Source organism: Polypterus senegalus, chromosome 1 (assembly GCF_016835505.1).
Source record: "Polypterus senegalus isolate Bchr_013 chromosome 1, ASM1683550v1, whole genome shotgun sequence".
NCBI lineage: Eukaryota > Metazoa > Chordata > Cladistia > Polypteriformes > Polypteridae > Polypterus > Polypterus senegalus.
The window spans coordinates 101,969,661-102,214,703 of NC_053154.1; the positions used below are offsets into that span (position 1 = coordinate 101,969,661).

A 245,043-nucleotide genomic window follows, 5' to 3' on the forward strand; every position below is an offset into this window, starting at 1 on the left:
TACTGTACCAGGTAATATTACACAAGTTGGCACAAAACTTATTTGGGTAATTTCTGCCAAAGAACTGTCATAGATATTGGAAAGAGTAATGCTGAGCAGAACCAATTCATTACACTCCAATGCTGCCTTCACATCATATCTTCTTGAGCACAGTCATATTATCAGTTAATCCATCTTTAGATTAAGTTGCTAGATTTATTTTAATTGAGGGTTTAAGGAAGGGTCGGCATCAAACGTAATGAATGCTACTGACCTGAATGGATTGGCCAGTATCTAATACACAGGAAGAAAGCTGCAGAACCAATAGAAACAATCACGTAGCTCCATGGAGAAGGTGCACAGAGCACACAGGCTAGGAACTGAGCGGTAGCAGCGTTAACCACAGCCTCACCGATCATTGCAGATCATAAAAAAGTCTCCTAAAAATAATAATTGCATTCAATGCTCAATAGGATTCAAAAATGCTCAGAATACATTAAAATAATATTTGTTATATTATTAAAGCCACGCCTTTCCTTTGATTGTTGGCCATTAACGTTAATTAAAACCTAAATACCGCCGCCGCTTTTCGCCGATTGTAATGAACAGCGCCTTGGGCTTACTGAAGGAGGAGGCTTGATTCTGAGTCTAACGTGTGTTGTGTCGCCTTTTGCACCCCCCTCCTCTTTCTTGTGTGTATTGTGCCTATAATTCAAGAGGATCTGTATCTTTCCAGGTGCAGTGTAGCCATGATTATGGCTTCAAGGTATCAAACCAGAGTGCTGTCTTGATGAACTATCGTCACTCGACACAAGTGTGAATGACAGTGCGTATGTGTGTGTGAGAGAGAAGCAGACACACAAAGAGCCGGTTAATTAGAGGTGAGAGATGAAGAGAGAAAGAAGGAAAGAAAGAAAGAGAGCCCTGGCCATTCAATGACAGTGGGCAGCCGCTGCGGAGGAGGTGTGGCGTGAGGGGGCCGGTCGAAGGGCGTGGTCTTGAATACGGCTACCCAATGAAGTGCGCGCCTCCTGCAGCTCGCAGTTCCACTTGGCTGGGTTAGTCCGATCCCGCAGGTGTGCATGAGGATCCGACGGTCTTTGCTCGCGCTATGATCGCCTCTGCCCCTCTGCTCGTCCTCGGGGCAACCCTTGGCACTGCCTCGGGCATCCTCGCCTTGTGCGGACTCTCTCTGCTCTGCAAGTCTTTCCGAAAAACGGAGGCTGTGGAAGGGAGCACCGGTGTGTTTCAGCCGAGCCAGCAGGTAACGTCGACGGTGGGCAAAGGGCTTGTTGTTCGCGTTGGGGAGAGAGGCTGGGGGTTATGTTGTCAGGTTAAAGTGGGCCTACCTAGGGTTTTGTGTTCAACACGAGCGACAAAATGTGGACGATTACCCCAGGGGTATTCTTAAGACAACGGTTAGGGTGGCTTGAACAGTGAAATCACAGAATGGCCAAACACCTGTCATTCATTTTTTAAGTGCTGCAGTTCATCCCTGCTATTTTGATGCCAGTAAACTTCTTTATCTTCCTGTGGGATGCTGATTGCTGACAGGCAAACTAGTTTGTCTTCTTGGATGTTCAAAATTGTCAGTTATCTCATTCCCTATCCTGTAATCCTTTGTGCCTGTTTGGGTAAGTGCAACCTGGAAACTTTGATTTTCTTATCTGGTGTCATCACACCTTGCTGTAAGTCTGAGATATGAAGGAATGTGTACCCTCGTCTTTTCACTTTTCCAACATCTTGAAGCCTCTCGGCATCCACTTTATTTCCTCGTATACCTTTTGCTTCTTTTTGTTACTTTGGGTCACTGATATGTGTTAGCATGATCTTTTCTTTTTTTGAGATCTGCAAACCTGCCAGTATTCTTTCCACTCCCTAACAAGTTCTCAGATCGTAGGTCCTGTATGCATATTTGTCTCCACACTTGGAATCATTACATCATGTCTGTTAAACATTGCCATCTTTTTCATCACAGTTCCAGGCACGACTTTGTGTATTGCTTATGAGATATTGTCTCTTTCTGATTCTACTGCCCCTCCTGTAGTCCTTAACCAGTACCAGACTGCTATATCTTGACAGCTGTCAGCACTATCTCCCATTATTGGAGCCTCTGCATTCATTAGCAGGTCTTCTGGGAGGTTGGCATCTTTTTTTTCTGGTTGTAGATAAGTAAAATTTAGTTGCTTTCTGTTCTTGCCTTCGGGGTCACTCAAAGGTCATCGTGGATGACCAGTATGCCATTCAATTCGGCATCAGCTGCCGTCACAGTTCCAGCAGGCAGCCACTCGTTTAGCTCAGTAGACGTCTATAAATATCTTTGTGAGGGAGGGAGAGAAAGTAATGTAGAGAGCGATTATTACATAAATGTAGATGCTCTGGATTTTGACAAAAGATGTGCTTCAGACAAACGGCACTCCATATCACATCAGATACTGGATTAAAGTAACCATATACAATCTGCATCTGTAGCTTAGGAGTTCATTAGTAATAATTATCATTACTAGGTGAACCTGTACAAACAGCCATTCATTACCAATTCAACCGTCAAGTAAGCCAAATGTCTGGGATGCCAAGGCCATCTTTTGCACACCCCTGAGTAGATGCTATCAAATGCAGAATGGTGGGTGGACCTTCAGCTTCCCAAACTGCACCAAATCACCCTCGCCCCTTTATATGTGCTGTGAATCGTTTGAGTCCTCCCCTTTGACCCTTCAGAATGAATTTCTATACTCCTAATTTCCAAGAGGGTTGCTCACATGCTGACACCAGATTTATGTGGAAACGTTTGAAGAACATGGATCACATTGCAGAAGGAATGAATGTTTAGAAAGGCTGAAATGAGGGTAAAATCAGATGGATAAGGAGAGAAGGGAACGTTTTCAAAAAGAAGAAAAAAGGGAAGGTGGGGGGATGAGTTAAAAGCAGGTGATTAATGTGAAAGTAATTTAAGAGGAGGATATTTTTATCTCTTTAAGCCTGAAACCTGCAGAAACATAAAAAGAAGGTGGAACAAGAGCTCAGACTGAGCCTGTAGAGCTTGTTCTAGTTAAAACCTGCTAAATAAACTGAAAATGAGGCTGACGTTTATGTGATTTCTATGTTCTAATTTTATCTTTGTGGGATTCAGTTTGCATTTCTGTATAGTGTGTTTTACACATTTGCCCACTGTAGAATGTGAAAGAGAAGCTTCACCACAGCCCATGAGCATCACATCTGCAGAGAGCTGTGTAGTGTGTCTGAACTAGCAGAGATTTAGACTTTGTCACCTTTCATCATCAAGTTTTGTTTTTTTTTTCTTTTCAGTTCAGCATCCAAAAATCCACAGAGCCTGTCCAGCCTAGATCTCTCTTGATCTTCCCTCGATTGTATCGAGCCAAAGCTGTTGGGATATGTCCTGAGATGGTTAATTATACACAGCAGGATGAAAGCCCATCAGCTGAGGGACCCGAGGATGCTCTGACAACCCCTACCTCACCCACCCAAGGTAAGCAAGGAAATGTTTGTGTCCCTGCTAGTAACTGCACTGGTAACTGCCACATGACTCTCATATGCTAGCTTGCAGCTTCTTTTTTTCTGTGTGTGTGCACACTCCCTCAGAGTGATCACTCTCCAGTTACACCTACGTCCATACAGCAAGGCCTTAACACACATTTAGGGTCTTCAAACTGTCTTAGACAGATAAGCATGCACAGATCATACTTGTCAACCTCATCATACATCACAGCTTCCCATGAAATAGTCACCGACCTCTTCTTTCCACACAGATGGCTCATCTTCTTCAGCCAGTACCTGCTCTCGAGCTTCAGGTATCAGCCACTCTGACATACAGTATCAATATTCCCCTTCATTCTCAGTTTCTTAGTCCAATGAGTCCTGCAGCCGGTCTAGCTGAAGGAAAAGACAAAATAGCACATTAGTGAGCATGTGTGTATCTGCTTATTCTGTAGGCCTGCCAGGGATGGATCAGCCAGATTGCATGTCCCCCAGTGACTCACCTGAGACTCCTAAACTGCACTTCAGCCTGCAGTACAATACACAGAGCCGGGAGCTTCAAGTCACCATCATCGAGGGTGAGTGAATATGAGCCCAGTATTGCGGGAGGCTGCCAGGCATTACAATACTGCACTGTGCTTGTCCCATAAGCCTCGGCTTCCTTTGCAATGCAGCATGCACTGGTGTGAAGGTGACATTTTAATAAGAAGTCAAACACCCAAGCTGCAAATTTTAACAATGGAGCAACTATGGTGGGTTGTAAGTAACTCCCAGAGCGCTTGCGTCATTTACGTTTTTTTCTTTTTACAGCGGAGAAAGTGAGCACAGCACAAGGAAGTGACTGCTATGTAATCGGCAATTTGACTACCCTGTCCACCAGGAAGGAGGCTAAAACGACAGTGAAGCGTGCTCTCCCCCAGGTGGTGTGGCAAGAAACTTTGGCGTTTCCTCTACCGGAGGGCTGCGAGATAGAAGGCGAGATGGCACTGTCACTCTACAGTTGTGACACATTCTCACAGCATGCCCACATGGGTGTCGTCAGGTTCAAGCTGGCTGATGTGCCAATGCTGTCAAATGCAGACTGCTGGGTGGATCTTCAGCTTCCCAAACTGGTAAAGTAATTAATTCCAATCCAGTCAAAGGGCTAATGGTGGACAGGGCAGAGGTTGCCGCTCGGGCTGGAGCAGCTCACAAATCTCAGTTTCGGAGCCAAGAGATTTTCTCTGATATTGTGGGAGACAGTGTTGTGGTGTGATGTTGACACATTCTACACTCCCCTACCCCCCCTCCCCCCTACTCCCCACCGGACCCGCTTAGTCTCATCTACTTCACCAGGGTTGTGTCTAGCTGGGCTTCTGCTCCAAGGCATACTAACACAGTTCGCTTCTCGCCTTGTGGAAAACAATAAGATGTGGAAACGTGCGTCACGACAAAGCCCAGGAGAAGGTGGGGGAGGTGCCGGATGAAAGAAGGATGAGCTGCGGGGGAGGACGAGGAGGATGAGATGCTCCGGTCTGATGCATGCTGATGCAGATCATACTGCAGTACTGACTGATGGGAAGGGGGGGTTGTGAAGAATAAATAATTTATTTCAGCTCCTAGAAAATCATAATCCCTCTTCATAGCTTAATGCAGAAAGTGCCATAGTAGGAGGTTGTGTATGATTGAGTGGGAGCTGTAAAGTGGTGAATAAGATATAATTAGGGCCACCTCTTCCCACGAAGTATACAGGCAGCATCATTCTAGCAGTACCTCTTCCATATGTGACGTAGGCAAAGTCAGACCCCCACCAGTTGGCAGTGAATTGAAATATGCTAAGCCAACTAATCTGAGAGGAGGCCATCGATTGAGGGCCATAAAATGAAATTATGAGGATGTTTAGTGTCCATTAGAGTCTGATTTGTGTCTCCGGAAGTGAGTACAAAGTCCTCCAGGCTGGAAAGGGAGGAAGGTTTATTTACGTTATAAGGATCTGTGCTCGAATAATGTGAACAGTGGAGCAGGTGGCTCTTGTTCTGCTGAAAATGAAATAACTGTTTGGGAGGGGTAAGGATGCAGCTGCGGAGTATTGTACATGCATCCTGCTTCTGACTTTGGTGCTTTTAATATAAGGGAGTAGTGCTGCTGTATTTTGTTTTCAGAAGGGGGTACTGAAGAGCTTATGTTCACCCTGCAATCCATACTATCTGTAGGTATTTGCTAAAATATATCTTCCACTTTTTGCAGGATCGGAGCATCTCTGCCGGTGAAATCCTGCTTTCAATAAGCTACTTACCTGCTGCTAACCGACTAGGAGTGGTTGTCATGAAGGCCCGTGGCCTCCAGTCGGATAGAATGAAGGATATCATAGGTGAGTTCTCATGCTTCAGGAAGTGTCCATTAGACATGCACTGATCTGTTTTGCACTCTAGAAACAAAATGTTGAGTTGTACTTTGGTTACAAACTTGTTATACATTAGGCACTTTCTCTCTATTATATAAAAAAATCTCAGGAGGAGACAAGACTTTTTCAGAGAGACGAGACGAGGCATTTTCAGAGAGATACTTTCACGTCCCACAAGACGAGACTTTGTGCCAAGAGGTGAATTGAAAACCTAACAGGTCCAAGTGAGGGTGGAAATAAAATATAAACAGTAGAAGAAGAAAAGACAAAGAGTAGAAGACAAAGTAGAACAACGTAAGGAGGTTCAAAAACGGTGCGATGCACATGCAGAGCAGGTTAGAGATTATGAAAGTACAAAAATTCAAAAGTCTCAAAAAACTGATATTAAAGATCGCTTTAGCGCTAACAAATGGAAATTATTACTCGGTGAAATAACAGCGAAAAGAGATTGAATATATGGACATAGGTGATATGACAGGGCTACTACAAGTTTAATTTCAAAGAAACCACAGTTCGGTCAGGTTTGTATTTATGATCATGGAGAAGCGATGTGACATAGAATCGAGTTAAATGATCGGACGTATTACAAATTCTACAGCCAATTATGAATACAAATTCATACATCCAAAAGTATCGCCCTTTACACAAAATTTATATGAAAAAGACGAACAAAGAAGTTTTCTTGGATTTCTATATGAATCCAAAATATACGCTTGCATATATAATAAACCAACATGTGACGAATTGTCAGCAATAATAGTTTCGAAAGACGGAGATATCAAAGACAGAGTTGATATTCGTGTCCATGCAAAAGCACAGCATGATTTGGTGCAAGCGGCAGATCCAGGAAATGAGTAGCGCATAGGGCCGGCATGGGGGTTAGCAAGCAAAGCGAGCAGGGGGCAGAGCCCCCTAGTTATTACAGTAAAACCTGGACAAAGGGATTCCATTTGAGTGTAATCTGAATTTGCCACATACTGTTTGAGAGGTTTGTTTGCTCCCTTATCTGTGTTGTTGATGCACTTTACAATTGCAAATGATTAGTTGCTATCAATATATATTTTGAGACATAAGCTGCAGCATTTATTCAGTATTGGGATGTAGGATACAGTGGCCTACCGCCAAAGCACTGAGCAAAGACAAAAACAAACCCTGGATGGGGCACCAGTCCATTACAAGGTACACACTTAGTCATGCCAGTCAATCTACACTACACATAATTTGGGATGTAGCAGGAAAATGGAGGACCTGAAGAAAATATGGCGCATGGGAATGAGTGCATGCTTCACAAAAACAGAGAAAGACGAGACTGCAACTTGACTCCAAAGTTATTGCAGCCTCCGTGGCTGTTATTCACTCTCTGTCGCCTTTAGACATTGCAGAAATCAAGATTCGAGTATAAAGAGTAGAACAGTTCCCCATTGTGCTCAGGTGGCAAGCCACATGTGCATGTAGATGAAAGACTAATGAGAGAAAAGAATTGGTCCTCCCTGTAAATTTATACTATTGCAAAATGTATCTGATCAATATCAAGACAAACAAAAATCCTGTTGTTTAGTTCTCACATTGATGGAGACTTTAGAGTTAGCAAATAATATCTGAACCTGTTTCTTGAAGTGGATCAACATCTTTAAAGTTGAGCAGCATGAGTACACATAGGGAAAGCTGTTTTAACATTTAACATCTTATGCTAATTCCTATTTTATTTATGCCAGTTTATGTTGTTGAGATCTACAGTTGCATTATGACTAGTCAATATTCTAATTAGAGGTATCACTAATTATATTTATCTTGGTGACAATGGAAGACTTCTTTTGTTGACTTTCAGTTGGAGATAGCAGTGTTTAAATTAAAGAAATCAAAAGCTGAATTAAACATGGAAATTACTAGTCAAAATGTAACTAGGGTTCTCTCTAAATGAAAGTCCCACAAACGTGAATGGAAAAAGTTTGTCTATATCCCCAAGTCAAAATGGAATTACATTTATCTCTATTCAAATAGTCATAATATAACTGTAGATATATACAATAGGAATTGGCCATACAAGACAAAACAGTTAAGTTTCACAGCTGCCAAATGAATCTACAGAAACTGAAACAGAGAGGTGCTGCCATTGCAGTTTAATTAAATGACAGGAACCAATAAAAAATGTAAAAACTAATGCAATTAGTTTGAAAAATCAACATGCATCAAGCAGTAATTTTAAACATTCCGTAGATGCTTGTTGCCTAATTACTTTAAACTTACTTGCCATGATATGATTTGAAGATGAAAAGTCAACTTTAAAGAAATGTAAAATTAGATTGCAGTGTCTGTGCCAAAGCACAGGCTTATTTAAAGACAAAGCTGTATGGACGCTTTGCTAAAATGGATGCTTTCATAGAAGAGAAATACAATTAAGGGCTTACAAGAAAAAGAAAAGAGCTTGGCTCACCTGCACGAGGAAAAATCAAGTCTTGGCTTCTGTCCTGCATGCTTGTATTATTGTACATTTATCCCTCATACTTTTTATTTTAACACCTATCCAACTGATTTACCCCTCTAAGAAGAATTCCATAAAGCATAGGTATAGATGTATTTGCAAAACTTTGTAAGTTGTTACATTGAAAAAATGTAGTAGCTTATTAAGCTATTAATGCTATCAAAAATACTAGTCTTGAACAAGCAGACTGCCACCAATTTCTTACCCTGTGAGGTCTCCATATTCTATTGAGAGCACTAAAATGAAGGTCAAATTTTTGCACGTTCCCCCATGTTAGACTCCTTCCCAGGTTTTTTTTACTTGCCAGTCTGTCAACACGTCTGATAGACTGTGTGTTTACTAACCTTTCCATTGAATCGATTCCTTCAGTTTGTCAATCTACTGTATTTTCACTAACTCTGTGTATTCTGATAAGACGCATGACAAAATCATTAAAGGAGTGCTCCATCCAAAAATGATCATCTGTTAGTTATCCTGTGTTGTTTGTCACATGGCTGAGGAAAACGTTCATGTTTTTGTGAAGAATGGAGATAGCAAAATTACAGATATAATGGGCTTCAATGGCATCAAACATCATACAATACCAAAATGAAAAAAATCTCAATTTACTCGTATTGCAAAATCCACTTGCATCTCCAGTCTCCAAGAAAAAAATGAGATAAAAAGTTTTGCTAAGCCATTGTTACAAAATGTGAGGCAAGTATAATAACAAATTATTTTTAGTAAAGTATTCCTTCAAGTGAAGTTTTGTGGCAAGTGAAATGTCTGCCTAACAACACAACGTAGTTTGTCTTTAAATGAGTGTAACTTAAAGAGGAGTTTCTCTGCAGCTGCTGATGATGATGTCTTTTATTGGCAGACCTTTCTGTGAAACTGGCATTGAAACACCAGAACACCAAGCTCAAGAAGAAGCAGACCCGCAGGGTCAAGCACAAAATAAACCCAGTCTGGAATGAGATGATGATGTTTGAAGTTCCTCATGAGCTCTTGTCTCAGTCAAGTCTGGAACTTGAAGTTCTAAACCAGAATCAGGGTAGTGAAGCCCTCTCCTTGGGACAGTGCTCCCTGGGCTTACAATCCGTGGGAAGTGGACTCCAGCACTGGCAGCAGATGCTGAGTAATCCCCGAAGACAGATTGCCATGTGGCACCCTCTGTATGCATGAAGCTCACTGAAAGAAGCAGTCAGGCACCCTCCTGTAGCTTCCTTTTCAATCTGGAACCCCACAACACTGAGCAGAACTGCCCAGGAAACCAAAAGAAATTCACCAAGAAAGACTCACAATCTTCCGTACCATCTCATTGATCCAGATGCTCAGAAATGCACCATATTTTTTGAGCAGACGTTTCTTAAACAATGTATGTGGAAATTTGGTGGCATGTAGAGGTGGACCAATGGAAAAGCATAATTTATGGACACCGGGAACCTCCTGTGAAATGACAGCAAGCTGAACAGACAGAGGAAGGAGAACGGTGGCGAGAAATGTGTCATCATAAGTTCACCATTTCACGGGTAAAGATCTGTGCCTCAAAACAGAGAATGTGGCATCACATTTGCTGCAGGGGAAAGCTTTGCCTTTTGGGAAGAAATGTTACAGGCTTGCTTTTTTTCTACAGATGGACAAGGACCTGGATTACCTCATCTGGGATACAAAATGGAGAGATTGTATATATTTTAGTACAGCTTCTGGTGTTGACAGTTGGTAGGTCATCACTGCTAATGGCCAGTAACAAACATTACAGTACAGTGTTTGCAAAGTGCAGTCTTGAAAGACCCAGACTATCAGTACCCATTTTCTCTGTGATAAGGTGAAAGGCCTTAGTAGGCCACTCCAGCTAAACATTTAGTGTAGTAATTCTTCCTGTACATTAGAAAAATGCATCTCTTTTGGCAGCCATCAGTATTCTTTTTTGCTTTATTTTGAGGACCACCCCCCACCATGGACTGGAGTTCCATCTGTACCACAAACACGATGATCCTTTTACACATTTTATTTGCCAAGTTCTGTAGTTCCTGCCAAGTTGGCAGCTTTCCCAACAAAAACTCAGAGGGTGGAGACTCTAGTGATTTTTTTTTCACAGGCTGGCAACATACAGGGAGTAGGAAGATGGAAGAGAGCTGAGAATCCCACCCAGACATGCTGTTAAGAATTTTGTAACATCAACAGGGGGTCAGATTGTACAGTCACGTTTCAAAAGTCTTTGATGCCATCCACTAAATGCAGTAATTTATTGAACCAACATACATTACCGACAAACCTGCCCTTTTCCCAATGGATGTATGTCTGTGCAAAGTCCCAGAGTGCCATGCTTGGAGAGCAGGAGTCCTTTAGACACCACAATGTCAAAATCTATCATCGTGTTCCTGCAGCTCCCAATATCTTGTTGCCTCACAATGATTTCTTCCTATTGACTCGGTGTCACATCTCCTAATTATGTGTTCCTTGAAGTGCAATAAATTTGTCTCTAAGTCTGGTCTTTCAATTTGCTCTCATTAATAATTATGATAAGTATGGAGTCTTAGGTTGTTAATTCTTTGCATCCTGCTTTGTTTCCCTCTAAGACTGTAACCTCTCAGAACAATGAAGCAATAAAGCCTGTGTCCAATTCAGCTACAGTTCTACATCCTGCAAGTCTAATTCTGTCACATTTAAGTGCCCTATGATGTTATAACCCACCAATGGACTTGATAATATTGGATATAGGGTCCTGTGCCGGCATCTCTTTGAAGTCTACCTCTGTCAGATCTTACTGGTATGTAGTATACCTAGTCTACACTTATCAGAAATTAGGATTAGGATTGTCACACTTTACCTCCAAATTAGAAACCTTTGTCCAGTGGTCATATTGTTTCACTTATCAATGCTCGGCACTATTACAGTTTCGCAGTCTAAGCCCATCAGACTTTAGGATAGTGTAGTGTACTACACTCCCTTGCAAAAAGTGAGATGCTTTTAAATTTGCAAAAAAAAATCTTTAGTGTTGTCCAGTAGCTTTTGTAGTCTCATTCTCCCCTAATAAACTGAGGCTGTTAGATGCCAGCAGTGTTATCTCATTGAAGTTCTACCCGTTACCTGCATTCTTCCTGTAGCTTTAGCTCCTTACAGACTAACCCTGTAAAATCTTTGTATAATGTAATGTACAAATCCCCAGTTTAGGCAGCAGTAGCATCTGCTTGCATGATCATAACATTACCTCACCGGAAGAATTTGAAATGATCATAGGGTCCTGCAGTACTACCTGATGTCCTTTCCTATCACATCAATTGAGTTAATTTTTGAATAGCATTCATTGTACTCATGTACAGGTTCAGCATGCATGTAAAAGTCCATAACTACAGTACAATGTGTTAACAGCAAATTAATAAACCACACATCAGTTACACACATGAATTCACAAGTTATGTTAAACACATAGATAAACAGAACAGCTTCAAAGTAATCAATAGACACCAAGTAGCTGGCTTATTACCTCCTCAAAGTCTTCCTTTGTAGAATTTTAATATTATGCAGTGTCTGTCCCTCAATTGCACATCTGAGGCTGTCTCATTTTGGCCTTCTGCAGTATTTCCTCGTTGGCATCTGAAACTTCTTGGGCATTACCTTTAATCATGTATTAATTACCTGCAGTTTTAGCCTGGTAGAAATGGTTCTTTAGCTGTCCATTCTTTTATGTCACAGAATACACAGCTAATGCAAAAAAGATCAACTAATGTACCTCTGCTTTTCTGATAGACTCACAAGCATAAAAAACAGCCTCTTGACAAAAGAATGGTAAAAACACCTTTTTATTTCGGTTGTGGAACTTCGTATTTGATATAATAAACAATGTGTACATGTCTTATACATATTCATATAAATCCCAATATATGTCTGTAGGTCTCCAGTGTTAAATGTTGCTACCAACACCTCCGGTACTGACGTGGCCTGTCCTGTCATTACTCCTACCTGACATCCTCCATGAAAGCAGAAGCCATAGAGAGTTCTGAGTGTTGACACTAACTTCTTCAGAACTGTTTGGCCAGCTGTCAGTCAGAAGACATGTCTCTAGGTTTGCATGCTTTTTTTTAAGTGCTAATTTCTCACAATTGCTTTCTACTCACAACCATTTAGCAGCACTGCTCAAACCATCAGGATCTGATATAAAGAGCAGAGTTCTGCAGCTCAATCCTAGAAGGGCTGTACATTTGCATTGTAACAAATTTCTTAATCAGAGGATTATTTCAGTCTCTCGTCTAATCTGATTCACTGGTTCACTTATTATGTACTTGGTGATGAATCAAAATCACCCTACAGTTTTTTGTTTTACTTTGAATTTAAGAAATGTCACAATAATGAAGAGCTTTACGTCACACAAGTGTATTTCAACTCTTTGGTGTTACTGTTAAAAGTTATCATTTTGTGTAAAAAGATTTTGAAAAGGTTATTCATATACAGGTGTGAGCAATAAGTGCCCATTCTTTGTTCATTGCAAAATGGCTGCTGTATGAAAGGGCATTTGAAATTAAGAAACTGGTTTGAGAATGAATGGATCACTTTAGAACCCCAGTCCTGAATTAGAAACCCATAGAAGAACCTGCTGTCCTGCAAATCTAATTTTCATTACTAGGCTGACAAACAAATGGGAGGTTTTACCCTTAGAGAAATAAGGCTTCTGTGACGTCTCGTGAACTGTTTTATAACACAGCACTAAATGACTCTCATTCACACTACCAAGCAGACCGTCACACCGACCTGGAGATTTACAAATGACACCGGCTTTTATGGAACAGAGAATGATCTCCACTGCTTTAAAAAGGATAAAAATGCAATATTATAGGAAAATGTACTAATGTGAATGAATGCTGCATTTATGGCAGCTAAAGCAGAAACAAAAATTATCAGTCAACACACTGATGGCCAAAAAGCAATGCCTCCGAGCTCTTAAAATGAGTTTATTTGACCAAGTGTACACTTTTGCAATCAAGTGGATGGGTTTGGCTAGTGCTAGTGATTACTAGTACTGATCCTTGAAGGACCCTGATTGTCTTATTGATGCTTTGTGCATTTTAGATGTGCAAAAAAAGACCCCTTTTTCTAGATATCAGTTATCCAATAGAGAAGCCTACAGTCTCTTTTAGCAGCATACTGGGTTGACTGCTGTGAAAATTCATTTGTGCATTCATTATTGAACATGCATAATCTAATTTAGCATTTCTGAACTGGCAGAACCAAGTGGGAGGAAGGTGCCAACTCTGGACAGGGGCGTGGGATTTGTAACAAGGCCATTGCAGGGCACAGTCATCCACAAATACCTATACTCCCTCATATGGGGCATGTTGAAAGTAACCTATTAACTTAACATGCATTTCTTTGGGGATGTAGCTTAAAAAAATGGAATTACTAGGAGAGAAACAGAAAATGACATTGGGTGGAACATCTGTGAAAAGAGCAGGTACCAGAATGTCCATTAACCCCATTTACACAAAATTGTATATTCAGGTTTGGTGGTTGCTGTGACATGAAAGGGGATTCTGCAGAGGCAGCACTGAGGATAACACAGGGATTTATGTCATCAAGGAAAGTAAAGACAAAGCAGACCTGTCAAAAATGCAAAACACTACTAAAAATGCCACAGGATAACATGCAAGAAGGGGTCCTGTTCAACCCTGATGCTTGTTTTGCATTCACACCAATGTCTTAATTAGTTGGTATCTTTTGTTTTTAGTTAAAATACTTGTGCCACTGAGTCCTGTTTCAGAAATAAAAGCCAGCCCCCTCTGAGTAGTAGCAGCGTGGTGGTCTGGTAGAAAACCATATACTGGCTATTCAAGGTAGATGTGCCTCCTTGTATTAGACAATGCCAAGTTAATGTCAGCAGGAAGGCCCCTGGAGAAATGGAATCCTGGCTAGTTTGTTTAAAAGTTAGCAGCTCAGAGGAAAGTATGGATGTGCATTTTTTTAATATGTTAGCTCAAGATCTGGTTTGTGGTATGTTCAAATGTCAGCAGAAGGCACAATCCTCCACCACTTAAAATGGGTTCTGTAAGACTTTAAGCCGGGAAGTGACCCCATGGTACAGTTTGCTAGGAGCCTGGGTTTCAAGGGTAAAAAACAACAGCTTTCTAAAAGTTCCAAGACAGTATTGACAATATTAAGACACTCTGAAAAAGAAAATGTAGTGACAGTTTTGAGAGAGTCGGAGGTGAGCAGGCCAGCTGCTCCTTCCAAACACTAACTAGGTATTTCAGTGCATGCTTAGACTGCCCTATACATGATAAAAATACACACTGCATAATTAAACTGGTTTAACTGTTGAAACTAACAACTATGCAAAACTGTTAGTGGTGCATAGTAGAATATCCCTCCTGAATATAAGTTATTTGTTTATTCATTTTCTATATGTAGTTCATTTATGAAGCTTTAGGAATGAAGGTTTCAATAAGGTTCAGCAATCCTGAACTAGATGTGTGGGTTAAAAAGTAAATGGATGGAAGTTTATTGTACTGCTAAGGTGACCCACTACGGTATTTTCCATATTTTCAGTTAAGAGTGAGGATAAAGAACATTTATTTCATAAAGTGTGACAGGCATTTTACAAGAACAGAGATATTTTACAATTGGTTACACAGCTATTACTATATATTTGGATGACACCTTTACCCAAGACAACTTACTGGGCCAGAAAACATTGCAACTCTCTACAGATATTTTTACAGTTGAAGCACAGGCATGCTAAGTGACTTGTTTAGTTTCACACAAGTTGACTGTGGTCGGGAATTAAAAAGCATCCTTGGGGTTTTAAGGGCCACTGCTTTAGGCACTACACCAAAATGCCTATATATGATGGAACCTCATCCAGGTTTGGCTCCTGCCTTACACTCAATGCTGGTGGAATAAGCTCCAGTACACCATGTTCCTTAATTTGGATTAAGAAAGTTCAGGAAATGGATGAATGGAAATCTAGAGGTAAAGACACCATCTCATTATCATACAAGATCTGCTAAAGTCACTAAAATAAATCAAGACATATTCAAGAAATTAATATAATTAATGTAAAGTATGCCAAGATTCCTTTTTTCTTTCCATATAAATAACTATTCCATCTACTGTATATTTATAAATGTTAAGTAGAAGCTTGTTGAAAAGATATACTGTAGAACTAAAATAGTCCCTCATTCTACTTGCCTGGTCAAGACACAATAACTGTTAAAGCAACTAAAAAACACTTTTAAGAGTTACATGAACATAATATTTTCAATGCCCTTGATTCAATTCCAGGCCATAGGGGGCCATGGTCTATCTTGACAGAACAGCTCTGAACATGATGCTAGTCTTTCACTGAGCCCTCTCATACACACACTCGCTTATACTAGGCCAATCTGAGATCGCCAGCTAACCTAACATGAACACTTTTGTTTGAGACAGGAGGAAAACCATATTACCTGGAGGAAATCACCACACACACAAAGATAATATACAAACTCCACACAGACAAAGAGTTTGTCTATTATTGTCTGGAGGGGGAAATCACAGCCAAGATGCAGCAGAATGTGAAGCGACAGAGCAAATCACTGTACCACCCAATCACTCAAGAGTTTGTTGGGATAAATCCTTGAGCCATGTGCTAACACCTGATGGGAATAAATGGTAGGGTGTGCCAGAACTAATAAGATTACAAATTCCAGTACATCTGAAGTTTATATAATCTGTTTTCTTGAAGGTACCTACATGTACTTTACCTCATTCTACTAGGCTTTTGTGTTCTTTTTGGGGGGACTAAGCTGTTTTGTTAACAAAGGCTTTTGTGTGGTTTGTAACTTTATTAATCTGTGTATTTTCATTGGCCAAGGATACTAATGCTTCATCATTTTACTTAAAATATCCAGTCTGGTGTTTAGCAGGGAGCTTTCAAAGGGAAGGATGACTCCACAAAGATATACGTGTTCACTACTGCAATACGCATATGTTTTAGACTTTTCAAGTTACAAATATTAAGAATCAGAGAAAGAAGTAATACCCAAAACAGTATTTTAAAGTGATAAAGTATTGATGAAAATAACCAGTGTATCAATATCCATGTTTTACAATTTTTTGCTTTGGGAAATATACACTGCGTAGTATTTTTAAACAAGGAACTGAAAACTAGAATACCCAGTCGAATCAAGAGCTTGCTGAATTAACCTTTGATGAAAAGAAAAACAAAATGTCTTGAACAAAAATCTGGAGGCACATGGGTCTCTCAGTGCCAGATTTGGGAATTTTTGGTCAGTACAATATATATTATTTAATTATCTAGCAAAGTGGTGTCTTTATGACAAAAACAGCCTTGACATCCCTTTCTGAGCCCACAAATATATCAATCCATCCATTTTCTAGCCTGCTTATCCATTTCACGGTTGCAGGGTGTAATTACCTATTCCTGCAGCATTGGACACAAGGCAGAAACCAACCATAGAAGGGGTGCCTAATGCAGTGGCGTAGCATGGGTTTTAGCCGCCCGGGGCAGAGGAAAATTTCGCCGCCCCCTTATTTAGGTATTTAAATTTAAAAGACTAAAATATACAGTAATTCTTTGCCGCCCCCTAAAAGTGCCGCCCGGGGCGGACCGCCCCTGCCGCCCACTATGCTACGCCACTGGCCTAATGAAATACACTGGTTGAGAAAACAGTTATAGAAAGTTATACTGCTAATCCAGTCCTGCCTATGACGACTTTAATAAATCCATTCACCCATTTTCTTAGCTCTTTTAATCCAGTACAGAATAATGGTGCCTGTGCCTGCTACATAAGCATGCGGCACAATGTAGGAAAATAACCCTTTGCAGTATACCAGTCCTTTATAGGTCTCTACCACTTCCTTCTATTAAACTGTATTCTATGAATAAAAGCTTCTATAAGATATATTATTATGACTTTTCTAGTGACATGAAGGTGTAGGAAAGCAAGTAAGATATAGTGTTGTAGATATGACTGGCCTGTAATTCTAATGTTATTTATAAAAGCAATATCATTTAAACACCCAATAAAAAGGGCAAAGGAAAATCAACATTTTTGAACATATAGTCTTAAAATGAAGGGGTGACTCCATAAATATTAGAGTAGTATAGCAAATCTAAAAAAAGGTATCAATCCATCCATTTACATATCCATTTAAGTAGCTAATCTAATAAAAGGTATCCATCCATCCATCCATTTACATATCCATTTACCCAATTCAGGGTTGCAGGTAGTGAGGTACAGTACTAACCCAGCAGCATAGGGCTCAAGGTGGGAACCAGTCCTGGACATGGTGCAATGAAATGTAATGAAACAGATAGCTTTCTGTAACTGGCTGGAACCTATGCTATGAGATGTCTGAGAATAAGCAGTTTGGACAACAAAGTGTTAAAGTTATATTGAGTACATTGGCTGAGTTATTACTGTACTATTAAAACTAGAGCACCTGCTGAACTTGGCAAAGTTGGGCTTACACAGGGTGGCGTAGGGAAACGGGATATTTTGGAACTAGGTTGTTGGCGACCCTGCAATGTCAGCAGTTGTTTGGAACCAATGCAACCTTGTTTAGTTATAATGGAGCAATGGAGTGGTGTGCAACGAGCGTTCATTGTGAAAGCTTTTATAAGAATGGTGATAGTGTGACTGCTGAGCAAAGGGAATTTTAGCATCATTATCAGTTAGGATGTCATGATTGTGTCCCATCTGCTCATGCAATTACAAAATGAATGTGTAATTTCAGCTATTCACCGATTGTTTGGAAGGTGCATCATTTCACGCAATAGTGACATTCCATGGCCTCCAAGATCCCAAGACCTCACTGTTTGTGATTTTTTTCTCTGGGGACATCTTAAAAGCCAAGTGTACCGCACACATCTTGCAACCATTGCTGAAATAAAAAGTAGGATTGAAGAGGAAATCGCTGGCATTCCTCTTAAAATGTTACGTCAAGCAATGCAGAATTTCCACAAGAGGCTGTCAGAGTGTGCACAGAGAAATGGACAACACCTTCATAATGTTGTCTTCGAAACACAAAATGAATATTGATTATTGCCATCATTAATTGCATATCCTGTACAATACATTTCATCATTAAATATATTTTGTAATGCGTTTATTTATGCATTGAATGTCAATTGAAAATTTCCCGTTTTCCTGCGCCACCCTGTATGTCCCCCCTTAACACTGCCTGCAATATTAGATATCCCACTGCTGATAGAACAGTATGCGCCTCTCCACTTCAGAAGCCTCAGTTGGTAACATTATTGTGAACAAAAGCCTGACAGCAGTGCATTGAGCCTTTGCCTTTCTGTTCTTTTCTCCTATGGATGACCAGCGTCATGAACTTTTGTCTAGTGCACAAAGGCTTAGTTTGAGAAACATTGTTTCTGGAAACAACATAGCTGGAGAACAACAAAAACAGCTATTAATTAGTGCAAAATATCACATAAAATATAAATTACATTTGTGCAAAATTTAAAACTGATGTTTAGCCTGCTTACAGGTTCTCTGATAACATGTGGGTCAAAACGTCAACAGCATTTTTGAAAAAAAAAAACAAAAGAAGAGGAACGCAGCAAATGGTGAGAAAAGTGCACCACTTGTGCAGGCTACAGCACGTGGCAGTTTCATCTGAAAAACGTAATTAAAAAGTCAGACATAATCGCACAGATGTTGTCATTTATCGTAACCTTGCCCAACATAAGTATAGAATACAAAAAGAGAAGAAGTCACTATAATGGCCTACATTGATAGCAGCACCAAGAAAACCAAGAAATGAAGGCTTGGGCATGAGTACTCTCAGTATCATAGAACATATGGAGCTATGGTGATAAAATCTTATAGTTCAGCTTGACAGGCAGAGTGGCAGACCAACAACGAATGCAGCATGCCAAGCTCTCACACTTAAAGAAGGGATGCAGATGCGTGTATCAAACAGGTATACCATAGACTTCTGTTTTGCAGGGTATAACTTCCACGGAATAAAAAAATGACTTTGTATAGCTGTTTAATCATGTTAAGATGCCACATGCTACCTATTTTTGGTACTGTAGCCATTGCACACAAACTAAAGGACTCAATACAAAATGCAGGGGAGAAGCTGAAAGCGTGCAGGTAGAAGGCCACAATTATTCCAGATGGCCAAAATCAGATCTGACATCAGGAAAAGGGAAACAATACCTGCTTCAATAGGTGAAAAGAGCATAAAGGTGGCCCTGAGTCAACAAGGGATATGTTTTTATGTATTACTCCTCTTACAAGTAGGGAAAGGGGGGTTTCCAGAAACCACTGGGCCACTTCAGTCACTTTACTTTGCACACTATTCTTTGACACAGTCTAGAACAATAGGATAGCCACAGCATACTGGTTTGCTGAAAGACAGTTTGACATATTTGAGAGTTTATCATTTCTGGTACCGGAGGTAACTAAAACCTCATGACAATTCAAACTCACATCACCTGTGAAGCCTGTTGACCAGGGAAGTGGGACATGCAGCATTTTATGTCATGTCCAGACAGCTGGAGATTCCTGAGGGGATGGAAGGCATCCCCCGTCTGAGTATTAAGTAAGTGCTTGATTGGATTACAGGATACTACAAGATCCTTGTATGTCTGAATTAAACTATATCATCAGTATTATGATGTCCTGTTAGATTTGTCAGCATTGTCACACTAAATGTCAGGATAAAATTCAGCACTGAGGTCTACCCCATGCACTGCTTGCTTCGAGTCACCTGAAGACATTCTACTTAGCAGTTCCGAAGACAAAGAGTAACTGGTCCCAGACTTCTCCTCAAACCAGCTGTCCAGTGGCCTTTTCCCATCAAAGTTTGCAATTGGAGGACCATTGACAGAAAGCATAAGCAGGTCATTCATTTGTTCCAGGGTGAGTCGAGATCGGTGGTTCCGTCGGATTTTCTGCAAAGCCAGGCGGCCTTTATCGCAGCATGCTGTAGAGGTGGGGAGAACTTTAATAATCTGTGCCATTCTGTTGAGCAGGGGAAAGCGCTGCTTATATTTACAGACATGACCAATCACCTCTTTGAAGCCAGTCATGCTATAGTAGTCTGATTTCAGATCCCTCCATTCCACTACTAAGCTTCCCCTAGCATCTTTTCCGTCTCGGGTCATCTCCCGTGACACACAAGGGAGAGTTTCCAAATGCTCAAAGATGAGCTGGATGTCTTCCTCACCATAGCCCACCAGAGCTTCAGCACTGCGTGGCCACATTCCAAGATCCAACACTTGACAAGCTTTCACAACCAAACGACTTTGTGAGTCAAATCGCTGAAGCAGGATTACTTGAGTCTTCTGGCAGATCTTTTCTCTAATAGACTGAAATTTTGCTTCAGCCACTCTGAGGTTTTTCAGCTCAATTCCATTGAAGCTCTCCCTGAAGTTTTCTTCAAACTCTTGTAGATATTCACCAGGGGAGTCTGCCAGTCTTCCAATTTCATGGACAGCCTCTTCAATTTTTGTATCCACTTGAGAAACTAACAGGTACTCCCCTTGGAAGATAAAAGCCAAGCGGGAGAGCACTGCAATAATGTCAAGGAGAAAGTAGATAAGCTTCACAGACTGGTAGTCCAGGAGAAACTGCAGCAAAGTAAGTGCAATAGCTGCTGCATCTCCTCTCTGTGTCTGACCACTGACTTCTTTAAGGTGAGATACCACCTCTAAATAATCCTTAATTAAAGCATTCAAGACGTTTGGTTCTCCAATTATCCATCTGACTGCTCGGATGTCACCTAAAAACTCAGTTTCCTCACAAAGGGTGGGGGCAGCCACCCTCAGCTCTGCTAGCATCCTAGGGGAGTAGCGGTAAAAGCTGAGTAGTTGTTTCAAGTTGTTCTCTAGCTCCTCCAAGCAAGGGAGCTCTTTTCCACTTATGGCATCCAGAACTTCTAAATGAGGCCGATGAACCATGACAGGTAGACACAGAATCCAGGGCAAGGTCTTCCTGACAGCAACATATAGATTAGCCCTTACCCCAGCAGAGATGGAGGAACCATCAAAGCCCAAGCCCACAACCAGTTCATTCTGCAGTCTCATACCAAGAATGCTAAAAGCCCTATCAACTGCATGAATGTATCCATCAGCATTTGTAGAGTTCAGTTCCTGAAGAGACAAAAACTCAGTAGCTGGAGGTCCATCAGTGGTGGTATACTGTACATACACAGCCACAGTGTCTGAAAGAAGCTCTTCAGTTTGTCCGTCCATGATCACACTGAGGAAAGGAGACTGCTTGATCCTCTCAGTGAGGTCTTCTTTAAGAGCTCTTGCAATGTGATGGATTAGTATCTGACAGTCTCCCTCGTTCATATACTGGTCCACCACTTTGAGCTCACACTTCTTTAGAAGCTCAGCAAGAGAGCGGAAGTCTGAAAATGGCCTCCCTTCCAAGGCAAGGTGATAGGCTGTGTTAAAAAGCAATGCCATGTTCCGGCACATCTCTTCAGTCTTCTCTGGGTGCATACGAAGTTTGTACAGCTGCAGACATTTTTTGTGGAGGTTGCTCTGACTGTGCAGCTTGATAGTGTGAATTTTAAATTGCTTCGATCCAATGATAAAAGCAGAAGTCCTGGAGGACTGAACAGTGTACTGACGGCAGACATGGCACCACATCTCATTGAGAGTTGGAGAGTAGCGGAGGAACCAGAACTTCTTCAGCCATTCTTGTTTAAATCGTCGGATTCTTCTCCCTGGACCACTGGATGTCTTAGTGGCTTCATCTGCCATAACCATCAGGTCTGTTGCAATTGACTCATCAGCAGAGTCAACATCCTGATCATCTTCATCCAGGATGCCTGGCACTGGAGTCACTGCTTCTGAAGCTGAAAAATAAGGAGAGATGCTTTGAGTTATATGGAGAAATAGATACCAAGCCAGCCTACCAGAAATACAGTCATATGAAAAAGTTTGGAAACCCCTCTCAATTCTTTGGATTTGTTTATCATTGGCTGAGCTTTCAAAGTAGTAACTTCCTTTTAATATATAACATTCCTTATGGAAACAGTAGTATTTCAGCAGTGGCATTAAGATTATTGGATTAACAGAAAATATGCAATATGCATCATAACACAATTAGGCAGGTGCATAACTTTGGGCACCCCAATACTAAATACTTAGTTGAGCCTCCTTTTGCAAATATAACAGCCTCTAGACACCTCCCTATAGCCTTTGATGAGTGTCTGGATGGAGGTATTTTTGACCATTCTTCCATACAAAATCTCTCCAGTTCAGTTAAATTTGATGTCTGCCGAGCATGAACAGCCTGCTTCAAATCATCCCATAGTATTTCGATGATATTCAAGTCAGGGAGCTGTGAAGGCCATTCCGGAACATTGTACTTCTCCCTTTGCATGAATGCCTTTGTAGATTTTGAACTGTGTTTTGAGTCATTGTCTTGTTGGAATATCCAACCCCTGCATAACTTCAACTTTGTGACTGATGCTTGAACATTATCGTGAAGAATTTGTTGATGTTGGGTTGAATTCACCCGACCCTCGACTTTAACAAGGGCCCCAGTCCCTGAACTAGCCACACAGCCCCACAGCATGATGGAACCTCCACCAAATTTGACAGTAGGTAGCAAGTGTTTTTCTTGGAATGCAGTGTTCTTCTTCCGCCATGCAAAACGCTTGTTGTTATGACCAAATAACTATATGTTTGTCTCATCAGTCCAAAGCACTTTGTTCCAAAATGAATCTGAGCATTTGTATACAAAAAACGACTCTGTTTGTAGCGTGAGTGCAGAAAGGGGTTCTTTCTCATCACCCTGCCATACAAGATGTTCTTTGTGCAAATTGCACTGAATTGTAGAACGATGTACAGATACACCATCTATAGCAAGATGTTCTTGCAGGTCTTTGGAGGTGATCTGTGAGTTGTCTGTAACCATTCTCACAATCCTGCGCATATGCCACTCCTGTATTTTTCTTGGCCTGCAAGACCTGCTGGGTTTAACAGCAACGGTGCCTGTGGCCTTCCATTTCCTGATTACAATCCTTACAGTTGAAACTGACAGTTTAAACCTCTGAGATAGCATTTTGTTGCCTTCCCCTAAACCATGATACTAAATAATCTTTGTTTTCAGATATTTTTAGAGTTGCTTTGAGGATCCCATGCTGTCACTCTTCAGAGGAAAGTCAAAGGGAAGCACAACTTGCAATTGACCACCTTAAATACCTTTTCTCATGATTGGACACACCTGCCTATGAGGTTCAAGGCTTAACGAGCTAATCCAACAAATTTGGTGTTGCAAGTAATCAGAATTGAGCAGTTACATGCATTCAAATCAGCAAAATTACAAGGGGACCCAAATTTCTGCACAGCCAGTTTTTCACATTTAATTTAATTTCATACAACTAAATACTGCTTCACTAAAAATCTAGTTCGGAAAACACCCCAGTACTCAGATGTTCCTAGGAAATGAAAGACATACAGCTGTTATCTTTTTTGTTGAAAGTAAATTATTATGCAGGCTGAGAGAGGTTCCCAAACTTTTTCATATGACTGTAAATATACATTCTAATAACAGTGACATACAGTCTTCAAAGACCCTTATCTTTTCAAGCATTGGCAGTATTAAAGTGAATTTGATCTAAGCAACACCATATTCAGAAGACATGCAAATTCTTTGCTCCACAACTGGAGTATCCTGAAACTAAGAAAGGTTCATCTTTCAGTGAACAAAGAAAGCTACACTCAGTGCACCTTGTATCATCTATAGACCTTAACATGATGGAGGACAAGTAATATGCAGCAACAAAAAAGCTTCTATTTTTTGGTCCTGTATCCCAATGCATTTTAAGGCAATTCATACTTTATTCAGGTCATGAATTTCCTTTTTGACAGAGCTGTCAAAAGGGGGAGGATTTACAGACATAGTTGGTTTTTCAGGATGGGTTTTAGAATGATATTTTGTATAATTATCATAGGCTACTAAATATATCTTAATATGTAGCATAACATAACCTTATATTCTCAAACCTGTTTAACCCAATTCATGGATGTGGATAGCCAAGAAGGAAGGTTACAAGCCAGGACATGCTCCTGGAAAGAGAGCCAGTTAATCACATGGCCCACTAAAACGCCTAAACCAGACTCACACTACAGCAGATTTTGAGTAGACCATTAATCTAACTGGCATGTCTTTGAAGACGTGTGTGGAAAACTGAAGTACTCGGAGGAAAAGGTACGCAGACAAGAGGAGAGCCTGCAAACTCCACACAGACAATGGACCAGAAACAGGACTCAAACTGAGGACACTGGATCTATGAGGTGGCAGTGCGACCCACAGTGCATATATTAAATATATATCCTGACATCTTCATTACAGTAAGTGAAAAATAAATAATGCTTAATAAATACTACTAAATTTAAAAAGTGCCACATAAACCTGTAAACACAAAGCTTATTCAGGATACTTACATTAACTGACTTAGCCCTGTAAGTCCAACTATCAGGCTAACCATAACTGTAGACTGCACCATAGCTGAGTTTGTACTATTCATATTTTTGCTATGTGTTTTTTCAATGCTTTTATCACATATCTGTTGTAGTTCAAATACCTGCCGGAGACCCACAAATGTAAAGAATCTAATTTGTTTTTGTAGAAAGTAGACTTTTCTGAGTAGCCCCACTGATTGAATGTTTCTATGAGACTGAGCTGCTACTAGCATATTAAGTACTGTAAGTACAGTACCCTTTGTCCTGCCTATCTTTTAGTCCTATAAGTGATATCCTATCACTACTCCATTTTTTCAGGGTACACTCCTGTTTACTTATTGTCTAAATCCTTTGTCTCCTTTTGTTGCCAATGTACCTGTATTTAATTCTCACCTCTGTCAGTCAGCTGTCTAATTAGGAGTCTCATGCCCGAACAACTGCAGTTTTCATCCTGAGCTCCACCCTAGCTTTATCTAAAACTCTCCACAGCTCCACGTGTGGCTGCATGTCACCTTATCATCCAACAAAAATTTAGTTTATTTCATCAGGCACATACTAATTAACCACTGCCTTCTATGAAATTGGCCACAAATCAGAAATGGCCCATTTTGTTTCTGTTAGAAAGCACCCACATGAACTGAACTACTCAAATGCCTGGTTAATGTGGATGTTTTGAAATGCTTTCTAGTAAATATTACTTTTACATGGATATAGTATATAGAACAACCTATTCTTACACAGGTTGTACTTAGATACAGGTACATATACTTCCAATTATTTGAAGTCTACTTTTATTATTTTATTCATACTGTTTCATAAGCTAGTTATCTGTCTTGCTATCATGTATTATTTCCTTTTTCAACCTTGACTCATTAGCTTTGACAATCATAAAATGCTAAAAAAGTTAAAAAGTGTGTTACTCACAGCTGACTGACTGGTGACATCATTATTGTCTCCAACAATGCATAAATTGTATAATTTTATTTATTATCTTGCACCATAATCATACAGACTTTTGCAGCTTTTCATTTGAAAAAAACTATAACATCCCACCTCATTCAAGTAAAATATGTTAAATAAAATGTCTAATTCTGTACGACTAAATATGGATGAAATGGTACCAAAGTAAAAAAAGATGAGCACATCAAAAACTCTTTTCATTTAATCACTTGCACACAATTTCAGATGGATTTGCATGCATACTGTTATGCCTTCATGTTTGAGCATAGAGCTGGAGTTTTTACAAAAAAAAAGAACATTATCATTGTCAGGAGAGAACAAATTTCAAGGGCACACAGGAAGAAGAAGATCAGCAAACCATTAGCAGCGTACCTGTTTGCTCTCTCCACAACAAAGAACTCTTAATCTGAGAATGTAATGAAGTCTGGTGTAACCCTCAGTTAAGGTACAAAAGGTATTAAAATCAACATCATTATAATCTAACAGAATGGAAGTGGGCAATAGAGTCCTTAAAACAGAAAAAAAAGAAATGAGAGAGAAAGAGAGACAGCATCTATCTGCCTGAGGGAATGGCAGTAAGAATGCAATAATGGCACTGGACACTGTGCTGGCACTACTAACCTGTTCAATATTTTATGTAATATACTAGGGAAATCATGCTGGAGCACCTAATGCATGGAAGTTCTATGGATTACAACTTTAAAAATTAAGGTTTAAGCCATCATAAGTAAAAATGTACAACCTTAATTTAAGATTATAAAATTACAACAAAAGTTCAGAAGAAATGTCTCTATGACCAAACAGTGAACTTTGTGAGCTGGAATGTCAAAGGATCTTAATCACAAATTAAAGAGGAAGAAAGTATTATCTCACCTAACAGGTATAAACACAAAGATGGTATTTTTCCTTGAGACTCACTTGATCAGCAAGGATCAGTTTCGGCTGAAAAGAGACTGGACTGGCCAAGCACTCCACTCCAGCTATACAAATAAAACTAGAGGTGTGGGAATCTTAATTCATAGACCAATTTCATTTACAGTATCAGATGTAGTATCTGATCTTGAAGGGTGAAATGTGATGATGATGGGTAATTTATTTAATTGTAAAATGATTTTGATAAATATCTACACACCCAATGTGGATGCTAGAGAGACTTCAACCAAAATGTATTTGCATCAAATCCTAATTCGAACACTCACAAAATTATAATGGCCGGAGACTTTAATTGTGTTTTAAATCCAGACCTACACAGGTCTTCAGCTACAGGGGAAATAACATGTAATACTGCTATAAATGATCATACAGTTTTTAATTGATAACTTATCAGACCCATGAAGATTTCTAAATCCATACTTAAGCGTATATTCCATCTTCTTACCAGTAAATCATTACTAAAGAATTGATAATTTCTTTATAGATAACAATTTCTTGATCATGACCAAATCTTGCAAATACGATGCTATTGTTATCTCCGACCGTGCCCCTCTGATCATGGAGTTCATTTCATTATGCCTCACATACTCATCTCGCAGATGGCCTCTTAACCCTAGCTGACGAGAACTATACAGAATTTATATCCAAGCAAGTTGATTTTTTTTTGATACAGGAAATACTCTTGGAAACTCTGAAGGCATTTTTTAAGTGGCAGATTATCTTATATCTCTCCCACAAAAATAAATTGGAAATCAAGAAGGCCTCAGACTTAATCAGAGAAATTACCAGAAAAGATCAAGAACATGACAGGTCTCCAAATGAGGCACTTTTTAGAAAAGGACAGAACTCAACCTTTTGACAACAAAAGAAACAGAACAACTCATTTTTAAATTGCAACATCATTACTATAAAAACGGAGAGAAGGCTAATAAGTTCTTATCTTAGTTCGCAATGCAATATCAGTAATCACCAACAAAGATGGAGATAGAATAATTGGCTGTAAAAATATAATGCACACATTTAGAGACTAATATAAGTCCTTATATTCTTCTCAGTTTAAAGAATACAAGACAAAATCTAATGTGTTTTTATACATTACAGATACCACATCTAGATACTCTCAGTGCAGAGGAATTGGATAAACTTCTGACACTTATCAGAATTATTAGATACTATAAACTCACTTCAGAGATGGAAAGCACTAGGTCCCGATGGCTACCTTGCTGAATTTTATACAAAAATTTAAATCAGGTTAGTTTCCCTTTTATTAGGAACAATTTCAGAAGCCAGAGACAATAAAATTCTACCTCAAACTTTCTGCCAAGCATTACCATTTTTCCAAAGACAAATAACAATTTTTATTACAATTTGCATCATACAGACCAATCTCACTTCTGATTAATGATGTTAAAATACTCTCCAAAGTCCCAGACATTTGGCTTCCAATCTTCAATGCCTATTTAATGTAATATATTCACCTATAAAGTCTAACACTCCAGCAATCTTATTATCTTTGGATGAAGAAAAAGCATTTGATACAGTTGAAAGAGATTACATATTCACCACTTTGCATAAATTTGGGTTTGACCCTAACATATGTGCATGGATCAAACTACTGTATACCAGTAGAGAAGCTTCAGTTTGTATTAACAACATTATTTCAGACTAGACAAGGATACCTTTTGTCACCACTGCTATTTGCAATTGCCATTGAGCCATTGGCTGTTCATGTTCGAAATGCATCAGAAATAAAGAGGATTTTCAGATAAGGATTTGAAAAGAAAATATCACTGTATGCTATGGTATTGTATATATCAGACCCACAAAATTCAGTGTCTGCAGCCCTAACTGTACTACAGAATTTCAAAAGATTATCTGTGTGCTTTTCCCAGTGAATTCTCTAGAAAACAGAATTAGATTGGACACATTCCATTTTATCATTGCAGATCAGTTTAAATATCTAGGGGTAAACATCACAAGTAAATATAAAGCTCTTTTTCAACAAAATTTTGATGTTTGCATGGACAAAATTAAATAAGACGTATATAAATGGTCTACCCTCAATCTTACTTTAGCAGGGAGAATTAACACTATAAAGATGAATATCCTTCCTAGGCTTCTTTTTCTATTTCAAAACATCCCCATATACATTAACAAATATTTTTTTAAGAAATTAGATTCAATCATAACCTTGTTTATTTGGAATTCAAAATATCCATACATCCAAAGGGCAACCCTACAGCAACCTAAATCAGAAGGTGACATGGCTCTACCTAATTTTCAATTTTGTTACTGGGTGGCAAACATACAAGCTATAAAAACCTGGACACTAACACAAATAGATGAAGACACACTAGCTTGGTCTGCAATAGAAATGAAATCAGGCAGTACTTCTTTATATCCCTTGCTTTGTACACCAGTAAATACAAGGTATCGTCAATATACTAAAAACCCAATTGTCCTTCATTCACTCAGAATAGGTAACGCATGTAGGAAGTACTTCCAGTTAGAGAATATTTTATCTGTGGCATCCCTGATAACCACCTTTTTTCACCCTCTCAAACTTACACAGTTTTTAATGTTTGGAAAATGTATGGGATTAAAACATTTAGAGATTCTTATATAAATAATGTATTTGCATCCTATGAACAATTATACTCTAAATTTATTTTCCCATCAACACAATTTTTCCACAATCTCCAAATTAGAAACCTTGGTAAACAAAATCTGCCCAATTTTCCTCACCTCCCACATACTGTATTTCTATTCCAGAAGAGGTATTGATCACTCTTGAAGATTCATACAGCATTTCTATAACATAAAAAACATTTTAAAGTCCTTTCCTTTTAAATATCCCAGAGTACAGTGGGAAAAGGATCTCTTACACAACATTTCAGAAAAGGAGTGGACGTCAGCCATGCACAGAATTCACTCTAGCTCCATATGTGCAGTTATTCAACTTAAAATCTTTTATCGATCACATCAACTCGTTTAAAATTTTTCAAAATGTTTCCAGGTTAAGATTCAACCTGAAAACGCTGCAATCAAGCTCAAGCTCCACCAGGCCACATGTTTTGGGCGTATACCAAATTAACATCATTCTGAACAAAATTTTTTAAATGCCTTTCAGACAGCCTTGGTGTCACAATCTTCCCCTAATCCATAAATAGCCTTGTTTGGTGAACTCCCAGATGGACTTAAAGTGAAGAAGGACAAACAAACTGTAATTGTCTTTACTTCACTATTAGCATGTGGACTTCTCTTGCTCAAATGTAGGAATCCTAACCCACCTCTTTTAAGTCAGTGGGTAACTGATGTTACATACTATTTGAAATAAGAAAAAATCTGATTTTGTGTTAGATGATTTGTTCAAAACTTTTTAAAAACCTGGCAGGATCTAATCAGTAATATTTTAAAATAAGCACTTATGTTGTGGAGAAACACTTCCTTCTTTCTTTACTACTCTCAATTACTCTGGCTGTTGGCCTTCCTCTCTTTCTCATGGGTGGGAGTTGAATTGAATTTAGTTTTTTTTAAGTTTCAATTGAATGTATGGAATGTTACATGCTTTTAATAAATTCAATATAAGAAAATTTTTTTTAAATTAAATAAACAGTTACTGTTAATCCACTCACAGTTCAGGTTTATAAAGTTAATCTTTTTATTAATGTTAGCAGCAAAGGAAGTTGCCACAGTTCTGAACTATTGTTTTGGGATAATAATACCCTCTAAGAATTGGATCTCGTGGGATGGAATGTGAAGTGGTGTTGGAAGTACACCAGATCCCTCCAGCAGATTGCCCCAGCTGCAATCAAAGAATTAGGTTCATCTGTCAGCAGATAGCAAGTTTCAGTTCACCACCAACTAATAATATGATGTTTGATAATCATATAATAATATGATGTACAAGGGAAGAGCACAAAATGTACAGAATATGACTACTTTAATAGACCAGCCATTGACATTAACATTATGGTGCCCTGAGATGGGGAACCATGGATGAAAAAATTTAATTTCCTCATAGTGTGACTGAAATGTTTGCAAATCCCTGTAAATGAAAGTCTGCAATGTGCACTTTAATCACATATGAAGTATATGATTAGTACTACTGTCAGATATTTATATATGTAATTTCAAATATAAGACATATGTTAACGGTAGGATCCATTAACCTGAAGGGTATGAAAACAAAGATGTACTGAGAGTATGCAAGAGCTCATTGAGGTGTGATTCAGGACAGCATTAACAATTACAAACTAAACGTTATTGCATCTACTGACACATATGTGTTATATTGCAAAGGAACGTTAGATCTAGATTATGCATGTTTACACCACTGTCCTATTGGTATCAAATTCTGTTTATGTCATTTGATCTAGGTCAACATCTGGTGTGTAAATGCAACTAATGAGGAGACCTCCATACATGTCTCTCAGTGTACAAATGAAAAGACTTTCATATTTTGCTTTGAAGAGTTGTAAAAAAATCTAATCATATCTACCTAGATTTGATCAGATGTGAGTTGCTTGGTTTATTTATCAGTAATGCACACTGCTTTCATCTCTAAAGTGTTTTTGATTGATCATGTACCAAACCCATGTGAATGAGACAGATGAAGCCAGTGCAAAGTATTTTTTCCAGGATCACTAAGGTGAATTCTACAGGATTACATATCTTGCCCTTCTGGCCATCACTGGACCTACCTCGCATGTCGTCAAGCTGCGATGGCTCAGGAAGAGAGGGCAAGTTCAATGGTTCGGGCTGCTGTCCTGACCGTAGTCTATCCAGCTCAGCTTGCAGCTGTCTAATTTTCTTCTTCAGTTTAACACAATTAGGGCAAAATGATGTGGAAGGACTCTCCTCCAAAAATTCTTCACAAGATGTCCCAAGATCATCCTCCTGATTCTCTACCTTGACACAGCTCAAGTCAAGTCCAATTTCAGCCTGGATAATGTCACCTTTCACGGCAAAGCCAGATACCTTATTGGAATTTTCAGAGTTTAGGTCTGCTCTGCTTATTGCTGAACTGATACTGGGCTTATCAAAGACACTGTTAATCCTAGGAGGCACTCTGCCCCTTATCTGAGGCCTTGAGGCTTCCAAAGAGGCTTCCAAAACATCTTTGAAAATTAGGTCAATTTTCTTTTTCTTTGCCTGCTGTGTATCTCCATCTTCACTGGCCCGCTTACTGGACAGTCTTGTTGTTCTAAGGGCTGGCAAGACAGCTCCCTTGGACTCTTCCTGATGTTCAGGGAGGTCTTCTACCTTTCCAGCAATCAATCTCCCTGAAATGGAAAGGGGCAAACATTAAAATCCATGTGCTGTTGCACAAGCATTGGAATGTTGCAACATTCTCCAAATATGTGAACAGCTTCCAGGCTCAAAGGGATGAGTGACAGAACACTGCACATCCCTGAAGAAGGTGCTTCTGCAAAGTCTGTAGTTGGTGATTTCCAAAGGCTGTGCTGACATGGAAGTAATGTTATAAAGAGAAATGAATGCCAAAGTTTAGTATGATGATTCAAAGTGGACTATAAAAATAAAGACAACGAAGGATTAAAAAGCAAATAAAATACTTCCTGGATTCATGTTTAAAGCCAGTATGGGCCAGTTTTTCAGTGATGTCTAGAGTTTGAAGATCCTAGAATCTTAATTGGACACCTGCCTATAGGAGGAAAGAATGACTAAGTTTAAGTTTTCCTAATTAGATACTTCAAGGTCATTTTTACAACAACAGACCAAAGAGAAATTTTACTGAAGCAGAACGACAGGGGTCACCAGATTGCAAATTTGACCGAGTTCATACTAACGCTACATTGCTTTGGCAATATATGACTCACTGCTAATGTCTAAAAAACATCTGATCGTTTGCTGTTTAGCACTACTGGACAGATGATAACAGTGTGGAATATAGATGAGGCTTGAGAAAAGGGGAAAATAACTGAAATTTGAAACAAACAAACAAACAAACAAAAAATCTCAAAATCTGAAAAGATGAAAGTGTCTCTGGGTCTAGATTAGACTGCACTGTAGCTACAGTGTGGTTCCAAGATAATTTATGGAAAGTTACTTCATGATCAGTACAGAAAAGTTTGAAACGGTATCTTTGCTCTGCTATTCATCTCTTCTTAAATTGAAACTCAAGATTCTCCTTTTATACTACACAAAAACCTCTCTAAAAACAACTCAAAGAGATCATTTTCAGATATTTTTAGAAACACGTAGCACAGTTGTAAAGTTACGCAAGTGGCTGTGGTAGAAGCAGGTTTTAAAATACTTTAAAATGGGCTTTCACTATGCTAATCTCTTGTGGATTAGACTACATGTCACTAGCAGCTTCAGTCAGATGTCAAGTCACTTTCCTGCAGAATGAGAACTTTGGCTTGCTAATTTGTGCATTTACATTCATTGATTTTAACTGTTATTCCAAAACTCTGTGAACTTGAAGATAATATGTTCTGTTTAGACTATTTAAGAACATACTGCTCCTTTGGTACCAATTCCCTAACAAAATGCTTGTTGTTTTACATCCAGTGGAATAGTACTTTCTGTCATATAGCTTAGATTTTATACTTTACTAGCCAAATACCCGCGCTTCGCAGTGGAGAAGTAGTGTGTTAAAGAAGTTACGAAAAAGAAAAGGAAACATTTTAAAAATAACGTAACATGATTGACAATGTAATTGTTTTGTCATTGTCATGAGTGTTGCTGGCATATATATATATATATACAGACACACATTTACATACAATTATATCTATCTACATATACTGTATATATCTATCTATATATGTATATCTATATATATATATATATATATATATATATATATATATATATATATATATATATATATATATATATATCTATATATCTATACCCTTTGGGGTGTGAGCAGCTGTTGCTGGGGGTGCCAGAATCCATCGAGGAAGAAAACTTAAAAACATTATTTGTACAAAATCTTAATTTATCTATCCATTCCTAAATAATTAAATGGGCAGGCTATTTCGTATCAGTGCAATACACTGCTTGTTAAAACGGATGACTCCTAATCTTATGTGCACTTAGTGCTGCGTGGGTATTATGAACTATCGTATTTGTTCAAGTTCTATTTAAATTGTAAATATAAGTAATTTTTATTTGGTCGACAGAAATATGTTTAGTAGGAATGAAAGTTAAATATAATCATCATTGCATAAATTTTTCTTCACCATAGAAATTTAAAGACTAAATCCAACTGCCTGATGGGCTTGCGCTAGGGTGTGTGGTTCGTTTATTTGACGGTATGTAGATCGGGGTGTGTATATAGGCCTATATTACTTTTGAGAATGCAACATATAGTTTTGTCCAGGAGGAAAGGAATGTTGCCTCAAATCAATGGCAACCTTTTGTAGGGTCTGTCCCTGAGACTTATTAATTGTCATCGCGAAGCAGAGCCTTACTGGAAATTTGAGGCATTTCAATTGAAATGGGAGATCAGGGGGTATAACAGTGATGCCAGGAATACATTCAGAGTGTGGCGCTCTGCTGTTTTTTTGTGTAGTTGCCTTCACACAGCCTCTTCGCTGCTTTATAAACGAACGCCATATAAAGCCATCACCTTGTCAATTGTGTAATGCGTTTTTTGAACAGGTATGATGCATGGAAGTGATCACTTGTACTGCGTTCAGTAAGTTCATGTGAGCTGCTCTCTTGTGTGATGTTGTGATGTCCACGGCTTAATTTAATGTTAAGTAAGACCCGGCACTTAAAAGTTTCTGGCTGCACTCCGGTTGTAATATGACGAAGCTGCGCGAGGTCACTTTTGAGAATGCAACGTATAGTTGTCCAGGAGAAAAGCAATCTTGCCTGAAATCAATGGCATCGTTTTGTAGGGTCTGTCCCTGAGACTTTTTACTTGTCATCGCGCAGAGCCTTACTGGAAATTGGAGGCATCTGAATTGAAATGGGAGATCAGAGGGTATAAAGGGGACGCGAGGAATACATTGAGTGTGGAGAAACTCTAGAGACAGCGTGTATATTAACTTGTGGGTTTTTCTGTGAGTATTGGGTGGCAGCGTGACGAAGTTGCTTCGAAAGACGGCGTTAGCCGTGGAGCTCAGCTCAGAGCGAAATGAGGTGAATGGGAGGGGAGTTGATGACGTCACTCCCCCACCCGCCTTAACTGTCAATCCCCCACAAACACAGTCTCTCGGAATTTGCATAAGCACACCCCTTCACCTGCAATTTTAACTTAGTTAAAGTGATCAAAACTCGTTTATATCCTGCGTCCTCTGATTAAACTTGTATCCCGCATTACCGTGGGCATGACAAACACCAGCGGCAGCCTGTCTATGAACTTAATTTAAACTTTAAGTTTACATCGTGCTTTGTTTCCGAAGTAGCAGCACTCATGAATATGGTTGTAAATGTCAGTCACTCGCTTCTTATTGTTTCGCTGCCTTCTCAATTATATAATGCATGTTTTCTTTAGCGCTTTTTGGAGCACTTCCTGGTTTTCTACGTACTGCGTTGATAGTCAGTTCACGTGATTACGTGGGAGGCGTGATGATGTCACACGAAACTCCGCCCCACGCCATCCAGCTCAACTCCATTACAGTAAATGGAGAAAAATAGCTTCCAGTTATGACCATAACGTGTAGAATTTCGAAATGAAACCTGCCCAACTTTTGTAAGTAAGCTGTAAGGAATGAGCCTGCCAAATTTCAGCCTTCTACCCACACGGGAACTCGGAGAATTAGTGATGAGTCAGTGAGTCAGTCAGTCAGTCAGTGAGTCAGTGAGGGCTTTGCCTTTTATTAGTATAGATTAGATTAGGTGAAAACTGTCAATCATAGTATAATGCATATCACAGTTATAAAAGGGCAAAGTTAGAATTGCCTGAAAGAGTTTACATTTTATTATCTTACTCTACCTGTTAAAAAATGATGAATCAGATTGTTTCCCAATTCACCTGCTAACTTGGGAATGAAGCTTGTTCCTTCCATACAATTCATGAGGCTCTACAGGTGCCAGTCATAAAATTAGAACATCATGACAAAGTTGATTTATTTCAGTAATTCCATTCAAAAAGTGAAACTTGTATATTAGATTCATTCATTACACACAGACTGATGTATTTCAAATGTTTATTTCTTTTAATTTTGATGATTATAACTGACAACTAATGAAAGTCCCAAATTCAGTATCTTGGAAAATTAGAATATTGTGAAAAGGTTCAATATTGAAGACACCTGGTGCCACACTCTAATCAGCTAATTAACTCAAAACACCTGCAAAAGCCTTTAAATGGTCTCTCAGTCTAGTTCTGTAGGCTACACAATCATGGGGAAGACTGCTGACTTGACAGTTGTCCAAAACACGACCATTGACACCTTGCATAAGGAGGGCAAGACCCAAAAGTTCATTGCTAAAGAGGCTGGCTGTTCACAGAGCTCTGTGTCCAAGCACGTTAATAGAGAGGCGAAGGAAGGACAAGATGTGGTAGAAAAAAGTGTACAAGTAATAGGGATAACCGCACCCTGGAGAGGATTGTGAAACAAAACCCATTCAAAACTGTGGGGGAGATTCACAAAGAGTGGACTGCAGCTGGAGTCAGTGCTTCAAGAACCACCACGCACAGACGTATGCAAGACATGGGTTTCAGCTGTCGCATTCCATGTGTCAAGCCACTCTTGAACAAGAGACAGCGTCAGAAGCGTCTCACCTGGGCTAAAGACAAAATTGCTGCTGAGTGGGCCAAAGTTATGTTCTCTGATGAAAGTAAATTTTGCATTTCCTTTGGAAATCAAGGTCCCAGAGTCTGAAGGAAGAGAGGAGAGGCACAGAATCCACGTTATTTGAGGTCCAGGGTAAAGTTTCCACAGTCAGTGATGGTTTGGGGTGCCATGTCATCTGCTGGTGTTGGTCCATTGTGTTTTCTGAGGTCCAAGGTCAATGCAGCCATCTACCAGGAAGTTTTAGAGCACTTCATGCTTCCTGCTGCTGACGAACTTTATGGAGATGCAGATTTCATTTTCCAACAGGACCTGGCACCTGCACAAAGTGCCAAAACTACCAGTACCTGGTTTAAGGACCATGGTATCCCTGTTCTTGATTGGCCAGCAAACCCGCCTGACCTTAACCCCATAGAAAATCTATGGGGTATTGTGAAGAGGAAAATACAATACGCCAGACCCAACAATTCAGAAGAGCTGAAGGCCACTATCAGAGCAACATGGGATCTCATAACACCTGAGCAGTGCCACAGACTGATCGACTCCATGCCACGCCGCACTGCTGCAGAAATCCAGGCCAAAGGAGCCCCAACTAAATATTGAGTGCTGTACGTGCTCACACTTTCATATTCATACCTTTCAGCTGGCCAACATTGCTAAAAATCCTTTTTTTGCATTGGTCTTAATTGAATTTAATACTGAATTTGGGACTTTCATTAGTTGTCAGTTATAATCATCAAAATTAAAAGAAATAAACATTTGAAATACATCAGTCTGTGTGTAATGAATGAATCTAATATACAAGTTTCACTTTTTGAATGGAATTACTGAAATAAATTAACTTTGTCATGATATTCTAATTTTATGACCGGACCCTGTACAATGATGCATTTCAAAACAAGGAGCACTGATTAAACCACCACAGAATATTACGTTCACAGACAGGTCTGAGAGTCTCAAGTCACACAACACATTATGTCTACTATTAAAGTGAAACTAATTCCTTAATTTAAAACATTTCTTTGAATAAGCCACAATAGGCTAAAATAGAAGCAATGGTCTCAGTGGAATTGCCAGTCATGAATGTTAAACTATTATGTTCAGCTGCACTAGAAAAATGGCAATCAATGCACATTCTATTCCAAGATAAATTAGCCTGTTCCTGTCCATTTAAAGTGATGCAGATATTCACCTTGAAGGTCACTGGAGTGAAGAAACACTCCTAATGCAGTCAAAATTTCAGGCAGACTGAAACATATTGGTTATGTCCTTGTTTAAACTGGAGGCACAATCCTATCATACTGGAGAAAAGATAAACCTTTCTGCACGATATGGCAACTGAAGGACTGTCCACCTGAAAGTTACTAATGCTTTCCCATTGATTCCAGCAGGATGTAACAAGCCCTGTTGATGACATACAGTATGTGCATCTTCTCTAGAGGTATAGTAGACAACAAATTGTTGTACAGATTTGTGAAGGTTTTAGTGGAAAAAACAGGGAATACATAGCTCCCATAACCATATCCATCATATAATACACAACCAAAAAAGATTAATATCTTCAAGAGCACAATCTATGATTCATCCAATCTCATATGATATCTGGCAGGCGATTCCTGTTTCACACAAATGAAGGAACCAACTACCAGACTACCCAAATGCCAGAGTAGATCGACACTAACAGACTCATAAAGGCCTTTTGTTGAAAGTTGTAATTTTGTTGCAAAATTAAAAATCAAGCAGAATGGCACTCACCTGTGGCCAGGTTACGGTCAATGCTCTCCTGAGACATACTGTGCAAACGGCTCATGTATTCCGCACTATACCACACACGTAAACGCTCTCCTGGCTGGATGTCCCGGCATGCCTGAAAGTAAATCTGTTCTCCATGCTGGAAGGCCATCAGATTCTGCTCATTCTCCTCTCGAGAGATCATAACATATCTGAAGTCAAAGTAAAAGACAATCAACTTATTCAGATACCAGAAGGAACACTGCCTCACCTGTCATGTTCATGTCTTGATAACTCAAATTGTCCATCTTACACCCTGTGTGCATAAGCCTTACTCATAAGCAAACCAGAAATTATTAGAAATAGGGGTGAAATGAATATTGTGGAAGGATACTGAGTTAGCATTAGTCTTTTAAGCATCTCTCATTTATTCCCATTGTTAGGAAGAACTAGAAAAACAGACCATCCATTAGGCTGCCTTTATCTCTGCCCCTTCTGCAGGCAAGACTATAAAAAAAGAATTGAAACCAAGTTGGCTGTCAGTTATAATCAGACATGTATAAGGGACATCAACCTGGCCATTGTCTTGTATATAAACGTCTATGAGTGGAAGTGTGTGTGTCTGTCCAGCCCAGAAGTGAGAAATCATCTGAATTTTTTTTCAGATGATTTCAATAGTTTCTAGGACCCCGGGCTTACACAGCTAGTGTTTATATAGAAAGATTTATCTTTTAGTCTGACAAATAATACATGGCGAGGCCATCTAGTGTACCAAGCTCCTTCTGTTTTCTGTTTCACAAGATGGAAAGCTTTTTCTGTGTAAAATTCATAGCTGTGCTGGAGTTTTTTGTCTTGATGTATAAGTAATTTAGTAAGTTTTAGGTTTGTAGTAATTCAAATAATGATCACTAGGCTCTAGATACCTTCTCAGTCTCTCCAAATATATGATCAGGGCAGAATAAATAATGAGGTGGAACTTACATGTATAAATGTTTCCTGCATTGCTTTGAAGAGCTATCAATGAAGCACAGAAAGATGTTGACAAAAGTACCTTAAATATTTAATGTATAAAGGTCAGTACCGGTCATGTCGTAGCTATTTCTCTCACTATTATAGTATACACTCCACTCAGCCACAACATTAAACCACCTGCCTAATATTATGTAGATCCCCTCATGCTGTCATAACAGCTCTGAGCCATCAACGCATGAACTTCACAGACTTCTGAAGGCTTCATGGGGTATCTGACACTGAGATGTTACCAGCAGATCCTCTATTTTCCTACAAGTTATTAGGTGGGAACTCCATGGATCTGACTTGTTTATCTAGCACATTCCAAAGATGTTTGATTGAATTGAGATCTTGAAATTGGAGGCTAAGTCAATACCTTGAACTCTTTGTTATTTTCCTTAAACCACTCCTGAAGATTTTTGCAGCATGGCTGGGTGGATGATTCTTTTGAAAAAGGCCAGTGCCACCAAGGAATACCATTGCAGTGAAGGGGTGTACCTGTTCTGCCACAATCTTAAGCAAGGTGGTATATGTCAAAGTAACATCCACATGAATGCCAGAACTCAATGTTTCCCAAAAGAACACTGCCCAGGGCAACATACTACCATGGCCAGTTTGCCTTCCTCCCATAGTGCAACCTGCTTCAGTCTCTTCTCCAGCTAAATGATGCACATGCATGTAAAAGAAGATGTAATTCACCATGCCAGGCCAGTACTTCCATTGCTCCATGGTCCAGTTCTGACATTCTCATACCGATTGTAGGGAGCTTTCAGCAGTGAACAGGGATCAGCATGGGCACTCTGAAGCAACACATCCCATATGCAACAAGCTGTGATGCACTGTGTGACACTTTTCTCTCATGGCCAGTATTAAGTTTTTCAGCAACTTATGCTACAGTAGCTCTTCTATTGGATTGGACCAGATGGGCTAGCCTTTGCTCTCACTGCATATCACTGAGCCTTAGGCACCCATGACCATGTCACTGGTTCACAATTAAACTGAATCAAGAGATCAATCATGCAGGGCAAACGAAAACACGTAGCTGCTTTTTTGCACCAGACCATGTCACACTTATCAGAGCAACATCATATGCCACATTGAGAAGACCTGGGTATAAATGATGGCTGGAAAGAGATTCTCTTGATGAGTGACTTTGCCAAGTACTATTTATGTAATTTCCTGCAGGTCATTGGTTTAGATTGCATATTCTGAAGAACCAAAGCTGTGGACAGAAATAAACGTTTTATAAAAAAAAACTTTGTTGTATCAGTTTAGGTAATTTTTCATAACAGCATTAGTTATGCGATATAGTAAATATTCATACGCATGTTTTTTGTGCAATATACAGAAATGTAGTGCTAGTACTGGTGCTCAGAAATTATTGTTTTTTAGAACTTGTTACTCACACAAAAAAAAATTTGCACACGCCAGGCCACTGGGTCTTGGCAATATACCAAGGCAGGTGGATGAGAGCTTGCATCACAGCTGCATCACCTTATTCTGTTGAATTGGAATAAGGCACAAGTTCCAGGAGGCTTCAAGGATGCTATCAATAACACCATCTTTAAGAAAGGTGACTGCTCTCTCTGTTGAAACTGCAGGGGAATATACCTAATTTCAATAGTTGGGACAATCTTTGAGTGAATAATCTTAAACTGTTGAGCACCAGTTGGTGAGGAATCATTCCCATAGTCACAGTACAGGTTCTGGCTGGCTTGGGACACACACAACATGATTTGTATCACCCATCAGATCCAGGGGATATCAAAACAGCACAACTAACATTTCTCTTGATCTTCTTTGACCCTAGTACAGCATTTAACAGGATTTATGGCAAGATTGTTTGGAAGAGCCTTTGCAAATCTGGTGCTTCAACAAAACTGATTGGAATTATTCAAGCATTAAACAAAGGCATGAAAGGCTAAGTCCTGTTCCAGGGAAGACTGGTCTCTACTTTTCCGGTTGGGACTGGTGTCAAACGAGTCTATGTCCTCATTCCTATTTTATTTCCTTTCTGTCTGGCAGTGGTCCATTACTGGGAGTCCAAGGAAAACATTTCTCCACTCTCCTTGTGAACTGAAATGGATGGCAGTCTTTTCAACAGTGCCCGCCTAATGGTGAAGAAAAACACTTCTGTGGGGTTAGTCACTGAAATGCAGTATGCAGATAATAATGTAGTTGTTGGCAGTGGTGTAATTTCCTCTAATAAGTGATAAAGCTAGCGACACCCCTGGTTGCTGGTCATTCGAGAGCTCGTCTTCAGCAGGCAACAAATGCCTGTGTATCAGATCTACACTATGCATGGTCTTGAAGTGAAAATGTCCAAGACAATAATCCTCTTCCAGCCTGTGCCATTTAAAGAAGCTCACGTGCATCTAATCATAATCCAGGTTACCCCCTTGGTGCAAGTCTTATACGTACCTTTCCTTTGTGGCATCCTTTCATCGGCCGATACCATTAACGAAGAGTTCACAACCCGGATATTTGCTGACCACCATGCTTTCAGGAAATGAATCGAGACTTCAGGACCCATGCATTACAGATGTGGTTTATCGTGGGGTGGTCATTACCATACTTCTTTATGCTTCTGAAACCTGGACTCCCTAAAAGCAGCACCTCAGGGTATTGAAGAAATTTCATCAGAGCAAGCTCTGCTCTACCCTTGAGATAAAGTGAGAGGATAAGGTTACTAACGGCAAGATTCTATGGTAAAAAAGCATTCCCAGTACTGAGATCACAATTGTTCAGTACCAGTTACAGAGGGTTGGCCATATTATCAGAATGTTTAATATGCAACTTCCAAAACGTTTGCTCTTCTTTGAACTGCCAGGGGGAAGTAGACCATGAGGAAGACCTATGAAAACATACAAAGAGCATCTGAAAGCAAATCTTGTTGCATGTGACATCCATCCCAGGACCTGGAATGCCTAGTCAGGGACTGGACGTACTGGAGCAGAATCTCGGAGCACAGGCAGAAATCCCTCAAGGTAAAGAGAACAGAACTTGAGGAACGGTAGAGACAAAGGAGATAAGCACATCTTGCTGGATTTGCAGATATCACAGTGGATACAGTCACAATCCAGTGCCCTAAATGCCTGAGGAAGTTTTGCTCACACCTTGGCCTTCATAATCATCTCAGATCCCATGAGAGGAGAGGACAATTACAAAAGTTTGTCAGTTTACTTCTCAAATCAAGAAAGGCCACTAATAATACTCTCACTTATGATCTTTTCATCAATAAGATGTCTTATGCAAAAATAAATGAATAAAATGATGGGCAGAGAACAGGTATAAGCAAGCATCCTTGATTCATAGACCTTCTCAGTTTCATGTGTTTTTAAATTAAAAAAAATATAAATACCATGCTGTTTTTGATGTGCTTAATCTTCTGCCACTTCTGTTTTTAATTTACTGTTTATTTTTGCTTTAAATGTACAGAATATGCAACAAAGTATTACATTTACTTCACATTCTATGGCTATCCATTAAATTGCTTTGAAAAGGGTATGGCTCTGCAACGTGTCTGTGCTCTTTAAGTCAACCCTGAAATTACATTTCTCTTGCAGAGATTATCAAAATTGCTTCAGATGACTTTGAAGCTCTTGGCTTTGCAGCTTCAAAAGTAAGTGTCTAATGTAGCCATTTTTAGCTCTTGCTTGTTTCGGGGGAATGTCCCCTTAGGTTTTCTCTTAAGCATATGCAAGCCATGCTCAGTTGGATTTAAGTCAGGTGACTACCCTTCAAGCATTTTTCATTTTTTAGCTATGGAGCACTCCTGTGTCGAATTAGCAGTATGTTTGGGAGTATTATCTTTTTGTTGGATGAAGAACTGTCCAATGAGTTTGGAGGTATTTACTTACTTCTCACTACATCCATAATTGCTAACACGGTACAACACCCTAGTACTAGAGGTATTTTCTGAAACATGAGCAGATAAGATGTTTCTATACACCTTAGAGTTCATTGTGCAACTGCTGTCTGCAGTTACATCATCAGTGAAGGTAAATGTGACAATATCTGTGGTGGCCATACATGCCCAAGCCACCACCACCATGTTTAACAGATGAGGTTTTATACTTTGTATCTTGAGAAGTTCTTTTTCGTCTTCACATTTTGCCTTTGCCATCACTGTTTACAGGTTAATCTTTGTCTAGTCTGTCCACAAGACCTGTTACCAGAATCCTACAGGCTCTTTAAGTACTTTTTCAGAAACTGAAGTCTGGGCATCCTGTATTTATGGTTAACTAGTAGTTTGCATCTTGCAGTGTGGCCTCAGTATTTCTGTTCTTGTTCATGAAGTATTCTGCAGATAGTAGTCTCTGACACATACACCTCTTCCACCTGAAGACTGTTTTGATCTGTCAGAGAGGTGTTTGGGTTTTTTTCTTTACCATAGTGAGGATATTCTGTCATCAGGAGTGGAGGTTTTCCTTGGCCTACCAGTCCCTTTGTGATTACTGAGATCATCAGTACATTCTTTTTTCTTAATGACATTACATACAGTTGGTTTAGGTAATCCTAATGTTTTACCAATGTCTCCAATGGTTTTACTTGTGTTTTTCAGCTGCAAAATGTTTTTTTTTTTACTTTCATTGACACAGTTGAACAATGGCAATTACAGACTCTCCAAAAGTACTCTGTAAGTAGAAGCAAGCCTAGGTATCGTATGGCTGCACTAATAAAGCAATGAAACAAACCTGTGTAATCAAAAAAACCTGTGACACCAACTGTTGCAAACATTATGGTGCCCTGAAATTGGGGAACCATGTAAAAAAGTCCTATAATTTCTACATGGTGTGACCATAATATATGGAAATACCCTAAATTAAACTCTGCAATGTGTACTTTAATCACGTCAGAATTGTTGGATTTGCCATTTTAAAACTCTGGAGCTGAGGGGTAAATCAGGGAAAAATGTGTCTATATATCCTACTATTTCAAAAGAACTAACAAAAGAGTTATGCAAATTAAAGAATTTTTAAATTAAGAGTGTTAATGTCAGAGGAAGCATTTTTAACATAACATTAAATTAATCAAGGTGAATTTTATATAAAAAACAGACTCAGGAAAAACACAACATTGAGGTGCATTAACATCTTGAATGAGTCTTTTTCATTTAAGCATAATGTGCAATAATTAAATGTGCCCAACAAACACACCATGTCAGCCACTGCTTCTTATTAATCTAAAAGTCCTAACTTGCTTTACACAACACAGAAAAAATACTCTGAAATTGGTGGTCTCATTCATATTATGTACATTTGTTTATTTTGGCCTATTCTGGTGCTGAGCCTAAATGCCAACAAAGAATGATGATGATCGCTGAGAAGGTGAAACTTCTGGATATGTTGAAGGAAGGGAGAACGTTCGCGGCTGTGGCTGCAGACTGGCTAAGGATCTGCAAGAGCGGTCACAGGAATGGGACGACGATATGGTTTGATCGGTCCAATTTTGCAACAAGGTCGACGACGTCATGACCGCCTACAAGCTGCTCTTCGACCGAAAAAAGAAGCAGCGGCAGCAGCTGCTGATCACAATGTTTTTGCAGCCTCTCAAAAAAGAGCCAGCTCTTACTACTACTACGGATACACCTTCGGAAACCGTGGAGGTGCCCCAGGAAATGGCACCGCCGTCTGAAGAGACGTAAAATACAGTCATCGGCTGTGCAGTAAAAGTCATAATCACCTTTATCGTCATCATTTTTACTGCACAGCATATTCATCACCATCATCACGTCATATATAGGTATGTGTACTTTGCTATACAGTAACTATAAACTTATCTACCGATTTCATATTGCTTAACAGTTGTCCCTGTTATTAATAGAGTAAAGGGTGGGTTGTAAACAGTACAGGGAGGGTTTAAAAACATCCAAATACACGTTAAATTGTTAAATAAATATGGTGTCCCTACTTCGCGGAAATTCAGTTATTGCGGCCGGCCTTGGAACCTATCTCCCGCGATAAAAGAGAGATTACTGTATTGTGTTTTGGAACATGTAATGCTTCTCTTACTCAGAACAGAGTTTTAGATCAAAAGAGTGATAGTCAGAGAAATACAGTATAACAATGGGCAGTGGGCTGTAAGTTGCCTGTCACATCATATGAGAATTACAGGACAAGGGAAAGAAGGTGATTCCTACATCTTAAATTTTATTCAGAAAATCCTATAATAGTATTTTAAAACTAAATCTCTCTGCTCAACTGTTATTTTCAAATTATCTTCTTATATAATACTAGTGGACACCCGCTGTAGCATACGCCGGTGTAAGAATAGAAACGGAAAACGGTGAGAAAGGAATTCTGAAATCAAGAAGAAAGAAATACTTCTTGAAAGACATAGTTGTGAATAGGTGTTTTGCTGGAGATGACAGATAATGAGTCGAAAGTTCTAATCTCGGAAAGAACTTGAATTTCAGCTTCACCACCATAAACTGTAGATGTTGCCATGTATTGATAGTACTTGTGACTTGTGATAACTCGACTTGCGTTGGAAAGAATAACAGGAAGAATGTCTCCAAATCTGTCCCAGTGTGATGCAACGAAATCTACTGTCTTATGTCGTAGTAAGAGTGCATTGCCTTCGTCAACCGTTTGTGTCAAGAAATAACCCACTAATAGGAACAGGCAGTTGCCGGATCCCGGAATACAGATGATGTTGTACAAAAACCCGTCGACAGAGAAGATGCTGTCGTTTATTTTATAACAAAGGCTTAGGAAACAACCGTCGCAGTATAACGAAAATAGCAAGGAGCGAAACCAATAGCAAGGAGTGAAACCAATGGCAATGGTCGAGAGAGTACCTTCCTGTAGCAGGCTATGGAAAAGACAGGCGCAAACATGGCCGAAGTGAAAGGTCATGCGGTCAGGCTAGATATCGGCCGGTGACATGACACCAATGGGGTCATGAGAGAGGAGCGGGGAACGCGGTAGTCCAAAGGAGGAACAGGACTCGAGAAAAGCGGCGTGGGGGTGTATGGGAGGCCGCAGGCAGCATGGGGAAGGGTTTGGATGAGGACGAATAGGAATCGAGAAATGCCGTGTGAGCTGCGTGTAGGAGGGACCAGGTTTAAAGAGGAAGCAGGATGAACCAGAGGAGAAATAAATATATAAGAGATGGTACCGTGGCTGTCCGTTTGTCCGTACAGGATTTTAAATCACCTGTAGCTCAGAAACCGTTTGACCTATTGATGTGAAATTTGGTACATATATACTACATGACCTGTACTGTTCGCTTTCAGGGTGATGATTGACCTCCAAGGTCAAAGATCAAACCAGGAAGGTCAAGATCAAAAATCAAATAACCTGTAGCCTGAAATTTGGTACACATATATTATGTTGAAAATCTGCACAACAGCTTTATATTAAAAGCGAAGAGTTTTGTAATTATTACTTATTTTTAGTTTATTTCATTGTAGAATCAACTCTTGGCAGCAGGCAGCACGGTGGCCATGCAGCAGATGTGTACGGGCGTGGAGTATGGTCAAGTCAAGTGTACTCGCTGCACATTAACGTGAGGTATGCCATTACTGGTTTGCTAAAAAACCTGAAACATCACATTTTATATTATTTGTCTTGTCTTCTCTGTTCTTTACCTGGACTTTTCAGGATAGACAGAACTATGACAATGGGATGTGATTCTACTTTATAACTAAACTATCATATTTTCTTAAAAAAAACATGTTCCACATATTTTGCAAGAACTTAAAGACCCATGATTCTGATTCCTAAGAGGCTAATAAGGCTTAATATATACTGTGGGAGCTTTCACATAGTTTTTGAAAATTGTTCACTTTTCCAAAATGGAAGTTCATAATTAAAAGAAATCAAATTCTCATGCATTACAAGTAATAAGATGCTTCTTATCTGTTTAACACTGCCATGAATCTTCTTTAGCTCTATTTTTAATTTCTTTCATCTAATTTTCCACACAGTGATTGACATACCTCATCCAGTTAGCTTTAGTCTCATCAGTACCATTGATGGATTTATAATGGTTATGTTTATCCACAATCTGAAAAATAATCAAAAGAACCATGAAAGAAGTTGACAAGTCATATTTCAGCAGCAAGTAACACATGAGTCTGACAATTAATAAGTATTTCTTGGAATTCCTTCTTTAATGGAGCATTTACAAAATATTAAAACTAATCATATTGAGCAAAAGTCTTCAATGTCATGTTGTCTATTGGAATTAGTGGGATATATACTGTGCATACCATTCAAACCTTACAGTTAGGTACTGAAACAGGACAGACCAAAATTACAGCATGAGACAACATTGAGGTACTGAAACAGGACAGACCAAAATTACAGCATGAGACAACATTGCTATTGTGGAAAGTGTTCTTGTTGCAACAGATGGCCTGGGTAAAAGGTGGTATCAAAATGGGAAAGGACAGGGTAAGATTTCAGGAATGGGCCCAAGGAGGGAGAGGAACATTGATTGTTACAATGCTAGGATTGTTTAGGAAATTTTTCCCGCAGGAATCTAGTGGGATTGGACCCACTGAATCCTTTATTCAGGAAAGGAGTGTGGCCACAGAAAGTGGTTGTTGAGAGACAAGAATACCAGCACATTGTCATCCATTAGGACTAGTGGAACCATAATGTAATTTTATTACAGGCTGCCTGGCAGACCTGAAATTTTAAGAACTACATAGACATCAGAGTGTACTAGGGGGAGATCTAGTATGGTTTCACTGAATTAAAAGTAAAGTACACCTGGCTGCAAAAACGATTTTAGGATTTGACTAGAATTAACTTCAGTAGATGGGTGCCAGGAGGAATCACTGAATCTAGATTTAGAAGGAGAGCTATACAGAAGGCTCACTTGTGACAGGAATAAGCCATGGTTGAAAAAGCAATAGCAACAGAGATATACCGAGAGAAAAGAAGGGCTTTGTGGTATTTGAGATGTGGTTAAGTGGATGATCCACGCCACCTGAGAAACAGGGGTTCAAAACCTAGGAAGATAAGCCCAGAGTGACAGTAGGAATTTTTTTGTTGTTTTCTTATAATTTTTAATAATTTTGATTACCAAAGGTTTCCTCCCATCACTTTAATGCTATGGCCTGATCCAGTTAGAGAACTAGAGACATGCAAGTCACTTTTTTTCAATACCTAATTAAAAAGGTTACATAAATCACAAAGAAAACACTCCCAAAGCACATTATTCAGAAGAATTTTTTCTTACTCACCATCCAAGAAAAAAATCCTGTGGACTTATCTTGCGAGACAACCTCTCCCTCATATGGGCCAAACAAGACACCTTTTTTGATGACCTTGCTAATGCAGCATGTGTCAGTTTCCACTCCAGGCTCACGGATAATCTCAATTACAGAGGGTGCCGTAAGGAATGCACGATCAGGGACACCAGCTGGTACAGTAGTGTCTGGGATAAACACAGGAGGGCCATGATTTGGGCACTCCTCTACAAAATACTCCTCACATTGCTCACAGACTGCAGGCAGAAACAAAAGGTAAAGAATAAGATCATGCATTGGAGATAAAAAGTAAACCTTATAAAAAACACAAGACACAGCATATTTGTTAATAACTAAAGTCAATCTGTGTGCAGTCATGATTAAAGGCAAATCAGATGTTTGATTTCATATTTCTGTGCTTTATTTTTTTTTTGCCTAGAAAGGTTATACCATACTTTACTTAATGAGGCCGCATTTGTGGGCCTACGTTTGCAATACTTTGTTAAGTAAAGTTCTCCATGATACAAAAAAAGAAAAATTAAAGGAAAAGCTTATTCTAAGACTGATTATGGAAAAGGAAATTATTTTCACCCTAAATAACAAACACTTGGAGAAGGCGCGAGGCAGGAACAACACCAGGGTGCGGTGCCAGCTCATCGCTACCACTGTGCCACCGTGACCACACGTTTAATTATTAACAGTGTACATTATTTAAATAAAGTCAAAAATGTATCTGTATAATGTAATATACATACTTTAATTTATTTAATCTTAAAAAATGATATCAAGAATTCTAAGAAGATAGCTTTTGGAAATCTAAATCTAAATTTAAAGCCAGTCTTTATCATCTGTAAATATGCACCCTCTTCTATTGAATTGAATTCCTTTATTGTTATTGTATGGTAATGTGAGATGCATTATATGCAAATCCTCCATAAACTTATTTTCCTTTAAAATAATAATAAGAAGAACAAGATAAAAAACAATGAAAAATATACAATATGAAAGCATAAGTACAATATACATGTACATATTGTCCAGATAGTGCAAATGGTTCATTAAGTGGCATAGGCTGTGCAATATTACAACTGTAGTGAAAGTTTACAGTGAGGTAATTGTACTTATAAGTAAAAACAGTTCTACTGGAGTACTTGATGGACCGATTGAGTGTGTTAGCTCTTGGTGATGAAACTGGTTCTGAACCTTGAGGTTCCCACAGGAAAGGCTCTGAAGCGTTTGCTGAATGGGAGAAGTTCAAATATTCTGTGTACATGGCAGAGGCAGCGTATGCTATAAATATTCTCCAGGGTAGAAGCTGCATTCCGATAATCCTCTGCACTCACAACCCGCCGTAGAGCTTTCCAATCAGCTACTGTACAGCTATGATTCCACACTCAGATACAATGGGTTAAAATACTCTGAGGGGTGCAATGAGAGTAACAACGCTAAAGCAGCTATGGCATTTGGAAGAGTTTGGCCATTCTGTTGACCAATTATATTGTTACAGGTCGATTACAATCAGATGCCTTAAAATTTATAAATGATATGTGGTTAATTTCAATTTATTTGATAAAGCCGTGTCAGGGATGTGAATCTAAAAAAGAAAGGGAAACTACACAGTAATAGTAGCACTGCTTTGACGCTGTATGTCGCCAGTTTGCAAAAAGAAACAGAAAATGTGCGTACGCAAGGCAGGGAGCTGGAGTGAGAATGTGCGTGGCTTCATGACAAGTTTAGTTTTTATACATCGCAATATGAGCGTGGAAACAGGTGTACACAACATTTTTGTGCATACGCAGCATTTATACATGAGGCAATAGGACTCTCATTTATAAAACTTTGTGTGGAGTGAATGGTGAAAATATGATTATTCCAAAAAACAAAAATGTGTACGTCAAATTTATAAAACCTACTGTATTCACATTTTAACACAATTTACCTTTATAGATCACAATCATCTTGTAAATGTGCATACATGAACTCCCGTCAAACTCCACTCATGTGCCACCCCAAATCAATCATGGACTATGCTAATGAACCTCCTACATATGCAATCACAATGCAACAGACTTTCATTGACTGGTACAGCAGTGTGACGCTTCATGCTGTGTTGTACAACGGAGTGTGCCCAGAGCATGTGCAGCACTGTTGCACATCTCCTCTGTACTCTGGGGTTCTGAAAGGTTTAAGGTGCCAATGTCTGTGCAGGTACCCACTATTACTTGGCACATGTAATGAAATTGTTGCTATTACAATGAATAGTAAAGGCCATATTGAAAACAAAGATTCAGCCAGTTACCTTACCAACAAGCTACTTTGCCTTAAAATAAAAGAATCAAAGATTGGCCCAGGCCACCTAACCACGTTTGTCAGTCTCATCATGGCATCACAGATGACTTATGTATTAACGGAATGTAACTGGTATGGTTAATAAAAGCATCTCCGTTCCCATTAGGTGCCTTTATTGCAATATGAGTGCAGTAAAGCACTCCGATTACACTAGTAAAATCAGACACTGCTAAAATTTACATTTTAATGTTAGCAAAAACCTGTTATCTTTTATTTATGTACACCCAAACCAAACAAAAACTCAATGTAGTGCCTCGTCGGTCACTTAATGACTTATAGCACAGTGGGTATGATAGAGTGATGGTTGGCTGAGATATTCCTGAACTGTTGACACCAGGTAGACTATATAAACTGATGAATAGACAAAAAAGTTCTTCAGTGCAAACACACAGTATTGGACAGCTTAAAAGGGAACCTGTATATCATATTCCTCACTTTCACAGTTTAATATGTTTGTCAGATCAATGCACATTATAATTGTGGCTCAGTGATATGAGTTATTATATGCATGGGTCATCAGTTTCCTTGTTTGGTTGCATTTCCCAGTCTCTCCAAAATGAAGCATACCGATGTTGCTGTAAATGTACTGTGGCGGACAGCCAGGGTCCATGCCCAGCTGGGATGCCCCTTCGTTGTATATTCAGGGGGAACAGCCCTGGACTGTGCAATACCTCCCCCTGGATGCTAGATGGCTGCCCCCCTGGGTTGGAGCGGTGCCTCGGTTTCCCGTAGGGCCCCATGGGAATTGCAGTTGGGTACAGCCCTGTTGGGTCTCGCAGGCACCACCAGCGGGTGCTGCAGCTGGGGCTCCTGAGTCCGTATGGGCAATGTATTCGCCACACCCGGGTGGACTATAAAAGGGGTCAGCAGCCACCGCTCAATAGCCAGAGTCGAGAGGAGGAGGAAGAAGCTTGGAGGAGGAGTGGTGGTACAAAGGAGTGTGGTGTGCTTTATTTTGTGTGTTTTGGGACTGTGTTGTGCCTGTGGGACATGGGGAAGATGTGCCCCACAGGTGAAGCAAAATAAAAAGTTCCTTGTTTTTATTCGTGCCTCCGGTGTGAGTCTGTGTCTGGTCAGGCACCTATATAGTGCCTTTTTGTCCAATCTGGGATGCCAGTGTAACAAAAAGGCACTATATTGGAGAATACACTGTATGGGCTCAGGCATCCCAGCTGCAGCACCCCCTGGCGTGCAGGACCCAATAGGGCTGTACCCAACTCCAATTCCCATGGGGCCCTGCGGGAAACCGAGGCACCACTCCAACCCAGGGGGGCAGCCATCTAGTGTCCAGGGGGAGTTATTGCACATTCCAGGGCTGCTCCCCCTGAATATACAGCGAAGGGGCGTCCTGGCCAGGCATGGACTCCGGCCATCCGCCACAATACGTTAGTTCTCCAGTCATATTTTTTTGTTTTTTTTTAAAATAGCATTTGCCTAGAAAGCTGTATATTCAAGTTTTAATAAATCTGACTCCAGTAGATGATTAGAATATGAAAAAAGGAAAGCAAGAATATCAGGAGTCAAAATTAAACTAGGTGAAGAGAAATGAAAGGGCAGAACAGAGTCATAAACTAAAGTGATCAAAAATCAGGAAACCAAATCTAACACTAGGGCCTAACTCAGAAGGAAGCTATCAACCACTATTATGAACAATAGTATTTTACATCTACTGAGGGATAAATTTAAAGTATAAATGCCACTGTAATTATGTTGTGACCAGTAGCGGCGCACTGCATACACTTGACTTGAGCATTCATAGTTTTCATACTTTCTCTGTATGTTTAGCATTTGTTTTCTCAGAAGTTGATGTGCATGCTGCTTCCTGAGCAGCTCTTCTTTTCTCCACCCTAGTGGCCCGCTTTTTCTTTTCTTTTGTTGGCATCTTTTCATGTTAAAACTGCTTAAGTCAGTGTTTGTGTTGCAATTACTTAGTACGTTTTCCTTACTTTTCACTTAAGCTGGCACTTAAACCTTCAATCTGCCTCAAGAATGATTTAAGATATGAATAGGTAGGGGAAGTGATGGTGAAGATGGTAGGGATGAGAACGGAGCCTGTACACATGCGCCGCATTCTGCTTGATTCTGCAATAAAATAAAATAAAAATAAAAATAGGAATAACCTTGGAGGTCAATCATCAATGGGAGAGCGGATAGTAAACGTCATGTAGTATATGTGTACCAAATTTGAGGTCAATAGTTCAAACGGTTTGTGAGCTACAGGTGATTCAAAATCCTGGACAGACAAACGAACAGCCACAGTAGCGTATTATACATAAAGATTGCACAGTCAAGTGATCAACTCTGGGAATGTTACATAAACAATGAAAATCAAGACAACAAAAAAATATAACTTCTGGGATTCAACTTAAAATGTGAAACAGTCATCAGAATAAGATTCTATGAATAAAAAACTTAAATAACACAAAAGTATATGCCTAAACGTGAATTTATAAATCATGAAAAAGTAGTGAGAAAAGCGCTATATAATGTAAAGAATAATAATTCTTTAATAATATTTCTTTGTGAATTTTTCCTTAAATTATTAAAGCACTCTGCTGACAGTATTGACTGGCATGTGGCATCTTCAGCCTTAAGTGACGTGGCATTTGTCAACTCATCAGTTGATGCATATGCCGTGGCATGCTGTAACAAGAAAACGTCCCTGAATGTCAAAGAAGACATTAAATAGAGTAATGCTATCAACATGGAGATTAAAGAGGACAAAGTCAATAAATAAAGCTTTCAATTACGTAAAACTTGGACAAATTTCCCAGAAAGAATTGATATAAATTTAAACTGTGGAAGATCCTGACTGACAGAGGTATGCAATTAAAACCTAACATGTCATTATAAAACCCACTCAACCTAATTAAGGGTCATAGAGAGCATGGACCCATCCCTAGTAGCATTCGGTGCAAGACAATATGTCTCTCAATACTGTATAATTCAATATAAGACCTGTGAATCCTTAGCTAAATAAGACCAAATAAAGTTTTCATATTCACAAGTCATTTTACCAACAAACCATAAGCTTTTTATATACCACGCTCAAGACTCAAAGAAGCTTTTGTTAAGATCTTATCACATAATAGTATGTGACTAATAGATACCTATTTTGTTAATGATTTTTTATTCCTCCTCCGAGGCAAATGCCCTTACTATTATGCACTTAGAAACTGAAATACAGAATTAAGTCAAAACAGTTGTTACAGACACCTTCACAAGTGTAAGTAGAGTTTAATACTACACATCTCAAACAGGTCAAAAGATTATCACCAAGTTTCATAACACTCTGTGTTAAGTACTTGCAAATAGTAATGGAAAGTTTTTGTTGGGATAACAAATATACACAGAAAAGATCTTACACCAAAAGTCAACTTGTTGGTAGGTGTTCAGTGGTTTTGGTTTCACCTTCAGCTTCTTCCTAGGCTCCTCAAATTGCTGCTTCTCCTCTTGTTTGATTCTGCAGTCAAAAAATTCAACATTCAGAATTAGTCATGTCACACAACCATTTCTTTAAAAGACCCTGTTAGTTAGTATGAATTTATACACATCTTGCTAGATTATTCTTAATGTCTCTCTATTATAAAAAAAAAAAATCCTGTGGAATGAATGACTAGGAGACTATACGTGATCTTCACGTTAAGATCACGAAAGACACATAAAAGAACCGCGAGACAAAAGAGAATGGGCAAAAAAAATAATCAGTAGTGTAAAGGGAAGAAGCACACACAGATACAGGTGTCTCAGTGCATATAAAGCATATAAAGGACAATACGTTATAAATGAAACGTCGACGAATAAAAGATTGCATTAGCGCCAAAAAAAGGAAATCATCAGGACCAGGTGTAATTGAAAAAAGTAGCAGGACAAAGCGAGGTCAGAAATAAAAGGAAAAGAGCAGAAAAAGTCTTCTCGCAATTGCAACATTCAATGCACAAAACGTAGATTTACACAATAATGGAACATACGCAATAAGAATCTGTGGACCTGCAACAGTTAAAGCAATGACAAGTTTAATTTCAAAGAAAACACAATTCGGTCAGGTGTATATTTATGATCACAGAGAAGCGATCACAACGCGAGCAGCAGAGACAGAAAGTAGCAAAAAGGACAGCGTCTGTACAGGCTTTAAAAACATCGAAGGGCAGCACAACAGCAGCCCCTCCCCGACAACGCGAGCAGCGTTATACGTCCTGCAACTTCACGCGAGACCAGGCAGTGAGCCATCATTTATAACAAGTCCACAGACACCTAACCTAGCAGTTGTTGGATTGCTTGTGGCAGACAAGCATCATGTGCTCCCAACTGTTAAAACTAAGACATGCGACAAGCAGAAGAGGCAGCTCACAAGCAGCAAAAAGACAGCAAATGATCCAAAGGCATATCCTTAGCATGCGCTCAACCGCACCCTCGACGAACCCCCCCCGAACACGAGCAGCATTATACGTCTGGCAAGAAAGAGATGTAACCACGCACAGGGCCGAAAATAAAGGACAAGTATTGTTTTTACAAAAGTTTTTAAAGTAAAAGTGAAAATAATGCATATGTAACAATTCCCAAGAAAATAACAATTTCTTTAAATTGTTTATTGCCTGCCTAAGGTAAAGTCATCCCTGATGGAGGATCGCAGGAATCGTGGGAAAGAGGGGTCCTTTAATCGTATTAGCGCTATTTCAGATGTGGAATAGCAAAATGGGGGAGGCAGCTTGATGAATGAGGTCTCCAGGACTTAAAACAAATCCAAATCATATTATGTGATATCATCTAATGTGAAATTCTACTCCATACTTCTAGAATTTCTATTTTGATACTGTATTGAGGATTTTTTTTGGAGTTTTTTCTGGTATTCTTAGAGGGTCAATAATGGGGGGCTGTCAGGAGACAGGGCCTGTTAAAGCCCATTGCGGCAGTTCTTGTGTGATTTTGGGCTATACAAAAAATACATTGTATTGTATTGTATATCCGGTAAACCAAACACGGGGGTGGGCGAAGTGAGCAGGGGGCAGAGTCCCCTAGTAAAATAAAAAAAACAAAAAACCTAGTATAGCTGATATAGAGCAGAATAATCTCAGGTTCTATCTCATTCATTTATATCAATGATATGATTGTAACAACCTTAGCCCAGAACAAAGAAAATCAAAAAGACAACCCTTTATGAAAAATATGGTTTTATTATCAGAAATGATACAGGAGGGATTATCACGGAAACATCACAAATGAATCAAACAGAGAAGAAGAAAAAAATATCTGCCCCCTATACCAACACCTAATAAGATAATGTCCTTTTCTATTAAGTTCAGTGGCTCATCCACCTTTCAACCAGCCAAAATAAGTACATTGAGTACCAAATACTGTTCCTTGATAGCCCCGCAATCCCTCACTCTATAAATCAGGGTTCAGCAAACTATAGCCCTTGGATCATGTCCCGCCTAAGACACAGGTACAAATGGTTTGCTCTCAGTAATATATAATATTCTGGCACTCTTAACAATATTATGCTATAGCAGGCTGGAGCAAGTGTAATAAGTTACCATTTGGCGCAATCCAAAAATAGTTAAACCAAACCTTTTCCATAAGAATAGTCATAGTCTGCAGCACTGTAAATTTGCATGGTTTATTTGCTTGCTTGCAAGGGTCTTGCTAATGCATTTTTAAAGATATGCAGATTTTATCACTGACCAGCAGCAGCATCTCAATCGTGCCTTCAGGCAATTTGTGCATTTTTCAGACGATTCAAACGAGGAAGATAGTTAATAGCTTTCTGGGTGATCTCACTTCAGTTTTGGAACAGCACTGTTATTTTATCTGTTTCTACATGCTTCAAAGTTTCCAATGATCTGAGTTAACTGCATGAAACAAAGCCTGTTCATTTTCCTAATTTTAAGAATCAATGTTAAGACAGTAGTAAGGACTTATGCACCTTAGGTTGCCATTTTATTTTGTGAATTTGACTCTCACTTTCAAGATTTTAGTGCCAGGCAGATTTTCCTGTCTTTTCATCTCTTTTATCAAGTTCGTGATGAAAACAATGTCATAGAAAAATCACTGTCTATTAAATTTAAAAGCTTATTGGCATTCGTTAATCAATCTTTTATTTGTTAATGTGGAAAATGTTTCAGATGTATTGCAACTAAAAGTGAACTGAACTCTAGAACAAAGTGAACTTAATAATAAGTTTACCAAAGTTTCTATGCTTGATTTCTATGAACTGCACATTACTCAGGATTTGTTCCTAAAGCTTTACAAGTGTACTGTATACATTTGGTTATACTTACAATTTTGATCAGGTCTTTTAAAAAAAATGAGAATTACAGAAAGCAAGTATAAAAGTGAATTAACAGATATAAATCTTTGCAATTATTGAATTGGATTGTTTTTTGATATTAACAGTTTGAGTAGTTTCATGGCCGTGACTAGAACAATGTCATAGCAAAAACACTGTCTTTTAAAATGAATAAATTATTGGCATTTGATAATGGCTTTCTCAATAGCTTCTAATTAAAAAGGGGGTTTTATAATTAAACTACATCCAGGAGCACCTATTTTGAAAACTAATATCGGTGAGTAGCATGTGCTGCATTATCCAGGTTCACAGTCTCACATAAATTTTATATACTGTACATCCTGCTGTAGGAGCTATTTTTGACAATTTGGCCCCTTCACTAAAAAAAAAGTTTGCTGACCCCTTCCCTATATAGTGAAGTGCAAATCATCAAGTGCAAATGCTCTTCACTGGGCTGTTTTCCATGACGAATAAATCAACATTGTACAAGGTTTTAACAACAAAGTAAGAACAGAATCCAGAATAATTAACTCATCAACCAATACCTTTTGCTGTAAATGGTCTCCAGTTCTCTTTTTGAAGCAGTCGGCTCTTCCATAGCTTGCTTTTGTATCACCTACGGGTTCAGGTGCCTCTGCTCTTGGCCTTTAGCTGGAAAGAAAAGTAAGATTATCCAAAATATTCATACCATACTTGTATTTTCAGCTATACCCTTCTGTTTCTTAAAAATGACAAAAATGGTACATGAACGTAAGTTTGTGCATGTCTATTATAAAACTTTTTCCCACTGCATCGCCTATTCTGGCAACAATGTACTGTATATAAAGAATCAGTCTTTGATTGGGTACCTATTCCTTACATTAGCAATTAATTTCAGTTATCAAAAAAATCATTAATAATTACAAAACAATATTGAACATAACAGTTACACCAATTAACCATTGATTTTGCACCACAGTGAGAACCACAATAAGGAGAAAGCCGAGTAGAGAATATTCCATTTCTCTATCCATAGGAAAAGACACAAGAGCTACCCAGGTAGTTACTTTTAGACCGCTTGGGCTGTTGTCAGTATGTCTCCTGGACCCTAAGCTTTATCAGAGGATATTCTTCAACTGTTGATCTTCTCATATCCTACAACAGGATAATGACCAATTTGATGATTGCTGTGTTATAATGGGCTTTCATGGCCTTCAAAACTGTAAATCTATAATGTTGGCAATAGTATGTTCATGGAAGGATCAATCATACCAGACCAAACTTAAAAGAATCAGGTCTGGGATGGTGTGGTCATACATGTGCACCTGCAGATCAAGCTCTGTCAAGGTAAGCAATACCACTCTGGGTGACAGAGGTTGCTGTTGCTAACAATGTCGTTTTTTTCACCTGCAGTTTCGAAAGCAGCCCCAGGAAGATGCCTAGTGCTGCCTTCAGCCCAGAATGGCCCTGCCCCTTCTGGTAGGGATGCAAAAAAAAAGACATGACAGTCCCCAGAAGACGGCAGCTCATACTGGAAACTTTGTCAACGGATACAGAGCTCCTGATGATGAGACCTTTGTTCCCTTGTGCTTTGATAATTGCAAGACTGGCAAAGATTTGTGTTCAATAGTACTCAGACACTGAGCAACTTTATTTTATTAGTTTACTTTTGTTGACTAGACTAAGTTTGGGATGCTGTGTAAAATGTAAATAAAAACAGAATGCAACGATTTGTAAATCTCATAAACCCATATTTTATTCACAATAGAACATAGAAAACTTTATCAAATGTCGAAAGTGAGACATTTTACTATTTAATGAAAAATATTAGCTCATTTTAAATATAATGGCAGCAACAAGTCTCAAAAAAGTTGGGACGGGAACAACAAAGGCTGGAAAAGTAAGTGGTACTAAAAAGAAACAGCTGGTGGAACATTCATCCATCCATTATCCAACCCGCTATATCCTAACTACAGGGTCACGGGGGTCTGCTGGAGCCAATCCCAGCCAACACAGGATGCAAGGCAGGAATCAAACCCTGGGCAGGGTGCCAGCCCACCACAGGGCACACACAGACACACCCACACACTAGGGACAATTCAGGATCGCCAATGCACCTAACCTGCATGTCTTTGGACTGTGGGAGGAAACCGGAGCACCCGGAGGAAACCCACGCAGACACGGGGAGAACATGCAAACTCCATGCAGGGAGGACCCGGGAAGCGAACTCGGGTCTCCTAACTGCGAGGCAGCAGCACTACCACTGCACCGCTGGTGGAACATTTTCCAGTTAATTAGGTTAATTGGCAAACAGGTCAGTAACATGATTGAGGGTACAAATAGCAGTTTACAGAGGCAGAGTCTCTCAGAAGTAAAGATGAGGAGAGGTTCACCAATCTGTAAAAGACTGTCTACAAATTGTGGAAGAATATCAGAATAATGTTCCTCAAGATAAAATTACAAAGACTGAATATCTTATCATCTACAGTACATAATATCATCAAAAGATTCCAAGAATCTGGAGAAATCTCTGTGCTCAAAGGACCAGGCCGAAAATCAATATTGGATGCCTATGATCCTCGGATCCTCAGGTGGCACAGCATTAAAACAGGCATGAAAAGCACTACACAGGCTCAGGAACACTTCCAGAAATTTGTCTGTGAACACAGCTTGCCATGACATCCAAAAATGCAGATTAAAGCTCTGTCATGCAAAGAAGAAGCCATATGTGAACATGATCCAGAAATGCCCTCATCTTCTCTGGGTCAAAGCTCCTTTAAAATTGACTTATGCAAAGTAAAAAACTGTTCTGTGGCCAGACAAATCAAAATTTGAAATTCCTTTTGGAAAACATGGATGCTCTGCTAAAGAGGAGAGGAAGGATCTGGCTTGTTATCAGTGCTCAGTTCAAAAGCTTGCATCTCTGATGGTATGGGGGTGCATTAGTGCCTTTGGAATTGGCAGATTAAACATCTGGAAAGGCACCTTTCAACGCTGTCACATATATACAGGTTTTAGAGCAACTTATGCTCCCATCCAGAAAATTTCTTTTTCAGGGAAGGCCTTGCATATTTCAGCAAGACAATGCTAAGCTGCATACTGCATCTATTACAACAGCATGGCTTCATAGTAGAAGAGTCTGGGTGCTGAACTGGCCTGCCTACAGTCCAAACCTTTCACCAGCAGAAAGCATAGGGCATCATGAAATGAAAAACACAACAAAGAAGACCCTGGACTGTTGAGCAGGTAGAATCACATATCAGACAAGAATAGGACAACTTTCTTCTTCCAAAAGTCCAGAAATTGGTTCCCCCCAAATCCCAGACATTTATGGACTGTTGTTAAAAGAAGTGGGGGTGCTACACAGTGGTAAACTGTCCCAACTTTCTGAGACATAATGCTGTTATTAAATTCAAAATGACCTTATTATTTTCTTAAAATGGCATATTTTCTCAGTGTAAGCATTTGATATGTTTTCTGTGTTCTGCTGTGAATAAAATATGGGTTTATGAGATTTGTAAATCATTAAGTTCTGTTTTCATTTACATTTTACAGAGTGTCCCAACTTTTTTGGAATTGGGGCTGTGCCCCAACCCCTATTTCTCCTGACTCCCTCACAATCTGTCCACCATTCAAAGTGTTCATTGTTGTTCTGTCTAGCTTATACTCTACAATATTAATTTTCTAAAGTACACTGAAGATGTAGGTAGCATGGCATGGTGGTGTAGCGAGTATTTCAAAGCTCAAGAGTCGGCTTCAAATCATGACCCAGTCAGTGTCAGTGTGGAGACTCCACATTCACCCAGTGACTATTTGGGCTTTTAACTTCACAACTGTTCTCTTCTACCCGACTCTCCCAAAGATATGGCAATGAGGTTAATTGTCATCACTAAAATGGATCTAATAGGCATCACTTTGGATTTGTGCATGTTTGGCTGGTACCCTTGTCAATTTCACAAGTAGAACTGGCTCATATGTGAAGTCTGCCATGTTTTTGGTTTTTTTCTCCAAAAACTGTTTGTGGTTGCCACCTTGAGACTGCTCTGCAATCTGCATGGAGGGGTCTTACACCTGAAACCAACTACTGTCCTATACTATAGACCTGCATTGAATAATTGTGTGCCGTATGTTATAACGCTTAAAATGGCCAGTGAAGCAATGAAACTCAATAAATTGATCATAGATTCAGTGAGACAAGTAATTTCTCAGACAGGACATCCTTGTGAATAGATCACCAAGGGTAGACATGAGTGGTTTAATCATTAAAGTTAGATGTCTTCATTTCTGAAACTGTGAATGAATATATTAAAGAAATACAATCTTATTCTTGTATAAAAAAGAAATGACATTACTGTAGACATTTCAGATATATATATTTATTTCATATTTATATATTTTTCCAAATATTATATACTATAGTTCAGCAAGAAAAAAATATTGCATAAATATACAAATTATACAAAATTGTTCTTATTTTCTTGCCTCACACGAATACTTCAAGATTTTATTTTTTTACTTTTTCGCCTATTATAACTGTACTGTTACATCTAATTATTTCAAGCAGCAAATCTGTTACAAGTATGTTATGTCTTACTGCATCTTTAAAAATTATTTTTCACTGTTCTGCTGTATATGTGGCTTATCTGCATGCACTTGAAGGAGCTTCTGTATATAATGTTAAACAGGAGATCAAGGCAATGTAATAATGCTTCAACTGCCGAGATAGCCACCAGAGAAGTGGCTTAAAAAATAAATGGATTGATGGACAGAACATTGTTAAACGTTTCTCGGATTTATAGCTGTCTTTTGGACCGGATATTACCTTCAACGTGAATGACTAAGGTGGCGTGGGAGGACATTCAAGACCAGACAGGTAGAGATAGGTGGATCACAGTCACAAGACATAAGGTAAAGGGTGCACACTGTCCAGGGGCATCAATCCCAGAATTAGAAGTGTCAAACAGTGCTGAACAGCCCTTGCAGGGCTGGATGGTATCTCTGATGATTCTGAGGTAGTAGGCAGGAATATGGATCCGCAACAGGCCACCTCAAAACCAGTTCCTGGAAAGAGAGAGGTAGGGATAGTTGTGGACTCAATCATTAGGGGGATTGAAATGCAGGTTTGCTGTAGAGACAGAGAGTCTCACATGGTGTGTTGCCTTCCAGGTGCACAGGTGGGGGACCTCCCTGGAAAGGTGGATAGGCTCTTGGCCAGAGCAGGGGTGGATTCAGTTGTCATTGTTCATGTTAGAACAAATGACATACATAAGGGTAGTTTGTCAGTTCTGCAAACATAATTTAAAGAGTTACGTGCCAGGCTGAGGAGCAGAACTGGCAAGGTAGTCTTCACTGAAGTTCTGTTTGTGTCAGGCACCAGTCCAGGAAAGACTTATGAAATTAAAAGGCTTAATGTGTGGGTCAAATCTTGGTGCAGGGTAGAAGGGTATAGCTTTATGGGGCACTGGGACTCCCTTTGGAACAGATGGGACCTGTTCTGCACCGGTGGGACACCAATGTATTGGGGAGGCTTATGAGCAGGCTAGTCAAGGAATGTTTAAAGTAGGGAATGGGGGTTGGGGGCTGGGCAGGAAGTTTAGGACAGACCAGGTTTAGAACTATACAAGGAGGAACAATCAACAGAGTAGAAATAAAACGCACCATTTAAATATAGGAGTAACACATTATAAATACCTTGCCTAAATGCTGGAAGTATCAGAAATAAGGCAAGTAAGTTGGAGTTGCATGTAACAGAGCTTAATTATGATATTATAGAAATAATGAAAACCTTGCTAAAAACAAAGATGGGGATGAGTATAACATAGAGGGATACACATGTTTAGGAAGGATACAGAAAACTGAAAATGAGGTGGGGATGCTGTTTAAGTCAAACAGAATTTAAATGTAAATCCTCTTCAGTTGGACGAAGAGCCCCATCATAGTGAGGATATGTGGCTTCGCCTGGAAAACATTAGGGAAAGAGGCCTTATTTTAGGAGTGTGTTATAGATTGCCCAATGCAGACAGTAATTTTAACACACATCTTTATGTTAATATTAAAAAATCTCTATCTGCCGCAGCCAGGTGTTACATGGGCGAAACTTTGGCCTGGTCCAGCCACTCGGGTCCCCAACAGCGAGGATCACCTCGGGGAAACGCGCCACATGGCCGCAGTGCTGTAACTGACGCTCAATCACAATGCAGGTAATGTGCCTCATTCGCGACTCCATGAGCAACCACTCATTCGACACAAAGTCAGACTAACGGTACCCAAGGATTTTGCAGAGAGACACAGTACCAAAGGAGTCCATTCTTCATCTCAGGTCACTGGATAGCGTCCATGTCTCGCAAACGATATAGCAAGACAGGAAGAACCAGGACTCCAAAGGCTTGGACCTTCGTCCTTTTGCATAGATATCGGGAGCACCACACACCCTTTTCCAGCAACCTCATGACCCCCCCATGCTCTCCCAATCAGTCTACTGACTTCATAGGAAGAGTCACCAGAGACATGAATGTCACTGCCAAAGTAAGTAAATCTCTCAACAAGGTCAACACTCTCTCTGCAACAGACACACTGCTGATGGCTGTGCCCAAGAGGTCATTAAAGGCCTGGATGTTGGTTTTTAACCAGGACCCTCGCAAGCCCAGACACTCAGACTACTCACTCAGTCTCTCGAGCGCCCCGATCAGAGCCTCCACTGACTCCGCGAAGATCACAGCATCGTCAGCAAAGTCAAGATCTGTGAATCTTTCTTCACCAACAGATGTCCCACGGCCGTTGGACCCCACGACCTTGCCCAACACCCAGTCCATACAAGCATTGAACAGAGTAGGAGCAAGAACACACCCCTGACGAACCCCAGAATCAACTGGGAAAAATGCAGTGGTCCTGCCTCCACTCTGCACAGCCCTCACAGCACCAGTGTACAGGCCGGCCATGATATCCAGCAACCTTGAGGGGATCCCTCGAACCCTCAGGATGTCCCACTGGGTAGCTCGATCAGCTGAGTCGAACACTTTGCAAAAATCGTCAAAGGCTGAAAAAAAAACTCTACTGATATTCGCGTTTGCGTTCCATGAGGACCCTCAGTGTCAGGATGCGGTCAATGGTAGACTTCTTAGGTGTAAAACCAGAGTGTTCCTATAGCTGGTAGGTGAGCAAGTGATCACGGATCCTATTGAGGACGACCCTAGCAAGGCCCTTACCCAGCACCGAGAGCAGTGTTATCCCCCTGTAGTTGCTGCAATCCAGGCGATCACCCTTCCCTTTCCAGATAGGAATGACAAGTCCCGTTTTCCAGTCAGTTGGGATGATGCCAGTCTCCCAAATGGAAGCAAAGATTGCTTGCAATGCCAGGAGGACAGCCTTACCACCAGCCTGGAAAAGTTCACCCCGGATACCACAGATCCCTGCAGCCTTCCCCCCCCCCTCAACTGGTTCACCATCTGTGCAATCTCAGTGAGATTGGGTGGTTCACAGCTAATCGGAGGACCAGCCTCAAGTATCGTGGACCCAGAGATATCCAATGTCCTAGCCGGAGGATCAGCTTTGAACAACTGCTCAAAGTAGCCAGCCCAGCGGGTCACAACTGCAGTGTCATCCGTAAGGACCGTTCCATCAGCCGCCCTGACTGCGACTCTCTGAGGAACAGATTCGGATGTGTGTAATGCTTCGATTCCTCTGTAAGCAGGACGTGGGTCGCTAGACCACAGATGGTGTGTCATTTGCTCACAGATTCCTCTAACAAACGCCTCTTTATCTGCCCTCATAGCCCTCGCAGCCATGCTTCTCAGTTCCCGGTACAGACCAGAGTTGCCATTGAGTCGTGCACTGCGACTCCTCTCAATGATATCCAGGGTGCCCTGTGAGATGAAACACCTCCTTCTGGGAACACCAGTAACACCAACACAACCCTGAGCAACCTTCAGGGTCTTGTCACAGAAGGTCTCCCACATCACATTAGGATCGGCAGTCGTATCCAAATCTGAACGTTCCTCACACAAACTGCGTGCAAACTCATTAGAAACAGCCTGGTCTTGGAGTCAGGCCAAGTCCAGGCTCATATTCCTAGTAGGTGGTAACCTACTGGACCTAAGCTGGATCCTAAGAGTAGCAACAACAAGTCTGTGGTCAGAATTCACAAACTGGGCACTTCTGTAGACTCTGCAGTTTTGCAAGAGCCTCCAGCGTCTGTCCACGAGGATGTGATCGATCAACTTCACCGCACCACCAGTATTGGAGTACCAAGTCCAATGATGCGGTTCAGGGCACTGGAACCAGGGTCCAGCAATTCGAAGCTCCTGACCTTTTGCAAAGTCAAGGAACATGGAGCCACTTTCACCACGGTCACCAGACCCATGGGGGTCTCATTGCCAGCCCTGTCAGTGCCAATGGTTGCATTGTAGTCACCCATGACCAGAGGAGTGTCACCTCGTGGGCACCCATCTACCACCGAGCGAAGCTGTGAATAAAATGTCTCCCTCGCCGAGACATCACTGACCGTGGTCGGAGCACACACTGAGACAACAGACAAAGCACCCAGGGAGTGCCGTAATCTGAGTCACATAATACGCTTGTTGAAAGGAGTGACATCGGACACCATCGGAAGAAGCCAATCCACTACAGCAACAGCTACTCCCTGAGTATGACAGCCATTAGACCAACCAGACCAATAAAAGGTGTATCCACCTACAGAGATCTGGCCAGTCCCCGGTCTGCGCACCACAGAGGGTGCCGGCACTGAAATGCAGAGTTTACGCAGCTCCTCCGACAGCAGAGGAAGATGATCATCTTGCTGGAGAAACAAGACGTTCCATGCGCTCACCCGTATGAGCCGCCTCAAATTGAGACCCGTGTGCTGCCGTGCAGTGGGCAACGCCTCAGCACCACACCAGTTCTGATCCCCAACAGATCCGACCCTGTTGGCTCTCCAATGGTTGTTCAACTCCTCCAGGGATAGGGCTCCCAAGGGCTTTCCCCCATCCCCTTCATGATGCAAGCAGCCTTCCTTTGGGCGGCTGCAGCAGAGCGATTCCTGCAGAGAGCAAAAAGGAGTCCTTTCTGTAGTCTCTGAACTTTGTGAAGTTTTTTTTAATACGACCAGGTGCCAATCCTGCCACCAACCCCCATGATTTCCCAGCAAGTTGGAGGACCGCTTGCAGGGACAGATGCGGTTTAAGGTCATACCCAAGACAGATTAATTAAAAGAATTAAACTTACAGAATTAATAGAAACAGAGAGTTAAATAGCAGACATTTTTCTAAGGTCTTCATAAGTGAGGAAGTGGATAACCTTTAAGTGGTAAATGGGACTACTAATGAGGTACTAAGTGATTTGCAAATTGCAGAGGGAGAAATACTGCTCAGATTAAATAGGCTGAAATCAAACAAAATCACCAGGACCAAATAATATTTACCCTCAAGTTGTTAAGGAGGGTAGCGAGTACATACAGTATATAAACCATTGACACATATTTGTAGGAACTCACTGCGCATTGGGGAGATTCTAAAGGACTGGAAGATGGCAAATATCATCCCATTATATAAAAAGAGTGACTAGGGAGGTCCATGCAACTACAGGCCAGTAAGCTTAACATGCATCACAGGAAAATTAATGGAAGGAAATTATTAAGGATAAGATTGAGCAGCACATGGCAAGTACAGGGGTTTTTCTGAACAGTCAGCATGGGTTCAGAAGAGGGAGGTCGTGTTTTACTAACATGTTGGAATTCTGGATATGATCAAAGTGGAGCTTATGGTATTATTTATCTTGACTTTCAGAAAACATTTGATAAGCTGCCACAATAGAGCATAGGCATCAAACTAAAAGAAGTGGGAGTTCAGTGTGATGTTTGCAGATGGGTACAGAATTGGCTGATGTTAAGTGTGGTGTTCCACAGGGTCAGTGCTAGGGTCCTGCTATTTTTAATATTTATAAAATTATTTAGATATGAATATAAGTAACAAGCTGTTAAGTTTGCAAATAATACCAAGATAGGTGGATTGGCAGATAATTTGGAATCTGTTAAATCATTAAAGAAGGACTTCGACAGCATACAGGTTTGGGCAGATTTGTTCCAGGTGAAATTTAATGTGAGTAAATGTAAAGTATTACAAATTAGAAGTAAAAATGTTAGGTTTGAATACACAATGGGAAGTCTGAAAATCAAGAGTACACCTTATGAGAAGGATTTAGGAGTCTTCGTGGACTCTACGCTTTGAACTTCACAACAATGCTCAGAAGCAATTAGGAAGGCAAAAAGTTGTTAGGTTATATAGCACGATGTGTGGAGTACAAATCCAAGGAGGTTATGCTCAAGCTTTATAATGCACTGGTGAGGCTTCATCTGGAGTACTGTGTGCGCTTTTGGTCTCCAGGCTATAAAAAGGACATAGGTAAGGTCTAAAGACGAGCAACTAGGCTGATTCCAGGGCTACAGCGGATGAATTATGAAGAAAGATTAACAGAGCTGAGCCTTTTCAGTTTAAGAAAAAGAAGATTAAGTGGTAACATGATTTAAGTGTTTAAAATTCTGAAGGGAATTAGTACAGTGGATTGAATGGGTCTATTAAGAACACAGGGACACAGCTGGAAACTTGTTGAGGATACATTTTGCACAAGCATTAGGAAGTTTTTCTTTACACAGAGAACAATGGACATTTGGAATAAGCTACCAAGTAGTGTGGTAGACAAAAGTCTACAGGTGCATGTATTCAAAATTCTATCCCTACCATTTGTTTGCCTTGGTAGAAACTGAGATTCAGCAGACCACACATTTTCCAGTCTTCAGCTGTCCAGTTTTGCTACTGCCTCACCTTTCTGTTTTTGGCTGACAGGAGTGGAACCTAATGTGGTCTTCTGCTGTTGTAGCCCATCCACCTCACAATTTCATTTGTTGTTTATTCTGTGATATTTTTCTTCTCACCATAGTTTTACAGAGTGGTAATTCGAGTTGCTGTAGCATTTCTGTCTGCTTGAACCAGTCTGTTCTCATCCAACCTCTCTCATCAGCAAGGCGTTTCTATCCCACAGAACTGCCATTCACTGGTGTCCATGAGTGTTTAGAAAGGTGCCTTGTATAAATAAAATGTATTATATTATTATTATTGGATGGGTTTTGTTTTTTGCACTGTTCTGAGTAAATTCTATAGACTGCTGTCATGAAAATACCAGGAAATCAGCATTTACAGAAATACTCAAAAAAAGCCCGTTCGGCACCAACAATCATGCCATGGTCGGCTTTAGGGACTTTCAAAACTAAACTAGATGTTTTTAGAAGAATTAAGCGGATAGGGCTGGTGAGCTTTGTTGGGCTGAATGGCCTGTTCTCATCTAGATTGATCTAATGTTCTAATGAACATTTTTGGACATTATTCTGGCTTAATCTGAACACTTGCCAACATTATGATTTGTTGAATGTATGAAAACTTTATTTATAACACATAAGCAAAACTACTTTTTTCTAAAACTTCCCACTTCTATCCCCAGCTCCTTAAGTGCCACCTGAATAACTGAATTATGGCATTTACAATAATTCTCACAATAAACATAAACACTATTGCAACTCATAAAAACTGCCCAGTTGATAAGCAATGCTCAAAGAACTGTTCCACCTATTGCTTCTAACATGTACTTGTACAAATGGCATTTGCTTTACATATAGGACATTTAACTTCAGGACGGTACAGCATAATAGCAGGTAGCACTGCCAACTCAGAGTCCAGTTGGAATATATTTTTAATGAGTTTTGAAGTACAAGCTATGTTAGCTTATTCTTCTTCTGTAAAAAACTGCACTCACATACATGGTATTGAATTGATTATTAATAGGTAATTCTAAATGTGTTAAGTGATAGACTGAAATTACATCTTAAAACTCCATTTTACCAACACAGGCTCTGATTCCATGTGACTGGTGAAGGATTGGCTGTAGAAAAAAGAATGAATAGGTAACACCAGTTACTTAAATACATCTGCAATGTATAAAGAATCAGAACCACTTAATGAAGGTCAGCAGACTAAAGCTTTCACATATGTGACTCATCCATTCCTTATATAACCATGTATAATCAGTTTAATAAATAATTAATTGTACTAATTATGTTTGCATTACCTTGACAATTCCAAATGCTGACTTATAATGAAAAATTAAATGACTAATTTATCCTGGCACCAGGAGCATGCTCTGGATTGCTTTTCATACATGCAGTGGCTGCCAATGTAAAGTACAAGCTGTACATTCCTACAGTACTCAAGGGCCCAGTCGCTTGAAAGGTATCACATGACGAGTTTAATAAACTGCAATGGAACTGGTCTTTCCAGGATTGTAGCATTTTACCTTAGAGATTAATGAGTGATGGATTAAATACAAAATAAAGCATTACTATGAATAGTGATCATTCAGCCCATAGCAGAGTTTTTCTTTATGTAGCATTCTTTGGAAAAAGTACTTATTATTTGAATTCCTGAAATTACAAAAGCTGTGAGCATCACTGTGATGTGATTAATGCCCATAATAATCTGCAACTCTCCATTCTGGATAAAAGTATCTTCTGCAATTTCTGCATGCTCTCCAAATGTTTGTGTGTATCGAATGTCCTTGGATGCTAATGTCAATGACCTGATTACCTGGGCAACATCCCCTTTAAAGACGTTTGTGGTTGAAGGAAGAGATGGAGCCAGTAGGAGGTTGCATCATCTCAGCTGTATAGAAACATTTGTTGATAGGCAAATGAGAGTGGCAGCTTAGTGGAGTTCAAACAAACTGAAGGTTTAAGTTATAGACGGAAACTAGGCTAAATGGGCAATCTGTGGCAGGGTGATGAACTGGTTTACACCACATACCTACCTTAATCCAAGAGATAAAATAACCATTTTAGCATATGAAAAATTGTTCTGTTTGATGGCGCTCATAAGTACAAGACAGAATGGCTTTTGTTTTTAGATACCTTATCTGTGTATCATGTAATTTGCCTATTTCAGATATGCATATTCTAACTGAAAGCTTTTGTCATAGCCCAGTACTTCCTAAACTCGGTCCTGTGGACCCATTGTGGCTGCAGGTTTTTGTTCCAACCAGATTCATAATCAGTAACAACACCTGGTAACACTGATGTCATTTAATTAGCTGGTATTTTTTTTCCCTTATTCTACATTCAGAAAAGCACAGCAGCATGATTTTTACATTTATAAGACATTCAGAAATATTTCTGCTTTTGCTATAGATTTATTGATTTCATTATATGTTGCCCTTTTCTGTGCAGTTTTCCCCATTCATTGTACCTTATTAATGACTATTAAAAATGAGCAGAGGAGACACCCAGGCAAACAACAGTGAATAATCAAAGGCTGCAACTACTTTAGCGTAATACCCATTAATTAGTAAATAGTAGATTAAACAATTAGAACAACTGGAAAAGTAGAATGAAAATCAAGATGAAAAAAATTTTAAAAAAGAAAAAAAATAAATTATTCACATATAACTGCTTGGTACTCTCTCTCTCTCTCTCTCTCTATATATATATATATATATATATATATATATATATATATCTATATATATATATATATCTATATATATATATATATATATATATATATATATATATATATATATATATATATATATGTGTGTGTGTGTGTGTGTGTGTGTTTTTACCAAACTTAGTTTTCTAATTTCTAGATTGTTCTCAAAACATAGAAATTGGGAAATAACTGTTCACCTAATTAGCCCAGGAGTCCAATTAAAAACAGAAGCTGGCTGGAACAAAAACCTGCAGCCACAGTGGGTCCCCAGGACCGAGTTTGGGAAGCACTGTCATAGCCAATTTGCTGAATAACCCAAAGAACCATTATAGCTGCGTGCATCACATGTTATATTTTAGCTATAGTATATGGCTGACAAAACAGAAATCAGCTCCGGAGAGGATGCGGTTTCATCACAGGACCCATTTGCAAAACATGATAGCACGTGCATAAGATCTGAATGACACGAAAAGCTAAAGTTGGAGACAAAAAAAAAACTTGATCATTTAAAAATATGACAGCACCTATAAGTCTTTATAGTTTCCTTCTAAATCATACACGTTTTAATAAATTCAATCAAACAGAGATTGTGTTCTCCGTAAATTGACACTGTATTAACTTTTTTTACAGTTCTGAGATCAGAACAAAATATAACAAAATCAAGACAATAAATATATACAGCATATAAACAATAATTCAAACATTTAGCTTTACTTGCACTGTTTCATAAACTATTATAAAAATAATTTTGTGCATTTCACTTTGCACTTTCATTTTTTTTTAGTAGCCTCAGTGTGTGCCCCTTTAAATCTGACAGTGAAAAGTACGGCGTCATGTTTTTAATTAAAGGCACTCCCCTCCACAATTAAGAACGTCATACTATAAGCCTTAAGAGAACATACAATGTTTTAATTAAGCTTATCACTTTGAAAGATCAATTGATCAGTAAAATTGAATTAAAAGTTGAGGGTAATTGCGTTATCACTGTATATATCACTAGCTACATTTGTCTCAGTGCCTACCGATTCTTTATACAGTATGTCGAATAGTGTTTTTTTTTTTTTTGCCCCTCCGCGGATTTAACGGGTTTGAGAATGTCGTTATCATCTTTTTCGCGAAGTCTTGTTCCCGCCCACTCTTTTCTCTGTGCGGGCCACTAACGTCACTTAACACCTCCACCTTTTTCAGAGAATACCAACTCTAAAACCCTCCCCTTTACGTCACCAAGCCCGCTTCCTAAAATGCTTCAAGTACGATTCCTGGGCGTTGATTGGTTGACGGTGACGTCAGTTAAAGAGACGGGGCTATATTTTTAACAAAAGCAGCAACAACAAGAACAGGGGTGAACTCGGTCGTTTAAAAAGTGGCGTACCTGCGAAGTTTCGACTGTTGCGAGCCTGGGGCACATCGATAGCTGCCCTGTCGATCGTTGCCGTCTTGTGTGGCCGTTTTTTTCCTCAGGATGTCGGCCTCAAGCTGTCCCAACTGCTGTCCACAAGCTCCTGGCGAGCTGCCCGCTTCTTTCAGGAGCCATTTGCATTGGCCAAATTGGCTACTAGTCTGAGTGACTCACCTTCCCTTTTGTGCAGCGTTCCGCTACGGAGACGTGGTCCCCGAGCCCTGCTGCACAGCTGCTGGCCTCCCCGCGCGCCTCAGTGAGTCGCCGCTAGTCCTGGGCGAGGTAAAGTTTTCATTGGGAACAATTCCGCGAGTCAGCCGCTTCTCGCAGCTTTGACCACCATCTTTTTATTACAGGAAATGACATGGAAAACGGAAGAAAGACGCTCGAGTCCAGGCACGGACCCCCAAATGAGGCGAGCTGGGCGCGTGGCTTTAAAAGTTTGGCGACATCGGCCCTTCACTTTCACCCCGAGGGAGGGGGGTTCTCTGCGTTGCATGGCAGGTCGAAAGCCGCTGGGCTGTGTGGGTGAAGCACGCGCGTGCGTGGGATCGAAAGGGGCGGCAGAGTGCATTGCCTGGGTGGCATGTAGTGTGGCCCCTGGGGCCATTGCTGAAAATTGCTTTTAAAGGGGTGAAGAAAATTTGCACAGTTAACTCCTTATTCTGATCGTGTAACGTCAGAACTCGAAGATGATGGTTTGATATTACATGACTAGTTATATACACTCAAGCAGCAAATTATTAGGAACACTACTAATACTGGAAGGGGGTTCATTTTGCTCCCAAAACAGCCCTCCATTCTTTGTGGCTTGAATTTCGCAAGATGTTTGTAACATTCTTTAGAGATTCTGGTCCATGTTGACATGATTGCATCATGCAGATTTGGTCTATCACATTCCAAAGCTGTTCAATTGGATTCAGATCCAGTGACTGAATCCAGGGAAGGCCACTGAAGAACACTGAATTCATTGTCATGTTTATGAAACTAGTTTGAGATGGCTTTTTGCTGTGTGACATTTTGCATTATCATAGCAGCCGAAAGAAGAAGATGATACACGAAGTAGCTTTAAGAAGATGGGTCAGTAGTGACCAAGAAGGGATGCACATAGTTTGCAACAATATTCAAATAGGCTGTGGTTTTCAAGAGATGATTGATTGGTATTAATGGCCCTAAAGTGTGCCAAGAAACATTCCCACACCATTACACCAACACCACTAGCCTGGATTGTCGACACAAGACAGGTTTGGGTGCATATATTCAAAATTCTGTCCCTACCATTTGTTTGCCTTGGTAGAAACTGAGATTCAGCAGACCACACATTTTCAAGTCTTCAGCTGTCCAGTTATGCTAGTACCTCACCTATCTGTTTTTGGCTGACAGGAGTGGAACCTAATGTGGTCTTCTGCTGTTGTAGCCCATCCACCTCACAATTTCATGTGTTGTACATTCTGTGATATTTTTCTTCTTGCCATAGTTTTACAGAGTGGTGATTCGAGTTGCTGTAGCATTACTGTCTGCTTGAACCAGTCTGTTCTCATCCAACCTCTCTCATCAGCAAGGTGTTTCTATCCCACAGAACTGCCATTCACTGGTGTCCTTGAGTGCTTAGAAAGGTGCCATGTATAAATAAAATGTATTATTATTACTGGATGGGTTTTGTTTTTTGCACTGTTCTGAGTAAATTTCTATAGACTGCTGTCATGAAAATACCAGGAGATCAGCATTTACAGAAATACTCAAAAAAAAAGCCAGTTTGGCACCAACAATCATGCCATGGTCGAAATCTTTGATCACATTTTTTTCCATTCTGGTGTTTGATGTGAACATCCACTGAAGCTCCTGCCCTGCATGTACACTCCTGCCACATGACCGGCTGAGAAGAGCATTGCATGGATATCTGGTCTATAAGTGTTTTTAATAATTTTCTCAGTGAGTATGTATAAGTAGAGAAAGAAAACAGGAGGACAGAGCATCCGTACCATTCATTGGTAATTTGTGAAAAGTTAAACTGAACATTTGTTTGTATTTTTTCATGTTGTTAATCCACAGCTGATTATTTTAACACACAAGTACAATTGTCTAGTAGGTCTTCTAAACCGTGTCATTGCTTTCCTCTTGTTAATCATATCTTCATTCTCATTGATATGCATTACTGCCCTCATAGCCTTCGTTTCCCATTGAAGTAAGTGGCCTGGTCATGGTCTTCTTACTGTTCATTTGTTACACTTGCTTTTGCCAGCCCATTACTGCATAATACATATTATCATTTTATTAAATCTGCTAGGTGTGATGGTAGACTTGTGTTGAGTACTGTTTCCTTTCTGGTCATCACCCTCGTAATTGCATATTCCAATAGTGATAGTAGCCAAGCCAGCCACTGCAAATCTTTGTGTTCGTTCTGCTGGTTTGTAAATCCCCTCACACCTGCAGCATACAATGTTTCTTATCACAATATTGAACTCTGTGCTACACACGGTCATTTTACTCTGTATTTACTCAACTACACTTCACTTTGCTAAACGCTGATTCTATGGCTGGTCACAATTTAGCCCAGTGTAATATATTACTTGTGTTGGTCAAGAAACTACATTTGGCAGTGTTCTTTCATTTTAAAAAATTTCATATTTAGAAGATTTTTTTATTTTAATGGAAAATGATCTTTTGCTTGCATTCTGCTGCTCAGAAATATGTCAGTCCTATTTTCTCTCAGTACTGTTTACAGACTCTTAACTGTCCGTCTATTAATTGACTGTATTGTGTATCTGCACTTGATTGCAGAATGGCTAGAGTAACAGTTGTAACTTAGTGGTAATTCCCCAGACCACCAGCAACACAAGTTCACTTACATACTACAGAAATCATACATTGTTTTTTTTTACCTTGGTGTTCTCCTATATGAAAAAGTGATTTGAGATTAATTGTAGACACTTAACAAGTAATTATTGGGTTTTACAAGTGATACACTAGTGTCCCATCCAGGGCCGATTCCTGAATTGTGCTTGATACTGCAGAAATAGGCTCCAACCACCCTTGAATCGGTGGAAAGTGGATGATAGTTAAAAAAAAAAAGTTGAAAATCTTAAAAGGCAAGTAAACAAAAAGAAGGAAAAATGTGGAAACCAAATGGACCAATTTAGAGTAAAGGATATGACTACTGTAAGTCCGTTTTTAAGAAAGCCCACTACTTTAGAGGTTTTAAGTTTTCCAAGTGTAGTCCCCAAGGTGAGCAAAAACGGAAACAAAACCAACTTAAAAGTTTTTAAAAAGATTTCTGATTTTTAATTATCTGGCCCTATTCCTCCCTATGCAATTCTGCAGGTCACACAAGTGTAGCAGTTTGAGATTTTACAATTATAAGAAATTTAGAAATATTTAAACATTTTTGCTATAGCTTTAATAGCTCAACTTTTTAATTCAGATTTCAGTGGAGTTTTCTCCCTTAATCATATCTAAATACTAACCATTAAATACAAGCACAGTAGATGCAGGGGTGAATGATATTGAATCCTAAATAACATTAGCTATGGCTGGGTTTCACCAGGACTAAATATCAGAAGCAATTCTCTAAATATTTAGACCATTGGCTGCAGCACTCAAATAGTGGTTGGATGCATCCTACTTTAATTATCCTTGGGATGTGTCAAGAACTTCAGTGGAGTTCATCTGTGGCAAACTGAATTGATTGGATATTGTTTAGCAAGGCACACACTTGTGTATATAAGGTCCCACAATTCGCACACCATGTCAGGACAAAAACGAAGACATGAAGTTCAAGGAACTCTCTGTTGACTTCTGTGATCAAATTGTTCTAAGCCATATATTGGGGCAAGGGTTTAAAACTATTTGTAAAGCAACGAGTATTCCCAGGAGCACAGTGGCCTCAATAATTGTGAAATGGAAGTTTGAAACCACCATACTGAGTAACTGGACAAGAAGGGCATTGGTCAGGGAGGTGACAAAGAACCCAATAGTCACTCTAACAAAGTGTCATAAGTCCTCTGCTGAGATGGAAGAAAATGTCGGAAGGACAGCCATCTCAGCAGAACTCCATCAATCAGCTGTTTGAGTGGCAAGACAGAAGACACTCTTGAGTAAAAGGCATATGAATACATTTCAAGGACTCCAAGAGCATGATGAAAATTCCCTTATCCAATGAGACAAAAATTAGACAGAACTCCAAGCAGCATGTCTGACAAAGATCAGTGAAGCATGGTGCTGGCAACATCATACTGTGGGGGTGCTTCTAAGTGGCAGAGACAAGGCAGCTGGTCTCAACTGAGACATGGGTTAATCCAACCAAGTACAGGGGGAGTCCTTCACAAAAACCTGTTCTGGAGTGTACTCAATGTCAGACTGGGGCAATGGTTCACCTTTCAGCATGACAGTAACCTGAAGCATTCCCAGGTAGGCTCCCTTCCCATCACACACACCCTGTAGTGTTTCTAATGGCAATTACTTACTGAAATGGCTGATTTTTGATTTATTCGTCACATTCGACTGGAAAGCCCTCTTTTTAGCAGTCATTCTTTCAGTGTCTTGTCAACCCCCTTAGCTTATCCTTAAATAGTACTGTGTAAATGCTAATTGGTCGGCACATCTCCTGGTATCTCCTCAATGCTCTTAAGACTATGCCGGGTGACACATCAAACCTTCTTGTGGCAGCACATATGGATGTGCCATCCTGGGGGAGCTGGACTACCTGTGCAACCTGAATCGGCTGTAAGTACCACTTCATGCTACCAGTAGTGACAAGGACACTAGCAAAAAGCAAAATTACAGAAGAACCAGGCAGGCAGGAAGGATAAAGAGAGAGCAGTTGTCTGGTGACCACCTGCAAAACCATTCCCTTTTTGGGGGCTGTCTTGCTGTTGCTTTCCCAGTGCACCTGTTGTCACCGTCGTTTGCACCAAAGCAGGTGAAGTTAATTCACAATCGCTAATGCTTCCAAACTGGACAGATTGATTTTCCTGAAGCTTAAATGACTTGGGGTTAGGCTGTGATGAGTGTTACCTTAATTTTTTTTAAGCAGTGTATAGAACTTGCCAAATTTGTTAATATTATATTTATAAGTCTACTTAAAACAGTGGATATAGGCAGAATAGGGAGCAAGGCAGGAACCAAACCTGGGCTGACTAATAATTCAAGTTGTGGTGCCCACTCATCTATACACACACACAGGGTGTGGAACTGTCAATAGTTTAATATGCATACAGATTTAAATAATATGCAACCTGACATTGACAACATCTACGCGTGAAAAATCAAAACGACAATGATGGAACTGCACGGCAGCAGAATTCATCCCTGAGGCATTACGTATCATTTTCTTTTTTTTAAATATACTGTAATTGCTTTGAAGCCGGGCGGCAATTGTTGGGTAAAGTATAAATCGGACACATCCCAGTATTATCTAACACAAAATAGGTTTCACCCTGAAAGGGACACCAGAAAACAGTAAAACTGGAGAACAGGTAACTATGCTGCACATCCAACAACCATTACTTCATCTTCTAACCCTCTTAGCTAACTGCCCATATTTTATGGGCTTGTCGATGTTTCTCCTTACAATCAGAATACATGAATTTTGAGACACCATTTACCACTGACTCTGTGGAAACAAAAACACATAAGAAAAATGTCACCAGTACCACTAAAGCTTTGTCTAGGAAAGAAGTGGAACAGAGGACTCTGGAGATGTGAGCAGCGTTACTAACGTCTATGCCTCTGTGGCGTACGCATTCCCTGTGATCTCTTCAAAGCTTCGACACTAATCATGAAACTCCACACTTCTCTGAAACTGATTAATAAATTCATCTATCAAACCGATTTATCCGCAGCCACCACGAAGTTTCTAATAGTGACAATTTGCTGCTGTACTCAGTTAAAAAATCTCACTGTGTTTTTTTTTTTTTTTTTGGACACGAATAACTCGGCGTTTATTTGCGAGTTCCAGACACTACAGAGACGGAACAGGACAGGGGGAAATGTTTCAATGGTGCTCTTCATGCGGCGTTTACACGCCTCAACATATGTGCTGTGCGGGTTAAGCAAAAAAAAAAAACCCTATATCTTTTTGATGGTAGTTATGCTATGCTTTTGTTTGAACGTTAAAGAAAAATCAACAGTAACATGAAAGATTTTATGTTATGTACCTTACTGAGCACGAGTTTGTTTCCCATCGGAAGTTAAAGTAAGTAACCATCATCTCCATTTTGGCTGGAGAGGGATGATTTTCCCGGAGTTGAGATGCTCAGGGAAACACAGATATGCAAATATTGTCTAGAAATTATTAAAGAAAGAGTTGAAGTGTTTGACAACTATTATCAGTTATTGTAGAATATCTGTTTCTGTAAAATAAAAAAAAATCAATTGTTTTTCATTCTTTAATGGAGCGCAAGAGGGAAGATGTAACTAGTGGAGTGCGCTGTGGTCCAGGGGAGCTCTGCTGGCCCCACTCCTCCCACACGCAGCAATGTGAGTATTGGAGGTGGGGGCACGCAGGGCAAGCACTGGGCATAGCGGGCGGGTGATGGGTGGATGTGCGAGAGTAACAGCCGTGGGAAAAGGTTAGGGATTGTTGTTTCTGCTTGATGAATTGAATATTTAAAGTTACTAATGAGTGTGTTTATTTAATAATATTGGTTGAAAAATGTTGTGTCTTTGTTTACCTATTGAATCTCTGTAACAGTGTCTTCTGTTTTTGGACTTTCCTGTTGCAAACAAATTTCTCTCTGGAGTTATTAAAGTCTACCTAACAAACATAACCTACACAAGTGTTGAAGTGGTTAGCTCATTGCATAGACTGTCAATAATAAAGGTGAAATGAGCGTATACAAACAAGGGTACTTCAAATGGGAACAGTTTTGATTTTCTCCATAGTCTAGAACCATAACTTATAATTTAAAATTCCAAGACGATAAAATGTTATGCTACTGTTAGTCAATCTTTTTGTGCGTTACTACAATCAAATGGTAAACAAAAAGTTTTTACTTTCTCCAAGTCTAGAAAAGGGGTTCCCAGGTTCAGGCATGGTGTACCATTCATTATGTCTACTTGCTTCCATTCCAATCATTTTTAGTGGGTTACCTTTCTGTCTTATCCATGTAATTGTTTAGCTGGATTTTTTTTTTCTTATTCTGCCCTCAAAAAGGTGTTCTAGTATGATATTTGCATTTAGAAGAAATTAAAAAAATGTGCTTTGTCATAGCTTTAAAAACTTAACTTTCTGTGACCATTTTTATTTCAATTCATCTTACTTCTGTGAAGTTTCCTACTTAAATTGTATCCAAATACTGACAGTTAATGAGGAGCAATGCAGACAAAGGTGCAACTGACACAGAATGTTAAAGCAGTGTTAGCATTCATTTGTGTGTTAATTTGTAATAAAATGCATAACGAAGTTGTTCTCAAAAGTGGATGTATTAAATGTTTAGGGGGAATTTAGCAAGTATTTGTGTGTGTGACATTAATTATTGTTCTTTTTAACTGTTTTTAAGATTTTACTCTTTTTATGTTCTGGTCAATTGATGATTTTAACTTACTAGCTATGTAAGGCTCCTAGAAACTATTGAAATCATCAGAAAAAAAATTGAAATGCAGAGTTAGAGGTTTCCGTGGTTCTCTTGTTTGTCTTTCCTCGGCGGTTTCATTTTGGCGACAGAGTCACTTTCTTTCAGCTTCTTGCTGTAGCCTCATACTTCTTTCTTCTTCTGACTTGTTAACTTTGAGGTTCATGCTGTAGCCTTGCATTTCCGGGCTTGAGATACATACACGCGCTTAGACATTTATATATAAGATTGCCTCACAAAGGATTTTTATTCAGAGGTAGCTGCTTCCCTTTAGTATTCAGTGTCATTTACAATTGTGTCTGTATTGCTCATTGACAGTATCTGGATACAATCAAGCTAGTAAACTCCACAGGAAAAGTATTTTGTAAAAGAAAGTAAACATTAAAAGGTATGGCAAAAATGCAAATTCCTGCATTATGTTTAAATGTAAATACAGTTGAATACTGAAGTTTTCATACAATTAGGGTGAATTCTTTAAAACTCACTTAATAACCTCTCCACAGATTTATACTAATAAACTGTAAATTTGTCATATTATTTAAGTCAACTGTTTTGTGTGGGGGGGAAAAGAAATTTATACTAACAAACTGTAAATTTGGAATATCGTTTAAGACATCTGCTTTGTGCGGGGCAAAAGTAAATTTTCTGAGCAATGTTCACAGAGAGATTGTTTCATTTTTATTGACTATGTCACAATTCTAGTGGGTCACAAATTTACATACACTTTGTTAACTGTGCCATTAAACACCTTGGAAATTTTCAGAAAATGATGCCAAGTCATTAGGCAATTAGACAATTAACTTCTGAGAGCTAATTAACCTAATTGGAGTCAACATATGGATGTAATGCTTACCTTCAAACTCACTGCCTCATTGCTTGGCCTAATGGGAAAATCAAAAGAAATCAGCCAAGACCTCAAAAAGAAATTGTGGGCCTCCACAAATCAGGTTCATCCTTCTGAACAATTTCCAAATGCCTGAATGTTCAGAGTTCATCCGTACAAACAATAATACAGAAGTATAAATATTGTGGGACCTCATAGCTGCCATACCACTCAAGAAAGAGACACATTCTGGCTCCTAGAGACCTTGTGACGATGCTCTAGGAAACAGACAAATATCTACAAGTATATTCACAATAAAATGAGCCCTATATTAACATAACCTGAAAGACCGCTCAGCAGAGAAGAAGCCACATCTCCAAAGCCGGCCGCCATAAAAAATGCAGACTACAGTTTACAATGGTACATGGGGACAAAGATTGTAACTTCTGGAGACATTACCTCTGGTCTGATGAATCCAAGATTGAACTGTTTGGACATAATGACTATCATTATATTTAGAGGAAAAAAGGTGAGGCTTGCAAGCCAAAGAACATCATCCCAACCGTCTAGCATGATGGTTGAAACATCATTGTCGGGGTGCTTTGCTGCAGGAGGGACAGGTGCACTTCACAAAATAGATGGCATCAGTAGGTAGGAAAATTATGTAGATATGCTGCAGCAACATCTCAAGAGCTGAGCAAGGAAGTTGAAGGTCATTTGCAAATGGGTATTCAAAGCTGTAGCAAAATGGCTTAAGGACAACAAGGTCAAGGTATTGAAGTGGTCATCACAAAGCCCTACCCTCAGTCAGATTAAAAATGTGTGAGCAGAACTAAAAAAGCGTGTTCATGCAAGGAGTCCTATGAACCTGAGCCAAAGTGTAACTGGTACAAGTTAAACAGTATAAAGGGAATGCTACTAAATATTAATAAATTGTATGTAAACATCTGACCCACTGGAATTGTGATATACAGTGCATCCGAAAAGTATTCACAGCGCATCACTTTTTGCACATTTTGTTGTTACAGCCTTATTCCAAAATGGATTAAATTAATTTTTTTTCCTCAGAATTCTACACACAACACCCCATAATGACAATGTGAAAAAAGTTTACTTTGAAATTTTTGCAAATTTATTAAAAATAAAAAAATTGAGAAAGCACATGTACATAAGTATTCACAGCCTTTGCCATGAAGCTCAAAATTGAGCTCAGGTGCATCCTGTTTCCCCTGATCATCCTTGAGATGTTTCTGCAGCTTAATTGGAGTCCACCTGTGGTAAATTCAGTTGATTGGACATGATTTGGAAAGGCACACACCAGTCTATAGAAGGTCCCACAGTTGACAGTTCATGTCAGAGCACAAACCAAGCATGAAGTCAAAGGAATTGTCTGTAGACCTCCGAGACAGGATTGTCTCGAGGCACAAATCTGGGGAAGGTTACAGAAAAATTTCTGCTGCTTTGAAGGTCCCAATAAGCACAGTGACCTCCATCATCCGTAAGTGGAAGAAGTTCGAAACCACCAGGACTCTTCCTAGAGCTGGCCGGCTATCTAAACTGAGCGATCAGGGGAGAAGAGCCTTAGTCAGGGAGGTGACCAAGAACCGAATGGTCACTCTGTCAGAGCACCAGAGGTCCTCTGTGGAGAGAGGAGAACCTTCCAGAAGGACAACCATCTCTGCAGCAATCCACCAATCAGGCCTGTATGGTAGAGTGACCAGACGGAAGACACTCCTTAGTAAAAGGCACATGGCAGCCCGCCTGGAGTTTGCCAAAAACCACCTGAAGGACTCTCAGACAATGAGAAACAAAATTCTCTGGTCTGATGAGACAAAGGTTGAACTCTTTGGTGTGAATGCCAGGCGTCACGTTTGGAGGAAACCAGGCACCGCTCATCACCAGGCCAATACCATCCCTACAGTGAAGCATGGTGGTGGCAGCATCATGCTGTGGGGATGTTTTTCAGTGGCAGGAACTGGGAGACTAGTCAGGATAAAGGGAAAGATGACTGCAGCAATGTACAGAGACATCCTGGATGAAAACCTGCTCCAGAGCGCTCTTGACCTCAGACTGGGGCGATGGTTCATCTTTCAGCGTGACAACGACCCTAAACACACAGCCAAGATATCAAAGGAGTGGCTTCAGGACAACTCTGTGAATGTCATCGAGTGGCCCAGCCAGAGCTCAGACTTGAATCCGATTGAACATCTCTGGAGAGATCTTAAAATGGCTGTGCACCGACGCTTCCCATCCAACCTGATGGAGCTTGAGAGGTGGTGCAAAGAGGATTGGGTGAAACTGGCCAAGGATAGGTGTGCCAAGCTTGTGACATCATACTCAAAAAGACTTGAGGCTGTAATTGCTGCCAGAGATGCATCGACAAAGTATTGAGCAAAGGCTGTGAATACTTATGTACAAGTGATTTCTCAGTTTTTTTGTTTTTTTTTTAAATTTGCAAAAACCTCAAGTAAACTTTTTTCACATTGTCATTATGGGGTGTTGTGTGTAGAATTCTGAGGAAAAAATGAATTTAATCCATTTTGGAATAAGGCTGTAACATAACAAAATGTGGAAAAAGTGATGTGCTGTGAATACTTTCTGGATGCACTGTAGTAAATAAAAAGTGATTTAATTGTCTGTGAACATTGTTGGAAAAAATTACTTTTCCCCTACACAAAATAGATGTATTAAATGATATGCCATATATATAATTTGTTAGTATAAAATCTGTGGAGGAGTTATAAAATGAGTTTTAAAGATTTCACCCTAAGTGTATGTAAACCTCTGATGTCAACACTATACTGCCACATATTTCTGAATGCAAAATAAGACAACAAAAGGCTAATTAAACAATTAGATCATTTAGAAATAAGACTGAACCATTTAATTGAATGAAACCTCCCAGCCACAGTGGGTCCCTTTTGGAAACCCAGTCTAGAATCATAATTTATAGTAAAAATTCCAAACTTATAAAATTACAAGTTACAATTAGTCAATATCATGTACTTTACTGAAATCAAATGGAAAACAAAGCGTTTTTACTTTCCCCAAAGTCTCGAATAATCAAAATTCCGTATAGATAAGGCTACATGTTACAATTGCTCAATATTTTGTTTTTTTTTTCCTTTTTATTAATTTTATTGCAATCCATACAAAGAAATCAAGTTTTTACAAAAAGAAAAATTGAGTTAAAAACAGATCGATCCCCACCCCTGTACAATTGCTCGATATTTTGTTTTTTACAATTGTCAAAAAGCTTAAGAAAATTAAGTTCTCTATAGTTTAAAGCAAATTTTAGGACATTTGAACAAGGAAGCTTTTTATTTATAAAAAAAGCACTATATCTTCATTGAAACATTTTATATTTGTAAAGAACATAACAGACTACCTATTTAGCCATCTTGTTTATCTCATTATAAGTCATGGCAGTGGCAGAAATAAGAATGTTGAGGTGGATGTGTGGAGTTATAAAGAAGGACAGAATAAGAAATGAGACCATCAGAGGTACAACAAAAGTGGAAGAGATATCTAAGAAAATACAGGAAAGTAGGTTGAAGTAGTGTGGATCTGTGATAAGGACAGAAAGGGACTATGTGGGAAAAAGAGTGATGGTAATGGAAGTGCATGGCAAGAGAAAGTAGAATATCCTGAAGTGGAGGAATATGGATAAAGTAAAAGATCTAAAATAAAAGAGTGTGAGTAGGGAGGAGGTTTATCAGGCACATTGACCGCAAATAGAAGTGGGAAAAATGAAGCAGAAGAGAAAACTCTTTTAATACTGCAAATAAGGAAAAAAATGTGTTACTACAACAGCAAAATGTCATATTAACTGTCATTTGTTGCCCCGTTAAATCGATTTGTGTGACTCAAACAATTCATTTAAACTGATACTCACATGAAATGGCCTAATCATATAGCATTTTAAGCCAGTATTGTGTTGAGTCCATAACTCACAGATATGGGGAAAAATTTTAAATCTATATGAAATTTGTGAAAAGGAGTAGTAGCTTGAAGAAACTTTATTACCTAACTGGTAGTATAAAGACAGTTCTTGAATTAGAAGTGTACATAAAAAAGTTAATTCAGTCAAGGCTGATGAGAATGATCAAAGTTTGAAAACAGAATGTGTTCTGTGATGTTGCAATTGTGAGTTATTCACTTTTTAGATTGAGTAAAAAATACAAAACATTTTCTTTAGAAACTCTAATATCTAATGGATATCCAAAATAATAAACTGATATATAAAAGTATATATTTCTAAAATAAAATAATTATTTAAAATAAAGTCGAACAATATTATCAAAGAAAGTAAGCGTTTTAATTTAGTAAACAGTGGTACATCCCATAGTAGCTACGACAAGATCCAAACATTTCCTAAAGCTAGTAATTGGTCCATCATTTGCTTTAGATGATTACTCCTCCAAAAATTATATATTTTATATGTTATTAGCCCTATGTAGTTTGTAACGGTGGATGAGAAAAAAAATGGAATCTCATTTAGGACATAACGTTTCTGACAGAACAGAACCAAATGGTGACCAGAATATCAAAAGCTGCCATGAAAAAGCTCATGTTATGTCACATAATCCACACTTCAAGTCACCCAGTCATACCATTTGTATACTCACAACATCCGCAATGCATGTATTGTTTGCTAAAATATTGTTAAATAAATATCTCCAGAAAATGAAAGTCATCCAAAAACAGGAAGCCCCTTAATATGTGGTTGCATTTTTGAATTGAACACCAACTTCTCGCCTTCAGTTCAAAAGCACATCCTCATGTGAATGGGTTTCCTGTTTGAGGATGACTTACATTTTTTCAGAGCGATTTATGTTACAATGTTTTAGCAAAAAATACTTGCGCTACTTCATGACCAAAAATACTTTTTTATACATCTTTTCAGGTGGTCATGGTTGCAATGAAGAATTCTTTTTCAAGTCTCTACCCACTGGGCTTGCAATTGGACCTTCAATGGCACAGAATGACCAAATAGGCATTTGGTGTGTGGGACAGCCTTTGCAATATGGAGGATTTTTTGGACAAGTGAATGAGCAGGAAATGCAGGAACTGGTAGGGTTGTTTTACTTAAGTTAAACTATTGCCTTCGTGTAGGCCGTAGATGCAGACGGCATCTGGAGATTGACTAATTGTGCTGTTCTTTTTGCAGGTGAAAAATGAAAATAAGATAGTCATACAGGAGCCCAAATCTGCACTCCAGGCAACAGGTTGGATGAGGTAAATTATGACTTTTATATTATAATAATCAGTCATTTAAGATTGCTGTGCAGCTAAAGAAACTAACTTGACTCTAAATTATTTCACTAGATTTGCCTGCCCAGCAAAAAAGGAAGAGGATCACAATGTGGATATGTACTGTTTCCGTGGAAAGTTTTACTTTAGAATTTGCAAACCTGTTGATCCTGGAGTGGAGCTCCTCCTCAGACCCAGGACGAACTCAATGCCACAGCAAGAGGAAGATGTTAACCTAAGTGAGAGAGACAACATAGTACATGGCCAACAAAGAGAAGAAGACACCACTGCATGCGTGAACGCAGATGATAAAGAAGGCAATGTGTTCAAATTCACAAGTACCAAAGAAAGAAGGAAAAACAGCATGTCAGAGGGGAATGTTAGTCAGAGAGGTGAAGACCCAGAGAGACAGAGAAGAAAGTGTAGAGTAAGTGGTGTAGACAGATCAGTGCTGTCTGATGTGGGGCAGAGAGAAAAAGAATGTGTAATGACAGCAGAAACCACTGAAACAACAGAAAGTGGCATGACTAGGGAAGACAGCATTCAAGAAAAAGAAAACAAAATAATAGGACTAGGCATGAGGTGTGAAGACATGAACATTGTTGGAAGGGGCGAAAATGTCCAGAAAGGAGAGAGCAGCATGGCAGATGTGCATATTGGACAGGGAATACAGGAAAATGTGGAGCAGGAGTACTCTGGACATAGAAGTGGAGATAGCATTCCAATAGGAAACACCCAGCACGGAAAGGATTACAGCACAGAAGAGAACAACAATGGCCAAAAAAAACCAAATACAAATGTAGGGCTAGACAATAAACAAACTAGCAAAGACAGAACTTTAGGGAATGTTATGGGGCAAGAAATAGAGAAATGTATGACTGGGTCAGATGAATGGCAAAGTGGATTAGACAGGATTGATGGATTAAAGACCACAGAAACAGACAAAATAAATACTGTACATCAAGAGGACAAAGAGGTGTGTGAAAAACACCAAGAATGCACACTGGGTGATCTATGCCACAAAGCAGAGAATCACATAGATCATTTTAAGAAACAAGATACAGTGGAGGATGTCACTGCTGCAATGAACCAGAACAGTTGCACTGAGAGTGTCCAGAGTTTTGAAGTGGCTATAGAACATGGTGAGTGACATGACATTTGGAAACACCTTTACCAACATACTGTTTTTCTTTTTTCTTTTTTTGCTCTGCAGGATATTATACCTGATGGCTTTGAATATCTTAATAGAGAATGAGTAATACTTATTCTGCTGGAAGATGACTTTGCAGAAAGAGAAATGAGACCATCATATAGGATATTTGGAATCACAAACCATACATTAAGTCTAGAATTTATACAGACCTCTTTCTGGAAATAGTTATGACTTGTGTTAGTTATTGCTAGTTCACAATATACTGCAGCATTGTTTTTTTCTAAAGTTTCCAAAAGGCATACTTAGGCATTATGATCATGGCTCAGTGTTTGGTATCCTTATGTCTTCAAGGCTTCTCTCAAGATGTGGTAGAATCTGACACATTCAAAGTCTAATGGAAGGATTGAGATATCCTTTCAGATGCACCTGTTTTATCTAGTCAGTGTAGTATTCTAAAATTATTAGCCCAGGCAGTCACTGTGTTTTTTTTCTTTTTTTTGGAGTCTACATGCTTCAGGGTTTTACTTCCAAATCCCAACAGTGTGTGTCCTTAGTTAAGGAGTTACTTTAAACTGGTGCAGTAGCTGTGAGTATAGGTCTTTGCATAAGTGTGCTCCATCCTGGACTGATTCCTGCCTTTTGGCCAGTGATTCCAGTTTGTGCTAAAGCCTCTCCATGATGCAACATTTGGTTGAAGTATGTTTGGGGGAAGGATGGTTGAATGAATATCTTAAAATACTTACATTTCCATTGCATGTTATATAATACTAAGTCTGAAAAAAACAGACAATCATAGGCGTGTTTGCTCCATAAGTAATTTGGACAATAGTTAATAATATTTGTAGGCATATTATTATGACTTTGTGTTTGTTGGCAGTGTATATTCTCAAATCAACTATAACTTTGTTTATTTCACATCCTATTAAGATCCTCCTGTTGTTATAAAATAGTGTCATATAAAATAAACATACAAAATATCACAAAATGATTGAATACAAACAAGTAAACAGTTACTTAAAAATTGTTAAAGAAAAATGTATTTAGCCTGATCCTTTGCACTTTGCACCATCCCACATTAGATATTTTATAAATAGCAGACCAGACAACATAAATGAATCCATTACAGGGTTACTTTTGCAAAAAATAGTTTACACATAGATTTGCATTGTACAGTATATGAGAGTGCAGCTCTTGATTAAAAATATTCTGGATTTGATTTTTTTCTTTGTCACAAAACAGCCACACATCTGGTCTTGCCCAAGGTTTAGCTTATGTAAACTAGTAATCTGTATACCTAGATGATTTTTCTTAAAATTTTTAGATCCTATTTACTAGCTGAAGCCATCCTTGTAGATGCCCACAACCTCCACCCCCAAGTTTAAATCACTGGTAATACCTACACAAAAATTGCACCACATGCATTTCAAATGAATAACATTCAAACATACAGTGGTGTGAAAAACTATTTGCCCCCTTCCTGATTTCTTATTCTTTTGCATGTTCGTCACACAAAATGTTTCTGATCATCAAACACATTTAACCATTAGTCAAATATAACACAAGTAAACACAAAATGCAGTGTTTAAATTGTGGTTTTTATTATTTAGGGAGAAAAAAAAATCCAAACCTACATGGCCCTGTGTGAAAAAGTAATTGCCCCCTTGTTAAAAAATAACCTAACTGTGGTGTATCACACCTGAGTTCAATTTCCGTTGCCACACCCAGGCCTGATTACTGCCACACCTGTTTCAATCAAGAAATCACTTAAATGGGAGCTGCCTGACACAGAGAAGTAGACCAAAAGCACCTCAAAAGCTAGACATCATGCCAAGATCCAAAGAAATTCAGGAACAAATGAGAACAGAAGTAATTGAGATCTATCAGTCTGGTAAAGGTTATAAAGCCATTTCTAAAGCTTTGGGACTCCAGCGAACCACAGTGAGAGCCATTATCCACAAATGGCAAAAGCATGGAACAGTGGTGAACCTTCCCAGAAGTGGCCGGCCGACCAAAATTACCCTAAGAGCGCAGAGACGACTCATCCGAGAGGTCACAAAAGACCCCAGGACAACGTCTAAAGAACTGCAGGCCTCACTTGCCTCAATTAAGGTCAGTGTTCACGACTCCACCATAAGAAAGAGACTGGGCAAAACGGCCTGCATGGCAGATTTCCAAGACGCAAACCACTGTTAAGCAAAAAGAACATTAGGGCTTGTCTCAATTTTGCTAAGAAACATCTCAATGATTGCCAAGACTTTTGGGAAAATACCTTGTGGAATGATGAGACAAAAGTTGAACTTTTTGGAAAGCAAATATCCCGTTACATCTGGCGTAAAAGGAACACAGCATTTTAGAAAACGAACATAATACCAACAGTAAAATATGGTGGTGGTAGTGTGATGGTCTGGGGTTGTTTTGCTGCTTCAGGACCTGGAAGGCTTGCTGTGATAGATGGAACCATGAATTCTACTGTCTACCAAAAAATCCTGAAGGAGAATGTCCGGCCATCTGTTCGTCAACTCAAGCTGAAGTGATCTTGGGTGCTGCAACAGGACAATGACCCAAAACACACCAGCAAATCCACCTCTGAATGGCTGAAGAAAAACAAAATGAAGACTTTGGAGTGGCCTAGTCAAAGTCCTGACCTGAATCCAATTGAGATGCTATGGCATGACCTTAAAAAGGCGGTTCATGCTAGAAAACCCTCAAATAAAGCTGAATTACAACAATTCTGCAAAGATGAGTGGGACAAAATTCCTCCAGAGCGCTGTAAAAGACTCATTGCAAGTTATCGCAAACGCTTGATTGCAGTTATTGCTGCTAAGGTTGGCCCAACCAGTTATTAGGTTCAGGGGGCAATTACTTTTTCACACAGGTTTGGATTTTTTTTTCTCCCTAAATAATAAAAACCATCATTTAAAAACTACATTTTGTGTTTACTTTTGTTATATTTGACTAATGGTTAAATGTGTTTGATGATCAGAAACATTTTGTGTGACAAACATGCAAAAGAATAAGAAATCAGAAAGGGGGCAAATAGTTTTTCACACCACTGTATATTCAAACTCATACCAACAAGATAAAGATGCCTGCATGTGACTCTTGATACTTAAAATGCCGTGCAATTTCATTTTTCCTCCCAACTTTTTATCCAGAGGTGGAGTGGTGGCTCTGAGGCTTGGGATCTGCACTGGCAGTCGAAAGGTTGCCAGTTGGGATCCCATAAATGCCAAAAGTGACTCCACTCCATTGGGCCCTTGAGCAAGACCCTTAACCTGTAATTGCTCCGTCCTGGGTATTAGGTTAATCTGCATCCAGTCCTGCATGTAGGGCCTCCAACCTGCAGGGAAAAAACTGGGGGTTGGTGGCAGAATTGGCACTCCAGCCACCATAAAAACCTCACACTGTTCCATTCCATCGGAACTAGTGTGGTGCTGAGGTATCACCCACTGCATGGTCCTCAGGTCCTAATATGGGATCCTGAGTTAGTTTGCCATTGCGGTGAGTGCGGCAATGCGCTGCATCAGTGTGTGCTCCTAACCTCTCCTCTCTCTCTCTCTTTTTATCCAGGAGGTAGCATGAGCAGAGTCTGTGGTAAAACATGACTTACATGTAGTACTTATTTTTAAATAAACTGTAAACAATAGGTGCTACTACCACCTGGGCAAAGTACCCTTCTGCATTTTTTATGCTGGAAAGGTTAAAGGATACTGCTACTATGATGGTACTTCCAACATTGAATCCTTTAGAACTTTTTTTTTATACATTTTATACATTGCTGTAGAATGACCAGGTGGTGCTGGGAAGTCTTTTGGCTTTAAAAACCCCAGAAGTTTATTTTCTCCAGTATATCTTCACAAGCTGTAGTTTTAATTGTATTTTCTTCTATGGCCATCAGGCCATAGCAAATGTTATCCCATTGGGCATTCATTTTTACCATTTCAATCATTAGGGACTTAAAACGATGTTTTTTTTCCATTTTACCTTTTATAATTTTAATTTTTATTTTACTCCTTGCAAAGCACTTCAGGCTATACTTGAGTGTGAAAACATGCAATATAAATAAATGTAGTCTTGTTTACTATTGTTATAAACAATGTGCTTAAGGCAACAACCTGTGTTGGGAGTTATCTAAGAACTGTCTACACTACACAAACCATTTTGATAAAATCTAAATTTATACTTAAAATACCATATTTTTCAGCCCAGTGTGTTGTGTTTTCATTTATAGGACACAATGACAACTGTTAAATGAAGAGATTCTTCTGTGTTATATTTGTATGTATCTTTGTGTTTTTATATCAATGTTTTTCCAAAGGGAAACAAACCTTTGTCACCATGAAATGCAGAAAGCATATTTTTTTCTTTTGAACCCAAAAGATGGCAGTAGAGCAATAGTTGTGGTTTTCTCAGTGCTCTGTGTGGTTTTGACCAGAAACCTATAATTAGCTGTGACCACTGGGAATTCTTGTTTTTAATTTTCTACCTGTGAATTTTCTAAGAGTGTTTTTGTGCTTTAAGAATAATTGACATATATGAGAGAATGGAGAGGTCAGCAGAATCATTAATGTTATCTGAATATTCTATACACGCAATATTTTATTTCTTTAACGTGGTGAGGTGACTTTTATCATAGAAAGATCCATCACAGTTTTGCTACAAAGTTGTATATCAAATCAGACTTCATAATTTTGCTTATTTAAGTGTGGCTCAGTAATAAACATGCAAACTAATTTGACCAGTGTAATTAAAGCTCCTTTTTGATAAATACATTTCTGCATTCTTTTTAGGTGTGTTAGCATATAATGTAAAAAAGCACTTACTGCAATAGTCGTGTCTGTCTGTCAGTACACATAAATCAAAATATCTCCCAGTGGACCAATTTTGTTGAAGTATGGAGCACAAATTCTTTGAGGAAATTTGTTAGCAGAGTTCCACAGAACATTTCAAAATCTCCCATTGAAAAGTATTGGCGCATTTGCAAGCTCATCCTTTTTCAAACAGAAACATTTTGAGAAAATTCAGTTAATGGTTAGTTTATGGTCTCAATTGTATTCTGAGGGAGGATACTTCTTTTGTATATTTTCCTTTTTTACATTCCGACAGCCACTCAGAACCCCAGTACATGTTAGCTAAAGCTCTAGGTGAGGCATGTGCATGTGTATATGCCGCTTGTACACCAGTTTATGTCTCCTGCTGTTTGAGGTAAGTTAAACAGAAATGTGAAATAAAAAAGTCTCTTATCTGGAAATGAGTGGAAAAGGAAAGGAATTATTTAAAGGTCACTTTATAAGTACAGAGTAAACAAATATGTAGTCCATATTTATATTAGACTAAAACAGCCTCAAGGCTGTATTATCTGAACATTATTACTGTAAAGAACAGACTTTATCAACCTGCAGATAAAAGTTGTTTGAACTGATTAATTACATGGAAAAGGCACAGCTCCCATAATTAATAAAAACCTAGAATGGGTTTAGAAAGTGAACTGCAGTTAATATGTGGGCAAATGCAACAAGCACTGTACTGTGGTTTAAAATTTCTGAGGTGCACAAAGAGACTGATTGTGCCACATATAGCAAGGACGGATCAGTTCTACAGCTTGTGTCATGCTGAAAAAGTTGCTTAGTGGTAAAATGTATGACAAAGACTGAATTTGGGGTTATGGTTTATCCATTTCTGAGCAGCTTTTGCTTCTGTTTTTCTTGAGAGTGGAATTAGAATTTTTAATACTAGTGTTAACTTTGGTGTTCCCATTATACAAGAAATAATTTCCTTTCCAAATTGTTAGTCCATCCATTCATTATCCAACCCGCTATATCCTAACTACAGCGTCACGGGGCAAACTGTTAGTTATTTGGATAATTTTAATGAAGTATTGAGGTTTTACTTCTCAGAGTAATATTGATTGTAATTTTATGCTATTATCGGATGCATTTATCATTGAATTTCTTTTGATAATTTCACATTATTGTTGATATGTTAACATTTAGTGGGTAACTGGGTAGTGTGGTATTTTGACTATAGTTGAGAAAAAGGGTATTGTATTTATATCACTAAATACTTGTTGGTAATATTATTGAGGTTTTATTTTATAGAATCCCTTTTTGTTATTAAAAATATATTTTAATTGAAAATACAAAAAATGTTAACATTACATAATAATTCAATATTTCTCAGACACTCCAATTTAACTGCAAAGCTCCAGACCTGCTTTCCATCCTGGTCTAAAGCAGCCGACAATTTTACCATGAGACAAAGATTTTAATGCTTGATTGGGTACTTCTTTTAAGATTTTTATGTTTAAGAAATTTGAACAACAGTTAGTCATAGACCCTCCACAACTAACAACAGCATAGCTGTTGTGAAAGGATCAGACTCGACACACTTAAAAAGGTTTAGGGCAGCCACCCGTATATTATCCCTGGCTGCAATGGGTTTGTTTTTTAGAGATGTGTCTATGTTGGAGTCCAGACATGAACTGATGAAGGTTTGGAAAGATGGCGGTTTCAATGATCAGACCAGAAGTGGCGTAGGGGAACCGGAAGTGACCTTCTTCTGACGTCAGTCTAGGCACCGGAACCGTAAGTGACATCTCCAATGCTGAGTCAGACTGGTTTTCCCACAGCTGGTCTGCAGAGATAACAGGAGAAGGTTTAGGGCACCCCGCCACCCCCTGGCCTGGCGTGGAATTATCTTTGCTTGGTCCATACAACGTCCTCCTACTCACATGTGCTTGACACTGTCAATGTCACTTTTACAACCCTTGATTTGGAGTCAGCTGTCTGAGCCACCACAAGCCCATTTGAGCTACATTTTAATTCATTTTGTAAAGTGCCTTTAAAAACATGTATTTAGTGTAGTATATTAATTAATGTTATTTCACATGGAATATAAATATGATTTATTGCTTCCAAAAGTATTTAATAAACAAAAACTTGATAACTAACTCTTTGGTAAGGTAACTGAAAAATGTAAAATGCACCACCATTCAAATCAGTTAACTAAGTCCCTGAACACACCTGAATATTACAGCATGTGTACATTTTCTAACTTATTGTAAACTGCAGTTTAGCTTTGTAGTGCCAACTTACACTCAGGTGACTTTATCATAGTGGCAGCTACTTTTTAAATATAGTGAAAGTTTGAGTCTTCTTAACAGTCTTAATGAATTTTATTCTCATACAGCTTTTTCTTAAAATAATTCTCTATTCTCTTCTTTGTGGTATCATAGGAGGATCTTTATCTCAACAAACAACACAAACTTCAGTACATTCCATAGAAAAGTGTAAGCCTCCGGCCCGGAAAAGCAGAAAACTCTCAGGGGCTGAAAGAAAAGTAAAGGAAAGCAACTTGACACTGAGTAAAAACGAAACAACTGAACAGTCTGCAGAAAAGCAGACATTTTTTAAGACAGAAGAACCTAAGAGTTCTAAAGTGCAGAATATCAGTGCCATCACTGCATCTCAGTCTGATCCAGGTACTGTACTTTTGCAAAGTGAAATTAATGCCAAAGGACCAACAGTGTTACCTTCCAGAACAAGTTCTCGATTGGCCGCTAAACCACGGAAGATGCACTCATTGGTCAGCAGAATTCAGAAACGTCTTCAGGAGAGAAAGATGAGAATTCTGGCACAACAAGTAAGAGAGCAGGAAAAGGAGGATTGTAGGATGGAGGCTGCTTCGTCTGTTATCAACCAAACAGAGCAACAGGAGCCAGCGGAAGAGCTAAACGATGAAGTAGTTACACCTGGAAAAATGGAGACAACATCTTTGCCACATTCTGAAATAAAACATTTGGTTAAGAGTGTGACATCACTTTCTGAAGTTCGTGAAAGAAAGTACAAATGTGAAGAGTGTGGCAAGTGTTTCCTGCAGCTGTGCCATCTGAAGAAGCACAGGCTAACTCACCTGGAATATAAACCCTTCCTGTGTACAGAGTGTGGCAAGGCCTATAGTTCCCAAGAAAGCTTCAGGGCTCATCTACTCCTGCACAAAGGTGAAAGGCCTTTCAAATGTCAGCAGTGTGACAAGGCCTATGGCACAAAGCGGGATCTAAAGGACCATGAGATCCTCCACACTGGTGAGCGACCATTTATCTGTGACCAGTGTGGCAAAGCTTTTGCACGTCGACCTTCTCTTCGTATCCATATGCAGATTCATTTGATGAAAGAAATGAATTTGGAGAACACCAAGCACTGCAGATGTCCTGTCTGTGACAAAGATCTTGCTAATGGTGGATCACTGAGGAATCACATGAGACTGCACACTGGGGAGAAGCCATATAATTGCTCTTACTGTGGAAAGTCTTTCCGGCAGAAGGGCAACCTGCGTGGTCACCTCCGCATTCATACTGGAGAAAAGCCCTACAAGTGCAACCACTGTGAAGAGCTATTCTCACAGCTGCCAGAACTGAGGAGGCATCTTATCTCTCATACAGGAGAGGTGTACCTCTGCCCCATATGTGGGAAAGCCCTTAGGGACCCTCATACACTCCGAGCACATGAACGTCTCCATTCAGGAGATCGGCCATATAAATGTGACCAGTGTGATAAATCTTATATCTTGGCCTCTAAGTTGCGTCGGCATCAGAAGAGTCACTTGGAAGATAAACCCTACAAATGCTCAATATGTGGGTCAGGTTACAGCTCAAAACAAAGCTTGGTCCGCCACCAGCTGTCACACAAACGAAAAGAGGAGAAGCTGGCTGGGGAGTTGGCAGAAGCATTGGCAGCACTGGAATCTGATGTTCCTCCAGTTGATCAGAGCAAGAAAGGAGCACAAAAAGCAACAAAAAAGCACTCGGTAGAAAAAAAGGATTGTGAAAGCAATCTAGGGGAAGCATCAGTACTCTATGTGCATGCTTTTGAGACAATGGAGCTGAGCTCTGATACAGCACATGGAACAGTAATGATTAGGCAAGAAGTGCCTAATGAAAACACTGTCCAATTTGCCGAACCACATGTGATGCACAGAATAGTGGAGTCATCTCCTGAGTTAACCGAGTCAATGGTGTCTGAAACTGGAAGCCACATCCAGATCAGTGAAGACTTTATAGAAATTATCATATCTGACACAGACAGTAAATGCATTATAGTGGAAGGGGAGAAGTCCCACAGTAATGTTGTCATCCTTCAAGAAGAGGAAGGTCTGGATGCTGTGGCTGAAACAATAGAAATAGAAACAGGTACTTGAGGTGAAGCAAGCTAATTATAAATTAGGAATTAAATGATACAGCACATATTTGACTTACTTGGAGTCTTTTTTTATTTTTTTGTTCCTCAAATAAATTTCACGATCGGGTTTCAGTTGGTTGAGTATGTACATATTTAGATGTACCTGCCTTGATTTACTGCTTCAAATGCCAAAATAAATCAGAATAATACTTGTTTTATGGGCTTTTTGAAGAAAGTAAGTAACGTGCATTACACCCTCAATAAAAAATTATGTGTTGTCAGAGGCATGGACCTTGAATTTCTTTTCTGTTAAAGAATTGCTGTGCTCTTGTTGTTTTGATTTTTGTTTGGACTCTGGGTCATATCCTTAGTTATGAACCATTTCTTCAATTAATCCTATTTGATTTCATTAACTCAATATTTTCCTTACAACACTGTATGCTTCATTTCAGGAGTCAACATTCTGGGTTCCCAATATTTACAGGCATTATATATGTTTTTATTGTACACTAGCAAAATACCCGCGCTTCGCAGCGGAGAAGTAGTGTGTTAAAGAAGCAATGAAAAGAAAAGGAAACATTTTGAAAATAACGTAACATGATTGTCAATGTAATTGTTTTGTCACTGTTGTGAGTGATGAGTGTTGCTGTCATATATATATATATATATATATATATATATATATATATATATATATATATATATATTTACACACACACAAATATATATATATATATACATATCTACATATATAAACATATATATACATATACATACATATCTACATATATACACACACAGCTATTTCGTATCAGTGCAATACGCTGCTTGTTAAAACGGATGACTCCCGCTCTTACGTGCAAGTCTGTGTGGATATTATGAACTATATTATTTGTTCAAGTTCTATTTAAATTTTAAATAGAAGGAATTTTTATTTAGTCGACAGAAATATCTTTGGTAGGAATGGTAAAACAGACAGGAATATTATTCCTGAATAAATCAACTCAAACCTTAAACAACTTATAATATTTTGCTCTCCATAAAAATATATCCTGTCTAAATTATACAAGTTAGAAATAAAGTAAACGTTAAAAGAACAAACATTCAAATTTCTTTACTCTTATGTAATTTTATATAAAAAATAAACTTAGATTTTAAATATCCCAAAAGATTTTGCTCTCCATAAAAATATATCCTGTCAAAATTATACAAATTCAAATATGAACATGCTGCATAACAAAACCTGGAAATATAAATAAAATGTGTTCCTTTCAGCAATAACAAATCAAATCATTCAGTTGTCTTTGCTCATATGTCATTTTAGAGCTGGACGCCTGGCATCTTTTTGGCCACAGGTTCGTTTCTGTTTGGTGTGAGGTTCTGTGTTGTGGAGATTCTCAGGATGGATTGCAGGTGCTCATCAGTGAGGCGACTCCTGTGTGCTGTTTTGTTAGTCTTTATCACTGAGAAGAGCTTCTCACACAGATATGTGCTACCAAACATGCACAAGGTTCGAGCCGCATGTAGACGGACTTTTTGTTCTTCAAAGTCACCAAAGCGCCGTGCAAACTCAGTGCGCCAGTTTATCAGCAAAGTGCGATTTGGGAACACCGTAGTGACGACTTGGTTTAACATTACTTGGCAACAGGGAAAGTGGGGCAAGGTGCACTGGTGCATTTGTGTCTCCCATAAAAGCAGCTTCACTTGAAATCACTTTGTGATTGTGCACGTTAAAACGTCCGCTGAAGTGTCAGATTCTTATTTAATTCTTCTGCTTTCTGTATCTTCTGCATTGCATTCAGGTTACCCTGATGTTTTGTCTCATAGTGCCGTCTTAGATTAAATTCTGTAATTACAGCCACATTAGCTCCACAAATGAGACACACGGGTTCAGTAAACATATACTCAGCCTCCCATCGGTTTTTAAAGGCTCTATTTTCAGAATCAACTTTTCTCTTCAGCATCGTGTGAGCTAGCTTCGCAATAACTTGCAGCATCATAAGGTAGACTTGATTAACGCGTAAGTGTTGCAAGGCAGCTGAAGCGCTGCATTATGGGATCTGTAGTTTATTGTGTTACCAGCGCTTCATATACCCGGCTTTAATAACAATAATACAGTATATAAAATGATCTCGGGCGGATATAATTACACGCCGGGCGGATGTGGCCCGCTGCCCTTGAGTTTGACACATATGGACTAAATAGAACTTGAAAAGATATATTTTTCAAATGTGATCGCGCAATTCAGATAGAGTTGACGCACTACAGCCTGCATGCCTCAATAAGTCATCCTCCCTCGCTCTTACTTTTTACCGCTCATCTAATGAATACACTGAGTATGGCTTTACCAAAACAATCATTGATGGCTAATAAAGTATCCATTATTCGAGTATGTAGATCGGGTTATATATATATATATATATATATATACCCGCGTCGCAGCGAGAAGTAGTGTGTTAAAAAGCTAGAAAAGAAAAGGGAACATTTTAAAAATAACGTAACATGACTGTCAATATACAGTATTTGTTTTGTGAGTGTTACTGAGTGTTGCTGTCATCAAGGATTTGATTATCATTATTTCTTTCAATCAGGTTCGTATTTGTAGGATGTGTTGTGTTCAAGTTACATTCCGTGTTTGTCAATCGCTGTAAAGATGACAGGTTTCATTCATCGATTCGTTTCTTACTGCATCAATAAACAGCTCGTCTTCTTCTTTATCTGAGACCTGACACACTGCATGCACGGGTTTTTTACACTGTCTTCCTTTAGCGGACATTGACTTTTTCCAACGTGTGCTTTGTTTCCGCAGTAGTTGGATTTATGAATATGCTTGTATGTATCAGACGCTTCATATTTTTGCTGCCTTTTCAATTGTGTAATTCGGTTTTGTTCAGCTCTTTGGAACTGTTGCTTTTATCTGTGCACTGCGCCAGTTCACGTGAGCCACTCGGTGTACATGCATCGAAGGTTCCCAGCTGTGCTGGTGCCATCTCGTGCTAAGTCCATGGCTGTATTTAATGTTACCTTAGTCCTGGCACTTAAAACTTTCTCTCGCAGTTTCGCTGAGTTTGTGTCAAACACCACCCTGACCATCTCATCTTCCTCTCCATAAGCACAGTCCTTCACCCGTGAATATTTAGTGGCAGTTTGCTATTGGATTGCCGCTGACGGACGGCCTTATATGGGCAGGCACTAAATTACAAACGCCAGCGCAGCCTGTCTATGAACTTAATTTAAAGTGTAGGTTTACATCGTGCTTTGTTTCCAGTAGCAGAACTCATGAATATGGTTGTATATGTCACTCGCTCGCTTCTTATTGTTTCGCTGCCTTCTCAATTATATAATGCATGTTTTCTTCAGCGCTTTTTTGAGGTCTTCCTGGTTTTCTATGTACTGCGTGATTACGTGGGAGGCGTGATGATGTCACACGAAACTCCGCCCCGGCGTTGAAGCTCATCTCCATTACAGTAAATGGAGAAAAACTGCTTCCAGTTATGACCATTACGCGTAGAATTTCGATATAAAACCTGCCCAACTTTTGTAAGGAAGCTGTAAGGAATGAACCTGCCAAATTTCAGCCTTCCACCCACACGGGAAGTTGGAGAATTAGTGATGAGTCAGTGAGTGAGTGAGTGAGTGAGTGAGGGCTTTGCCTTTTATTAGTATAGATAAAAAATGGATTAATTTGAAACATAACTAATCTTTTTCTAACTCACACACCATCGCTCATTGATTTGTCAATTACATTTCAACAACATTGTCCTTTTTTTGATGTTTAAGACCTGCTAGATCTTAGGTCATCAAGTAGATATCCTGCAATGATGGAATACAGCAGCCCATTTCTTAACCCTAGTATATTAAAGGGACTGGTCATGTTACACATTGACTTATCTGTTATAGATAATTTCGAGCAACAAGATATAGCCATGCACTCCTGTTATAAAAGACAAATAGCTAATATAAGGTTATTGAGTGATTTTGATGTAAATTTTCTAATTCATTTGATAACTGGGGTACAAAATGGATGGATGGATTTGTAGAATTTGTGGGGAGAGTTGGTGTTATTTTCCTTTTTTTGTTGGCATTGTTGGTTTGTCTATAGTGTACTATTAAAGAAGCCTGTATGATTTGAGGGATTTTGCAGGGCATTTTAGTTCTGTAGCCTTATTGTACGTTGGAGCAGTGTTAACATGTGTGAAACATTTGCATATGCATTCTAATAAATACTTTAGCACCCCGCTTCGTGTTCCACACCAAGGTACTAGTGACTAATCCCAGGGCCCAGATACTGTAAACTAATTAGCTAAATAATGGCACACCCTGTATTGTGATCCTTTTTACAGAAATGGTCTGTAGCCACTAGCACCTCATGATCCTGAACTGGATATGTGTGTTATGAAATAAATTTTGTTTTACAGGAATACCGTACAGAGAAACAGACCCAAGATAATTGCTGGACCATTCAAAAAATAATAATAATTCTTTGCATTTATATAGCGCTTTTCTCACTACTCAAAGTGCTCAGCAATTGCAGGTTACGGGCCTTGCTCAAGAGGCCCAACAGAGCACAGTCCCTTTTGGCATTTATGGGATTCGAACCGGCAACCTTCCGATTGCCAGTGCAGATCATTAGCCTCAGATGAAGTGACATGAGATGCCTGGTCAGAATGTAGAAGTTTGTTTTGGTCTTCTGGCTATACTGGTTTTAAAATCTGTTTTAAATAGAGATTTACTGTTCAGGGGATATTCCTGCCTTGTAACCGATGGAACCTAGACTGAATAGAACCCCTAAACCCTGAATTTGTTTAAGTGTATTCAAAAATGAATGATTGATAGGCAAGAATATAAATATATATCTGTGCCATTTTATTCTTTCAGAATTTTGCAGATGGTGATGAATAAAATAATCATTGTTGGTTCATTAATATTTCTGATAAATATTAGACAATGAAACCCACATATATACACCTAGATGTTGCAATACATCAGTCATATCTGTAAAAAAATACAGAATTAAATAAGTTCTATAAACAGATGGAGGAATGATGATCTTTAGGCCAGGTTTATACTTCACGCGACGCATGCTGCAGCGGACGCTCCTGCTACCCAAGCGTTTTACAGTTTATACTTGCGCACGTACTTTGCATAAATCTGGAGGAATCCAGCAGGTGGCAGTGCGAGATATTATCACGGTGAGAACAGGTTCAGCTTCTCTGTATTGTGAATTGCCTGGAACACCCATTAAATTCCGATGACACCTTACCGCAATAACTCTGAAAAGGATGTTTAATGATTAAATCCATCAATCCATGGATGTGTCTATTCCAGCAAGCATTGGGCACAAGGCAGAAACAATCCTTAGACGAGGTATCAGCTCATGGCAAGGTGAACACAAGTACTCACATACACTGGAGTCATTCTAGTGGCACCAAATCCCCAAATCTGCATATCTTCGGAAGAAAAACGGAGCACACTGTGGAAACCCAGCAGGAAAACATACAAACTCCAGGAAGGGAATACCAGCGACGTGACTCCCTGCGAGACAGCAGTGCTACCGCTCTGCCACCGTGTCACCCCAATGTGTGTAATTATTAACAGTATTCATTATTTAAATTAAATTAACAATTTATCTGTAAAATGTAACATACATACCTTAATACATTTCATCATAAAAGTGATATCAAGTATAAATAAGGATTCCAAATGTGCAGAGAGTTGGAATATCATACATTTAATGTGTTCTGCGTGGTGATCTTTTGCTGTTTGTTGCTGCTGTCAGGTCAGGAGGAAGCCCGAGAAAAAAAGATGGCACAAAAGATGGTATGTGAGACTTTTAAAATATATTGTGTCATTACGATTGGGAATATGCGACTCTTAAATATAAAAGCACCAAGTATGCATCTGTATGTCAGCATTTTGCTTCACTACATTGAACCCATTTGTTTTATCTTGGTAGAGTAATATATATTAACAGTATTGAACAAACCTTTCCTTTTAAACTATAGCTATTGTGACTAGTCCTATTATTATTGCATGACTTGTGGACTTGTTACTCACTTAAACCCCAGTAAGTGTCTTTTCCTTGCTGTCTCTTCAGTTCTTCTTCATGTCTTTGTCTTTAGTCTTTGCTTTTTGTCTTTGTCGTCTTTTCCTCTTTCTTTTTTTCATTCTGCTATGTAGGCAGGTCTGCAAAATGGAAGGTGACAAAGCAGTTTCTGTCCATCTCATTTTCGTAGTTGTCGACCTGGTGCCAAAACTCAAACTTTGCTTCCAGGCATTCATTGGAACAGCTTGGCACTAGTGCCACGTCACTCCAATGTGCCAATGGTAACCCGATCTCCTGCATGGATTTTACTCTGCTAATTGCCTTCACTATTTATTACCTGCACCAAACCAAAGTCCATAAAAACCTTACTATAGAAGTAGCACTATTGCAAAAGGCCAGAAAATTGAAACAGAAATAACTGTTTTCCCTTTCCTGTCTTCCTGCGCCCTTCTATTTTTTTTTCATTGCCTGTGTGTCTTTTTTTTTGTATGGTAACTGCTACCAGAAAGTGTGGGCTAAAACCTGTCCAGAATCCAAGTGCTAAATCCAGCATCGCTCCTAAAACTGACCTGTGCTCTTTACTAAAGACCAGCTCACTTTTCTCCATTTTATTGCATGGAGATTCATAGGCTGTCTTTTTAAACAACTGGTCAGTCAGGTTTTGAATCACTGAACCTAGGTGTGTGTGTGCTTTTTAATTACTGCTGGCCCCAGCACAACTGTTAGGACCTTCACACCCTGTGCATTCCTGACTTGCTAGCTGAGCTTCCTGCTGCACCATCCCCATCCTTTGTTCTTTGGCTTGTCCTGTTTCATTCAAACCAACTCCTAAACTGGTGCACTTTCTTTCCAACTCAGCCATTCTTGCACTAGCACATTCAGACCTTTCACACACAAGCACTTGAATTCCTTTCATTTCCATTGTTCTTTGTTTAAATCCACACTTTCTTTACTCAGTATCCTTAAGCCAATATCCAGTTCATGCCCTCTAGTCAACAATTGCCATTCACACTCACCAGCTCCTCTGCCTTCTATCTGATTTCCTTTGTCCTAAATCAAATTTCAGTGCAGCACTGGTTACCTTTCCTAACAGTGGTGAAATATCTATCAGTGTAGCATGCTCTTTAAATACTGGACAGGCCTCAGAATTACATGGAGATTGTGGTGCAGTGGAGAATAAAGGAGGAAAACACCCTTGCTGTTTTCCCTTCCTTTCATCTCTCTCCTTTTCCTCACACTCACATTCCCACTCTTTATCTGAGCACACATCTGTCTCATGTAAGTCACCCACCCATGTTTTAGGGTTCCAGTCCGATCTGGTTACTATTGCCCTAACTTTCACCATGGGCGGTTTACATTTCTTTTTTCCACTTCTTTCACTGCTTTCTACTTTAGCAGTGGATGTTCTACATGCTAACACTTCACAATTATCACACCAACTGTTAAATCTTTCAAAACTCTGACATTCCATAACTTTCACTTTTATTCACTTTGCTATTTTCTTCCTTATTGTGATCTTCCTTATTACCAATAATACAAGATAGTAAGCCTCTTATAACAGCAGCTGTCTTCTTTAAACCTGATCTCTGTTTTCTTGCTTTTAATCCTTCCAGCCCCCTTCCATTTTGTGGCACACTCAGCTCAGCTTCTGCTTTCTCTACCTGAACTACAGGTTTCCTAGCTTTAGCCTGCTTCCCTCTGCCACTCCACTGGAAGATGGCTGACTTTAAAATGAACTTAGGCATTTCTAAGTCTACAATTTACTCTAATACAATTTGCCAAATTCGTTATGGGTTGGCCTACTTTTGCCCCTGTAAGTAAACATACACATACAGTACATACACAAAGATCCTAAACGAATAAGTACCGTATGAATAATGAATGCATGTCCCATCACTCCCTAGCACTTTAACCACTTAAATGCCGTATGAATGACGCATGCATCTTTCACCACTCCCTAGCACTTTAATTAGGGACTCACTACCACCAGCACTAACAAACATGCAGGTGTCCTTGTGACACACGTGAAGTCTCTACACTTTGTTGGTTATATTCCATTCAACAACCAAACAATGTTTTACTTCCACCGCATTTGTACACTGGGTGCCCTAAAATTCACATGCATAAACAAACACATACATCAAAACAGTATTTGCAAACAGGGTGCAAAACTTGGTTACCCCAAAATCCTGCCGACTACGCCAATTGTTTTATCTTGGTAGAGTAATATATATTGCTCTACTGTCCCCTATTGTATTATTAATATGTAGCCTTAGAATACCTAATCTCACAGACTTACCACTGTATATAACTTCTCCCCACCTTCCCTTCTATATCTATAACCTCAGGCAATTAGATGTAGTAAAAGACAAGCAGGAGTTAAGTTACACATAAAATAATGTATTACTGATAATATTCATAAATAATAACAAAATGCAAAGTACATTTGAATATTGGCAACCATACAACCTGATAAAATGGTGGTGTGTAATTCAGGTGGCACACAGACTTGCAGTTACTTAAAATGTCTCTAGTTAAGGCATCGTTGGTGCTCAGCTTTCAGCCACATGTCTGTTCAATATGGCTGCTGAGCTGTGCTCTTCATTGTGTTGTCTTCATCATCACAGGTTAGCAAGAGAGATGCTTCTTCATCATATGTTGGTTAGAGAGAGAGAATGTGGTTGAGCAAGCAAATTTATAGGTTCTCTCCAATTCCTAGAACCAATAGGACATCATGGTACTTAAAGGCCTCTGAGACAAGCCAATTCCAAACAGCCATATCTCAGACAAATGGGGGAAATAATACATTTTAACACCTCAACCCCCCAAGACCATATGTTAAGCTAACCTGGCTTTGTGGGGATGAGACAAAGACTTTAGCAGAGAAATATTCATCAAACTGGTTTAAGACACATCCCCCCAAATCCTGTCGTAAAATGACAAAGAGACAGTCGTAAAAAATGGGGGTGGGGACAAACACGAATACCTCTCACCACTTGGTTTGCCTAAATTATAAAAGACATACAAAACATTTATCAAGTTATATGCAAAATCCCACATCACAACACTCCACCCGATGAATGTTTTGTACAATGTCTTTATAACCAATGTCTTTAAATTGATTAAAGAGTCTGATGCATAACTTGTGCATTGATTGGCAGTATTTGCTCTCCCAGTGTTAAAAGTTGTCCATGACCATTTGTCCATTACATATCTTCTTTATTTCAAAGACAATCTGAAGAACTTGGAAGCGCTCCTGATGACTTGTATCTGCTCCAGCTTGCTTCAACTGTTTCTTTAGCTTTCTGCAGTCTTCATATGTCATCAGATCTGGTGGTTCAAAATGAGACAAGTCCACACCTTCCACTAAACTAGCCCACTACAATTTAGTCTATTGTGTGAATTTTTAATCTATTTTGTGTCTAACTGCTAATTAGACCCCTGTCCCAAACTATCTGTTTAAGCATATGCAACTGTATAATTAACATCAAAATTTGAAAGGTAACATGCCACAGGTGCCAGTACAACCACTTCTGCCCAAGTGACAGCACATGTGCCACTGCATAAACTGTTCACAAACCAACATTTGTGGCCCCTCTGCACACATTTGGGGTTGACTTAGTTGCCTCTTGTGCTTTCCTACCCATGGTGCAACTCTTGACTGCCATCAGCCTTTACCAGTATAGGCTGGCATCACCACCATGAGACATCACAGGTATGCAACTCTCATCATTCCCCCCGTAGGCCACCCCTAGAGTTGTTTGCTCACCATATGCATACTCGTTGTGCTAAACACCTCAGTTCAGAATTGGCCCACTGGTCCTGTGCCTGTACCACAGCCGACAATCTCAGCAGGGCTTCCATATTTTCCCAATTAGACTATACCTAAACATCGGAGCCCATATGTCTTGCAAATGTATCAGCTGCACCTGCTTTCCTGAAAAGTTCACCAATTTTCTTAGTATACATTTTCCTTAATAGTATTAATTATATAATTATCCCACTTAATTAATTAATACCCAGAATGTATACTTTATGAGCACAAAATTAATCCCCTTATTTTGGCATTCCTAACTGGTTTGTTCAGTTTCCACCCCTTGGAATATAAATTTGCTGCAGTAATGAACAAACCTTTCCTTTTAAACTATAGCTATTGTGACTAGTCCTATTATTATTGCATGACTTGTGGACTTGTTACTCACTTAAACCCCAGTAAGTGTCTTTTTCTTGCTGTCTCTTCAGTTCTTCTTCATGTCTTTGTCTTTAGTCTTTGCTTTTGTCTTTGTCTTTTCCTCTTTCTTTTTCATTCTGCTATGTAGGCAGGTCTGCAAAATGGAAGGTGACAAAGCAGTTTCTGTCCATCTCATTTTCTTGGTTGTCGACCTGGTGCCAAAACTCAAACTTTGCTTCCAGGCATTCATTGGAACAGCTTGGCACTAGTGCCACGCCACTCCAATGTGCCAATGGTAACCGATCTCCTGCATGGATTTTACTCTGCTAATTGCCTTCACTATTTATTACCTGCACCAAACCAAAGTCTATAAAAACCTTACTATAGAAGTAGCACTATTGCAAACGGCCAGAAAATCGAAACAGAAATAACTGTTTCCTTTCCTGTCTTCCTGCGCTACCCTTCTATTTTTTTTCATTGCCTGTGTGTCCTTTTTTTTTTTGTATGGTAAATGCTACCGGAAAGTGTGGGCTAAAACCTTTCCAAAATCCAAGTGCTAAATCCAGCATCGCTCCTAAAACTGACCTGTGCTCTTTACTAAAGACCAGCTCACTTTTCTCCATTTTATTGCATGGAGATTCATAGGCTGTCTTTTTAAACAACTGGTCAGTCAGGTTTTGAATCACTGAACCTAAGTGTGTGTGCTTTTTAATTACTGCTGGCCCCAGCACAGCTGTTAGGACCTTCACACCCCTGTGCATTCCTGACTTGCTAGCTGAGCTTCCTGCTGCACCATCCCCCATCCTTTGTTCTTTGGCTTGTCCTGTTTCATTCAAACCAACTCCTAAACTGGTGCACTTTCTTTCCAACTCAGCCATTCTTGCACTAGCACATTCAGACCTTTCACACACAAGCACTTGAATTCCTTTCATTTCTATTGTTCTTTGTTTAAATCCCACACTTTCTTTACTCAGTATCCTTAAGCCAATATCCATTTCATGCCCTCTAGTCAAAAATTGCCATTCACACTCACCATCTCCTCTGCCTTCTATCTGATTTCCTTGTCCTAAATCAAATTTCAATGCAGCACTGGTTACCTTTCCTAACAGTGGTGAAATATCTATCAGTGTAGCATGCTCTTTAAATACTGGACAGGCCTCAGAATTACATGGAGATTGTGGTGCAGTGGAGAATAAAGGAAGAAAACACCCTGACTGATTTCTGAATTACTGATTTCAAAATTGATTTAATGGATCACAACTTGTGGGTCTTTTTCCATTTTACCTGAAACACATGTACTTTAAAACTCAAGTCTTACTCTCCGAGTCATAACCAGAAGTTTCATTTAAATTTTTTCCCAATTTTTGAACAGATGTTCCACTAAGAACTTGGATTCCAAAGATTATTTTTCTTGAAAATTCTTGATAATTATGAATAAGTAATGCAATTACTAATGCTTTACATAGTTCTTTAAAACTTTACACAGTTCAGGCCAACACTAATAAGTAATAATATGTTTTATCAATACGCTGATCAACTGAAATTGGTAAGTTACGACCCCAAAGCATTAACATTAATGGACCAATTTTGGAACATATTCTAACCCCTGTGGGACTCCCACTGGTAGATCATTACTATCCAACCCTCCAAGCTCTCAATCATTGATTGTGTGTCTATTCCCCCTCGGCGGTTAAAGCTTCAGGGGTTACCCAAACCCCAGGATTGTCAACTGAGTGTGTAAGCTTCATGGTTACACAAGATTACTGAGATTTATAAAGGTAAATTTCTCAACTTATATTTACCTTAAAAGTTTATTTTTAGTTCAATCTGTTTATGTGCAATACTTTATATGTTTCAATTAGCTGTTCAAAATGAGAAATTTGACTTTTCTTCGTCATCAAATGTGATATTACTTTCTTTGGGGGTTTGAACATAAATCAAACATTTTCCAGGGGTGCAGGGCATAGAAAAGGTTGGAAACCACCGCATTAAACTGACTGAAGAATAAAACCTATCTGGCTTGTCTTCAAAACATCTAAGCTGTTTTGAGGTAAACTAAATTCTTATTAGCAGTGACAATCATGGATGTCTGTTCTGTGACTGCAACCTCATGCCTACATTCATACAACAATAACTTGTTGCCAAATAATTTATGATTTTAACAGCAGATTACAATTTCTCAGAAGAACATGTACACAAATGCAGTTTTCCAGTGCATTAAAAGCATTGTGCCATTATTACCCTTAGCTCTACGCTGAAAACATCTATGTCAAGTTCAAAAACAATTCAGTTATGTGAGTGTTATCAATAACTGCAGAAGTAAATAATCCCTTGAGTATATCAGGCATCTCTAAGGAGGTTACCTTCACTTTTTAGTGTTGTTAGTAATTTTCAAGAATATACTGATGCTTGTTTCAATAAAGTCACAATAAGTTTGTGAAACCCCAAAACCTTCTTCACTGAGTTAGCCAATTGCCTAAACTTTAGCTTGTTCCATGTTCAACCCTGTAAACCACAGTGACTTGATTACAAAGAAATAAAACTGAACACCAATGGCATTCACATTTTTCCAATTTGAACAATATAAACATTTTTTCTTAATAAAGCAAAAGCTTTGTTAACATTGGTAATCTGTGTTGTAAAGAAGATGTTTTTGTATTTTTTAAGTCAAAGGCATTTCTTCATAAACAAGGCATATATTAATTTGCCCCACAAAACTGTGTTCTAAAGTTAAGCACTTTGTATAAAATAAAAAATATATATCTTTTCTGCATTTGCAGTTTATATTGGAGGCTATGGGACACAGAGGAAAAGCTTAAACACTTACTAAATATGGCCATTTTTCAAGCCAACACAGTTGTCCATTAAGTCAAGTAAAACCTAGAGCTATGTAAGGAACTGAGGAGTTGGTGCCTGTCATCGGTGGGAAATCACTCAGGGTGACAATCACCCTCTGTCTAGCCATCTCCCTTCTGGGACAGCAGAGGTGAGACTCCAGTTCTGCCAGTCCTCTAAAGAAGATCTCCATCAGCCATATACTGTATATATATTCTAGATTATTTTTTTAATTTTATTAATTTTATTGCAATCATTCCATACAAATCAATCAATTTTTACAAAAGTAGGATTGAGAACAAGTCGACTCCCACCCCGAGAGAGAGCAAGGCCAACGGAAAAAAATTTAAGGCTTGTAAACATACCGACATTGATAAGTTTGATAAGCCAATAGAGATGAATGGAGAAAAAAATGAAATACAGAAATAATTGCCTCCTCTGTGCTTTAAGAGCTTATTATAAAATATTACTGATTAGATCCTGCCATGTTTTGAAAAAAATCTGTACAGATCCTCTAACTGAGTATTTGATTTTTTCCAATTTCAAATAGTATAAAACATCAGTTTCCCACTGACTTAAAAGAGGAGAGTTTGGATTCTTCCAGTTTAGCAGAATAAGTCTGCGTGCCAACAGTGTAGTGAATGCAATAACAATTTGTTTGTCTTTCTCCACCTTAAGACCCTCTGGAAGAACCCCAAACACAGCTGTTAATGGGTTAGGAGGGATTGTGAGTCCAAGGCTGTCTGAGAGGTAATTAAAAATTTTGGTCCAGAATGATGTTAGTTTGGAGCAGGCCCAGAACATGTGACCTAGTGAGGCTGGGGCTTGATTGCAGCGTTCGCAGGTTGGATCATGCACTGGAAACATTTTGGAGAGTTTTAGTCGAGACAGATGTGCTCGATATATAATTTTGAGTTGAATAATTGTATGCTTTGCGCATATGGAGCTTGAGTGAATTCTCTGCATTGCTACTTTCCACTCCTTTTCTGATATATTAATTGAGAAATCTTTTTCCCAGTGTCCTCTTGGATCTTTGAAAGGGAGGGACTGTAAAATAATTTTATATATTGCAGAGAGGGTGTCTTGAGTCCTTGAAATTAAACAAGATTTTTTCCAGCATGGATGAGGGTGCAAGATGAGGAAAATCGGACAGGTTCTGTTTTACAAAGTTCCTAATTTGAAGATAGTGAAAGAAATGTGTAGCTGGAATGTTAAATTTGGAATGTAATTGTTCATAGGATGCAAAGACGTTGTCTATATAAAGATCTCTAAGCAAGTTAATCCCAATTTTTTTCCAGATATTAAAAACTGCATATGTTTGCGTGGGTTGAAAGAGGTGGTTCTCTTGCAGGGGTGCCACAGATAAAAGCTTCTCCATCTTAAAATGCTTTCTACATTGGTTCCAGATTCTGAATGAGTGAAGCACAATTGGGTTATCAGTATATTACCGATAACGTGTGTTTATTGGGGCACAGAGCAGGGAATATAAAGAAGTACTGCAGGATTTTGTTGCACAGTGGCCCATTCCAAATAGACCCATGTGATGCTGTCATGCATAAAAAGCCCACAGGGCTGCTATTCCAAAAACAGTGACGTTGGCTCATGTTGCACCAACTACCATTTTGTGTTCAGTGCTACTTGGTCTTTCTCATTCCCCCTCTGCATTGCTCACCTACAAACACTCAGAAGTTTTAGCCAGCACTGACTGAATTTTTCTTTCACTGAATTGATTCCTTTTTCTAGTAATCACCCTTCAAAATACTTCTGGTTTGAGGTCCTGCCCCTAAGATGATCAGTTCTTTAATGGGTTTGATTTTTTAAATTAGATAATATCCATTTCTGTCTTATACTGTATATCAAGGAAGGTTAAGGTCCCTGTGCTTCTCAAATAATAATAATAATAATAATACATTTTATTTATATAGCTCCTTTCCCATGCTCAAGAAGCTTTAAATTCAAATACATATTACTATTATTACAGACATAACACTTGTAATTTAGAATGCAGCTTTGGTTAATGGGAAATTTTTGGAACATAATTTTTCTTGTAAAATTCAATTAGTGTTCAGTTAGTGAAATCTTACTGAATAGCCCAGGACACTATGTAGTTATTACAAATATATCAAAAAGACATGCTGCACAAACATAAAATATAATGTTGAAATATAAACCCAGGAACATCATGTACTATTCTGCATCTGAGACTGAGAGTAAAATTGAGTTCTCTGGCATTGCTGATTGATTCACAGCTTAAGATTCCTTGTGTGTTATGACTAATATGATTTTGGTTTTCATTTTAATTTTGGCATCTGATTCTTGATCCTCCAGATTTTGGCTTTTGTCTTGTTCGACTCTGATCCATCTCCTGATCCTTATTGCTAGTTTTTGGAGTAGATAGGTGTGTGTTTAAATAAACAGATGGGCCTGCTCATGTAACCTGCTAGCTGTTGGCAAAAAGTGTTTTTCTCTTTCACTGTCTCTGCCTTTTCCCTTCAAGGCAGTACAAGACATCTAGCTTGAGGCCATATCTCACAAAGTCTAGGAGAGGAGCTTCTGGGACCACCTGTTCCAGCCATGTGATCACGGGAATTTGAAAAAAAAGAGCAGACTGGAAGTGAAGTAGTGGCTGCAAATAAAGGAGTAACTTGGATGTAAAATCTGTGTCTAGTGGGATGTATTCCATGGAGAGCTGATAATTAATTTATAGGTGGATTCAGCCAAACTACAATTCACATCACCACCTCAGCCACCATTTCTGTTTTAGAGAGCTCATGAGGAATCCTTAATTCTTACCATATTCTAAAATTTTAGGAAGGTTTTTATTATAGTTTTTAAGATAGTGTAGTTCAGATAAAATGTTTGCTCTTCAGTACTTCTTCTATATACAGTATGTTAAACAAGAAAATACATTTCATAGGGTATACTTATGTTTTCACATGAGGCAAACTAAGTGGTACGAATATAAGACCGAAAGGTAGAGACTAGATTATGTGTTCAGCTTTGCCTTGCAAAATGGCAAATTCTTTACTTTTGAGCAGTTCTCAGTTATTCTTCACTTTTTGGGGGGAACAAGCAGGACATAAGGACCATACCTCAGAGTTACAGTGGACAATCACTCGGACCTACACATGGGAAAGGTTCAGTGGATCCCACTGTGACAAACATAACTCTGTGAGTGCAGCTGATAAAGCTACTAACTAGTTCAGGAACCTGTCTGTCTGTCTACTGTGGGCCTTAAGCTTTCCCTGTGCTCTTGCTTCTGGCACCTTTTTGTCAGCTGGTCATTTCTCTAAATACTCCAGGAATAATGAAATTTACCGAACCTACCTGGACTATCTCTAGTCCAGTTTGAGGTGTGATTGCTTTTCTTACTCAAGGTCTGACACGTCTCACTGTGTGCGGGACAGTCATTTATTCTGCCTACACAGTGAGTGGTGCCTATTTTTTTTTTAGCTCTTTTGCTTTCCGATACGCCTGTATTTATAAGATACAGTGTGCCTGCAGCAGAGAAGGGACATTGAACTTTCCTTTTTTTAGTTTCCTTTTTGCAAGCAGATGATCTTTTTTTCTCAAGAAAGCAATGATTTCTTTTTCGCTTCTTCTTTTACTCATCCTACCTATTGACTCACTATGAGGCTTTAATAACATTTTTACAATTCTGATGAATATTTTTGCTTTTATATTGTGAACACTGTGCATGTTAGAAAAAGTGTGAGTGTAAGTGTGTATGACTGGTACACTGTCTAGTCTTCCACCCAATGTTTTCAGAATAGGTTCCCAGCCCTGAAGTGGATTAAGCAGATTTAAGAGTGGTTATATTATAATACTTACTGACATCATTGTTAACGGCTGGAATATGATAACATTTTTACAGATGGAGCAAAATTACAAATATTACATTTAAAATTGAGCATCTTGACATTTTTAATATGTAACTTGAATAGTTAATCTATTTTCATATTGGCTTAATTCAGTTTTAAAAAGATAGCATGGTATGGTGCAAGTCCTAGACAATTGGCTTAACAGGCACGTCTTTGTGGTTGTGGGAAGAAAAGGAAGAGATCCAACAAAAAAGCCCCCGATCATTGGGAAAACAGGCATAATTCACACAGACAACTTCTGGCACGAGATCTGAGTGTAGTCTCTGGGAAACTCAGATTACAAAGGTTTTTCTCTGGGTTTCTAATGTGAAAAAAGTCTAAAAAAGGTTAATCTTTTTTTTCAGACTGGTTTCATAACAATTCAGAAAACATGAGATGGGGTTATACTTGAATAACTGCAGGTAAGCATGCTATTGTGTTGTTTGAAAGTGCAAAATTATATACTGTAATATAGCTGTAATTTTATGGTCTGTTTTTAACATTAAATAATCATATCACACAATATATCTCTCTATTGTAAAATAAAATCTTGGGTCAAGACGTGATTTTCTCTGAGACACTTTAATGTCCTGCGAGACAAGGCAGTAAGACAAAAGGATAGCTGCTGTACAGGCTTTTAAATATTCGAAGAGCTGCGCAACATGCAGATCACGCAGCACAGCACAAGCTACAAAGCAGCTACAAGCAGTAAGCCATCTGATCGAGCATAGAAGAGGTAAAAAAATGTATTTGTTTCTCATTGTATTGCCATTTAAGAGAGGGGATTTGGAGGAGCAACCACATCTCCTTACTGTGAGATCAGCCCCCCTCCTCCCAACGCAAAAGGCAGATACGTGAAGTGGCTGGCATGTAGCACACCCCGGGGTTTGGGTGGGCGAGCGAAGCGAGCACATGTCAAAGCCCACCTAGTATATACATATATATATATATATATATATATATATATATATACATATATATATATATATATATATATATATACACAGTATATTAGGGGGCTTCACTTGCCAACTCTCCCGGCCTGCACTATGCACCAGCCTCCGTGCATCTCTGCCACTTGCGTACGTGGATTTCACTTTCACCAAACAACAAATCTTTTAATTCTCGCGGATACACCTCTTCTTTGGGAAGAAACACTACTTTTTCCTGATGGCAACATGAATTAGATGATCTACAAGTCTCCGACTTAAAATTTAAATCCAAACAAAATGTATTTGATCTCTTTTTGCTGTTCCGCTATTTCAGAGTAATAATTTCTGTTTGTTTGTGCTAATGCGATTTTTACTATCATTTTTTTGAGACTTTCCAATTTTAGTACTTTCATTATCTCTAACCTGCTCTGCATGTGTATCGTACCAACATTTTTGAATTCTTTACAACGTTCTACTTTGTCTTTTATTTCCGGCCCCAGGCATGGTTAAATCTGTTGGCACAAAGTCTTCTCTTTTAGTCTTTCAGGACGTGAAAGTATCTCTTTAAAAAATCTCGTCAAAGTCACCTTGAGTCTGTTTAATGTGCTAAACAGGCATAGGTACAGAAGAAACAACAAATTTTCATCAGCTCCTAAACTTTGGACTGCAAAACACTGATGTGTATGAAAACAAGACAAGCTGGGCTCACCCTTCACATCCACTCTAACTCTATGGGCAAGCTTCTCTGGCCTATGTGTCACCATTTAGGAAATATTTGGACTCTGCTGTCCACTTCCAGATGAAGGAAAATTTTAAAATGAACTGTCCTGTCCAGAGATAGGTCACTAAAAAAAAAGAAAAAAGAAAAAAGAAATCCAGAAAGTAACCTAAGTGACCTGTGGAGGAAGTAACTGGAAGAGGCCCAGATGAGGATGATGTAGCATGTACAGCTGACCAATAGGTCAACCAGTGTTTGCTCACAAATATTTAAACAGCTTTGAGAAACTAAATCAACAAAACAGCATGGAGGAGGGCAACGGGTGGGTTGTGCAAGCGTGCACTTTAGTGGTCAGAAAACACAGCTGTAGTCTCCTACCAGAATAATGGACTCTTACTAAAATGCGGCAAGGAAGATGGGTTGTTGTATATTGGATTGGGCTTCATGTGTATGCACTGTATAGCACTTGGACATCTCACCACTTTGTGATTTACCATTGGACTTTAAAGCACAAGCCTGGATGATCAATACCAACTCCTGACTAAGTATTGGACCCTACTTAACAAGTCAGTGCACCAGTTGGAACAAATAAAACAACTGCATTATCTATACATATAAAAGGCAAAGTCCTCAATGACTCTTCACTCACTAATTCTCCCACTTTCCATATAAGCGGGAAGCTGAAATTTCAAGTGATAATTCCTTGCAGTGTACTTACAAAAGTTAGATATGTTTCATGTCCTATTGCAACATCCCAGGGGGGGAAACGGGTGTACCCCCTAAACTGTATATATAAATAGGGGAAACTCCTCCTCACTATATCAGCGACTTCCAATATACGTAGGAAGCCCAAATTTCCCATGCTCATCCTTTACACTGTACTTACAAATGTTAAGTATGTTTCATTTTGCATTGTGTCCCATAACTAACTTTCGAAAATAACGTCTTCTTTTTGGCGGTTCTCACCATTTTGCCGTAAGGAACTTTCGGAACTGACCTCTCCTTTTGGCGGTTTCTTTCCTTATTTCCATTAACAGATAATTTATTTCACAACAGAGACACACAAGGGCCGCCTTGGTTCCTTTTTCCACACGGCCGCTGTCCACATACCTACCACATGGTTGGCTCCCAGCCTATATACATTAACGACATTCCGCGCACATGTGCCTCCTCACTCGCTTCCTTACTTTCCTCAGCTGTTCGTTATACTCACTGCTCCCTTCTTCTTTACTCCACCACTTCAAGCCTGTTATTGTTGGCCTTGCTTCACATCTTCCTGCTGGTGACTCATGCCTTTTTGTTATAATCATCAAATAAATTCTCAATACTAAAATAAGCCTACGACAATTATATTGACAATCATTTTACATTATTTTAAAAATGTTTCCTTTTCTTTTTCATAACTTCTTTAACACACTACTTCTCCGCTGCGAAGTGCAGGTATTTTGCTAGTATATCTACATTTATCATGTCAATTAGGACAATGGTCGCTGTAGATAGGCTCCTCATAAAATAAAATTTGCTTGCTACATGGTTCTAAGTAATCCATGACTATTGTTGTTGCTAATAGGCATACATTTCATCTACTACTCCAAATCGTATTGTCCTCTGATAGGAGCTAAACTGATAGCAAATTCTCTCATATTGAGAAGCAGACTGAGACTACACTGTCCCCTTAACCTGTTCAAACAAAATCCATTGACATTATCCCATAAAATGTATTACTTCCTTAAAATGTTTCAGAATGCCTTTATCTTTATCAAGGCCATTTGAGTATCATTGATTTTATAACTGAATGGATCCCATCAATTTCATTCTTTGAACAGCATCTTATGTCCCCATTCCCGATCAGTCCTACTCCAGTCTCTTCTGAAATAGAATTGGACTGGATTAAATCAACATTAGACTCCTTGTTATCTTGACTTATCTGTTCTGTCATTTTGGCTAGTGTAGCAACTAGGATACTAGAGTTTAAGCTTTAAGGTATCTGGTTCAATTCTCACTACAGACTCATTGTGAAAAGACACTATATAAAATAAAATCTGGTAAACCTTGCCCACTACATCTTATTTTGTATTCTGAATGTCTCCTTCAATTTTCTAAGTTCTCTGACTGGGTTTGTTCCTATTCTTAAATGCTGTTGAAAATGGACCTGCTTCACCTTCTCAAGCCTTATGTGAGCTTTTTAAACTTGGTTAATCTGCTCCAGTACCCACTTTGATGAGAGGTACAACAAATAGTCTATGGTGGTTTGGGCATGTGGAGTGAAAGATGGAAAATAACTGGATAAACAGGTGCATGACACCCTGAGAGATGCCAAAGAGGATGTGGCTGGGTGTGGTGGTGGTGGATGACATGAACAGAATGTGTTTCACTCCAAAGGATGATCAGGATCATGGAGAGTAGATGAAAAATATTAGAGGGGCAAGAATATAACAAGACTGTTAACGATGAGAAAGTTACATTATGTGAATTCCCTCTTTTCTCTAAATTGAATACAATACATGTGGTAGTTATGTTGTCTGAATCAGTTTCCTTCTGCTCCAGATTGATCAAATATCTTATTAAAGTTAGCTTATTTCAGTTCTCCAGTATTGGATCTGAATCAGACTCACTTCAAGTACTTAAAGTAGACTGAACTCCATATATTTCACTTTGTTCTCTGACCAACTACACTTTATGTTTCCTGAACTGGGTTGATTCAGGTCCAGGTTGTTCTAAGTCTCTGGACAAGAGTATTCCATCTTAGTTGCTTGAATTGGGACTATTAAGATTTCACTCTTGTTTGATACTTGAGTGGACAGTATTCAAGATCACCGTTGTCTTACTTGTTGTTATTAATGCATAGAGTCAAAGCAGTACCTGTCTATTGAAACTGACACTCTTGGCCTGACTAAATGTTACATTCCCTTCATAGTTTGTACCTTTACCATGTGGATAATCCTGTAGAAACAAAGGCAGTAAAATCACTGTTAACTCCATGTTGATTTCTTTAGTCAAAAGCACTAAAGTAAGATGATAGAAAAACTCAGAAATGTCTTCAGGAGATGTGCACTCTCAGACGTGAAATCAAGCAAAATAATCTGGACTTGTTGCTATTGGTTCAGAAATTAAACAAATTTATTCTGCTTTTTTCTCTGTTTTCCAAACCAGATTATCCATAGATACATCTTTTTGAGTCCACTTTATCCATTACAATAATGTAGAAAGCCTGAGCTTCTAGGAACATAGGCTAAAAGGCAGATATTATCCCCAAATGGGATGCAGGTCTACTGACAGGCACACTAACGTGCAAAACTATGATTACCCAAACATGCCTGTGTTTGGAAGGTGAGAGGAAACACATTAACATATGAGGTGAACATATAATCTGCACTCATACTGTGACCAGGTCTGGTCTCTCTCTCTCTCTCTCTCTCATCCAATCCCCCACCCCACTCTGTTTTAGTTTGCTGGTTCAATATTAACCAGGAGGCTTGGGCTTTTCTGTCCCAGGACCTCTGATCAGATTAGCTCTTTTCCATGGACACCATGAGGGGACTGAGCACTGTCCTGCTATTCTGTGTTCTTGCATCTACTTACTTTCCTGCAGACAGCTCCAATGGTAGGAAATATTTTACTTATTTTATCCCTTTTCAAACTGGAAGGCTTTGTGTTTCATAGCTCATAGAACTGCCAAGCTTTGCACGGGAGTTAGCTTGCTACTAATAATGAGAAAATCTCAAAACTTGCATACTTTTGAAATAATTAAAATGTGATTATCTGGATAAAGACTAGCACTCATAGAGAATAGAAAGCTCAATTTTATAAGCATATTTGGCAGATCATTTATTAATAAAGGTGTAAAGAGATACAAGCCTGATCCACACTCCATCCACAAGATATCACAATGTGAAATGACTGGTCATGTTTTCCTCAGTGTTTGTTGGAAAGAAGGATGCCTTGTCCATTTTAACAAGAAGGCGACGTGCAAATCAGTTTGCGGAGGAGATCAAACAGGGGAACCTAGAGCGAGAGTGTGTGGAGGAGATCTGCAGCTTTGAAGAGACAAGAGAAGTGTTTGAAGACAGCACAAAAACAGTGAGTAAAGCCAGTGGAGGGAGGTGGGTTATGCAAGTAATTGTGTACAGTAAAAGACTGCAGAGCTAGATCAAATGTATAGACCAGGGGTGGGCAATGTCAGTCCTGGAGAGCTGTAGTGGCTTCAGGTTTTCATTCCAATCCAATTGCTTAATTAGAAACCAATCCTTGCCAATTTCAGACCTGATTTAGTTTCATGGCTTGTTAGTCTGCAATGTAAGGCTCTAATATTGTAGATTTTTTACACACACAGATGTAAATGGAAACAAGCTAGATTGGGAACTGCTGGCTGCTTTGTCATTTACATCTTACTGCTAATAAGGAGCCATTAAAACAGTGAATGCAGCTGTTTAAGATTGAAATAAGCAATTAAGGGTGGGGAACTTTAACAAGCGAGACCACTAAAATGAAGCATCAAAATTTCACTTGAGCAATCAGTGTTTCATCAGCAATAATTGACTGCTCATTAAGAAACTGGGCTGGAGCAAAAACCTGCAGCCACTGTGTCTCTCCAGGACTGACATTGCCCACCCCGGTATAGAATGTACACACAATAACCTTCAAAGACTGGACAGTTGGGACTTAGTTTCAGAGTACAGGAGAACAACTTGAGTGAGGAGTTTTTAATTGTGAGAGCTGAACAATCTTAAGAAGATTAGCAAGGAATGACTTCAATCAAAATGTATACATTCATATGGTTATTTGGACCTTACAGGGGCAGAGACAATGATGTCACACATAGGCTGCCTGACTTCCTGCTAATCTAAGACAAGCAATACAATGTCAGAACTCAGAGCTACTTATTACAAACATGAAACAGACCCGAAAGTGTATGAACTGTCATTGATTAAAGGTATCATGGTGGTGTAGGATTGCTGCTTTAATAGTTGGGCTTTATTCCCAGTCAATAGGGATTTGAGATGTTCTCCCAGTAGACCTGTAAGTGTGCTTTTCAATAGGACGGCTTTCCTTCCGGGCCTTGTACTCAATGCAGCTGGCATAAGGCTTTTGTTTCCAAAAGCCAAACAACAACATAAAAAGAAGTAGTGTTAGGTAAGTAGCTAGAAATATATATTGGTCAAAAGCAACATGAAGGGGTTTGAATGCACTAGCCAGGAAATAAATAGTACTTTTCTGAAGACAGCTGACAGCATATGCCTTTATCTCTCCACTACACCACTTTAATGGAAGGAAAAAATCTTTCCTTTTTCACTCTTATCATCAAAACATGTAAAGTTGTAACACATTCTGTACAAATTTCATGCCTCATTGTTAGATTCTTTCAGATTCATTTTTGGGCTACATCAACATTTGTATTTATCAACAGTTACAGTCTTGCTTTGTGTTCTTTGGATCATTTTCCTGACTGGAAAGAAAAAATTTAATCGGCTAATTTTCCTTTATTTATCCTTTTGTGATTTGCTTGGACCTGACACCTTCCAGATTAACTTCAGTCCAATCCCTACTGCCAAGATGCATTGGTATGCTCTCCCTCGATCTTGCATATTCACTCTGTACATTATCCACAAGATCAGGTGGTATCTGACAGATTATGAAGCACAACTCCTGGTCCAGGATTTGGTCTTTTCACATCTGGACTACTGCAGTTATCTGCCTGCAGGAGTATGGGCATGGTCATCAAGCCACTTCACATAATTCAGAATACAATGGCATGTCTGGTGTTCAACCAGCTGAGTTGGGCCCATGTCACTCCACTTTTCAGATCACTAGTTTTGCTACCTGTTGTGGCATATACTATATTAAGTTCGAATGATTGATACTTGCCCACAGAGTAGTGAATGGATAAGCACCTATATTTACAGAGACACTTATGAGGTCCTATTGGCCTTCTTGGCCACTCAGGTTTGCTGTTAAAGGTGTCTGGTGATGCCAGCCCTGCAAGGTATCAAGTCTCAGTTCATACTCTTTTCATGTGTTGCTCCTGGCTGGTGGAACGAGGTACCAGCCTCTATTTAAAATTCTGACTCCCTTGATGTGTTTAAAAAGCAATTGAAGACTGTCTTGTTTGGTGAATATCTGCCTAACTGATATTAACTATTAGGTTTTGAACCTAGGAATCGTTAACTAGCTCACATTTTGTTCTGAGCTCTTCATCTGAGATGATCAATTTTGTAACCTTACCTTGTAACACTTGTTCCCAAACAGTCCACCAAACTGATGTTTACTCAATTATGTTGACCTCTTTTAGATTAAAGGATGCGCTAAGCAAATAAATATAAATGTAAATGCCACCCATTCGTTAATGTCAGTTGTATTTAACTTCAAACTACAGAGAACAAGCTTGTCTTTTAAAAACATTCAGATGTTTCAGTAAAAGAATCAATCATAAAAAAAGCCACTACTGACATATAAACATTGCTTCGTATTTGGGACATTTTGAATTTACAGGTCTGATTTACTGTAGTTATCAGTGTGATTATTGAAGAAGAACCAGAAGATTCCTGATTTCCCACTTACTCAGTGGCCACACATATTGGCAAACCATGGTTTATGGCAATTTGAACTGTCATAATTCACACTTGTAACATGTCATATTTTGCTCAATCTTTCTAATTTATTTAATAACTAGCCAACCCGCAGCGTAGTATACACCGCATAATTATTTATTGATGGGTGAACACTTCCTAAAAGACACATTTGTCCAAATGGGGTGGGTTTGAGGATACGATTGTGAGTGAATGAAAAGATGGAACTCTGAGAGAGCAACACACAATTGTCCGTGACTGAAAATTGGTTTTGGCAGATACATGCATATCTTTTTGAAAGTTTGGCCCTGTGCCTTATTAATTGTCATTGCAAACGTCAATCTAACAGGAAATTTTCTGTGTGTAAAAGTAAAAGGAAGGAAATCTTTCCTTTTTCACTCTTATCATCAAAACATGTAAAGTTGTAACACATTCTGTACAAATTTCATGCCTCATTGTTAGATTCTTTCAGATTCATTTTTGGGCTACATCAACATTTGTATTTATCAACAGTTACAGTCTTGCTTTGTGTTCTTTGGATCATTTTCCTGACTGGAAAGAAAAAATTTAATCGGCTAATTTTCCTTTATTTATCCTTTTGTGATTTGCTTGGACCTGACACCTTCCAGATTAACTTCAGTCCAATCCCTACTGCCAAGATGCATTGGTATGCTCTCCTCGATCTTGCATATTCACTCTGTACATTATCCACAAGATCAGGTGGTATCTGACAGATTATGAAGCACAACTCCTGGTCCAGGATTTGGTCTTTTCACATCTGGACTACTGCAGTTATCTGCCTGCAGGAGTATGGGCATGGTCATCAAGCCACTTCACATAATTCAGAATACAATGGCATGTCTGGTGTTCAACCAGCTGAGTTGGGCCCATGTCACTCCACTTTTCAGATCACTAGTTTTGCTACCTGTTGTGGCATATACTATATTAAGTTCGAATGATTGATACTTGCCCACAGAGTAGTGAATGGATAAGCACCTATATTTACAGAGACACTTATGAGGTCCTATTGGCCTTCTTGGCCACTCAGGTTTGCTGTTAAAGGTGTCTGGTGATGCCAGCCCTGCAAGGTATCAAGTCTCAGTTCATACTCTTTTCATGTGTTGCTCCTGGCTGGTGGAACGAGGTACCAGCCTCTATTTAAAATTCTGACTCCCTTGATGTGTTTAAAAAGCAATTGAAGACTGTCTTGTTTGGTGAATATCTGCCTAACTGATATTAACTATTAGGTTTTGAACCTAGGAATCGTTAACTAGCTCACATTTTGTTCTGAGCTCTTCATCTGAGATGATCAATTTTGTAACCTTACCTTGTAACACTTGTTCCCAAACAGTCCACCAAACTGATGTTTACTCAATTATGTTGACCTCTTTTAGATTAAAGGATGCGCTAAGCAAATAAATATAAATGTAAATGCCACCCATTCGTTAATGTCAGGCTTGTATTTAACTTCAAACTACAGAGAACAAGCTTGTCTTTTAAAAACATTCAGATGTTTCAGTAAAAGAATCAATCATAAAAAAAGCCACTACTGACATATAAACATTGCTTCGTATTTGGGACATTTTGAATTTACAGGTCTGATTTACTGTAGTTATCAGTGTGATTATTGAAGAAGAACCAGAAGATTCCTGATTTCCCACTTACTCAGTGGCCACACATATTGGCAAACCATGGTTTATGGCAATTTGAACTGTCATAATTCACACTTGTAACATGTCATATTTTGCTCAATCTTTCTAATTTATTTAATAACTAGCCAACCCGCAGCGTAGTATACACCGCATAATTATTTATTGATGGGTGAACACTTCCTAAAAGACACATTTGTCCAAATGGGGTGGGTTTGAGGATACGATTGTGAGTGAATGAAAAGATGGAACTCTGGAGAGAGCAACACACAATTGTCCGTGACTGAAAATTGGTTTTGGCAGATACATGCATATCTTTTTGAAAGTTTGGCCCTGTGCCTTATTAATTGTCATTGCAAACGTCAATCTAACAGGAAATTTTCTGTGTGTAAAAGTAAAAGGCAAATTTGAATCTGATGGTGTCAGGGAAATCCGGAGAATAAGGACAGTTTGTGAGGTAGCAGCTGCGATAGTTTTACACTCCAGTACATTGCGGGGAATGCTGGTAACAGAAAGTCTAGTGCCATTACAGAGACCTTTTGCTGGCAGGAGGTTTCTGAGAAGCATGATGACTGAACCAATTTTAATTTTGAGTTTATGCAGAGGCATGCCAGTGGGAGTAAGACTGTTAAGAAATTCTTCGGGGAATGAAAGTTGATCTGCAGGATCAACGATGGAGTCAACGCTGGTGAAAGTTACTTCGTCGGTAGGGATAAGTCCTTGAGAGCGAGGATGGATGCGGGAGGAGGGTTAGAGTTGGCGGGTGGGGCTCTGTCGTGCGTTCCCCATGGTCAGGTGACTTGGTCGATTATATATATAAAAAAGCATCCAGAACCGAAAAGAACAATGAAAAGTTAACGTGGCTCAGAGGTGCATGTGGACTGTAGCAGAGGCGAAAGCGATTGAGGCTGTGTTTGGTGAGGTGTTGTGTGCAGGCACACGAGCAGGCAGTGCGCATGCCTCGAGAGCAAGGGTGGACGCGGGAGGAGGGTTAGAGTTGGTGGGCAGGGCTCTGTCATGCGTTTCCCATGGTCTTAGAGTTGGTGGGCGTGGCTCTGTGAGTTGGCGGGCGTGGCTCTGTCGTGTGTACCCCATGGTCGGACAACTTAGTCAATTATATAAAAAACCCGTTTTTTGTTCTGTCTGTATCATTTTTCTTCAGTAGATTCATAATTTCTGACTGGTAAATGCAAAAGCAATGATTATGTGATGGCTGTGATTTGATGTGCCAATCTATCCATCCATTTTCTGGAAGTGCTTTTTTGCATTCCTTGGTTTGGGGCAGCTTGAGCCTATCCTAGCAGCACATGGTTCAAGACAGATAATACCCTAGGAAGTGATGCCAATCCATCCGCACTCACACTTTTTCATCTGTTTTCGATTTAGAAGTCACCATTAACATCACTCTCAGAAAGCACCTACACACACTGTGGTTGACTTTAAATTAATCCCTGATCTCCTTAACTTTGAGCCAGCATGAATTAAACACTTTGGTAAAATGAGACAAAGCCTTACTTTAGAGATAACAGCAAACATGATTACAATTTTCTTTAATTATTATTATGTATTTGTGCAATGGCTCATACCACTATGTAAGATGTTAGTAAAGATAATAACACATGTACACAAAAAAATGACCCACTTTATCCAATAAATAAGTCACAGGGACATTGAGCTTATTTAGCCTGATAATTTTATATGTAGTGCTGGCATGTTCTCACTTTGTCTCTGTAGTGTTTCTCAGAGTACTTCAGTTCTTTTTTAATTCTTAAACACTTACAAAATAATTTGGCTGCTGACACTAGATTAGCCTTATGTGTGTGTCTAGGATGGACTGGCATTTCATTCAGAGCTGGCTAATGCCTAGCAGAAAAAAATTACAGGGATTTAATTGATTTAGAAATTGTGTTAAATTACCATCTAATCTATTCATGATTTACCTTGCTGGGCTGGTAAACAGAATGTCACAATGCAGTCTGCTCCTTTACAAAATACAACAAAAGGATCAAAGAAGAGCCTTAAGGTAATTATATGCTATGTTGCCACAGACTATGGGACAAGACATCAGATTCAGTCACACTTGTAAGTATTAACTGTATGTTGTCTGAAGTTCCCTGTAACCTTTCCCTGCAAAAATATTCCCCTCACTTCTTTTTCTCTTATTTGCACACTGTCTCAAGAAGCCCAGATGAGCACATTAGTGCTAGCTACCTTAGACAATAATGAATGATAAGCAGTGAATTATTGTCACTGGTCATTGTCTGCATGAAATTGCATATTCTTTATTTGGCTTTATGAGATTTCTCCTGGTACACTAGTGTTAATTCCAGAGACCAGAATTTGCCTGTCAGGTTAAGTTTCAGCTGGTAAGATAATGCGAGTGTTTTCTTGTCCAGTGCTCTATTTCCCCTTGCTCTGTACTGGATTAAGCAAGTCAGAGAATCAACCTCCTTAATAAGATTATGAGAATAACTTCGATCTCTGATGTTTCATTTTAAACAGATGCACACTAATGCAGCCTTACTGTTCATAAGTCTGCTGATCAAATTATAAACTGCCATGTGAAATTAAAGCACATGCATACATACATACTCACATATATACATAGAGTATATACATACATAAATGCATTCTTAGACTCAACTAATCCAATTGAGGGTGATGGGACTGGAGCCGATCCCTGCAGCGCTGAAACATAAAAACAACTCTGAATAGGGGACCAAACCATCACAGGGTCCACTCACTCATATATCCACACTCTAACTAACACAATACTTACCCAGGGTATACTTAGACTAGTCAATTAACCTATTAAAAATGTGAAGGAGGAAAATCAAAGTACCAAAAAAGAAAAAGCCATTCAAAAACAAGGAGAATATACACAGATTGATCTGCATCTTTTCTAGGTTCCCAAGATCAAGCAGCTACTGATTTACCAAGGTAGGATCCAGCATTAAACAAACAAATCACAAAAGAAAACATCACAGTCCAATAAAATTAATTTAAAATTAATTAATGTATTTAGTAACATTTGTGCAAATGCAAAAAAACTAAATGGAAAAAGGAAGAAGTTATTACAACAGCGTTTCTCAACCTTTAAGTATTTGCAACCCGAGTTTTCATAACAGTTTTAATCATGCCCCCCCTAACATTTTTTTGAAATGTAGATGCATATTTTATTATACCTACTTAGCTTTTATCGACATTTATCTAACTCTATATTTACTATTCTAGTATCAGAATGTAGTTTAAGTTAATTTGTTTTGGTTTCAACAGATGTTTTTTCATATTTTTGATTCTTGTTTTCTTTTTTTCACATCTTTGTGCCCCGCTAGGGGGGCCCGCCCCACAGGTTGAGAACCACTGTATTACAAACACAACGTAAAAAGTATAAAAGGGGAAATAGTTTCTGCTCTATACCATTATAATCTTAGCTTTCTCATGTTAAGCTTCAGTTACGTTCTCTGCATAAAGTTATGTTGCTTTCCTATACTGTATCAAATGAACTTACGATTACGAAGGTCAAGCTAAGAGGTGCAAGTTATACTATGCTACCTTATGGTTTGAAACTGTTTCCCTCTATGCCTTGACAACTGCAAAGCAGAACAAAGACTACACTAGTCTATACTAAGAATAGCAATAAAAAAAGAATATTCCATTTACATGTTATCTATCCATCCATCCATTATCCAACCCGCTATATCCTAACTACAGGGTCACGGGGGTCTGCTGGAGCCAATCCCAGCCAACACAGAGCGCAAGGCAGGAAACAAACCCCAGGCAGGGCAGGGCACACACACACACCAAGCACACAATAGGGACAATTAAGAATTGCCAATGCACCTAACCTGCATGTCTTTGGACTGTGGGAGGAAACCCACACAGACACGGGGAGAACATGCAAACTCCACGCTGGGAGGACCCGGGAAGCGAACCCGGGTCTCTTAACTGTGAGGCAGCAGTGCTACCCACTGCACCACCGTGCCACCCACATGTTATCTAATAGGGGTTAAAGCAGACCCTCATCTATTTAACTATGTGTTCTACTGTATATATTAATACTGTATATAGCCAAACATTTTAACATAACTTGCTAAATAATTCTATACATTTACCAAAACACTATTTAAAAATGGCTCTTGCTCAAACAATGATTGGACGTAGGCTTCAAACCAAGGATGTTGGATCCATGAGAAAGCAACAATAACTATGCCATTGCCAAACCTGCTATGAAAAGTGCTTTTTAAATAAAAATTAATTGATCACTTCAGTACATTTTGGAATTATTTATTTTTCTCTTAATGGCAACCTGCATCTTACACAGACTATTCCTCGCATGTGGTTAGTTAGGATTGGATTAAGAACATTTTAAATGTACATAGGTACAATAAAAACATTTCATTGCCATACCACTATAATAACACATCTTGACATCAACTGAAACTGTCACACTACAATGTCAAGAACATACTTTTTACCGGCATTATGGTGTTGTGACCTTGGTGTGCATGTTGCCTGTAGTCCGTTTGTTTATGTATAACAAAATGATTTAGACACATCCACGTCACTTGTGTTTTAATTATCATGCCATGACTGGTTCACATTCAAAGATACCCTTATAAATATGTCTTACAAATTATTTTGTATTTGCATGTCTGTAAGAGTCAAAGATTTTGTGGCAAGGGTATATGAATGACAATGCTGCACATCCGTGGATTGTAAAGAACACTGAAAACCCTGTGGATAAATGTTTCTAATACATCTTGTAGCCATGAAAATGGAAGTAGACGTGTTCTTATTAACATTCTTAACTCCAGAAATGGAGTTAAACCCAAGCTTTCAGTCTAAAGTGTTGTTCAAAATCTTGAATTATGTATATCTTAAAATAAAATGGAAACTCAACAGTTTCTTTGCACTTGATGAACAATAACATACTGTATATTTAACTGTCACGTCTGCTGTGCTATTCTTTAAGCAATAAAAGAGGAAGAACAATACTTAGTGCAGCTGCTTGACTGCTCTAGTAATATGGATTTGTCTCCTGTTACAGTCATTGATTGGAGTTTGCTTATTCTGCCCCATTTCTTTCTATGCATTTTGGTTTCCACACACATGCCAATAATATGCATATTAGGTTCACTGGCTTTGTAAACTGTCCTGGTATGTGTTAGTGTGCCCAGTACTTGATTTGTATCCTATCAATAACTGATATCTCCCATCCCGGTGGAACAGGCACTAGAAAAGCAGGTTCAGAGAATGATGGATGGGAATGTTCACCTTTAGAAACAGAATGGAGTTAGTGAAGGGTTGCGTCAGCAAGTACCTTCAATGGAAAAATAAGTTAAAAGGTTATTTTCACAGTAAAAAAGAAAAATGGTAAGAACAACGTTTTGGTGATGTACATTGGGGGTCTGTGTTAGTATGCGGATCTTAAGTAAAATCAGGGTGTCCCTGGGTGCAGTGGCAGGGCGTTCGGCATGAAGGCAACGGGATTACCTGTTAATAGACAAGATCAGTTCAGCTGTTCCACATCAGCACTCCTCACCCACAGGAGTATAAAGGTACCCTGAAGAGAGGGAAAAAGAAGGAGATATCAAGAGTTTTAAAGGAAAAGAAAAGGAAAGAGTCAGGACTGGGGCAGAGCTGGAGCTGCTTATTCGTGGCAAGTGATCGGGAAAGATGGTCTGGGTGGACTGAGTGGATGGGGCTTACTGGATAGAAATGCTCCTATTGAGAGCCAGGGAGCAGGAGTGACCAGATGCTCCATGTAGTCCCACAGAAAGTGACCAACTGCTCTAGGACGTTCTATAGAACACAAAGGGAAGGCAATGGTTAAAATCTAGGGCCAAGTATTAACCCTAAACCAGTGGTTCTCAACCTGTGGGGCGCGAAGTAGCAAAAAGGGGGCCGTGATGATGTGAAAAAAAGAAAACAAGAATCAAAAATATGAAAAAAACATCTGTTGAAACCAAAACAAATTAACTTAAACTATATTCTGATACTAGAACAATAAATATAGAGTTAGATAAATGTCGATAAAAGTTAAGTAGGTATAATAAAATATGCATCTACAGTACATTTCAAAAAAATGTTAGGGGGGGCGCGATTAAAACTGTTATGAAAACCTGGGTCGCAAACACTTAAAGGTTGAGAAACGCTGCCCAAAACCACTCGTGCCACTATAATGTTTCCAGGATATCATCTGCATTATAGCTTCGATTCTGAGTATCCCCATTTAAAGGGTCTGATATCCTGGATTGCTCCTGCGCTATCTTAAAAGGTCAATTGAAAGAATGGGTCTAATGCTAACTTTCTGCAGTGTTCAATTGTCACTTTATATAGCGGAGATATGCTAGTTTCTTGGAAGAATTCAAGGGGACAGTGAACCTCCCCAGCACTTAAGACTATGTTATCTTATCTGCTTGATTAGAAGCAGGTTGACAATGTACACCCTCCTGCAAACCCTGGATCACATGTGTCTACTGAATGATATACTGAGGCTCTGACTACAAAACCTCTAGCAGGAACCCATTCATACTAACTGTGTGGAACTTACATGTCTTTCTTATTGTGTAATTTGTTATTTCTGCTGAATGTTTTTTGGGTTCTGACCAATTAAACTAATACATATTTGAGATATGTTCTGAATACAAGAGTACCCAAATAAAAATGTGCATGCACCAGGAGAATGTGCAAACTCCATACAGACATTAAATAAATTTAGGGTATGAACACAAGATGCTAAATGAATGAGTCAACAGTGCTAGCTGCTGTACCGCCCCATTGAAAGCTGTTTATTATAGTTATCACAGTTTAAAACCACTTACTTACCAACAACATGGCTAGTTTTTCACAGTCTTATATTTATTTATTTGGCTGATGCCTTTATTCAAGGTGCCTTATAACATTTATGATACGATTGGTTATATTTCTTTTGGTTTTCTAATTGGGCGTACAGGCAGGTCTGATGACTTGCTTATGGTCACACAGTGTCGGTAGCAGAATTTCAACCCACAACCTCAGGGTTTGAAGTTCAAAGCCTTAACCATTGCACCACACTGCCTCAATATGTCTGCTCATTTACCCTTCAGATGCCTTCTGTACTGTAGTTCTCTACTTTTAACCAGAATTTCATGTTATTTCTCTTTTTCAGGACCAGTACTGGCAGACCTATCAAGGTAAGCTCATAGATTTTATTGCATTCCTTTATAGCCCAGCTACCCATCTCTGACTCCCAGATTAAAGATGTAACAGCTCTTCTGGGATGTAATGTATCTAAATATTGAGTGTCTTAGCATTAGTGATAGTTGTCTTTTACTGCACTGGTCAATACTGTACTGTACTGCTCCATACCCTGCAGTTTCATACTTGAGTGGGTGGGAGTTAAGCACATTAATCAATAGTTATTATACTTTGACTTTTAGAATGCAAAGGTGACAAAGGAAACAAAAATGTAAGGATAAAAGAGGATGTCAATAAACTGCGTAAATGCCTGAATAGAGGTAAGTCCTGCCATTTTTCTTTACCATCCATCCATCCATTATCCAACCCGCTTTATCCTAAGTACATGGTCATGGGGGTCTGCTGGAGCCAATCCCTGCCAGTATATTCTAACTGAATGCTATGGGCTTCGCAGAACAGATTGCAGCTTAAGCAACCTTGATGACTCTTGATCAGTCTCTTTGCTGGTATTCAATTTGTTCTACAAGTAAACATTAGAACAGTATAGACTAGAAAAGGCCATTCAACCTATTATCCTGCTTGATTTTAGTCCTAAGGGTGTGAATCTCCTTGTGACACTTTTTCCTTTTTCTATCACCTGTATCAAAACATACAAAAACAAAGTCAGTGTTGGAGACCATCCCCGTTTAGTAATGTTGAGTGGTTAATGATTTGGTCTTTACAGACTTGAGTCCAGAACAGAACTAATCAATATAAGAATGGCAGACACATATATAATGGAACAACATGAAATGATGTAACAAACAGGTGGCATGCTGGGATCAATGTGACATCATCTGGAGGTGGAAACAGAAGTGACATCATAAGCCAGAAGTGATCGTTATTGGGGTGATTCTTCAGTTGTTCTGCAGGGAAAAGAGGAGAAAGAGTTAGAGTACAGCGCCAACCCCCAGTCTGGCTAGCAAATACAATTATTTGAGCCCATAAACTGTCTTCTATCCGCACATGTGTGACACACCTCTTAATGTTTTTGACTTACATAAATCGTGGAATCACTGAATTTCACTGCCTTTATTTCTAGACAAGTGTGCCCTTGGAAATGGTACAAACTATGAAGGAAATGTAACAATTACAAAGTCTGGCCAAGAGTGTCAGTATTGGTCAAGCAATTTTCCACATCGCCATAGGTAAGAAGCTCCAGTAGAAGCCCAATTGCAAATGTATTTCCATAATGTCATTCACACAGTACTATAGCCTCTCACATTTTTCTGCCTTGGAACTGGAACTAATTACTTTTTATTGCTTCAGGGAGTATAACAGAAGTGACCTTAATCCTGATTACCTGTTAGAAAACCAGTGCAGGAACCCAGACAACTCAGCAGATGGACCTTGGTGCTTTACGCGAGACCCACTTGTTCGGCGTGAGACATGCAATGTACCCGTATGTGGTAAGCAGCCTTTTGGAACTAGGCTCCTATACAATGGCGCAAGGTTTTCTGGGAGTTCTCTTGAATGTGTGTAGGTTGTCTCTGCTGGTATGTCTTTTCTTGTGCACTTACTTGTAACATGTCTATGCTAAGCATATTCAAATAAGTTGAATGTGTCTGTGTGTCTCAGGCAAGGTCTACAACCCAACTATTCCTGTCCTCCACAATTCTACTTACAACATCAAGGATTGTTTGACTGATCTGGGAATTCATTATGAAGGAAACCTGTCAGTCTCAATAGGTGGCCTGACATGTCTGAAGTGGAGCTCATCCAAGGCCTTGGAATTAAGCAAAACTAAGGAATTCTCCTCATTTGTAAAACTTAAAGAAAACTACTGCCGCAACCCAGACCTGGACGAAGAAGGGCCTTGGTGTTTTGTGGACCATCCCAACAAGACCTTTGAGTACTGCAAGTTAGATCTCTGTGGTAAGCCACTAAGATGAGAAGCTAACTCTATTGTCTGTGTGTTAAAACTCAGCCAGCCCAGTCTTGTGAAGACATCTGACATTAATCAGATTCTGGGCGATCCCTGTTCTTCCAAAACTATCCGTGTTTCTGTTCTGTTCTTTGATGTGTAGATACCCCTCTTGATGAGTATATCGCAGACAATGGAAAGCAGTCTGGTCGTACTGTAATTCAAGGATCCAAGAAAACTTTCTTTAACCCCAGAAGCTTTGGGAATGGTGAAGCAGGTAGGAAATTTGAAGTCATGTTAATGCTATATCCAACCACAGGTTTGTCTGATGATAGAAGAAAAATACCACTTAAGGGGCTGAAAGCTAAAATATGCAGTAAAACAAGAGTTAACAGATGGTTATTGTTAGAACTGTGACAAAAAGGGAAAACTTTTATATTAAACAAATAAAACATAACTTTAAATAGCACCCCCTTTTGGTGCTTCACAAGATCAGAGATAAAGTATAATTGCTTATATGTTTTTTATTTGTTTTATTCAAGTGGAGCACTGACACATTGACATGCTCAGTATTACACAGTAAGTAAGAACTAGCGGAAATGGCATTATAAAGTCCGATGCCTGAGCTGCTAGACTACCAAACCCGCCAAATGCTGTGAATCATGTTAATAAATGCTTTGAAGCAGTGGTTCTCAAGTTTAGTGCAATGAGCTTCCTGTGAGTGCAGGTTTTTATCCCAACCAGTTTCTGCTTTTAATTGGACTCAGACTTTAATTAGGCAAGTTGTTATTTTACAGTTTGTGTATATATATATTTTTTTTTCAAACCAGAAATTACAAACTGCATATGCTAAATGTGTACAAAATGAAGCAAGAATGCATATTTATGTTAAATGGTAAAGATTATTCTTTCAAGTTTTTAATACTGTTTATTGTTCTGGTTATTTTAAGCTATTAACTAATCATGCACACAGGTATGTAATAGTGAAATAGCTGCCCATTAATATTCCATGTTTGCACTGGTGTCTGCTCTGCTCATTGGTAACTGTCAGTAGTTAAATAGATTTAAAACAGCATATTTCAACGATAAAATGAAAATGGCAAAACAGAGTTAATAAGTACTGAAAGATATAAACAATACAATAATTTTTATGAGTGTAAATCTCACACCACTGCATTTTTCTGAATGCAAAATAAGAGAAGCGGAAGGACATAGCTAATTTATGTAATAGTAAAGGGACCACAGAGAAAAAAAAATGAGGGACTTCCATACTAATTAAATAATGAGATCAATTAAAGATAAAATCACTCATTATTATAATACTAGTTGGAACAAAAACCTGCAACCACAGTGGCCTCCAGGACTGAGCATTAAAATGTCTGCCTTACCACACTAAAAAAACTTCTATCAATAATTACATAAAGTCAGGCAAATACAAAAATAAGTTACAGGTACTTAGCACATACAAAAATATGAGTGCTATGGAAAAGAGGAAAACAGAAAGTCCAGAATAATGCAAATCCTTTACAGAAACAAAGCACTATTTGTAACAATACAGACAAACGTGACGGTGCAGAATTGACAGTGGCCAAATGGGCAAAAGTTGAAGGGTAAAGACGGAACTTAAATTCAGAGCTGTCAACCAGAGTTAGCATTTCACCAAAGTTGCATAGCAACTAGCTTTAGCTATGAGCATTATTCCTTTTCTGACCTGATGTTTTGTTCATAATAGACATTAATATTTCTTATGATTTTTATGCTTCCCATGTTTGTGATCATGTTACCGGTTAAATAACTTCCATTTGTTTGCGCAAATCTGATCTTTACTATAATTTTTTTGAGACTTTCGAATTTTAGTACTTTCATTATCTCTAACCTGCTCTGCATGTGTATCGCGCCAGTGCTTTTGAATTATTTATGTTGTTCTACTTTGTCATCTACTCTTTGTCTTTTATTTCCGGCCAGGGCATGGCTAAATCTCTTGACACAAAGTCTCATCTCGCAAGACATGAAAGTATCTCTCTGAAAAAGTTTCGTCTTGTCCCAGGTTTTTTTTAATTATAATAGAGAGATATCCATTGTGAACTCCACAGAGAGGATTATTGTGGTTTTGATTTGGTGTGTATAACTCTTATTACACCTACAAATGCACTTTTGCCAGTAAAATGCTGCTGTTAAGACCAGACTGAAGACCCTGTGCCATGTATTGTTTTGAGAGAAAAGATCTGGATTTCTTGTAGAAGATGCTGCTGGTGTCTAATAGTAAAATGGCAAAGAGATTTAAATTGAGAATAACATTATGTCAATTATTCCCTCTCTCTGACTTTCAGTTTGTGGTAAGAGACCCCTGTTTGAACAAATAAATAAAGAGGATTCCACTGATAAAGAGTTGCTTGAGTCTTATGTAAGAGAACGAGTTGTTGGTGGAGAGAATGCAAAAGAAGGCAGTGCTCCCTGGTAAGTTGTCAGAGAGTAGCCAAACACCAAATGGACATGAGGTTTGTTCTCGTCATTATTTTTTTTTCTTAGCAGAGTGAGCATCCTGTCATGACATACTTTGGTTTGAATTTTTCAGGCAGGTGATGTTGTATAAGAAGGCTCCTCAGGAACTGCTTTGTGGAGCCAGTCTGCTTAGTGACCAGTGGATTCTGACTGCAGCCCACTGTATACTTTACCCACCTTGGGATAAAAACTTTACGGCTTCTGACATCCTGGTGCGCCTTGGGAAACATTTCCGTGCTAAGTAAGTGCCTTCTAACCAGCTTTGAAAACATATGAGCCTGAAATATTTTCATATTTTCCCCACTGTAACCACCATTATAATAATATTAACAATACTGAAAAAATACACTGCACTATGTAGTATGTACTGTATATATAATAACAATGAACAACAACAGGTCTAGTAGAGAAAGCAGCACCATACAACACTCACTATATAGTCCAGTGTCAGCCATTCAAGCTAAACTGATACTAACTTTACTTTCAAGCTGTGGTTTGTAAGTTACTTTAGATAAATACATGCACACATAAATACATCAGTGTAACACTTCTTTTGAAAACAAAAGTTCTCTATTTTTTGTACATATGAAAAATTGGAATAAATATCAATGTGTGTTAGTATTTACTCCACAAAAATATATCTATTTCAATTATTTCTGTACTACAAGCATGCTAGCTTTAGATTTTTTAGTATTCCTAGTGAAATTTTAAATATCACTCAAACATATTAAACATCTGTAAAATTTAAACAGTTGGAAATTTGTGAGGCTTGACTCCAATGAAGAAGAATAAAAGCTGTTGTGCTAATATAAAAAGTCTAAGTATTATTTAAATCGGAAGCTCATATTGGGTTATCACTGTATAACATTCAGCAGGGCCCCAAACTTTCTGTGTATCTTTTGTTTAGCTTTTTAACAATCTGACATTCTCTCCAAACAGCTCATTTGCAAAGTAACTTAAAATGTGATAAAAATCTAATTGATTTAGAGAGATAAATACTGTAAGTTGCATTGATTGTAGAAATTAAATTTCCATTCAAATGTGTAACAAAATAGAACTGCTTCTACTCAATTTGACTTCCTATATTTTAGCAGTTCTCTTTTAAATGCAGAGAAGGCAAGTTTTTTAGTACTAGCTTTTACAATTTATCATAAAAAGCAGACTGCTAGAGTGGAAAATTACAGGTGTGTCTCTTCCAGATAACACACTGTACAGTTGTGACATTTCATACTGTAAGCAAGACAAAACTGCATTTTGAATTACTGAAATCATTTAACTGCTGCCTCACTGTTGGATTCAGCTGGGAATGAGTCCAGTCTTAATGATCTCAACGGAGTTAGTCAAGTTCAAAAGTTAATTAACGGAGGAAATAATTATCTCATCACAAGTAGTTCTGTAGCCATGAAAAGTAGTGGGGTGTGTTTATAATGAACATAAGAGAAGATACTAAATAGTAAGCAAAGGGTGGTAGAATGTATTAAAGTATACTCTTTTATACAAGAACACCTATAAAAACAATTCATGGTATGACCACAAACTTTGGTACGTGTGACAATAAGCCCTCCTATAAAAAAAAATTCCTCTTAATATTGGCAGAAAATAGGAACCAATTGCAACAACTGGATGCAAACAGCAATATACATTTTTTGTCAGTGATTCCTGATTCATGTCACAGTGACAAGTCAAAGTGAATTTTGTTACTGCACACCAGTGGCAGCATAATGATAAGTTGCATTACCGAAAATGGCTCCTTTATTCTTGTATGTAACTTATACTCATTTCATACATTTTGTAAAACCCAGTGTATAATTTTCTAAGAGCATATTTTTATCAAATGCATTTGAATCAAGCTATTTTAATATTTTTTTGAAAATTACCTTTGTAGTATGTTATCTGTTAGGTATTCCTTTTAAATATTAATTAACACCATACATGGACTAAGTTTCAGACGTTAGGCAGTTTAGGAAAGCATCACTTTGAAACAAATTTCCACATGAAACAATTTATCGTTTTTTTAACAGTTTTACAAAACCTAATCAGTTCTGGAGGAGTAACAAGACAGACTTTTACAATTGGTTTCTATACTCATCCAATATTATTTCACTTAATGTCAGGAAAGAGGACAGAACTCTTTGTCTGCTAATACAAGTAACACTTGGTAAGACAAGGAACGTTGTCCAGAAAAACCTGAGAATTTTGTGCCTTGTGTACCACAAGATATTCAGTGGTATCTTGTCAAACATTTCCTGGTAGTTTTCATACATGTAAGAATTTCAGTGCAGCCAAATCTTGAAGTGTATTCAATTTGGGGACCTATGGTTGCTGTTTACAGATAATGATGTTTTCCTCTTAGCTTTGTGTGACTGTGACCTCTAGTGTACATGAGAGTTCAAGTAGTTTAGAATGTGAATTAGCACCTACATATAGTATATGTAGTAATAATGCTTTTATATTAGAAAACAGTGATTAAATCCAACTGTACACATGAGTATGGAAGCTTCTTGAAGTGATGGGATTTAGTCATTTGAGGTGGTTAGGACATCTTAGATGACCCAGGTACCACTGTCTGAATGTGTAGCAGGCATGGTACATTGTGAGAAGTCTTCGGTGATGTGGTTTTGCTGAGTTTTGGTCTTCTGGAGAGCTGCAGCCTGGACATTTGGGAAGCTTGTGGGTAGCGCTGCTTCCTCGCAGTTAGGAGACCCGGGTTCGCTTCCCAGGTCCTCCCTGCGTGGAGTTTGCATGTTCTCTCCGTGTCTGCGTGGGTTTCCTCCGGGTGCTCTGGTTTCCTCCCACAGTCCAAAGACATGCAGGTTAGGTGCATTGGCGATTCTAAATTGTCCCTAGTTTGTGCTTGGTGTGTGTGTGTGTGTGTGTTCCCCGCGGTTGGCTGGCGCCCAGCCCGGGGTTTGTTTCTGGCCTTACGCCCTGTGTTGGCTGAGATTGGCTCCAGCAGACCCCCGTGACCCTGTAGTTAGGATATAGCGGGTTGGATAATGGATGGATGGAAATATTCCAATTGTGATAGAAATTTGTAATTTTTCATCTTCTGATAGAGGTTCATAGAGGGCTACATCCCTAGTAAAGGATCAAAAATGAAAAATTACATTCATAATCACTGACCTTGAAATACTCTGAAACAATAACTAACATGCTAATGTTTGAAATGTATAATTTTTAACTTTCTGGTAGTGGTTCTAGGGGAGTTAGGATTACCTGTAAAGAATCAAATATCAAAAGTATTTTCATATTTGTAATCAGAAACCTTGAAATAGCACAACTGTTGAAGGCACCTATTGATATTGTGATGCTTGAGACACTGCCTTGCATCTAAGAGAAGATGCCGAGTCCAAAGGCTTCAAGAAAACCAATTTTATTCCCCTTAAAACAAGAAGAGTCAGGGTATTTATTCAAATAGCTACCACTTTAATACACACAGACAAAGCAAACAAGCAGTGGCGAACCAGAACAATGGCAGGTTTGGAATAGTCCCCGTATCAACCATTGGGCGACTGATGCCACAAGCCTGCGGTTGCCTCTGTAATGGACAGGCAATTCTTGACAGATGCATCAACTGCATTTCGGTGGGCAGCACATTTGGAGATGGTCTCAAAAATCTCACACCCCCACCGCAGCTTTGTTTACACTGGTGTGGACAAAGCAACAGTCTAAGCCAGGCTCAGCCAGATGCGAGAGAATGACAGCACTGACGTGCGCAGAAGCGGGATGGTGGCGAACATCAAAAGCAAATGGCTGCAAGCTAATAAACCACTGAGTGAGGCAGGCATTTGTATCCTTCTGTCTGTACAGTCACTGGAGCACAGCGTGGTCAGTCACAACCCCATAAGTAGTAGCAGTGTCTCCACCACCCACTTAATTGCCAAACATTCGTTCTCAATGTTTGAGTAATTACTATCCCTGGAGAGAAATGTCATACTCAGAAATGTGATGGGATGTTCCTCCCATTCAAAACACTGAGAGAGCACAAACCTCAAACCAAAAGCACTCTCCTCCGTCTGTAGAATGAATTCTTTAGAAAGGTCCAGATTCTGCATAACTGGGAATGAGGAGAAAGCGGCAAAGTCAGTATGGAGGGCAGATCTATGACCAAAATTCAGAATAAACCTCCTGTAATAACCAGTGAGTCAGAAGAAAGCACAAACCTGCTTCTGTGTTTCCCCCACCTTGTCCACTTGAGCTTTAAGCACACCATTCCCCATGGAATACCCCAAATAATGCATTTCTGACATACCCAATTTACGCTTCTTAGGGTTAGCCGTCAACTCAGCCCAAACTGTCAAGCACTGCCGGCAGGCGGTCAAGATGAGAGCTCCAATCATTACTGAAAATGACCACATCATCAAATGGGGTCGCAGGATCTGGTCCATCATACGTTGAAAAGTCAATGGCGCACCATGGACAACAAATGGGACTCTAGTGAGTTTGAACAACCTGTCCGGTGTGGTGAATGTGGTCTTCTAGCAAATGGAGTCCTCCAGGGGAACCTGCCAGTACCCCTTTGTGAGCTCCAGGGTTGAAATGTATAAGGCTTGCCCGAGTTTCTCCAATCAATAAGTTATGAATTCGCTGCATTGGGTACTGGTGGCGCAGTGGTAGCGCTGCTGCCTCTTAGTAAGGAGACCTGGGTTCACTTCCTGGGTCCTCCCTGCGTGGAGTTTTCATGTTCTCCCTGTGTCTGTGTTGGTTTCCTCTGGGTGCTCCGATTTCCTCCCACAGTCCAAAGACATGCAAGTTAGGTGCATTGGTGATCCTAAATTGTCCCTAGTGTGTGCTTGGTGTGGTTGTGTGTGTCCTGTGGTAGGTTGGTGCCCTGCCAGGGATTTGTTCCTGCCTTGCACCCTGTGTTGGCTGGGATTGGCTCCAGCAGACCCCCGTGACCCTGTGTTAGGATACAGCGGGTTGGATGATGACTGACTGCAGTGGGGACACATCAAACCTGGAAATCTTATTCAAACATCTAAAATCTACACAGAACTGGGCTTTACCATTTCCTTTTACTCTTGTGAATTACACCCACTTTGAGCATCTGATTCACCTCCTCATGTATCACATTCCTCATCGCTTCCGGAAGATGATACAGGCGCATTTGTATTTTTCAATTATGATCTTGTGTTCAGCAGTTTCAGTCAGGACAGGCATGGCTGAAAAGACATCAGAGTTCCTTCGGATCACTGACAGCAACTCAGCCTTCTGTGTCCATCAGATCATCACCAATAGTAACCTCTATCTGAAATATTGCGGCAAATGTGGCCAGAACCTCACGAGGTTCATGCTACTCCTTCAAAATGTTAACATGCAAGTTTTGCATGGGCTTTCGTTAGACAAAACTTCTGACCTTATAATTCATTGAATTCATATGTTCTTCCACTACCGCCAGACCCAGACACTTTTCCTGAAATTTATGTGGCTCAGATGGGATCAACACCAATACCCAATCACCCCTTTTGAATTTGAAAAGTTTGTCACTGACCAATTATGTTTTTGCACCTCCTGTTTGTGCTGCTGATGTTCCACTGCAATAGAGAACAATCTAGAAATCTGACCTTGGAATAAAACAACCCAATCAACAAATCTCTCCCCATGAGTTGCATTGGGAGCCCCCATCCATTCCTCCCAAAAAATGTCCAACACCCCTCGTGGTTGGTGGCCAAATAACAGTTCGAACAGACTCAAGCCGGTAGATGCCCGGGGAGGTCGGGCCATCATGAACCAATTAACTGTTTCAAAGTCTTGTTAAATCGTTTAGTTAGGCCATTTGCCTGTTGATAAACGGTGGTGTTCAATTGTTTAATTAGAAGGCTCTCACACGGCTGCTTCATGACACGGGAAGTAAAGGGAATGCACTGGTCAGTTAAAATCTCACGAGGAATGTCAATATGCATGAATATTTCTGATAGAGCCTTAGCAACAGCTTGCGTGTTGGCCTTCTGCGGATCGGCCACCTTGGGGTATCTTGTTGCATAATCAACCAACATGAGCATATGCTGATAATCATTCTTACTCTTGGGGAGTGGGCCAACATTATCAAAAGGGCCATCCAAAATAGGCATTGGTGAGAGGGGAGCCCTAGCGGGTCTATAAGTGGAAACAACTTGACAGTCAGGGCAAGACCTACAAAATTGCTTCATATCTCAGCCCATATTTAGCCTATAGAAGTGTTTCGAAATGCGATCCCTCATCTTCTCCATGTTCAGATGACCCCAAGACATGAGTGTGAGCAATTTTTAAAACTATCTCTCCATGCCCCCTTGGGACCACCAACTGTTCAATCACAATCACCTGATATAAGAAACCATAAGTGTGGTGTCTTGAAATTATTAAATCTAATGAAAAGATACAAGAGCAAATAAAATAGTTCCTAATAGTTTGGTAGATTTAGGATGTAGGTGGAGTTCTTGATTCTAGAATGTGGTTAGTTGACCAGTTGATCAGCTGACACAATGGAGAGGAAAACAAAAAACTTCTAAGATTGATTCAGTAGGAGAAAAATAACTTCAAAAAGCTTGACATCTAACATAATTAGACATCAAGACAACTAAAACAGAATTTCTTATGTAGGGGTTTTCATGTACCAGTGAGCCAGGAGGTGATTTCAAAGCATTCATAAGATAATTCTTATAAATACAATAACATAAAAATGGGGAAAGGACCTATGTAGATATGCTACATAATATTATAAAAATATATAACTCAAAGCAAAAAATAATCAGGAGATATGCAGCACACTGGCTTTCATTATTAACATTTTACCATTACTCAAAATACAACTCCTGTGAAAACTGACAATCTAACACCTTTTAGCCACAAACTGCAGGAAGTAACCCAACCTAACCTTTCCCTAACCCTCTGCATACATATGAACAAAGATATGTTTCACTGCTGCTGTACCAGCATTTGAGTGGATTGACATTGTTGAAAATACTGTACCATGCATTACTAAGTATAAACAATGCTTAGTGTTGCCTTTTCACTTCAGGTTCAGACCAGTAGATGCTCACATCCCAATTTAAAGTTTTGGACTGACACAATAGCATGCCTTTGAATTATGGGCGGTACCGGAAAGAAACCTGCACTGAAATGAAGAGTACACGTGAACACCATAGTGAACAGATTCCAACTAGGAACTTAACTTGCATCCTTGGTGCTACCTAATTTGTACTGTACAGTAATCAAAACATTATTTATCATGTAGTTCAATAAAAGATAATAATAATACCATCACTATGTGTAGTAATAATAATAATAATAAATAACCTCTTCTCTTTTAGTTATGTGTCATAAGGCAGGTCTTTCGATTGCCATTTCCTTCACAGTACCCTGTCTTCTGCTCTTCTTTTTATTTATTTGTATAATTTACCATCATTAAGGCAATATAAAATGTTTTCCCATGGCCTTGCTCTTCATTTCTTTCCATCTAGTTTACCCTCCAACACTATTTTCAACAATCCATCTCCTCCTAGTACATGTCCTATCCAGTTTTGTTGTCTTCTTTTCACTGTTTCTAGCATGCACCTTTCTTCACCAATTACTTCCAGCACTTTTAAATTAGATAAATTACCATTCAACTGATCTTTCCCATTCTTCTCCATAGCCACATTTCATACATAAAATATAATCTCATGAAGTGATAAGTAGTGCAATAACCAGTGCTTTTTATTGTGACAGCAGCAGGCATTCCCCCTTAGTCCTTGAAAATGATGACTGGAAGTGTTTTTTGACCTTTCCTGTTCTTTATTTGACAGATTTGAAAAACTGCAGGAGAAGATTGTAGCCATTGATAAAATTATTCTGCACCCCAAGTACAACTGGAAAGAGAATCTAGACAGGGATATTGCTCTTTTACATATGAGGAAGCCAACCAGCTTTACAAACTATATCTGGCCAGTTTGTCTGCCAACCAAGGACGTTGTTCAGAAGTAAGAGAGAATTCAACTCTTGGACAGATAACAGCATGTTTTTTAATTGAAGCAGCTATAAACAATCTTCGTTCTTCTTTACTAGCCTCATGTTCGCTGGATTCAAAGGCAGAGTAACTGGATGGGGCAATCTGTTTGAAACATGGACGTCCAATTCTCGCTCATTGCCAACTGTTCTGCAACAAATTAATCTGCCAATTGTTGACCAAGAAAAGTGCCGCACTTCTACCAAGATCAAAGTGACTGACAACATGTTCTGTGCAGGTGTGCCATGTGACCTGGTGGAGAGGTTTGCTAGTTATTACAAAAAAAAAAGTGCACGGTGAGGCACAGCTGTAGACACTCCTGTTACCAGGGCACTAGTTCTCACAAACAGCAGGTACTGAATTTAGTAAAGTGTAGCAAGTGCATGCACTTTGTAAGTTTAGGGAGAGAAACCATCTCAATATTATATTCCCATCTCAATATGGTAGAAATATTTTGTTTGAAAGCGCTTTCCTATGCCTAGTTGGCTTCCCTCTGCTTTTACAGGATACTCAGTACCCCACATCACTTCCAACTGTAATGGACCCAGTAGTGAGTACAACATGAATTTGCCAACATTGTCATAATTATTCACTTACTGAGATCACTCAAAGGACATGTGAGTGAGTAAAAAATAGGCAACCACAGAATAAAGTGAAGAAATCAAGAACACTCAATGCCTTCAGTGAAGATTACCACATACTTGCCTTTACAATGGCAAGCATAATGAAAGACCCTCTAGAGTCTTACAGCTCTAGAGTCCTATCCTAGGCACTCTCTACAAAAGAGTTTCCATATCATTCTAGTGTACTTCCTATACTGTTCTCTCACATCACAAAGAAGTGCAAATTAGGAATCTCCAAACTGGCCCAGCAAAACTATGCCCTGTAACATTTAGATATTCTATTCAACTTTACTTCCTGCCTTATGCTTGACATTGCTGTGCTGGGCTCTGGCTCTCCACGATCCCTTGTTGAAACAAGTATATTCAGAACATAAGGCAATGAAACTTTCCCCAAAAGTATTAATCTGTGCAAAGGTCTTTTCATCAAGGGGAAGAGTATTCTCAATATGTCTAAATCATACCGAGCCAAGGTGCAGTTGCATGGTTCATGAAGGTTAAATCCTTGATACTGATATACATTTTTTAAAATGTGAGTCAAGCATGCACCATGCTATAGCATTCAGCCAAACAGTGCTGTGTAGCAAAAGCACAGTCAGACATCAGACTGGCTCTAAACCTGATAAAAATGGATTAAAAATGCCATTAAAATATGTGCTGAATCTGAAATTAATGCTTTAAGTTACACCAGCTACTTTTTTTATGTTTCATGAACAGAAATGAGGAAGACATTTTTGTCGTTCCCTTTTCATACAAAGAAAGATATAGCATGTTTACTGTAGTGCCCTGATATAAGATAAATGTCCACTTTTTATCATTGACTGAGAAACCCGTTAAGAGTGCCACCAGATTTACACACTAAAAACAGTTGCTTCCCTTTTCCTCATAGCTGACCGTGTGCAGCTGCTTCTAGGTACAGTATGACTTGCAAGGAGTAGTGATGAGGCTTCCCACTGGGTTTGAATTATGTCTTTTCTTGACTTCTCAGGTTACTCCTCCTCTGATTCAAAACGGGGTGATGCCTGTGAGGGAGACAGCGGTGGACCATTTGTCATGAAGGTGAGTGGTTTCAAAAACATACTCTAAAAGTGCATTAGTATTCCCCATTGTCATGGCTGAAAGAAACAAAAATTGTTAATTAGAAGCTACCTGAAAACAATAAAATGGCTAATCACAAAGCAAATGCAGATCCCTAAGTTCACAAATAAGAATAATATATTGCTTCTGTTGTAGAATCCAGACGATGGGCTCTGGTATCAAGTTGGGATTGTCTCCTGGGGTGAAGGATGTGACCGTGATGACAAATTTGGCTTCTACACCCATCTTTTCCGCATGAGAAAGTGGATGATGAAAGTCATTGAAAACCAAGACTCCTCAGACCAATGAGAATATGCAAAGATATGTTTGACTGCTGGTTCACCAGGATTCAAGCTGATTGAAATTGTTGAAAACACCAACCATGACTAAATAAAGTGCATATTCTGTGTTGCCTTTCCCAATGACCTGTTCAGACCACTAGCTGCTCACTTCTCAAAATTGTTCCAGTTGCTATTTCCATTTCTTGATTTTCCTCGAGTTTCTGTGCATTTGAGGTTTACTAAGACAGGCATTGTTGCTACTTAGTGACTTTGACACATTTGAGACAGACAAACAATAAAGCTAACCAAAATTCAGTCATAAATGGAAAATAAGGCTTAGATGCATAAATACAGGTAACTGACTCCCGGCTGGCTCTCCTAGATAAATAGGGAATTCTTCTATTTGCCTTGTGTTTTAGGGGCTGTATCATGAGGACTCCACTGGGGTAACTCAGATGAAATGTTCTGTCTTGGCTGTCATGACAGAGTATCTATCATGGCTCAGCTCTATATGATACTTTCTAAAATATTTTGCAAGAGTGCTTGCTATGAAACAATAAGTGTACTAGAGAGAAGGAACATGTCAAGTTCACTCCCAATGCTACAGGGATGTGATTCAGGCCTAGTTCTGGGTGTCAAGAGTAACAATGTTCCTTTGTGTCTCAAAAATACTACCTACTAGAGGAATCTGAATTCAGGATTCAGTACCCACAACCACCCATAACCCAGAGACTGCATGCTGGTGTTATCCCCCTAAACTGTGTGTGCTAAGTAGAGCCTGCAGCTATCCAGAAGAAATTCTTTATTCTTCAGCTCAGGTTTCATTATCTACAGGTGTAATTCCAGTTTTCCAACTTGGCAAAGATTATACAAAGGTGGAACTAGATCCTGCATTAGTACTCTTTATGAAGAAGCAGAGTACTGCCACTTTTACTGCACAGACACATTGTACTCATGTCCTGTTTCAGACCTATAGGGAACAGACCACAGGGGAAAAGGTTACTTTTATACTGAGAAATGGGTATAACTTGCATTTGTAATGTGTAACGTCACTACTGATGCTTGCTAGGCTGGAGTCGCTTTTTCCTATATATTTAGTTTTAGGTTTGGTTTAAGTGAGACAAACTGCAACTAGAGTAAAACAAATATGATGCTGCAGCTGAAAAAACTAAGAAATATCATATATTGCTTGTTTATTGTTTTATGGACATGGAAAAGTGTGATAGCAATCAATAGTGCATTATTTTCAAATTAAACAGGAGTAATCAACTGTGAGAGGAATGCAGGCAACACAAAAACATCCTGTGTCACTCTTAAAACTGACAGCTGGCACCATTCATGTCTGGCATGACTCTGTACCTCTATGTAAAATGTTTGGTAGGAAGTACCTTAGATAGGGAAAGTAATTCAGTCACTGTGTATTCATAATGTAAGGTGTAACATGTTACATCGATTACTTTTTGAAGTGATGAGTAACCTAACACAATGCTTAATTTTACTGAAGTAAAAATAATTGCGTCACTTAAAAAAACAGATGTGTTAATACTAGCAGTGTGGTGTAGATGTTTAAGCTTTGGACTGAAAATTCTGAGGTTGTAGGTTCAAAACCCGCTAGTGACAATGAGCAAGTAACTTGACCTGCCTGTGCTCCAATTCGAAAACCAAAAGAAATGTAACCAATTGTATAAATGCTGTCACCTAGGATAAAGGCATCAGCCAAATATGTTACAATGTAAATACATTATTACTAATGCTTAGTCCCACTACGCCAAAAAAACTGTTATTTTGCAGAAGTAACTAATGGGGTAACATTGGGCACACGTGCACTCTACCGTCTAGTGACATCTAAAGGAAGCGGTTACACATGTACTCGGCGTGCAGTCAAGTCAAAACAACTAGAAAAATTCTAAGTATACTTCTAAACCTGCACAATCTGAGGGGTAAATTAATATTATCTGCCTATTTTAGGGTTACAGGGAGCCAGTAATAATCGCAGCACTACTTGTATAAGGCAAGAGGCAAACCTGGTGGACAGTACACTGGTCCTTTGTAGGGAACAATCATACAGCCAACACAGAAAGAGTTTGCCATCCACTAACAGAAACCTATAAATAAAGTATCTGTTTAGGTTTACTCCCATTATTTGCTTATAAGTATTTTAGAATAGTGTGATCAGTTGTCTCAATTGCCGGTGTTCATACCATGAAGGAGGGCTCATGTTGGGGATGCAAAAAGGGGATGAATTTTGTTTACTTCACAGCTGAGCTTGAAGTGGGGTCCTACCTGCATTTTTCTGTTTCAGTGCTGGAGTACCTGCTATATATGGCTGTATACTGGTGCATAAAAGTACCTCTAGCTCTGTCCCCCAAAGGTGCCCAAACCCCGCTCTTTGATATAATAAGCATGCTCAAAACTTTCAGGAGACCATGGCCACTCTTTGCTATAATATACTTCTAACAATGTGCTCTAAACTCTGTGAGGTACCCCACCCCTGTAGTTACGAAAGTGCATAACATTTATAATGACTAAGGAGGACTAAGCAGTTTACAAAACCAAATTGTACTGGCAATTATTTATTTCCATTTCAAGCACTGTTTCACTGCACAGTAAAGACTAAGGGCAGAGTGGCGACTCTGAGGCTAGAGATAAGCACTGGCAATCGGAAGGTTGCCGGTTCGAATCCCGTAAAAATGCCAAACAGGGACTCTGCTCTGTTGGGCCCTTGAGCAAGGCCCTTAACCTGCAATTGCTCAGCACTTTGAGTAGAGAGAAAAGCGCTATATAAATGCATAAAATTATTATTAAATGGGTTTATAAAACAGAAAACAACTATCACATTTGCCCATGTTTCTGGTCAGTTTCATTAAACTTCGTATATGGGCTTAACATTTAATAAAAAAATTCTGGCCAGAGAAATTTGCAGTTTTCATGCAAAAGAGGAAAACACAAAAGTATATCACACGTTACACTTTATAATAAGTTGTGACATATATAGTTAGTCTTTTTGTAATGAGTACTGGAATTAAGTTGCTTTAAGTAATAGTCCCCAATACTGCATATTCAGTAAGGCTAGATGGAAGCCCCAAGGAGTGCTTCCTACACACTAAATGGCCATTTGTAACATAAACTTTTTTTTGCCGTATCTTATTGCTTAGTCAATGGCAGCATGTCATTTGCAGGCAGTACTTTTTAAAGAAGGTGAGTGGACAGCGTTGGGTCGTGTGTATGGGTTTAATTCTGGGTTGGCACGGCTAAAGAACATTAAATTGAACTTCAGAGAGACAATGTTTGCCTGGCTATCTTTTTTTTTTTTTACTTCATGGACAGAATACAGATGCTGAATGGGGCATTATTGCTTAAAGAGGACAAATGAGTATCTTGTTCCCTAAATGGACAGTTGAGGCCTACCAGCTAAGCCATGATTGCTCCCTGAAAGAAAGTTCCGCTTGCTCGGACGTGAGTGATTTCACAATCTCGCCACTCACGATTGCTGGGAGTGGGACAAAACCTACCTTTTACATGAGGACTCACAAGAGTTCCAGCTAGGCATTGGTAAAATTACCACATGACTATTGAACAAGAAGACACGTTTATACATTAAACAAGTAATTTCCAAATGTTTCCCGGAAGTTGCGTTGCTCTCGAGTCAACGAAAAGATTGAGCGAAGGAGGAGAGAGTTTCTTTTCTGTAGAGTCCGCATCCGGTTGAGAACCGGATGTTTTCATCGCAGATTCCGCGACAGCAGGCTGACTGGAGGATTGGCGCACTAGGGGCGGTCGCGGACGGTGTGAAGGTGAGAGGTGTGTCTTAACAGGAAGTCAGGATTCGCCTGGGGAGACAACCAGGACCGAACCGAACCAAAACGAATCATCACTCGCCAAGCCACATGGAGAACAGGAGAGAGTCGGACTGAGCTGAGCGCGGCCCAACACCTCTAGGTTCCAGGCTTGTTCCGCCGAAGTAGAAGAGCCGATGTGCTCGTGGCTGGAGAAGAGAAAACTGCTGTAGTCGTCGATAAAAGCGATCACGAGACAGCAATCTAGTTTTTGGCGGTCCTTGCAGTGGAGAGAAGGCAAACTGGTGTGGCCACAGTGACAGCGAAGATTAGGAGGGGTCGGGCAACTTTGACACGGTGAGGAGAGTGGAGGGGCAAATGGCACGAGTAAACACGAATATTGAATAGTATCGATAAGTATAAAACATAAATCGATTATTTGTCACTTGGTTAATAAATAACCATTTCAGTTCATGAGGAGTTGCACTTTAATCGGTCTCATGAAGGTGTGAGAATCTGAATTCGCCTTGATTTAAACGCTTGCAGTTAAGGGTGTAGTGTGAAATGTTGACGTTTTCCCGTGTAGTCTTGACGGTAGTAAAGCAGTTTTTTTCCAGAACCTTTGCCTAATTTGTCGTGTAAATTAAAAATTTTCCTATGGGTTAATAAAATTTATCTAATCTAATTTAATCTAAAGTAACGTGAACATAAGCTTATTGTGCATTTAAAGCATGATTTTGTTTGAATAGTAAATTTTAGCAGTAAAACGTGAGGCATAAGTAAAGCATAATGTTAATATATGGACTAATTTCCCATCGATCTCCTTTTATACTTTTAAAAATATTAAAAAGATACCCTACTGTTTTTTTAATTCACTCGGTCAAATGCAGACACATTCAGAATCATTAACAAAAGAATCCCGTACAAGGACAGAACCAACCTTGGATAGAGTGCCATTCCATCATAGGGACCACTGACACCAGTCCAATTTACAAGCATGTCTTAGGGATGTTTGGAGAAAATCGGAGGGTCTTTGGGAGATCTATGCATGTGGGTATTTATTTAGTGCTGTTGTAGATAACAACATTGTTTAAATTGTCAAAATAAGACCTTCAGATTAGAAGGTAGGCGTTTTTATTGTTATATTTTTATACAGTATATTTTTTAGTGCAAAATGAAAGCTTAATGGACCTTTTTTTGTAATTAACAACGTAAACAGATCAATCTTTATCTTGTGTAGCACAGATAGCAAAATCACAGAGTGTTTAAAAAAACTTGTATGTTTACACTCAAAATATACCCACAGGGTTGCATAATACATACGGTAGTAGTAATGACCGTTATAAAACTAAATAAAAATAAATACTACAAAGTTGATTAAAGAGGGCAGAATTAATTTCTCATATCTAGGACCTGCTTCTGAAGTACAGTAAAAGAAGGATGAATCAGTTAAAACTGAAGTGCAAATATTATTTGGAAAAATTTTGTGGGTTTCTATTGTGTATTCACCTCCTTATGATGCACACCGATGTTTTGAGTGGTTGTGACAAACCACAAATGTTACATTTTTCTAATATTTTACCTGACATTCTGGAATTTCATAGATAACAATAGATACATATTTGAAATTAGAAGTTATATTGGCAGTAGTGTGTTTTACACAGGCCACAATATCAATATGCAGTGTCTGTAGTGTTTCATTAAGTAACAGATTAATTTTAACACTTTATACATCACACAAATTGATTGGCAAGTTTGAAAAACCACAGCTGAGGGTACTAGGAAAACAAGACCATATGTTAATTTTGCTGTTGACAGGGCAGAATTGTTGGGGTCATTATAAAATTTTAAACTAACTTTAATCTGAATATCAGGTACTGTATCATTTTAGGGAACCACAAACAACTTTATTTTATCAAGAAGACTGAATTTGATTTTATGAATAGTCATTTTGGAAAGGACCAATGCACACGGTTATTACTTCAATATACTCTAATCACTAGTGAACTGGTATAGCTGGTGCTAAAGAAAAGGTGAGCGGGTAAGATGGCATGGTCAATGCAAGACAAAAAGGTGAGATGATGTAACTTTTATTGGGTACACTGAATGTGGAGTGGAACATAATCTGTAGCCCTGTAATCTGTAAATCAAGCAAGGTTTTAATGTTGTTTTAACACAACATATATATATATATAATATAGTATATTTTTCCCTTAGTTGATTGTAATTTTTTGATTGTGCCCTGAGCGATCAGAGTTCATCGCACATATTTATTTGCTTATCTGCAAGAGTAAACCCTAGTTTTAGCACCACTTTAAAAAAGAGAACTGCAGAACTGAAGAGTGTACTGTGGAGTATGAATAACCTGAGTTGGATTAAGCAGGTTTGAAAACATTTTTATGTAGTCCATGTATATATCCAGTATTATATACTATTACCTGTTCATTTTGTAGTAGTAGGGTGTTGTACTGTGTTAGCCATTATGGATGTAGTGAGATGTCAAGCAAAATCTTGCCTGAAGAAGGGGCCTGAGTTGCCTTGAAAGCTTGCATATTGTAATCTTTTTAGTTAGCCAATAAAAGGTGTCATTTTGGTTGACTTCTCACTCTATTCATTTTGTAAACCCGTTTTTTCCTTATAGTTATTATAGTACAAGAAGAAGTGATTGTGCTATCATAATGAAAGAAAATTAAGTGTTATTGCATCTGTGAAAAGTTCTGTTACCGGTACATGGCAGAGGACAAGTTGGAGTGGTCATTAAAGCTTAATTTATAATATTTGGATTGAAGTAACTGAGTAGTAGGAGTTGCTGAAAGTCAGTGGTTGCCATAACTCTTAAATGAATTTTCAATCAGCTATCTATTCATATTCGCAGTGTTTTCTTATTGTGTTACACTTTCAATGCACTTTATATAGTTTAATGCTTTTAACTTTTGTAAACATTGGTAAAAATAATTTGTGTTTCATTTCCCCCATTTACAGGCAGTATTAGCAATATACTACATTCAAGTGGAAGGATAATACAAATATCCAGATGAAGCAATGCCAGTTTCATAATTAGAATAGACCAGAGTCTGAATTTTGTTATTGCTCAGAGACTAAAGCCAAGACACAATTCTGGAGTCAAAGCTACAAAGCAGTTTTGGAGTTTTGTCAAAAGTAGCAAAACATGGCTTTGGAATAATGAATAAACAGGCTTTAGATGATTCCTGTTTGTGCAGAGGTCTAGATCTAGTAAGCAGCAAAATCTGGAATTGTATTTCTTTACTGGAAGATCAATTTCGGGCCTTCTGAAGTGTGGAGTGGGGCTGGGAAAGAGAAGTGTAGATGAGAAGGCAGGCTAACTAAAATGTATTGTTTATTTACATTATATGTCAAAGTTTATTTTTATTTTTTAGTCTCACTTTTTCACTGTTGTACTTCTCTTCACATAAGCTGTACCAGAAAAAGCAATTAATCTTTGATACACACAAACAATTAAATCAACATGTAATAATCATATTATTTGCTCTGTAACATCTTTCAGGGAACCTGTAAATTGAGTAACATGTAAGATGTTACTATAGTATTTTAGCAGAAATTAAAGACTTGAATGTTATTGTATGAGCCTAACATTAGAGCTAGGTTCTGTCTCAAACTGTTTCAGTTTTATCATAATAGTGCAAGAAAGAACAGTCATTCAATAACAGAGTCGTCATATTAGGAGGGAACTAAGCTGGTTTAGTCATAATGCAAGTGACTCAAAATAGAAATAGTTGGACATTGCCATACTGTTGGTTTATTCATTTGACTTTGCTTCTATTGCTGTCAACTGACATTTGTTATATTGAGTGGTAGGCATTTTTCAGTAAGTAAATGTATGCTAAACCAGATTTAAATCAGAAGACTGACTTGGCCACTTTAAGACTTTCCACTCTTCGGTTGTGTTGACAGTTCTTAGATATATGCTGCATGATGAAGGATATAGCGCAGTGTTTCCCAAACTCAGTCCTGGGGACCCCTGTGGCTGCAGGGTTTTGTTCCAACCAGCTTCTTTTTTTAATTGAACTCCTGGGCTAATTAAGTGAACTGATATTTCCCAAGTTCTGTGTTTAGGGAATAATATAGAAATTAGAAAACGAAGTTTGCGGAAAAAAAATATTAAATGTACCAAGCAGTTATATAGGAATAATGTTTTTTGTTTTCTTTTTAACAGTGTTTTCATCTTGATTTTCATTCTACTTTTCTAGGTGTTCTAATTGTTTAATTAATCCATTATTTACTAATTAGTGGGTCTGATGCTAAAGCACTTGCAGCCTTTGATTATTCCATGTTGTTTTCCTGGGTGTCTGATCTGCTTATTTTAAATTGTCATTATTAAGATACAACGAATGGGGAAAAACTGCACAGAGAAAGGGCAAAATATAATGAAATCAACTAAAGAGAGTTAAGCATTTAAATCTATAGCAAAAGCACAAATATTTATAAATGTAAAAATCATGCTGCTGTGCTTTTCTCAATGTCGAATAAAAGAAAAAAAAATACCAGCTAATTAAATGAAATCAGTGTTATCAGGTGTTGTCACTGATTAAGAATCCGGTTGGAACAAAAACCTGCAGCCACCTGGGGTCCCCAGGACCGAGTTTGGGAAACACTGATATAGCGGGTTGGATAATGGATGGATGGATGAAGAACTAGCCAAACAATGGTATGCTTTGGATCAGTCTGTTTTTATTTCCTTCTCCATACATTGTCTCCCTTTCACTGTGGCAGAAGATTGCCCTCTGTCCATAAAATTTTGTTTCAGTAATATACAATGGAGATTGTTTATATTTTCATTAATTTAAGTTACTTTACAGCTTTACTGCTGTTGTTTTCTTTGAGTTCACTGTTGATGGTCTTCTTTCTTTATGTATGTATGTATGTATGTATGTATGTATGTATGTATATATATGTATGTGTTAAAAACTGTTACATTTGCTGTGTCCAGTTTCTGGTTGTGGTTGTATTTTAGTATTACTTCAGCATCTAAATCATGTACCTTTCCTTTATGGGCTGCATTTTTAACTTTCAATTTCCTTCACAGATCCTAATTCTAATTCTAGTCACCAAAGATATAAGCAAAGACACATCTTCCCCACCATGTTATGTATTCATAATTTATACAGCAGGGAACATCCATCCATCCATCCTCTTCCGGGGGCAGCAGCTTAAGCAGAGAGGCCCAGACTTCCCTCTCCCCGGCCACTTCTTCCAGCTCTTCCAGGAGAATCCCAAGGCGTTCCCAGGCCAGCCGGAGACATAGTCCCTCCAGCGTGTCCTGGGTCTTCCCGGGGCCTCCTCCCAGTTGGACGTGCCGAACACCTCACCAGGGAGGGGTCCAGGAGGCATCCTGATCAGATGCCCGAGCCACCTCATCTGACTCCTCTCGATGCGGAGGAGCAGCGGCTCTACTCTGAGCCCCTCCCGGATGACTGAGCTTCCCACCCTATCTTTAAGGGAAAGCCCAGACACCCTGCGGAGGAAACTCATTTCAGTCGCTTGTATTTGCGAACTCGTTCTTTCGGTCACTGCCCATAGCTCATGACCATAGGTGAGGGTAAGAATGTAGATTGACTGGTAAATTGAGAGCTTTGCCTTACGGCTCAGCTCTTTTTTCACCACGACAGGCCGATGCAGAGCCCGCATCACTGCGGATGCGCACCGATCCGCCTGTCGATCTCACGCTCCATTCTTCCCTCACTCGTGAACAAGACCCCGAGATACTTAAACTCCTCCACTTGGGGCAGGATCTCTCCCCCAACCCTGAGAGGGCACTCCCCCCTTTTCCGCTGAGGACCATGGTCTCGGATTTGGAGGTGCTGATTCTCATCCCAGCCGCTTCACACTCAGCTGTGAACCGATCCAGAGAGAGCTGAAGATCACGGCCTGATGAAGCAAACAGGACAACATCATCTGCAAAAGCAGTGACCCAATCCTGAGTCCACCAAACCGGACCCCTTCAACACCCTGGCTGCGCTAGAAATTCTGTCCATAAAAGTTATGAACAGAATCGGTGACAAAGGGCAGCCCTGGCGGAGTCCAACTCTCACTGGAAGCGGGCTTTACTTACTGCGGCAATGCGACCAAGCTCTGACACGGTTGTACAGGGACCAACAGCTCTTATCAGGGGTCCGGTACCCCATACTCCCGAGCACCCCACAGGATTCCCGAGGGACATGGTCAATGCCTTTTCCAAGTCCACAAAACACATGTAGACTGGTTGGGCAAACTCCCATGCACCCTCCAGGACTCTGCTAAGGGTGAAGAGCTGGTCCACTGTTCAGCGACCAGGGCGAAAACCACACTGTTCCTCCTGAATCCGAGGTTCGACTATCCGGCGGACCCTCCTCTCCAGAACCCCGAATAGACTTTTCCAGGGAGGCTGAGGAGTGTGATCCCTCTATAGTTGGAACACACCCTCCGGTCCCCCTTTTTAAAGAGGGGGACCACCACCCCGGTCTGCCAATCCAGAGGCACTGTCCCCGATGTCCATGCGATGTTGCAGAGACGTGTCAGCCAAGACAGTCCTACAACATCCAGAGCCTTAAGGAACTCCGGCGATCTCATCCACCCGGGGCCCTGCCACCAAGGAGTTTTTGACCACCTCGGTGACTTCAGTCCCAGAGATGGGAGAGCCCACCTCAGAGTCCCCAGGCTCTGCTTCCTCATGGAAGGCATGTTAGTGGGATTGAGGAGGTCTTCGAAGTACTCCCCCCACCGACCCACAACATCCTGAGTTGAGGTCAGCAGCGCACCATCCCCACCATATACGGTGTTGACACTGCACTGCTTCCCCTCCTGAGGCGCGGACGGTGGACCAGAATCTCCTCGAAGCCGTCCGAAAGTCGTTCTCCATGGCCTCTCAAACTCCTCCCATGCCCGAGTTTTGCCTCAGCAACAACCAAGCCGCATTCGCTTGGCCTGCGGTACCTATCAGCTGCCTCCAGAGACCCACAGGACAAAAAGTCCTATAGGACTCCTTCTTCAGCTTGACGGCATCCCTCACCGCCGGTGTCCACCAACAGGTTCGGGGATTGCCGCCACGACAGGCACCGACCACCTTGCGGCCACAGCTCCGGTCAGCCGCCTCAACAATAGAGGCATGGAACATGGCCCATTCGGACTCAATGTCCCCCACCTCCCTCGGGACATTCTGACAGGGGACTCTGCCAGCCGTTCCCAGCAGACCCTCACAACACGTTTGGGCCTACCAGGTCTGACCGGCATCTTCCCCCACCATCGAAGCCAACTCACCACCAGGTGGTGATCAGTTGACAGCTCCGCCCCTCTCTTCACCCGAGTGTCCAAGACATATGGCCGCAAGTCCGACGACACGACCACAAAGTCGATCATCGACCTGAGGCCTAGGGTGTCCTGGTGCCAAGTGCACATATGAACACCCTTATGCTTGAACATGGTGTTCGTTATGGACAATCCGTGACGAGCACAGAAGTCCAATAACAAAACACTGCTCGGGTTCAGATCGGGGCCATTCCTCCCAATCACACCCTTCCAGGTCTCACTGTCATTGCCCACGTGAGCATTGAAGTCTCCTGGCAAAATGAGAGAATCCCCAGAAGGTATGCCCTCTAGCACCCCCTCCAGAGACTCCAAAAAGGGTGGATACTCCAAACTGCTGTTCGGCACATACGCACAAACAACAGTCAGGACCGTTCCCCCCACCCGAAGACGGAGGGAGGCCACTCTCTCGTCAACCAGGGTAAACCCCAATGCACAGGCTCCAAGTCAGGGGGCAATAAGTATGCCCACACCTGCTCGGTGCCTCTCACCGGGGGCAACTCCAGAGTGGTAGAGAGTCCAGCCCCTCTCAAGGAGATTGGTTCCAGAGTCCAAGCTGTGCGTCGAGGTGAGTCCGACTATATCTAGCTGGAACCTCTCAACCTCGTGCACTAGCTCAGGCTCCTTCCCCTTCAGAGAGGTGACATTCCACGTCCCAAGAGCCAGTTTCTGTAGCCTAGGATCAGACCACCAAGGTCCCCGCCTTCGGCCACCACCCAACTCACACTGCACCCAACCTCCTTGGCCCCTCCCATAGGTGGTGAGCCCATGGGAAGGAGGACCCACGTTACCTCTTCGGGCTGTGCCCGGCCGAACCCATGGGTGCAGGCCCGGCCACCAGGCGCTCGCCATCGAGCAGGGAACACTTGACTAAAAATAAGCAACTGGCAACATGTTATCATAGTAACAGTGTAGGCATAGAACAAAAAAGAGATTGTTATTAATATCCATCCATCCATCCATTATCCAACCCGCTATATCCTAACTACAGGGTCACGGGGGTCTGCTGGAGCCAATACCAGCCAACACAAGGCACAAGGCAGGAAACAAAACCCGGACAGGGTGCCAGCCCACCACAGGTTATTATTATTATTATTATTAATATATTATAATATAATTAATTATTAATAATAATATAAAAAATAAATAGTAGAGTAAAACAAACAACATGGAACATTCTGTACATTTTACCTTTTTATTTTTGTGGAAATTAAAGCTAAAGTCAATAGTAAGTACTTAAGTTCAATGGCAAGAAAAAATTTGTGAGCCCTTAATAAGTATCTGTACTTGCATTCGTTTTAACCTCAAATGTGCTTCTATGTTCATTCAGAACCTAACAATAAAGGCGATGTGCTTAAACAAATATCAGTTCATCTGTTCATTTGATAACATGCTTGTCCAGTTCAGGGCTGCAAGTAGCCTGTTTCAGCAGCACTGGTAGCAGACAGAAACCAATTCTGGATGTTGTACTATCCTATTGCAGGGCATAATGCCATTCCCACACACTAACAACAATAATTTATAGACATCAAATAAAATACACATGGTCATTTGGAGAAGAGCAAAGCTCACCTTGACTGTGAACAGGATGGAATTCAAATTTGAGTCACTTGAATTGAGAAGAAGCACCCTTGATCACTGTCATCCTGCTGACAGTGAATCAAACAGTGGAGAAATGCATATACTGTACTTTTTTTCTTCTTCGTTAAATATATTGTTGCAGCATTTTCTTTTTTTTGGTGAAAAAGAATGCCAAGCTACACATTTAATTACAGGTCATTTACTGCATTCCACATTCCATGCCACAGGTAATTTATCACAGGTTAAGGGCAAGGACTGTATAGCACAAGTCATTCTGTTTTAGAGTTATTTGTGTGTTTTGGATTATTACATGGATCCACATTCTATTTGTCATCATCTCATAGACGGATACTAACAGATTAACCTATAGAGTTACGTGGTGTAATTCTAAATTAATTATTTCTTATGTGAAAATGAGCATTCTTCGCAGTGGGGCTTTAAAACCTCAGCATACTTTACATTTGGGATGAATTTATTTTGTTGTAACAAAGTATTTTGTTTTTGGTAGTGATATACCTATTGACCTGCTATTGATCAAAACTAGATAGTTTTTATTGTTAATGTGTGGTTGGCCAGTCGGTTTATAACTGTGAGATAATTTGTTTACCGATTTTATGCTAAAAAATAAGGTAATGCATGCCACTGAAGGGATTCACTTTTCTAAGGAAAATAAGATGTTATTCATTGCATATCATTATTGTAGCAAGAATTTAAAGAAATACAGTAACTAGTTTTTAAATTAAACTAGCTTTGCTTGCTGTTTGTCTTACTTTCATACATTATTTTTCAGTATAAATCATCATCCAGCTACGTTTTGTGCATTTACAATACCCAGTAAAATGGCAAAGCCATCACTACAGTGTCAGCTGTCAGTATATGCAGTTTGGAACAAAACGGGAGTAGTAAGACTGCTACAGCTACATAAAGCAAATGTCTCAAATTAAACTTTCACGTTTTGTATCTTTTGTCCTTTAAATAATGCTGTTATCAGATTTCAACTTTTTTCTCTGTCATAATTCATCTTCACTCACTTTAGCCCAGTTAATGAGCAAAATTTGAGAACCTAAAAGTAGAAAATGCCCAGGTTTGGTGTGATACTAGTACATGGTGGTCTTATTACGTGAATCGCATTTGTATGCTTGTCTGTACCCAAAGAGACCAGGTCAGATCAGAACAGGCTGATCTCATAACATTCAGTTTTTCTATGGTTTGTTGGACGTAACAGACAATGAGAGTGCATATTATATGCTTATAGGTTCATTGTTGTCACGTGCACAGCGTACAATTCTTAACTTTTGTCTTATGTCATCACTCTCTAGTGCCATGATTGGAAGTATAAATACCTTACCTGAAAACTATTTTAATGAAGTTTACAGCACTATGTACAGTTATGACTCGTATATACGATCACAAATGTGACTGTGCCAGGGTTTAAACCCAATTCTCTGGTTCTGTAATGCACCAGCATTATTTTCACCTATTTTTTTCAATCAACCACACAAATGTATTCAGTTTCTTGACCCATTCAACTCTGCCAAACCACAAATCCCACACCTGATCTTCACTCTCTGTTTTATATTTACAGCACAGTATCTGAAAATTCATTTTTTTAATATGACATAATTTTCTGTTTATAAAAAAAAAATCCTAAGAAAAAAATGTGCTACATAAGCATTGAATCACCGCTCTTTAAAATTTTCTGGAACCTCCTTTTGCAGTAAATATATACCAGCTTTGCATACTGTTTACATGTGAGTTTAGCCAATGTTTCCAGACAGATTTGCTACGTCATTTAGGTTAATCTGAACACTTTTAAAATATTCTAAGTCAGATTGAGATCAGGTCTTTGAATGGGCACCTGTCCATTACTTAAGCATTGGAGGGGGCATTTCCTATATTTGTGGCTAATTTGATTTGAAGTAGAACACAAATTTAGTAAAATATCGTCAGTTCCATACTAGAAAAACATTTGTATTTATAAACTTCATTCTTTTTCTCTATTATTTATAGTTGCATATGATTGACAAATGTTCCATTAATCCAGAAAACTGAAACATCAGTCATAGGTGATACATCAAATGTGGTGCCTTTTTTCAAAGCACTAGTAGAACATGTGGACCTTCAGTCCTCAAATAAAAAGCAACTGAAAAGGGGTGTAGTCCACCATTATAATGATAAGTTTGAGCATGAATTTTGAACATGTAGACACTGTGTCCTGGCAGAGTATCAACAGAGGTTGTAATGGATGACAAAGATAAGGAGTTGTTGATGTATGTGTATGTATTTAAATGACCCTTAAATAAGTGGGAATGGAAAAAGATGGTGCAGAGTGGAAGCACCAAATGAAAGAATTGTTTTATTGGAAAAAAAGAAAAGAGTATGGAAAACACAAAGATGAAGTGATGCAAGAATGTGATAAAACATTATACCAAAAACCTAAGGTACTGTGTGTTATAACGGAGTTGGCCCTGGATAATGGGACTAGAGGATTTCACCAATAGCAGTATTCATTAATGTTGTAAATGTGATTTAAATTTGATTGATTGAAAGTAAAATGCTGGCCAAAAACTTGGTATTAAAACCAGAAATTAGCACTGAGTTATTACACATTGATTTCGAGTAAATGTTTACCAACCAAAAAAAATGATTACTAATTACTTTAATTCACTTAAACGTCCCATCTTCTGTTGGTCTGTTTCTTTCACATTATGTAAAAGAAGATTTACATGAGCTGTAAAAAGAAATCTGAGTCCACTCTGCTCTCTCGTGGCTTAGATCTGACATGTAGTTTTCATATTTTTTATTTTTGTTATTTATTTCCTTATTTTGCTTACAGTGATGACTTTTTGAAAAATGGGAGGCTGTGCATTTCAGAATTCTTGGTGTGCACACTAAAATGAAGTGCAAGCTTGAGCAAGTGCATGATATTGTGGTGAATATCACTGTATAGATGATATTAAATATGACAGACATCATAATAGATAGTGATTGGCAACACTGCATAAGCCAGTTTTGTAATCGGGCATTTCCCCAAGAATAATGTAGATGGAAAAAAGGGGGTCCGTGGGCTGCTTTCTGTAAATGCATATTAGCTAAGCATAACCAACCCTGAGGAAAAAAAGATGTACTGTAAGATAAAAGCCATATTCCAGTTATTGAAAAAAATTTCACAAAGTTGTTGAGGAATGAAAAGATGTTGAAGCTGATATATTGATGGCACGTCACTTTTGCCAGTGCTTGTACTGAAATTGTGTAGGTGTTGATGAAATTATCCACCGCAGAGTATAATGGGTATTATAGTCTTCATGTTGGGATTGCCACAAGGTTGAAGAAGAGATGAATATATTTCGGCTGGGGAGGGTTATAAAGTATGTCCGTTGTTGGATCAGCTGCGTGAATTTGACTGGTTGAGAATCTGCATCGTTTATGGATTGTTTTTACAATGCAAAATTGTAAGTTTTTTTTCACTGGCTTAGTTTTGCTGGAGTGGCTGGTACATCAGTGTAGGCTAAAAATTGTCCGGGTCCAGGTGTTCCTCCATTATTACACTGTGTATGACTGGGAATAAGGGCTGTACTTTTGTAAGAAAATTAGGAGAGATGTCTGCATTTGTAGGCCATGAAAGTGATTAAGCATCTCATCTGAACAGCTACTGTATGTATATGAAAAGTTATTGCAGCTGTCTGGCATGTGTGTGTGATGATCAATTTTTTTTTTTTGGTCATATCAATAGAGTCCTACCCCGTGTAAAACATAAGGAGGTTTTTATACTGCATATGTATTCTAAATCATTTATTCTTTAAAGCTAATCTTTCACTTTGTTATCTGTGGCATTGTCTTGCCATCTTATTTTTCTGTCGCTCGTCATCAGTGATGCCTCCTTTTTGGTCGACGTAGAGGAACAGTCACAAATGCTGTTGTTTTTCTTGGTCAAACAGTGTATATGACTTTGTTTTAAAGCGGAGTGTAAAGTTGCAGAAGGAACTATCAATCTTTGTCCTGCCTGAATTTTGTGTCCCTCAGTTGACACGTGTGTTCTTGCCATGTGCCGTGATGGAGTGTATCAGTTTATTTAGCATTGAACATTATTTGTGGACATAGCACTGTGATTTCCCAGTCTAAGTCGCTGCATTTCAGTCCATGTCCGGAATGCCACATATACGCTGCTTGCCCGTGTTTTTGGTGGCTATGTGAAGGGACTCAATGCCAAAATTCAAGGCTGCCATAAGCTGAACATCCAAAATGATGAGTTGTATTGCAATAAGAAGCTTCAAAAGGTCAGGGATGCACCAACGTATGATCTATTATGCTTTGTTTATTAATTCATCTTATTCAGCAGAATATTATTTAGCAGCAGCATGTTAAAATGAGGTGATAAATTAACTGTGTGTAAAAATAGAAGCACCATAAAAGCAGAATATGGTGGTCATCTATATTCAATGAAATTGAAAAATCCATTCAGCTGTAAATTTAATATAAATGTCCAACAGGGACATTAATGCATTGTCAGTGACAGTTGATAAGGATTGTCATACTTGTAGTTGTGTACAAATGACAAACAAACTAATTAGTAACATGCAGCACATGCTAGACCACTTCTTTAGCCTCTGTTTAAATTCTGAGTTCAACGGATTCTATTTAACACAAGCATTGAGTTCATTCTACAGCTTTGGGGTCTGTGGCTAAAAGCTTGACATCCCGCTATTGTTTAATAATTCTTGGAAATTATAGTATTGTGTCATCTTGATATTATATCTTATGCTCCATTTTGCATGTATAGATAAATTCAACAAAGTAAGGCCTGTGTTATTTAAAGCTTTAAATGTAAGAAGAAGGTTTTGGAAATTGGTTTTAAACATAACCTAAAACCAATATAAAGATTTAAGATAAGAACTTACGTGCTTGCACTTTCTAGTTCAAGAAATCAGTTTTGCTATAACATTTGAAAAAAAAAATGAAAGCTATAAATAAGGCAGTTTGAACAGCCTTTAATAATGCAAAGGTCAGCACAGTGGTGCAATAGTAGTGCTGTCATGTAATTAGGAGACTAGTGTGTTCCCTTTGTGGAGTTTGCATATTCTCCCCGTATCCATATAGGTTTCCTCCCACGGTCCAAAGACATGCAGGTTTGCAGGTTTGGAGGATTGTTAATGCTAAATTGACCCCTGATCAATGTGTGTGTTCATCCTACAGTGGGCTGGTGATGTGTCAGGGGATTGCTCCTAACATTCACCTGAGGTTTGCTAGGATAGGCTTCAACCTCCCTGTGACTCTGCTTTGGTTAATAAGGTTTAGAAAATGGGTGGTTGTAATAAAGCATTGCAGTAATCAGTTATCCTACATATAAATAGTTCTACAGGGTTCCACCGAACTAAGATGGATATATCCTTTGCTTGTTGAATTGTAGCAATGCACCTAATTAATTTTTCATGGGTCACAATCCGGAACAGCATTAGGCCATTCCAGTAGATGTGCAGATTGTTAAAAACTTTACATACTTTGCATGATACATGTAGAGGTGTTGGAGAACTCAAGAGCGCAAGAGTTTATTTTTCAGTTCTTATTCCTTCAATTTAATGATTATGAAGCTGCTTCAGGCTTGATTACTGAAGTGCTACCAAAGTGGATTTAGTTGGACATATATATGCAAGGGCACTATACTGCCAAACTCAAAAGCTTTTAGTTGTGATTTATGTCAGCGTTGGGGCACAGAGTTAATACTTGTTTATTGAAACATGTTTACTGTTTCCTTGCCTAAATTATAAAGCTCTCTAAGTAGCTGTATTCCTTGCCTTTCTAACCACAAATGTGTTTGTTTTGTGATTATCGGTATTTTGATCTTACAAGAACAATACCAGGGGTGGGTGATGGATGTATCAAACAAGGGGACAACCTTTCTTTAGGGAAACTATACAGGGAGTTGGGGGGCTCAATTGTTTGAAAAGAAAAAAAAAACTTGAGATGCAGTACACTTGTCACACTGCTTTTTCCATTCCTGGAAATATTTCCTGTAGTCCTCCTTTGCTACTGTATTTGTAGCCTTCAGCCATTTTTTTTTTCGGGATTACTTCCACGGTATAAATTTGTCTTACTTTTAATTTTGGGATCAGAAAGAAGTCACTGGTCTGGTGAATTTGGGGCATGTAAAGCAAACAACCACTTTGTGGTTGGTCAAAATATCTATGACTGACAACGTGGTGTGTGGGTACATTGTCATTGTGCAGCACCGTGTGCAAGTGTGCGGTCATGGTGCAAAATGCAGTTTAACATGTGCCACTGCTCCATTTTTCCTTCTTTTGCTTTCCCGCAGACACCTCAGCAGTTCAGTGTAATGTCAGTAATTACCAGTGTATACCAGTATGTTCATGGGAGGAGGGACAAATTCTTCATTGGCAAGTCCATCAATGTCAAAAAACATGCCCATTATTGACTTGATATTTGATATTACCTGACATGCTTCTTTCAGCTTGAGGAAAAAAAAAATTAGAGAAGCCCCACACTATCAATCTATACTAATAAAAGGCAAAGCCCTCACTGACTGACTCACTGACTCATCACTAATTCTCCAACTTCCCATGTAGGTAGAAAGCTGACATTTGGCAGGCTTATTCCTTACAGCTTACTTACATAAGTTAAGCAGGTTTCATTTCGAAATTCTACACATAACGGTCGATAACGGTCGACAATATCCGCCATGTTGAACTTTCTTATTTATGGCCCCATCTTCACGAAATTTGGTAGGCAGCTGCCCTGCACTAACCAAAACTGATGTACTTACTTATTTCGATGGTATGACGCCACTGTCGGCCGCCATATTGAACTTTCCAACGTCACTAATTCTCCGACTTCCCGTGTAGGTAGAAGGCTGACCCCATCTTCACAAAATTTGGTAGGTGGCTTCCCTGCGCTAACCAAAACCGTTGTACATAATTATTTCGGTGGTATGATGCCACTGTCGGCCGCTATATTGAATTTTCAAAACGTCACTAATTCTCCAACTTCCAGTGTAGGTAGAAGGCTGAAATTTGGGAGGCCCATTCCTTACAGCTTACTTATAAAAGTTAAGCAGGTTTCTTTTCGAAATTCTACGCATAACGGTCAACAACATCCGCCATATTGAACTTTCTTATTCATGGCCCCATCTTCACTAAATTTGGTAGGCGGCTTCCCTGCGCTAACCGAAACCAATGTACATACTTATTTCGGTGGTATGACGCCACTGTCAGCCGCCATATTGAACTTTCCAACGTCACTAATTCTCCAACTTCTCGTGTAGGTAGAAGGCTGAAATTGGCAGGCTCATTCCTTACAGCTTACTTACAAAAGTTTAGCAAGTTTCATTTCGAAATTCTACGCGTAACGATCAACAACGTCCGCCATGTTGAACTTTCTTCTCGAAATTTGGTAGGCGGCTTCCCTGCACTCACCGAACCCAATGTACGTACTTATTTCGGTAGTATAATGCCACTGTCGGCCGCCATATTGAACTTTTAAACAGTCTTTGTTACTTATGGGCCGATTTTCAAGAAATTTGGTACACGGATTCCCAACGCTAACTGAATCCTACTTACGTACATATATACGTCCATAGCCTGCAGCTCGGTCACCGTGTGAGCGGCGTTGGTCCCCATCCCAACGCCTCCCACGTTGTTGGCTGCCTGCCTATATAAGGCCGTCTGTCGCTCCAGTCTCTACATTCCCTTCCTTGCTTCGCCACGGGATTCACGTCTCCCTGCTGATAACTACAGCCTTTTTATTTAATTCACGGCTTCTCCGCTGTTTTATTGTTTATTTATTGCGATTATAGTTATTGTGTAGGTATTTTAGACTTACTTTACATTGTTCAGGTACCCATTTCCTTTATCATTCCAACCATACCCCCATTAACATGTCTATCGAGGTGATCACCATCGATCAAAGAACTGTCACATACCGAGTGGTTTCCTTGCCCGGAGATGGCACCTACCTTTTCCATTCTCTTTGTTACATATTGCACGGCCATATCAGGCTCACTCTTGATATCCGCAGGAACATTGTGTCTTATGTATTGAATGACTGGGACAGGCTCAAGGTGTGGACTGATGACGGTACAGGAGATAATTATACTACACAGGAGCACTAGAAGAGTGAAATGCTTAAGCCCTTTAACTATGCATCTGCATGTGAGTTGATGGCTGCCGCTGAATTGTTCGGTTGTCGCTTTCAAGTGTACCAAAATGGCCGAATATTTTACACCTTTCCACAACCGCCAATGCCTCTTAAACATCTTAGATTCACAGGTGACGATTTCAGTGGTGGACACTTTGATGTTTATGAATGTTTAAACTCTCAAAAGCTGGATGTGATTTTATCGATGAAGCCGGTTGGGTGCTTACAACGCTTGACAGATGCCGAATGTCACTTCAACACAACAAATCCTGCAAATACTGTCGTAATTGAAACAAACCATTAAACTCAAACCGGTTATGACAGCAACAATCCAAGCTGTGAGATTTCAAATGAGATTACTTTTCACATGGCCAACTGTACGTTGCATGCTCAAGAGTAAGCTCAGCGCACAGCTTGGTCATATTACAACCGGAGGGCCGAAACTGACAACATGGTATACAAAGAGATCCTTAACAAATATTTATTGGCATATTTTCCCTCAGTTTAAAAAGGTTTAATTTTCCTCTTAATAAAAATTTTAATGCAGTACTTCGCGCTGCGAAGAAGTAGTGTGTTAAAGAAGCAATGAAAAAGAAAAGGAAACATTTTGAAAATAACGTAACATGATTGTCAATGTAATTGTTTTGTCACTGTTGTGAGTGATGAGTGTTGCTGTCATATATATATATATATATATATATATATATATATATATATATATATATAAATATATATATATATTTACACACACAAACAAACATATACATATACACATATATATATATACACACACACATATATACATACATATATATATCTACACAGCTGTTTCGTATCAGTGCAATACGCTGTTTGTTAAAACGGATGACACCCGCTCTTACGTGCAAGTCTGCGTGGATATTATGAACTATCGTATTTGTTCAAGTTCTATTTAAATTTTAAATAGAAGGAATTTTTATTTAGTCGACAGAAATATCTTTGGTAGGAATGGTAAAACAGACAGGAATATTATTCCTGAATAAATCAACTCAAACCTTAAACAACTTATAATATTTTGCTCTCCATAAAATATATCCTGTCTAAATTATACAAGTTAGAAATAAAGTAAACATTAAAAGAACAAACATTCAAATTTCTTTACTCTTATGTAATTTTATATATAAATAATAAACTTAGATTTTAAATATCCCAAAAGATTTTGCTCTCCATAAAAATATATCCTGTCAAAATTATACAAATTCAAATATGAACATGCTGCATAACAAAACCTAGAAATATAAATAAAATGTGTTCCTTTCAGCAATAACAAATCAAATCATTCAGTTGTCTTTGCTCATATGTCATTTTAGAGCTGGACGCCTGGCATCTTTTTTTGGCCACAGGTTCGTTTCTGTTTGGTGTGAGGTTCTGTGTTGTGGAGATTCTCAGGATGGATTGCAGGTGCTCATCAGTGAGGCGACTCCTGTGTGCTGTTTTGTTAGTCTTTATCACTGAGAAGAGCTTCTCACACAGATATGTGCTACCAAACATGCACAAGGTTCGAGCCGCATGTAGACGGACTTTTTGTTCTTCAAAGTCACCAAAGCGCCGTGCAAACTCAGTGCGCTCAGTTTATCAGCAAAGTGCGATTTGGGAACACCGTAGTGACGACTTGGTTTAACATTACTTGGCAACAGGGAAAGTGGGGCAAGTGGTTGTGTCTCCCATAAAAGCAGCTTCACTTGAAATCACTTTGTGATTGTGCCGGGTAAAACGTCCGCTGAAGTGTCAGATTCTTATTTAATTCTTCTGCTTTCTGTATCTTCTGCATTGCATTCAGGTCTTTCAGGTTACCCTGATGTTTTGTTCATAGTGCCGTCTTAGATTAAATTCTGTAATTACAGCCACATTAGCTCCACAAATGAGACACACGGGTTCAGTAAACATATACTCAGCCTCCCATCGGTTTTAAAGGCTCTATTTTCAGAATCAACTTTTCTCTTCAGCATCGTGTGAGCTAGCTTCGCAATAACTTGCAGCATCATAAGGTAGACTTGATTAACGCGGTAAGTGTTGGCAAGGCAGCTGAAGCGCTGCATTATGGGATCTGTAGTTTATTGTGTTACCAGCGCTTCATATACCGGGCTTTAATAACAATAATACAGTATATAAAATGATCTCGGGGCGGATATAATTACGCCGGGCGGATGTGGCCCTGCCCTTGAGTTTGACACATATGGACTAAATAGAACTTGAAAAGATATATTTTTCAAATGTGATCGCAATTCAGATAGAGTTGGCGCTACAGCCTGCATGCCTCAATAAGTCATCCTCCCTCGCCTTACTTTTTTACCGTTCATCTAATGAATACACTGAGTATGGCTTTACCAAAACAATCATTGATGGCGAATAAAGTATCCATTATTCGAGTATGTAGATCGGGATTATATATATATACATATATATATACCCGCGTATCAGCGAGAAGTAGTGTGTTAAAAAGCTAGAAAAGAAAAGGGAACATTTTAAAAATAACGTAACATGACTGTCAATATACAGTATTTGTTTTGTGAGTGTTACTGAGTGTTGCTGTCATCAAGGATTTGATTATCATTATTTCTTTCAATCAGGTTCGTATTTGTAGGATGTGTTGTGTTCAAGTTACATTCCGTGTTTGTCAATCGTTGTAAAGATGACAGGTTTCATTCATCGATTCGTTTCTTACTGCATCAATAAACAGCTCGTCTTCTTCTTTATCTGAGACCTGACACACTGCATGCACGGGTTTTTTTTACACTGTCTTCCTTTAGCGGGACATTGACTTTTTCCAACGTGTGCTTTGTTTCGCAGTAGTTGGATTTATGAATATGCTTGTATGTATGAGGCGCTTCATATTTTTGCTGCCTTTTCAATTGTGTAATTCGGTTTTGTTCAGCGCTTTTGGAACTGTTGCTTTTATCTGTGCACTCGTCAGTTCCGTGAGCCGCTCGGTGTACATGCATCGAAGGTTCCCAGCTGTGCTGGTGCCATCTCGTGCTATGTCCATGGCTGTATTTAATGTTACCTTAGTCCTGGCACTTAAAACTTTCTCTCGCAGTTTCGCTGAGTTTGTGTCAAACACCACCCTGACCATCTCATCTTCCTCTCCATAAGCACAGTCCTTCACCCGTGAATATTTACCCGTGGCAGTTTGCTATTGGATTGCCGCTGACGGACGGCCTTATATGGGCAGGCACTAAATTACAAGCGCCAGCGCAGCCTGTCTATGAACTTAATTTAAAGTGTAGGTTTACATGTGCTTTGTTTCAGTAGCAGAACTCATGAATATGGTTGTATATGTCACTTTCGCCGCTTCTTATTGTTTAGCTGCCTTCTCAATTATATAATGCATGTTTTCTTCAGCGCTTTTTGAGGTCTTCCTGGTTTTCTATGTACTGCGTGATTACGTGGGAGGCGTGATGATGTCACACGAAACTCCGCCCCACGGCGTTGAAGCTCATCTCCATTACAGTAAATGGAGAAAACTGCTTCCAGTTATGACCATTACGCGTAGAATTTCGATATAAAACCTGCCCAACTTTTGTAAGGAAGCTGTAAGGAATGAACCTGCCAAATTTCAGCCTTCCACCCACACGGGAAGTTGGAGAATTAGTGATGAGTGAGTGAGTGAGTGAGTGAGTGAGGGCTTTGCCTTTTATTAGTATAGATATATATATATATATATATATATATATATATATATATATATATATATATATATATATATATATGACAGCAACACTCATAACAGTGACAAAACAATTACATTGACAATCATGTTACGTTATTTTTAAAATGTTTCCTTTTCATTACTTCTTTAACACACTACTTCTCTGCTGCGAAGCGCGGGTATTTTGCTAGTATATATATAAATGTCAATGTATGTATGTTCCAGCATCACGTCCGAACGGCTGGAGAGATTTTCATGAAACTTGGTACACATGTTCCTCTTTGGTCGACTAAAAATATTGTAGTGTGAAATCAGCCCTAACCCATCCCCTTCTGGGTACGGTGGGGGGGGGGTGATCTTGCATTGTTGTATGCATGTTACCATCCAGTTGACACTCCGAATGACCACCAGAGGGCAAACTGGAGGTGACTGCCAGCATTCTTTATGTTTGAACACCACCGCACCCCTGTTGCTTTTGAAATTAAACAGAGTTGGCTGGTTCCGAGCATAAACTGGATGATAACATACATACAAGACCGCAAGACAAACACATTAGTGAGTCTTCATTGTTTGTTAATTTATTTTTATTTTTAAAGTTGTGTTTCTTTTTATTATATTTTTCTCAAATCAAAAAAAAAACACTTTATGTTCTGCCCAGGCAACACTGGGTATTTCAGCTAGTAGTAGAATAAATGTGAGAAATACTCAATCATATCAACACAATGTTTACAGTGGGATGATTGACAAGACTGTATGCATACTATACCTAGTGGCATAGTCAATAACTAGTCCATACTTCCATGCTTTTGACCAATTCCTGGAATTTTTTGGTCTCTCTTTGTATACAAAATGTACATTTGATGCATTTGAACTTGTTCATTGGTTTGCACTGTTTGCACATCCTACGTGCAGTTTATATTTTGTTTTGCTATTGTGTCAATGAAACCTGTGTATATATCTCCCAATTATGTATCTGTTTATCTTATCTATTCAATATAAACCTAATAATCTGTAAGTTCATTATATTTGGTCATTAAGTTGCTTTACTTTTTTATACTTTTTTCAAACTTCTGAATCACGTGTTCTAGCTGTGTGTAACTCTGCCAGGTTTCTGCTATGTAGTCTTCTGCTATATAATATAGCATGGCTAAGTTCTATACTGGGTGTTAGTTGCTTAATTTCATATAGTTAGTGTTCCTGCTCATTTGAATCATATCACTAATGGACTATAAATTTTGGTGAATTGTTGAAAACTGGTCCTGTTTGGCACTTTTAATTTTTGTTTATTTGCTAACTGGAAACTGCAAAGTATTGTTAGTATGAACCCAGAAAATGGTCTTTAAACCGGCAGAAAGAGAGTGATAAATATATAGAGCTGTCTGTGAATATGCAAGTGTTTGATTATTGTGTTGTGACGATTAAGGAGCAGAATATACCAGGATGACATTAATTAATGTTTAGAAGAACGTTCAAGAGAGGTACCAATTATTATTTTGTAGGGATAGGGATAATTAAAGAAAGGTGACAGTCATCATTGTGAGCATTAGAATTAAGAGGTCTGACTGTGATTATTGCATATTAGCAGATTCTGGAAAGCAGAATGATTGTTGCCTTAGCATAAATATGAGAAAGCTGTGAGTGATTATTCAGTTGGGTCAGATGCAGAAGTGCTAGCTATGACTGTTTTTCAGCAAATGCAAAAGTGGCTGTGATTATTTTGTATCTCACTTCAAGAGAAGTGGTTATTGGTATTATTCTCAACCAGATTCAAGACTTATTATTTCATAGGAGCTGATTTAATAAAGCTGACTGCATTATTCAGTGATGTGCAAAAATGAAGCAATGCTGTTTAATTTTTTTGAGATTTATTCAGGAGATTTTGTTGTGATTTTCTGTAATGATAGCTTTATCGCTTTCATATGAATATGCTCAGTAGGTTACATTTGTCTTTCACCATATGCTTTGACATTACTGTTTTCATTTCTATTTTTTGATTTCTACATGCTTTATATGTTTAATGTAAACTTTCATGGTCTTTAGTAATGTAATTTGATTGACTTCAGTTTGGGAAAAGCTAACGCTAAGAAAGCTATGGTTCCAGTGATAAAAAGAGCTTGTAAACTGGACTGGCAACCTTTTTTGCTGTACCCAGCCCATCTTAAGATTTCACATGTTGTTATGTTGGTCTCATGAATGCAGAGATGCCTTGGTGGTTTCAGGCTTCTTTTTTATTTTCTTATTTATCATCTTTTTGTTTCTCATCTTCACTTTGTGCATTGCTCATATCTTCCGCTTTCCTCTTGGAATGTGTGAGGACTTGAAGTTAATGACAAACATGTAAGTGTCCTTACGGCACTATAAGTTTGATGTTGCATTTATTCAGGAATCCAGTTTATTAGCCAAAACTCTACCCAGATTTGCTATCAAATATCAAATTAGCCATCAAACGCTAATTCGTAGCAGCCAGTGCATTTGGGTGGAGTGGTTACTTTTCTGTGATGTAACTTGCAGTGCAAAGTAATTGGCACAGGTGCTGACAGTGCCAGTAGATTTTGGTATTTTTGATGAAGATGGGTAGTAAGAAAACTGCCCTGTGTTGTATTTATTTACCAACACTGAATCAATCCTCATTCCTTTCTTATTTAACTACTGTAGCAACGTTTTAAATTGGATGGATGCAAATTGGATACAAACTCGTTTATGACTGCCCTCTTAGATGAAATGCAATGCCAGCTCCTGTTTCCCAGCATATTCCTCAATTGACTCACTCAAAGTGCAGATTTGTTTCTGATTTAAACCTGATTCCTTTTGGCTGTTAAATTCCTCTGCTAAAACATTTTCATTTTTCTCTTCCTGACATCTTTCTCACTTGAAATTTTCTAAATTGTTTGCTTACCTTATTGCCAATACACCTCTTGTAACATCCAACCTCTTTAACCATAAATACATGCTGATGCAACTGGATTTACAATTGTTATTTTCTCATGCCACCATTTTGAGGGTTGTGCTAATCTTTGATCCTTATTAAAGAATTTTGTGATAATCATGTTTCTAAGCTTGAAGATGTCATTAATAGTAACTCTGGCCCTTTTGGGGTCCCTGCATATGTGTGGTCGACAGTAAAAGATTTTTTTTCACAAATGCACAATTGTACATGTTTGTAATCTGGCTTGTGCATGCTTGGAAAAAAATTCTTGAACCCGAGTATCACCTTTCATCTTTAAAGGAGGCTTGACGTCTTGTGGTGAGTGTGGAGCATGAGCTGTTGAACACATGCATACCTTCTAAATCAAACGCCTCAGAAAACAGAAATTCTAATCAGTTGTACAAGTACTCAATGTGACATTTAATCCTAGCAAACTACTGACATTACCATTAAAGAAAAGTAAAAAAATTGTGACTATTTTATCCAAATCCTTGTTACAAACCCTCTGGATGCCAATAACTGATTTATTTGAGTTATATTCCAAATTATTCTCTGAAAATTCAAAGTTTTTCCATCATCTTTAGATAATGTGTACTTCCGTAGACTTTTAATAGATGATGTCATTTACATCATCAACAGAAACTAAGGAGGCTCCAGGTTGAGTTGTTGAAAATGACTTAAGGCCTGATGGTTTCTCTCCTGACATCCTGTCTGCCTTTTACAGTAGGTTTATCCTTCAGTCTCTGTTTATTGGTTTGATAAGTCTAACTCTCTGCCATCCGATCTCTCTGTTAATTTTACTTTTTCCCTTATTAATTCCTTATCCAGGACTACTCTACTACTCTTACCCACACTTTTATCCATCAGAGGTTATTTTAACATTGTTTCAAAGCTATTCCTAGCCTCTCGCTAGAAATGTCCTGATTCTTTCTCTCTGTAAAATTCCTGAAATCTCCTTTCTTTAACCTACTCGTATAACATTTTAATAGGTACCGATAAACTGGCTCCAATATCGAGAAGAGGCAGTTTGCAGTGCGTTTGGTTGGGGGACAGTTGACCAGTAGTGCACATCATGTTTGCAGTTCATTTCTATTTTGTCCCTTTTTCCATGTCTCTTGGGCTTTCTGTGTGTTTTTATTTTCCTCTATATAGTCATCACTTTCAGTTACTTTAGGGACTCTCTTATAGGTCAATTTTGATACAATTGCTGGAGTGTGTGTATTAACAGTTATCTTATTTGTTAATATTTGACCTAATTAAGTTTTCATGACTATTGTTACCTCACTGAATTTCAGTAGAAAAGAATCAGAATTCAGAATCTTCTCCTGTGTACATTGGCAAATTGTGCTCTTCAACATCCTTTATTCTACTTGAACTTATGTTGTAGATACTGTATACAGTGGGTACGGAAAGTATTCAGACCCCCTTCAGTTTTTCACACTTTGTTATATTGCAGCCATTTGCTAAAATCATTTTAATTATTTTTTTCCCTCATTAATGTACACACAGCACCCCATATTGACAGACAAAAAAAGAATTTTTGAAATTGTTGCAGATTTATTAAAAAAAGTTTTATCTTGGAGTTTGCTAAAAGACACCTGAAGGACTCTGAGATGGTAAGAAATAAGATTCTCTGGTCTGATGAGACCAAGATAGAAGGCCATAGATTTTGGACTTAATTCTAAGCGGTATGTGTGGAGACAACCAGGCACTGCTCATCACTTGTCCGATACAGTCCCCACAGTGAAGCATGGTGGTGGCAGCATCATGCTGTGGAGGTGTTTTTCAGCTGCAGGGACAGGACGACTGGTTGCAATCGAGGGAAAGATGAATGCAGCCAAGTACAGGGATATTCTTTTTTTTGTCTGTCAATATGGGGTGCTGTGTGTACATTAATGAGGGAAAAATTAATTTAAATGATTTTAGCAAATGGCTGCAATATAACAGAGTGAAAATTTGAAGGGGGTCTGAATACTTTCCGTACCCACTGTATCTATAAAGTATTTATCTGGTGAAAAAGTAAATATATTGTAAACTAAAAAAGGGTGTATACATAGATTATCTTATTGTATCTACCATTTGAAATTATTCCATTTTTATTGCATTTATGTATTTGTTTAACTGTTTGTATTGACTATTTTATTTATTTGTACTATTTGTAATTCTTTCGTTTACTGTGGTTTTGCATGAAAATGGCCTCTATAAATAAATGTTATTGTTATTTGGACAATTTCTCATGCTGTTTCCTCTTTGTCATTCATTTCTTTTTGTATTTGCTACTGTCAGATCCCACGTCTTTGAAGCACCTTTAGTAGACACACCGTGGCCATGTCCTCTGAACTGCTGGTGGATCTGCAAGATGACCTAGCATCAGATGATGCTGCCAGGGCTTTAGATCAACTTAAGCTGTCTCCATTGGAAGACAAGACATGGCCAGCTGAGGAGGTTAAAGAAGTGGGAAAATCAGGTATGTTACTTTCCTTTTCACTCGGTTTTAACAGTGACTGAATCCAGAGATGTGTTCTGTCAACTTGGAATCACCAGGGATAAACATGAAAGTAAAATTTGGGGAGGGCCAATGTTAGTCCTTATACTTCACACACTCTATAAGTTCCACATAAGTCATATTATGGTAAATGGGAATCATACAATAAAATAAAACCCAATGAGCCAGTTTGGACTTTTAAAGGGATATAGACCAGTAGAAAGTGCTGCTGAAATTGCGGGGTTCTGATAGATTTATTTATTTATTTATTTATTGATTGGACAGTGTAACCTAGTGAAACTTTACATGTGGGGAATGAAATTGTTGGATCATACTGCTCATTTTAGCAATATAGAAGATCAAATGATTTACCTTGGTAAAAGCCTTTTAACCTCCTTAGTGTTAAACCAGAGTGTCACTCAGGCTGTGAAAAACAGTGATAAAAGCAACTATATAGGTGCGTCTCACATAAGACCCGAGGATTACTTGGGCTGTAAGTACCAACAGTGTTAGTGCCGAGCATTACTCATGCAACAGTATAGGCCTGTCTTGCTTAAGCATCAAACTTGAGCGTTACCCCGAGCAGCAGTGTAGATGCCTCTTCTCCTGGCCTCATATTGACTTCTCATAAGAAATGTTTTTCAGCAACCCAGGTATTGCACACTCTTGACAGTTACAACAAGCAGTGATGTTAAGGAGCCTCTCATCAGCAGTATGACGAAGTGAATCTGTCTTCATGCATTGTAAATGAAACGGTCAGTGAAACCAAAACTGATTCTGGTGAATCTGAAAGTGACACGTCATTAACACATGTGCAGTGTGCTGTTCATATTATTATTATCATTATTATTATTATTATTATTTGTAGCATTATTGTACGCTCTACACTTCGGTCTTTTTACTTTCAGTGTTTTGCACGTTTTACAGTAGAAAGATTAGATTTAATAAAAATGTAATTTTTCAAACAAAAAATGCAATGGTTTTTACGTGTTTTTTGAGTAATCCTGTTTATTATCTTGTTGTGTGAAGCAAGTTTAGTCCAGGTTACTCCTGGCCATTAGTAAAATAATTTTATCCATTAAATGCAAATGCTTTAATTACTTTTTAAACAGGAAGAAATAAGAACAAATATTCAGGCATCATAAGCATACACCTAGATTTTTTTTAGAATTGTTATTAAAGAGAATTGTGAAGCAAGCATCATTAATTTAAGTCCTTATCTCATAAGAAAAATTAGCCTTTTTTATGGATTCAGACACACTGGTAAGAATAAGAATGAATTTTTTGATGGTCCGAGAAAGACCTGCTTTATTTACTTATTCAAAATTGATGGGAAGTATTAACAGTAAAACAAATATCCTCTGACACACGTGCATGACACAGTCTTCCCCATTTAGCTCAAGCCCAGCAGGGCAAGCAGACCTGGCTGTGAGGTGGTGGGACTGGGAGAGGGCATTGGCATTGGCATGGAGGGCACTGTGTCTGTGCAACACCAGGAGTTTATAAGGATTGAGGCTCAGGAACCATTTGGTGATCCAAGGATTCGAACCCCAGTGGGAACAGAGTCACTTTCTTGGCGTATCGACCGTCACAAGGGTGAACTCCAGGCCTAGCAGATATTATGCCCCATTTGATGGCGAGGGCCTCCCACGTAATTGCCGTGTACCTTGTCTCCAAGTCTAGCAGTTTCCAGCTGAGGTACATGATCAAGTGTTGTTCTCCATTTACAACTTGGCTCAACACAGTGCCAAGGCGTCAGTCTGGAAGCGAAAGATTAGAGGAAAGTCTGGAGATAACAATAGCAGAGCAGACATTAGAGCTGTTTTGAGGTCACATAACATGGCTTCCGCCGATGGGGCCCACATCACCGAGTTGGGTTCCTTCTTCCTTGTCAGTCTGGTAAGGGTTGTGGCTTGCTTGGAGAAGCAGTGTGCGAACCTGTGGTAGTAGCCCATTAATCCTTGGAAAGCCTATACCTGCCTTTTAGTTTGTGGCTGGGGCTGTGGTATAGCGGGTCCGTGGCTCAGAGTAAAAGGCCAGTTTTGAAATAAATTATCGCCATACTCGCGGCTTAAAGAAGGGGCATGGTAGTGTGGCTGGAGCAGTTCTCGTATTCAGTGTGGTGCGGGCGTTTCCTCGCTGAAATGCACAGGTGAGAAATCATCCATATCCATAATTGATGCCAGGAGCTGCTAATCACCACACCTGTGCCATGTCCCCATTATAAATAGGAGAAGTGTGAATGAGGAGAAGAAGAAAAAAAGATTGATAAAAGAGAATGAAGGTTAGTGGGAAGAAGAGGAAGGCTGGAGAAGTGAAAGAGCTGGGATGAGCAAGCGCGCGTAAGAAGGACAGGCCACTGGTAGGAGTGAGCCCTAAGGGGGTGTTTGGCTGGCACCCGGGGTAAGACAGATTGGATCACTCCCGCTGAATTTTGCAGAGGAGCAAGAGTGACCAAGATTGATGACTGCTTGCCGCGGGAGTCTGAGATTTGGGATCAGAACCACAGCATGAGCCCCTTGGCTGTTGGAACCCAAATCTCAGTCCGGGAAAGTTGCCGTATGGAGCCAGAGGATGGAAGGCAACCAGACGTGGAGAAGGTCAACTGTAGGTAGAGTGACTCCCCTGGTGCATGGCCCAGATGGTAGAAGCAGGGGAGCCGCCAGGTGAAGAAGGCACCAGGTTTTGTTTCCAGCCATTGTTTTAACCTCGTTTTAAAGGGTTTATTTATTGAATTTTAACCTCCACATTTTAGTAGTTTTTAATGGATTATTCATTTATGGACAAGTTGTTTGCACTGCACTATTTATTTGGACACTGGTTTTGTTCTTTTAATAAAAGCACTGTTTTGCACTTTTGCACCTTTCCTCTTGCTTTGTTTTGGTGTCCTCATTGTTCAGCTCATCCGGTTACATTACCAGCAATGTCGGGTAAAAGGGCTCCCAAAAGGGAATTAGGATCATGGAGCAATCCTGCATTGTCACAGGGGCCATGCATGAATGGCAGCAACTTTGGATCACTGTGGCTTTATTCATCCTCCACCCACTACATAGCCCAGATATAAAGCCTCGATCAATCCAAAATAACATTTTTTGGGGTCGATCCTAAGGCCAGCATTGCAGGTCATGTGGAGGACATTCTTGACGTGTACTAGGTGTTCCTCCCAGGTGCTAGAAATAGATGATAATGATGTCATTAAGGTAGGCATTATTGGCCACAAGCAGTCTGGTCCACCAGATGCTGTAAGTTTGCAGGGGTCCCATGTAGCCCAAATGGTAGGACACAGTACAGCGAATGACCACTAGGTGTGCTAAACGTGGTCTTTTTTCTTAGCTGTGTCCGTCAAAAGAATCTGCCATTACTATTTTGTCATGTCGAGGTTGAACTGATACTGAGCATTTCCCAGCAGCTCTAGGAAGTTGTCCACCTTCAGCATGGCATAGACATCAAACCGTTAGACCTCATTGAGCCAACAAATGTTGTTGCAGAAGCGCCATCTCCCACTGGGACTAATACGATTGGGCTGGACCCCGGATTGTGACTGGCCTCTATCAGCCCTAGCTCCAGCATTCAACTCATTTCCAGCTCTACCTCTGCCTTGTTTGCCTCTGGGAGAAAATTATGACTGCTTGCAGATGACCACTCCTGTATCAGTGACGATGTTGTGGACGACTCCCTTAACTGCCATGATGATGATTCTGATTTCTTTCTTTTGACGGGGGGTGGGGGTAGGCTGTGCCCATATTTTAACTGTTTGGCGACAGTAAAGACTGACAACGCGGGAGTAGCCACAGTGTCAGTAGAGTAGCAGTTAACCTAGGGCGTCAGAAGGTTAACATCGTAGATGTATTCTCTTGGATGCTGATTGAGTTGGTAGACCACATAGTCCACCAGTACCTTTTGCTCCAAGACTTCTTATGGCTCCTGCCAATGGGCCAGGAGCTTCCACTATGATGTGGGGAATAATACTATGACCCTGTCGCCCAGACAGAATTCTTAAAGATGGGAGTCATGATTGTACAACTGGACCTGCAAGCGTTGGGCATCCTCACATCCACAGGGCGAAGTCACACAGAACAGTTGCATAACTCAGAGACATACTTAGTAATGCTGTGGGAGGGGGTTGCAGTCTCCTTCTCCCAGCCCTCCTGGACCAAGTCAAGCAGTCCCTGCGCCTGTCTGCCATACAGCAGCTCAAAAGGGGAAAATCCAATTAAGTCAATTCTGCATCTCACAGGCTTTGTGCTCTGATCGGGGCAGAAGCAGCATTGTTCCTATGGGAGTTCTGTCTTTCTGGCGATGTAGTGGTGCTCTATGATTTCCACGAGCACCTCCATATTGGCCCAGAGTTGTCTCTGTACAGGGCGGAACAGGTATTCTGGGAGGGTGTGGACCAAGAAGTGGTCAGCTACCATTTCCATGATCCACTCAGCCGTGTTCTGTTCTGGATGTAGCCAGCAAGCAAGGTCTACACCCTCATGGGATATTCAGGGTCAAATTTTGAGTCCCGGCAACACTAGGCCTGGTAAGTGGAGGTAAGCCCATACCAGGCCAGGATCTCTTTCTTTAGGATTGTTCTTGTAGGTCATAGTAGGCCCACTGCGTTTCCCCATTTAGGAATGGGGCCAGAAGATGTTCTCACTCTTGCAGTGGCAAGCGTTGCTGGGTGACTATATGCTCTAAAATGTGGAGGCACAAGTAGATGTGACAGCCCTCGCTCCCTGTTGCCTTGGTATACTTCAGCAGCCTCTCGCTGCTCTTTGCTGTCCAGCAGTTCGGCATGCTGGTGCTGTAGTTGTGTCACTTGCACCATGAGCTGCTGGACCAGTTCCGCCAGGTTGGCTGGGTCTGCCATTGTACCGGCCTGAATTCTGCTGACTATGCCACTTGTTGCTGGGTGTAGTAATGACAGCTCAAAACTTACAGCACAAAAGTTTGAGGTGCCAACCGGGTCATCCCTTTTATCGGTCTCAAGACACAAAACAAAAAACTGAAAACAACACTTTAACGTGCCATTTCTAACAAAATCTCTTCCTTTCTTGTATTGAATGAATTGCTCGATACCAACCAGTCCAGCTGAGATGGCTGTTCTGATTGTGGTCGACCGGCTATGTCATGGTAGAGCTAACAACATGTCATTAGTCCTGATTCTGCTATTCTCTATGTGGCATCAAGTCTCAATCCAGACTCTTTTCGTGTGTTTTTTCGAGTTGGTGGAACGGGCTGCCCACTTCATCTATACTGCTGATTCCCTCAATATATTCAAGGAGCAATTGAAGACCCATCTGTTTTCTGAATATCTGTCTAATTAAAAAACAAAACTTTGCACTGTGATACCTTATATTCTTGACTATTTAAGTGTACTCACTTTATCGATTGTAAATGTATGAGTTATCTTTTCATGTGTCGCAATCAACTTTTGTTACCTGTCCTATTAAACTTGCTGAAAAAACAGGCCCTACCCTAATGTTACTTGATTGTTTACCTCTTTTGTAAGTCACTTTGGATAAAAGCGTCTGGTAAGCAAATAAATGTAAAACATAGTGCTCATTAGCGAATGACCCTCAACAAGAGGATTGACAATTGTATAAATTTAGCAGAGCTCCATCTCAAGGGTTACAAAATATGAAACCTTCATCCAGGATGCTCAGGATCTTATAGTGGAGGACTAAATGCCTTCACCAGGCATCTTCTCAACATTGTGAGGCAAGAAGGAGAAGTAAGTGTTAGGGGCAGAGCCTCCTCTCACCTCAGTGGGAGAGTACGGAATACGGAAAGTATTCAGACCCCCTTCGATTTTTCACTCTTTGTTATATTGCAGCCATTTGCTAAAATCATTTAAATTAATTTTTTCTCTCATTAATGTACACACAGCACCCCATATTGACAGACAAAAAAAAAGGATTTTTGAAATTGTTGCAGATTTATTAAAAAAGAAAAACTGAAATATCACATGGTCCTAAGTATTCAGACCCTTTGCTCAGTATTTAATAGAAGCACCCTTTTGAGCTAATACAGCCATGAGTCTTCTTGGGAAAGATGCAACAAGTTTTTCACACCTGGATTTGGGGATCCTCTGCCATTCCTCCTTGCAGATCCTCTCCAGTTCTGTCAGGTTGGATGATAAACGTTGGTGGACAGCCATTTTTAGGTCTCTTCAGAGATGCTCAATTGGGTTTAAGTCAGGGCTCTGGCTGGGCCATTCAAGAACAGTCACAGAGTTGTTGTGAAGCCACTCTTTCGTTATTTTAGCTGTGTGCTTAGGGTCATTGTCTTGTTGGAAGGTAAACCTTCGGCCCAGTCTGAGGTCCTTAGCACTCTGGAGAAGTTTTTTGTCCAGGATATCCCTGTACTTGGCTGCATTCATCTTTCCCTCGATTGCAACCAGTCATCCTGTCCCTGCAGCTGAAAAACACCTCCACAGCATGATGCTGCCACCGCCATGCTTCACTGTGGGGACTGTATTGGACAAGTGATGAGCAGTGCCTGGTTGTCTCCACACATACCGCTTAGAATTAAGGCCAAAAAATTCTATCTTGGTCTCATCAGACCAGAGAATCTTATTTCTCACCATCTCAGAGTCTTTCAGGTGTCTTTTAGCAAACTCCATGCTCCGGGCTGTCACGTGTCTTGCACTGAGGAGAGGCTTCCAACAGGCCACTCTGCCATAAAGCCCTGACTGGTGGAGGGCTGCAGCGATGGTTGACTTTCTACAACTTTCTCCCATCTCCTGACTGCATCTCTGGAGCTCAGCCAAAGTGATCTTTGGGTTCTTCTTTACCTCTCTCATCAAGGCTCTTCTCCCCCGGTAGCTCAGCTTGGCCGGACGGCCAGCTCTAGGAAGGGTTCTGGTCGTCCCAAACGTCTTCCATTTAAGGATTATGGAGGCCACTGTGCTCTTGGGAACCTTAAGTGCAGCAGAAATTTTTTTGTATCCTTGGCCAGATCTGTGCCTTGCCACAATTCTGTCTCTGAGCTCTTCAGGCAGTTCCTTTGACCTCATGATTCTCATTTGCTCTGACATGCATTGTGAGCTGTAAGGTCTTATATAGGCAGGTGTGTGGCTTTCCTAATCAAGTCAAATCAATATACTCAAACACAGCTGGACTCAAATGAAGGTGATCTCAAGGATGATCAGAAGAAATGGAAAGCACCTGAGTTAAATATATGAGTGTCACAGCAAAGGGTCTGAATACTTAGGACCATGTGATATTTCAGTTGTTCTTTTTTAATAAATCTGCAACAATTTCAAAAATTCTTTTTTTTTGTCTGTCAATATGGGGTGCTGTGTGTACATTAATGAGGGGAAAAATTAATTTAAATGATTTTAGCAAATGGTTGCAATATAACAAAGAGTGAAAAATTGAAGGGGGTCTGAATACTTTCCGTACCCTGTACCTCGACTGAGTCTGCAAGTAGGTCCTCCAGTGCTCATGCATGACACGGCCCCCACCCTTAGCTCGAGCCCAGCAGGGCGAGCAGATGTGGCCATGAAGTGATGGGCCTGGGAGAGGGCATTGGCATTGGCGCATGGAAGGTGCCATGCCTGTGCAGCACCTAGAAGTTATAAGGCACTTCTCACTTTTTAAAGCTATTTAGACATCAGGGCTGGCCACTATTCCATTGTACTGTCAGGACTGTACTTTCTATGATTTTGAAAAAAATTTCAGGCTTACAGATTTGTGTTTTTCTGATGTCAGATGTATTCATGATACTAAAATTATTTCTGACAATGAAGAAACTGGTCAGCCTGTGATGATTTAGGAATACAAAGTGGTACTGCCAGTGGACTTGGGTGTTTGCTGTGCTGCATACTGTTGTTTAGAAAAATTCTTAACTCATTTCATGCAAGCTTAAACGTGAAACACCATTAAATGAAAAATAAAGAGGAAACGGCACAAAGGGAAAACAGGTGAGAAATATGTTAAAAGCACATATTAAAGCAAAAGCTGAGTCTGTTACTTGTAGTGATTATATAAAATCACGTAAGACAGCCTCTTACTGTTATCAAATGCATGTTACAATTGGTTGTGCAGCATGCTTAGAGTAAGAATCAAAAACAACTTACCTTCCACTATAACTCAACAACATTTATTATGTTTGGAGATTCCAGTGATTGAATGTACTTCTCTGCAAATATATACGTTTTGATAAGATAGTCAACAACTTTTTGAAAAGAAATAAAAAGCATTTGTATTGTGTTTATTATTTATATTTGTATAATACAGTATAAGAATGGTTAGAAGCAAGTACTGCATTAATAAAATTCATATTTATAATTATATCTCAGAAATTAGGAATGACTAGTATGTAAAAAAAATTGTAAAATACATTAAAACTGTAGTACAGTTAATGGTTAATTATTTAAAACAAATAAATGCATGTATATTTACATTCACGTAGTGCTAAAGCTGCCAATATCAATTTTTAGTTTGAATGCGCAAGAATATTTTATGAATAATTGTTGTATTTCCATAGACTCGAGATGATGCTGACTTAAAACACAGAATATCGGTAAAAATAATGTATATGAAAGAAAAAATGTAGAATCTGTGTAATTGTTTTTTTAATTTTACTGATTTTAATCAGAAGCAGATAAAATTCCATATAGTCAAGTCAAAGCAAAATTCAACCCCCACCCAAGAGAAAGAGAGGAGAGCAATTAACCAAAGCTACTCTATAAAAGGAACAAGAAAGGAAGGGTATCCTTTTCCCTGAAATAGAAGCTTATTCTAAAATGTTATCCTGCCATATTTTGTAAAAGTTTTGAACAGATCCTCTAAGTGAGAATTAGATTTTTTCCAATTTCAAGTAGTATAGAGCATCAGTTACCCACTGACTTAAAAGAGTTGGGGTGGGGTTCTTCCAGTTGAGCAAGGTAAGTTTGCAAGCTAGTTGTGTTATAGTAAAGGCAATTACAGTTTGTTTGTCCTTCTCCACTTTAAGGTCTTCTAGGAGTGCACCAAACATGGCTGTTAATGAGTTCTGAGTGATTGTGACACCAAGACTGTCTGATATGCATGCAATAATTTTTGTCCAAAATGTTGTTTGTTTGGTGCATTCCCAGAGCATGTGGCCCAGTGAGGCTGGAGATAAATGGTAACATTCACAGGTTGAGTATTGATTGTCCTGGAAACATTTTGGACAATATTAAACAATGTTAATGTGCTTGATAAAAGATTTTAAGTTGAATTATTGAATGATTTGTAGATATGGAGCTATAGTGTATTCTGTGCATAGTTGCCTTTCACTCCTTTTCTGAAATATTAAGTGACAGATCCTTTCTCCAGTCTACTCTGGGGTCTTTGAAAGGAAGGGACTTTAAAATATTTTAATAAATTCTAGAAATACTATTGTCTTCAAGACTGATTAATATTTCTTCTAGAATAAGAACAAGGTGGTAGGTGAGGACAACTGGGCAGGCTCTGTTTAGCAAAGTTTATAACTTGAAAGTAGTGAAAGAGTTGGAAGAATTGTGTTGATGAGAATTGTTCGTAGGGTGTGAAGACATTATCAATGTACAAGTCTCTAAGTGTTTTAATTCCAGACATTTTTCAGACTTTATATAGTGTATAAATTTGAGAGGATGGGAAATGGTGGTTGACATGTAGAGGTGCAACAGATAAAAGCTTCTCTGTCTTAAAGTGCTTCCTACATTGATTCCATATTCTGAGAGAATGAAGGGCAATTGGATTATTAGTGTATTGACAGTAATTTGTATTAACTGGGACATAGAGCAGGGAATATAAAGATGCATGTCTCAGGAAAATAATCATTTTGCTTGGATATGAATTCTATGCAGTTCTCATCATCTAATTACGGGGTTAAAATGCCAACCATGAGATGAGTGTGTAGGACGCAGTAGTTTAAGCTCCATTATCAGAGGGGCATTGTCAAAGAAAACAATAGCGTCATACTTACAAGATTTGATAGTGGGGAAAAAATTGTCTATGAGGAAATAATCAATTCTTGAATAACAATGTATGGGTGAGAAAAAGTAGTATTTTCTTAGATTAGGATTTAAAAACCTCCATGAGTCTAATAAGTTATGATCCATTACAAACTGTGTAATTACCTTTGCAGTGTTAGATGTTACTGCCATTGTAGCTGAGGATTTATCCAGGTCTTTATTTAAAGCACAACTAACGTCTGCAGTCTTTATAATTTTGTGAGTGTTCACATTAGGGATAGATGCAAATACATTTTGGAAGAAAGCTATTGTCATCCATGTTAGTTACATAGGTATTAATCAGAATCATTTTGTTATTAGAGAAATTTCCTGCCACCATGACATGTTGCCGTTTAGAATCAGATATTGCATCTGCACTACAAATGGAATAGTTCTGTGTAGTAAGATTACCACACCCCTTGTTTTCTTTGTATAGCTAGAGTGAAAAATTTGGCCAGACCACTTTCTCAATCCTTATCTTAAGTTAAGATTACCCTAATTCAGTTTTTTTTTTCTCATATTATTTTCTAAAAGTAAAAAATTATTAAGCACTTGCAGGGTCCAGTAAGAATGATACAGAAAATTTACAATTTATTCATCTATCCCCTTCCACATAGAATGTGATACGGTTTAGATAAACAGCAAGAGAGTTTAGCACATTCAGTACATAGTTTAAAAAAATGAAAAAAGGAGATGTATTTATGGTACAAGTATAAACCTAGGTCCACTGCATGCAGTACCAAATGCATAATAAAGACTGAAAACAAATATGCCATTATGTTTCTTTTTTAATACGAAGACTTTGAACATCTATATATATAATTCAATAAGACAAGACACCCATGGAAAGCACGCCGGAAGGGGTGTGGATTCACTAAGCCGCCGACAAGTAAGACACCTTTGGCGCACGCAGCAAAGAGCCACGCCCACCAACTCCAAGACCATTGGATACAACGACAACTCGCAAAGCCACGCCCACCAACTCAGACGCGACGACACAGAAAAAACTGCGTCATTTATATTCGTCTGTCGTAGAGGCCACATGCACCTCCGAGCTACACTGAATGTTCATAGAGGCATGTTTCTCGCGGAGGTGAATCGCCATATGCAGCGTGTAAAACGGTTTGCGAGGGGTATGCCATGGGATCCTTAAAACAATCCTTTACAACTGAGGTTAAAACACAATGAAGTAAGCAGTCTTTAAAAACCAGGTTTTCGGTTACGATGCACGACCGTGTGCACCAACAAAACCGCACAGACCAATGAAAAGTCTACGTGAGTCACAGGTGCATCTGTACTGTGCAAAGATGACAATGACTCAAGTGACGAGCTGGAGGTGGACACATGAGCAGGCAGTGCATACTAAACGAGAAATCAGCAGACTAGCATGACGGAGGGAGCTCTCCTCCCGTTCCATCCTCCGCGCCTGAGTACCGTCCACCCCCATCCTTCCGTCTGGGAGGAGAAGGCACTATGGCGGTCTGCCAGTTTTCGGTCACGGACGATTGTGTGTTGGTTCGTTCCGTGCATTGTTACAATGTTGCTTTTCTTGCTGATTTATTACATTTCCAATTTTTCAAATGTTAATTTTCTCCCTGTGCTTAAAAATCATTAAAAAACTGGCCTGATTATGTGGCGTATGGTACGCCGCGGGTTGGCTAGTTTATTTTATTTACAACATGCCTGGCAACTGACTCCTAAAACAAGCCTGCTGAGTATGCAAGAGATTATTATAATAAGATTTCTGCCTCTGTGTTTTCAACCAATTGCACAAAATAAAGTTTTTGAATTGTGATATGACCTCCATCCTAAAATTATTCTTATTGTGTAGCATTACTGTTTATGTCTGAATTTTCTCATTTTTTAAAACATTGTTTTTGCATGTTTTCTTCTTTTTCTAGTTCCTTTTTTCCATTTTGATAGTTGATATAGTTAATTGTATACTTATTTATTTGATATTTGATTATCTTTAGTGTTACTAAATTAATTATTTTGAGTCATACCATCCATTCCTTTGTTCTTCTGTTTTTTTGACCTAGGGTAGCAGATGTTAGCTACAGCATGTTGTTAAAAGATTAACTTTAGTATTTATCAAGTTGAGGTTTTTCTTTCACACTATACACTGTTTAATGTCAATAATACTATCTGTAAAGTAGGACATTATGAGATTTGGATGTTGTGATACACTACTTAGCAGAGCTAAAGTAGAAAGTACTAAGAATACCACAGAAAATGATATTTATGTACTAATTCAGTACCAAAGTTACAAAAATGTAACAGTACCAGCTGTTTTACAGCATCAGTAGTACCGAAAAAGTACTGCAGTCCTGCATGACTGTAACTAAATAAATTACTTCAAAAGGTGTATTTTCTTTAATTGTAAAATTTTCACTTTAATCTTATAGTTTATTTCCATCCTTCCAAAATTTTGACTTTAATCATGAAATAGATTTTTCTTCAACATGTCACTCCATTTATTAGAACCAAAGTAAAATTTATGTAGAGCTTCAGTTCTTCAAATGAGTAGGCATATCTCATTATTAATGCGACATGTACCATAATCACAGAAACACACAGTTAGATGGAAAAGCAAAACAGCATACTTCATTGCTAAAAATGAATTTGCAAATACTTTAAGACAAACTAATGTTCAGTAGTAAAACCCATAAGTGAATAGTGAAGCACACATATATTTGAATGGAACAGTGAAGAATGTAATGCTGCTTCACAGTTCTACATTTTTTTAGTACAGGTAATGACAGCCAAAGTCATTTTCATGTTCTGAATTTGTTCACTTCAGTTTTTTTAACACATAAGTTATAACCTTTATCAAATAATTAATCAGATATTTTACTCCATTTTCAATTAATACAGTCTTAGTCATCTAGTGAAAATTGATGAAGACAAACCTGAAGTGTCTTCTGTTGTTCATCTGTTAATTTTTCACTAGCATGTCCAGCACAAATGTATTTTTACCTAGTGCCTGCTTAGGATTTAATTATTTTATTTATAATAAAACAGTGTATATATCTTCTGACATACAGTATTTTCTAATGTGGATTGTTTTTGTTTTGATTTTGACCACTTTTCCATATTCTTCCAGATCCAGAAGTACCACGTGTGCCCGATGGGCCTCTTCATCTCCGCTGGGATGATCCATACTATGATATTGCTAGGCATCAGATCGTGGAAGTGGCGGGTGAGTTGCAAGTTAGCTTTTTTGATATAACTTCATAAGAAAGTGGAAGCTGTGATTACTTTTTTTATATCCACCTATTATATACTTTTGCAAATGCTGATGTTTAAAACCAAAATTTTTACCTTGAGGTTAAAGTGACTCATTAACACTGGAATAGTGGAACTGACAAGGCAGCAGCATCTATAGACTGACTATATGCAAGAACAATTACAGACCTTCTGCTTTTTTCTTTACAAGTTTCCATTATTGCTTGAGTTTAACTTTCTCAAAATAATTGATACGTAACTAATTAAAATGCATTTGAAATATTTGAATTGCAAAAATAAAAATAAACAAATAAATAGTGTATTTTAAGTACAGTACAGCTAACCACTGGAAGTCACTGACTGTAATCAGTTCCCAATGCAATTTGCCAGCATGCCGGAGGCAAGTATATTTGGAGAAGTACATTCGTTGAACGCCGCAATCGGCTAGAGTTGGTTTCCAGTGCAATTTGGAATCACGGCAAATCCGAGTATATGCGGCAACATACATTCAACGAAGTATATTCGTTGAACTCTACAACCAGCTAAAGTTGTTTCTCAATGCAACTTGTTAGCTCGCCAAAGCCGAGTATATTCGGCGATGTGTATTCATTGAATGCTGCAACCAGCTATAGTCGTGTCTCAGTGCAATTTGCCAGTATGCAGGGGGCAAGTATATTCGGTGACATACATTCATAGTTCCCCGCAACCGACTTTATTTGCTTCACAGAGCAATTTACCAACACTCTAGAGCTGATCAGTCAATGCCGTATATTCATTGAGCAGCCAGCTCACGACCACTGCCGGCCTCGGCAGAACTGCAGCACCACTGTCTCTGGGATTCAGCCGCTGCACTAGACGAGCCTGCAATCATCAGCGTTTACCTCTGTGTGTTTACCTGAAGCCAGTTCAAGTACAGTTGGCTCGGGGCTTTACTGAAATTTCATCAGTGGCATCAGTTGCACCTTGAACATATAATAATAGATTGTTGCAGTTGTTTTATTTTTATATCGTGCTCCATTAAAATTTCACATTTTCTTTGTGATTTGTGACGTTTACTTAAAAAGTGCAGCTAAAAAAGTATTTGGCGTCCAGGGGTGCATTAACCCCCAAGTATGTGGCGGTTTAAGGGTTAAACCTAATTATTGCATTTTAGGGAATGGTAGGTACATGACAGTAAATAGTCTGGAATGAGGCGCAAGACAGCTGCACTCATAATGCATATGTTCTGGAAAGGATACTGGCCCACATAAAAAAAACATACACATACCAAAAAAAAAAACTGTCAGAGAGGATGAGGGTATGATAGGTAGATTGTATGGGAAAACATCCATACTTCATAAAGAAAGGTGACTAGACAGGCATTTATATCCAGTTTCTTGAAACAGAGAGGCACTAGTGCTGCTGTCCCAGATAATCAGATATACAGTATCACAGTAAATTATCCACCACCTGCTTTGTGTGGTTGTCCCTGTACTTTATGACAAATTTCTGAACCACTTTTCTATACTTTTTCCATAACCATTGTCAATGGAGCTTACAGTAAAGGAGACATCTGAGGCCTTTTGTAGGTATCCTAAGGTTTTCATGTACTTTCGAAGGTGAAGAGAAAGGGTACAGGCTCCCATTATTAAAAAGCACCAAGCATTATTTCTTAGGTAAAATAGAGTCTTTTTGGCTGCAAGGTTATCCTGATAATCCTGGATAAATGGGATAGAACTTGGATGTATATAGATGGGAATAGTCCATGGACTGTTAACTATTTACACATTTGTAAAATATGTTTATACCAGTAATGGCACACTGCTCGATAACGTGCAGTGAATACACTTGACTTGAGCATTCGTAGTTTTCATCCTGTTTCTGTTTACATTTAGCATTCGTTTGCTCAGAGGTTGATCCGCTTGCTGCTTCCTGAGCAGCTCTTCTTTTCTTCACCCTAGCAGCCCGCTGCTTCTCTTCTTTCATCAGCATCTTTTCGCATTAAAACTGATTAAGTTAGTTTTTGTTTTGCAATTACTTGGTACGTTTTCTTTCATTTTTCACTTAAGCTGGCACATAAGTCAGTGAGTTCAATCTGCCTCAAGAATGATTAGCGAAGGTGGTAGGGAATGAGAACGGCGCCCATACGCATGAGTTGATTCTACAATAAAATAAAATAAAAATAAAAAGAGTAATAAAAATCATCACCGCGAAAGCAGATAGTAGACGTCACGTAGTATATGTGTACCAAATTTCAAGTCAATAGGTGAAATGGTTTGCGAGCTACAGATGATTTAAAATCCTGGACAGACAAATGAACAGCCACGGTAGTGTATTATACAAGAAGATATTTTGTGAAAGAAAAATTAGGAGCAACAAGGTTTGCAACTGTGTGGTTGTGTGATTTTTTCCTTGACTGTCAATGCAAGAACAGCAAACTTACATTTTTCTGAGGTGTTTACAAGTGAACAAGTGGATAACCTCCCAGAGGTAAACGCAACTACTAAGGAGGTACTGAGGGATTTGGAAATTGTAGAGGGAGAAGTGCTGCTCAGATTAAATAAGATGAAATCAAACAAATCACCAGGCCCAGATAATATTTATCCTCGTGTTCTTAAGGAGGCTAGTGAGTACATGTATAAACCCTTGACACATATTTTTAGGAAGTCACTGTGCACTGGAGAGATTCCAAAGGACTGGAAAATGGCAAATATCATTCCATTATATAAAAAGGGTGACAGGGCAGATCTAAGCAGCTATAGGCCAGTAAGCTTAACACGCATCACAGGAAAATTAATGGAAGGAATTATTAAGGATAAGATTGAGCAACACATGGCAAGGACAGGAGTTATTCTGAACAGTCAGCATGGGTTCAGAAGAGGGAGGTTGTGTTTTACTAACATGTTGGAATTCTATGAGGAGGCAACAAAAGGATACGATCAAAGTGGAGCTTATGATATTATTTATCTGGACTTTCAGAAAGCATTTGATAAGGTGTCACATGAGAGGTTGGGCATCAAGTTAAAAGAAGTGGGAGTTCAGGGTGATGTTTTTAGATGGGTGCAGAATTGGCTCAAACACAGGAAGCAGAGGGTGATGGTGTGAGGAACCTCGTCAGAACTGGCTGATGTTAAGAGTGTAATTCCACAGGGGTCAGTGCTAGGGCCGCTGCTATTTTTAATATATATAAATGATTTAGATAGGAATATAAGTAACAAGCTGGTTAAGTTTGCAGATGATACCAAGATAGGTGGATTAGCAGATAATTTGGAATCAGTTATATCATTACAGAAGGACTTGGATAGCATTCAGGCTTGGGCAGATTTGTGGCAAATTAAATTTAATGTCAGTAAATGTAAAGTATTACACATAGGAAGTAAAAATATTAGGTTTGAATACACAATGGGCGGTCGGAAAATTGAGAGTACACCTTATGAGAAGGATTTAGGAGTCATAGTGGACTCCAAGCTATCAACTTCCCAACAGTGTTCAGAAGCCATTAAGAAGGCTAACAGAATGTTAGGTTATATAGCACGATGTGTGGAGTACAAGTCCAAGGAGATTATGCTCAACCTTTATAATGCACTGGTGAGGCCTCATCTTGAGTACTGTGTGCAGTTTTGGTCTCCAGGCTACAAAAAGGACATAGCAGCGCTAGAAAAGGTCCAGAGAAGAGCGACTAGGCTGATTCCAGGTCTACAGGGGTTGAATTATGAGGAAAGATTAAAAGAGCTGAGCCTTTACAGTTTAAGCAAAAGAAGATTAAGAGGTGACATGATTAAAGTGTTTAAAATTATGAAGGGAATTAGTACAGTGGATTGAGACTGTTATTTTAAAATGAGCTCATCAAGAACACAGGGACATAGTTGGAAACTTGTTAAGGGTAAATTTCGCACAAACATTAGGAAGTTTTTCTTTACACAAAGAACGATAGACACTTGGAATAAGCTACCAAGTAGTGTGGTAGACAGTAAGACGTTAGGGACTTTCAAAACTCGACGATGTTTTCTTGGAGGAAACAAGTGGATAGGACTGGCGAGCTTTGTTGGGCTGAATGGCCTGTTCTCGTCTAGATTGTTCTAATGTTCTAAATCATTTCCATGTTACCTGGACCATTTCAGTTTGTGAATATTAGATATTCTGAACTAAATAAATGTGGTGATGTTTTGTTCTAATATCTGGTCAATGTCTAACATACTACTGTGTTTAACCTACCTGTTATTTGAAATCAGAAATTCAAGAACAAAATTATAGAACCACTTTCAGGAAAAGTCAGAGGTTGCCTGATCGTACACAAGGTAGATTGTTTCAGAGAAGATGATGATGGGGAAAATTAGAGACCATGATGGGTAATTCTGCAGGGGCCCTTTATTCCTCATAACAATCGGACTGTATAAAATGCTGTCTATTTTTTCTTTAGGGATCTTATACTGTAAATATATACACTAGACGTAGTGGGAGTACAATTCTATGCTTTACACTTGTATAATAGTTTACATTTTATTTTTATTGTTTTGTGTTACATGATATACAGCAAGAGTTCCCAAAGTGGTTGATATTGACCCCCTGGGGTCGATTTGAACTTTCTAGGGGTCGATAGTTTCAATAAAAAAGTTTGGAGGTCGACGACAGCAAAAATAGACCCCCCTTACTACTGATATTTGTTTGTTACTTCAAAATATCTATGATTGCAATAGGTACCTAATTAAGAAGTAACATAATTCAAAAAAACAATTTTTTGATAAAAACACATTACATACCAAACTTGCGAACCAAAAGGTATAATGTGTCATTGAAAGAGTCACACGTAAGAATGCATGAAAATACATGGAGCACAAACATGTCTGTGCATCGTCTTATCGAACGTATCAAAGCATGTGCGGACATGAAAAACCGTTGCATGTGACTAGGGGGTCGACGGATTTAAAAGTTTTTGGTAAAGGGGTCTGCGGGCAAAAAAAGTTTGGGAACTCCTGATATACAGTATTGCTTCTGAAGCAAGTTTTTTTTTTTTTTCCCCCTGTGGGGATCTACAAACTGCTGTCTTGTTTAAATGTGTGTGTGTGTGTGTGTGTGTGTGTGTATATATATCTGCCTGTCTGTCTGTCTGTCTGATGATAAGTCCATTAGTGTAATTTGTTTTATAATCTGGTCCTTTATGAATACCATATACAAAAACTGGTAAAGGTCAATATAGAGTAGTAGTATAATAAAATTTGTACTTGCATTTGCACACAGTCATCCAACACTATGTACAGTGCATCCGGAAAGTATTCACAGCATCATTTTTTCCACATTTTGTTATGTTACAGCCTTATTCCAAAATGGATTAAATTAATTTTTTTCCTCAAAATTCTACACACAACACCCCATAATGACAACGTGAAAAAAGTTTACTTGAGGTTTTTGCAAATTTATTAAAAATAAAAAAACTGAAATTACACTTGAGAGGTACTGCAAAGAGGAATGGGCACAACTGGCCAAGGATAGGTGTGCCAAGCTTGTGGCATCATATTTAAAAAGACTTGAGGCTGTAATTGCTGCCAAAGGTGCATCGACAAAGTATTGAGCAAAGGCTGTGAATACTTATGTACATGTGATTTCTCAGTTTTTTTATTTTTAATAAATTTGCAAAAACATCAAGTAAACTTTTTTCACATTGTCATTATGGGGTGTTGTGTGTAGAATTCTGAGGAAAAAAATGAATTTAATCCATTTTGGAATAAGGCTGTAACATAACAAAATGTGGAAAAAGTAATGCGCTGTGAATACTTTCCGGATGCACTGTAAATTCATGTAGTGCCATTCTATTTATGAAAGCTAAATATCAGTGTTTTAGTGAACACAGATATGACACCTAGTAATCTAGGAGAAGTTGCTATTGCTGTGAATCATTAAACACAAGAGAATGGTATGCTTGATTCAATTGATTAAAAATAAAAGTAGTTTACTATAAATAAAGGGATTATTTCCTAGAATAATGTACCTACAGAGATATACAGTGATCTCCTCATTGAGGTGATTATGGTTATAAACTAAAATACATTTTAACAATATTTTACAGACCACTTACTATCTTTCTGTAGAAAATATTTTCATAATACATTCCAGGCATCCATTAACATGATAAAGATGTCAGAAAATATTTTGGCTGCATTACATGAATATGAAGATCCCTGCTGTGCTGCTTGAAAAATTCATTCCATAGGCTAGGGGCTCACTGTGGTAGATTTATGTGAACCCTGGCATATTTTGTTTGCTTTAAAGTCATTCATTTCCGATTTAAAAGGTCTTATAGCAAAAATTTCCCTGATTAAAACAAAAATGACCACAAGTACAAAAACAAAATAAATATTGTTAGTTTATTCAAATTTAGAAAAAAAAAAACATGTATTGTCCATTATGCTATTTACAGTATTTTTAAATTTGACTTAGGGGGCTTTGCTACCTGCTCACTTCGTTCGCCAACCCCCGTGCTTGTTTTTCCGGATACACGCTTTTAAGATTTTTTTTAAGAATTGTTGCTATTCGGTAACTTCGGTAAAAACAATATTTGGAATCTTTCGAGTACAACGTACTGAATCTTTTAAATGAGGTCCGTGAGACAATTGTTTAATGACTTTGTACCATAATTCAGGATAAGTTTATCTGTTTGGAACTTCAGCACAGACAAAATGACGTACATCAGCAGCTAATAATTTTTTTGCAAAGTAACCAATAAATGCATGTGAGGTAAACCCGTTTTTGAAATTTGATCGTGTAAATGTATTCTCGGATTTCACTTAACACTGTTTTAAGTTCTTTCAATAAAATTAAGACTTTCTGATAAAACACTGTACTTATGAAAGTTGGAATATCCTGACCCGATGTAGCCGGTGGCATTGTTTTCAAGAATCTCCAGATTTCTGGCCATTGTGGATTGCACGTCATTGTAATAAATAAATCTGGCCGACCGATAGATCTGGATATTGCCAATGCATCATGATATAATTGTTGCAATGCTCTTGGACTACCTTGATATGATGATGGTAATATTACTGCTTTACCTATTTTGAATTTGTCTGAACTATTGATATTTGAATTTTGAACATGACCAATGAGACCTTGCATATGTTCTGTTGTAAGTTTTGCCTGATTCAATTTAATAAAGAAAAGACGATTAGCTTCAAATTTTACATACGCATTAATAATGTAATGTTGCGTTAGATGTTGCGATAGCAGAAGTGGGTTAAATACATTGGAACGTAGCGTTAATTTTGCCGCAAAATATTGTGTTGGTGTTTTTCGTTTTTTTTTAATTTGTGTGTTTCATATTGTATGACCATCCTGTTTCTCCATCTGGGAAAAGCAAAGGAAAGAGTAAAGCATCGTAATGTGATGAATTACTAGACAGAAATGTCGATTCATGTTTTGCTTTTGGATAAGCACGAATATCTACTCTGTTTTTGATATTTCCGTTTTTCCAAACTATTATCGCTAATAATTAGTCAAATGTTGGTTTATTATATATGCGTGCATGGTCTTTCTGATTCATATAGAAATCCAAGAAAACTTCCTTATCCGTGTTTTGCAGATAAAGAGCGATACTTTTGGACGTATGGATTTGTATCCAATATTGGCTGTATAATTTCTATTACATCCAATTGTTTAACTCTTTCAATTCTATGTTGCATCGCTTCTCTGTGATCATAAATATATACCTGACCAAATTGTGGTTTCTTCGAAATTAAATTTGTCATTGCTTTAATTGTTGCTGGACCACAGATGTTCATAGCGTATGGTCCTGAATCATGTAAATCTACATTTTGAGCATTGATTAATGCTAACACGAAAATATTATTGTAGGCTCGGATATTTTGCCTGTAGTGTTTGTGGATTTCACTTTCCCCGAAGATCAGATCTTTTAACTCTCTTGCATATGCCTCTTCATTGTGTATAAACACTATTTTTTCCCTGATAGCAACACAAATTCGATGATCTACAAGTCTCTGACTTAAACTTCAAAGCCTTACAATATTTACATACTTCTGACATATCACATATGTCCATATATTCGATCTTTATTCGCCTTTCCGTTATTTCTCTGAGTAATAATTTCTCTTTGTTTGCACTAATGCAATCTTTAGTTTCTTTTTTTTTGACACTTTATTTTTTTCTGCTTTTATATTCTGTATCTTGCTCTGCATGTGTATCGCGCCTGCATTTTTTTGAGTCTTTTGAATTCCACTGTTCTTATTATGTCTAACCTGCTCTGCATGTGTTTGGCCCCCTTGTTTTTTAACCTCTTTATGATGTTTTACTTTGTTTTCTACTCTTTGTATTTTATTTCTTACCTAGCTTTGTCCTGCTTTTTTTCAATTACACCTGGGGCCTCATGTATAATGCCGTGCGTAGACTTCGCACTATAACATGGCGTAAGCACAAAAGCCGAAATTTGCTTACGCACAGAAAAATCCAGATGCAGGAATCTGTGTGTACTCCAACTTCCACGTTCTTCCGCTACATAAATCCCGGTCAGTGTGAAAAGTAACGTTCGTGTACACGCTTTATGTAACGCCCCAACTCCTCCCAGAATTACGCCACTTTGAATATGCAAATCAATATAAATCACCCTTAAGCTCAGCCTTCTGTGAAAAGACAATGGGAAAAGCACTGGGGAAAATATAAGAATTTCAGCGAATACCAAGTGGAGGCAAAGGAAAAACATACTATTTGTTTAATTAAACTGTGGTATGATCAACAAAAGGAAGTTCATTGAGTGACATAGCGTGTTGGAGAAACTTGAAAGCTCACGTTCACAAAGTCGCACAGTGCCGGAAATAAAAAAGAAGTTACATATCAAAGTCGCTGTGAAAAGGCGAGTTGTAGCCCACTGTCTGAGTGTCATATGAAAGCTAATTAGGGTACAGAGAAAAAAAAGGTACACAGTGGGGAAAAAGCACAAAATGTCAACTTCAATCTCGAAATTTCCACTTTAATCACGTAGTTTATTTTGTCATTAAAATAGAACATCATAAACTTCATCATAAAATCGTTTAATTAACCAGTTTCTCAAATCACATCGTAATTAAAGTATAGCACGTTAAATGCTTTGTTTTGTATGTGATCTTCTATTTGCTCTATGTGTGTGAATCACTACGTGCTTCTTAAACCGGCTCTCTTCCTCTGACAGGACACAGAATCCATTACATTCATGATATTACAGCTCTCTGAATAACTAAAATACTGAGATGTATATGTGATATCATTTTCATGATGATAGTTAAAGCACGTTATTAAACATGGGTTTCACGGCGCAGTGATTGTGTTCGACCTTCGATGAAATTATTTATTGCAGCAGTACTCATGGACGGCTCTATGTCCAATAGAGAAAGTCCAATGTCAATATGTTATCTTATGCACGGTGGATGGCCACGTCCGTTGCGGACACTGCATAGCCACCTCATGCTCATGATACAAGCATTTAACTTTTGTCGAAATTTGCCGCTGCGTTTTTAGCTGTGTTGTTATTTTCTCTTTCTGTTTTTCAATACATATTGGCGTGGCCGCCCCTGCAGTCCTTGCTTTTCTTTCTCCAAGTAACCGATCGCCACACAGTCAGCTCTGTAATAGATGTTAAGCCATCTGTAAGCTTAGAGCGCCAATTCTTCAAAACGTTTAAGGAACATTGAAATATCTTCATAGTACATGTTTAATTATTCTATCCTTCTATCCAGTCCCAGTGAAGAATATAGATTATTTAAATGAAGTTAAAGTTTTATCTATATAATATAATAAACATATTTTGCTGCATTTCATCTTAAAAATTATATCGTCATCATATGTAAATACACGCTTTATAAAGTGCCGCAGGTTGTGTAATATTATAACTGTAGTGCAAGTTTACAGTGAGGTAATTGTACTTATAAGTACAAACAGTTCTACAAGGAGCACTTGATTGAGTGCGTTTAAAGTTCTTGGGATGAAACTGTCTCTGAACCGCGAGGTTTCGTACAGGAGAGATTTTGAAATATTTTGCTTTGGCTGAGACAGCGTGTTCTTGAAGCTGTATACCGATAATTCTCTTTTCGATCAGCTGCTGCTGTGATTCACACTCAGATACAGTGATATAAATACTCTGAGTGGGGCAATGAGAGTAATATGGAAAAAGATGATCCGCTGTAGCAACTCCTAACGGGAGCAGCTGAAAGAAGAAGAAGGTGCAGTTAGAGTAACAACGCTAAAGCAGTTATGGTATTTGAAATACTATGGCTATTCCCTGGACCATTATATTGTTACAAGTTAATTACAATCAGATGCATGACACTAATAAACAACATGCGGTTAGTTTCAGTGTATTTATAAAGCTGCATCAGGAAAATAAGGAGTAACCACACAGGAACAGTAGCATTGCTTTGACGCTGGGTGCCGCCAGTTTGCAAAACCGAGCGGAGAACTTGCGTACGACAAGGTATGAGTACCTTGGAAAAGTGCGTGGCTTTACGTCAAGTGTAGGTTTTATACATCGCGATTTGAACGTGGAAAAGTTCTTACGCAACATTTCTGTGTGTACGCACCGTTTATACATGAAGCCCCCTAGTCCTTGGTGATTATTTTCCCTTTTTTCTAATAATTTCCGTTTGTTTACGCTACTGCGATGTTTGCCATCTTTTATTTTTTTGATACTAATTTTCCTGCTTTCATATTCTTTAACTTTCTCTGCATGTGTATTGCGCCAACGTTTTTGAATGTCTTTATGAAGTTCTACTTTGCCTTTTACTCTTTGTCTTTTATTTCTGAGCCCGATTGGAGGTGCTTTTTTTCAATTCCACTTGTTCTGGGCTAATAATTACTTTCCTTATTTTCTGAATTTGCACCTAGATTATTCTTTTTCTTTTTTGCATTTTTTTCTCTCCAACGCTTTTGGGACTCTTTTCTCCGCGCTGCTCTATATTCTTTGCTTAGTCGTCAACGTTTCATCTGTAACATATTGTCCTTATACGCCTTTTATACGCTTTATAATCGCTGAGAGCCCAGGATCTGTGGCTGCTAAAAGCCTTTACATGACTGAGTGTTTTGTTGCCCGTGGTCTTATTTGATATTGGGTGTAAGTAGGGCATGTCTTGCAAGAATCTCATGTTCTACATCCCCACGAGACAGTCCTTGGTCAATCTTTTGGCACAAAGTCTCATGTTTAAAGTCCCTGCGAGACGCTCCGTGGCCAATCTCTCGTCTCACAGGTCTTTTAAGTGTCTTCCATGAAGATCACGTCTCGTCTCCCTAGTCTCTTCATTCCAGGATTTTTTTTTTATAATCGAGAGATATATCATTTACCTGTTTAATATGCATGTGATAAACTGTACCACATCAGCATATTTATCTCTTTCAAAAGAAAGAGATTAGAAAACAAATTAGAGTATGAACATTCAAATGAGCTTTTGAGAAGATATTTTGGTTTAGTTGTTGATGGCTCATTTGAAATTCCATAGTAGTAATTGTAAGAACTGGAGACCAGAGGCGTGGAAAGGTTTGGGGCAGCCACCCGTTTAATGCGGTTTCCCGGCTGCAAAAGTCTTTGAGGCATTTTAAACAGTTTACACAACAGAGTCCAAAACAGAACTGCCTGCCTAAGCAAAGGCAGTGAGCTTTATAGCACAGAGGGCGGAAATGATGTCGCCCTCTGGGCCGAACTGGAAGTGACATCATCCTTGGGGCCGGAACCGAAGTGACCTCATTCTTGGGGCCGGAACCGAAGTGATGTGTCCTTCCTGGAAATGGCGGCTCCTGGTGGGATTTCCGGTAAGACCTGCAGAGAACTCAGAAAGAGCGTCAGCGTACCCCGCCCCGGGCAGATGTATAAACAGTATTGTCTAAGCCCTTCAGCTGCTTCCCATGCACACGTGTGTGACAAGACTCCCCCCTCAGCCCAGACCCGTCGGGTCGGGCGACCTGCACCGAGAGGTCGTGGGCCCGGGAGAGGGCATCGGCGTTGGCATGAAGGGACCCCTGTCGATGAACGAAGCGATATTTGTCCTGCTGCAGGTCAAGAAACCCCCTCGTGACCCGTGGATTCGACTCCCTGTGAAGGGCCATCCACTTCAGAGGCGCATGATCCGTCACCAGAGTGAACACGCGACCCAAGAGGTAGTACCGCAGCTGAGTCACCGCCCATTTGATCGCCAGAGCCTCTTCTCCACCGCCGCACCTGGTCTCCCGTCCAACAGTTTCCGCTCAGGTACATAACGGGTGTTCAACACCGCCGACGCTTTGGCTCAACACGCTCCCAAGCCTGTGTCCGGCGTCCGCCTGGAGGACAAAAGGGAGAGAGAAGTTAGGGAGATTAAGATAGGTGCTGAAGTCAGAGCCCTTTTAAGTCACTGAATGCAGCCCCGCTTTATCAGACCATACCACCGTATTAGGAGCTCTTTTCTTTGTCAAGTCGGTCAAGGGCGCCGCTTCTCGAGAACGAGGCACAAACCGGCGGTAGTACCCGCCAAACCGAAAGGATTGGACTTGCCGCTTGGTTTTGGACGGGCCAGGCCATTATGGCTTGCAACTTGGAACACTGTGGCCTCACAGTACCCCGGCCCACTAGGTAGCCCAAATATTTGGCTTCTCTCAACCCGAAGAAACATTTCTTGGGGTTGATGCGAGCCCGCCTCTCCCAATGTCCGTAATACTGCTGTGACCTGCTGTATGTGCTCCTTCCAGGTGCTGGAATAGATGACAACGTCATCCAGCTAGGCAGCACAGAACGAAGTTATGGGGCCGGAGCACTTTGTCCACCAGACGCTGAAAAGTCGCAGGCCCGTGTAACCCAATGGAAGGACACGATACTGCCAGTGTCCGCTAGGAGTGCTAAACGCGTTTTTCCTTCGGACTCCGCTAAAGGAACCTGCCAGTACCCCTTTGTCATGTCAAGTGTAGTCAAGAATTTGGCTGGTCCCAGTCTCGAGGAGGTCGCCCACGCGAGGCATGGGATAAGCATCAAATCGGAAACTTGGTTGAGCCGACGGAAGTCATTGCAAAACCTCCAACTGCCGCCAGGCTTAGCAATCAAGACGATGGGACTGGACCAGGGACTACTACTTTCCTCGATCACTCCTAGTGCCAGCATTCGCTTGATTTCCAGTTCCACTTCTACTTTCTTTGCCTCCGGAGTCTGTAGGGTCGCCACGGACGATCACCCCCGGGTCAGTCAATATGTCGTGCGCAATCAGAGAGGTCCGACCTGGCTGTTCACTTACCACCTCTGGGACCGAGCGGATAGCTGCTTCGAGCTCCTGTCTCTGTCTGGGAGATAGCTGTTCACAAATTAAGGGAACTTACTTCGCAAGAGAGAGCAGGGCTGTCCGGAGGAGGGATCGATCCCTCTCCTTCCACGGTTTCAGCAGGTTTACATGATATATTCGCCAGCTGGTCGGCGATTGGGCTGTTTCACCAAATAGTCACCAATCCCTTCCTCTCCTTAATTTGGGAGGGTCTTAGCCAATGTGCGAGCAGTTTGGAGTGTGAAGTAGGAACCAATACCATGACGCGATCCCCGGTTGAACTCCCGGAGAGTCGTACACGGTCATACAGGCGGCCTGTGCTGATTGTGCCTCCTCGATATGATTTTTAGAATCGGTCTTATTGCATCAAATCTATCGCGCAATTGGGCGATATACTCCAAAATATTAGTGGAGGGCTGTGCCTCCCCTTCCCAGCCCTCTTTTAAAATATCTAATAAGTTGTCTTCCGTATAGTAATTCAAAGGGAGAGAACCCCGTAGAGGCTTGAGGAACTTCCCGGTAGGCAAAGAGGACAAGGGGGAGGAGTTGGTCCCAATTCCTCCCATCCTTGCTGACTACCTTACGTAGCATTTGCTTGAGAGTTTGGTTGAATCTCTCCACTAGCCCATCGGTTTGAGGATGATACACCGAGGTTTTTAAATGCTTTATTTTCAGTAACTTGGCAGTCTCCTTGAACGCTTCCGAGGTGAAAGGCGCCCTTGGTCCGTCAGGACTTCTAGGAATGCCCACCCGTGAAAAGACTCCTACTAGTTCCCGTGCAATATTTTTAGTGGTAGCCGAGCGCAATGGAACGGCTTCAGGGAATCGGGTTGCATAATCCACGAGGACGAGTATATATTTATATCCTTGGGCTGAGGGCTCTAGGGTCCTACTATATCCACCCCAATCCTGTCAAAGGAACGCCAATAAGGGGAAGGGGAATCAGAGGAGCACGGTCCTTCCTAGGAATTTGCCGCAGTTGACACTCCGGACAGGAAATGCAAAAGCGCTAACCTCCTCATTAATCCCCGCCAAAAACGGAGCTTAATGCGCTCTAATGTTTTATCGGAGCCGAGATGGCCTCCAAGAAGGTGGAGTGTGCTAACTCGCAAACCTGCCGCCGTAGGTCCGCTGGACTAGCAACAACTTCCGGACCTTCCCTCATGTTCAGCAACCCGATACAATAATCATTATCATGACAAAGTGAGGTCCCTGTGGCATGGGCAAATGCGTTGGCCGCTAACGAGAACCACTGCATTCTTTATGTGCTTCAGAGAGTCGCCATTCCACTGTTCTCTTGAAAGAAGCCGGTGTCGCTCTAAACTGAAAGTGCAACTCAGAGAGGGGTCCGGTCTGACCTCAAGGGGCGGAGAATCCTCCTCGCTGCCGGGCGCTAGTGGATGACGAGTAGCCCGCGACGGTCCGGGAGTCTTCGCACTCTCTTGGCCTACCGCCCACTCCCTGTCGGCTGATTACACGGTGTGGAAGCAGCTTGAGATGAATCTTTATCATCTATAACGAGGCCAAAAGCTTTTCGGGAATGCTTTCTAAACTACCGCGTTACTGTCAGACCAGTCCGCCCGAGGATTACGGAAACGGAGGATCCGGTGTACCGCACGTAAGCGTCAAGGGTTCCTCCGAGACATACGTAACATCGGGCGGTATTGTACGAGCGGATATCTCCGTGTATACATTTTAGACTGGTCTTTTCTTAATCCATTGTTGCGGTAGAACAAAACGGCGAGCAACGACAGACACGCTACTGCCGGAATCAAACAGCGCTGTTACCATATGTCCATTAATAAGAAGCTCTCCGTATGTTTATCCGCCAGGGATTGCTAAGGGCACACAAACAACCCCGCCATTGTCCCCTACGGTCCGCCTTGTTCCTCGACAGGTCGCAGCCAGACGGCCCGCGACTTCGAACAGGCTCTGGATTGCGTGGAAGGGACTGCTTTGTAGGACATAACTCCCGGTAGTCCACAGAGCGGCTGTTCTGCCTCCCGGTTTCACAGCCGCCTCTGGGTTGCAAGAGCTGTAGCAGCTCGTCCATAGAATGGAATTCGCCCAGGCCGGCTGGGCAAATTCCTGGGGTATCGCTGTAGCAGCAAAAACAGGCCACTTGCTGCACTATTTGCAAGGGGTCAAATCAAATGGCCGTAGCCACTCACCCACCTGTTGCCAGAGAGCCATAGCCTGCTCTGACAGCCCTTTGTTGGGTTAAACTCCCAGTCTATTATATTCTTCACCTGCCGGCCTGGGGACAGCCCATCGTTAACAGGGACCTTGGTCCCGATGGGCGGCTCGGCTTTCCTACCCAGAAGAGCATACTGAGCCACTCGTGTTTTCCCCAGAAGCCAGCCCACGCCTGTGGGTCCCCTCTACCTTCTCCACGAGATGGGTTGGTAGCCCCGGGTTATGCTCGTGGAGCAGAGCCTGCACCGCCCTTCCTGACCCTCCGCGCACTCCCTGCCCCAAACTCGGCCCCGTACTCACCCACCTGGTTCCTTGAAGTTCGTGTCCCGGTTCTTCGGGACACCATCCTGCCGACTACGCCACTGTAAGAACTGGAGACCAGAGGCGGAAAGGTTTGGGGCAGCCACCCGCTTAATGCGGTTTCCGCTGCAAAAGTCTTTGAGGCATTTTAAACAGTTTACACAACAGAGTCCAAAACAGAACTGCCTGCCTAAGCAAAGGCAGTGAGCTTTATAGCACAGAGGGCGGAAATGATGTCGCCCTCTGGGCCGGAACTGGAAGTGACATCATCCTTGGGGCCGGAACCGAAGTGACCTCATTCTTGGGGCCGGAACCGGAAGTGATGTGTCCTTCCTGGAAATGGCGGCTCCTGGTGGGATTTCCGGTAAGACCTGCAGAGAACTCAGAAAGAGCGTCAGCGTACCCCCCCGGGCAGATGTATAAACAGTATTGTCTAAGCCCTTCAGCTGCTTCCCATGCACACGTGTGTGACATAATGTAGTGGTCAACTGAACGACCGTATTAACTGAGGATGCTTATTATTTTTAACAAGTGGTAGCATTTCAGGATTAATGTTAATAATTATCTCTTGTCTTATCAGTGATATGATAGGTAATCTTTGAAAGTGTATGTTTACCATACTGTTACAAAAGTGCACAGAGAAGAATGATAGTGCAGTCTTCTAGCACACCAGCCCGCAGCAACGATTTCATGAATGATAAAATCTTTGTAAATATGTCCCTCCCAAAAATAGTGCATTCCATGACTGCTCAAAAGTAGGGAGGAGGTGGCATCAAACTTAATGGCATAATGAACACCTTTGCATGTTTCAAAGAGAGACACAAATAGAGAAAAACACGATCTGGACATCATATTTGTTTTATTGATGTGTTAAACTTATGTTTTATGTTCTGTATTTTTCCATTGCAGTTTGTGCTTATGTGCTGAAGGCAAAAGTACATGATTTATGAGATATTTCTTAATGAATGGAATATTCTATTTTATCCGCATCTGCCCAGTTTCATCTCTGTGTGAACTATGTACTTCAGCTTTATGTGAGAGACCTTAAAGTACATCTTATAGGATTAAAGTCATGCAAAGTAAAAATGCCCACGTGTGGTGTATTGCATTAAATCCATTATTTGGCAGTGGCCAGAATTAAAGCTATCAAATTGTTCATGAAGCTTAAATAACTGGCAGATTTTTATAGTACAGTATAAAGAAATGATTAACCAAAAAAAAGGTGCTTAAAAAAAAAGTCAACAATGTGAGTGGATGGCTTTCAAATAAACATAGCGATGTTGAAATGTATTCTGCAGGTTATTAGCCACACAGGGAAAGAAAGTCAAAGTTTGAATAGTACAGTATATTTGAGAGTGGACTGTAACTATCATACCAGGTCTTGCTGAAATGAAATCAGTTTGGAACCATTATGGGAAGGTTATGCTGCAGTACAATTAATTTGAAACACTTTTACTCCATTACTGTGTTTGGAGTACTGAACTCCACATATTTCTGTTTAAAATACTTCAATTATTCAATTCTCCTTAAATTAAATTTTCTGTATTTTTTTTTACATGCAACAGAACTTCCAAAATTAAGGTTGCAATTTAAATAGAAGAATATCCTGCAATGTATACAGTGTATATAGCTGTGTGTGTGTGTGTGTGTGTGTGTGTGTGTGTATGAAAATATATAAATGAAAACACACAAAAAACAGTATTTTTTCCAGCTTTACTTACTCAATGTATCTATAACATCCAAGTGAAAGATATCACAGCTTACAGTTCAGAAGAATTTTAAAAAACCAAAAACAAGAAATATTGAGATTAATAAAGGATCACCACCCCCAGCCAATCCCCCCCAAACTCAATCAGGTGTAAGTAACCACCATTTCCATTGCAGACCATGGTTACTGGCTGTGATCAATTGTAATCCGTGTGATTAGTGAAGCATAAAAACAGCTATTCCTGGAGCATTCCCTTGCTTGGCAGTGCAACCGACAGCGAACAATTGACTATGGGTGGCAAGCCACTTTTAAAAGATATCAGGGATAGAGTTGTAGACAGACATAATGCAGGAGATGGATACAAAAAAATCTCAAAGGCTTTATCAATCTCAAGGAGCAGAGTAAAGTGACAACAATTTTACAAGCGCTCCACAATTGTGGCTTGTTTGGGAGGGTCACAAGGAAAAAGCCACTTCTCAAGAAAGGACACATTAAGGCTCATTTGAGCTTGTCCAGAAAGCACCTTGCATATTCTGATGCCAAGTGGAAAAAGGTCTTATGGTCAGATGAGACCAAAATCGAACTATTTGGCCTCAATACCAAACAGGAGACCTGGCGGAAATCCAATGCCGCTCACCATCCACAACACACCATACCTATAGTAAAGAATGAGGTGGCAGCATCCTGTTGTGGGGGTGTTTCTCTGCCGCAGGGCCTGGGGCTCTCGTTAGGGTAGAAGGAAAAATGAATGGGGCAAAATACCGTCAAATTCTTGAGGAAAACCTGCTACCCTCTGCCAGAAAGTTAAAGATGGGCAGAATGTTCACCTTTCAACATGACAACGACCCGAAGCACACAGCAAAATTGACCACACAGTGGCTGAAGGACAAAAAAGTGAATGTCCTCGCGTGGCTCAGTCAGATTCCAGACCTAAATCCCATTGAAAATCTGTGTAAAGATTTGAAGATAGCAGTCCACCAACGCTTACCATCCAATTTGACTGAACTTGGAACAGTTCTGTAAAGAAGAGTGGGCAAATATTGCTCAACCTAGATGTGCAAAGCTGATAGAGAAGTATCCCAACAGATTCAAGGCTGTCATTAAAGCAAAAGGTGGTTCAAGAAAATATTGACATTGGGGGGGTGATCCTTTATTAATCTCAGTATGTCTTGTTTTTGATTTTTTTATAATTTTACTGAACTGTAGCTGTGATATCTTTCACTTTGATGTTATTGTTTGCGTTGAGTAAGTAAAGCTGGGAAGAAATATTTTTTGCGTGTGTATTTTCATTTAAGGCTGTAAAGCAAAAAAAAAAGGAAATATTTCAAAGGGGGTGATTCTTTTCTATAGCCACTGTGTGAATATGTATGTAAAATATATAAAAAATATGTATATTTTTTGTATAATTTTTGTTCTTTGTTTTTAATAAATATCCAAACAGTAATAGTCTTTGATCAGGTAAATTTTGTAATGAATAACCCCTTAGGCTGCTAATGACAATTTCATTGGAGTACAAAGCCTCTAAAAAGATCCATCATATCTGCTTTAAGGCAAACATATTGTGAACATCAACAGTGAAAGGAGAAAGAAAATAGAAATCAAAATGGTTACACATTATTAGATAGCAAAAGATCAATATGAACAATCTCGGCCACAGCTATAGCCAAAGTAAGCTATACAATCATACTCCATTAGATTTTCTTCACTTGCATTTGACCAAAACTGCACTGTTGTTATTGCAGACAGAGTTTACTTTTAACTTTTTAAATAAATAGAAATCATAGCAATAGAGGTGCAGCCAAACTGGTGATTTTTTCTCTGCTAGGAGAAGACATGCTCTAAAAGTATTTTGGTAGAAGTTTAAAAAATAAAATTCTTTTACTGTGATCCATCAATTTGATTCATGTGTTAATGTTTATGGATGAGGCTGTGAAAATCATTCACAGCCACTTCTGCATTAGCATGTGTACATCTATTATATAAAAGGTACATTTCATTAGCATTTTGTAGGATCTGCATTTACTAATGAAGTGTTCCAGATTATGATTTGTATGAAACTTTACCATCCTTACACCAGAGTTCAATAGTACTCCAAGTCTAAGTTCCAACCAGTTAATCATTTTACCATGTCATTTAATTAGCTGGCCTTTTTTCCCTTCTTATTTTACATTTAGAAAAGCAGAGCAATATGATTTTTACATTTATAAGGAATGCTTAACTTTTTCTTTGTTTTGCTTTTTATTAATGTGCCTTTTTCTGTTTAGTTTGCACTTTTTTTGTATCCTAATAGTGACAGTTAACAAAAGGCAGAGCAGACACCAGAGCAAATGTCACTGAAAGCTAAAAGGCTGCAAGTACTTCAATGTCTGACCCATTTATGTTCTTATTGATAAATAATGAATAAAATAACCAGAATGGCTAGAAAGTCAGAATATTAACCATACTGATTATGAGTATCTTAAAATCTAAGCTTGGTACATTTTAATAGAAATGTAACCAAACTTAGTTTTGTAATGTCTACACTGAACCTAAAACACAGAAATTGTGAAATCATGGCTTAATGAATTTGGCTAGGTGCCCAGTTAAAAACCTTCAGCCTTAAGGGTTTCCACAGAACGGAGTATGAGAACCACAGATTACAGGAGGTCACACAGCTGTCCCCTCCATCTTTGTGTATCTTATTCCAGTATTGAAATCCATTAACTTTTATACCTAGTTGAGTATAAGGAAGTAACAGTTTCATGTTCAACTGATGAATTTGCAGTCTGTTTTTGCTATCTTCCAGGAATAATAACAACTCCATCTTTGTTCAGCAAATTGTTATTAGTTTCCTTTTTACTCTAGTACAGTATAATGTTTGCAGCTGTGGGTCTTACGTAATCCTAAAGAGACAACATGCCTGTACACTACACATTATTTTGACTCGCATCATTTTGTGTCTTCCTAAATAATTTACTAATGTAGAATCCACAGTAAATTAGGGATATTTCAGATTCTTTGAAGGGAGAGATTACAATAACCACTTGGATGTACCGTCCAATCTGACTCAAAATGCCGATCTAAAAATGAGAACATTCATAGACTAGCAATTTAGGTATATAATTGGGTTGTTATCAACATTTGTATATCAAACATATTTATAATACTGTTAGATTTGTGAACTTGTGAGAGAGAGAGAGACTCTTTGAGTGAAAATTAACCCATCAAAGGTTTGATACATCCTAATAGTTTCCTTACATTAAAGGGTTAAATTATACCACTGCTTTTACGGAAGAAGTAAACAGGTTGCTTCCAGCAAAATGCTTTTCTTTATCTCTGTTTTTACATCAAAGAGTTAAATTACTTTGTGTTATAACTACAGTACTTCTGCACTAACAAAAGCCACTTCACCACAATGCCTACCAACAAGGAATTTTAGAATAATTTCTTCACTCACAAGTAGGCCGCACTCAAACAGTGTTGAAGGAACTTAAAATAAGCTCACAAAACATGCTGTACAAAGACTGCATTGAATTTTTACTGCTCATTACCACAAATTTAAAAGGTCAATGTAAAATACTCATAAAAGTCAATGAGGCAGCCATCACATTTGGTGGGTACATTGAAAGAAATCTTGCTAAAATAAACTGCACAACTTACCTTTAAAATATCTTAATGGAGAAGACGGTTACTTGCACAGTCATCTTGTGATAAGGGCTTGTTTTAACACTACAATCCCTGAAGTCTGCAAAAAGTTTTGTTGTCCCAGACCACCTTAATTTTCCTAGCAGATCTTTATCACAGCACCAATTGTCTGCTGATATGCTTTTGTTTTGCTAATATGTCAATTAACCACACTCAGCCTGCACTCACCCATTTAGTGCTTTGAGTAGGGAGCTTCTATTATTAATAATACTGTATATAATAAAAACATACATTTGATCTGAGTCTGTAACAGTCTGTATAAATTTATGGAAACTTGTAAGAGCTAGCGCTGAAGGGATAAAAGCAAACACACAAATGCTAGTAAATACTTTTTTCTTGGTATCTTGTTGTTATTTTAACAATTTTTTTATTCAGTTTTATTCTTGAATAAAAGCACACTTGTTTCATTATACCATGTCTTTATTTGAAAACTAACAGCATCAGATCGGGTTCCGTGAATGTGACTGGGACTAGGAAAAACTGAGAAAAAAAATGCAGGGACGACCTAGGATTTGAACCAAGCTCTTGACTACAGATTAGCAAGTCTACCTTTGCACCACCTGAGCGGATCTGCAAGACAGCCATGTTTGCACTTTGTCTGTGTGTGTTTGCACATTTCATACAACATCATTATTTTGTGCCGACTGATATGTGGGCTTCAGTTTTTACACATTCATAGCCACGTGTCCTTTGAACAATTTCTTTTTATTTCTGTTTTACTCTTGAACAAAAGCACACTTGTTTTGTTATACCTTTTGTGAAAGTGTTTGATATTTGTATTTTAGTCTTAACACATTCTACACTTCACATCAACATTATGTTATTACTATAACATATGAAGAAATTTCCTGTTTTACCTATGTGTACAACATTTGTTGCTTCGTATCTGTTTTGTCATCCTACATTTACAGAGATCGTTGTAGACATGGAATGCACATAAAATATTTGTATTTCAAATAACGATATTATCATTTACCCATACAATTCCCTACAACTCACTGCCAGATAAAAACAACAACACAGACTTAGGCTGTGAGAATTTTGTTACATGATGCCTTCATGCGGTTTAAATGGAGGATGGGTGAGTGAAGGCTGCGTGCTGCCAGTTGACATATTTGTAAAACTAAAGCTTATCGACAGGCAATTGGTGAAGTGATAAGGAGCTGCGAGGAAAATGAAGGTGGTCCGGGATTCTAGTGGTAAGCTTACCACCCTGTCTTAGGGGGAGTATAGCAAGTGCTGCATGAGAGTTAAAGTTGAAATTTAAATTTAGAGTTTTGTTATTGCTTCATAATTCTCTTGCTTATTTGCTTACACAACTAATGTCTCTTTATTTCAATACAGTTTGGTTAATAAAACATGGCTTAGGACAAAAAGAGAACACTGCTTTGGAATTCTTAAAAACTGATAACTCTACTTGTTGCTGTCTTCTGTTAAACCAGTGCTTAATTGTTATTTGCTTCTATGATTTCAATGGCAATTGATGATTCTCTGTTCAACTTGATGAATAAGGCTAAACTAGGAACAGAACAGAAACAATAAATTGTATATCTAGGTCTGTCTAGAACATGTGAGTGTAGTAGTTAATGTGAAAGGTGCAATTTAAAGCATTATTTTTTTTTTCTTATTTGACGCATATTGCACTGTCCTATGATGTCACATAACACTCCTTGTATACACAGGTCTTTTAAAAAATATTATTACATTCCTAGGATGTTTATAGACCCAGAATATATTTTTATATCAATCCAGCCACAAATAACCACAACTGTCCAAAGTTTTATTTTAACCTTTTCCCTAAACACTTTTTAACTTTTTAGCCTACTTTTTACTACTTAATTGCTTCTAGTTTTTCATGTTTAGATATAATTACACAATCATAGTCTGTTGCTCACCACAATAATCCCAGACCACAGTTACATTTTTTGTGATTATTGCAGTGTGACTCCTAGCACACCCTGCAGTGATCAGCTGTTTTGCAGTCCAGTAATACTGAACCTCCTGTGTTTTTGTCTACTTTTGCTTCTGTAAAAAGTTGTTTCAGGAAATGTGGCTTCAGCTGTTTCAGTTTGCAGCTGCTACAGCTACCTGCTTTGCTCACCTTCAACCCCTTCATCCTCATCAGAATCCTGCCCTTCAACAATTGCCTGCCCAGAACATTCAAGACCTGATGGCATCAGAAGTGCCATTCTGCACTGCATCTGCTATTAACTAATCTGCTATTAACAAAAGGGGCTCTTTCAAAGGCTTGCTGTGCTGATAAGCATTTCTTATCTCGTAACCTCTCTAAACCCGTAAATGCTTATATAAAAAGTAACAAGATTGAAATGCAGCTATAATGAATATACATCGATAAAAAGAAATCCTAAAAAAACACATTTTGTTTGAGTGATGTTCAAAAACACCCTATACATTTTAAGCAAGTAAATGATCATAATAAAATAATTTTAAACAATTTTTGCATATTTTTGCATTCACACTACAGTATATCATATGACGCTGTGAGAGTTGTAACCATGTCGTAATGGGTCGCTAGTGAACTGAGGTATGTATGCAAGTTACATTTCTGACAAGAGCACTTTGGAAGGCCAGTCAGCTCATGGGTGTTTATCTGATTGACATGTTTAGGTAGAAACTACTCAAGGCACCCCTTTTTAGTGTATAGCACAACATAGCAAGCTTGTATCTGTTAGCTAGGAAGGCAAAGTGGAAACTGCACAGACCATGCCAAAATGTTAGTTTGTGGGTAGAAAGATAATAATCTGGCTGTTTATAAAAAAATTCATAGAAACATTTTCTTTATTCCCACACACATTTGACCCTAATACCTGATATATCTAAGAGACCACAGGTCTTAATAATCTGTACCATTTACCGTAACAGCCACTTGCAATGCCTAATGCTTTTTAAACATTTACTTTTAATCATTCCACTGGCTCCATTTTGTTAGTGACTTGCTCTGACTCCACTGATTTATAATGCCTGCAACAACTAGTTTGTGCATGCAGGTAGTGCATTATTGGAATGTCAAAAAAATTGTGTCACAGTAAGTTTCTTAAAGGAAACCAGCTTGTCAGCTCAGCCTTACAGCAGCCATTTCTAACAATGGGGTCTTGCAGAATGAGGCACCATTGACACCTCAGAAGGAGTATTTGGTATTGGTAGTTAATTATTGAATTAAAATGACTGTCTCGGCACATATCTGTATATCAAGCTCAGTGCAGCAAGTATTTCTTGACACTATTGTGTTAAGTGAGAGTCTTGTGGCATTGAATCTGTCAGTCTGGCAAAGCAAGTGGCTAAAGCTTATTATTTTTTTCTTTATACACGTGTTTCAGTATAATTATTTTGATTGCCTTTTTTCTTTTCAGAAATGTTTTGGAAAGGCTGTTTGTGTCTGTCTTTTTCTGATGGTCACCTCAGACACATTTCAAGTGTAGTAACTATTATTAACTGCCATTTGTTTCTGTATAGGTAAAGTTTGTCCTTGATGAGGATATCTGGCCATCTATTTGTCAAAGCAGTCTCAATCATGTACTAAAGCAGTTCTTTGTATCAGTGTGCACCAAAGACCATTGTATGTCAGATAAACCTGGGATGGGATGGCAGGATGTGTAAGTGGGCATGTGTTTAATGAACATTGGTTAACAAACAAAAAAAAAACTTATTTGCTTTTTATCCAGGTGATGACAACTATGGCCGAAAGGTTATCTTGTTTAGTGCTTGCAGGATGCCCCCAAACCATGAGCTGGACCACCACAAGCTTCTTGGGTAAGTAAATGTATTCATTAGGTTCTTTGATTTCAGAGCTCTGGCCAAATATAATCCAGGAGCAAAACAGGGTTGAGTATGTTTAAATGTGAAAATGTTAGATATTTTAATCTATTTTGTTGAAACAGTGGTTTCAGCACATACCTTTTTCAATTGAAAACATTTTCCATTTCTTCTTGCGTATAAGAGTATATCCACTCTGGATAATATGCTACCATAGTGTGCTGTATCTAATGGTGCATAGTTAACTTCAAGATGTTTTCTCCTTCTAAAACATAGTTGATACCAGATGATTTTTACTGGCTTTATCTCTTCTTCAGGTATTTGAAACATACACTGGACCAGTATGTTGAAAGCGACTACACTCTCATTTACTTTCACCATGGACTCACCAGTGAGAATAAGCCATCCTTAAATTGGCTGAGGGATGCTTACAGGGAATTTGATCGAAAGTAAGCTGCAGTTTGAAATGGCAGCATTTGGGACAATGGCATTACAGGGTATTTTAGGGTATCCTGATTTAAAGGATGAACAAAAATCTGTATATACAAAATATAGAGAACTGAGTGTAGTTTTGCATGGCTTGGTAGTGAAGTTTATATATATATATATATATATATATATATATATATATATATATATATATATACTGTGTATATATATATAAACATATATATATAAACATATACATACTGTATATACTGTATACTTCTATCTTACTGCACAAGATCCAGATTCTTTTCACTGGGGCAGTTATGCACAATGGTAAGAACTACGAAGCAGTGGGAATTCGGTTATTGTGCGGCCATGCTTAGATATGTCCTGTACACAGATGAAAGTAGTTTAGTTTATAATTAAATGACGATCAGTCAGACTGCATTGGTGTTTAATGTAAAAAAAAAAATGTTGCTCAGTTTATAATTGCTTGTCATGTCTGTTTTTAACATATAAGCCAAAACCATAGTAGTTTCCGCTACTTTAATTTGAATGTGTGCTCTGTGCATGTATGACTGTATGGTGTGCTACTGTTTTAAGTATGTGTGGATACCTGCAGGTCTCCACAGGGTGACAGAACCAAATGTAGACTTGTGTCCTCTTGCAGGTACAAGAAGAACCTCAAAGCTGCGTACATTGTCCACCCAACAATGTTCTTTAAAACAATTCTCATCCTGTTCAAGCCACTGATCAGGTAAGTTACTGGCACCATTTGGTCCTGTTTCAGTAAATACCTGTTAGAAGCTCATTTGGTTATATGTTGCTTATATTTGCAGCACAAATGTGTGGTCTTCTAGGAATGCAACAGATCTTGAGTTGTTTGCATGGTGCCTCTGGAACATCCAGTTTGACCCAGTAGAAGTATTCTAGGATGATGTTATAACATTGACTAGCTGTGTTTACAGTTAGACCCATAAGTATTTGGACATTGATACAATTTTTGTAATTTTCTTTCTGTATACCACTGGTTGCAATTTCTGAAAGCTTAAATCAATACCTTTGCTAAACCCCATATGTTAAATCTGAAAGTCTATACTTCCATCATATCTTGATTGCTTAATTTCAGTTCCATTGTGGTGGAGCCCAAATACTTATGGACCTAACTATATAAGACTATGAATCAAGGTTTCACTTCAGCTTCAGCAACTTAATACACTTTCTCTTGTAATTTTATTGTATGTGCTAAATTATAAATTATTGAAATCTGTAAAGCTATTTACACAATCAAGTCTGACAAAGCAGGCACATCAAATTAAGAAAATTGTTCTTCCACTCTGATTCCCAGCATCAAGTTTGGTCGGAAGATTTTTTATGTGAACTACCTAAGTGACCTGCAGGAGTATGTAAAGAGTGAACAGTTGGTAATTCCACGGCAGGTGAAAATGTATGTAAGAGAGAAACTAAAAATGTTTCTATTTTATTAGACTTCCTTTGTGTAATTAGAACACTAGAACAAAGCTAACGAAAACAGGCCATTCAGTGCAACAAGGTCACCAGTCTTATAATGTGTTTCTTCTCTTTACTACAGGTATGATGAAAAGTTGAGGGCTTCACTTAAGATGCCTGTCCAGGGTCAAAGACCTGCCCCATTTCGACCGTCCCTGCCGCACCAGCAGTTTGGAATCTCTCTAGCACAGTAAGATACATGGTTAGGTAGAGGTGGTAATCAACCTGTCTTTTCACAGTAACAATTACCTGCAATTAGGTGTGGACATGCAGCATTCAAAGGATGCTTTCCAGTCTCCTAAAGTATTGTTTAAGCTTTCTTCAATGTCACATTTGTATGGGTTATGATTTATGCCAAAATGAAATATGTAAAATGGCAATTATGAAATAAGTAATCACATGTAAAAGTACAGTACAGTGTTATACACAAATGAGTCAGTACATAAATAGGAATCATTTAATTATTATGAAATACAATGTCTTCATTTTATTTTGATTAAGTAGTTTAGCTACCTTCTATTTAATTATTCCAACAGTTTTCATTTTAAAGTATCCTTGTTTTTAAAGATTTTTTATTAAACAATAAGACTTTTATGAACAGTATATTTCCACATGGCTATTTTAAAGCTTGTGCTATTCTTTTCAAAATGATAGTTTTGTCAATATATTTGAAATTCTCAGATGGAGAAATCCATCCAACCATCCATTATCAAACCCGGTATATCCTAACGGGTAACAGGGGTCTGCTGGAGCCAATCCCAGCTAACACAGGGCGCAATGCAGGAAACAAACCCCGTGCAGGGCGCCAGCCCACCGCAGGATGCACACACACACACACACACACCAAGCACACACTATCGACAGTTTAGAATCGCCAATGCACGTACCCTGCATGTCTTTGGACTGTGGGAGGAAACCGGAGTACCCGGAGGAAACCCACTCAGACTCGGGGAGAACATGCAAACTCCACACAGGGAGGACCCGGGAAGCAAACCCGGGTCCACTAGCTGTGAGGCAGCAGCGCCACCCACTGCACTACCATGCCGCCCAAATGGAGAAATGCTCATCAAAAAAAAAAATGCCACTAATGAAGAAGTCAGACATACAGAAGGTGCCAATGAAGAAATCACATAGGCAGAGATTAATGTTGAATGTCTACAGCTGGAAATTCCAAGTGACCTGCTTCTAGATGACTTTCTGTGCAGACCTCTGAGAACATCTTCATCATTGTGAATATTCTGAAGAGCACTTACTATCTCAGCATTCCCAATATATCATGAATTAGTCTTAAAATAGCATCATATTGTAGCCGACAGTCTGCTGTTCAGATAGAAGGAGGGCTAGGTGCTTAAATGACAGTAACCTGTTAGAAAAGGACTGGGAGCTTCCACATTCCAAAAACCTCAAGAACATTCAAGAGGGCAGGTGGTGACTTTCGGAGAGAAAATAAATAGCAGTTCCAGGCAGGGGTTGTGGATTGTTCTCTGTGGAACATGGAGAGAGAGAGAGACAGAGAGAGAGTGACAAAGATAATCAGACTACTGGCAGTACTACATTAAGGAGGAAGTAAAGAATAACGCTAACTGCATCCTGTTTTCTTGTTGTTTTGTGAGGTGTTTTCTGTGGATTCTAAAAGAATAACTAGATTGTTATGCTTTTAAAGTACACTTTACTATTATTTAATTAACATACCCACTGCTCTGTACAGTTGTTGTATGTAAAATGAGCTCTGTACGATTTCTCTGCAGAGCTAACTATCACAACGCACTGCCCCAATGTACTGGCCAGTTTGAATGTAAGAAAAGTGGTACTATGAAATTAATGGCAATCTACCACCTACAACCAGGAAAAAGTAATTTACAAGAAATTAGTAACTGATAGTAATAGGTTGAACCTTTTAGTTTTGATTGACAAGTGACAAAACTATCATGTAAAGCGGCATGTAATGTGATCTTTAAAAATAACTGCATTTTGAAATAAAAGCTAAAATAAATACATCTAAGATAACTACATTGTTAAACCAAAGTAAAATGTTGACATTGTGTCTTATAATAATTTGATGACTTTTCTTTAATTTATTTTTCCACATTGTAATTACTCATTTATTTATCTGTGTATTTTTTCTGATAATTATTTCATTATTGCCCTTTTATTTGTTTACTATTATTCATTATTTTGTAGCTTGCGAGAGAGAAGTCCTAATGACGACAAAATTCCTTTGGTTATGAGAGAAACCATCAGCTACCTTAGTGGTCAAGGTGAGCTGCATCCTAGGTTTTTGTCTACTTGTACATAAGTTATTAAGTAGATCTTTTTCGCAGTTTTCCACTTGAGCTACACTTTTCTACTTTCTAGGGATGCAGACAGAAGGGATATTCCGAAGGTCTGCTAATGTCAACATGGTTAAAGAAGTGCAGAGTAAATACAATTCTGGTGAGTAATCCTTTAGCACTTGGGCTGTGTGTTACTTTCTTTGGGGTTATAATTTAGGTATTCAAAATCCTGTCTGTAAACCAATTCCATAGTGTCCATTTAATTGGTGTATTTCAGGAATACAAGTCAACTTCAGTGATTATGAAGACATTCACCTCCCTGCTGTTATCCTTAAAACATTCCTACGGGAACTTCCAGAACCTCTACTTACTTTTCATCTCTACAATGACATTGTCAATTTCAAAAGTAAGTTTGGCTTCATAGCTGGCAGATGAATGAGCAGGAGGGGCTGTTTCTGGATGGCCAGAAGAAAGAATGTATGATCGATGTGATTTATGTGGTAGTTATGTACAGTAGTTCTTATGCATAGGTCAGTTTAGTTACTTTTGATTGTATTAATGTGTCTCCGCATATTTACATATTAGCTTCTGTCTTTACAGAATGTGTGTGGGTCTGTGCTTGCATTTTATTTATACTGTATATTTTTTTTAAAACCAAGTCAATGAGGGTTATCAAAATTTGAGCGTCTTTGTGCATTAATTCTAACATTTTCAGATGTTTATATGTGTCTAAAATATTTTCTTAGATGAGACTTTAAAATGGTTTTTACTGTAGTTTTTAGAAGGACATTATCAAAGTTGGCATAATTACTAAAAATCAGACCAAGCACACAGAACTGAAATTTGTTCCACTGAAGCAGAAGGATGAATCATGCTGCAGAAATGTTCAAAAAGGAGTAGAAAGCAAAAATAATCCAAACCTTAATCATAAACATGAAATAATTTGTGTAATATCATACAATTTTACCCCTCACAAGTGAGTGCTGGTCCAACAGAAAATGGTGAAGACACAAGTCTGAGGGGTTTTTGAACAATTGTGGATAACTGCATGTGAACTTTGAACCGTATATATTTTAAGAAAATGTTTTTATATCGAAGCCCAGTATTTAGCACTGCTGCCTCATGGCTCTTAACTTCTGATTTCAAATGACAGTCCTGACAGGTTATGTGTATAATCTGTACAGTATATCCGTATGCCTAGGTAGGTTTTCTTTGGATTACACTGATTTTGTCATACACTACAAAAAATCTTGAAATGCATTCTAGGTTGGTCTTGAATGCATGAATAGTGAGTGTTTGAGTATTTGTGAGTGTGCAGCCGTTGTCTACAAACCTACTTAACAATAACTGCTTTTAAAAAGTGAAAGAGAACACTATAATAAATATATTTGATAAAGAATAATCAGTTATTCACAGTGGAACCAAAGTTCAATGCACCTCTACCGTGTGTGCTGAATATCTGGCACTGTAACTAAACCAGTACTGCCCCAAGAATCAAGGCATTAACTTAAGAATTGTATGCCTGATTTTCAGTATGCTACACTGGTTAAGTCTCCTATAAAGGACATGTCTAGTTTTATAGTAGCTGAATTGGAGAAACTGGTACCTAAGTTTATGTGTGCAGGGGTCTGGGAAATATGTAATTAAATACAACATAACTAAATGAACAGTTCAAGGCTGCAAACAGCTATTTTATAAATGTATGCTTATCTCCATAATAAACTGAGACTGTTTAAAATCCGGCATCTCAACGACTCATTTAAATCTTACCTGTATTATGTTTGGCTGATACTATATATTGATCATAGTCAACTCAAAAGATAAGTGCAGAACACAATATTACAAAAACACACTTGCAACCTGTTATATATAACACATTCTGCATTAGAGAAACAAACATTATTATTAAAGCCCTTAGCTGTCCTGCACAGTACATTTTCTGTTTCTTCCAAACTGGCAAATGCTACAAGACCATTGACTCTCACAAAAATAGATATAAATACAACTTGATGTGTTCAATATATGATTTTGTAATCATTGTCTTTTTGTTTTTCTTCTTATGTTTTTAGAATAGTATTCCTGTTATTAGTATGAGGGAGACCTGCAAGAAATAACTTCATTAAATGTTATTGTCATGTATATGTCATATGATGAAAAATGTAACCTTGGCACATGTTCAGTGGTTATATAAAGCCTTTTAAATAACTGTCTTAGACAACACTTGGCTGGAAGATGTACCGCCACCCCAACAACCACAATGATTTAAATGGGTAGACAGCCATGTAAACTCATTTTCTGTAGGTAAGACCCTAGTCCATTCTAGGACCAGAATCTCCAGATGCTGCCCCAGTAACTTTTGTTAAACCTAAGTATAGCCAGCACAGAGTATACTCTGCATAATTTATCTATCATCCCTCATTCTTACTCTATTTACTGTTGGGCAGTGATAAAAGGTAGGGGTGTTTTCTTTTACTAATATTCCATCTTTATGCATAGCAGTTGTCACAGAATGTGAGTGAGTGGATTTGGTGTCGGTGTTAAAGAGTTATTGTTTTGGGTCCGTTTTCTCCATCTTTTTCATAATAAAAAAAGGATTTTTTTTAGTGTTGCAGAGAATGCATTTCTCAAGATGTATCAATTTCTTATCAGTGTTTGTTAAAACAGTGGTTGATGATGCACTGACATTTCTGTATTTCAGGATACTGTCCCAACAGTATCAGTGGAATCTGAAGAAACATCTCTTATTCATGACAGAGCAGACAAAAATATGATCAAAGTCAATGAGCTGTGCAAGAGTCAGCATCTACAGACCTTACAGTACATTCAGTGGATAAAAATATATTTATTTCTTTCTTTTGCAAACCACATTTTCACAATACAATATATTAAGATCTGCTTAAAGATAAACTGTTTTGCGTATTATTGTGAACATTTATCTTGTTAACACATTTCCACAATGTGAACTGAATGATTAAATGTGATGACTGCTGGACCTGAGTGAATGTTCAAGCACTGTATCATTTACTTTAAAACGTTCATTAATCCATTGACTGTAGAAGAACCCAATTCTTGCAAGAAAATAAAAAGAGACTTCTTTCATGTTTAAAATTCACAGAGTGATGTGTATATTTTAGTACCCAGAATATACTGATTTCACCTTAGTGTATAATTGTATCAGTTATTCCAAGCATTTTCTCATACTGTTTGGGAGTTCTGATATGTACCTTAGTCTTTTTCAGAGCTCCTGGCTTATCCCTTATTTTTCACACAAACCCAGCTGTTTCTAGCCACAGGACCACCATTACCTGGATGTTTATTTACTTGTTTAATTTCTTGCTGTGCACATTAGACACAGTTATACTTGTGTATATAATAAGTCTATCATGCGGGATATATTAGAGATATTTCTACTTGCATGAATTATGGCAGCTTTCATTTTATAGTTACTCCTTTAGATTGCTCTGTTTTCTTGTTCTCTAAAATGCATAAGTATAGCATGCCTGAGTACATGTGGCCAGTCAAGTATGTTACATATGCAGAGTCTGATTTGAGCAAGGTAAGACTGGCTACACATAATAAACAGGCCACAAAGTATTGTGTATTACAGAAGTATTACCCATTACCAAGTGAGCCATTTTTTTCTTTAAAAAAATGATGCAAGCTTATTTAGCACTGTTTAAGCCAGGGGTTTCCCAATTCCGCCCTGAGGGCTGTAGTCCCTGCATGTTTATATTTGATCGTAATTGCTTAATTATGAGTATAGCCTTGCCTGTTTTGGAACTTATTTTATTGCTCTTATTTATTTAAATGACATCAAGATAGATGATTTCAGCAAAAATGGGCCACAAAAATAACAAAAAAAAGAAAATTAAGTTTTTTCAATTGTATAACCTTGAAATTGATTAGATAGATTTGGAAATAGGTCAATGGATAATTAAGAGCTGTTTAACTTGTCTCATGAATTGCTACAAAAATAGTTGATGGTCTTCATTTCAACGAGTGTTTAAGTAAATGGCAAGTGCTTAGTCTTTCTTTCTCTGCAATTGGTTTGTGAATTCAGAATAGACACAATGTTTGTACAATACTACAGGTGCTTTATTACTATTGTTCTTAATAATATGAAACTGTTGATTCCCAAAATTGTCCTGTGGTGCACTGATATCCTATATCCAGGGTTGGTTCCTGTCCCCAAAAAAGGCTACCTGTAAACAAACGAAGCTGTCCAAAAAAAAGGGAAGATTATCAAAATGTTTAGCTGGAGCTTAGAACATTGCAGTAATGTTGATGAGGATAAACCATTCAGAAATTATATATAAAATATATCAGATATGCATCAAAAACTTTGAGTGCACTTCTATACATTTTCCAAGAACAATTAAGGTTGATTAAATGTGTATGTATATATTATATGTGTTAGAAAATCAAAAACCATATTGCAGGATTGTTTACAATCAGCAGTTTGAGAGTTACAGCTAGAAAATAAATGTGATTAAATGATACAAGACATGAAATAGTTTTTTGCCATGAACAAGTCAGAGTATGCATCCATCCATCCATTTATGTTGGAAATGTAAAGGTACCTTAATAAATCACACAGTTGACTGAATGTCTATTGTGCAAATGCAGTAAACGATGTTTGTGTTTATTGCAGAATAAACACAAATCTCTGTAAAGTCTCCCAGTTAGCTATGAACTCCAGATCATCCTAGTAGGCGATTTGTGAAGAACACATTGATAAATTATCTGAATGTTACCAGGCAGGAAAGATTAAAGTCATGACAGACATTTCAGAGTTTATGAAGCTTTTTTGCAGCTCTGTGAAAGTATATATTTAGTAAATGAAAGGAACAAGATGTCTGCCTATGGCAGGTATCTTGTTTCTCATTCAGCTGCTTTGCAAGAAGGAGACATAGTAGCTGTGTTGCCCATCAATCAGCCTCTGACCTCATAGAGTAGGAACAGTATTTTTTCATTTTGAAAGACTTGATCCTGTAATTGTTGCAGACATTGAACTCTTGTAATATTTACTAGAAATATATTATTGTGCCATCAAAAAATTTATATTTTTTCCTGCTACCAGTTTATTTCAACATTGCTGTTAAACATCTTTAGCTTAGTATTTTCAATCAAAATCTGTCTGATCTACTTCCTGTGGGTTTTTGCCCAAACCAATATATGCATTGAAAGCCAAGATCCTGCTGTTAATAAGACAAATGTTTATATTTCATGCACCTGTAGTGTTCTTTTTATACCTAGTGGGGTATTTCTAATATTGTATTGTATGTAGATAAATGCTTTATATCTCTGTGTTCAATCTGGTGGGCAATGTTGCAGTGATACCGAGAGACTCAGGAGAATAATGAGAAGAGAGATCAGATTAAAGAGGAATAGAGGATTGTTCCATTCAATCATCCATTTTTCTGATCCCATTTTAAAGTGATAAAAAGCTAGACCCTATACAGGAGGGGCCTTGTAGGGCTTGGGCAAAAAGCAACCACAGGCAGGGTAAGCAAGTTAATATATCCAAAAAAATGTACAGGTGGACATCCACAATATAGAACCCTATTTTAATCAAAGTGTGTCAAAGCTCTAATATCCGTTTGCCTGTAACTGACATCATGTCTAGGTAAGAATCATATATTACAATCTTCTGGGACTTAAGTGGAACTCTCCACTTGCAGTATATTGAGTTACAAATCTGTTGGCATATGTATGTTAGTGACTACCTCATATACATACAAGAAAAAATGTTTTTCTTGATTCCAGATCTTGAGGGTGATGCAAAGATCAGTGCTGTCTGCGGAATGCTGCACACTCTCCCAAAAGAGAACTTGGCATCACTGGAGTTCCTTTTAGGCTTCTTAGTACAGGTGAGCTTACTTCTTGTAATGAAGGCTGTTGTCTGGATGCAAAAAAAAAATGTGTTTGTCCTGCTTGTTTGCTCAGGGTAGCTACTGTGTGGCTACTGCTGTCATATGTTGTAAGTCTGATTTGCCAGCTCTTTGCCCTGAAACCGATAACCAGTTGACAAGATCAGTATAGTTGATGAAGGTTGCAGTTTATTACATTCTGTATTGCTTGTATATTTTGTCTGACTGCAGGTTTCTAAACAGAGCGAGTTTAATAAGATGACCAATACCAATCTTGCAGTGGTGTTTGGACCAAACCTACTGTGGGGGAAAGATGCTGCCATCACCCTGAGTGCAATTGGACCAATCATCAGCTTCACAAAACTTCTCCTCGACAACTATCAAGAAATCTTTGTGCATGGAGGCCTTCATTAAGCTGAAATGATTTCCCTTCTCCCTCTGTGTGTTAATGTAAATGCCAAATACTTTTTCACTTTGATCATTTGCACGGAGGACACTCAAAGTTTCATTTTGTGTTTGAAGAAAGGTGTGGGAGCGGGCACCCTGGTGAGGGGCAGGTCTCCAAACTCAGGTCAGCTCGCTGGGTCAGGCTTGGTTCCCCCACGCAGTGCTTTTATGTGATGCAATGTGTTGTGCTTTTAGTGGAGATATGAGTACTGAAGTGGAGTCTTCATTGGCCATCAATGTTCGCAGAATACTGGGGGCAAGTAAATGATACTTTCCTCCACAAACTTTTCAGCTGCAGAGTCATTTCACATTTATCATTCCCCACACAACTACCTATGATCACCTCCACTACTCATAAGCAACAGGTTATAGCATTTGTCCCCCTCACATTTTTCACATAGTGCACTGTAAACTCTTGTTCCCTCACGTGTCCCTCTGCTTATATTTGTTTTATGTTCATGGTTTTCACTTACTGCCAGACAAACTGAGGGGCTGAGCTAGTATAAAACAAAAATTTCATTGGCTCTTGTAAAGGTGGTGTATGACTCCAAAGAAGCACCCTCAGTTTAGTTTTCATTTGTCTGATTGCTGCCACTGCACTTCTGCTGACCCCTCTTTATGTGATATGTGATCTTCAACCTTGTCCACTCCCAACATGAATAACCAATTCTGCACTTCACTTTTGCCTCTTTTATTCCAGAAGTGACTTTTTATATTCTGTAATTTGATATATATATATTGTATTAAAAAGCTTGTGAAAACATTTAATTTTGTTTCTTTAATCTGTTACAAAAATGTTATATATACACATACATACATTTTTCTCTTTACAAGGACATTGTTTTGTGCACAAGTTGTTCCTTTGACCTAGCATCCCTCCTTTGATCCACTTCAATTTAGAGTGTTACTTCAAACACTGAGACCTGAGTGTGTCCTAAATGTGTGTTGCTATTGTGCTAAGTTTCTGAACATGTGGCAGCTATATTATGATGAAGAGGGATCGTTCCATACTTTGGAGTGTTGTTCTGTTAAGCCAAGCATACTTTGGTAAAGTTCTGCTCTTGTTGGTTACCACCTTTATCTAACGTAGTTGCTGCTTCCCACATCCACTTATTGAAAATATGGCTGTACCTGTCTGGACTTTGGTGTTATCCTTTTTTGGCCACCACTGCACCAGCTTGTGTCTGTCTGGCTGAGCCTGAGCTGTATTTGCCTGTTTTACACAAATTACCATCTGTCTTGTCATCAGTACATCCCACCCACAATGCATGCTTGTCCATTTGCATCCATAATCCAACTGATGACTACATCTCAAAATGATATTAAGATAAGAAATTCAAAGCAGGCATTGCCAACTCCTTATAAGCCTGGAGCTGATTGCGAATGCTTCTGGGAAGAGGTAGAGTGTCAATGTGGCTTGTCCCTTTCATATGTTGCAGCACAGCATAGAGACAGTGCTCCTTAAGTGATGTGAAGCGCCAGCACCTTAAACCAAGCTGCAGTTCGGTCTCTGCTGAAGTAGAGCTGGCCAAGGGATAAAGAGGGGCACCCACCTGTGGCCAAGAGATAGAAAAACAGAATTAAACATGGGAAGGGGTAGTTTATAATCTGTATTGGTATAGAACAGGAGTTTTCAAACTCAGTCCTGGGGACCCACTGTGGCTGCAGGTTTTTGCTCCAGCCAAATACATAATCGGTGACAACAACTGATAACACTCATCTCATTTAATTAGCTGCCATTTCTTTTCCTCTTCTCTTATTCTACATTCAGAAAAGCACGGCAGCATGATTTTTACATTTATAAGACTTTTATAAATATTTCTGCTTTTGCCATAGCATTAAATGCTTAACTCTTTTTTATTGATTTCATTATATTTTGCCCTTTCTCTGTGCAGTTTTCTGTCTTCATTGTATCTTAATAATGACAATTAAAAACAAGCAGAGCAGACACCCAGACAAACACTGAAAGGCTGCAAAAATTTTAGTGTCTGACCCACTTATTATTTAATTAATCTATTATTTACTAATTAGAACATCTGAAAAAGTAGAATGAAAATCAAGATAAAAATAATGTTAAAAAGAAAAAATACATTATTCCCATATAACGGTTTAGTAAATTAATATTTTTTTATTTATTTTAACCAAACTTAGTATTCTGATTTCTATATTGTTCCCAAAGGACAGAATCTGGGAAACAACAGTTCACTTAGTTAGCTCAGGAATCCAATTAAAAACACAAGCTGGTTGGAACAAACACCTGCAGTCACAGTGGGTCCTCAGGACTGAGTCTGAAAACCCCTAGTATAGAAGGATGCTATAGCACAGCCCCACCATATCTGAAGCAAGAACTGTTAGTTTCCAGTGTGAGCAAACACCTGCTATTCAATCATTCACATGCTTGAATGTATGTGCATTGACAGCTAAAAACTGGATAATTGAGAAATGAAAGACCTGAATGATGACTTAGGAGAGTTTAGAGGGGCAATACTTTAATATTTTGAGTTGTCAACATTTCCATTTTTATTCACTCTTCTACTCTTTCTTGAAGAAAAAAAAAAACATTCTGTAGTGCAACAGATGTGGACTGCAGAGGATTAACAGGAGACACTTTGATGCACATGCTAGGATAATCAGTATAGACCGAGATGCCTGCTGAATAATGAACTTTGTTCCATGTGACTAATGCTGTACACAGAACTAGTTCAACTTTGTGTTTTTGTTAGTCAGGTGCAAAGTCTCTACTTGGAGTCTTGAACAGAGGTTAAGAGATGGCAGAAAGGTCTCAGTTTTTCAAACTGGTTAGCACACAACCAGGAGCACTTGGCCACTGAAATAATAAACCACTGTTCACAATTTGTCTAAATTTATTACATTTCCATGTTGAACCACCAAAGACTTCACATCCATCTGGTAAAATCGCCACTCTAATCTGGTAATATACTACCCAGAAGTCATGTAACCAGCTCACCTTATCCAATCCAGAGAACGCCAGGCCCAGCCCCGTGCCATTTTTATAAAATTCAAGTGTTCCAGTTTGCAAGTTCAGGTGAATGCCAATGATGGTAGCTTTTTCATAGAAGGGCTCAGTATATTTTCTGTGCTTCCCCTCATGCCAAATTAATCCCTTGTAAGACAAACCCCAACTCTCTTTGTCCATTCCTAAAAATGAGAGAAGAGCACTGAAACATATTGCCAAAAAAAGCCCACTTTGGAAAGTTGACATTTCTTAAGACGAACGCAGGAATGAGTTGGGTTCAACATCTGGACACACTGTAATGAAAGGGATTGTGTCACCCAAGGCCTACAAGATTAAGAGATATATAGTCTGCATACTACCGCATAAATACAAGTGTAACTAGAAGTCCCAGGACTGAGCATAGTCTTAGTCTTTTGCTAAAAATGTGAAGTCCAGTCAGCTTGCTGCTAGATATTATGAAAACAGACACTGTTTGTCACCAAGTCTTTAATATGTACATTTTTATGTTCTATTTTTCACTTTACTATTTTAATTTTGTACTTGATAAAAAATCCCATGTTCCTCAACTTATGTAGAGCTTGCCTATTCTCCCTGATGTCTGTGTGCATTTTCCACCAGGTACTCTGGCCCCTTTTAGCATTGGTTCTTGCTTTGTGTTCAATAAATAAGCTCTAGCCCCCAGGACCTTGAATGGGTTTAACTGAATATTAGACTGCTGTGGAAGGCACAGTATAAAACTAAACTGGTTCATCATAACATGAATAGCATCATTTACCACAGCGTACAAAGTGCTGTGCTGGTTAGGTACCCAATTTAAATGAACGTCATAGCACAGTTGTTCTCACTTGGTTTATATACTGTACCAAATTGATCTGTGTGTGTGGCTCATACTAAAGCATGCACACAATCATGAAATGCTAACTACACAAATTATTTTTCTTAATTTAATATGTGGGTCAAGTATTTAATTATCAAGAGATGAAGTGGGGGAAAAAACACAAATGTAATGTTTCTTTCTCTCTCTCTCAACAAATTCAAATTGCAGGTCTCAAACGTGTGTGCTCCAAAACATTACTATAATGTGCTATAAATGAATTTCTTTTCTATAGTCTTTAGTAAAGCTCCGTTAGGTCTGGCATTTCCCCTAGCTCTAATCAACATACAGCAGGAGCTAAGATAGGACAGATGTACAGATCAACACCATATTAAAATCTGTTTACTCTGTTGTTGCAGAGATCTAGAACACATGGTAATGCATGTTCTCACAGTGTTCATTTGGGGTTCCAGGCCTAAAATATGGTCAGGTCAACTGCTGCTTCTACAGCAGAGGGGTGGGCAATGTCGGTCCTGGAGAGCCGCACTGGCTACAGGTTTTCATTCCAACCCAACTGCTTAATTAGAAACCTATCCTAGCCAGTCTTGAACCTTATTTAATTTTATGGCTTGTTAGTTTGCAATGTAAGGTTCTTATATCAAAGATTTTTCCTCTCCATGGATATCATCCAAATGATCTGAAGCGTAAAACAGATCATTTTCAGTCTGTCACATTTTCTATTACATGTTTAATTAAATCACATAGTGCATGATAAACACACAGATTTAAATGAAAACAAACTGGATGGAGAACTTCTGGCTGCTTTGTCATTTATGTCTTATTGCTAATAAGAAGCCATTAAAACAATGAATGCAGCTGTTTAAGATTGAAATAAGCAATCAAGGGTGAGGAAACTTAACAAGCAAGACCACTAAAATGAAGCATCAAAATGTCACTTAAGCAATAAGTGCTTTATCAGTAATAATTGTTTTCTCATTAAGAAACAGGGTTGGAACAAAAACCTGCAGCCACTGTGGCTCTCCAGGACCGACATTGCCCACTCCTGCTCTAAAGTGTTCCAGTGTACGAGGGGAGTGTGAGAGTGTGGAATAGGTCCTGGCTGTCTAGAACACTCAGTATGGTAATGTATAGTTGAAGATGGATGGATGGATGTTGGAGTGGCATGGTAGCATAGTGGTTAATGCTCCTGTTTTACACCTCCATTGTCAGGTTAAACGGTCTGCCTATTTTGTTGTTGCTGTAACTACCTTTCCATATAACTGTCCAGAATACAGAAATTCCTTAACAAAGTATTGCTGCAATTGATCATCCGAAGTTTCCTATGGAACAAACAAAAACATTGGGAAGAAGGAAAAAAAAAAAACCACCAATCAACTGCCCACTTGTTATCTCGTACCCTGTTCGTTCGAGTTGCTCTCCTTTGACCATGACCTGGAATAAGCAGGTTCAGAAATATAATAGATATTAGAGAACATGTCTAATGATCACTGCACTAGTGCAAGTTAATGTCTGTGACATCTACTAACCAGAACATAAACTGCCAAAACTTTATTCAATCCATAATCTTTACTCTTCCATAGAATCTCTCCTGAAGCACAATAATGAAAATGAGAATAGAACTGAATGCAGCAACAGAGCAACTTGTAGCAAAATATCACTTGAATGCTTGACAAAGCACAACATATAATGGCTAATCATATAGTTTTAAGAAAATCTGCTGTGGCCCCCACAGGACTTCCCCTTCCCCTAATTTTAGCAGTAGAAATGTTGCTGGCTAAGAAGTCCAAAGCATTTTGCAAAGCAAACATCTGTGCCAAGCAGGTACTGAAGGAATTGGTTTAGAATAATTGTATTTACAGATTCACACTCCAACGTAAGAGTTACACACCACCCTGAAAGTGATGAATGTTCAGGGATGCCCAAAAAGTATAAAAGGAAGAATAAAAAGATCAAATTTAAAGGACAGTAGAGTCAGCTTCAAGATGACATATACAGAGGAGTCTGTTAAATGTCTAAGTGTAAGCAAAAACAGTGGTGTACTTCCTTTTTAGGACTTTTTGATGACAACCTTGCTAGTCATCATTCTTTTTGTAAATTGTAATGTGAATGTTAATACTCCCTTTTCAAAAGTTACTAAAGTGTTTACCAAGGAGAAACAAATAGGGGAATGTGAAAAGCATATGAAGCAGCAGCAGACTGAACTTGAGTCACTGCCAAAGATTAGCTCACAAGTATAAAAGTGACCTACTGTCTACCCAAGTTGAGTCCCTACGGACACATGGGGCCTTTAATTGGACTTGGGGTTCCAGCTCAAACTGAAGTATAACTTCAACAGTGAATTTGTGCAGCACAAATGTTACACTTCCTGCTGTAAACTGAAGTGAAACTTGCAGAGGTGGATCACAGTACTCCTCAATATAAACCAAAATTATTTATTGTGAAGTTTTATGTTCAACACCTAAACACATGCCTTGGCCCCTTTTGTTTCTCCTGTTAAGAAAACAGACAGGTAGGAGAAGGCTCCTTTCACAAATGCAACAACCTCCTCTGAAAATCACAGTTGGCACAAATATCCGATTTTCTCACCAAGTAAATCAATGAACTGGTAATCCTCCAGGTGTAGCTGGGCTTGTGTTGTCCCAACTCCCACCATTACTGATGTCCCATAAAGCGGTTCCAGGAACTGAATCTCCCAATAGTGCTCGCCATGTGTGAAACCTGCCAGAAAGAAATGAGGACCTCAGACAAGGAATCATTTCACACCCCAGCTGCTCTGCAGTTTTAAACTTATTAGTTAACAATCTATTGCTATAAAATCTTGGAAAGAGATGGAATATACAGTAAGAAAACACCATCATAACCAATCCCTTCATACAATAAGAGTGGAGTGATCATCACTGCAATGAGCTGAGCTACAAGCAAGCAGTATGCCAGGCTCCAACTGAAAATGATTATATGAGCAGATCGACTCTTTTCTTACATTGAATGAACAAGGCTTTTAGTGTATGGTTTGCTAAAAGCAGAGCGTGTAATGATTGCACCCAATGAATTGTACAATAAAAAGACATTTCTGAAGGTCCATAAAGTTCTATTCTCTCCATCACACTACTTGGTAATTTATTCAATGGCGATTTGGTTCTTTTGTGTGAAGAAATCTTTAACATTTAAGTGAAATCTACACTTAGAAAGTTCTTAACCATTTCTCTGTGATCTTGTTGCAGAATGTATTTTAAAGAAACTGGGATCTACTGGACTAATTCATTTCATCATTTTAACACTTAAATCTTCCCTTTTAATCTGGAGTTTTTTTTTAGTATGATCACTAACCATTCGTTATGGTACCTTATCAAAAGCTTTCTGAAAATCAGGATAAAAAAATATCACATGCACCTTTTTAAACATATCCTTTGTTGATTCCTCATAGAATTCCAGCATATCAGTGGAACATGACCTTCCTCGTCTCAACCCATGTTGAATATTTGCCAACACTCATATTCTAGACAAGTGCTGCTCAAACAGTTCCTTAATAATTGATTCCATTAACCTTCTTGTGATGCACGGTAAACTCACTGACTTATGCTTACTTGGATCAGTCCTATCACTCTTTTTATACAACGGGACAATATTTACTAGCCTGAAGTTTTTAAGAATTTCCTCAGTGTGCAGAGATACTCAAAAACTATGTGCCAAAGGTTTACATATGTACTCACTAACTTCCTTAAGCACTCAAGGATCGATGTTATCTGGTCCTCATGATCTGTTAGATTTCAGTCGATTTAATCTAAACAGTACTTCTCCCTCTGCAATTTCAAAATCACTAAATACAGTACCTTCTTAGTAGTCTCTAATGTTTTAGGAGGTTATCAACCATCTTCTTCACAAGTACAAATTTCAATAAAGTGCTATTTCACTTGTCTGTATATTCTAACTCAGTGATTCTCAGCATTCAGTCCTCAGAGTCCCCTGTGCCTGCAAGTTTTTGTTCCTACCAGTTTCTTATTCAGTCAGTCACCTTTAATTGATCTCATTTAATGAATTACTTGGTTCATTTTTTTTCCTTTTCATTTTGCAATCAGAGGAGATGCAGCAGTGTCAGATTTACACTTACAGGGAATTAAGACATATTTGCATGTTTTCTGTATTTTTAATTGTGTACTGTGTTGTGTTTTTTTAAATCACTTTTTCTGTGGACTTTTTTTTTTATTACAAATGAATACAAACAATTATGTTGATCAGAGAAGACACCAGCACAATTCACTCTGAAAGGAGCAACTAATTCACTACACATTTATGTGCTCATAAGTGAATAATTGTCTCAATAACCAGAGCAATTAAACATAGAAAATATGTTTAAAAGGAAAATTTAATTATTATTACCCATAAAACACATGTACATTTTTCTTCATTCAGTTAAATTATAACATAGCATAATCAGTGTGTAATTTCCACATGCTCATAAAAAACATAGAAACTGGGAAATAACTGTTTGCTTAATTAAGGTTCAAGTCCTGTTAAGAGAAGTGGGTCACAAGAAGAACCTGCTGCTGCAGTGGCCCTGAGAACTGAACATTGAGAACCACTGTTCTAGCTTACCTTTACAGTTCCTACTACTTTTCACCTCCAGCTTGTCAGCAATTTTACTACTAAAATATTTAAAGAATCTTTTTGGGTTATATTCTGCAATATTTCTCTCAAAATGCCTTTTCACCTTCTTAATGTCCTTTTAACTGTTGCTCTCATATGCCCCGTGTTAGCACTGATGTTACTAGACCTACATGTCTTATACATCATTTTTTCTTTGTAACTTCCTTTTTATCTCCTTATATATTCACCTCTGAGTTTCCTTTAATTTTCTACTGCTTCTAAATTTTGGGATGAATTTGTTCTGCATTATATGTAAAACTCTCATCTTAACCCTATCCAACATCTCATCAACTGTCTCCAGACTTAAAAGCTTATCCCATTTTTTCTTACTTAGGCTTTGCTGTATGTGTTCAACGTTTGCCCTACTAAAATGAAATGTAACTGTTTTAGTTTTAAAATATGCGCTCAGCCAAAACACTGTAAACTCTGTTAAGGTCACTAGATCTTAATTGCTCAATCCCCTTTATTTGCTCTATTTTATCCTGGTTATTTGAAAATGCTATATCTAGACAGGGCTCCTCCATCACTGGTGTTCTAACATAACTGTATTAAAAAACATTCATTGATTACATCTAAAGACTCCTGTTCTTGTGCCCCACTATTTCTAAGTATAGTCCAGCTAATACCTGAGCAATTATATAGGACTATATATAACATCCCCCTCTAAACTTATCTTTTTAATAATAATAAAAAGGAAAGTTTATCAGTTTAAAATGTTGTCTACATTAGGGGGTCTATAACACACTCTTAATATGAGGTCTCAACCCCTAATGTTGTTTAGCCAAACAAAATAACATCTTCTTTATGCTGTGGTTCACCATCTAATTGAAGAAGCCTTGCATTTAAATTCTGGTTTACACAAATGGCAACTCCTCCACTTTTTTGATTTTGCCTCTCTATCCTAATATGTTCCCATCTATATGGTACTCCTGCTCATCTTTATTATTTTACCAGATTTCAGTCATTTCTATTACAGTTTATCAAAGTTATGTGGTACATATAATCCCAACTCAGTTTGTCATGTGGTGGGTGCAGCAATGTGCTGTATCAGCGTGTGCTCCTCACCTCTCTGGTATTATTTTTAATACTCCCAGCATGAAGAGTAACCAGTCCTTGCAAAGAGCATGTCATTAACAAAGTGGCTAATTATCACACATAATAGCCTTTTCTGCCAAAACATTGACCAATCACAGCATAAAATGAGTAGTGTTACAAAAACACTAGCCAATCCCTAAAACCAACATGCTCTTTTAACAATAAAGTGCCTAATCAGCACATACAATGGTGTGTGATTCTAGAATGACAATTGATCTCCACATAAAATACACTCTGCTCCCCGAGAGAGTGACTGATTCACATTTTGAATGGCCTGCTTTACTGGCAGCATAGGTTGCCAAGGGAGTTTGCCGGTCTCTGCACAGAACAAGATGATCTACCTGCAGATAGATCATCAAATCCTGGATTTATGTTCTGCAAATGACAAATTAACTACTTAGCACAGAGTGAAACTTGTAACAGCGGAAAACACAGATTCAGAAAAAAAAACACAGCAGTGCGATTTTTAAAGTGAGTTTATAAATCATTTAGAAATATTTGTATTGTTGCTATAGCTTTGAATTCATAAGTCTCTTTCGTTCTTTTCTAATATACTTGTATTGAAATAATGACCAGAGTAGACACCAGTGAAAACTATATTAAATGCTGAAAGGCTGGAACAGCTTCAGCATCAGACCCATTAATGTGTTCAATAGTAAACACTGGATTAAATAATTAGAACAACTGTAAAAGCAGAATGAAAATCATGAATATGAAAATCTTAAAAAAAAAAAAAAAAGGTACAAGTTTACTCATGTTTAAGCTTCTTTTAAAAATGCACCCTTGCATTAAATATTTGGAAGTGGCTTTAGCTCCTTTTCTACAGGATAGTTGCTGTTGTACTGACAAAGAGTCTAGGGTACTGTTTTATGTCTTGGTCTTGTTGCAGGTTTAATTATATAATAGTCGTAGGTTTAGTAATCCCTCTAGCTCGTTGTTTTTTTTTTTTAACCTTGTTTCTGTTGCTTTTGATACTGTATTTACAACCTTATCGCACATACAGTAATTGCTTGGTACATTCTAATAAAAATTCACTGCAATTCGTTTTGTGATTTCTGCACTGCCCCAAAGACACTAAAAGTGGAAACTAACAGCTAGGCTAATTAGGTTAGGAACCAAATGAACATTGAACAAAAACTGCAGTCATAAGAGGTCCTCGAGGATGGAGTTTGAGAACCAGTGGTTTAAAATGTTGGACTTTAAACTGCAAAGGCTGCCAATAAAATACCTGCACTTGGGGTAGAGGTTCTGCCAAATGAAAAAATATATTCTCAAACTTGTATATCTTGGAAGCATTATGTGCAAGGCTAATTTTTTTTGTTGGACTGACCCATTCACACACACACAGCCACACTCACATGCTGACAATTTAGAAACGCTAGTGAACCTAATACTTTTAGTTTTTTTTCCCCCACAGAGGAGTGTATCTGGAGATTTCGTACATACACCAACAAACCATGGGCTGTGAATCAAGGACTCCCCTGGAAGTGTGAAACAGTAATGCTAACCACAATAACAATGATAATGAAAAGCAATTTAAAGTGCACCATGAGTAATGTAAGAATATAATTATATTATCAACAGACTGACCCACCTCTATTTGCATGTTCTACCAACACAGTAACGGTTTGTTGCACATAAATTAGTTTGCCAGCAAAATGGCCAATATCTGCACAGACAGAAAGAACCATTCTAATTACAGATTAATCATTTCCTGCATTGAATGAACTTGGCTGCCACAAAATAAATAAATCGGTATTTAAGCACAGTGTGGGCTGTGTGGTAGAAAGAATGAGTGGTCTATTCCAATCTACTGGACAGGTTGCTTACTTGATATAAAAAAAAAAAATCTCCGACAAAAACCGGGATCTCTCTAAGCAGGATTAACTGTACAAACTAACAGCTTCCACTTTGTACCTTTAGTGCCCCTGACCCCTGCTGTCCCTCTACTCTCCAGGGCAGAGTCCACATGGAAGTAGACACAAAGTTGATTTGAAGACAGCTGGGCAGCTGGAGACTTGGCCTTGGGATCCCATTCCCAGTATTCTGTGTTGTACCCCCGAGTAACGGCACTTGAGAGGAGGCTCATAATTCTACACCTAGAAGGAAATGAGAGACTTAAGTTCTGGCCATGGGATCATAATGGGCAGGCAAGCAAGCAAACAAAGGCATAATTGCAAAACATTTAAAAAAAAAATCGAGTACTTTGCGTGTTAGGCGTCTAATGAGGAAAAGCACACTTTACAGGTCGTGTTGCCAAATGCATGAAGGTATTCACCCATTCGGAGACAAAATGGGTAGTGTGGACAATTTAACTCCCAGGACGCACTTACCTGTATATGGGCGTTGGCCGTCTTCACCTGGAACTTCCTGCTGTAAGGCTCCCTTGCAGAGCTGGACAGTCGCCTTTCGCAAACGCCCTTTCCACAGCCTGCGCTAACTCCAGTGAGCCTGTAACAAGTCTTAACGAGATTCTGATCCGACACAGGACAAATAGCCACAAACGCGAGCGCGCGGCGTCACTGAACAGACTGGCGATTGTGTGCCTCGAGCCCATTAAAGACCACGTGACCGCAGAGTAAGCGAGGAAGACGCACGCCCAGCTCGAGTCCGGACAGCTGAGCAAAGCAGCGCCCGCCGCTTTAGGAGTTTAGCGGACCGCATTTCATGACCACTCAGTGACTTATACTATACAGTGCCTTTACAAAGTCTGATACAGGAAGGCGTCTCAGAAATGCTGGTATGAAGATTAACTAGATTAAAAAATACAATCGAAAGTAGAAATTTCCAAACAGGTATCAAAAGAATATCTAGTTTCTTTAATTTAAGTCGGTGATGGGGTGCTGTTCTTTTATTTTTGAAGTGGATAACAGCAACTTGATAAAATGGGTGTAAGAACAACCATTTGTAATTTGTTCCTGAGAACTGTTTCTTTTTTATTAGAACACAGTAGAAATTTCCAAGTAGGTACCAAAAAATTACTCGTTTCTTTAATTTACAGCCGGTGATGGGATGCCGTTCTTTTATTTTTGAAGTGGATATAACAGCAATTTCCAATTTGTTCCTGAGAACTTTCATTTTTAATAATAGAACACACTTAATCCAGTTCACGGTCGCGCATCTGTTTGTTATTTCAATTAATGGCCTGCTTTTCCTAAGTAAACAAGCTGTTCTAAACGTAGACTTCAGTTTGCACTTGATAGCCTCACATTAAACAGAATTGCATTCAGTCCAGGGTTGGTCCCTAACTTGTACTGAACTGAAAAAAAAAATTATACAACCCTCGTAGCCTAATTCAATTCAGAGTCGCGACTGAGCGTAGGATATTGTCGGCACAGTGCTGGGTTCAAAGTAGGAAATAGTCGGAATTCAGAGCATAGATGGATAGATACGAATTAATGATTGTTCCATATAGTCGTTTTCATCTTTGTAGTCATTAGTAAATAATACGCATAATTGAACCATCATTATGGAGAATAGTTATGTGTGCGCAAGTTCGACTTGCGGAGGACTTAACCCCTCCTCCGGTACTGATTCCGCCTTGCTCCTAGTGCCGATTAAATAAGCACCAGATCTCTCAGACTCAGGGCTGGACACACGAATTAACAAATGAATTATTATTTGTAAAGTACAATGCATTATGCTGTGTTCCATCCATCCATTTTCCAAGCCTGTTTATACGGGGCAGTGTAGTGGGGCAACTGGAGCCTATCTGAGCATGCATCGGGCGGTTATATTTGCACGACGATGTTTTTTGAACTATGGTATGTTTTAGACATGTTTCAGTTTGTTATATTTTTACTTATTTTCGGTAAATAATTGTTCTAAAGAAGAACAATCTGCGTGCCCTTTAATGGACAGAAGGTGTTGTCCGAGTTCCATTGCTGATTTGCAATCACGGCTTCTGAGAAGAGGTACTAACTCTGCACACCACGCAGAAAACATATTTCAACATATAAGTCAAACTAAATTTCAAGTAAGGATATGATTTATGGTGTGTTCCGCATACTTTTCAGATACAGTATATCACAGGATGCATTCAAATGGAATTCCCTGAATGTGCAGTCCATAGACTAACGTTTAATAATATATATATTTTGTAATGTAACGCGATCTACTTGCACTACCTTTGCGATCTACTGGGCACCCCTGCCTTAGGTGATTAACAGCTGGCAACCACAATCTAACTCATTTCTATGATCCACATGGTTCTGTTTCTCTGCTACTGAACATTTTGTGCAAAAACGTTAACATAATATTCTCAGTCCACTTAATCCATCTCACTGTCTCTCCTGCACTAAATCGGAAGGGACACTCTTCATAAATGAAGAACCATCCTTGGACGGAGAAACATCCTGTCGAAAAACCCACTCAGGTACACACCCACGTCCACTTTGGAACTGGTCACCATTTATTTTATACTTGGCTCTTGGAATAATAAAAAGACCAAAATTAAAGGATCTAAGGTTGTGGTATGGAATGTAGGAGGACAGGTACTCCAAAATACAAAAGTCTATTGAAGGCTGAATTAGTAGTCTTCCTTAAAAAGTGGTGTGAAATCCCTAATGTTCCTATTTATTCTCAGCTGTATAAATTAAATTTTTATAGTTTGAAACAATAGAATCACGTGGTGCAGAATGGAAACAATGTGATACAAGAGATCATTCTGTGTGTTTAGCAACTGGAAGACTTTGAAACAGTACTAACCACTGTGCCACCATGCCACTTTATAATAGTTCAGTTTTAATTTGTATTGGGATTTGCAAAAGTTTAACTTTTTTGTGTTGGCTGCAAATACACATCATATTCTGCTATATTTAGCTCAAAATCATGCTTGTAGCGACTTGCTCATAAAAAAAAAGAAGGATATGACCACTTGTTTCAAGCGACAAACAGACTTGGAGCTTCATTGTTGGTGAATATCACATATGTATGTTACCTGAGTAAAAATTTAGGACTGATTTTGTAAAAAAAAATTAGTTTAAGTTTCTATTTTGAAGCAGTTATTCAATTTGAATATGTTTTATTAAGTGAATGACAAATATAAAATTAAAGATATTTTTAATATTTTTATAAAAAAGGTTTGTTTTCTAAAATGTTAAAAGCTACTTGTAATTGGTAATTAAAATGAAGATTTACTAAAATTTCAAATTTCACAATAGGCACTATGAACAAAAAATCTGATTTTTATCATAAAATAATGATGAAAACAAATGTTTAAATGTAAACATATTTATTTTTTTTGAAAAACTGTTTAACATCTGTATTATATTTCCCAATTCAAAAATGGTGTCTTCACTATACAGAACTTTTATTAGAAAACTCAAAGCATGGTGGTGGGTGGGGGGAAGTTTGTTTTTTTGTAAAGAAAACAGTTTTACAAAGAACTCTTGCATGCTGCTGATTTGCAGATTTTCAGTTGTGTGGGCATTCACTAGAAGACTGACAATTTAAAAAAACAAACACAAAATACATACAAGGAAATTAGAGGTGACCACTTGCTAGTGGCACTACTTTGAGATGTTTGTGGGAGGTTCTGGTTGACTGTGAGTAGTACCAAAGATGCCAAAAAACTAATATCAAAACCTAGCCTACACTCTTAGAAAAAGGTACGTGTCAGTTTTGCTCCAGTTATACTTAAAAGGCTGGAGATCCTCACCCTTTATGTGATCATAGCAGTGTTGGTTTGTTTAGATACTTGTATTTAAACTGATTCTGCTAGTAACTTGCCTAGAAGGCAAGGGAGCATAGGTGAGAGGAGAAGCAGTGTAGAGGACAGACTGCATATTAGTTAATTAAATCATTTTGAAGTTTCTGGCTTGGTAAAGGGTAAACCTTTTTGATTAAAAGTTATCCCACAACTATCAAGTAGATGTCAAAATATAACATTCTGAAACCCACTTAATCCAACTCAGGGTTGTGGGCATGGTGGACACTATGTGGGAAGCAACCCTGCGGAAGGTACCAGTCCAGTACAGGGTCCACTCATGCCCACAAAGGCACTAATTTGGAATCACCAAAAACCTAAACTGTAGTGGTAATGTGGGAAGAAACCCACACTGACACAGTGAGAATGTGCAAACTCCGCACAACCAAGGAAACAGCAGCGTTATCCACTGATTTACTGTGTCGCCCAGATGAGTAAATATTCTTCTGCAATTTAGTTAACTGAACTGGATAGCCAGGTTAGAAAACTGATGGAGGGATAGAAGCGGTTAACCACAACAGTGTTTATTTATGTGGCACATTTTCATAAAAATGATGTAGATCAAAGTGCTTTACAAGATGAAGAAAGAAAAATATAAAAATATTAGGCAATACTAAGTAACAAAGAATAAAGTAAGTCCAATGGTCAGGAGGACAGAGAAAACAAAATCTCCAGAGGGATAGGGTGAAAAAAACCCAGAAATCTGCAGGGGTTCTGAGGCCACGAGACCGCTCAGCTCCCACAGGGCATTCTACCAAGCCTAAATGATCTAAATCACATACAGTGGAACCTCGGGTTACGAACGTCTCTGAACACATACAAATCGGGTTACGACCAAAAAGTTCGCCAAACTTTTGCATCTATTCACGACCACACACTCGGGTGACGAACAAGCCAGTTTCCCTTCCGGTTCGTACGCACCGATGATTTCCGCACGTGTTCAGTCTCTCCCTGTGCATTCGCTGTGAACTCTTTGTGCTCTATTTTGTTTCCCTTCCGGTTAGTATGCGCCGGTGATTTACGCATGTGTTCAGTCTCTCCCTGTACAGTACATTGTTATCGGTCAGACGTGCATCACGCAGAGGGACTTTGTGGTATAGCAGGTCCACAGCTCATGTCAAGAGGCCAGTTTTAAATAAATAATCGCTGCGCTTGCAGCTTAGTGAGGGGGCGTGGTGGTTGATTGCTACAGCTGCCACATCTTCTTCATAAATAGAAGCGTGAGGCAGCTAAAGGGAGGAAAAAGAAAAGAAAGACGGAGGTTGCGGAGTGAGGAAGTAAACAGGAAGCAGTGTGGAAAGAACTGGTGTGAGCGAGCGAGCGCGAGCTCGCAGGCAGGCAGCTGGACAGTGAGCCCAAACAGGGGTGTTTTGAACGACACTTGGTGAGGCAGAAGGAGGAGGTCGCTCCAGCTGAGCGATCAAGGAGCTGGAGTGACCAGAAGAAGAACGGCTGGCCGCGTAAGGCCGAGAAGGCAGTTAAAGAATGCACCAGGCTTGTTTTTAAAGAGACTGCTTCCAGCATTGTTTTAACCTCATATTTAATGAATACTTTTTTCTATTGGATTTTAACCTCCACTTCACTTTTGTTTTTATGGGATTTATTCATTGAAGGATTCTGAAAGCACTGCACTTTATTTAATTTGGACATTGTTTTTGATTGTTGTTTTGTTGATTTTAATAAAAGCACTTGGCACTTTTTGCAAAATCCGATTGCTCCATTGTAGTGCCTTACTGTCGTGCTCATCGGTAACATTACCGACGGTGATGGGTTTAAGGGCTCCTGGAAGCGAGATGGGAGCATGCAGCGAACCCGCATTGTCTCAGACTTTACCTCAAAACTGTAATCTCCTCTCCACCCAGTTCCTCCTTACTTCCTTCATGCCAGAACTCGACTCATGCAAGGTTAGTTTTCTCGGTTGTTTATGGTTAGTTTTTGTATAAATTACAGATTTTTCAAATGTTAATTTTTTTCCCTGTGCTTAAAACTCATTAAAAAAAAGTGTTTACAGAGAGCGGTTCGTAAGGGTACAGCACGAATTTTTGCAATGTTAGTTTTCTCTGTTCCAGGTTTTCTCAGTGTTATTGAATGTTTTTACATTTAGTTTACTATTACACTGTGCATTCTATGGCATAATTAACTATTTTTGTGCTTAAAAATATTTAAAAATAATATACAGTATTTACATACAGCTCGTATGGTCTGGAATGGATTAATTGTATTTACATACAATCCTATGGGGCAAATTATTTCGGGTCACGACCAAATCGGATTACGACCAGAGTTTTCGAACGAATTACGGTCGTGACCCAAGGTTCCACTGTATATATATATATATATATATATATATATATATATATATATATATATATATATATATATATATATATATATATATATATACTGCTCAAAAAATTAGTTAAGTAGCAGAGGGGGATGTTAATCAGTTTTAGCTACTTTGGTGTTAAAATTAATAACAGGTGCACTAGAGGGGCAACAATGAGACGACCCCCAAAATAGGAATGGTTTAACAGGTGGAGGCCACTGACATTTTTCCCTCCTCATATTTTCTGACTGTTTTTTCACTAGTTTTGCATTTGGCTACAGTCAGTGTCACTACTGGTAGCATTAGGCAATACCTGGACCCTACAGAGGTTGTACAGGTAGTCCAACTTCTCCAGGATGGCACATCAATATGTGCCATTTCCAGAAGGTTTGCAGTGTCTCCCAGCACAGTCTCAAGGACATGGAGGAGATTCTAGGAGACAAACAGTTACTCTAGGAGAGCTGGACAGGGCTGTAGAAGGTCCTTAACCTATCATCAGGACTGGTATGTGCTCCTTTGGACAAGGAGGAACAGCATGAGCACTGCCAGAGCCATGCAAAATGACCTCCACCAGGCCACTAGTGTGACTGTCTCTGACCAAACAATCAGAAACAGACTTCTTGAGGGTGGCCTGAGGGCCCGACATCCTCTAGCGGGCCCTGTGCTCACTGCCCGGCACCGTGGAGCTCGATTGGCATTTGCCAATAGTGGGTCAGTGATGGTTTGGGGAGGCATATACATGGAGGGGCGCACAGACCTCTACAGGCTAGACAACAGCACTATGACTGCCATTAGGTATCAGGATGAAATCCTTGGACCTATTATCAGACCCTATGCTGGTGCAGTGGGTCCTGGGTTTCTTCTGGTGCACGATAATGTCCTCCCTCATGTGGTGAGAGTATGCAGGCAGTTCCTGGAAGATGAAGGATACGATTGACTGGCCCTTCATGCTCGCCTGACCTAAATCCAATAGAACACCTCTAGGACATTATGTTTTGGTCCATCCAACGCTGCCAGGTAGCACCTCAGACTGTCCAGGAGCTCAATGATGCCCTGGTCCAGATCTGGGAGGATACCATCAGGAATGCATACAAGCACGTGGGGGCCATACAAAAAACTGAGTACGATTTTGCAGTTGCTGCAATGAAATTTCGGCAAAACGGACTAGCCTGCTGCATCATTTTTTCACTTTGATTTTCAAGGTGTCTTTGAATTCTGTAGTTTGTTAGTTTTCATTTCCATCAAACGAAAACGTGGCATCCTTTTGTTCCTAACATATTACCCAGTCCATATCAGCATAGATATCCAGCAGAATTTTTTTTCCCCCATTGAGATCTAATGTGTTTTCTAAGTGTTCCTTTAATTTTTTTGAGCAGTTTATATATATATATATATATATATATATATATATATATATATATATATATATATATTAGAAAATTGGATTTATTAGATAATGGAACAAACCTTAACAAAACTGATAATTTCTCAATGTAGTCTCCACCCTTCTCAATGCACTTGTGCCACCTGCCTTGCCCTCGCAATCATTTTTGTTCTTCAAAAACAGTAAAGCTAGACATATTTTTTGCAGATATTTCATACCATTTTTCTGGGTGTTCCTGAGACATTCTCTGACACTCTTATAGTGTTTGGAAGATTATTGCACCTATGGACATAAGAAAAATGTTCAAAGTCCTTTTGCTTTTTTTTTTTTTTTGTAAAAATGTTATTGAATTTTGTAGCCTATTCTGCTGTAGCATGTGTGTTCAACATTAATATTCCCAAGGTGTAAAATTCTGAAAGAGAAATGTCTGACCCATCTTTTAAGGGGTGAAACATGAATATTGGGTAAAGGATGATGAAGTTATAACCAGCTAAATCAAAGTAGCAGGAAACGGACATATCCATCCATTTTCCAACCCGCTATATCCTAACTACAGGGTCACAGGGGTCTGCTGGAGACAATCCCAGCCAACACAGGGCGCAAGGCAGGAAGCCAGCCGACCGCAGGAGGCTGAATTGAAAGGGCTAATATTTTCCATTTTATACACAAATAAGACTGAGTTCTCTGATAGAGGTCTTGCTTGGAAACAATGGCTGTTTGGTTACTACCCTCTGCTGGACAGTAATGACACTGCAGAAAACATTTCACTTGATCGGAGACCTGGGCTATTTTTCTGTACATGAGAAAGGGTGGAATAGTAAGAGTAGAGGATCTTTATTAAACTTGACAGGCACATTATGGTAGTGGACACCACAAATAATATGGCACATCTATGTTTTTTCTGAACACTTTCTATTAATGAGTCAAGATGAGCAGGAACACACATCTGAGTCACCGGAATGAGCCATAGATGGGTTTACATTCCATAATACAAGCCATTCCCTCATTCACACCAGGTCATTTTAGAGTCACTAAGTTACCAAAGATGCAAATCAGGGATGTGGGAGGAAGCAGTAGGATGATTCAATAGCTAGAATTAAAAATAAGAAGTGCTCATAGCTAACACAAGAAGAGTTTATTTGGGATGCCAACTGAGCTCTTTTGACAGGGCCCTTTTCTTTTAATAAAGATTGTTATCTCCCACAGGTTATTTTAACATGCCTACCCTCATCCAATGCGAGTGTGGCCCCTTGCTATGGCTTTGCACCCTGTGCTTCTGGGATAGACTCTTTGTGATATGAAACTGGATTAAATAGGTGAAATAAACAGATAATGAGGTCTATCCATCTCTTGGCGTAATTATCCAATTCAAAGTTACAGGGTGCCAAAGCTTATTGGCACTTGGCACAAGGTTGCAACTAATCCTGGATGGGGTGCCTGTCCATTTTACAGCACACTCAGTCACTAATAATAGGCCAATTTAGAATTCTCAGTTAATCTGACATACAGATTTATGCGATGTGGAAGGAAAGATGGATTGCCTCAATTACAATCCCTGCAGACATAGACTGCCCATGTGAAGTTTTCATGTTCAATCACCAGGCTGTGATTCAAACCCTAAACACTGGAAATGTGAGGAGTCAACACTAACCACTGTACTACCAGCCAAAAAGTTAGAGATAAGTTCATTTCTTTATATTTATATATATTTTTATTTTGCTGCTGCTTTACCAACTAGAAGCACTTACTTTAAGTAAAGAAGAATCTTTGAACCTGGAGACGTGAAGTATACTTGAAAAATAAAATTCTTAATTTCAGAATATTGTGTAATTACCTATTGTAGAATTATGCTACCAAAAACAAGTTATTGCTTTGTGTATGTGACAGAGTAGAGCTTTTCACTCAGTGGGTACTCAAAATAGCTTAAGTGTTCATTTGATGAGAATTCAGACATCTCTAAACTGATCTCCATCCAGCAATTCTAAGTTTAGACTCTACTTTGTATTGTGTTTGGCCTACAGTTCTAAAAACTTTGGGAAACAACACACAATCTGGGCTTTAGTTATAACCACTGAGCTTGAGGTGATTTCAGTGTCGGATAAGAACTTGGAAGTTGATTTTTAGATCTCACTCTTAGTTACAGTCCGTTCTACTCCTTTGACAAATTCTCTAATTGTTTTGAATAATAAATTCTAAACAGATTTTGCTCTCTTTGAATATTTTTTTAAATCAGAAATCACTAAATGCTAAATTATTTTTTATGTTAGTGTTTTATGTAAGAAATAAATCTTAAGAATAAAAGTAATTGTGTTATTTGCATAAGCATTCAATCACATTTTAGTATTTTATACATTCTTTTGCAATAAGACCAGCTTTAGGTCTTTTGGGAACAGTATGCCCTGACCTTGTTCACTGTTCTAGTGGTTTTGGCACATTTGCTCCAAGTTGCTTAACTGTACCTATGGTGTTGTTTTTTTTTTGAGGTATGGGCCATACTGCACATGTCTTTCAACACTTTGGCAATAAAGGTCTATCCTGATCTCATCTGATCTACAAACCCTTTTGTCACAACACAAATGGTTCACTCTCATGCTTTTCAGGACATTCAGATGGACCTTCACGTGTCTTATTTTTATTTTATTCAAGGCTTCTTTTTTATTCCCCTTTAATACAGGTCCGTGTGATGCAGAGCTGTTGATATGGTTTTCCTGATGCTCCTATTCTCCAGTCTCAGCAACTGAACTCCTTTAAAGTGCTTGTTGGCCTCTCTGTTGCTCTTTTCACAAGTTGCGTTTGCTCAGACAGTTTTTGAGGGATGTTTTCTGGGCAGCATTTGAATGGTTTGATGTAGTTTTTATTTCCTGTTAGTTGAACCAAGGGGTCTCACTTGACATCCTAACACTTAGATATTGTTTTGTACTTCATAATTTATTATCTCTCACTTATTTGGAATGCCCTTCAGTCATGATTTTCACTGCCATTCTTCATATTAACTGAATGATGATACCTTAACTGTGATATTTTTATGGGAGTTATTTTAATGATTCGCTAATGAAGGCCAATTGTATAGTAATTTTCCACTTGCTAAGCAATCTTAGATTTGATCAACTTTATTAATCCAAGGGGAAATTTAGAATACAGATTGAATACTTATGCAAAAGGAATATTCTAACATAGAACAATGTCACAAAAAGTGTTTTGATATAAAAATATCACAGAGAACAAAATTTTACTGTTAAGATAATTATTCAGTAAAATTTGGGAATTGGTCAATGGGATGAATATTTTTGCACTTTTGGTACTATACACTAAATGTCATCCCATAACACTATATACTTTTCTGGTCCTTAATTAAAAATAAAGTCATGCCAACTTTCTGCTGTTTCCAATTATTATTGCTTTCACATTGCATTTGGAATTGTA

General features: G+C 38.9%; 6 protein-coding genes across 13 annotated transcripts; 4 read left to right on the forward strand and 2 right to left on the reverse strand.

Annotated features, from left to right (window-relative positions):
- The first annotated feature begins 950 nt into the window (after nt 1-950).
- syt13 (synaptotagmin XIII) lies at nt 951-10,821 on the forward strand. Its single transcript, XM_039754517.1, has 6 exons — nt 951-1,243; nt 3,286-3,466; nt 3,930-4,052; nt 4,285-4,586; nt 5,701-5,824; nt 9,199-10,821. The coding sequence occupies exons 1-6, from the start codon at nt 1,091-1,093 to the stop codon at nt 9,501-9,503; spliced, it is 1,188 nt and encodes a 395-aa protein (XP_039610451.1). The 5' UTR covers nt 951-1,090; the 3' UTR covers nt 9,504-10,821.
- A 7,590-nt stretch (nt 10,822-18,411) lies between these two features.
- On the reverse strand, nt 18,412-72,116 carry prdm11 (PR domain containing 11). 5 transcript variants are annotated; one of them, XM_039754540.1, is made up of 8 exons: nt 72,029-72,116; nt 57,499-57,604; nt 54,033-54,130; nt 48,313-48,575; nt 47,059-47,126; nt 38,127-38,314; nt 31,359-31,940; nt 18,412-22,145 (listed from the first exon to the last, which is right to left on the reverse strand). In XM_039754540.1, exons 2-8 carry the CDS (start codon nt 57,549-57,551, stop codon nt 19,984-19,986), a joined length of 3,414 nt encoding a protein of 1,137 aa, XP_039610474.1. In that variant the 5' UTR covers nt 57,552-57,604; nt 72,029-72,116; the 3' UTR covers nt 18,412-19,983. The 5 variants fall into 5 exon arrangements, with proteins under 5 accessions (XP_039610474.1, XP_039610464.1, XP_039610500.1 ...); XM_039754530.1 differs by lacking the exon at nt 72,029-72,116 and adding an exon at nt 71,828-71,912; XM_039754566.1 differs by lacking the exons at nt 31,359-31,940; nt 72,029-72,116 and adding an exon at nt 71,828-71,912.
- Nucleotides 72,084-96,115, forward strand: znf408 (zinc finger protein 408). 3 transcript variants are annotated; one of them, XM_039754595.1, is made up of 5 exons: nt 72,084-72,136; nt 85,155-85,321; nt 85,419-85,486; nt 85,577-86,643; nt 93,889-96,115. In XM_039754595.1, the coding sequence occupies exons 2-5, from the start codon at nt 85,223-85,225 to the stop codon at nt 95,847-95,849; spliced, it is 3,195 nt and encodes a 1,064-aa protein (XP_039610529.1). In that variant the 5' UTR covers nt 72,084-72,136; nt 85,155-85,222; the 3' UTR covers nt 95,850-96,115. The 3 variants fall into 3 exon arrangements, with proteins under 3 accessions (XP_039610529.1, XP_039610512.1, XP_039610519.1); XM_039754578.1 differs by lacking the exon at nt 72,084-72,136 and adding an exon at nt 78,069-78,331; XM_039754585.1 differs by lacking the exon at nt 72,084-72,136 and adding an exon at nt 78,383-78,423.
- Nucleotides 96,116-117,861: 21,746 nt separating this feature from the next.
- On the forward strand, nt 117,862-144,279 carry f2 (coagulation factor II (thrombin)). The gene is made up of 14 exons (XM_039754618.1): nt 117,862-117,996; nt 118,312-118,472; nt 129,761-129,785; nt 130,032-130,109; nt 130,871-130,976; nt 131,098-131,237; nt 131,407-131,703; nt 131,856-131,969; nt 134,023-134,149; nt 134,268-134,435; nt 141,958-142,131; nt 142,217-142,395; nt 143,766-143,836; nt 144,011-144,279. The coding sequence occupies exons 1-14, from the start codon at nt 117,915-117,917 to the stop codon at nt 144,161-144,163; spliced, it is 1,875 nt and encodes a 624-aa protein (XP_039610552.1). The 5' UTR covers nt 117,862-117,914; the 3' UTR covers nt 144,164-144,279.
- Nucleotides 144,280-147,836: 3,557 nt separating this feature from the next.
- arhgap1 (Rho GTPase activating protein 1) lies at nt 147,837-223,415 on the forward strand. Of its 2 annotated transcripts, none has more exons than XM_039754633.1 (13): nt 147,837-148,268; nt 173,861-174,041; nt 187,112-187,207; nt 212,034-212,121; nt 212,442-212,573; nt 213,224-213,310; nt 213,902-214,000; nt 214,145-214,252; nt 216,244-216,320; nt 216,418-216,495; nt 216,613-216,741; nt 222,102-222,205; nt 222,437-223,415. In XM_039754633.1, the coding sequence occupies exons 2-13, from the start codon at nt 173,903-173,905 to the stop codon at nt 222,617-222,619; spliced, it is 1,320 nt and encodes a 439-aa protein (XP_039610567.1). In that variant the 5' UTR covers nt 147,837-148,268; nt 173,861-173,902; the 3' UTR covers nt 222,620-223,415. The 2 variants fall into 2 exon arrangements, with proteins under 2 accessions (XP_039610567.1, XP_039610575.1); XM_039754641.1 differs by having other exon boundaries at nt 147,846-147,929.
- si:dkey-23n7.10 (SPRY domain-containing SOCS box protein 3) lies at nt 223,058-234,927 on the reverse strand. The gene is made up of 5 exons (XM_039754653.1): nt 234,537-234,927; nt 234,121-234,302; nt 229,051-229,182; nt 225,621-225,811; nt 223,058-224,205 (listed from the first exon to the last, which is right to left on the reverse strand). The coding sequence occupies exons 2-5, from the start codon at nt 234,290-234,292 to the stop codon at nt 223,975-223,977; spliced, it is 726 nt and encodes a 241-aa protein (XP_039610587.1). The 5' UTR covers nt 234,293-234,302; nt 234,537-234,927; the 3' UTR covers nt 223,058-223,974.
- Nucleotides 234,928-245,043: the final 10,116 nt, after the last annotated feature.

Excerpts from the sequence above, each read along its gene's own strand:
- syt13 (XM_039754517.1), top strand. The coding sequence starts at position 1,091 with ATGATCGCCTCTGCCCCTCTGCTCGTCCTCGGGGCAACCCTTGGCACT. Across the intron at positions 3,467-3,929 it reads CCCTACCTCACCCACCCAAG|GCCTGCCAGGGATGGATCAG; the intron begins GTAAGCAAGGAA and ends CTTATTCTGTAG. Across the intron at positions 5,825-9,198 it reads TAGAATGAAGGATATCATAG|ACCTTTCTGTGAAACTGGCA; the intron begins GTGAGTTCTCAT and ends TTTTATTGGCAG.
- prdm11 (XM_039754540.1), bottom strand. The coding sequence starts at position 57,551 with ATGGAAGAGCCGACTGCTTCAAAAAGAGAACTGGAGACCATTTACAGC. Across the intron at positions 38,315-47,058 it reads ACTAAAGCTAACTGGATGAG|ATATGTTATGATCTCTCGAG; the intron begins GTATGTCAATCA and ends CTTTGACTTCAG. Across the intron at positions 31,941-38,126 it reads TGACCGTAACCTGGCCACAG|GGAGATTGATTGCTGGAAAG; the intron begins GTGAGTGCCATT and ends TTTCCATTTCAG.
- znf408 (XM_039754578.1), top strand. The coding sequence starts at position 78,244 with ATGGAGCGCAAGAGGGAAGATGTAACTAGTGGAGTGCGCTGTGGTCCA. Across the intron at positions 78,332-85,154 it reads CTCCTCCCACACGCAGCAAT|GTGGTCATGGTTGCAATGAA; the intron begins GTGAGTATTGGA and ends ACATCTTTTCAG. Across the intron at positions 86,644-93,888 it reads TGAAGTGGCTATAGAACATG|GAGGATCTTTATCTCAACAA; the intron begins GTGAGTGACATG and ends GTGGTATCATAG.
- f2 (XM_039754618.1), top strand. The coding sequence starts at position 117,915 with ATGGACACCATGAGGGGACTGAGCACTGTCCTGCTATTCTGTGTTCTT. Across the intron at positions 118,473-129,760 it reads TTGAAGACAGCACAAAAACA|GACCAGTACTGGCAGACCTA; the intron begins GTGAGTAAAGCC and ends TCTCTTTTTCAG. Across the intron at positions 131,238-131,406 it reads ATGCAATGTACCCGTATGTG|GCAAGGTCTACAACCCAACT; the intron begins GTAAGCAGCCTT and ends TGTGTGTCTCAG.
- arhgap1 (XM_039754633.1), top strand. The coding sequence starts at position 173,903 with ATGTCCTCTGAACTGCTGGTGGATCTGCAAGATGACCTAGCATCAGAT. Across the intron at positions 212,574-213,223 it reads TACAGGGAATTTGATCGAAA|GTACAAGAAGAACCTCAAAG; the intron begins GTAAGCTGCAGT and ends GTCCTCTTGCAG. Across the intron at positions 214,001-214,144 it reads ATTCCACGGCAGGTGAAAAT|GTATGATGAAAAGTTGAGGG; the intron begins GTATGTAAGAGA and ends TCTTTACTACAG.
- si:dkey-23n7.10 (XM_039754653.1), bottom strand. The coding sequence starts at position 234,292 with ATGAGCCTCCTCTCAAGTGCCGTTACTCGGGGGTACAACACAGAATAC. Across the intron at positions 229,183-234,120 it reads AGGGGTCAGGGGCACTAAAG|GTTTCACACATGGCGAGCAC; the intron begins GTACAAAGTGGA and ends TCTTTCTGGCAG. Across the intron at positions 224,206-225,620 it reads CGTTCTCTGGATTGGATAAG|GTGGGTGCCCCTCTTTATCC; the intron begins GTGAGCTGGTTA and ends TCTTGGCCACAG.